The 218,885-nt window shown below is 40.5% G+C and overlaps 2 protein-coding genes across 4 annotated transcripts; both read right to left on the reverse strand.

Annotated features, from left to right (window-relative positions):
* Positions 1 to 4,541: 4,541 nt before the first annotated feature.
* Positions 4,542 to 125,090, reverse strand: ADGRG6 (adhesion G protein-coupled receptor G6). The gene is made up of 25 exons (XM_086632026.1): positions 125,053 to 125,090; positions 120,122 to 120,222; positions 75,784 to 76,125; positions 67,704 to 68,324; positions 62,481 to 62,549; positions 59,242 to 59,325; positions 51,508 to 51,593; positions 49,796 to 49,848; positions 49,662 to 49,715; positions 38,883 to 39,025; positions 37,820 to 37,934; positions 35,701 to 35,762; positions 34,061 to 34,268; positions 33,407 to 33,572; positions 29,910 to 30,050; positions 27,037 to 27,153; positions 25,876 to 25,921; positions 24,490 to 24,596; positions 21,556 to 21,683; positions 19,785 to 20,053; positions 18,103 to 18,217; positions 16,997 to 17,280; positions 12,636 to 12,737; positions 9,746 to 9,898; positions 4,542 to 4,720 (listed from the first exon to the last, which is right to left on the reverse strand). The coding sequence occupies exons 2-25, from the start codon at positions 120,219 to 120,221 to the stop codon at positions 4,542 to 4,544; spliced, it is 3,744 nt and encodes a 1,247-aa protein (XP_086488152.1). The 5' UTR covers position 120,222; positions 125,053 to 125,090.
* Positions 125,091 to 168,607: 43,517 nt separating this feature from the next.
* LOC104378811 (vacuolar protein sorting-associated protein VTA1 homolog) lies at positions 168,608 to 212,808 on the reverse strand. Of its 3 annotated transcripts, none has more exons than XM_086632028.1 (8): positions 212,679 to 212,808; positions 197,720 to 197,814; positions 193,509 to 193,636; positions 192,778 to 192,853; positions 188,897 to 189,008; positions 179,502 to 179,675; positions 176,984 to 177,064; positions 168,608 to 169,078 (listed from the first exon to the last, which is right to left on the reverse strand). In XM_086632028.1, exons 1-8 carry the CDS (start codon positions 212,785 to 212,787, stop codon positions 168,933 to 168,935), a joined length of 921 nt encoding a protein of 306 aa, XP_086488154.1. In that variant the 5' UTR covers positions 212,788 to 212,808; the 3' UTR covers positions 168,608 to 168,932. The 3 variants fall into 3 exon arrangements, with proteins under 3 accessions (XP_086488154.1, XP_086488153.1, XP_086488155.1); XM_086632027.1 differs by having other exon boundaries at positions 179,502 to 179,678; XM_086632029.1 differs by lacking the exon at positions 176,984 to 177,064.
* Between the last annotated feature and the right edge of the window lie 6,077 nt (positions 212,809 to 218,885).

The raw sequence follows: 218,885 nt of genomic DNA on the forward strand, positions 1-218,885 counted from the left end.
CCAATGGCCTGCCTCCATCACTGCTCGGGGTGACATATCCTGGAGAAAGGGGCAAGAAATTGTGTGGAAAGTGTAGGAAGACGCAGAGCAGACCGTGGCAACTACCCTTTCCCTCCCCCTTCTTTCTCTTTCAGTTTCCTTTTCTTTCTTTTTCCCTTTCCCTTTCCCTAGCACTGCAGCAAATGATTGTCCCGAGGATGGCAGTGCCGAGGTGGGGCCAGGAGCTCTGAAAATTAAGCAGACCAAGTAGCCAGAGACCGGCTAAGTGGAGGGAGAGGGGGAAAGCTCCCTTAGCATAGCAGCTACTGGAACTCAGGGCGTGAAATGGCTGCTCCCCAGACTGGTTTGCATGACTGGTTTCCCCGACATTAACTTCTAAGCCCTTTGCCTAATTTGCTGACCCATATATGGTTTTACATCTTTATATATAGCAAATGCATAACAAGTTTTTATAATGGCTCTGTGAATGACACGCTGCTGCCTTGCAACTCAGTAGCTGTCCCCGTGGTTATATAGATGTGTCTGATTATAGATCAGCCTTTAAAAAGTAATAAAACGAAGTGGCATTTTATGTAACTCAATGGGTTACAGCAGGAAGCTGTTCACAGCAGAGGATTAAAATAAAATTGTTCTTGATATTTAAAAAGTGATGAAACGAGGAGAAAAATAAATCCGCCCCCAAACACTGCAAATCACTCCGTTCAAGTTTGGCATCTGCCAAGATCCTACTTGGGAAAAAAAAAAAAAACTGGGCTCCTTCCCTCAAAAAGTCCTCCCACACCGTTCAAGGCACAGAGCTCGAGGGTCGTGCTCGCTGGCACACCCAGCATCCTCATTAATAAATGCCACTTATGACATGGCATTGGTTTTGATTGCTTTCTAAAGACATTACTGCTAAATCTTCATATTCTCTGCGTTTTCTGTGACGGCTTAAATACAGGGGAGCAGACCTGACACGTTTCAGAAGGCTTCTGTGTTCTTTAAAGGTAAACTTTGAAAGGCAGGCCAGTGGTGTGTCACATGTAGTGTTCATGTATTAGTGTGATCAATCGAGTGACTATGTTCTGCTGGAGAGAAACATATGAATAGAAATAACTCTCGAGTTTTAGATTATTCATTTGGATTACTTCTAAAAGATCATCCCAGCCTGTTGTCTGTTGCCTTGATTTTTCTTTCGTTTCTGTGACATGACTGCTACCACAAATAAATGGACTTCTGCGACTTTCAGAGCATTCACTGGATGTGACACTGAGTAGATCACAAAAGGGAAAAGCATATTCTGCAAAATGCGTCCCTCTGACGAGATGGAGGTAGTCTTGCACATTTATTTCCAACATTTTGGTGAGGCATGTACTTTTCTTGCATACTTAATAAACACAAGATTATTTTCCAGAATTCCACTGAGTAATATTTGTCATTAAATGCTAAAAAAGAAAAAAAAAATAAAAAATCAACCATTCACTATGAAAAGACTTTAATTATTTGGAACACTAACATCAGGAATGTTTACTTGAAAATGTTTCTTTCCACTTTAGTCTGTCTTCAAACCTGTTACACTATATTCCACTGACTAGTATTACAAATTACACTGACATGTTTCCCCAAACTTGTAAAAGATAGAACTACAGTAAATTGTTTCACAAAGTGTTTGGAAAAAAAAAACCCCAGATATAAGAAATTACTCTTTTCCTCTTCTTTCTATGATGAAGTAGAAGCTTAGTTTTAAAGTAACAAGAACAGTCATTATAGAGCTAAATATGTTTGACATATTTAACCTCACAAATAAATAAATATATACAAGGGAGGTTACAGCATGTCAACTACAAAGTAGAAGCTTTACATTGTAGAACTGAGAGCATTCGAGAGCATCTAACTGACACAGACAGTTTAAGATTACTACATGGTAGTAAAAAAACGAGGAAAAAAAATCGTAAATCAGCAAAAATGTAGGTAGCTGTACATGAAACTGATGGTTAGGTTACAGCTCAGCTTCAGTCAGGATACTGTGTTTTCTTTTTGTTTATATTTTACTCATCTATTACGTTTTATTGCTTCCTCATTTTTTCAGGAATGTTTGGTTTTCCTTCTCTTCACTTCCCAACACCTCAATCAGGCAGAAATCTCACAGTAAGCTGCTATGTGAACACTATTCTCTACAGTAGTTAAGCAAGTGGGATGATAAAATATAAGTTCAGTAAATACTTGTACATAATCTCTTCCTAAATTATTTCCCTTGTTCAAGATGTCTGACAACACTCATCCCTGTTAATAGTTCCATTTTAAGTGAGTCGGGCTTTCATCCATACCACCATGGAAGTCCTTCCAGGTAGGAGACTGAGGTCTCATTCAGGTCCATGCAGCGACAGCAGTGTTTCTGGACGGAATACCACCAGGACATCCTCCTCATCCTCCTCCCCCCAGGTGTTTGCAGCCAGGGAAAACACGCCGTTTGTGCGGTCACAGCATTAATTGATGTCAGCATGCAAGAGCGCGTGCAAAGAGCAGAGAGTAAGGCACAAATCCACATCCCTCATCACTGAACATCCACCTGCTTGGCAATTGTGAACCATCTCACAGCACAACTTTCCGGTCACCTTTCTGAATATAATTAATTAAATATTTGGTTAAAAATATTTTGTTAAAAAAAAAAACAACAACAAAAAAACAAAAAATCTTTTTCAAAAAAGAAAATTTCCATCAGGAGCCACTCTCCCCTGAAAACATTATTTGAAAATACCTTTGATATTTTTGGCTCATGCTTTCAGAGGCACGTGCAGCTACAGTTTTTACAAAACCTCTCACGGGGCGAGACGTGCTCCAGGAGGAGAGCTGCATTTTTGGCCGCACGCTCATAGGTCACACCTTGGCAGGGCTTAAAACAAGTCAGCATTTTACACTCGTGGCTCTGCTCTGCGCCCGCACGCACGACTCGGTGTCCTGATGCGCACGGAACAGCGATGTGAAATTCCCTAATGTTGCCTGAACACTGCTTAAATTTAAACTCTGTGCCTCCAACAACCTCGATCAAGTCAACCAAGCGGGGGGGAAGGAGGGGGATGCTCATACTGATAACATTATGTGCCTGGAAAGATGTTATTTATTTATCACTGGTGAAAGTATTCCAGGTTATTCTAATGTTGCAATGCCATCTGATGGAGGTGTCTGTACATACAGTGTATCTAGAATCATAGAATTCTATCATAGAATGGCTAGATGACCTTTGAAGGTCCCTTCCAGCCCTAACCATTCTATGATTCTATGATTCTATGATTCTATCTGCAGTACAGAGACTGACAAACGAACCCATGGGCTTACAAAGGATTCATCTTGTATTTAAATACTTAAACTCAAGTTTTAGCACCGTTCCTTGCTCCTAGATTGTCTGTGGTACACATTGTGGTTTCCTCTGTCATATTTACTGTGTGTATTATTGTAAAACTATGTGTGGAGAGAGATCTAGGTACATATTTATATATCTATATATAGTCAAATGCCTTCTATTTCGTTCAGTGAAAAAGAACATTAAACATAGAACTGCCATGGGAGATGCCCCATTTCATGCATACCAATCAACAAACGTTGAACCATGGCTTTGTGTAAACTTTGGATTTACCTTTGCACTTGTTCTGCACAGATGCAAATGATACATACGACTGTCTGTTTCCATCTATATCAATGGGCTTAAAATTTGCAAGGGTTACTGGCAACCTGCATGTCCTTCTCAGCCAGGACATCTATGTAATAAGCGTGTTTCTATGTGCATGGATAAAAAAACCAGCCTGAATTTACAGCACATACTGTTATGGTAAGCAAGATTTGCATGGTTAGGTCTCATTAGTCAAAAAATGGTTCAAAATCATAGAATCATAAAATCATAGAATCATAGAATGGTTAGGGTTGGAAGGGACCTCAAAGATCATCCAGTTCCAACCCCCCTGCCATGGGCAGGGACACCCTCCACTACACCAGGTTGCCCAAAGCCCCATCCAACCTGGCCTTGAACACTTCCAGGGATGGGGCAGCCACAACTTCTCTGGGCAACCTGAGAATAAAATAAACCCTTTAAGACTGGTGTTAGGGTTTTATTCACTTACAAGTAAAGAACAGACAGCACTAGACAGTAGGGGAAAACCATATTCTTCAAAAGAACAAGACCATGAGTAAACTGTTCAATAAGAGCTCGCCTGTACTGCGTGACATGGCTGCTATTTTCTCCAGGAGTCAAGACTTGCTTCTGTTTAGACTATATAATTTAGAGTTAGGCTTGTGGCTCTTCAGTCTTGGAAAAATATGTACACAGGATTAGAATTAGCTGTCCAGGCATCATGTTGGCTGGCACACATTTAAAAAAACAGCTCAATACCATGGTGGAAAACTGTCTTTTTTCCACAACAGTAAAAAGGTAGAGAAACTGGTCCTTGGGTGGAAGCTGTTAACAGGAGAACATTATAAACTGGGAAAAAAATAACTAAACAGGTGGTATTCTCAATTCCAGGCAGACTTTTATCTTCCTTTGATAGAAAAAAAAATCAGAAGCCCAGTTAGAACTTTGTGCTGTGACTAAACGTGTCAGACATGATGATATTTTTATAGAAGTTGTCGGAGTGAGGATTGCAGTATCCCTTGACCTTGTCAATAACCTGGTGGACAGGGATGATTGATGTCTGTTCTCCATCCTCTTGGGCAAATTTTGAAGATGGCTTGTCAAGAAAAACGTTCTCTAGGAAGAGGAAAAACAACAAGAAGTTAGGGCTTCTTAATCAAACTCATCGTTTAAGAGGTGTGTCACTCCCACATAGATATGCCTTCAGTTGCCACTACTGCTGAATGAAATTACCACCCTAAAAGCCAGCAAACAACTTTTTGGCTTGGCATTGCTTCTTCTAAATTCTTTTGAGATGCCTGGTTTTGTGGGTGGACTGCTCAGGTCTCTCTTGAAATTATAGAATCATGGAATGGTTTGGGTTGGAAGGGACCTCAAAGATCATCCAGTTCCAACCCCCCTGCCATGGGCAGGGACACCCTCCACTACACCAGGTTGCCCAAAGCCTCATCCAACCTGGCCTTGAACACTTCCAGGGATGGGGCATCTACGACTTCTCTGGGCAACCTGTGCCACTGCCTCACCACCCTCACAGTGAAAAATTTCTTCCTTAGATCCAATCTAAATCTCCCCTCTTTCAGTTTCAAGCCATTTCCCCTTGTCCTGTCACTACATGCCCTTGGAAAAAGTCCCTCTCCAGCTTTCCCCCTATTCTTCTGCCTAAAGTGTAACTGACTCCTATGACCTTTTAATATATTAATTTACTGTTGATGCTTTGAATCTTATGAACTAAAAACATTTCCATAGCCCATAACACCTGGTAAACAACATCTCCACATAACAAAGTAGTGGAAAATGACAGTAAACGGATTGAATTATTTCAACAGTGGAGGTTTTAAGCTATGCACAGAAATAAAGTACTCTGTGCAGAGTATTGCAGAAGATCACTTGCATCTTAAAGCAGATATAACCAGAGCTGGAACTGGCTTCAACTTTGTTCTTTCCATAATGTAGAGGTTATGGACTGAGCACCTGCGGGGAGGAAAAGATGCACAAAACTGGCATCCCTTCAGAGCTCATGTGCTACAAGTCCAGGGTGGAGCTGAAGAGAAAAAGAAGTAAGGCAATTCCCATCTGGGCTGGGAAAGCCTGCTGCAGCCGCGAACAGCGTTGCTGTTCGGAGAACGGTCAGTAGGTAGAGCTCATGTAGTGAGCAATGAGAAGGAGAGAGCCTGTATCTCGTTTTTTCAAGTACGTTGTCCTAATGAGCTTTCATATCTCTTCCACTGTAGTGAATAAAGCTGGAATTAATTCTCCTAACCCAGGCAAGGCTTGAATCATCGCAAGCTGACGGTAAGATGGAGTATCCTGTGAAGCAATGTTTTCTACGAGTGACATTTTTGATGGCTGTTTACAAGACCTTGGTGAAATCACCTTCAAAAATCCCTCGGTAAATGATCATTTAACAATTTAGCATATTATTTAAACTATGATTTCACATAAAACTTGTTTCTTATAGAAATAAATCGGTAACTAAAAATAAACAGAAAAGTAACCCGCCCCTGCCGAAGTCATGACATCAAGCTGTACAAAAGTATAAAGTGTTGCATGAAGGAGAAATGGATTGCAGAGTGAGAAATCAAGATGTATTTGTGAAAAAAAGAAATAGGCATGTTCAGGCATATCAGAATGATTTTTTCAAAGCATGCAAGGATGTCCATGAATCACAGTGATAACTCCATGTCCAGTAGCAAACTGCTGGGTACCGTGTGCCTTTCGAACATGTGCATTCACTAGCCAATGGCACTATGTTTTGAAGTTTTTCTACATATTGAATTTCTTATTACAAAGATGAATGCTTAATTCTTAGTCGTTAGGGAAAGGTTTTGAAATTCCTTGCAAATATGGACACTTTTTTTTCACAAGGCATCATTACATTGTTAAATACCAGCTGTTTCCTCATGAAACTCGCATGCACAGGCATTAGGTAAGTCCTCTGAAACCAGTGGGGTCCTCTGTTTTTTTTGGCTCAATGGGCTTCACACCCAAGTACGGGGTTAAAGTCTTGTATCACTGAAGTAAATGGGAGCTGTACCACAAAATTCTGTGCAGAAATATTCTTAACTTCTAATTCATGTAAGTGTTATATATGGTGTTTATCTACAACAAGTCTATCTGTGGTACTATCTACAACAAGTTTGTGTCAGTCTCATATACAGCAGTGCCACAAGATGCTGAAGTGATTTCTTTCGTCCATCCAGTAGTGTCCACCCAATATTCGAGTCCCAGTTGATGCCTTCTGCATTCAACCACAGCACAGCTTTCAGGCATGTATAGTTTGTCATTCAAGCATTTTGAGTGTGACTAGATATGAAAAAGAAATGGCTAGAAGACTAATTCTGTAATGGCCACTGACAAAATAGAAATACAGTGTCTTAAAATGCCTGTAATAAGTTTTTAAAGCATTCAAAAATTTTCTAGGACTCAATCAGATTTTTTTTGCTTTTTAATGTATGTTTTGTGTATGGATGTTTCAACTTAATCTCCTTTCCCCAGGCTACTGTACGCAGGGATGAATGTCAAGACATGGTCTGTTTTCTAAAGCGGTGTCTTCGGAATGCTTCATGCCCCATGCAGAGTGCAGGCACCCAGAGCGTGAAGCACATTTATCCCATGAATCAGCATCAATGGCGCAAGATGCAACAGTGAGGAACAAGCAGCGTTTCCGACCAGCAAAGTCCTTTGTGTCAATGAGGTCATCATGCAAGTGGCATCCCTCCACCCTGTTCAAACCATGCATTCAACAAAAGCAATTCTCACTTTACCTGTAATGCTCCACCACTGATGAGGAAAGGGCCTTAGAAGACATTATCTATACCACAAACACACGGATGCTTGTGTCAATCCAGGGAGCACATTATAACCATATTAACAAGAGTTGCCAAGACATGTAGCTGTTACATTACTTGCCTGCAATTTAGCTTAGACATCAAACTGAGAAGTTTAGTTGCATTAAAAATCAGAATCTTAATGTTATTTTCTATTATTTTACCGCGTGAGAAGATACGTCAGCACTTAAAAACCCGACGTTAGCAAAAATTCCTTTGGAGTATCACAATAAAATGTGTATTTTCAGAGGATGTATTTCAGAGATTTTCAGAGCAAAATGTATTAAAATTTTAAAACTATAGAGAAAACTGTGGCATTCCCAATGTCCAATAAAAAAATCGCACTACAACCATGGCTACTCTGCCAACTGCAGTACCTTTTAGGAAATAAGTCATGCATGGGATTAACCTCACCACTTTTGAGAAACGTACGTAAGCATGTTCCGAACTTTTTATTTTAAATTTCTTTTAACTTACTTCTTCTTATCTGGAACTGTTTTATTGTTTTGCTTCAAGATCGCATTGGAAAAACTCCAGCACTAAGTCTCTTTAATTATCAGACTGATAAAAAGCCCTGAGTCCAACAAAACATTTACGCATACTTTTATCATCAAACCACAAGCACAAATAGGAATTCTCTGCCTGCAGAATGGAGAATGCTCTGCAGTGGAAAGGGCACAATGCTCAGGTACACCATGGAATTCCTAAGACACCGCTCATTTTTATTGTATTCAAAGCAAATGTACTTCAGGTACCTTCTCGATAACCAAAAAAAGATTTACTCTCTTAAAATAACTGCTGCACAACCCCTCATGCTAATGGATGCACTAAATACTTGTTAGTGAGAAAACATCAATGTAATTCTTAAAAAGAGAGATTTCTAAAAAAACAGTTGTGTGCCTAACTGAACCAGGTAATGACCATCAATAAAAAAAAAAGTATTTCCTGGAAACTATGCCATATATCAAGAAAGGAGACTGGACCATCATAGATGAGACATTGAGGACTTCTGAAAATAATTTATACTTAAGAAACATTGTAACTTTCCTTCCAGTATAACAATATATTTTGTATCTAAACATTGCTTCTAACAAATATTTTAAAGAAAGTAAGCACATCTTTGGGTTAAATATGTGCATGAATTTTATTCCCACTATGTTTTAGAAAAGGATTCTGTGATAATGTTATATGACTTTACGCAGGACAAAAACATGAGTTCACAAAAACCCAGTAATGAAAAAATCTGAACTGTTTAAGTGATTTTGTGAAGTATTATCTCAGACACAGCAAACTGACTTGCAAATCATTCCAGCTCCTCTCTTTCTTCACTTCTTTGAAGAGTTCTTAAAATGAACACATTTTTATGGCATGAGTGGAACACAGATGATGCCTTTTATTACATACACCACTGACATCTAAATAAATTAGCAGTAGATATGGCATGCTATTTAGAATCATAGAATCACAGAATGGTTTGGGTTGGAAGGGACCTCAAAGATCATCCAGTTCCAACCCCCCTGCCATGGGCAGGGACACCCTCCACTACACCACGTTGCCCAAAGCCTCATCCAACCTGGCCTTGAACACTTCCAGGGATGGGGCAGCCACCACTTTTCTGGGCAACCTGTGCCAGTGCCTCACCACCCTCACAGAGAAAAATTTCTTCCTTATATCTAATCTAAATCTGCCCTCTTTCAGTTTAAATCCATTGTCCCTTGTCCTGTCACTACATGTCCTTGTAAAAAGTCCCTCTCTCCTATTTCTAGTTCCATTTGTAGAAGGGAAAGACAATGCATGCTCTGGGAACACAGTAACCACTTCCAAGCAGCCTCCGCTTGTCCCTTTACCCATAAATATGTTAGAATTAAATGGAAGGAGTTTGACCAAGCGAATCAGCTGTGGACTTGGACTCAGAAGACTTGATTCCTATTTCCAACTGTGCTGCCAGCTTTCATGTTACCTTGGGTGATGAACGTCCCGTCTCTGTGCTTTGGCTACCCTGTGTTTACAGTGGGATAAGAAGACTTACCTTCTTTCATTCAAAATGTGAAAGTGCTACAGAAAAAGCAAGATTTGCTTTCATCAAGCCTACTTTTTTTAGTATGGGAAGATACCAAGATGAGAACTACATAACTGGCTGTATTGGATATTAGGTTAAGACTCTTATTAAACAGTAACATATATTTCAAAAATACTGAAACTATACGAATTGGTGAATTTTTCTCACATTAACTGTTGACTAGAAGTCCCTACTGCACATTTAACACGAAACCACATATTCCTTGATGCACTGTGTTTCAGGGCAAGAACTCACCTGTATGGCTGTTTCGTTTGCAATATGTATTCGTTGTAGATTTTGATTTGGATGTTAAGTAGGTTGAATTTGAGCCGATAGAACTAGAGGATAAGGATTTCCCGAGATTATCAGAACTCTTCTTTATAATATTGGTTGCTGTTTTGCTCCAATCTAAAAATGACAGAAAAGTTTTACAGAAATAATTACCATAGGTACTGAATGCCTATTTTAGTAAATTACAAACATTTCAAGTATCAGTTGCATTTCTCAATGCTACTTGTAACAGCCTGTCCTTTTCGTGTGAGGTAGCCTCTTTGGATGTGAAGAAATACAACAACTATTTCAACTTGATTTACCTTGCTGTTTACCACAGTAGTTAAAATTGGTGGCTCTAACACTCTAACAATCATTTGGCTGGATGGCTGAACTTTAAGTAAGACCCAGTTTTCCAGGACACAGGAGAGCAGTGAAGCTCTGTAGCAGGATAAGGACACCAAAGTCTCACGACCTGAAGAGAGAAATCCAGCAGGATGGCTAGGGAAGAGGTAGGTAGGAGCATTTACAGTGGTCTTATCATTTGAGGGCTTGATCTCTTGAGGTAGATACTACACACTAGCAGATTTGCACTTGTTGTAGGGTTTAGCATATTGGTACACTATTAATAACAATGAATAACAATGGGTTTTCCATAGTTCATGTTTGAGGAGTTTTAAATCAAGAGAAATATTTTAGCTTAAATCATTGCTACAGGGTATAGGTTACTATTTCTCTGATCTAGCTATAGCAGTATTGCAAGGCTTTGGCTTATCATAGAATGGTTTGGGTTGGAAGGGACCTCAAAGATCATCTAGTTCCAACCCCTTTGCCATGGGCAGGGAAATCCTCCACTACACCAGGTTGCCCAAAGCCTCATCCAACCTGGCCTTGAACACTTCCAGGGATGGGGCAGCCACAACTTCTCTGGGCAGCCCATTCCAGTGCCTCGCCACCCTCAGAGCAAAAAATTTCTTCCTTACATCCAATCTAAATCTCCCCTCTTTCAGTTTAAAGCCATTGCCCCTTGTCCTGTCACTACACGCCCTTGTAAAAAGCCCCTCTCCAGCTTTCCTGTGGCCCCTTTAAGTACTGGAAGGCTGCAATAAGATCCCCCCAGAGCCTTCTCTTCTCCAGGCTGAACAGCCCCAACTCTCTCAGCCTGTCTCCATAGCAGAGGTGCTCCAGCCCTCAGATCATCTTCGTGGCCTCCTCTGGCCCCGCTCCAGCAGCTCCATGTCCTTCTTGTGCTGGGGACTCCAGAGCTGAACACAGTATTCCAGGTGGGGTCTCAGGAGAGCAGAGTAGAGGGGCAGAATCCCCTCCCTTGACCTGCTGCCCACGTTTCTTTGGATACAGCCCAAGACACAGTTGGCTTTCTGGGCTGCCAGTGCACATTGCTGGCTCATGTTGAGCTTCGCATCCACCAGCACTCCCAAGTCCTTTTCCTCATGCTTGTTTGTTTCTTTGCTTTACCATAACATGCCCTAAGGTACACTTCAATTAGACAGGTATGCAAGTTCACGTTTGGCTTATATTTCACTCTTCTGCCTGAAGGTTCATGAAGAATAAAACCAGCTGGTGGGGATGGACTGGTTATTGCTAGGTGTAATGACAGCACATTAACTACACCACTGAAGTACTCAAATCCTTCAGGTTTTTATTTGTGTCATACTCACAAGCTGCCCAACAGCAGCATACAAATCTGGAAATAATTTGATCCATCTGTGTTTTCCAGTTCAGGAGTTACAGCATGAACCACATGGAAACTGAACATATGAAAAGATCTGGATGCTTGATCAGAATGAATATACTTTTCCTAATTTGTATTAGGTCTTTGAAACCACTAATCAGGTTTTCTTCCTACCAAGTGAAAGCATAAATGTTTTACAGTGGACAATGAGAATGCATTCCCTGAACAAAACATAGCAAGACCAAGCAAAAGTCTCGATGGCAAAGCAGTTACTTCAAACTTTGAAACAAACCTTGGATGCCAAGAGAGAGAGGACACAAGGGTATCTGGAGCACTGTCATTATCCAGGATAGACTGGCTTACCTTACTAGGCAATGAGCTTATGCCACCTTACATCAACTGTAGATTTCAGCCCTGGTCATTGAGTAAGAACCATATGAGCAAGAATTACATGGTCCAAAACCATTACATCAGACAGCAAAGCAAGATCCACTTCCCTAAATACAGAAGTCTAACGCTATCCGAGATGGCCAAAGGTGCAGGAGAGTATAAATGCAGTGTCCTGGGTGTTGCACTTTAAAGTGCCCAAACCAACTGCTCTCCTTTCTCTCTGACAAGATGAACTTCAATTCTAGAACCTAAGCAGGCTTCTGCTAAAGGAATTTTGTATGTTGTGGAGTCTCTAATGGTGTCTCGGAATTATATGGTGAAGGACAGAACAGTTTGAAAAGGCAAAGACAGAAGCAAAAGAAGTCAATCTGCCTTTTAAGAACTGCTCCTACATCAACCTAACAGTCCACACAATTCAGTCAACGTACTGTAATGGAAGTGAAAAGAAATAAGATTGGCTTTTGAATGACAGCGTTTGAATCTCTGGATCTTTATTCTTTTTTTTTTTTTTCAGGGTCCAAAGGGCCTTCCAAAACCATGCTTATAGCACTACAAAAATTACCAGCTGCCTTCAATGGAAAACCAAAAGAAAAGACTTGAGAATTTTTATGAAGTGATATCTGAAAAGTCCCTTGGCAATTGTTAGCACTGAAGTGACAGCGTATGGTTAATCTATTTTTCCACATCTCTGGCTTACATTGGATTATATCAAAAATAACCCAGCGAGTTCTTCACCTGGACTTTCATGGACTACTGCAGCACCTAAGGAGGGGAGCTGTGAATTGCTTTTACCTGAATTGTCTGCCAGTCGGAACCTGCCACAACAGAGATGTCTCCTCCATTGTTTCTGCACGTTTTCTTTCATTGCACAATGGAACACAAATATAAACAAACCTGTGACAAAAGCAAATAAACAGCAGATGAAGCATGTATTTATAAATAGATAAACAGATCAACTAAAGTCTGCTACCAAAAGACTATGAAGTACAAGCAAAGGAAAATCATAGAATCATAGAATGGTTAGGGCTGGAAGGGACCTTCAAAGGTCATCTAGTCCAACCCCCCTGCAAGGAACAGGGATATCTCCAACTAGATCAGGTTGCTCAGGGCCTCGTCCAACCTGGCCTTGAACGTCTCCAGGGATGGAGCATCCACCACCTCTCTGGGCAACCTGTTCCAGTGTTCTACAACTCTCATGGTAAAAAATTTTTTCCTAATATCCAATCTGAATCTACCTCCCTCTATTTTAAAACCATTACCCCTTGTCCTATCACAACAGGCCCTCCTGAACAGCCTCTCCCCATCTTTCTTGTAGGCCCCCTTGAGGTACTGGAAGACCGCTATAAGGTCACCCCGGAGCCTCCTCTTCTCCAGGCTGAACAGCCATTAATAATCTTAAAGTTTTGTTATTTCCATCTATGCCTCATTTAAGAGGTGTGGAAATTCATTAAAGCTTTTCCATCCTCTAGCTGCTATGTAAGTGTCTGGAATATCAGAAGAGGGAGAATAGGACCCCTTTTATTGACACTGTCAATTTAGATCCAGCTCAGTGTGGATCTTTTAATTATTTTCTTTTGGCTTAGAGGGAAATAATTAAAAGGTTTTGTCTTCGAACCAAATGAATACTTTGCACCCAATAGGTGCAAAGGACTGCAAGAGCCAGATTGCAAAGTAAATACAGACATTATTATATTAGCAAGGAGATATTTTATCTCCTCCTGTTCCATACTGTGGGCTGTATTCTTTTAAACCCAGAAGTCTTGTAATTGGCACTAAAGAATGCCCCGAAAAAGCACACTTGGATTTATGTGCATCACATGTATGTACTTGAAATGCTTATGAAAATGGTAAGAATATGTTCACAAGTACTAATTAGGTGTCCAGCTACTTCTGAAGAAAATCACCTGGCTTGTGCACACAATTGCAATGAATGTGTTTAAGAATGTTTTTGTAGAGTTCGTTTTTCTAATGCAATTGTAGGATCTTTATTTTCAAGACAGAAGATAAGCATCTACCATGTGGTAATGAAGGTCTTAACTGGGCATATGGTACGATTTCGTCATTCTACAGACATACTTTGGAGCTAAATATAGAAGTTGGAAATCTCATATGCTCCTGGCTCTTCCCAGGCAGGCACTGGCTGTGGAATCTTCCGTCGTCCTCCGGCTTGGCCTGTTCTTGTTTTACTCTTATTGTCTGGGAGAGAGCCAACCTGAGGCCGAACACCTGATGGCAAAATGTTACCGCCAAATCCCTCATGATTATATCTTAAACATGAATAATTGCTACATAATGTGGGTAAACGTGGTTAAGTGCCATCCTCTAAAACCGTTCCTTTATGATCAGCATGAATAGTTGCGTATACTGATGCCTACTATGTTTCAGCTGGTAGAAAACAATGCCAGGGTATAGCTTGGAAAAAAATGCTCTAGAGCATGAAATGATCCTCTCTTCTCCAAAAGTGCTGAGGCCCAATTTGGCATGAATGCATGTCATTGAACTGGGCTTGTTTTTGCTCTAAGCCATCAGGTCAGGCTGAGACCACTGAGATCAGCTAACTTTCGGGAAGGGCTGTGTCACAAAACACATTTTTTGCAAAATTTTTCAAGAGCTGATGGGGAAAAAAAAGGAAAAGAAAGGCAAACATAACTTAATGCATCCCATAGGCAAGCTCTGTTGCATTATGGTTACTGTGTTTGTGTTTAGCAAAATGTTTCTGTGCGTGATTTGTCTTAAGCACAGAGTAACTCCAACGCAATCGCTAGCATCTCTTAAGGCTTAGAGACAGGCAGCTGTTTGTGGCCCAAAGTACCTCTTAGGACTTCTGCACAGCTACAAACTTACTCAAATGATGCTTATTTAAATTGTGGTGAATGTTTGGAACGTTCTGAATGGTTAAAAAAGAAAATGCGTACGTCTATAGCAATACAAAACGAATGTACTGCATTAAGTGCCTTGCCTTTGCCCTGTCTGGGCTTGGTCTCCGAAATTTTTTTCTCTGTATTTCATTATTCATTAAGTTTACAATGTGCTTTAGTAATACAGCTTCGGTTTTGTTTCCCAGAGCCAAATCAGACCCTAGGCTTGGCTCTGGCGTGGCCCTAACTTGAAAGTATTTGGCTTGCCCAGGCATATACATAAAATGAGCAGCCAAAAAAGAGATGTTCCCAGATTTTTTCACTCTGAACGTCAAAGAGAGAAAAATCATTTCCTATGTAGATGAAATAGAAGAGTACAGTAACACTAGCAGTTGCTGCAATTTACTTTTTCACTACCAGTGCACAGAAAACTGTTGATGGAGGCTGCTGATACAGCTGAAAATACTTGTGCAGTTTTCAAAAACTTACAGAGAGAGAATAAACATATTTACTGAGGCCTCAATAATTAAGCTTATGCTAATGCTGATGAAAGACTTGCCATACTGAACTGCTTTTTGCTTCTAGGAAATGCTTTCTGATACAAATCCAATTTTTTTTCTTCGCTCCATTCCGTCCCCTTATTGCTACATGTGCACTGCATCAGTTATATGTGATTTTAAACATCCTCTTCCTTGTTCCTTTAGCATTGCCTAGCTCTTCCTGACACAGTGATTATCATTTCCAGGTAGGATTGTTATCTTGCTGTGCTTGATATGACATGCCTGAGCATATAATGTGTCATCATTGCTACCACAATCCAAGAAAAGCTCATCACTCTTCCTCTTTTTGCATTTACTCCTATGGTTTTGCAGTTTCATCTCCTGACTTAACTGCCTTCCAGACGTTCCTTTTCCATTGAACTGTGCTATTACCCCACAGAGACTCAGGCAGTGGTGGTCAACCTTGTGTACACTCTGCTTAATTGATTGCACTGGAAATTCTGGTTACAGAGAACTTGTTCAATTTGATCCTTGGAATGCTTTCCAGAGTTTTAATCTTTTTTTCATGTTCTTCCCATACTTCTCATCTCTCTAGGCCCTTCTGAATTTCTAACACGGACACATTGCAGCAAATACTTCGTTATGCTGCTAGGGGAGTATCAGAATCTGTCCTTTGGAAAAAAAGTCTTTAGTTAGAGCACCACATCCAAACAATTTTTGCCATTTTGCCTAGCATTTTAGGTTGAAACTGAACCAAACCAAAACCCACAACATTATTCTCTTTCCACGAAAGCTCAATAAATCTTTTAGCACAGTAAATACATCTCAACTGTAACAGATAAAATCCACACAATGTAACATTAAGTACTTTTTCCATAAAGGGAAGATATTTTGCTGATCTTGGGAAAATTTATTTTTTATCTAAATATTTGTGTGGCATGACACACGCTCCTCCAATGACCTTCTTGGGTTTGGTTTTTTGTTATGTGGGGTTTTTTTTTCAGGCAAATTTATTTCGTGTATCGATATGTGTGTGGTATAACACATGTCCTTCCAATGACCTTCTTGGGTTTTTCTTTTTGCTATGTTTTCAGTTGTTCTTTATTAGTGGGTAGGGCAAATGGACATGGAGATTCTTATGTCATTTGGTGCATAGGCAGATTTCAGCTCTGAGCTGGAATTCTTTTAAATGTCAGCTATATAATTCTGTAATTTATAACCGCCTGATTACAATTTACAGCATTTTTCAGAAGGACGAACTTTGTTGGAAAAGTAAAATATTCAGAACTTCAATAAAGGAAACAAAAATAAGCTGACTATAACAGTCACTGGATTTTCCTTAAAGAATCAAAGACTTTCTGTGCTATCTCTTCACACTGAAACAGAACTGAATTTTCTTTTATGAGCTTCTCATGCCTTAATAAAATTCCCTACAGGAATAAATTAAGGAAAGAGGCTTCCTATATTTGTTATAATCAGTGAAAGGAAATGCTGAAGGTCATATAGCACCTATCTCAACAGAGATCACTGCAGACTGTTAGCTAGGAATAGCATTATTTATAATATGGTGCACTTTATGGAAAAGACCTTGAAACATTAATTAATTCAACTAAGATATTCAATCATATGTAGCTGGCATCAGTATTCCACAAAAGGGGAAAGTAATGACGGTTTAGTACCAAGGAAAAAACCTAGAGAGCTTGGAGCTGAGCTCCTTAGTCAAATCATTGGACATAGATCCCAGAACAGCAGCAGCTCAAATATTATTTCTTTACAGAACACCAAGTTAGCTCACCTTGCAATGAATTGAAAATCGAGAAGAGGTACAGGAAAGCAAGACTTAAGGGACCCCAGGCAAAAAAGGCAAAGCCCCACGTCATGCCCAGGAGGAAGGTGAGGCTGACCACGCTGCGGAGGTTCCTCAGGATCTCTTCCTTCAGGCTCCGATTAGTTCTTTTCCCATTCCTCCCACAGATCTGCACCATCACCACAATAAACATGGCAACATTCATCAGAAACATGATTCCAAAGTAGCCGGCGCAAGTCACATAAAAGACAACTTCATTCTTGATCCAGCAGCTGTAAAAAAATAAGAAAATAGGATCATTTTTAGGCAATTCAAACTATACTCCAGTTATTTATGTGACTACAAGGAAAATCAGTCTATGTCTGATACCACATACTTTAAAATGAAACCATTGCCCATTTTCTCTTTATAAATAGGATGAAGCCCAGGGGCATCTGAAGTGACTTTGGCCCATAGCATTACCACGTCAGAAACCTGAGGGTTCTACCACATTTTTGGTAAAACTAATTAAAAAGGAAATCTGGCCTCAGATACAAGCTGTGGGAATTGCAGAATGGCCAGAATGCTTAGCACTATACAATAATAAAAATACAGAAGGACATTTTTATTTATTTATCATGATGAAGTTTTGGCAGGCAAGGAACAGAAAACAAGGTAACAGTCATATAAAAATTTTGGCATTTGGAGATTATCGTCTGTCTGGAAGAAGACAGAAAGCTATTGAACTACATTGACAAAAGGGTGGTTTATTTACAAAGGAGACATTTTTATACCACTTCTTTCTTTGCTCTTATCTAGAAGATATGGCTTTCATTAAAGATAAAACAAATCAGGTATTTTTATTTTATTTTCATGACAAAACTTATGAATTATTCCTTTCCCAGAGGAGTATGTGTACCTGGAATTGGTTAACAGAAATTTCCCTCCAATTTTTCTTACAGTCTTCTTCACACTTCAGATTCAAATAATCGAGTTTTGCCCACTTTGCATGTTTAAAGACCTCTGGCTTTTCTAAAGCAATCTGACTGATGCTATTTTTTTTTTTTTTTCAGACTGTAAATGCTAAATTGTAAGAGATTGAAAGAAATACTCACAAGTCATCTCCTCCTTGCCCGTTGGCATCTTTGCCATATAACTGTTTCCCATAAACATGACTTGCATTTGTATTAGCACTTGCTAAAACGATTGCAATCACCAGGGCTGGCAAACCTGTAACACAAGAAAACTTGCAGCTTGCTTTCAAACCTCCTAAACCTTCCAAATCACCGTGCAAAGCTGAATTATTCATGTCTCCATCCCTATCGCTTTAGTACAGAGTATCCCCAGGTAGTTCTATGTCAGAGAACTGCACAGAGAAGTCGAAGGAAACAATTTTTCAAACAGTAAAAACGTATAAAACTTCCAAAACACTTAATGGGCATTAACAAATAAACCTCATAATGTTCTGTAAGGTAGAAAATGCTATTTTAGTATGATACGGAAACTAAAGTAAAATAACCTCCTTTAATTACCCAAAGCTGGATTTGCAATTGCATGCAGGCTCTCATAATATAGTGAGAAGATGCTTAACAAACTATTAAAAAAAAAAAAAAGAGATCTAATAGAGGAATTGTATTGGGATTTTTTTAAGGGATTTTTTTTCCCAAGATGCTAATATCACTTGATTAGGCTGGAGAACTAGTGAACATAGACGTGAACTTGTAATTTCTCCACAGTTTCTCTCAACTGCAAATGTCTTCTCTTTTTCTGTAGCACTATATATCCTTTACTTAAACGCCTCCCCCTACAATGAGGGAAACTATATATTTTTTAATAATCAGGTACAGTGACTATTTTGGGAAAACAGACAACTATGCAGAAGAGAACTCTGTGCAGAGAGGTACAGCTCACACAAAAGAAACGTACATTTCCTGACATGCCTTATTTACGTGTCTTCTCCTTGCTATGACAAAACAGATTCAAAGGGGAAGAGGTTAATTTGCTTTTCCGACCACTCAGTCCTTGTCCTCTGCTGAGGATGCCAAAGAGGATGCTAGTTGCCAATGGAAAGACATCAATTATCAGCTGGACTGAGGTCAGTGCTCTAACCATGAGGTTAATGGGTTTGTATTGTGTTGTATTATTTCAAACACAATATGTGCATTCAGGCAGAAGGCACGGATTCCTGATATAGAAAAAAAATGAAGAATAAAAGTCTTGCTGCCTGAGCCTGGCAGTTATTTTTCAATATTACATTTTCCATTTCAGTCCTGCTTTGTAAGCTGCTTAGGAGAGGCAGGATCTCTCTGTGGTTTAAACACTGTGCTGAAGCTCAGGGAATTTTCGTTGCTCCTGATTCCACCACAGGCTTTGTACTTGTTGGCAAGAAACTTTAAGCTGGATTGAAAGCTTTCTGAGAGTTAATGCAAAGACCCTCATAGGCTTTGTAGTAACTGCAAGAGTTTCTGAATGCGTTGTGTGCCACAGTTCTCCACCTCTGATATGACACTAGCATCTCCCCTTTCCCATTTTGGCCTCTCTGGAAAGCAGGACCAGTTTATCTGGTCCCTCTGCTCCTCCTTGGGCTGCGAGGTGCTCTGGGTGGGGAATGCCAGTTACAGAATTGGACATGGGAACTCGGCGACAGAGAGGGCTGGCTGCAGGCTGGCACTGCCGCGGGGCGGGGGCAAGGAAACACCAGCTGATTTTGACTCTTCTCTGCGTTTGTGATGGACAGCTTTTCTGTAGCACCATTTCAAAACACGTGCTATGCAAGTACTGCATCTACTGAACTCACCCCAGCCGATGATGCAGAACTTCAGTATGTATCGCCGTATATAGGTGTTGAACACTTTCACTAGGGCAATGTACATGTGAACGGCTTCTAGTCCCATCCATGTGAAGGTGGCCAGAAGAAAAAAGTGCAGAAGTGCAGCTACGGCTGTGCAGAGGCCGTCTATGTCAAACGATGCAATCCAACCATCAAGCAAGAAGATTAAGTTCAGAAAAAGCAGGGCTGTGCTCAAATTCATCAGGATTTTGGATGGATAATCTCTTCGCAACTTCCTAACGAGAGAGATACAGGTGCACATGATTAATTGGTTTCAATCACCCAAGCTGCTTACAGCAGCTGGGTTTACCAGCTTACAAAGTAGGTAAAAGCACAGGGATCTCCTCTGAGCCATGAACTTTTGTGGCAATAAGGCATAGTAAGGTGTACTTCTGTGTGACATCACTAAAGGCTTCTGTTGTATGTTCTGTTGGATGCCCCATCCCTGGAGGTGTTCAAGGCCAGGTTGGATGAGGTTTTGGGCAACCTGGTGTAGTGGAGGGTGTCCATGCCCATGGCAGGGGTTTGGAACTGGATGATCTTTGAGGTCCCTTCCAACTCAAACCATTCTATGATTCTATGTGGTGGGGGAAAGCCAGCGCTTCTTTGGGCCCTTAATGAGCTAATTAATTGGTCACAAAATTTTAGTAACTGATTTATGATTAAAAACTTTTGAAATTAAATATAATACAATGTGGTTTGTACTTCAAATGAAAATTGAAGAAAATCAAAAAAAAAAATTTCAAAACACAGCTGGCTAGCAGCTCATCTCCGATCATTTTATAAGTTAATTTTTGCTTAATTTTTGGAACATATTGTCCAGTGCTTACTGCTGTTTTCTGTGTTGTTTATTTTTTTTGGGAAGCGTTGTTGTTTTGTTTAAGAGGATCTTAGGAAGGCTGAAGATCAAGTCAGTTTTCTTTTTTAACTGATGCATGTTGAAATGTATGAACCGAGGGGCAAGCAACAATTTCTGTCATCTCAAACCAGAACATTACACCATAGGTAATGCAACAGGAATCCAATCATTACAGATATTTAGAACTTGAAAACCCCCTTTTCCCTGCCCGCTCCCCACAGCAAACTATCCTTCTTTAGCAGCTACTCTGTCCTGTGCTGTTACAGGCAGAATGGTTCCTTTGTGTTGCTATGACTTCATTTTCTCTTTTCACTATTCACAGAACTGTATCACTTCAAAACTTTTGCATTCCCTTGAGTAATTGTTGCATTTCAGCAGGACTGCTGTTGAAATTGTTGTAACACTTCACGATTTATCTTCATTTTATTTCTCTTCCCACTTCTTTCTGAAGGGGTCTAGAATATAATTTTCTAGTTGGAATTTCTCTTTTTGTACTTAGGACTTGTTATGCTCGCACAGGCAAGTTTTCCTTTGTTTTTACAAACAGCCTGATTGCAGGTTTTAAAATAATACGTATCTGTTCAGAATCTACAGGATACTGTAAACCCAAAAGAGAAAATTTTGAGACATATTAGCCTTGTTGCGCCACCTGAGCAGCACAACACATTGAAAACAGGAGGAAAGAGTCTGAACTTATGTCCCCTTGAAAAAAAATACCCACTTACAACATTGTGACCACGATTTTGCAGTGTTTTTTTTTTTAAAAATGTAGATTTCCCTTCCTAGACAAACAAACCACACCAAGCATAGAACTAATTTAATTTATTGATCACATACAGGTACTTCCTTTGTGATGTTCTTCACGGAACTAATACTTACTCAAATGCAATATATGTCAGAAGAGTTGCAGCTGAAAATATAGCAGATATCCCACAGCCTATGTAAGTGATAAAGGTGAGGGCCTTGGTATTCTGTGGGTCTATTTGCGTACTGGTTCTCTGAAGGTCCTGTGTGTAAAAGGAGGAAGAGGCATCAGTTAGAGCAAACACCTTTCCCACGAGCATAATGCTCTTTCTTGGTCATCAGTCAAGTAAAACTCAAAAGGACTTTGGCAACACCACTATAACCCTGACACCAGGGTTCATGTTTACTGAGTGTGCTTGGTTTATAGTCGTTACACCTCTCACTTCCTTCCCATAGCTCTTGAAAACATTGTGCTTCGAGTATTGCAACTGCTGGGATCAGCAGATAGACAGAGGCTGATACTGATCCTTTTAATTCAGTACCAGGAATTCAAAAGGCCTTCTCTGGAAAAATCTCCCTTTAACAAACTTTTTAGTTCTGTTGCTTATAGACAACTCTCTTGAAGAAGATGTAATTTAAAAGTATTCATACTGAAACGTGCACCATTCTGGGCAGTTTCTGACATCACTTCTTGTTATTAAAAGTTCCTAAGAGTCCACGTAGCTAATCATCTACAGGTGAAACCAAGGGCAAGATAATGCTTTTTGGTTTTATGGTCTGTTTTGACATGCAAACTACAGTTATAAATAGAATCGGTCAGAAAAATAGTGACAAAGACAACATTTCAAAAAAACCCTGGAAATGAAGCAGGAACATTCTGAGGACTTTTTTTCCAGTTTTCTGTCCAACTGTAATTGCCACATAGTACCGTCTGAGAATAAATGCCAGTGTCATTTCCTTTTTTAAGGACAAGAAAAAATAGGACTGTTTGGATCTATATCACTGTGGAGTAAATGTGTGCAAATACCAACATCTAATGGTGTGTCTATTCTACAGCCAATGTAACTTGTCCCTAGCAAAACTATCCAGCAAAAAGAAACCAACAAAATGCTGCAGAAATTGCCATTCTTCACAGGAAAAGGAAGGAGCTGTATGAAGTTTTTTATACCCTGTCCCAACCTTATATGACAACTTATATCTATGAGGAGAGTGTTATTTGAGAAGAATTTAGCTATTAAATTGAAGTCAGAAAAGATTATCCAAATGGAAAAGCAATTAAAAGGGTAAAAACTGTGTAAAAATCTACTGGACCACAGCCTGAATTCAAATAACTTCTGCCTTATTTCCTACTGCTACAAAAGCGTTTGGGGAAGAGAAGGGACTCATTGAATATATCCTAAAGAAAGCCCTTTTTTTTCTCCCTTCGAGGATGAAAAGTGAAACAAGACCACAATTTAGCTTGGAAAAAGACAAAAAGCTTGTGGCTTTTTCATATCTACATCGGAGCACGACGTGAAGGGAGTAGCTCTGTTAAGAAGGCTCTGGAAGGCAAAAGCTGGAAAAGTCAGTGCAAGCAGCTGCCTTGTGAGGTTAATCCCTATGTGCCATTGCAACGAGTTAAATCAAAACCCAAATACTTCCACAGCATTGCTGTGATCAGCAGCAACCATCTTTTCTTCAGATATATCTTAGAGGCTGAAGAATGTTAATATTAGATGGGAAAAAAATGTGCCAGCCCACTACTGCGTGTAAAAAAACCATCAAATGTTAAGATAGAAGTTCCATATTTTTCATGTTGGGATTTTTTACTCTTGAAAACACTTTGCACGTGAAAATTGCTGGAGGGACCTGGATGCTAGAGGAATCATGCTACTGAAGCTGAAGTGCTCTATATGGTTTCCTTTTTCTTCTTCCTGCCTGATAGTCTATGCTTGACCTATCCCAGTCTGGAGACTTCGCTTCAGGCTCTGAGTACGAGCTACACATTTCGTACCAGCCCTCGGAGGGCAGATTTTTTCCAAGAGAAGACCTGTGCTGCAAAGCATCCCCAAAGCTGATTCAAGCCATTTGTGAGAAAACAGCAAATATGGGTTTACACAGTTCTCGAAAGAAGATAGTGCTTTATACTTTTCAACGTTAGACAAACATAAATTTTGTCAGATTTGCAACATAAGTTTGCAAGGGGCAGTTTAGCCTCTTGAATCTCAGGATGAAAGGGAATCATTCTTCTCCCTTGACTTTTTGTCCTCATTAGCAGTTTTACTGACTGTAGGATGTTTTTCTTTCCTTGACTGTTTTCCGTGACAATATGAGTCTCTCTCATTTTTTTTTTTTTTTTTATTCTGGAAATAGCACTTCAGCTTTTTCTCCTACTTTTTTTTTTCTGCAAACAACTTCCCACTTTCCTAATCTTGAAATTTCAAATAAACCTAGACTTGTTTCCATTTTCTTCCCTCTTGTTATACCCTCCTGTCTCAGTGGCAGGTCATTTTTGTCAGATTATATTTTTAAGGGAAATGATAGGGACCCCCTACACCTTAGGACTCATTAAGATATTTTTTTTTCTGTTTCACTAGTGGCAGTGTCAGTATTTGGGCCTTGGTTTTACAGTCCTCATCTCTCTTTTTCATCCAGCCATGTCCTGCCTTTGTAGTTGGGTGTTGCAATATGCTATTTGTACTTTGGTATTGCTCAGAAGCCTCAACTCCAGGTCTTCTGTGGCATAGTATTTTCAAAATTTAGAATACTCTTATGGACATGTTTTACTTTATATTTTATAATATTTAACCACTTGTAAAGAACATAATAGTAATAGTAATAATAATAAACATCTTTCATTACTAACTCTATTCATTACCTCATTCCTGAATCCTTATCACTAATTGTTTTGTTATGAAAATATAACTTTATGACAATAAGGAGGAAAATGATGTATCATTATTATATATAAAAATCATGTGCAAAAGGAATAACCCCAGCAAAAAAAACCAAGAGTTGTCTTGACTCAAGACAAAAACTGCATTGCAGTTCCTAGGAAAGATAACTTGGATGAAGGGTGAGTTTGCCTACCATTAGGACCCCAAAGTGTGTGAGGTGGTTGCATAAGCAAATGGTCTCATTTTCATTGGACTCTGGGTCCACTTCGCACCCCTCAGGGTTCCAGCCACCATTGCCATCTGTGGAAATGAAACAGGAGACACCGTACTGAACCGTAAACCTGAAAAGGCCATTCCAAAAAAAGAAGTAGAAAGATTTTATTTTTAAAAATTAAATGTTAAAAAGTAAAATTTGTATTTCCAATGACTTCTCCTTTCATTATTCCCTGCTAAAATATGAACTAATTTTGTGAAACAGTTCATATTCTCTGAAATCTTAAAGACATTTTTGCACAACTCCAGGCAAAATCCAGCAAATTATCTGACTGGCTCTGTAACTTTACCTCAAATTTAAGACAGAATCTCTCAAAAGACTGTGAAAATGTTCCAAAACCACCTAAAACTCCCCCACTCAAGCAGCCACTGAGAACAGTAGAATAGTTTCCTCCCTGTGTGTTTCTCCTTTGATGTGCTTCTTGAGCTTAGCTTCCTAGCTAGGGTCTTTTTTTTTTTTCTCTTTTTTTATCCTTCTGCATTCTCCTCAGTTCTTCTGTCTGAATTTCCTGATTCCAAATACAACTTTAGATGGTAAATTTTATTTCTTGCAAGACCCTCTGTACTAAACTCCTCCACCTGAAATCCTACTGCTAAGGGGAGTGACTTTGCTCTCTCTCTCTCTCATTGTAAGGAAGAGCAACACCTCAGGAGTGATCTCTAAAACAGAAGGATCTGGAAAATCAGCCCAGAGCATGGCTTTGTCTGTGCAATGGATGAAGAGCTCGAGTTCACAGGGGTTAGGCAGTAGCAATGAAGAATGAGCTAAAATGCTGCCTTGTTAATATGTGTCTCCGTATGGGATCTCATCACGCCGACTGTCACCCATTTACAAGGTGGATGACGTTTGTGTAAGGCAGTTCCTAACTTCCACAGAAGAAAAAACAGCTTGAGATTTGTAACAGGCACAATGTCACAATTAAATAACCCAACATTTTAAAAATGACCAGTTAGAAGTATGGCTAAGAATCATTCACGTGTCTGAGGAGCATTACTATTTAATTTGCACGTGCAGACAGATCAGATAGATCAGTGAAAAACTGCCATCAGATACGGAAAAGTAGAGAATATTAATTTAAAAATTTAAAATGTTAAAAAAAATAAATAAAAAAAAAACCTTTAAGAAAGAATATTTAAAATCTGCTCTTACAAGCAGCTGTACTAACAGAAGAAATGATGCAATCTAAAGACTTCATCTTATTCTGCTGGGATTGATTAAGAAGCAAAAAAGGCCAAGACTGTGACCAATTAAAAAACTTAGACACTTTTATTCCCATATAAAAGAAATTAGTATTTTTAAACTTACCATTTTTGTTCATATCCCAGAAGACACAGGTAGGTTTAGGATCTTCCTGAGAACACATGCAAAAGTAGACTTTATATACCTCTTCAGACATAAAATTCAACATATACATTTACAACAAATGTTTTACTGCATATCTTTTCATTTCGTCAGAAGAAGAATAAATATCATTTGGATTGTTGAAATTTTGTCTTGAGTCAAATTAGAACTTACTCTGCTAGAAAGACAGATGTGCCCAGGTTATGAACCCTGGAGCACGGTTCCTCTGTGCTGTTCCTTTTCCACATCCTCGGAATACTGAAGTTTTGTTGTCTCACTGAAGTTACCAGTGAGTACAATGACTTTACAGAGTCTCAATACTTTTTATGTTCACTTCCTCAGGAATTCTCAGTAACTGACCTTGAAAATGTGCAAAAGCCTGCTGAAGTCAAGTGAAGGTTGTTTTACCTGACCTTAAAATAAATATTATAATGAAATGCAAGGTAAAGTTAATCGAACCTTGAAAATTCCAAACCAGGTTCTCATTACCTAAACAATTTACTTAATTATTGCATTTTAACACCTTCTTTCTTAACTTCTCCAGGGCTCTTATCTCTTTTGGAGCAGCTGCTGACAACATGGCTTAGAACAGGGTCAAGCTCACATGGTTTTTAACTGAAACAGTATGTGCCAAAAGGTTGCAGTTGGTCTATATTTCCCTAAATTGATTGTAGTCATCTTTTAACAACGTGGTTCTGTCCGTTCTTCCTTTGGCAAAACCCACATAACAACAAAATAACTTTGGGAACTATTAACAAAGATATTCATGTTTGATCAAAGAATTCAAGCCATTTTAAAACTCCAGCGTAATAAATCGTGTCCCTGCTCACTGGTGATGAACATAATCATAAACAGAGGTTTTGCCTCCAGTTTTTGACACAGAAATTGCCTCTGAGTAGCAGAATCAACAGTTTTTCAGACAAATGTTAGATCATGAATGGAATAGGCATGTGTGAGGATGGGAGAGGTTATTTGCTTTTACTTTTTGCTCACTTTTGTTCTAGAGTTTTTATTTCCATTTGAGTTTATGTTCATACTCAAAATCCATCCAATCAGGCTATCTGCTCAGCCTTTACTATATATAATCTGCATTCCTGTTTCCCCGAATAATCAGTCTTGTCTTACCTGAATTTTGGTATGTTTAATTGTAACCGTCACATAGTCCTGAAGATCCTGAATGGTTATGTTTCCAATACTGCATGCCACCACAAAACTAGTCAAATTGGCAGGATTTTCCGCATCCTTTGAAAGATTCAGAAGAATATAATGAATTCTTACATAGCACACAACATAAAGCCAGCACACACAGTTTCATTTTTGCAGCATGCCAGAATAAATAAATTGTCAGCATTTCTACACTTTCGATCACGCAATATAAGAACATTATGTTTATAAAATCAAATTATGGGTTTGCCTCATGGAAGCTTCCCTATTTTCCTTATAAACATATATAGGCACAATTACAGAGAGAGGTTAGAAGGCATAAATTCCTCTTTTAATCATTGTGCCTGAGGCCAACAAAATCATAACTCAAACAATGTAGCAGATAACAATCCATGATACGATTAGCTCACTTCCCTAAGCAAGAATGAACTAGCTTTCTTATCTTACTGTCAACGCTATCCTTTTTAGGAGATGTAAATTTTTTGGAGAACAACCTGTTTTCTGTGTATAGTAGCCAAATTATCCTCCATCTTACAATGAATGACTAAGAAGCAGTAAACAAATTCAAAGAACAGTTACATACTGGAGGAGATAATATTTTCAACAAGGTCTTATTTGATGGGAATTTAACTAAAAGAGTGACGTTATCACTGAGCAATGCCATTTCTAACCTGCAGTGAAAAAGTACCAGGTTGAGAACTTTCGAAAAGAGAAGTCTTCCTTGGAAACTGATGATTCATTAAAATGCAAGTGCTTTGGAAATACTATTTTCTTTAGATGATCTTCCATTAAAACTTGCAGAGTTGCATGCCTGGCTGGCCTCATGGGAAGCTGGAAAACTTGGTCACTGCCAGCAGCAAATGTTAGGTCAAATGAAATCTATCGCCACTCACTTTCCCTCCGAGTCACACCTCAATGGTGTCCATTCTTTTCCATCGACTGGCTTTGAAGGCAACTTATATACAACAGTTCAGGCATAAGTATGTATATTGAACACATCTGCCTTTTGTGAAATGAATCCCTTACATCATTTTTTCATATCGTCTTCTAAATAATGTAACCATCAGATTTTATTGAAGGATAAGATAAAACTTACTAGCATTCTCTCAGTTGAAAAAACCCCCAAAACCTCCAGTGCTGAAAAGTATGATGTTTCACTGTTATGTTGAATGATTATAAAGAATACAGCTGATAGCATTAGTTTTTTTTTTTTTTTAATTGCAAATGGAATAAATATATTTATGAAATACTTTTATACTAATGGATAAAGCTATTGGGTTTGAGATGGCATGTGGATCAATTTATTTTTAGGCTTTATTTTTAGCCTTTACTTATTTATTTTTTAAGACTATTTTTAGACTTACTAAAATGTGAGTTTTACACATTTTTAATTAATTCTGTTGAACATCTCACCCATGAATAGTTTGAAAAAGATACAAAAAAAATGGAAGGTATTTTAGCTGCAAATTTAAGCGCAAATTTTTCTGGTTTTGGCTTTTCAGTGACTTAGTAAGTATCCCTTAGAAACATATTCTAGCACCATTAAAGGACACATTCTGACTTTATATGATTTTAAGCCATTATGACAAGCCTACATCTGTATTCTTCTGGTTTCTTTATGAAATATATCCATCCTGTTTTTCTCAAAAGTAGGATTAAAATGAACCCTATTTTAAATAGTTAAAGATACTTTGGAGTGTATTTCAGAAGGCAACTGAGGGTCATGGGTATTTTCTTGCCTAGATTATCTGAAGAATCTGGATACACTGCCAATAAAAACGATAATATAGGGACAATACAATACTACAGAGTTCTGCGGATGCACAAGAGCCAAAGGTCACTTTAAATACTAATGGGAAAACAAACTCAAGTCTTCTGAGGCTCAGCCTACGGTTCACTATGAAACAATGTTTCCTTCTTCATTAACTCATTATTTTTTTCAAAATAGGTATGGTTTTGGTTGTTTTTTTTTTTCCCAGCGGCAAACTCTTCCTAATTTTTTTGGCATCTACCATACAGCAACTATTTAAAATTATCATGTGATGGGACCCAAAGAGGAAGAAATTAAAACTACCTGAGTCACTTTAGTTTTCAGGTACAAGTATTGTTATCCTTATTCCATATTAAAACACATTGTGCTTATGAGAATACTAATATGAAAAGAAGAATAGTACGTATAGAAACAAATATTCTCCGGCTGATGACCATCAGCCCAGAGTTTCCAACTGAATATAAGTAGTCAGCTAGATATGAGTGCCAACCAACTCTTCTAAGGAAAAGAGAGAGTACTTGGCAGTGTTACAGGCCAAATTCCCTCCTGATAGAAAAGAACCTGGCTCCACTGAACATCAAGGAGATCCCTGGAAGTGTTCAAGGCCAGGTTGGATGAGGCTTTGAGCAACCTGGTGTAGTGGAGGGTGTCCCTGCCCATGGCAAGGGGGTTGGAACTAGATGACCTTTGAGATTCCTTCCAACCCAAACCATTCTATGATTCTATGATTGTATGCATTCGTGCATTTTAACAGAAGTTATGCCCTTTAAGAGGCCTTTCTACTTTACTCTGATTATAAGCAGCTGGGATCCAGTTTTCCATAGATCATCTTGAGAAAAAGTTTATCTCATGTGACAGGAATTTGCAGTCAAATCACTGACTTGAATTCGACTTGGGCACTCCAGCTATTTTGTCACTCTGAACGTAACACTGACTCTAGTGCTATCACCTTCTCGTTCCTATAACTCACGAGATGCCGTTAAATGATTACACTACAGGAAACTTTTAGCAGCTGCTTTTGACTTGCCCTAACTGAAATGACTTCAAACACATTAAAGTTTACCTGAAAAAGACCATTTTTATTGAAGAAAGTAAACTGAGCCCTGGATATAACTTCAAACTCATCTTGGCTTAAATTCTTCAGTAAACTTGGTGGCAGAACAACAGAAGCGTAGGCGTTTGTCTGATCTTTGTCAAAATCTATCTGTTAAATAAAAACAACAGAGGAACATGTTCAAACAAAAAACCAAACCATCCATGGTCCACAACTGGATTCACATCCTTACACAAAGATACCTAAACAGAGAACTAGAACCAGTCAACACTAATATGACCTGTACCTATGTAAAAGTTGATGCAATCAATCAATTAATCAATAAATAAAAGGCTGAGGAGGTTTTCCCACCCTTCCAACATGAGATCAGCCTTCTGCTACAGAAAGGTATTAGATAAAGCAAACAAATAAACAAACTCCTCCACTGCTATAACGATGATTTGGAAAGAATGAGATTGCAATAACGGCAGTCACAATAATTTTTACTAACCTTCAAGATACTTTTTCTCATACCAAACAATGTTTGGAACTGAAAAATACACTCTGAATCCTTCTTTCTTGAGTTGTATTATTTGGCTTGATCTATACATGTGAATTAATTCTCTTATGAGCTTTTCTAGTTTCCCCGTTACAGAAGGGAGATTTTAAAATAATGATTAGTGCCACCTCTCTACATTTATCGTGCTATGAAGCACAAAGAAAGACACTTTCTGCCATCAATAGAAGCTTCACCTATACTGGCAACGTGTCAGACAGCTGAAAGCCCTCTATGGCACAGGGATGTAACAAGGGAGCAGGAAATAAATGAGGATGCAAACCTGCATTTCATTAGCTACCATTGCAGGCAGCAACACTATGACTGCACGTTCTCGCACCATGGCATGCTCAAGGTGTGCCACCCTGCCCATCAAAGGAAGGGGAGAAATCCATCTCTCAGTGACTCTATAGTAAAAGTGTTCAAGAATTTTACTGAGATAAGGAAACTCACACTCCTGACTCCTCCAGAGGCAACTTGGTCATGGATTTATGCCTCTCATGATCAATCATGTGATTCTAAAAGCACCATTATTTAACAGAAAGTTAAAAGCCATAGGCTACTGATATAGATTTATTTAACTTCTAAATTTTCCCTGATTTACTGTGAATAACAGATTTATTTAACTTCTAAATTTTCACTGATTTACTGTGAATAACAGGTGCCCCTGGAAATAAGAAGTGGTTCCCAGATATCTCCCGACGGGGCTAAATGCAGTTGAATAAAAGGTTTTCAAAGGATAATTCTGCCACATTAAACAGAAAGCATGTGCGTGGTAAAGATGTCCCATTAGGTATTGTCTGCAAACAGAGTGGAAGAGGCTTCTATAAAGAAGTACGGATATATTACAGGAACAATTTAATAATATGAATCACCAAAGCCCAGCAGTCAAAGGTTTGGCAAGAAAGAGAAAGACACAGGGGACTGAAATAGAATCTTTCCATATTGCCATGGATACATTTGCTTGATATCTACTTTAAGAAAAAAATCTGGAAACATTCTGACATGCAGCTTGAAGAGTTTAATGCTCTCTGATGAGCCTGGGATAGATCATTGCATCACTGGTGAAAAACCTGGACTTTCACAAGGGAATCTCCCTCCAGCAGGGATAGCAAGTATCTGTCCTGATAGGCATGGAAAATATAAACAGAGACCACAGCTGTTGCAGACTTTTCTGGTAGGAAGGATGTTAAGAATTTTCAATCAGCTGTTGGAAATGTAAAAGTCTGAGAACAAACCCATGTTCCAGTAGGAACATTATAAATAGTTTGACAGAGTTTGGATTTTATGATTATTTAGACAGTGCTGTAATAAATGATTCCTGGGCAAGAAAATTCCTGGATGTCCTCAAGCCACAGATGGTAATTCTTATTATACATGCGAACATCCCAAACCTGACTTCAGAATTTTTCCTTTCCTCTTTCCATAAATACAGGATGAAATCTGGAGGAGAAACGTTCCTTTGGTAACAATCAAAGAACAATCAGCTATTGAGCTTCATTAATAAGAGAGCAAAAAAAATTAGATTCACGATCATCAAAAATTTCGAATAAAATTGATTCAAAGAATTTTTAGCCAAAATGCCTATCAATATAAATATGTGAAAACTCAATTACATTAAATCCATTTGAATCTATTTAACCTAGCATTTGAGTTTTGATCCAAAGTCTATAAACACAGCATGTAAAAAGCCTGCAGCTTATTATATTACTACTACTTTATTTTAGTACTGCCTTCGCTACTCTTTTTGATTTTTACAGTACATAGCATTTTATAAAATGATCAGATATTTATTAAGATTGTTGTCTTGCCAATTTGCAGCGGGAATTATTTGGTCCCATAAGATGCTTATACTCTAATGATTAGTCTTTAACCATTTTCTTAATGCCATGTTTTGCTTGGATTCAGATTTGGTTCCTCTGGCCCAAACAATAGTAATTTTTTTAATTTTTCCATTTAATCTTTTCTATGTGTTTCTCCAAGAAAGGCTCACTGTACTTCAACAATTAGACTCCTAACTAAGGAAACTGAGATTACATTACCTCTGTCATAGACTTATTATATAACTGTGAAAAAAATATATTGCACTACATTTTTAAAAGCATTTAGGTGCCATAAGATGCAGATAGGCACATAGTTAAATTTAAAAAGTCTAGATATCTCATTGCTACTGATTTCAGCAGAACCTTTGGACTATCCCAATAGGTGCTCATGTGCATCTCAAATGCTACTGCACAGCTTTTAGATGTCTGAGCTTTTTTTATTCTTTTTTTATTCTTTTTCTTTTTGTGAAAAAAAAGAACAAATTTTTTTTGACATGATGACAAATATCTTAACTATAGCAGCCTGTCTAGATACTGTAGTACTGGAGACCATTCTGCATTTTGAGTGATCTGTGTTTCTTTTATTTTCATGTCTAGGCTGGTCGAGCTCCATGGGAATGTCTTGAACAGCCTCGGACATCTCAAATGGCACAAGCCTATCAAGCTACATGTGGACAACTGGATCAGCCTTAGGTCTCTGTTCACAGTAGGTGTTTAAAGTATACTAGAAGATTGAAGACCTGCTGTACCTGCAGAAATCTACATGTAGATAGCTACATTTAGGTGTCTTTATTCTAAAGCTGAAATGTATCAATCAAATTGTTAGTTACTGTACAATGGGTAATACAGCAGACTGTTAAAGATTATTTTCCCTTTTCATTAGTTTAAAAAAAAAAAAACTAAAAATGATAAAGTCTCTTCTGGATCTGTATGCAAATTACCTTTCATCCGTGTGGAACATGTAAGTTTATCTGGGTTTTCTAACACTCAAGGAAATACTACATAAATCTGTTTGGGTGATTGCAGGAAAAAGGAAATAGAAAGTAGGGGGAGAATTGGGAGTTGTAAGTGGTTTTATAGGAACCACAGCAAACACACTTGGAACAACAGGCACATTTCATGTTCAAATACGACTGCTTGTTCCATACCTGGAAATCCGATGCATTATTCTGTGGACTGACACTGAAAGAACCACCTTTGAATGAAGTTGAGTTTATAGAAGACACTCCAAGTGCGAGATTTCGTGTTGAAATACTCATGGAGGGCCCAGTGAACTGGATCTTTAAAGCCAAGGCATCAATAGTTTTTAGAGCTCTAAAGACAGAAATAAAATTATTCTAAAAATTGAATACAGGAAAAATAACCACAAACCATACTCTGTATACACTCCATGTTTAAGATGATCCTTTTATTATTGACTGTGTTTGTATCACCCATCTGTGTGTTCACAAGAAGACTGTCAGGCCATAATTTTATGTATCTCTGTTGAAAACAAATGCTTTTGATTGACAGAAACTATCTGACTACGTATCACTGGTCCTGAAATAATTTTTCAGCAATACTTAAACCTATGCTGTGTCACGTATCAGGAGACTTCTTTTCCAAATACTTTACCTTTGTCATGCACATTAATTTTAGTACAAGAAGAAATATTTGTATATCTAATTTGGAAAATTATTTTTGCTGGAAATCAGAAAAGTTCGATTTTTGTACTGCAATTGTTTGTCTACATATGGAAGGGTGAATCCTTCCCACCTTGCACGTTGCTCTCAAAAGCTTGTCTCAAATGCAGAAGTACTTACTCTGAAGATGATGCTGCCAACACACTGTCTGAACTGTTCAGAATATTGGAAAAAATTGTCACCACGGTAGAACCCAGAGATTGGTCAATTTCTTCATCGTTCACAATTTTTTTGAGCTTCTGAACAACATCATTTACTTTGTCTGAGGTTAGCTGCTGCCCTTCACCAGTGAGATTTAGAAGCTGATTGGCTATATCAGCTGCATTTTCTGTAAGCATACATGAAAAATGAAGTAAAAAGAGAAAATAAGGCATATCAGTCCTGAAGTAATTCAGAAATACAAATTTTTATCTTCATTGTTGAAAGCTAAAGCACGTCCTGTGGTACTTACTATCATTTTATCAAATTTGTAATTTTATGAAAAAGTATATAGAACCTGCTGATTATTATACACCGTTCTCATTGGCTGTGCCTTTCTTTTCCTTAATTTGATTTGCATTTGTAAATCCAAACAATTATTGAAAAGGCTGATTGAAAGAAAAAAAAGGAAGCAAGAAATCGAAAGCATATTTTCTCTCTTTTTTTCTCCTTATGCTATCCTTTTTTTTTTTCACTGGGAAAAACAGTTTCACTCTTGAAGTGAAACAAATGCTTCTCAAGTCACTATAACTGACAGAATATTCATTTTTTTAGGCTTTGGGGAGAAAGTCTGACCCCAGTGTAAATGTTTCAGTTCCTTCAGAGGATCGTACTCTCGCTCAGAGGGCTGGCAAGCACAACACACCAGCAAATTTCACGAGAAGAATCTTCCTGGTAAGGAGAGTTTGATAGTGTGTCTGATGGCAAAAAATTACTGTAAATCACATGTTAAACTGTAAATTTGATGCCACCTGCACAGAAAACTAGTGTAAACACTAACATTTTACAATAACGAAATATTTGAGATTTATTTGAATTTGCAAATGAGATTTGGAAAGAAGATCAGCCTTCTTTAATCAGTGTCTTTTTAAAGTTGTGGTTTATAATACAGCTTTTGCTACATTTACTATAGAATGTTCATTTTACATGAAACGACGTTTTCATATAGCCTGGCTGGAAGTACTCCATCAACTAAGTGAGGTAACCAGGCTCCTGAGGACCCCTCTATCAGTGGAGAGAGAAAAAGAGACTTCTCCAAGAAAGAAGTTCAGAACAGGAGCTTACTGGAGGTGCTCTGAGTTGCTTATAGGAGTATCACTCTCCTCACTAGTTCTGGCACTAAAAAAGGGGGCCATAAAATTGTTGTCTATTCATTTTATTACCCCTTTAAGGCCAGGATGACATCAAGGGGTATTTTGCAAACTGAGAATAAATCTGAAAATGTCTGATCGTAAGCCCAGTGAAGAGTGGGAGTCTTTCCACTGGCACCTACAGGCACTGGAAACATTTAAAAATTTGCCTCTATCCTTGCTTAAATTACCTGAAGAGTTTGATTTATTTCATTAATTGGTACCCAGAGCTTTTCATGGGTGGGCTTAATTCTACTTGGTGCACTTCGCAGAGTTCAGATGTTTACTTTGCACTGATTTTTCAGAAAGATTCTAAGCAACTTAGCATAAAGGAGGAAAATATTCTCCCTTAATGTAACTTCCTTATAGTAAGCAATAACCAAAGTCTACAAAGCTATGCCTTTAGCCAAAGACCAGCAGCAATATACCCACCTGTGCAATTTCTAAGATCAGGCTGGCCCCAGTATGATGTATAATTCTGCAGACCCAAATAGCTAAAGAGGAAAAATGACAAAATTCACATGAAATACAAAAGTAAAACTATGTAAGTGTTTCAGAGTTCTTTTATAGGTGTCACAGTGGTCCACGCTTCTCAATTCACAATTTTCCTAGCAACATGGCCCCTAGTAAAATGAAATATGTATGCTTGACAGTGGAAATATGCAATCAATACAGGGACAACGCTGAGACAAACCCTAGTTCTTTTGAACAAATTCCCAGTTGATTCCTATACTGATTTGATAAACTACATCAGTGGAAATTCTGGCCTCGTGTATCAGGAAAGATCCAAATGTTGACACAAACTATTATGCCCCTATTGTGGCCTAATCAGATGCTGTTTCTATAATTTCCCTTTGATACAAATGGCTTTGATCAAGTCAATAGCAAGTTGCAATACCTCTCAGAAGAACATGCCCAGGAGCTATGTGAAGATACAAACTTGTGCCACCAAAACTAGGGCAGGTCACCATCAGATCCAGGTTCGAGATGAGGGGCAGATATTTAAAAGATATTTTATATTAAAAGAATAAAGATTTTTTTTCAAAATGTTTTTTTTAAAAAAAGTCTTACCATAGCAAAATACTCAGATATGGCTCCAAAATCAAACATCTTTTTTCCTCATTTTTCTTTAAAGACAATCATGTTATCACAGCATGGCAAAGGCAGGATGGACAATGGGAAAAATGACCCTTTCACTCAGCACATGATAGAATAAAGTTACTCCTCAGTTGATCATCTTCATTATAACAGCCCACTAGCAGGTAACCTTCTACTGTGGGATGCACCGGACTAGAAGAGACCATTAGAAGAGCTTCCTCTTCTCTCAAAACACATCCCACCTGTGCTCCATATCAGCAAAAGCTGGTGGAGGCAGAGGTGAGGAAACCATAGCACAGTGCAGAACACAGCAATATTTTTACGAGAAGTGCTGTACACAGACAATCAATGGTATTGTGTAGACCACAAATGAACAATAAAGATAAGCAATACCAGGGCAGCAAAGGCCAGAAGCCTTAATTTTTAATGATTCTGAGGCTCTGACATAAAAACAATTTGAATTCTGCACTACTCACTCTACAACAAAAGTCGGTCAATCAGAACCCAAGAGTTCTTGTGCAAGGTTAAGAGGCTGAGGAAGTGAGTTAGTTAAATATAATGCTGGTTTCTTTCCTGTTTGGCACAGAACCTCGAAGCTGATTCATATCCATGTTGCCATATTGTTTTCAAAAAGTAAAAGATCTGGTCTTCTCAGAACATGTTCCAGATGCAATGTGGGTGGATAAGACTACTATATTGCATTTGATAGTGATCATCCTAAATACTAAAGAAATTAATTAATATTGCAACATCATAGCCATGTTCCAGGCAGTCAAAGGAGATCAAAGCCATATTGTTTTGGTAATATATCACAGGAAGTAACAATATTCCCATTTTACAAATGACAAATAGAGATACAGTATCTAAATCTTTGTAGATGTTCACAAAGAAAGTCCACATTAGGGAAAACTTATTCTGAACCTTAAGAACACAAGTTCAAATCTTTAGGCATGACATTATTCTCACCTTCAATATGATTAACTACTGGCAAAATGCTTGTTTCACAGGATTTCTTTTACTTTCCCTTAATGAGATGAGAGGTTCTGTATTAAACCAAACACATATCTTCACAGAATTTTGCTGAGAATTTTTTATACAAGTCAGATAGTAGTAGCAGAGTGGTAGCAAATGTGAAACTTTGGTTTCAGTAACGTAGACATCATGACTTGAAGAAAGTCACTTCATTCTGTAAGAAAGTGCTATTTTTATAGTGACTTTCAACATGTATTAATTATGGGCCTCAATATTCCCTACAGAAGTGGCAGATGAGCTTTTTTTTCTTACCAATCAAGTACATACTCTTACTGTGCACACATAATCTCTCACAGTATAGAAATCATCTTTCTGAAATACAATACCAGCCAATGGCAACCGTTTTGGAGGGTGCAATTAAACTATATAACCAGAAAGTTGCATTTGAAGCTCTCAGCTTCTCAGGTATTTGAACACCTACCATGTTCTTGATGCAGTCTGAACAGAGCTCCCATGGCATAATGTGATGTTGGTCACAGTTGGTCTGGTATCTGGCCAAAAGTAGTTCGGAGGGTTTTCTTCAGCTAAACATTTTTCTATAAAAGTAAAAATACATCACCATTAACGGTAAATTTCTTTGTCTGCTCATCTTCCATTTCTTGTTCTCAGCTCATCAACCAGTCTACAGCACAAAGCTGTAGAATCATAGAAAGAATCACAGAATGGCACAGGCTGGAAGGGACCTCAGAGATCATCTAATCCAACCTCCCTGTCATGGGCAGGGACGCCTCTCAACTAGATCAGGCTACTCAAGGCTCCGTCCAGCCTGGCCTTGAACACCTCCAGGGAGGGGGCATCCACAACTTCTCTGGGCAATTTATTCCAAAGTCTTACCACCCTCCTACTGAAGAATTTCTTCCTAATGTCTTCAAATGAAATGCAAGGTTGGTATCTATAGAGTAGTGGCAACGGAGGGGTGCACCACAGGGAATGACATACACTGCTGCTGTGCGAGGGAAAGATTGGACAAGCGTGTTGCGTCCACTTGCACTCCACCAGCCCCCACCTCCTCCCTCCACAGGGAAGGGCAGTCTCTGGCTGGAAGAAGTTGAATGGGAAAAGATGAGAGCTAAAAGGAGACTGATTAAGGGCAGCAGCTGTCAGGAGCACAAACAACAGGGTTGAGTTGAGGAGTGGGCATGAGAGGTCTTGGAGGTCCAAAATGTCTCGTTATAGCTCTGGCTGTAAATCATACTTCTTTATCCTCCAACTGCCAGAGGAGCTGCCAGGAACTGTCCCAGCCTCTTTGAATCAGACAGCAAAACACCGACTAAAGGAATCTGGATGACTGTGTTTGTGTTAAAAGAGATCTTGAGCACGGAGCTCTGAGATTAGTGGAACAATGAAGCTTAAAAGGACGATTTAAAATCTGAAACAGTCGTATCATTTGGAAGTGTGTGATTATTTTAACACAGAAGATGGACAAGCATATTTCTGGGCAAGCAAACAAAATCTATGGTGTTACAAAGCTGAAAACTACTTACCCACTGGATCAACATCCACAGTATGAAGCTTATATCCTCCTTCCATGGTCCCATTATTATTTATGAGCTTCTGTCGGATGTCTTCCTCTTCTAAATTGATGTTGTTGGTAGAATTATAAACCAGAAGAGCCAAAACCCCAAAACTGCAAGGAAAATTATCCGAGTGTTTGAGTCAGAACAGCAGAGGCCAAATGTGTGGAAATAAAAATATCTGACAAACTCTGGTTTTCTGAGTACGGAACAGTGTCACCAAGACAATGTTGCTCATTATCTGTAAATGATTATTTTTGAATACATAGGGCCACGACAAGAAAGTACAGGTGAGACATTTCATCCTCTAGTTACCACTAAAGAAGCATCTGGTCAAAAGAGCTAAGAAATATTTTCAGAAGATTTAGATTATTTTAAAAGATATTAAAAGATGAAAGCATAAATTTGTGAGTTGCGAGTTCTAAATGGGCCCTAATTAAATTTAAAAATCTGGTTGTTGATGGCTTAGGAACTGAAGAGCTGATTCATCCCATCTTACAAAACTTGTCAGGATGGGACAAGCCTATCTCTCCACCGACTACAGAGGAAGACTAGGACATTAATGAAAAACAGATGTTACATTTAAATGAACATCTAAATGTCTAAATTTTGATGGAGTGAAAAACACCCTGACACACTTCTGAAAGTTTTAGTCCTAATTAGGAAAGTCTAGTTGCTCAGATGAGTAATTCAAGTTTGAGCATTAATAGCTGTTTTGTACCGTAGCCCACTGCTACTTTCTTGGGCATAAGAAGTAGTTCAAAGTGCCCGAGTCTCTTTCCTGTGAGAGAAATAAAACAGTCCCCACCCTTGTCCAAAAACATAGCTTTTCTGGAAGGGAAATAATGAACAGAAAAGCAGTTCTAGCAGGATGCAGGAAAGAAGCCCAGAGTGGAAGGTTCAAAAATTTCCTCCTGGGACACAGAAAACACATGTTGGAGAAGAGAGTATGTCGGTACCCAAGAGCATTGCTTGGCTTTGGCTAGTAGGAGGTGACGCCACTGAAGCATGGAACATTGGATCTCTATGGGAGTCAAAATGTGGAAAGAAGGAAAAAGCAAGCCTGCTTCGGGCTGTCTTCGTCTTAGCCTTGCCCTTGGATACCGAGCAGCCTGAATAAAGACAGACCTTCGTGGTGTGGGAGCAGTTCCTGGCAGCCTGGGAAGTGGCAGCAGTGCCAGCACACACAGAGTGAGCAGGGCACACACCGAACCCAGCTGCTCCCACCAGCGGCCCCCCGTGCAAGAAGCAGCTGTGAGCCACAGGGGTTTGTGGTCTACTTGAAGAAGAGCAGGAGAAAAAATCTGTATGGCTGCTGTGTGGGAGAGGGCTAGTAGGGTTTTCAGGTACCCCTTCCTTGACAGACCATGATATCATTTCCAAAAATCCTCAAGAAAGTCATCCCCATGATGACAGCTCAGAGTTGTACTTTTCAGCCTGGAGAAGAGAAGGCTCCGGGGTGATCTTATTGCAGCCTTCCAGTACCTAAAGGGGCTACAGGAAAGCTGGAGAGGGACTTTTTACAAGGGCATGTAGTGATAGGACAAGGGGCAATGGATTTAAACTGAAAGAGGGCAGATTTAGGTTAGATATAAGAAAGAAATTTTTCACTCTGAGAGTGGTGAGGCACTGGCACAGGTTGCCCAGAGAAGTTGTAGATGCCCCATCCCTGGAAGTGTTCAAGGCCAGGTTGGATGAGGCTTTGGGCAACCTGGTGTAGTGGAGGGTGTCCCTGTCCATGGCAGGGGGGTTGGAACTAGATGATCCTTAAGGTCTCTTCCAACCCTAACCATTCTATGATTCTATGATTCCAGAGGTGCCTAGTCTGGTACAGTATAAAACTGCAGCTTAGTGTACAGATGTTGCTCTTTAATGGCAGATTTAAACCTCTTTCTGTCAGACATCATTCTGAAAACTGAATAACCCCAACCAATGATTCGGAAGTATTCTCATTAGTGAAATGGCATTAAAAGAGCTGGCATCAGAAAATGATCTCTCAGCCTAGGAAAAAAATGAAAAAAGAAAAGTCCAAACCTCATAGAATCATAGAATCATAGAATGGTTAGGGCTGGAAGGGACCTTCAAAGGTCATCTAGTCCAACCCCCCTGCAAGGAACAGGGATATCTCCAACTAGATCAGGTTGCTCAGGGCCTTGTCCAACCTGGCCTTGAACGTCTCCAGGGATGGAGCATCCACCACCTCTCTGGGCAACCTGTTCCAGTGTTCTACCACTCTCATAGTAAAAAATTTTTTCCTAATATCCAACCTGAACCTACCTCCCTCTATTTTAAAACCACTACCCCTTGTCCTATCATAACTGGCCCTCCTGAACAGCCTCTCCCCATCTTTCTTGTAGGCCCCCTTGAGGTACTGGAAGACCGCTATAAGGTCACCCCGGAGCCTCCTCTTCTCCAGGCTGAACAGCCCCAACTCTTTCAGCCTGTCCTCATAGGAAAGGTGCTCCAGTCCTCTTATCATCTTCGTGGCCCTCCTCTGGACCCTCTCCAACTGGTCCATGTCCTTCTTATGTTGGGGGCTCCAGAACTGGACGCAGTACTCCTAAAGAAATCATGAACGTGAACTCAATGCTCCACACATGTCACTGTTGCAGATGTAAAGAAATGTGTAAATAGAAATACACATTCCCTGGTTGGCGGGATTTTTGTTGTGTTTTCTTTTTTTTTTTTTTGATGAATACCAGTACACTTTTTCTTTTTACTTGCCATATTTGCTGTTTTACTGGTAACATGTTGCTGGAGAAAAAGATAAAAATATGACTACCTGCTGGCTTGGCCTGTTTTTTCCCCAGTGGATGTATTTTAGCAGAGAAATTCCAGATATCCCTGGCCGGGTTGCTCCTCCCTGGCTCCCAGAGATGCTGAGTTCCTCCTAACATTCCTTTTATCTCTGTGGAGTGTTTAACATATGGCAACAGCCTCAGTAGGTGGATGTGCATTAGCAGGCTTTTGCTGTATATCTCGGGTACATTACGAGGCACAACTTTATTATGGCATTTATTTTTAGCAGAAGCATGGAAATTGCCTAAAGGATTGCCAATGATTTCAGCCCTCCAGTACTTCAGCCCCAGAGTCTCCTGGCACTTAACCATCTTTCCTAAAAGATTCTGGCTTCATTCATCTATTCCCTTTACTTCAGAAGAGGAAAACTTAATATACCAATGTCACTCCCTACCTCAGCACTTTGGCTGCAAAACAGAAGTCACAAGTGAGCAGTCACTGCTACTGCTGTGCTGCCTATTGCAGGACTCCCAAATAACCCAAATGATATTTAGTACCCACGACTGTGTGGAGGGATAATGGCAAAAAACCCCAGAAGGGACAATGATAGACGAGGTAGAACTGGTTACAGTTATCTTGAACAATTATAGAGAAAAGTATTGATTATGAAGCACTGATAAAAATAATCTGTTAAACCACTTTGTTATTTGTTTCCTGAGAAACTCTCAGAGCACAGGACATGTATACTGTGTAATAAGAGCCTGTTCCATATTATGATGAAAACAATTTCTATAAACTTTTCAGAATGACTCATGCCAGCTTCCCAAAGTAAATAAATACCTTTTAGCTTGACAGCTGACGCAATATGAAGCTGAGTGCTTCCTTCCACTTTTGTCACATTCAAGTCCCAGAAAGAAAACATTTTAATGGTGAAGGACAAAATTCTTGATTTGGGAAACAGCAGGCATACACGCAAATAAATGGCAACACTGCCATGCTCTGCTGATGCCACCAGATTTAGAATCATAGAATCTTAGAATGGTTTGGGTTGGAAGGGACCTCAAAGATCATCTAGTTCCAACCCCCCTGCCATGGGCAGGGACACCCTCCACTACACCAGGTTGCCCAAAGCCTCATCCAACCTGGCCTTGAACATTTCCAGGGATGGGGCAGCCACAACTTCTCTGGGCAACCTGTGCCAGTGCCTCACCACCCTCAGAGTGAAAAATTTCTTCCTTAGATCCAATCTAAATCTGCCCTCTTTCAGTTTAAATCCATTGCCCCTTGTCCTGTCACTACATGCCCTTGGAAAAAGTCCCTCTCCAGCTTTCCTCTAGGCCCCCTTTAGGTACTGGAAGGACAGTATTTGCTACACCCAACCTTACATCTTTTATTGTGTGCCATATAAAAGCAGACAGGTTCTCACAGCAGTAATCAATTCCAAATTACACGTCACCTACAGTGACCTGTACTGCTAGTGGTACTGCTGCCAATACAAAACCACGGACTGCGGTGTAGGCAAACACAACGGGGATAAGCATTTGTGCCTCTCTGACTGAAATGGTGGCAGAGGGAGCAAGCAGGAAAGCAGGGGAAGACTGGCATCTATCCCACTCTGTCCTGGTCTGTTGAGCTAAGCTGGCTCAGAGAGAGGAGTTTACGAAGCTGCATCCTCATCAGAGGCCCAGGAGGCAGAGGGGGTGCCGGCGCTGCCGCGGCGCGTACCACAAAGCCGGCTTTCTTCTCCGGCAGCGTGACTCAGAGCTATTCCAGGACAGTGTGCCTACACACGGGCTGTGGTCTCACTGCTACGCCGTGCGAGGAGCCTGAAGGAAGGATTAACAAACCATGCCAACCGTGGAGCACAGGCTGTCTCATACCTGAAGATATGTGGTTGATAATTGGCGTGTTTCTCCTCTCGCTTCAGTGGTACTAGACAGGCTGAACTAATATTGAATTACTGTGGTTGTCAAACTGTTTAGCAAATCACTGTTAATTTCTTTCGTAGTTCATGTTACTGGATTTAAAGAATCATCTTTAAAGCACCTAAGCACTCAGGGAATCTAAGTTTCCCCTAAAAGTCACTGGGAATTTCATTCCTAACTACCCTGGCGCATTTAAAAAAAAGAAAATTAAGATGCCAGCATTAAATTCTTACCAATCTTGCTGTTATGTTGGCTTTGGTGTAGCTATAATATATATAAAAAATAAGCAGTGGTGTAGCTATAACTCAAGACTGGCAGCAGAGGCAGGTCCACATAGTCACCTGCAAACAGTACTAACTTCTTCACATTCACTGGACAGATAAGAAAAGAGCTGACTGTTGCGTAAGTCACCCAGTGAGGAGGTAACAGAAACAGCAGACAGAATGTTAGAAAACACACAGAATGAGACAGAAAGAAGTATGAAAGTAGAGGGAAATTAAAAGCATTCTGCAAAAGCATCTGAGTTGTGGATAAACTTTTACTTGAGGTGATTTTGACTGGGACATCAATAAAATGTTTAGAACAGAGAGCAAAAAAGTAGGACTGGGCATAATAGACCATGTTCAAAGTAATGGCGAGGAAGAAGAGGTTCCTTTCTCAGCAGAAGATGATGTTATAGAAAAAAAATAAAAGCTGAGACTTCAGGACACAATGTTGTCCACTTTGACACTGAGAGATGATGCCAGCTCTTTTAATGCCATTTCACTAATGAGAATACTTGCAGCTGCTTTTTGGATTTTGGACTCCTAAGCCTTCCTTTTAAGTTAATGGCCATTGTATCAGAACAGTGCTGTGAGCAGCGTGGTTACGCCTCTGTGCCTGTCCGTGTGTCTCCAGGACTTGCTCCTCCTGGAGATCTGGTGTGGGAACACAAACAGATACAGCTTTTCAATAGAAAGCACTTGTATATATGTGATGATTTGGTATAAAGACTATTTATTATTAGAGAAAGTAGCAGAAAGGCAAAACAGAAAGGGCTGGAATCCCTCACATTTCAACAGCTGGTCTTCACTGAAATAAGTTTTTGGTTACGCTTGAACTATGTTCCAAAACAACAAAGAAAACCCCCATTCCCCAATACATGACTTTCCTAAAAATGACAGCTAACAACGTCAGCCCTACACTAAATCCAGTTAAAGTCAGTGGAAAAACAAAGGGAGCCATTGGAAATGGGACCAAGAGCATGCAGCTTCAGCAGGAGACTAAGAAGGGATCACCCTTCAGTCACTCGGGAGGAATTCCCAAACTCCTCCATCCGTGATGAAGGTTTTCTTTACATGCCATGGACACAAGATGCCAGCAGGTCGCTGTGGAGAAACCTGTGCATTTCTGCTTGGCTCTTTCTGGTCAGTTTTTCAAGCAGAAATATTACACACAATGCACACATTATGTGGCATTTTAAAATGTTGCTCAGCACTGGTCAAGGTTGACCCTTACTGCCTTCAGTAACACTGAAGGTGAAGTCGGGGGGAGCAGGGGTGGGCCAAGCCCAAGTTGTTCCTAGATGATCTTTGAGGTCCCTTCCAACCCTAACCATTCTATGATTCTAAAACCTCGCCAGTAGAAACCAGGAAAATGTTTAAAATAGGAACAGGCATCACAGATGTATTCATTTATAAGCAGAACAGCATTATTATTTCATAACAAATAATTTGAAGCAATCTACAAAGAATGCAAAAGCCTAGTACTTTACTTGGTCAAAATACTTAGAGGACTATAAAAGCAAAATCATGCTGCTCTGATGTTGTTAACTCCTGTCTAAAACTATTACACAATCTAATTAGCTCAAGTTTTATCCAAGTGCATTAAACTTTCCATTAAGCAACACAGCACCCAAGAACACAGCATGCAGGAGCCTGAATCTGCCTCACTGACACTGGTGGCAAAACTCCCACGGACTTCAAAAAAGCAGGACTAGGCATGGGCACCTCCGATTTCCTGCTTTCCTCTCTATTTTCCTTCCTTGGAGAGAGGATTTCTGTAAGTTTAGTGGTCTTCGCACAGATTGCTATCACTGTGGGTTTTAATTTGGATGAGTTGTTTTACAGGACTAACACTAAGTTGTTTCACATAGTAGAAGCAAATGAACACAGGAAATAGGCCAAAATGACAACAATCAAGTAGCAGAAATCGAAGCCAGCATAATCTTCTTTGTATGTTAAGTGGAGAAAAGGTTATAAATAAATTGGGGCCTGAATTCTCAAAATCACTTGCAAAATAACAGAAGCAAGGAGAAGCAGGGGAGCTGAGCTGCTTAATAAAGACCAATTCCCCTACTGAGGCAGCCCTATATAGTCATCTTGCAAGACCTGGGATCAGTAGGACCCTTCCGAGAAAAGCAGCAGCAGCAGTCATAGAAAGTTTTGACAATGCTGCAGAGTCATAAATGGCAAAGAATTAATGAAAGAAACAAACATGTTTATAATTTATCTCCATAAAATGCACAAACTGGCTTCACTTTCAAAGGTTTGTGCAAAATAATGGGGGATGAAGAAACAGCTATGTCCATAGCCCATTCTGAACTCCTGTCTGCCTTCTTTGGAACAGCTGCCCTCTCATTAAGAGATGGAAACAGTATGACCAGAGGAAAAAATGAAACACAAAGTCACGTATAGCTGTGACAAAATCCTGTCTATTAAAGCAGTTAATAATCTACCAAATTATTAGCTTGATATACTGCTGTCATCCAGAGATGTCACAGTATGAAAGGTGCTGATAAGAACATGCACTTCTGGACTTGGCACTCTGTTTGTCTCTCATCACCGTGTACATAAATGCATAATAAGCACAGTGTACTTTGGATTTCTGCAGCTCACAGGACTCAGCGATGAAAGAACAACAATCCACTCACACATATTTTTGTTTTGTTTTGCTCTTCTCCAGAACGCAGTCCAGTTTAAAACATATATTTGGAAAACATCTATTTTTAACGTGCCAAAAAAAGCCAGCTTCCTACCTCCCACTTCCAAATTCAATGTTTCTCTGAATCATTCTCTCTAATGATTCTTCCTCTTTCACTTGCAAGAAGACTAGGTGGGGAGACCAATAACAGAAGTTCCTTGATAAGATAACAGCGTGGTAAATAAGGGCTGAAGCAAAGTAAAATGCATCGAAAACATTGGGAAAGGTTATTCTGTTGTTTATTTTTGTTTGGTTGTGTTTTTTTTTTTTACAGTTTTATAAAATACTAATCCAAAAGGTAAGGAAAAAAATGTGATCTAAATGATAAGAATATGAATTTATGTAAAGAGAGGGAAAAGTTCTCAAAGAGAAATTTAAAGAATTATGATAGTGGCTTAGAAATAATAAGACTATGATCTTGTGGACAATTCAGAAAAGAGAGATAAGGTTTAGTGAGTTAGAGAAAGACTAATATGTTCACTTCTTTAAAAGATAACGTTAAGGCCATGATACTTAAGCGTTAGGTCTTAAATTTTAACCGTGATGTGAAATTCTGTTCAGATGAACGTGAAGGTAAATGGAATAAAAAGTACTTAAAAACTAAGGGAAATAGTGGAATGTCTACAACTGCAACAGACTTACTTTTGACTATCCAAAATGGAGAAATAAGAAAATCTTTGGACAACTATTCACAGAAATAACATAGGAATATTTAATGAATAGAAACTGTGTAAATTACACTGTGAGTAAGTTACATACAAGAATTTAGCCATAAAATTTCAGAGGATTACCTGAGTAGTGAGAAATTAACATTACTTTCATCAGGGATTAAAAATTTCCAATCTGTATCCTGTTAAGTTTTTATACCCCAAAACATTACTCTGGTATCTTGTAGGATTTCCTTACAATTTCAGGACAAATTCAAGAAAATGGAAAACTTCACAAAGTATCTTGAAAGCAGTGATCGGGAAGTAGTAGGGAAAAAAGTTTGCTTTCTGGATCTTCAGAAATCCAGCAGATTTCTTTCTCACAAAATGTAGAAACAGCTATGTGATCCTCAAAGAACTGGAAACCTGATGACTAAATCCAGAAACACTGAAGACTACTGGGAACCTGATCCTTCTTTTGTTTCAGAAGGGAAACAATATACAATGATAGACCTATACACAGAAGACCTAAAGCTGGGAGAACACCAACTTTTCCCAAACGTTTCTCCTGTAAGAGGTAAATGATGCATGAAAATACATGCAAGAATGTGTAAAAAGTGTAATTTTTGTTAGTCACATATCATGTAACTCGATTAAACTGGGTTGCTAGGTTGGGCAGAATCTTGACTTCTTTTTTTTTTCTTTTCTAAGAAAACATGCACAGCATAATAATCTTGATTATTCAGAGAACAGTAACATTTTGTGTGACATGATTAGCATTTCTACTAAATTATTCAGAATGCTGACAAGAAGCCATTTGGCCTTGACACAAAGCGCACTAGAGCCCATGGGAAGACCAGCTTCTCATCAGACCTCACTTGAAAAACTTCCTGACATATTATGAACATGTAATTCCGTTGCCTCTGAAATTACATATGATGAGCAAAGTAAATAGGAATGGGGTTACTTCCCCATAACAGTGATATATTATTATAAGTAATTTAGTGCCATATACACTGTATGTCAGAAAGGAAGGAAAAGGAAAGGGAAAGGGAAAAGGAAAAGGAAAAAGGAAAAGGAAAAAAGGAAAAGGAAAAGGAAAAGGAAAAGAAAAGGAAAAAAGGAAAAAGGAAAAAAGGAAAGGAAAAAAGGAAAAGGAAAAAAGGAAAAGGAAAAGGAAAAGGAAAAGGAAAAGGAAAAAGAAAAAGGAAAAAGGATAAGGAAAAGAAAAAAGGAAAAGAAAAAGGAAAAAGGAAAAGGAAAGGAAAAAAAGGAATTACTAGAATAATTTCTCCCTTTTCACCTCTTTTTTCTATATACTGGGAAGAAGAAACAGAATCCAGAGGACAGGATGGTGAGAAGGTGAGATGAGAAGCAATCAGGTGTGCTGTCTAGAGGAGAACAGATGCTGACAAGCTGGGCTACTAGCCTGGTAAAAGATGCAGGAATAAGGATGGGGAAAGCTTCACATTCCTCAGCAGTCCTGGATTGTTGGTAAGACCTGAGGCATGGTCTCCACTTAAAAGGTTTTGCTGGCTTAACCGTATCATTTAGAAGTGTGAAAAAAAAATCCCACCCACATCACTACACCCCACTGCAAATGTAGGTCAAGCAGCAAAATGGCCCATTCAGAGACTGGGTTTACACTATACCAGTTAAATGGCTTTGCCAGTAAAGGCTGTCTTTCTGCTGTGGGTGTGTGGGAAGGAGATGGTACCTTTTACAAATCTTTTCACGTCTAGGTAAACTCTGTCGAAAACTGGAAGCATCAGTAACTACTTCCTGATGGTAAATTTGGAATACTGGGCTATCTCCGAAATTAAAAAGCCCAGCTGTCGTCATGGCAGTTCTCAAGAGTCAGCAAAGTCCTTTCCTAAGGGGCTTTCACCTACACTGCAAACAGATGCCTCTCATACCCACTTGCTGCTCCTTACAAGACTAATTACGTTTTGGTTCTCCCTCCTTAATTTGGTCCTAAGATTCACTCCCTACCCATATATCCCTGAGAAATCAGTTTGCTGCTTTCAAAGAAATCCCCCGAGGCCCAATTTTCAGGGGGTGTGACCCACTAACTTTCTTTGGCTGCCTTTGAGGCCGTCCCAACTCCAGTGCCTCTGAGCCCAGTAGAAGCCAGGAAATGAGAGCATATGGTAAATAGCTTAACTCACACCAGTTTGGCTTTCAATTCTAGCGTGATCTTTCAGTGTTTTGCACCCAGTAAGATGTCTGTTAACTCTAAAGGCTCGGGTTCAAGAGAATAAATCCAGTGACTCTAGGAGGAGTCTGGGGGCTGTAGGAGGGGTGTAGGAGGGTTTAGAATGGATCTGGGGTCTCTATGATGGGTCTGAGGGCTCTCAGATACAACTGGGAGGGTGTAGAATGTGTCTGGGAGGATCTGGGGGTCTCTAGGAGGGGTCTGGAGTCACGTAGAATAGCAGCTGTTGCCTCTATCAAGAAAACATGTTTAAAAATATTACCTTTTAATACTTCTTTTTTCTCTTACTCCCTCTTTCATGGAGCCAGGGTGGATGCTATAAAAGAAATAAACATTAATTAAGATGAGCTAATTCACAAAAGGAACATAGCGTAAACATCTTCCCCCTTCATTTACCTGATATTGACCACATACACAGTGTAATTCCAGTTCTGGAAAGTACGGTTTAGCTGAAAAACAGGAAGACATTGATCACATGAATGGTGAGGTGTTACTGGGGCTCTTTGTTGCTTAAGACAGAGTTAGAATTTCACCCTTCTCTCCCTTGAGAAATCCCCTTCAGTTTTTCGAAGCAAAAAGAATACTGTCCCATTTCAGCGAGGCGACAGTTGTATTAGATGTAACAGTGGTAGTGAGAGACGTGGGCTTTTTTACTGACAGAAGGAAATCTTTGTAAGGTCATGACACAGAGTACAAGTGAGAGCAACTTTTCCTTTTCTCCCTCTCTTCCCCATCTTAAATTCTCAGAAACACTTTGCTTACAAAAGATTTCCTGACAAAACTACAGGGTCAATTTTCACCTAAAAGTCTACAACCTTATGAAGATCTTTTTTCCAGACCTCTGTACTATTTATTCTGAGTGGGCAGTGGCTGCTCAGTTTTCCTCCTGGGAGACACTTTTGCATGTTCTGCTAGGGCCAAGTGACACCTTTCTGGATTCTTTGGCTCAGGTACCTACGTACTTCGCCTGGCTACTGCTGCTAAGAGAACAACCTTGGCAGGTGTGGATGGCTGCACTTCTGGCTTGTAGATGACTACAGGTGGTTTCTCTTCCTTAGCTTCTGAAAGCTGAAAGCCTCCAGGTTTATTAAAAGAAATGGGTGATGATGGGTGATAGAACAAGAGGAAATGGGTATAAGCTTAGTCAGGGGAGATTCAGGTTGGATGTTAGGAAGTATTTCTTCTCTGAAAGGGTTGTCAGCCACTGGAATAGGCTGCCCAGGGAGGTGGTTGAGTCCCCATCCCTGGATGTGTTTAAGAATAGGGTGGATGATCTACTTAGGGATATGGTTTAATGGGGATTAGGGATGGTTGGACTCGATGATCTCTGAGGTCTTTTCCAACCTAGAAATCTATGAAATCTATGAAATCTATGAAATCTGAAGAATAATTGCTATATACTTATGACATCATATTTCCCTGTAAGTAGTTGGTATAAAGACTACTTATGGATTGTGTGAGTGCCCCTATGTGAACTGTCAAAAAGGACAGAGACTATCTATATTTAGACAGGAGAAACTTTCAGAGGCAGAAACTTCAAGAATTCTCCACCTAGAGGGCCCAGAAAGGAGTTTATGTCTGCTAAAATGGGCTGAAAAACCAGAGGCTACTAGAAACCCCAACAACTGACCTACAGCAGACGACTTCTGAAGTAGAGAACATTAGAGTAAATTGGAAAAGTGTATTGACTCACACAAACAAATACCACCTGGTTTTTATTATTTCTTTCACAATATAACTTCAAAACCACATTAGTATTTGGGGAGAAAAATTTTGCTCTATATAGTGATGTTGGAACTTAGACATCTACCTCTTTCAGAGCACGAGTCTGATTTCTCCGTACTTTCCAAAATCTCAACTAGTATCTACATTTCTTAAGAAGCTAGCTGGTATAGTGGATACATTTCAAAATCGTATCCATAGTGACTAATAGCCCCATCTAGACCTGAATTCATTACTGTGCAAATCGATAACAGAAAGATCTTCAAAGAACACATTAATTTAAGAATTTATTTGGCATTCTCTCTCTTTTTTTCCCTTTTCAGATTGGTAACATCCATGGGACAGATTCATATATGTAATCACACAGGAAAGAAAACTTAACTTACCCATTCCGCAACCACATCGTGTACTTTCGACACTGAATCGGAGTTGGAACTAAAGACAGTTATAGATATCCTGTAGAACAGCCCACCTGTCCATTAAAAACAGCATTATAATGTTACAAACTGAGCAAATTCACCTTTTTAATAACGAGAGTTAAGTTTCATGATGAATGTAGAGATTGGACTGAACCCCAGATACAAGGACACTTCAAGCTCTTGTTGGCATTATGCAAGTTTGGAGTGAGCAAGCCCTGCAGGCTTGGGCCCATTCTCACTAGTCCTGTCGAATCAGACAAGAATTCCCTCCCCCTCCATGTTTTTAGAGACACTTGTGACGTGGAAACTCATAAACAATGCACATATAAATAGTAATTTGCACGTGCCTTTAATGTGGTGTATAAAAACAAGATCATGAAAGTGCCATGAATTTAAAAAATAATCATAGAATCATAGAATCATAGAATGGTTAGGGTTGGAAGGGACCTCAAAGATCATCTATTTCCAACCCCCCTGCCATGGGCAGGGACACCCTCCACTACACCAGGTTGCCCAATGCCTCATCCAACCTGGCCTTGAACACTTCCAGGGATGGGGCAGCCACAACTTCTCTGGGCAACCTGTTCCAGTACCTCACCACCCTCAATGTAAAGAATTTCTTTTTTATATCTAACCTAAATCTGCCCTCTTTCAGTTTAAATCCATTGCCCCTTGTCCTATCACTACACACCCTTCTTGTAATCATGATTATGAAGTCTGTAACATGGATGAATTTTGCTCTCTGTCATATCGTTATAACCCAGAATTCAGGCACTGCAGACTAGACTTAAAACTTTGTGAGAGCAGGTAAAGCTCATCTACTCAGCGATATGGTTTAATGGGGATTAGGGATGGTTGGACTCGATGATCTCTAAGGTCTTTTCCAACCTAGAAATCTATGAATCTATGAATCAAGTGAAAGTAACAAGCTAACTGAGGACAGAATTAGGGAGGAGAAGGGATACCCAGCTCTTTTTTTCACAGCACAGTCTTTGCTCTCCAGCCTGGTGATGGCTAGATAGTAGAAGAACCCACATTGGCTTTCCAAAGCTGGCAGCTGAACAAACAACCTTTCAGTCACAAAATGTGTAACACTTGGCTTGGAGCAATTTTACAGTCAGTAAAATTGTTTTGAAATGGCACTGGGTAAATATAAATTCTCTTTAAGCTCATGAGCTGGTAGGCAGCATGACAAGAGTTCACATCCAATAAATAACATCAAATCATCTCAGAGTTATGCTCTGTGTTAAAAGTCAAATTTTTGTCATTAAGCTACTAAGAATTCTGCACGCGCCGGTTGGATGAAATTTTGCAGGATGTGGGGGAGGTTTGAGAGCTTCTGGATCAATTCACTTGCACGTTTGCACACATGTGGCACTGCCTGGTTCGGGATGGCTACCAAAGTTGTGAGTCTTGATCACAGACGCACGTATTTATAGAAATCTTACGTAAATCTTACAGCGACACTACATAGGACAGAACAGGACATCACAACAATCACACAGAAATCCCTTTTTTTTTTCTTGATTGTAAAGGAACTGTTGAATCTTTTTGAGTCTAAATAAAAGACCTTTCACTCTCGTTATGTACGTGTGGAACAACTGTAATAATTTTACAACTTCACAGATAATCATTTCACAAGAGCTTGAAATGGAAGTATCTTGATCTTTAAGGTCCCTTCCAACCCTAACCATTCTATGATTCTATAATTCTATGATTCTATCTGAAAAACAATTTGAAGTCAGTATTTTCTGATTTAATTGTGCCTATTGGTTACTATCCTATTCATGAGCTGGCTTGATGATCAATTATAGAATTGATCATATGATCACTGGGATTAGTATGAATATTCCTTTATGGTAAAATACTACAGAATCCATTTGTTGCAGGAAGATGGTTTACTAGTTATCTTCTTTGGTAAGCTGTGAATAAATTTTAGATCTGAGTAGAATGAACTTTCTTGCTTTTTGATTTATTTTCTTTTTTCCCTCCCTTAACTCAGCAGACACACAAATTTGGCGTGCAGTTTAATATGAAAATATATTTTAGTTTATTATTACTGTGATAGTTTCAAATAAAAAGAGTGGAAAAAAAAATTCTTTGGAAGTAGAAAATTTGACTTTGGGCAAGTTGAAAACACTTGCAAGACTTGGACCTCATTTATATGGATATAGCTCTGTAAATACATATATTCAATTGTGTATGTATAATATATCTTTTATATGTGCTATACAGAAACACATATACAGAACGTGTGCCTTATATGTATTCTCACACATTCATATAACCATATACATAATTATAACCTCATTTATATAATTATGTATATGGACAAAGTCACTTTAATATGGGAATATGTGAAGCATTTTTAAAATCAAACACAGTAACTACAAACTAGTCAACAGCTTCAAGACCTCCACCAGATGGTGACCCAAAGCATGTTTTAACGAAGTGAAGAAAGAACAAAGAACTAATCTACATTTTTAAACACTCTCAGGAGACTGCAGTGGCAGATAGTGAAAACTAAAAATGATTTCTCACTCTCCAAGTTAAACAGTGGAAATCCCACCTCAAAATGCTGAATGAAAAAAAAATATTTTTATGGGCAGAATACTGATGAAAAGTAGTCAAAGTTAGTTTGAAAAAAGACAAAAAAAGAACCTAGAAAAACAATTCTCACCACACCCACCACCAACTACAAAAATATAATGATCAATGAAAAATCAGCATTGTTTTTTTTTAAATTCTATTAGTCAAATTTTGCAAAAGTTTATTTTGGAAAATCTTTGCTTTTTGAAAGTTAAATCCTCAAAAATATAGGAATACTGTAAGTGAAAAAAAATTCATACAATCTCAAACAATAAAATTGAATAAAAATATAGATAATACATAACAATGTATATTATTCTCAGAGTCTCATGAGAGCTGTCTTAGAAAAGTACACAAAAATCAGACATCACACGTTAATGATTAACCATTAAGATGTTACAAATTCCCTTCTACTACAATTAAATTACTATTCTAAAATCTTTTCATATGCTAAATGGATTTATATCTACAGGATGAAAGTCAGCTACTTCTATGTTCCGTCTACCAACTGAATATCTAATAGATAAGATGATCTGTTTTGGTTTTTTTTCTACATCTAACTTAACAGCTTGACATACTGTAGTTGTCCTCGTGTCGACAAAGGCAGCCCTGCTCAGCGAAGGAATAACACAAACATGATAAAAAGACTGCAGGAGAGCTAGGAGGTTGATTCAGTGGTGGATAAGGGGTGGTATTTTGGCTTGCCCCAGGTGATAAATTGGCCAAGGAATGAACGTGTGCTGAAACTGATGACTGATGGTACACGGCAGAAGAAACTGGCATTTGGGACTGCGTGAAAGACGGATGGACTGCGGTTCCAGGTGTCATCAGAGCGCCGTTCCAAATGGTCTCTTTGTGCTCAATAATAACCCCACTGTATGAAGGTGACAAAGGTATCACATCATTCATTATTGCAGTTCTTGATGATTCAAGAATGGAAGAGAGATTTGCAAACCGTCCATAATCAGCATTTTCAAAATCCAAGGCATGAGTACTAACAATATCCAGAGAAGACATTCCTTCTCTGTGCTTGCTAAAGGATCCATATGCCTCCCCTTCTGAATCCCATTTGGAAAGCCTCAAAACATTTGTTGGTGTCAGAACAGCAGAATTCCTTATGTCTTCAGTATTACCAATGATTTCTTCTTCTATTGACCATAGAGAGTATCTCAGATTGTCCCTTTGATTTTCAATGGAGTTTTGTCCCGAAAGAGTTAGATGACTTCTCGGTGTTACTGTTGTTGGCAAGTTTAACTCTGCTATGTCCCACTGAGGGATCAGGCTTGGAGAAATTCTATCAAGATGGTTCTGAAAACTTTGTGAGAGTGGAGGCGTCAAGTAGCTGTTAGGAGGCACACTGACTCTGAATTTTGAGTCTGAATGAAGAAGGTGCCTTAATTCCAAAGACATCATTGGAAGGACGTCAGAACTCACCAAATTGATGTTTTTTAAAGAAATACCTGCATCTATTTGAACTTTACTTCTTGCTTTATCAATAGCATTTGATAGAGCATCATTCACTGAAAGACTTTGAGACTGTGGTGGTCCATGTGTTCTTGTACTGTTTATCAAACTCTTAAATGGTGTATTGATCAAGAAAGAAGCTTGGCTATGCCTTGAACATGAAGTCTGGGTTCCAGAATGTGTTGGAAGGACAGAAACAAGCTGCTGCCTATTGTTCAGGAAAATCATATTGGTTTGATCACTTACTCTGTCAGTTCCAGTTTGCATGTGCCAAGTATCAGACATCATTAATTTTTCTGTGGAGTTTTCAAGTACCTTATCAAAGGGACTTATCTGTGCCTGTACAGAGGGTTGACTCAAAGGTGCTTCCAGGGAAGGGAAAGGAAAATCAAAATAAGATTCACTGTTGGAAGACATGGTTAGGTTTGCAAAGTTCATTGTTGACTGCAACTCTGATATTGTTGTGCCACTACTTTTTGAAATTCTCTTTGAAAGGCCTGGAATAAATGAACTAAAGATTTGTGTTTCCAAGGTGGACATACGACTAGAGAAGGTCACTTCTCCAGCCCTGTGACCTATTAATCTAACGGCAGATGTTTGTTCAGAGATACTGTCAGACTTAGCGGGTGAACTGATGGATGGCAATCTCTCCGTTGGGGAAGAGAGAAGTTTGTTAAGTGAGAGCCACCAATTTTCTGATGGCTCCCCAGAAAACACTTGAGATGCTTCTTTCGAATGGTAGGAACCGGTCCAGAAACTTGCTGTTAAAGAAGGGGAAATACCTACATATTTTGTTGAAAGATCCAAGAAACCTGAGTCCCAGCTGTTGCTGACCCTATTCACGTTCTCTGGCTCTAATATGGAAAAAGTTGATTCTTCATTTTGATTACTATCATGAAATGCATCTAAATTGTTCTCCAGGACTCCATTTCTGAGAGTCTCACTTGGCTTTTGAAAATGTGCTGAATGTTTTAAATAACGAGACTGGTAATTGCTAGTAGACGTAAATATGCTGCTACTTTCTACGTGTATATCAGTCAACAACTGTTGATAAACAGGCAGGGTCATTACAACCTGCTCAAACACTGAGCTCGTCCAGCCTGTTTCTAACAGAAGTGCTGAAAATGTTGGCAGTTCTCTACTGCGTCCCGGGTCTGAATTTGTCAGTTGAATGTCAGGCATAAATTTTGTGTACGGTTTTTCCATGTTTTGAAAAAAAGCTGTCGGGTTGGCACACGGAGTCTCCGCAGAGGTTAAATTTGCAACGTCTCCTGAATGATGTTCCTTAATGCACGTAGATTTTCTAAACTGAAATTCACTGCCTGCTGCTAGCACAGAAGAAGGTTTCCTATCGGCATTGCCTCCTATCACTTCCAGGTAAAAATTTTCAGGTGTGAAATTTAGCAAAACTAGCCTACTTTTTTGGAACGAGGATTTCTCTTCTGTAGGTGATACAGACAAGCTAGAAAGAGAATGTCTGTTTTCTTGGATGTCAGAGGTGATATGAGGATGAAATACAGTCTCACTCCACCAACTCTCAGGCTCCAAGAGGTCGCTTGTACGCATGAAGTTGGTTGCACTGTTGTTGGAGGTCGAAATCCATGTGGTTTCTTCCTTGTGTCCATAAGCAGTGATGCTGCTGCTGAGGGGAGAGCGGAACGCTGACGCGGAGACGGAATGACCAAGCCCACCTGCCAAAGCCAGTGCCAGCTCCGCACTAGGACTTGTGTTTTGAAGAAGAGGAACTGCTGCACTCACAGAAGGCTCTGTAACAGCATCTGCTGCATCAGAAGTGCCACGAAATAAACTTCTAGAATCATCTGAAATATTTTCATTTGGTAACTGATTCGTCACAGTATTCTCTAGGTTGATTTTTTCTGTAAAAGCAGCCAAGGTATCGGTGCCGATCTCCTCAGAAGCAGCTGATGTGGACATAGCTGGAAGAAACAAGCTGTACATGTTTGTTCTCTCTGGGTTCTCATCTGCTGAGTTTTTACTGAAACGGACAGGCCTTTGCTTCACTGGCCAAATAATTGGAGTTGAGATAATTCCTATGTTTTTGACCCCTTCTATCTTAGACTCTTGCTGCCTCCGTGGTCGTGAATGGGAGGATTCAGGTGAATGTCTCTTCATTCTGAAGATAACCGTAGCAGGAAGCCTGAATTCCTGCAGGTCTGAGTGCAGTAAGCCACATAGTTAATGGATTAAAGAAAATACATGCAACTTAACTCTCTGTTCTTGGCTGTCTGCACTGGGTCTAAAAATCAACTTACCAACAGTGGAAAACGATGTCAGCTAGCTGAGTGCAAGTTTAATTTGCTTCTACTGTAAATGAATTAGGCTTATTTTTCTTAGTCTTTCTGCTTTCTCTTGGGAGTTTCAAAGCCAAAGAAAGGACTTAATTGTCCAGTTTTTATTCACACTAACATTAATAAGGCATTCAGTTCCTTCTGTAGTTACAAAAATCAAGTTAACTGCTCATGGTGAACATAGAGAGAGTGGCTCCACAAACAGATGAAAGTACAATTTAGAAGAAATTTGCAATATTTTCTTCTTACTTCTACAGCTTAGTAAATCCAAGCAGGCTGAATTCAGATAAATTCTTTCACATTGTCTACTGTACTGTCTGATTGCCAATGCACAAGAAACGATCTGCCAAAAGAAAAATTACTTCAAGAATTTTAAATCCCACAGAAACAACTGATGCATTTGGGGAAAAAAAACCCAACCAACCAACCAAAACAAACCAACAAAACCCCACCAAACCACACACAAAAAAACCCCAAATTCTAATTTACTTTGATGGAGCACACTGAAAAACAAATCTTTACAAAAAATATCTTTAAGCCTCATATGAAAATTGCAGAAATCTCTCTGTGGTGTTAATAATATTTAACAACTGTCTTTAACAAACTAATAAATATTTCAGCAGCACCTCACAAATGATGCTCAGTCTCCAGGAGACAGTGATATCATAGAATTTGAGAAAACCTCAAAAGAAACCCCTGCTTTTTTCCTGTGCTAATAATAGGCTCATTTACTGCCTTATTTTTTCCCTTAATCTTTCTAAATGAAAAATAAACGATATCTGATACTGTCAACATTTTCCCTAGTAAAGTCTGATCCAGCTCTTCTTGAAGTCAGTGGAAAGATTCCTGTTGACTCAGTGGAAGTGGCTTTGCTCCATCGGAACGATTCCACTTGGCTCCTGCGCCCGACTAGTGAGGAACAGACCATCCCAGCATACTACCACCTACCACCCTGGCTGCACAGGCTGGGGCTACACAACACCTCATGATCTGCAGCCTTAGAGCATTTCAAAAGCTCGATTCTTTTCAGACCCTTTTTAAAAACACCGCTCTCTCCCCTTGCTCTTTGCACGGGTAAATCCGACGGGTGACACAAGGAGAGTCCCTTTTGTACAAGAACCACGTAAACATGGTATGAATAAACACTGAGTTTGGTTCTGTTCTCATTTACACCACTCTTACACGGTCCAGTGAAGTCCCTCCTGATGTATTTCAGGGTAAATGAGATCAGAACCGAGCACGACCCTTGACATTATGATAGTATGAAAAACACACCTTAAAACACAGTAAATTTGCTCTAGACACAGTACAAGGAAAAATGTAACACAGGATTTCTTACCATTGTTTGGCTTATCGTTTCTATTAGTATCGGGCATGTTAGTGGTGACAGTGGGTGGTGTAGGAGTAGTAGCATTTACAGTAGCTGGTAATAAAGATGAGAAAGAGGTGAACTTGAATGAAAAATGAATGTTAATGAGGTAAGACAAAATGGGAACAACGCATGACAATGCAAAATGAAACCATCTACAAACAATGCCATAAATGTTAAGTAAACACATTACTTTTTCTGCACAAAGTGATGAATGGATATGAACTGAGGTCCCAATCCTGCAATCTTCCCTTTCACTGACTTTAGTGGGAGTGTTGCCAGTGGAAGGGTTGCAAGATCAGTCCCGTACTGCTTTCATAAACTCAAAATCCTCTTATGAGAGCTTCAGATCCAAACAGCTGTGCAAAGACCAGAAAATAGATCTTGTAAGTTCTAAGATGCATGCACTTAGAATATTGCTTGTGAAAAGAATAACTGTCTCTACTCAGGGACGGAAGGTGACAAGCAAATGTAGAAACTAAATACCCACGTAAGGATCCAATTAACTCCACTGAACTCCATACAATGAAAAGAATTGAAATCAGGCTTGGAATAATTGGAGTGGAATATACATATTGAAAGCTACATGTTGGATTTCAGCTGTACCGTTCCCCCGACACTAACCAGACTCATCCCATACAACTGTTTCCCATACAACTGTTTCCCAGCAGAACTAGCTAGAACACTTTTCAAATTCAGAGTGAGAAGCCAAAACTGCACATCTCCCTCACAGCAGACTGGGAGGGTATATATGCTAGAGAAATTCAAAGATCCTGACGTTAAATTTTTGAGGAATAGTTTGGAAAATATTTTACTTTTATCTAATCACTCCCAGGGAATGCAAATCCACTCACTGACAGATTTCTTTTTTTTTTTTCTCCTGAAAACTCTTTTTAAAATCTGAAGGTCGGTGCAGTATGATCTCACATACGTGTTACACAGCTTTTGCAGGTTTTGCTCAAGGACCAACCTGGAAAGGCTAAGCAATCGTATTTTAGGCAAGAAATTGCACTTTTTATTTTTTTTGTGAAGTTATTTTAGCCAAGTTTTTAAGTCCGAAGTTCATAAGTTGAGGTCTCAGCTTAAGGAGAAAGGTTCATGTTCAGGTTTCAATGAAAAAAGAAACTTAGGGAAAGAGAAGGAAGAGTTGGAGACTGCGGCAAATATGTTCTAACTGGGAAAGTGAGTATATCAAGTGACACTCTATAACACAAAAAAACCTCTTCTTCCGTGTAACTTCAGGGCTATATTGTCTGAGAAAGAAGTTTTCGGGCTTCTTACTGACTGTATCTTCCAGCCAACGCTGTTAAAGGAGGCATCTTCCAATGAATGAAAATATTTGTAAGCGTAACGGAGAAAACAGGTCTTTCATCAGGCTGTAGCTGACATAATCTGGCATCTGCAAACTTTGTTACTGGTGCTATTGCACAACACACAACAAACAAACAAAAAAAGAATCCAAACTGGCCTCTCAGTTTAAAATAAGTGCAGTTCTGACAGAAACGGACAGACATCTTTTTAGGATTTTCATCATTACCACAGTAATGATGATGATGATGATGGTGAACAGTGGTGAATGTGCTCTGCCACTTCCAAAATGATAAACACAGAACACCAGTGACACTTTACCAAACACTTGGTAAAGAAAGAAAGGAGGAATTTTTTTCAGAGGAAAGAAAGAGCATTACCCTCATGGAAATACTCATAGTGGTTATTGAATATGTGATGGTCTCAGAAGTTGTGAGAGGCAAGTTTGAAAGGTAGCGTCTTTTATTAGGGGCAATATCTTCCACTAGACAAGTTAATTAAGCTGGAAAAAAAGGATGAGGCTTTTAGAAACGCAGCCTTATTTCGCTGAAAGCATGTCCATTCCTGCAGCCATATTAGCTGACCTGATGAAAGACGTTCTCCTTTCGCACCGTGCCATTTTGCTAGAGCAAAACTCTCAGAGCTCTTCCAAAAGAATACACAAAGATTTTTACATGGTGGCTGGATTACCCTATACATATAAAAAGCTTAATACTGCATAATTGTTGCTGTCACATTTACCTAAGGTATTTGAGAAGTAGTATTTAGATCATATTGTGCTTTGTGAATATGACGTCTGAAAATGACCATTTCAAATCCAATTACGGGCATAACTGGCATTTCACTTTCCCCGTGGAGACCAGTACAATATGCTCCGAGAACCTGAACCAAATTTACCTCAGGAAAGCCTGGGAGAAGTACGCTGAAGACTGGGATAGATCTCTTATAGGCTTTGCAAGCAGAGAGCATTTTCCTTTTCATTCTTAAGTTTAATCTGATTTACTTGCAAACGTCAGTTTTGAAAGAGTTCTGAGATTTCCTCCACCTTTTTCTACTTTATTCTCTCCTGTCTCCATCCTCCACCGTTCAGCCTGAAAAGGGTTACAGAGCTAGACACTATTTTTGGTGCAGCTGCTGCTGTGATTAAAGTTTATCATAGGATGCCACCTCATCAGCAGGTCTGTGTTCATGAAGGTGCTGTGGAAATGGGCTGATGTCGTTCCCTGTTGAGCATTTTTAAGCCTCCAAGCAGAGCGAAAGGAATTACTGCCCTTGAAAGTCCAAAGATTCACATGACAGGGAAATCTTTAGGGTTCACCTATTCCTTGAATTCGACCGAGCTGACCTTTCAAGAGACCTTATGAATTCTTATAGGTGGTGATTTTTACAATATTAAACCATCACTAAGTGCTGTAACAAGTGTTTCAGTAACTAATCGCTGCTGGATTTTGCAGTTTGATGTCAAATTTTTACCTGCTCATCTCAAAAGTATCTAGCCTCAAAATAGGCTATTGGAAAAAAATGAATAATAGTTAGTTCCTTTGTTTACAATTGCTCATTTTTTATTTACAGATATACCCACTTCTTATCCTGGTTAATAATTTACTGTCAAAATGCGCAGGAGGAAAAGAAGAGGAGAAAGAAATGAAAGCAATTGAATAATTTTGATATAATGGAGACTATTTGGAAAATGTATTACCAAGGGAGAGACCACGTTTTTTCCACATATTGTATGTACAGGACACCCACACGCTTGATGAGACTAAGGAATTCCTTTCCTTGCTATTTTTTATTACAGCTCACCCTTTTAGAAACAATAATAAAAAAAGAAATGGAATAAAAAAATCCAGGACAATAAAGATTTAACAAAGACGAAGCTGAAAATGATCTGGGATTCTTACCTTGGCAAAGGCTTCCCAGGTTTGCACAACTGGTTGGTTCAATTGCAGAAGAGGGAATTAGGTATGAGCCTTTAGGAATAAAAAAAAAAAAAGGAGAGCAATTAGAAAGGTTTGGCTACTGGGCATAAAACTACTATGTGTCAAAATATATTATATCTTGCAGTGACACAGTCCTCTTCCTAACTTCTCTCAGTGGCAAAACTGATGCTAGCATTTGCCTGGAAGACTTACATGTTTTCATTTTCTGTTGTGGCCGAGAGATCCACGAAAAATCTGCTGACTTGCAAGTTACAGCCACTGACTGATCCTCCCCTGGTTTTCTTAGCTTTCACTAAATAACGTCCCGTTAAATGAATGCAGCTTGCGTGTGCCCTGGGAAATGGCTTTAAGCAGGGGGGTCACTGTGCCCAAAGGATTTATGCCATCTTCCTGAGCAACCACACGTGCCTTGGAGATGCAAACCCGCTCCGTTGCTGGAGCACAGGTTACCCACCACACGCTTCTGAGTAATCCGCCTGTGACACACACACCAACCAGATAAAAGGTGATTAAACCTGTTCCTCTGCCCAGGGCGTGGGGGTGATTAATATTCTGGTATGCATGATTTACAGGCAGATAATGTTATAAGTCTGTATCTCAACTGAATTATTCATAACAACATGCACACGCTTTGATGATCTGAGACAAAAACAGGGCAAATCATAGAATCATAGAATTATAGAATGGTTTGGGTTGGAAGGGACCTCAAAGATCATCTAGTTCCAACCCCCTGCCATGGGCAGGGACACCCTCCACTACACCAGGTTGCCCAAAGCCTCATCCAACCTGGCCTTGAACACTGCCAGGGATGGGGCATCCACAACTTCTCTGGCAAATAAAGGTTACAGAAAAAGAACTGGGGAAACGTTGTTAAATACATAATCTGAACCTACTGGGAGCATCGCCCTTTCGGCTTTTGCTTTACCACTTCAGAATCATATTGACTCAATGAGGTTCTCTCATCAAACCTTGTATCCTTCCATAAAATTAAAGAGCCACCACCCATCAGCTCGTAAAGATAGCTAGGAAAGTATTTCCTGTGATGCAAGAACAGATGAAGCATGGGGCCTCAACACAGAAATCATGTCAAGCCACAAATACCATTACATGTATTGCTGACAAAACACAGGGGTGGAATTCAAAATATGTGATCCTCAGCAAATAGAAAAGCTTTTTTTTTTTTTTTTAATAAATGGATTAAGAGATACAGGCAAATTTACTTCCTTGGTACACTTCCTATAAACTCCAGGAAGGACATTCTAAGTGAATATACTACCTCCTGCATGAGATTTTTTTTTTTTTCCCCAAAAAATATTTGCTAATATTAAACTGTCAATATCAAAACCTGCTGTAAGTTCCTCCTTCTGGTTTCGTATCAGTGAAAGATCACTTGGAAGATGTCTTGGAAAATCTGTGGCCCTTAATATTTTCTTCAGTGAGTATTTAAAAAAAGATCATGATTTTAGAATCATAGAATCATAGAATGGTTGGGGTTGGAAGGGACCTCAAAGATCATCTAGTTCCAACCCCCCTGCCATGGGCAGGGACACCCTCCACTACACCACGTTGCCCAAAGCCTCATCCAACCTGGCCTTGACCACTTCCAGGGATGGGGCATCTACAACTTCTGTGGGCAAAGTGGCATGGACAGTAATGTGAACAGCAGATATGGACCTGTATTACTGACACTCTGTGTGATATATCTCACTCACTTCAAGTGACTAAAAGTCAGACATCTGTATCTGCTCATCACACTAGACTTTCTTCATCGTCAGTGGAGAGGAACGGGCACTCCTACAGAAAAAAAACTTCTGACTTCACTGAGACATCTTGTCCAGGATGAGATGCACTGACCTATTCATAAACATTGCTGAGCGTAATTAGCTCAGGCTGAAACATCATTCAGCTGCCTTAGGCAGACAGATCCCACCCCGAGTTAAATCTGACAGTGAAAGTAAGAATTCCTCTGGCCTTTGGGGATGAAGGGCCCAAATGAAGAGTACATGAAGCAAATGCAACTGCAGGCATGGACAGACATGCAGCCACCTTACCCTCAAACTGAGTAAGTATAGCCAATGCAAGCTCTAAAAATCAGTACCAGAATTTCATAGATTTCATAGATTTCTAGGTTGGAAAAGACCTTAGAGATGATCCAGTCCAACCATCCCTCATCTCCCATTAAACCATATCCTTAAGTAGTTCATCCACCCTTTTCTTAAACACATCCAGGGATGGGGACTCAACCACCTCCCTGGGCCATTTAAATTTGATTAAATGCATTTAAATTTGATTAAATGCTCCTCAGTTTTCCTTCACCGAGCTCTGAACCGATGTGGTTACACCACGACCGTTACCCAGACTACTTGTTTCAAAATTAGCCCAGATACCCAGGCTGTGTACATATACCTTTAAATGTAAGCCGTGCAAAGGTAGGGCAATAAAAACAGAATTCCATCAAGTCTTCCAGAAACACCCCACTATGATTGCACAGCTGTGAAAACATCAGTCTAAGGAATAAACCAGGAGAAGGTAAAACTATGAAAAGATGATCTGGAACAATTTGCCCGTGTTTTTCTGCTCCGTAAATCTACTTGTAAAAGCTTTGTCTGAAAAACGATGAAAATAATACCCCTTGCAAAATGTAAGCACAGATATGTTGAGATCACTGCTAAATGCTTGTTTTTTTGTTTTTTTTTTTTAATGCCACTTCCTGTGGAAGCATTATTGGAGCTGTGTGACAACCTCTTTTCTGCATAAATCCTTCCACTGCTGCTAGATGCAGCCTAATCAGTTTGGGTCATCTCCTCGCTGCCAGCGGTTTAATCGTGGTTGATAGCCTGACTCATCAACTCTCTGTTGAAGGCTGGTTTTACAATGAAAGCTTTTATTCAAGAAGATGAAGGGAAGAAAATTCTAACAATTCCATTTCTGGGACTAGTAACCATTTTTTAAATGGTCAACGCACTCAGTGTTTTCTTTTAGGAAATACTCTGGTTCAGGAAAGCCTGTATGATAGGGGGTGATTTAACATCTTCAAAAGAAAAAGACTGACCAATGAGTTCGTTTTCTCATAGGCTTAGTCAGAGGAAGTAACAAGACATATATAGATACATTTGAAGTGGCTTGTAGACACCTGCGTTCAACATACGTTTTCTAAAATAATGTCCTGCTGCAAGGAAACCGCTGAACAACGACATCCCAAAGAACAGAGCTGTGAAATGAAAATGAATATTCCGTTTCTATGACCACAGCTATGATATTACACTGGTGCCAAAGGACTGCACAGCCTTCAACAGAAAGAAGAATAAGACCTCTACTCCAATCAAAATTAAATTAAGCTGTTTGTCCAGAACGCCTTCATCAGTCACAGTCAATGTTTAGATCAGCCTTTGCTTTGGTCTGGTAGAGGGATGAAGGCACCTAGATACTCTTGTTTTTAGAGGTATTGCTTAAATTTTTTTTTTTAGCAGAGGCATGCTGAGAGCCATCACAGTGAGTCTAGCTTTCAATGAGTGCCTCACGTTCTGGTTTGAGTAAATTAAAGCAAACAAGATGGTTTTTTAAGCCACCTTAATCCCTCATGAGCTATTAGATACAGAAACTAGCAGACCTTAATGATGTCAGCTTCTGTTTTAAGCTAAGGATTCCCAGAACATTGATAGATTCTCTGTCAGGAGATGCTTATAGTGACACTATTCCAACTATGTTTAAGTAGTAAGGTGTCAGAGAAGCAAGAAGGCAAAACTAGAGAGGACAACATTAGATATGAAGACATCTCACATGGTTCAGAAAGAACCAATATTTGTAACTGTTTGACTTTTTTTTTTTTTTTAACAAATATGTATTTGCTACAATAGGAGGGCTCAAACTCTGTGGACATGAAGGTTGATAGCTGTTGATTTTCACAAGCATCGTACTGTTTTTTTCAAGGGCGTGTAGTGATAGGACAAGGAATAATGGCTTTAAACTGAAAGAGGGCAGATTTAGATTAGATATAAAGAATAAATTATTCAATCCGAGGGCGGTGAGGCACTGGAACAGGTTGCCCAGAGAAGCTGTGGGTACCCCATCCCTGGAAGTGTTCAAGGCCAGGTTGGATGAGGCTTTGGGCAACCTGGTGTAGTGGAGGGTGTCCCTGCCCATGGCAGGGGGGTTGGAACTGGATGATCTTTGAGGTCCCTGCCAACTCAAACCATTCTGTGATTCGCTATGATTCTACATGTGTTTATGGGTTACTGCTGGCCATGATTCAGATTTTCCCCTATGCATTTTATAATTATCCAAATATCTCTAAAGTTGCTATTAACTTTTTTTTTTTTAATAATAATACTTGTCCAAAGTGACTAAGACTTTTCAGTTGTGATTTTTTTTTCATCTGGAAAAAAATGTTCCAGTAGAAAATTATCAACCAGCTGTAATAACATATATATATATATATATATAAATATAAAATTTACACCTGCTCACTTATGAGAATCAAGTGTCTGAGAATAGGTTGGACAATGTATAGAAATTTATCTTCTGGAGTAATCTACAGGAAGAAAGATCTTCAGCAATTACTGATTAAAATAAGAACTGATCATGTGTCTCAGGAAGATAAAACCCAACGATTTTGATCTAAAACTCTTCCTTCCTGTCTGCCTCCTCCAGTTTAATCTTTTCTCATACTTTTCTGTCTCATATGCATTGCTGTTTTGTCACTGCTTTTGCTGGCTCTGCACATGCAGCGCAAGGCTAGCAAATGCTCCTCGTGGCTAATCAAAGGGCCAAAGGGCAGGTACAAAAACATGTACTAAATGATTAGTTAACCCACATTTTCTTCTCCAGAGACCACTGTAATTTTACTTGAGGCTAGCAAGTACTTCCCTATTATCCCCATATCATAAGAGTAGAAGGCCAATAAAACAATTGTTTAGGAAAAACTGATGTGCAGATCATTTCAAGCACCAACTCAATATACTTAGGGGACTTGCTCTTTTCCTTCAGGGAATCACCTCTATACCCTGTCAAAACCTCTGTGGATGGTAAGAGCTGAGCTGAAGTCTAAGGAAGGTAAGATCTAGCTGTTTTTCTTTCAGGGGAATTCTCTTTTTCTTCCGTGCTGATATATGATACGTTCAGCACAATGTAGAAGTGTGGGGGGAAAATAAGCAAAAAAAAAAAGATTTGGCAAGGCGTACTCACCACAACTCAAATTGTTTTCTGCTTTCAGTGCTGAAGTTGGAATACTCCAGAATTCATTTTCCCAGTCTACAATGTTTCCTTTCACATCGCAGCTGAGGTTGGCCAGCGTTTGCGCATTCATGGTGAAATTCCAGAGGCGGAAGTTGTAAATGTCCCCATTTAGAGAGCTCACTTCATTGCTGTTAGAGCCCAGCACCAGCCTCCCATTCCCAGGGATAACTTTGTTAAAGATATCCCGGCAGTACACTATATGATAGATGCTTTTGGCATATATACCTATACTGCCCGAGAAGGTATCCCCTACGATGCAGAGCTGTTGAAAGGTTCCAGTGAAAAACTCTGCGTTTCGAGGCAATGCTTTCTCAAGGATGCACTGCGTGCCCAAGATGGACAGAAAATGGCCTTTTGTTGTCTTCCCGAAGCTGAAGAATTCTGTCGACAACGCATCGGTGTAGGAGAAAACCTTCCAGTCGTCGTTGTCATCGCTGCTGCCCTTGGTTGCTTCAAAGCACAGGGTGAACTGGCTAAGCTCTGGCATGGAGACACCCTCTGCCACGGACACAGCATCGACGTCGGGAACCTGGGGAATGATGACTTTCTGATTCCTCAGAGATACGGCGACTAGAACCGAGAGCAGACAAATAAATTACCCAAAAAAAAAATAAATTCATCGTACAGAAGCAAGGGCAGACTGGCAGCAGGGGTTAAAGTAACATTCATGACAGCAAATAGTCATCAAGTGGTTTTTATCACTGTAATTCACCAACAACATGCACAAAGGGGAATTTGGCTGGGGAGTGTACTCAGCTGAAAATATGCAAAATTCCTTTTCAACAGCATGGACAATGCTGCACTGCACACAGTGAACAACCCTTAAAATTGCATTAAGAGCAATGTTAGGACATACTACCTACTAACTTCCAACTTTGCCTCAGCTCACTTGATAAAAATTACTACTCATTCATCTAGTAAGGATGCATTAGACAATGGAATAAACCAGTTATTTGAAAAACACAGTGTGACTTGCTTTTAAGATACGTTATTTTAATTACTTGTCTGCATGACTGCATGACACCAGTGAAGTACAGGCCTTGCTTCTTTTAAATATTAGAATCATAGAATCGTTAGGGCTGGAAGGGACCTTCAAAGGCCATCTAGTCCAACCCCCCTGCAAGGAACAGGGATATCTCCAACTAGATCAGGTTGCTCAGGGCCTCGTCCAACCGGGCCTTGAACGTCTCCAGGGATGGAGCATCCACCACCTCTCTGGGCAACCTGTTCCAGTGTTCTACAACTCTCATGGTAAAAAATTTTTTCCTAATATCCAACCTGAATCTACCTCCCTCTATTTTAAAACCATTACCCCTTGTCCTATCACAACTGGCCCTCCTGAACAGCCTGTCCCCATCTTTCCTGTAGGCCCCCTTGAGGTACTGGAAGACCGCTATAAGGTCACCCCGGAGCCTCCTCTTCTCCAGGCTGAACAGCCCCAACTCTTTCAGCCTGTCCTCATAGGAAAGGTGCTCCAGCCCTCTTATCATCTTCATGGCCCTCCTCTGGACCCTCTCCAACTGGTCCATGTTGCAAAAGCCCCCAGTACATTCCTTGCCCAGCTGAAGCCTTTTGTTCCTGAATTCAGCTAACAGGTTTCTGCAAAACATTAGGCATCTTCTCGTTTTGTCCCCAACACTCTTCTGGTTGAATACTGCAATCGTGTGTTTGTGAATATTTATACCCAAGCTGTGCATTATTTGCTAGCATTTGGGTCAGCAGTTTTAGATTTTGTACAAGTATCTAGAAATGGCTCGTTCTCTTGCAAACACGCACTGCAGTAAGGGTATTTAGGCATGGGCAGAATTACTCTGTCTGTAATTGTTATTAAGTATTCTCATTTGCATTGGCAAAATGGCAGTCACCAAATGTGAAAAACAGTATGACACCACATACGTTTTTCTCCATCAGTAAATTAATGACTATTCTGTTCATTCAGACTATTCTGTTCATTGCAGCCTTCCAGTACTTAAAGGGGGCCTACAGAAAAGCTGGAGAGGGACTTTTTACAAGGGCGTGTAGTGACAGGACAAGGGGCAATGGATTTGAACTGAAAGAGGGCAGATTTAGATTGGATAGAAGGAAGAAATTCTTCACCCTGATGGTGGGGAGGCACTGGCACAGGTTGCCCAGAGAAGTTGTGGCTGCCCCATCCCTGGAAGTGTTCAAGGCCAGGTTGGATGAGGCTTTGGGCAACCTGGAGTAGTGGAGGGTGTCCCTGCCCATGGCAGGGGGGTTGGAACTGGATGATCTTTGAGGTCCCTTCCAACCCAAACCATTCTATGATTCTATGATTCTACTTCAGAGAACGTTATTCTTCAAAGTAAAGTATCAATATGCTCAGTTTTATTGGCACACTCATGGCAGCAAGATGCTAGTAATCTTCACCACAGAAAGAAGTTCCAAGTTACCAGTCATGCAAAGGCATCGAAGTCAACAAGATCAGATTGCAGAAGCTCTCGGTTTTACTTCTTGCTCCGCTGTTCTGTGGCAGACCACATCTCCAGCAAATGCCTGCTACCTCTTTTACTGATTTTCACAGGGTATATGCAGAAAGTGAAACTGGTTTTTGCTAGACCTGAAGAATAACTGCCACAGTAGTTAATTCCTAGTCTCCCGCTGGGATTTTTAAATGATGCCGCAACACATATGTTAATTACTGCACCTGTTCCCTTCTCAGAATGAAATAAAAACCTTTCAATATGAGAGGATGAGACATGTGAAGGAAGGGTGCCATAGTCAGGAAAAAAGACAGGTATTTGGGGTACAAGGATTCTGTGTAGTGGTATTGTGGTATTGCAATTTCTCTTTGCCAGCTGCTTGCAAAGACTCTGAGCACCAAACTACCATGTTTGGATATACACAAGGAGATAATTTGACCAATATATTATATATTAAAATAACATAAAGCATTGCACATTATCTGCCAACCCAGCAACTGGAGAATGGGAGGGAAGAGAGAAAAATACTAGCCTTTTATAGTTACTGGATTTACTTCATAGATTTTTTTTTTCTTCCCAAGGGCAAAAGTATGTTGTAACAATTTTATAGATAGAAAATGTGTTCAACTCTCCATTGAAAACAGGGGCATTTTTTCATGAGTTAATTATACTGTAAGCTTCTTTACGTAACGTGGAAAGTGTTCCAGAAGAAGTATAAGGATTCCAGACTTGAAAAAGAAGCAAGGTCATTCATATGAGCATTGTCCAGCCTGTGTGAGGGTGGTTAGGAAAGTTATGGACCACTTGGTCACATTTAAACAGTGCAAGAAGAGAAGTAAACTGGGAAGATGTTGCTCTGGTGCTGAACAAGCCTACTTAACTTTGCTGTCCTCATCTGACAGATTTAACCACTGGCACCTTCCTTGTACAGTGAAAGGACAAAACTGACAGGTATTTTGTCCACGTGGAGAAAACAGAATTCTGCCATCAAAATGAAGTGCAGCTCTATTTCCTGACCACTGCTGCACAACTGGTCATCATACTGATGAATTTCAGATGTTAGTAATGGAGAAACTGGTTGCTCTCTGAGGAAGAATATACATATATTCTTGGAATAGCCATCCAAGTGTTTAGACTACTTCCAGAACGTTGTTAAATAGTTTCTGTTAGGAAGATAACTAGATTGCAACGAGCAGGGGTTTTTTTTTGGACATATTGCTATTTACTCATGAAGAACGCACAGAAGTCTTGGCAGCCCAGATGCAGCAGGAGTGGCCAGCTCACTGTTCTGAGATCCACATCTGCTTTTACAGGAGCGCTGGGATGACATGAAGCCTGTCTCTGCTTTTCAGAGCCCCTAGCTTACTTGCAGCTCGCTGTCTCACATCTCACACACCCTTTTAGAAGCAGGCAAGTCAGGAGTCCCTAGACTGCATTTTACAATCCCTCGCAGCGAAAACTGGTTTCCTGCCAGTTGACAGTTTGGTGCTTGAATGGTGGCTTCTGCTGTCTTGGCTTCACTGCTTCCATCTGCCCTCTCACTGATGCTGGAAGCAATGCATCAGCTTTAATGAATAATAATAAAATAATATAATAATGAATAATAATAAAATACCTGTTTGAGAGTTTTATAGAATCACAGAATGGTTCGGGTTGGAAGGGACCTCAAAGATCATCCAGTTTCAACCCCCCTGCCATGGGCAGGGACACCCTCCGCTACACCAGGTTGCCCAAAGCCTCATCCAACCTGGCCTTGAACACTTCCAACTTTTGTTTCTACCCCATTGAATTGTGCTTTTAATCTGGGCTGCTGCAATACTACTCAACTGCATGATAATTTTACATGACATTGTCTCAAGCATTTCTGGACCAACAGAGGTCTGTTAGCTATCCTTCTTCTTCTTTTGGTGACTGAGTGACTCTTACTCATCGGTGGAGCTATTACTTATGTGGTTAACTATTACTAGAACATTATTTAACATGCCAGCCCTTCAGCTGGTGTAAATTGACATAATTACCCTCAGACTAGCAAAGCTACATTTATTTTTTTTTTAACTGCAGCTGAGGATATGGTCCATCCATCTGCTGTTGGTGTGTTGCAGGAGGTGACAACAAGGAAAGTCAACATTCACGTGGGCGGCCAACTTGTTATGGATAACAGGACGCTCTCTGTGAAACTCAGTTTGAAACCACTCTTACATGAAACCAAGCAGTCACACAAAAGCTGTTCTATTCTCAGCTAATTCCCTCCCAAAACTCACTTACTCTCTTATATTTGTCTTTCCCCACATACATTTTGTCTTGTGTGCACATCGTATATCAGGATGTACCATTAATGTCTTTTTAAATGCCATTTCTAGATAGCAAATTGCTGTGTGTCTTTGAACGGCCCTTTACTTTGCAACTTTGCACTACTTTGTGAAAAACAATTTTATTATTTACATATGATCATTTCTGGGAGATTAAATAAAATATGAATATAACGCAGTTCCCCTCACTCTGGGACAAATGAATGATTTTGCCCAGGTATCAAGCTTGTAGAAGTTACAATGGTGTTGGCTTGACAGAGGAGTTTTGAAACTCCACTGGAGACCTGAAGTGAGGGCGGGGGGAGGGGTGCAATCTCTCCGATGGCTTTGGGAACTCTTGGCAAGGACTGGAGAGTGTAGCACGGACATCTGCCATGCAGATGTGTTGCAATTTCAGCATGCATGTGCACTGATGTCCTGTTGTCTACATGCTTTTATAACTGGAAAGGAAACCATTATCATCCCTTTACCAAGCCTCTTTTCTACATCCATTGCCAGGTTAAACATTGCCATGATCTTTGTCTATAACTATCTTCTGAACCCAATGTAGAATCATAGAATCATAGAATGGTTAGGGCTGGAAGGGACCTTCAAAGGTCATCTAGTCCAACTCCCCTGCAAGGAACAGGGATATCTCCAACTAGATCAGGTTGCTCAGGGCCTCGTCCAACCTGGCCTTGAACGTCTCCAGGGATGGAGCATCCACCACCTCTCTGGGCAACCTGTTCCAGTGTTCTACTGGAACAGTGTTCTAATGTAATAAGAGAAGAGAGTAATAAGTAATAATAAGTAATAATAAGTAATAAGTAATAATAAGTAATAATTCTAATGTAATAAGAGAATGTAATATTAATGTAATTACATTCTACAGTGTTCTAATGTAATTGCACAACTGTGGGCAACAAGCAGAATAGTTATCATTTGCCTCAGATGCATGCAGCCAGCTCTCCTGGCATCCACAGTCAAAACCAAGATGTCAGTGAGAGTTACAGATTTGGAGTAAGGAAAGGAGGAATTTGGAGTAATGAAAAGATTTGGAGTAATTCTGCAGCCTTAGTCTAGATGTTTAACAGCAGGCCTTAACATAGAGTTTCTGAACTAATATGTATGTGAAACATTAAAATATAAGTCACTAGTGAAGGTCACTGATACCTTTACTCACACTGGGGAGCAGTTGTCTTATCAAAAAGAAAGTATATCTTCCAAGACTAGTTAACGTTAATGGTGCTATCCATGAACGTAAGGTACTACTCAATTTGACATGGAGGTAATATTTTTGCTTTCATAAAAATACATTATCTATAGGTGTATATATATAGACAAAAGGCCACTTTGCCTGTGGGCCTTTCCTCAACTTCTTATTGAACACGCTTGAGGGCAACGCTGCATCTTTCAATTTCAATTGTAAGTCGTCTTATCCCTTAAAGTCATACTTAAACATTAAAATGTTAAAGAGGAATAAATAAATAAATAATTTTGCATAATCTGATTGCATATAATTTTATACGATCCATTTCATTTTACAGCTTCTTACAATACAGCAAGAGCTGCTATTTTCAAATAAAGAAACCTTTCAGAAAATTTGCTTCCACTTTTGGAAGAGAACAGGTGCTCTTAGAATTGTTACTACATTCATTTCATCAGCATGAAAGGTCCTCAGTAGAAAGAAGTCAGCTCCTCTGAGATGATGTTACCTTTTTTCTTTTCAGATTCCAAATTTTGCTGGTATGATTGAGGCTAATTTTATGATTCCTAGGGGTCACTGTCTTAATTATTTTAAAATATAAGATACGTGTAATACATATTAAAAAAATAATAAATTGTGAGGAAGATGTGCTTGTGACTGAAGAGATAACTGCAAACCTCCCTGCTCTGTGTTTCTACAGCAGCCAGCCAACCAACAGACCATGTGTGCTACAAGAATATAAATGCTCAATGCAATACTAGTATTTGCAATACTATTATTTACAATAATATAAATGTTCAATGCAATGATATAAATGCTCAATCAGTAGTATTCAGTCTAAGGCGTGTGACTTCAACAAAAAGAAAGCTTGCTGAGAGTATGCAACTGCAGACTATAGCCCTGAAGTGGAATGAATGGTGAGCAGCATATGGGACCTGTAAGCGATCAGCGTTACCTCGCTGTCCTTTACTGTCATGTGACAGCAAGTTCTAATTAATGCTTTAAATGACCAAGCAAACATCAATCACGTGTTATTTGTGCCCTTATCTTCCAGGGGAAAAAGCATGATTCTTGCGGTTGTTAGGCTTTTCACAGAATCCCAGAATGTCAGGGATTGGGAGGGACCTCAAAGGATCATCTAGTCCAATCCCCCTGCTGGAGCAGGACCACCTAGATCAGATCACACAAGAACGTGTCCAGGTGGGTTTGGAACATCTCCAGAGAAGGAGACTCCACAACCTCTCTGGGCAGCCTGTTCCAGTGTTCTGTTCCCCTTACTGGGAAGAAGTTCTTCCTCATATTTAAGTGGAACCTCCTATGTTCCAGCTTATATCCATTTCCCCTTGTCCTATCATTGGATGCCACTGAGAAGAGCCTGGCTCCATCCTCATGGCAGTCACCCTTTCCATATTCATAAACATTAATGAGGTCCTCCCTCAGTCTCCTCTTCTCCAAGCTAAAGAGACCCAGCTCCCTCAGCCTTTGCTCATAAGGGAGATGCTCCACTCCCATCATCATCTTTGTGGCCCTGCGCTGGACTCTCTCCAGCAGTTCCTTGTCCTTCTTGCACTGAGGGGCCCAGAACTGGACACAATATTCCAGATGTGGCCTCACCAGGGCCTCACCTTTTCAAAATCTGCCTTCTGCACAAACTCCTCCCCACTGTTGGGTGTTCCACTGGGCCAGAGGTCTGGGCTGGCCTCAGTTCTGGCTCAGCTAAGTTCCCTCTCATGCTCTCCTTTAGGTTTCTATGTCCCTCTGCAAGCACGCTGACCTGAAGGACAGGTGTCCTGCTTCCAAACCAAAGCATAAGTCTGCAGGGAGAGGCACTGTCAGGCCTCAAATCTTGTCATGTGAAGTTTTTCTAACGTGTTTGATGTCATGTCCTGGAATAAAATAATTTATTTTAATCTGAAGAAAAATAAATTAGTTACAAAAACGTACAAGAGAACTCTGTAGTTTTACCCTGCAGCGTCCCCATCCTTTCCCTTCTCCTGGAGGACTTGATTCCTTCAGGAAGTGTCAATTTAATCCTCACAGGACACTTCCTTCTAACATCTGTAAGAGGGACGGAATGCTTTGGGTTTACTTACTTCGTACGTAGCTGGCATTAAAACCTTTCTTTTGGATACTGAAGTCGCTTTTAAATGACACGATCATTTCATTTCCGGTGGAGTTATAGGATAATCCTTTGGCAGTGATGCCACAAAGGTTCATTGGGCTTTCTCCATTGTCTAAAATCAGCGAGTCATAAATGCAGCCCGGAGCTTCTTCAATGTCAAAATCAATAAACGTTAGCTGTATGATGAATCCATGAGGTGCTCGGATGATCCACTTGCACGCTTGGCTGTTGGGATAATCACTGGGGAAGCATGGAGAAGTGAAAACTCCAGAGGGGTCAGTTAGCACGATCCTACAGTCATAGCATCCGTGAGCTGGCAACAAAAACAGAGAAAGGCTGGAGGTCAGGAAGATAGATAGCAGGAAAGGAATCATCAACATAATAACCAAACGTATTTCTATACAGAAAAACACAAACAGAGATGGGAGGAAGAAAGGCAGAAAAAAGCCTGGTTGCTAGTTGGCAAAATGCTAGAGGAACGGTAGAGCAAAAGAATGTTTTATATAAGAAATCCTATACAAGAGAAATAGAACTTATACTGCTAAATATTAATTTGTGCCCACAATATTTATATCTGCTACATATACTGACCTGACCGAGGCGAAGCGAAAGCAATGTTTTTGAATTCAGAAAGGCAAACAAATTCTTAAACTGCAACTTCTGAGAAGATGACTGGTATCATTAACATTTTTTTTGGCTGCTGGTCTGATGCTGACCGGTGGCTATGGCAGCAGCTCTGTGCCATGCCATCGTTTCCAGTGGAATGTCTCTGGAAGGCAGCAGCACAAGAGATGGGCTGAAGAGCAGCAGAAGCAGCAGCTCTGCAGAGCTCTTGAAGGTTAGTCATCAGCATTTCTGACCAACATCACCCAGAAGGGTAGCAATGACCTACTGGCTTTTCAATCAACAGCAAATTACTGCAATCTTCCCATGCTGATTCAGCTCCATTGGCATGTTTGTGGCAGTCAGGCTCCAAGAAATTCTTACCCTGTTCCTCCTACTCCTTTGCTCACCTGCTGTGCTTATCCACGAGAATTTCAGGCCCTGTTAGCCCCCAGGGCTGCGTTTCTTGTTTGGTTTACATTTGCTCATTTATCATCTATTTACTTCGTGTATTATACGATATAATCACTGTGAACTGCTTGCTGCTAAAATCTGTACCAGTTTGCCAAAGCAGCCCTGAACAAACCAGGTGGGAACTGTATTGCCAACGGATAACCAAAGAAACCAACCAGCACATTTATGCTAAATTACTCCTGTGTCAAGTACCACAAGCATGAAAAAACTAGGATAACGCGAACATGAGTTAGTTAAAGCAACTGAAAAAGTTGCCAAGCATAAAGTACATATGGAGCAGCTATAAAATAGGAATAAACACAAGACTCTTCTCCAAAGAGCCCTTGATGTTTCTTCCCACTGCTTGGGTCCTGGTATTGTTCTGTCTCATTCAAATGGTGTTTGCCCTAAACAAATGGACACTGACTCTGTGAAGTGGCACAGCAAAAAAAAAAAAAAAAAGAAGCCGTTTACACCTGCAGGGAGAATTGCAAGGTGTATTTTACAAAGTTTTCATAATTTTTATTTGCAAAACAGAAATTCATATGGCTCCAAAGAGGTAAAGAGACCGCTGATTAACTGGGCTCTCAGAGTCAAATACAGCTGGCTACATTAGAAAAGATCAGTGGGATGCTTATTTGTTGAAATAAGAAAAAAAGATTGTCTGAAAGATTTGCAGGTGGCTTTGGGACGAAGTGGCGCTCGTGACGTTGGAGAACTTGATCTGCATATTAGGAGCCTGTCCACTCCTAATTTATCTGGAAATCTTTACAGTCAGAGGACTGTGCTCACCTGCCCTGAAATCCTGCTGTTCCATTTATTAACCAGAGAGGGAATATTTACTTATTAGTATGGTGCCCATCAATCCTGCAGTTGCACAAACAGATGACAGCTTCAACCAGTGGATTTCACAGAACCACTCCAGACTGAGAGCAGGAGGAACAGGAAAAGCACCCTCTAAGCCACAAGCCACTGCGGTCTAGTCCAGGGCAAGCGAGCAGCTGTAAGACGGCTCTGGCTGGAGCCACCTCCAAATGGATTCACACTCATAGAATCATAGAATGGTTTGGGTTGGAAGGGACCTCAAAGATCATCCAGTTCCAACCCCCCTGCCATGGGCAGGGACACCCTCCACTACACCAGGTTGCCCAAAGCCTCATCCGACCTGGCCTTGAACATTTCCAGGGATGGGGCAGCCACAACTTCTCTGGGCAACCTGTGCCAGTGCCTCACCACCCTCAATGTAAAGAATTTCTTCCTTATATCCAATCTAAATCTGCCCTCTTTCAGTTTAAATCCATTGCCCCTTGTCCTGTCACTACACATCCTTGTAAAAAGTCCCTCTCCAGCTTTCCTGTAGCCCCTTTAGGTACTGGAAAGCTGCTATAAGATCACTCCTGCCTTCATTATTGCTGGGATGAAGGCTACAGGAGCTGAGGATTTGGCAACATGCCCACACTCCCCTACTCGTTCCTGTCAGAGAAATAAATGGCACAGAGCTGTATGGGCAGTTGGGAGCTTTCCCTGTGCACCCAGATGGACCTGCAGCCAGGGACTAAGCTGGTAAGTGATGTAAATACATATAGAAACATGGGTGTTAATGTACACTCTTTCAGCCTTGGACCCCTAAAGTAAACCTTAAGAGCATTATAAAACATTGCTGAACCAGAAAAAAAAAATACACTTTAACTGACAGGTGGTGTATCTCTCAAATTGGTAGAATACTACAGTCAACCTGAGACTGGAAAAGTGAAATTTCTCCATCAGAAAGAACACCTGTCTTTATTAATTCTGTCGATCACCATCAGCCAAAACAGGACTCAGCTCTTCTATTCATCTCTCTCTTGAGTATTTATCACTGCTTCTTAGCTGTGTAAAAAGAACCATCAGTACACGTAACAAAAATACTTTTACCCCCACTTTCACTGCAAATACTAAAACATGTTATTTATCTTAGGGTTTGGGTTTTTTTTTTGCTAATTTAATCTTTTCACTAACATCTTCTCATTTTATTTCATCCATATTGTTTTGTTGGTTTTATAGAATTAATGCAAAAAAACAGCCCCTAAATTTAGGTAGGAAAATAAGTGCTCGAAACTTTACATGCACAGAAGAAACAGATTTGGTGAGCAAAATAGTTTACTTTTTTGAAGTGGGTTGGCTCCATTTTGGCATAGGAGCTATTCTGTCCATGACTGCAATTTGAAGGAGAAATATCCTGTTTTCATGCAAATGTCCACAGTAGCAAGTAAAAAGAAAAGAAAACAAACAACAAAACTATATATAAACAGAATGGTTTTGAATGGAACTTTTTGCACAGCTTCTCATGAGACAGTTATTTTTCTATAAACACCACCTATTTTACCCATTAAAGAGAAAAATTGCTGTGGCAACCTTAGGCTGTCAGCCAAAGCTGACAGATATTTTGCAATCCCACTGGCCCAGAGCAGTTCTGAACTGTGGATACCGAATATTTGTTGCAATACACACCACAAACATTTCTGCAAGACATCTGAGATATTTTACTGATTTTAATGGGAACAAATTTAGGTATGATATTCTCGGTCAGGAACCCAACATAGGCAGAATCTGCCTGTCAAGTGGTTTTTTTTTTTTTTTTATCATCCTTGAGCACAGGAAATTCACTCTTTAAATATATTTTATCCAATAAAAGCTTTCATCCTTTCTGCCCCTCTTTTTTTCCCCAAATGAACAGTCCCCACGTATAATGCAACCAAGCACTTAATTTCAACATTTCCTAGATTGAAAGTTTCACTGGGCAATTCATTTGTCTCCATCATGAGAATACTCTGGAGTATGGTTTTCATTTCATAATCACTTCTTTTTTTTCTGCAGGACTCACGCTTCTTATAATAAAAGAGTAATTAAGTATTTAGTATGACACTTCAACACTACACTAAAAAGGAAAATTAATAAATTCCTCTGGAATATGTTAGAGCTGTCACCAAAGTTATCTAAGCAATTTGCAAATGTTAATTGACTTCAGAAGGGGAATTGGCTGTAGGGGAAATAGCTTTTTCCCTCCCTTCATGCCCATTTTTACAAAGATAAAGTTAGGCATGGAGATAATGGGCAAAAATGGCAAAAGTTTCCATGGATTTTTGGGTTCCTAATCTAAGAAATTAAGAGTACTGATTTTCCTTAACTACTTAGCATTTGTACAAGTTTTGTATGTCCAAAGCACCCTATCAATAACTTTAAACTGCAGCTGAGAGAGCAGTCTGCCAATCTGGCCCACTGTAGAAAATTCAAAAAAGAGTACTTAGTGGCCAATGGAAAATTTTGGTCAAAGCAATTTGGCCATCTTTAATAGGAACTTATCAGTAAAGGCAGGGATAGAATCCCATTCTCATGGTTGCCAATTTTCCTAAGCATGAGACCATTTCCTCTCTTCTGTGAGCCTCTTGCCTATTCCACATATATAATTTTTAATAAAGTACCCTATACTAGTCTTTCCTACCCCATGCTGGATCATCTGAAGACTATCCTAAAAATAAGGGGCTAAGGGAAACAGTATGTGACTCATTAAAGATTGCACCCCACAGACAGACGTGTGCACACACAAACCTCATCTCCTACAGAACAAAACTGATCGCCCAGCTTGTCCCATATACTGATTTTGTCTCTTTAGAGCCCCAGGACAGAATTCCATCGTTTGAACTCATGAAGACACCTGTAGGCACTGAGATACACAATTTGAAAGTGACTTGCATAAGCCATTTGTGGGCAGCTGAAGCCATAGTCAGATCCAGAGCTACAATGTTGAACTGCAGATTTGGGAAGGAAACGTTCTGTATATAACTTCGTCCCATACGTTCATACTTCTCTTTTTTTTTTTTATTTCTTCTTACATGACTAACACATTCCGGCACTTGCCTCCAAAATCTGTGCTAAGATTCATATTTTCCTCTAGCTCCTCACTCTTCTCTACTTCTCTCCATTGTCATCATTTCCCCCCAAAACCTCATCTTTTGCCCTGTTTATACTCTGCACTTCTTTCTCAAGCATAACTTTTGACTTCTACCTCTCCACCTGCTTTCATTTCTGCACTTACCCAACCTTGGAGAAATTCTGGACAACAAATTTTGTTTGGCTGAGAATTTTTTTTAAAAGAGCAAAAGCAACCCAGCTTAGGACCCTGACTATTTCAGCCCTAAAGACTTAAAGTTTATGAAAGTCAGGATCAAAAGAGAACAGGGTCTCTAGGGAAAAAAGTCTGCGTATGCAATTCGTGCATGATCCAGTTTGTTTTCACACTAAGTTACACCTTGCATTGGTTTTTTCTTTTTCCAGCTGCAGCATGCAGCTGGCCTTCTGTACAGCATTTTCCACCTGACAGAAGTGTAAATGACTACATATGCGTAGGCAGCGGCACAGGATACCAATGATAGCTGCTGTGGGTTGAATTAACACCACTGGCATTTTTTTTTTTTTTAAATCCATTAAAAGGCTCCCTCATCAAAGTAAGACAGAATGCTGCTGGATTCCATTTGGCATGAAAAGTAACTCTACTTCTCCCTGTAGAGGACACAACTTTCATATGAAAATATCCTGACATAAATCTATGTAGCTCTGGGATTGAATTTTCAGAAAACGAAACAAAACAGTTTATGTTAACTCTAGTCTTACTCAATTGAACAATGAAACCTCCCCTGCATGACAGAATTAGGTCAATCCTAAACCACAGAAAATTTTAGCTACGGTACCTAGCACTTCAGACATAAAAAAGAAGCATAGAATTAATCATAATTTCCTATTACGTAGACATCTGAGAACCTTTACGCACTTTACATACATTTGAAAAGGTAGCACTTAAAAGGATGATCATTTGGAACTAAGTAACAGAGAAACACACAGGGAGGTGACATGATGTAGGCACTTGCAAGCATGTGGCAAATCCCAAAATAGAAGCGAAACCCTATAATCCTTTACTGTGACAGCATGAAAAAAAACCCACCTATTTTGATGAACATTAGGCAGGAAAGAGTCTTGCTTTATATTAAGCAATTGATTGTTGGGGTTCTTCTATTTCAAGGATGTCATAACAGAGATATGGCCAAACATTAGGTTAAATGTATTTATGACTCCAAATAGATGGGTGAATGAGGTCAGCAATGGGCACACCTGCAGACAAGCAAGAGGAAGGGCCAAACCACCAAGATGTGGGTGGGCTGGAACGGCTACAGAACAAACAAACCCATGTTATTCCAACGAGACACAAACACTAAATCCAGAACAGCTATCACATGGCAAAGGCATCAACAGCGGCTTATCTTCACTTTAGAAAATCATTTTGGACTTAAAGGGGACCTGTAGATATACAGAAATACCTATATGCAAAATGTGAATATATTAATTGCAAAGAAGTGTCATGTCATTTGCTCTGGACATAAAGTAATTCCCTGTTTACTCACTTATAAGTTAGTTACAAGATAAGACCTATATAAATTTTTATGCAAAACATTAAGGATAGCACTCTTCTGGAGCCTCTGCACACCAAACCATGTCATCAACCCACAATTTGATCGAGTTCTGTCTGAGAAAGTGCAAATCAGGGGGTGTGGCCCATTTATTTATTTCCCAAATTGTGGAAGCTGTTTGATCTCCCAAATAGATCCTTATTTTGCTACAGTGTGCTGGCCTTGATAAAAATTACTATACATTGTCGGAGTGCAGATCCTTGAAGAGACTGCACGAAGAAAATCCTGTGTAAATAAAGACTGGAGCTCTAAAGTTAGGCCTCAAGTGCAGAATGCCCTTGAAGTTAAGGATAAGAAAACTATGCAGTATGATAAGGGAGTAGTGTTTGCTTAGAGCAGAGCTTCGCTAGGCGGGTGCCTGTTTGAAATAAGCTGTTAAATATGACAAGCATATGTATCATCCAATAATGGTGTAGAAAAGGTGTGGTCTCAGGATTATTGGCAAATACTGTCTATATAAGCAATAAGAACTGCGCAATAAACGAGACTTCCTGCAGCTAACTCATATTGAGTCGTCTCAGTACTTCTCCAAATCCCTTCTCCGCAATACACAATACATAATTTAACGTTAGCATGCATTGTAAACCTCAAATTAAACAGACAATCCTAATCCTAACTACTTACACATCTTAGTTTAAAAAAAAAGGAAAAAAAGACAAAAACAACAAAAAAGGATTATCTCTGCGATAAACAGAAGAGAAATAAGATCCTCATCCTGATGTGTATAAATGTTTGTCCCTGCACAAATGATGTTACAGGGCTGAGGCCAACTGGTTGGAAACATGATTGTAATTGTGTATAAATGCAAATGTCCTCTGATTTGTAATGATAATATGGAACCACTTCTACTTCAGCATCTCTACAGTGTGCACAGCCCTAAAAATCTTGAGCAAATTCTAAAATCTCACAGATAGGTTTTGGATGTAAGCATGAACTTAAAATTCAGCAACCATCTAAAGTCCTTTCCTGCACAATGATGCCTTTGAGTCCTGCACTCGAAGCTTTATAGTCCCGTCCTCAGCCTTGCAGCCCCCTCAAGGCAGAATGGGAGGGCATGGAGCTGCTGGAACAAGTCCAGAGGAGGCCACGAAGATGATCCAAGGGCTGGAGCACCTCTGCTATGAAGACCAGCTGAGAGAGTTGGGGCTGTTCAGCCTGGAGAAGAGAAGGCTCCAGGGTGATCTTATTGCAGCTTTCCAGTACTTAAAGGGGGCTACAGGAAAGCTGGAGAGGGACTTTTTACAAGGGTGTGTAGTGATGGGACAAGGGGCAATGGCTTTAAACTGAAAGAGGGGAGATTTAGATTGGATATAAGGAAGAAATTCTTCACTCTGAGGGTGGTGAGGCACTGGAACAGGTTGCCCAGAGAAGTTGTGGCTGCCCCATTCCTGGAAGTGTTTAAGGTCAGGCTGGATGAGGCTTTGGGCAACCTGGTGTGGTGGAGGGTGTCCCTGCTCATGGCAGGGGGGTTGGAACTAGATGATCTTTGAGTTCCCTTCCAACCCAAACCATTCTATGATTCTATGTCCCCATCACTGCTGCCCTATGAAAACACTGCAGCAACCTGAGCCGTGAAGAAGGCTGTGCTATCCTCTCCAGTTCTCATCGTTTTCTTTTCCTCTTAAGGAAAGGAGTAATAATTGGACCAACGGACGTGAACATCCATTCAGGGAGAGAGATCCCCTCTCAGACACACAGTTTGCCTATGAAAAGCTGGCAACTGTGTGGTTAAACAATTAACATGAACCATTTTACATCTGGCCTAATGTCCACACAGCAATCTATACTCTTCCTTTCTTTCCTTGCCAACCCACTGGGCATATTCTAGATTCCCAAGTTACTGACTGAATTTGGGGGGGAACGAGAGGTTGATTTTTTATGTCCAAAACTGTCACCGAAATAGTCCCTTCCAATCTTTGAATTTCCTTCCCAAATGACTTTCTGCCTAAAGACCACGAAAGGCAAGGTTTAATTCTAATTCAGTCATGAACTTTCTAAAAATGTCACCATGTCAAAGTCTCTTATTCTCTGCCCTCCCCACTTAAAAATAGAAGCACTATTCCTCTGGGTAGGGTTCAAACCCGTCCCACCACCCTTGGCTCGTAGGATGCTATATTCCAGCTCTGCAAAGACATCAGTAGCAGGCTTTGACATTGGACAACTTGTGTGTGCAGAAAGATACTTCAGCTCAGCTCAAGAAGGTTTTAAATTTCTCCAAATACTGAACAGTTAAACTGCTGGTCACTAAAATACCTGGCAGCGTAGTGTAGATCATCAAAAAATGAAATCCAGTACAATTCAAATAATTCTCTAAAACATTCCTTAAATACTTATTTGGAACCATCTGTAATATAACCAGCATAATTCAAAAAATAAAAATCTTACAAGCTTTATACATATATATAAGCTTTATATATATAATGTGAGTGAAACTTCACATTACCCTACTTAAAGCTGCAACACGTAATCAAATGCATTTTGCACAGTATTAGTATAATAAAGATGCAATCAGGAAGACTCTTTCATCTCTGTGTCATCCTTAGTTTGCAAACGTGACTTTGTCTGTTGATTTGTAAGAAAACACTATTTTAAGCACTATTAAAAACTCATCCAGACTCTCATTCTGCATCATTCCCATTGCATCATCTGCACAGTACTCCTTGTACCCAGCAAGAATTTAAAGCCTCCATATTCCTGACTGGAAATAGCACATAACCCTGGCAGAGCCTTTTATAATTCAATGAAAGACAAGATTGTGCTCTTACAAAATAATTCAACAATTGGGTTTTGGCCACTGAAGCCAGGAGACAAAGAGAGTACTATGCCCTGGCCAGTCGTATCAGCTTGCCTCGCATCTTCTTTTGCTGATGCAGTATGTCCTGCAGCATGTGCTTTAAATGGCTGAGCCAGCTGGTGCACCTAAGAATAATGAAATGGTAGAAAAAACATCTCCTCACGGGCAAATATGTAGACATACATCAAAGTGTAACAGTTGTCTGTGAAGTCAATTATTACTCCTGCTTCCTGTTGCTCTAACCCTTATTGCTTACCAGATTATTAACAAATCAAATTTTTCGTCACGTGGAATTAGAACTGGTTATTTTCTCTCTTTTGTGAGATAAGAACAACGCACTTAATTAATGAAATTATATGTGGCAAATTGAAAACTGATAAAAGACAGTATACTCTCTTATGTTACGTCAGCCTGTGGAACTCTGACCTGAAAAGTATTAAAGCAGGGAAGATAACATTCAGAAAGCCAACAGACATTTTTCCAAGTATCTAATAAGACCTCTGAATCCTTCCAGATACATCATAATTGCTAAGAAGAGACACAACCATGAGGAATTGTAAACCTCATGGCTTATGCTTGAAACTAATCTCAACCAACCGATCAAGAACAGCATTAACAGCTCCACCTTGATGGTGGGGATGATCCCGGGCTCCAGGACACGACCGATGGCACGGCCACAGCACGAGGCTGACCCTGGCACCGCTCGGTGCCATGTCTTCTCCAAACCCTTCCTGGGCACGGCTCGGCAGCCAGCACAGGTCAAGGACCATGCCCAACATGCAACCTGACTACTGCTACCCTAGTTTTTATAGCCATGTGCATTTGGGACACAGCATGAGCTGTTGTCTGAGGCAGAGAACAGCCCTGGGCATGTCTCATTTACTGGAACGGAGGTGGCCAGTGCATGTGTGGGGAAGGGAAAGAAGTCATGCGAGGTGGAGCACGAGGCCCTGTCTTGTGTATCTCACGCAGTAGCCAATATAGCAGTTCTTGCTAGCTTTGGTGGTTCCAACACTACATGTAAATCTGGGAGAAACAGGTGGTAGCATATCCTGTTTCTAACACGATAATCAAAATTATCTTTCAGGATACACTTGAGGTCAGTAACAGCAATAACATAACAAAAAAATCAGGAAGAGCAAAGCTTAATTTTCAAATCTGAGGTTAAGATTAGAAAAACAGAAGTGAGAAGAGTGAATTACTGACTCAGGAAGCATTTACCGTGAATGCAGGCAGTAACCAGCTACTACCAAACCCAGCAGCAGCCTTCTCACCAAAACCGAGACAGCAGAAGCTGATCTGCACTTCCTCATGACACAACCATGTAACATGGCCCTACACCAAGAGAGATATTTATCTTCTGATAAAATATATAAACCTCAGCACGATTCTTAATCCTTTCCATAAGGGACATAAACGGAACTCTACACTGATTTAGAGTGCACCATTCACACCCAGGCCGTTAAGACTTTGGACAGGACACTTCAGAGAACTGACCTCTTGACTTTTCAAGACCAGCATCCTAACCAGCCCCCAAATGGAGTCATCAAAGTACTGAAGTTATTGGCATTTGTTATATGCCAGATCTCCAAAACATTATGGAAAGATCAGAGCTGATGCTCTTCACTGTCTCAGAGTGGGATGCTAGCATGATACAGAGACCATTAGAAATCCAGTATGTTTCTAGACATCCCATACTGCCCTCAGGCCCCATTTTACACTGGAATTCAGCAGGTATTTATTTCTGCTGGGTTACCATTGCCACTAAAAGCTCTCACCCCTCTTGATCACTCCAGCACAAATATCCTACCTCCTGACAGCAACCGACTTTATCACAGCAGTGACTCCAGCAGGTTTTGATTGATCTGGGAAATTGAGGGAACCAGCTACAATAGAAGAAAATATAGTCAGAGCCAGGGTGGGGGCCCTGCACTGCCTGTTTCCCCTTAATTGTTTGGTTTTGTGCCAATGAAAATGGAAGTGGAAACAAACACACTGACTGGGTAAATCTGCCCTGACCCATACGAGTGGAGTTCACACTGTAGACAAAGTTATGGATTTCCCCCAGAGGGAGGGGGCAATGTGAAAATCCTGTGTTACACCCATTGTAACTTAAGAATATTTTCATTGGCATTCCAGTGACAATCTTACAAAAATAACAGAATTGACTCGCTGGTTTTGGCCTGAGTTGGAATTTTTTTCCACAAAGTAGCAGAAGTTTGGGACAAAGAGTGGTATTGACAGTTCAGTTTAGATACATGGGTTAAAACAGTTTAACCAGTAAGTATTCGGGCTAGTACCATAAGCACAAAAGCTGACACACTTATGTGAAGTAAAGATTCTGCTAGAAAAGGGATAGGGTGGAAACAGGTGAGTTTTTTGTGAGGCTGCTGTGTGTAACAATGGTTTCAAACTGAGACCTACACACCATGCTCCATCACAAATCACACTGAGATTTACAAGTGGAACGCTCATCAAGAATGTCGTATTTTTATCCACTCCAGCAGGAATTTCTGGCTGCTGGCTCCTAGCTGTTCAGCTGCTGCGTTGTTACAAAGAGGATCACATCCTCAGCTGGAGTAATTTCATGATCGTAGTTAGCTTCAACACAACTATATCAGGCTGTACAAGCTGAGGAGCTGTGTGGCTAAAGAATTTCTTAGGTATAAAATCATAGAATGGTTTGAGTTGGAAGGGACCTCAAAGATCATCTAGTTCCAACCCCCCTGCCACGGGCAGGGACACCCTCTACTACACCAGGTTGCCCAAAGCCTCATCCAACCTGGCCTTGAACACTGCCAGGGATGGGGCAGCCACAGCTTCTCTAGGCAACTTGTGCCAGTGCCTCACCACCCTCAGAGTGAAAAATTTCTTTCTTATATCCAATCTAAATCTCCCCTCTTTCAGTTTAAAGCCATTGCCCCTTGTCCTATCACTACACGCCCTTGGAAAAAGTCCCTCTCCAGCTTTCCTGTAGCCCCTTTAGGTACTGGAAGGCTGCAATAAGATCACCCTAGAGCCTTCTCTTCTCCAGGCTGAACAGCCCCAACTCTCTCAGCCTGTCTCCAGAGCAGAGGTGCTCCAGCCCTCAGATCATCTTCATGGCCTCCTCTGGACCCTCTCCAGCAGCTCCATGTCCTTCTTGTGTTGGGGACTCCAGAGCTGAACACAGTATTCCAGGTGGGGTCTCACGAGAGCAGAGCAGAGGGGCAGAATCCCCTCCCTCGCCCTGCTGCCCACGCTGCTCTGGATACAGCCCAGGACACGGTTGGCTTTCTGGGCTGCCAGCACATGGTACCGGCTCGTGTTGAGCTTCTCACCCACCAGCACTCCCAAGTCCTTTTCCTCAGGGCTGCTCTCAATCCATTCTCCACCCAGCCTGTGCTTGTGCTTGGGATTGCCCCGACCCACTTGCAGGACCTTGCACTTGGCCTTGTTGAACTTCATGAGGTTCTCACAGGCCCATCTCTCCAGCCTGTCAAGGTATCATTTGTGCAAGCATCATGCTTGCCTGGAAGGCTGTTCAAAAAAAATGAATGGGAAAACAGCTAACAGTCTTTTAGTGAGATGTGGTTTGTAGGAATTTGAGATCCCATCAAACTGCACAGACACTGGTTGAAATAATGTTGTATCTGGGCACAGGTCACATTCTTCGGAAAACTCAGTCATATAGATGCATCAGAAAAACACATTTCCTCTACATATACATTGGACACAGACTGAAGAAATAGTTAGGATGAAATTTCTGGGTAATGGAATATTTTGTGCAGTGAAAGTAGAAAATAATCCCTCTTCACTGGGTGATTCATCCAACGAATCCAACAAACACCTAAGATCTCAAGCAGTTTCCATTTGACCCATGATGCATTCGATGTCTTTTTATTGCTTATAAGAAGACAGTTCAATTGCAGAGTTTTCTTCACCAAGTTGCAACGCTGGAATGCCTTTTCTGGCTGCTATTATCAGCATTCAGTGTAAGCATCATTCCTAACTCTTATGAAGGCATCTAGAAAACAAGGCAGGGGTGTTATTGTACTGCTATTCAGTGTTATTCTTCAAGTTTCGTGTGCTTACAGGCCAAATTTTGGGTCCCTAAGTTTTTTTAGAATTTTTAGCTATCCCAGAAAATTTGATATTAATGACATGGATCTCTTGCATTAGAAGTTGAAACTATAGTTTGCTGGTGTTTAACAAGATACAGAGATTATGCACGATTACTTTTCACTGGAATTCACTATTATAAAAAAATACCAAGGCATTCTAGATGTACTGAGAAACACTGACTCAAAAGCTATTTAATACAGAGCCTTTGAATTGGTTTTAGTGTTTTATAACCTGTCCTTTCTACTAGTTTTCAAAGTATCTATTTCAATATGATTTGGGCTACTTATATTTCAGTACTTTAGTATTTTCTAGGTCCTTTCAGCAAGCTATTAAAAACCAGATGTTCTCAGTAATATACCTGTCTCGTCTGATCTGCAAGAAGGAGCAATCTAAGTCAAAATATTCATCATTTTTTAACATCATAAAATAATAAAAAGTTTTTCTATTACACACAGAAATAGTCTGTTCTACCCCATCATAGAAAATTAGTCATGCTTTAACCTTCAAAAGCCAATAATGTATCCGGTGTTAACACTTATTATTCAATCTGTTCTGCCCAGAGCAAACTGAAAAAATGATCTGAATAATGATATCGAGTATTTTCTTGTACACTATTAATGGAGGGGTCAGGAGACTGGAAAGGGTTTAGAGCCTCTTACACTAAGTGAAGCTCTCACGTCTCATACTTCATTGAGGGACGTTCTGGAAAGAGTGAAGATGATAACACAAGTAAAATTGAGATCAGAAATTACTTCTCAATAGTTTGCATTTCTAAGAACAGAACAATGCTGTGTACAATACAGCAAACTAATACATATTGGGGGGGAAGTGCACACATTTTTGACGTTTGGTGTGACTTTGACATCTGTAGTGCTGTTTTTTGCTCTGTATTCTCAAACGAGCCATTCATTATAATCTGAATAATTTATAATCTGAATAATTTCAGTGTTACGGCATCTAGAACTGTTTTCTTATCATGGTGTTTCTATCGAAGGTAATGATGGAAGGGAGTGGCACACCTAGCTCAAAACAGTAATTCCTTCACTGCTGTGTTACTAATTTCTACCTCTGGTTTGTTGGCATATTTCTCCTTTACATAACAGCAGAAAAGAAAACATTATGAATGCAGACAGCAAAGTCTTGTAACAGTCAAGTGTCTCCCTACTGCTTCCGTTAAGCTTACAATGACTGATCTTTGTGTGACTACACCTGAACCTTTTATTTTTGCCAGTCTGCACTACATGATTTATTTTCCTAACCTCCATCTAGTTCTCCAACAGCCCTAGCCACTGAACTCCCACTGCAATCAATCAAGAAGTCTCCCTACACATTCCATTTCTTCAACTCTATCAGCTTTTTCTACCAGTTCCCTAGAGAAGAATATTCCATGGATGAATGGACTTCCAAGTTAGGAATTTGATTCTGATCAGACTACATGTATTTAACTCCTTGAGGATGCACAGCGTGTGCCCCACTTCTCTTTTTGCATCTTTCAAAGAAGAATCACTGCAAGTAAGAAAACAAATTCACAACGATCAGTCAGAAATAAATAACTGATCTAAATGTGTCTTTCTTGTCAACTATGATCGCTTAACACACAAAAACCAGAAAATACTCTCTCTTTAGCAAGGGAACTATGATAGGTCTGACTAAGTTTGGCGTGCAAATCTCTCTGTTAGGTTTCAAAATGCTTTACGTGTTGTTTTTATTATTTGTCTACTCTGCATCTTAATGAACAGGTTTCCAGATATCAGTGTGATGTTTTTAACGTGTCTGCTACAAAGCTAAACTGGTCTCTGTGTTCAGAACATGTGTCACATTTAATTATGCAATACTGGACTGCTTCAGCTCTCAGATACCACAAGAATTCAATTCTTCACTGAAAGAGGAATTCTGAAAATAGACTTACAACTCCTTGTTTCCTCAACTCAAAAATCAGCAAGTTATTCAATTTATTGGAACGACAAAAATGCCTTTTTAGTCTTAGCAGAACTTGCTTGGTGTGAAGGAACTTACTCTATTTTATGCGATGGTTCTGCAGTCATCAGCATTATTTGGAAACATCTAAAACACTTGCCACTTAAGGGAAACTGCCGAGTTTTACAATCGACTTGCTCTGTAATTTCTGAAACTAGACCAACCCAATCAACCAAAGGAAACCTCTTTCATGAATCTGTTATTTACATATAAAGCAGACAGGAAAAGGGTATTTTGTTAGCTCTGGAGACACAGTTTAAGGAGGTTTTCAAAGATTAGGAAGCATAATGACAGGTGCATAGTGTTCCTTGAAATGAGACGGGAAGTGAGTACAAGGCAGAACTTGATGGCATCATCCTTCTATAAAACTAAACAGACAAACTGTTCTCTCTTAATAATGACTATACACTAACATTTACTACCAAGTATTGTACCTTTACTTGACCTTTAACACATTGTACTGCATTAATTGCCTTAACTATTTAATTAATGACAGCCAAGCCCCAGGTTGTTCCCATATTCCTCCTGTCTGAGATTATTTTTTAAGATATTTTCCTGAAATATTAAACTCTGGAGTTGTTTTGTATCCAACAAAGCTCTGAAGCTCAAGCAAGTCAACACGTGTCATCATCTCAAAACTTAACATCCTCATCTTTTCATTTTTCAGCTAATGTTTCTAGCAAAACCCATCCCCAGTGAACACCAATGACAGCGGTGCTCTCCCTTTTTAACACTGTTTCCAGCACTGTGTCCAACACCATTTGAACATTTCAGCTGTTCTCAAGGAAAGCTTATTTCAAAGCATAGTCAAAAAGATACATTCTTGTTTAGAGTTGGAGTCTACTTACGAATTTTCTCTGTCTTTGCACCTGAAATAGGTACTAATACGAAAGGAGCTGTTTAAGACCTGCCATCAGTATTGAGTGTCTAGACAGAATATCTGGACCCTTCTGAGAATCAAACCCCAGTCTGACTGCAGGTTTACTATTGTTGAAATTTTCAAAGACTGAATCCTTCAACCCAGTAAGTCCTGGGCTTTCCAGTGATAGAGCCTCACTGACATCTGAAACAAAATGGGATGAATAAAAAGAGCAAATACAGAAGAGACACTAATCAAACTCCAATATTGAACATCTGACTCTTTGATTGCCAAGAGTGCTTACAATTCCCACTGCTTTCACATTACTTACCTTTGATTACAGTTTTTTGTCACAATTACTCTGATTCCATAAATACTCAAAATCTTAATGTTCACGACACTAGAACTTTGGAGCTAGCATTTGAACAAGCCATGGTGCAAGCCCAGAGATGTCAACATACTAGAATGGAGAGTAAAGCCTACTTCTCAAGAAGAGGGAGGGGTATTTTGCCTCCTGAACGTAGATTAACTTTGCAGTAACAGTCAACAGCAAGAGTTAGAAGCACACAGTTAAAAGACGGTATATTTTCACCCATGACTACAGCTTTGTGGTTATGCAGAATTAACTGTCAAGTCTGGAGGGAGAAGACAAGAGAAGTATCTCAGTGCCGTGACACAGAATGATTAACAGAAAAGCAATTTGCCATGTGTGCCAAATACATAAAAAAGCAACAAAATGTAAAGTGTATGCCAATTGCTATAGAATCATAGAATCATAGAATGTTTAGGGCTGGAAGGGACCTTCAAAGGTCATCTAGTCACATGCCATCTATGGCACATGCCATTATGCCACGAGTACGACCCTTTACTGGGCACTAAGCAGAGCAGCAAAATATTTAAACTTACCTAATACAATAAAGCAGCGTACTTGAGATTCTCTCTTTTTTTTTTTTTTTTGCCTAACTTCTTCGCCTATGCTCTGTAAAGTATTAAATCTGCAAACTGTAAACTTGGTTCATAACTGAACCCATCAATGCCTTTTATCTCAGCTCTTTTAGGACTTATCTCAATGATCATTTCCCTGCATTGAAAATTCACTTTAGGGTCTAAGGAAGCATACCAGTAAAGTGCTCAAAAGCAGCCTGAGGAGACTGGTGTGAATAGTGTCTCTCTCCCGCACCCGCATCCTATCATCCCATCAAGTACAAAGTTAGGGTGAACTTTATTCATTGTAGTCCACGCAGGTGTTCCAGATATTTTATTGGAAGCTCAGATAAACACTTAAAAACAGGAATTCAGAGCAATAAATTTCAAGTTTTGAAGAAGGAGATGTGTTTAAACATATTAAACAGCAAACCATCTCTAGTTGTCCAGAGAAGTTGTAGATGCCCCATCCCTGGAAGTGTTCAAGGCCAGGTTGGATGAGGCTTTGGGCAACTTGGTGTAGTGGAGGGTGTCCTTGCCCATGGCAGGGGGGTTGGAACTAGATGATCTTTGATGTCCCTTCCAACCCAAACCATTTTGTGATTCTAGTTTTAGGCTTCATCCAGAACTCTTAAAGAAACACTCTCACTGTTTGCAGTGGGATTTGGATCAAACCCTGTAGACTCAAACATGGAAAAATATAATTGACCATAAGAGAACCTCAGAGTGTGATCTCACTGCTGGTCATAGACAGTTTCTGAAATGTGAATTTCAGAATGAAACAAATGACCTACTTTACTGTCCTCACACACAAAGTTCAACAGAAAGAAAAAAGTTGCTTAAGGTGAACACCTAAAGCGTGGCAATGTTTTATATGGAAAGTATACTACCTATTGATGATTATAATATCTAATCAGAAAATAGCAGGCAACAGAGTGGATACTTACTTCTTACTTCATAAATCTACAGTGTTAGTGTTGAATCATTATTCAGGGTGGTGCCTACCAGGCATACAGAATGAAGATAAAATCGGCACAAAAAAGTAGTAAAAATAATCTGACAAATCGTTCCAACAATGTCACCCTAGGTCCCTCTAACAGCTATCTGAACACAGAAAGTAATAAAAACTGTACTATAATGAACCAGATCACAGAACATTTCCGGACGGAAAGGAAAACATAAACGCAAGGCCTAATCTGGGCAATATATTACCTTCATAGAGGCGGTGTCAGAAAAGGCAAGAAGTGGCCTAAAACCATAGAACTGAGTGTTGCTTGGAGAGCCCTAGCGGTAACAGAGTCACAAAAGGAAAGCTACAGACACGGAAAATAAGGTAAGGTACACCATAACACCACTTCGCCGGCTAAATGATCATATTGTTGTACTTGCACAAGGATGGAACAGAAAAAGGCAGACAAAGTTGGGTGAAAAAACAGTGAGAGTTATATCAGACCCTCCTTTTCTCCTAATAGTGTCTCCTCCTGATTATGATATGGTGTATCTTGAGAGCAAGGATATTTGAAAACGTTCATCAGACCACCCTATGGGTAGGAATTAAGAAGAGGCATATTAATGCTGCAATGTATAGAATCATAGAATGGTTTGGGTTGGAAGGGACCTCAAAGATCATCTAGTTCCAACCCCCCTGCCATGGGCAGGGACACCCTCCACTACACCAGGTTGCCCAAAGCCTCATCCAACCTGGCCTTCAACACTTCCAGGAATGGGGCAGCCACAGCTCCTCTGGGCAACCTGTGCCAGTGCCTCACCACCCTCAGAGTGAAAAATTTCTTCCTTAGATCCAATCTAAATCTCCCCTCTTTCAGTCTAAAGCCATTGCCCCTTGTCCTGTTACTACACGCTCTTGTAAAAAGTCCCTCTCCAGCTTTCCTGTAGCCCCTTTAAGTACTGGAAGGCTGCAATAAGATCCCCCCAGAGCCTTCTCTTCTCCAGGCTGAACAGCCCCAACTCTCTCAGCCTGTCTCCATAGCAGAGGTGCTCCAGCCCTCGGATCATCTTCGTGGCCATCCTCTGGACCCGCTACAGCAGCTCCATGTCCTGTTTTCTAACCATGTATAGGTTAGAAACTGCTGTACAGACCTGCTAAAACACAGCTCAGCATACTTAACAAGTTGGTAAGTGTTCCTTGCCATGCCACGGTGAGAATTTTTTTAGCAGGCATATTTCACTCACGCAAGCAAGAGAAGAATGAGTCATGCCTGATTTCACAACAGCTCTGCAGAAATTAGCCCAACATCACGGCTGTTGGAGAACTAAGCTGGACAGGCGGTCAGAGCACTGGAGAACAAGGAGAAAGAGTCCAAAACCATCATTAAGAAGCACAGAGTAAAGAGAATACAGTCTGTGTAAACAGGAAATAAAGGAAGTCTTGCATTTCACCCCGACCACAGCGTCTAACTGCCATGGATAAGAAAAATTAAACAATTCCTTTCACATTACCTACAGGCATAACCAAGTAGTCATTGTATTCTGCATGCTGTCACGTTGATCTAAATCCACCTTGCTACAGTCCTGTGACAGCATTATTTCTTCAAAGCCTAGAACTACGGTAGAATCTCATAGCAGGAATGGCAGAATTTTTAGGCAGATCATCTGAGTCTTACTTCAATTTACGATGGATCCACTTGGTTAAGACTAGGTCTTCAGTCAAAAGTTCAGTCAATAAAACTCAGTGACTATGCTTTCCCTCTACCAGATTTTTCTATCAAGGATTCTCAGCTAGTACCTCAACTAAGATACAGTCAATATAAAGAGCTCCTTAGGGAAAGTATTCCTTCTTATTCTAATCACTCCAGTTGACCCTAGTGCCAAAATCTGCAAAACAGCTGCTGCCCAAGAGCTGAAGAATTCTTGTGCCTACTTTCTTAAGAGATGGGCTATTCCAGATCTCCAAGTTCTTATTAAATTAAATCTATTAAACCTATTTTAGTAGCTGCATGGCTAGCACTAGCACCAATCATTGCAAGTTTTTCAGTGAAAGTTACTGAGCAGTGTGTGCAAACCAACAAGGAAGTCTTCAGTAGGGTTCAGGATAGCTTCACTATAGCTCTCCTTCAGTGTGCACAGAGAAGTCAAGGAATCGTTTAATACTTGCAGGTATTAAATCTAATATGAACCTAATACCTGGTCAGCTGATACAGACAAGTTGATCTGGTACAGCAAAGAAGTGACTGGAAGATTAAAAACATGAGAGCTGCTAATTGGACCTCCTGAAAATAAGTAGCATTGGAATAAGTATGCAGGAAATCTTATTTTAAAAAAAAAATTGTAAAATTAAGAAATCTCCTTCAAAAAATATTTATTAAGTAAGACACTCCAGGCAAATAAAAAAAAAATAATTCATTTTTATGGCCATTAAAACTTTTAGGAAATCTTTTTAAAATATTGGACTCAATTCAAAACAATGACTCAAAATGATGCTTTGAATTTTCAAAGCAACATTTTTTCTCCATCATCGAAACATTTCAGCTAGAATATTTATCCTGTCACTTTTCCTTAAAATTTATATACTTTTCAGTTTCAACAAAAACAATACATTTGGAGAAAAGAAAAAAAACAGTCTGATTTAATGACAATTCCATTCCTCATCCAAACAGCTTTCCAGGAATTCTGATAGTTTCTTTCTTCTTTGCAGTTTTCTTCAGTGTCACTGTGCAGTAAATTCTGCAGTAAGACAGAGTGCTGGACATCCATCTGTATTTCATCGGTTATGAAAATGGTAAAGCAATGCTTGACGGTCTGCCTAGGACCCAGTTGGGTGAAATGCCTTCCTTCTTGATGAGGAAGACCTACAATGCTGAACAGACCCATTCAGGTGCTCACTTGTATCTATGCAATGCCACAGAAACATAAGGTTGATGTAATCCTGATCTAAACGGCCACAAAACTCCGACCACATCTTCCAGTATTGAATCACAAGCTGCACTATGTGCTAGTAATGGTGGCAGGCTAACAGTTTTTTGGCTCATCTGGTAAATATGCTACAGCCTGAACTCTAAACTTAATTACAATGAAGTGCCAGCAGCAACTTGAAGCAGTTTTTAGTTATGGAAATGGCAGAGGGCTGTTTGGAAGTAATCAGGCAACTCCTAGATTTATCACCAGGCATGACTTGCAAACATTTGCTATAAGCATCTTTCATTTATGACTAGACAGAAAATTGCACCTTTTGTTTTCAAACTTCTTGGCTGTTCACGAGTGCTACCTCTGAGGCTCACTCTACCGACAAAACAAACGCAAAATGATAACCAAGACAAAAATATGAATACCATAGCCTAAACCAGCTGATCATACCAACTTTCCAAATGGGACAAATCAACAAAAATAAACCCCACCTTGCTTAAATTCAAATCTTCTCAGTAGAGTAGGAATGATCCTATTTTGCCTGTCTGTAGAGAACGGGGTGTGATGAAGCAGCTCCAGCAAAGTATAAAGGGCAGAGTAAGTTAAGTGATACAGGTGTGATGAAGAGTTGTCATGAGACGTCTGGAAAGCCAACCTTGCAGCACCTACTGCTTTTATCAGTATGAGGTGCCACTGCTGCTGCTTGCAGGGGTGATCCCACCTCCTCCAGCATGAGCCACATGTTCACATCCCTTCCTTAATGGCAGCGAGGGCACCTTGGGCCATACATAGCAGGACTACGGCTGCTCTGTTGCCTATAGCAGACTTCAGGCAGAACAGAAGCTGGTCCTCCTCCCAGGACTGTGTCTCCAAGACTAACCAAAGGCCCAGTTTCATTTCAAAAGCCAAAGCAGGAGCTACAGTGGGGAATCACTTCGTTCTGCTTGTAATCTTAGCACGGATGCAATGCAAAACGTATTATTTCAATGGCAAATGACGGTGACAATTAGAAAACAATAATTCCAATGGAGAAATTTCTTAACTTCAAGATGTCGAAGTGATGGTAAACATTGTAGATGACCAAGATACTGTGGAAAACGGGTATATTAGAAATGTATTAGAATAATCAGAAATACATGATTTTCCTCCTTTTTGGCACTTAAAGTGGTAAAATATCACTTCAGAATAGAAATGTGGAAAAAAAAACTCTAGACAAGATATTAGGCAAGTATAAAAAGACATACTTCTACTGACTTCTTACCAATGAGACTACCCTTGCACATCAGTAAGATCGTTAGTTTTAAAAGAATTCTAAGAAGTACTAGCTATGAATCATGCCCACTATCCTATATAAAACTATTATTTTGTAAAGTGGAATGTATGAAAAGCTACTGTTCCAGTTGCAATGATGATACCCAAAAGAATTTAAAAGCCTAATAGTTTAAATACATTAAATAATTTGGGTATTCTCGTTCACACTGTTTTGTCTTATACTTAAATCTGCTTTAAACCAATTTTGTTATTCCCTGCAAATGCAAACCTTGCTATTTCATTTACAAGTTACAAGCCTTCCTGTTCTGAGAAAACAATTACTTTCCAGGAAGTAATAGTATCAGAAGTTTCTTGGCATTTGTGTTTACTAAAAAAACAAAACTAGAACAACAGTGTTATCTTCCACTCAGAACTGACTTCTGCATGCTCTTTCAAACAGAAAGGTATAAAAAAAAACTCAGATCTCTGAACTAGCTTATTATTTCAGTAAGAAATAATCTATTCTATTTATGTGACCATATCTGGGTCGATATGAGGATATGCAGAAGTGCTCCATCCTTTTAGGGAGAGGTAGGACTGTTAGTCCCACGACTGCCAGGCTTGTGCTGTGCAGAGTAACAGGTGTGTCTCTACATTTGTGAGATAGAATGTATGGTTTATATGGTGATTTGCAGACTATCTCAGTTCCTTCTGCATTTAGAATCATAGAATCATAGAATGGTTTGGGTTGGAAGGGACCTTAAAGATCATCTAGTTCCAACCCCCCTGCCATGGCCAGAGAGATCCTCCACTACACCAAGTTGCCCAAAGCCTCATCTAACCTGTTTATTATTAAACCTGTTTATTATTAAATTTCAGTTTATTCCTTTCAGAAAAAGCAGAAATTCATGGGGTTTTTTTTCCAATGATGGTTCTTTTCTCTCCTCTACAGTCTGAGGGATCATTATATGAAAAACAGACATTTGATTCCTCCCTCAAAATGGTCAAACTGTGGTCTAGCTATTCACTGCAACTGAAAAGGTTCTTCTGCTAATGTCCATAGCTATGAGCTACAAGAGTGACTCTAGGACAGAATTATAATGAGTAACTGCAACTCGAGTGAGCTGCTCAAGCCTTTCATTACGTTTTAATAAAGTACTAGAAGTACCACTCAGTCCTTTCCACTGCTTGTCAACATGATCAAACACATCCCATTATTTTTGAGCCTACTGCTGCAAGATGCAGTCTTAGTCTAGAGCACTGGAACAGCTGTGTAATTACAAGTCACACATCCTGAAGATTTGCTAATAGTGTTAACACCTGTGAAGGTTGCCTGTAACTGGCAGTCAGGTAGAACAGGTTTGCTCCAATTTTATTTTTCTCACTGAGCAGACCAGTGCCTTGGCTACCACAAGGGATCTCTGGTATAAGAAATGCTAGAATTAGTGGACACCTGGATAAATAAAATCTATTTAGGAGAGTCAACATGACTTCTGTAAAGTGATGTTTTGTCTTACAAACCTCTTGGATTTCTCTGCATGGTTCAGTCGTGCTATGTGGGTAAACGTGACCCAGTTGACATAGTTCACTTGGATATCCAGAAAGTTTCTGGCAAAGACTTTCACCAAAGGCTTTAAAGGAAACTAAGCAGCCATTACATAATAAGGAAGGTTCTGGCACAGACAAATGACTGGTTAAGAGGTAGGGTGTAGGAGCAAATGTGAAGTTGTAAAAAGGCAAGAAAGTCACCAGCAGAGTTCCACAGAGGTCTTTGCTGGGATCCATGTTGCTTAACATATCCAGAGTAGCTGGAAAAGTAGCAGTAGAGTACAGACAAAGTTTGCTGATGATAGAAAGCTCCTCCAAATAGTAGATACCTTGAAGGCAAACTGTAAAGAACTGAAAAATGAGTCTTTTATGAGACAGAGTGACTAGGCGATAAAATGGCAAATATAATTCAACATAGATAAATGTGGCAGTGCCCTGAGTGCACTAAAAGCCCTTAATTGGCTTTCAGTTCTTGCTGGACTTATGTTGTCGGTGTATCTGTCTCTGGCTGCTCCTGATGTGACTCCCTGGGTGGACTCTGGACCTGGTGCATTGCCTCACCCTGTCTGCTAACCCAGTTCAGATGTGGTGGGACTGTGCCCACTCATTGAGGGCTCTGTCTGCTCTGGGGTTGTCCCAGATCCTGCCCCATCATAGGCCACCCAGCTCCTGCTGCTCCCAGCTAGCTGGCAGCCCAGGGCATGTGTGGGTGTCCCAGCCTGGGCTTAAATGAAGCCCTCAAGCCACAGGCAGAGGATGCCTGGATGGGGGTCCTGGGTGGGGATGGTCAGGGTAAGCGAGGGAGTAGTAGTCTTTAAGTTGGGAAAGAGAAGATGTGATGGAGATCTAACAAAGGTCTATGAAAGGTCTGTGGGTGACAGGGAAAAGGGAGAGAGGCAGTATCTGCTCGCTGTCTTCACTTGGTGGCCCCTTGTCAGAGAAGTCAAGTTCAAAGTAAGGAGAACAAGGTGGTTCTTCATGCAGAGGGAAGTGGACACGTGGCACTCCCCGCCTGAGGACAACTGTGGATGTGTGAGTTCAGAGGGACAGTGGGCAACTAGTTGGCAGAAATCCACTGTAGACTACTAAACAGGGAAGCCACACCAGCCTCAGTGAGATTTTCATTCCCAAAATGGAAACAGTCGAAGACTGGGAGAGTTTTGAGGGGAAGCATCATGTATGTAGGCCTTCTTTTAACTCTTCTGTTCCAGCTGCTCATCTATGAACACTACGCTGCTTGGACCCCCAGCTTAAACCAGTAACAGACCTACTTCTGTTCCAAGGGCAGATGGGCATCCAGACCTTGTCCGTGGTTACAGGAGAATTAAATTATTTGATGACTTGTAATCTTAAAACTGCCACAGTTATTAAACATTTCTGAATTTCTGGAACGCCCATTTGTCCTACCACATGTCTGGAGGGTAAGAAAAACAATCTTAGCTCTAAAGGAAATCCTTTTTCAAGTCTTAAGGATTACAATCCCTGTTCTTTTTGAGGATGTTGGCACCAAAGGCACTAAGGAAGCAGGGGGATGCTTGGCACTACATGCCAGTTCCAGTCTTTCATCTAGCAGAAGATCTTCACATCAAAGATATCCTATCCTTGACTAAATATATTTATTTATTTACTTATTTTATTTGTTGCTGAAGAAGTAGGCATCTTTCCACAAAGCTCTGGGCACCCTGCCATTACTTCAGTTACACAGAAAGATTTTATGCATTTCAGAGAACCCCACTTCCTAGCAAAATGCTGCCTTCATCCAAACCTCAGTCCACACAGGACCTACTCATTCAGACTCCAACATTCACCAAGTGCTCCTCCATAAAATAACACTGCAGAAGTAGAAGCCTTAACATCTCTTTATTTTCTTGTCTCTCTTTTGCTAACATTGAATCCTCTGTTCCAAATGCAAAGTTTTGTTTTCTTTTTCGAACACGGGGACACAAATCAATCATCAATAAACTGAAAAATTACAGTGCCTTAAAAAAAAACAACTACTAAAACCCAAAACCCCCACGCACAGTATCACCCTGGAAAGAATACTGGAGAAGATGAAAGGATATATTTCAAATGTTTAACCAGAAATCCCTTTGAAGTTATGGATGGAATAAAAAATTGAAGGAAAAAAAAATAATCTTACAATGATAGTAGCATGTAGAAAGTACTACAACAGAACACCTCTCTGTTCCTTTTTTCTTTTTCACTATGAAATACTGTGTTCTGGTGTTACATAGGTCGTACAGAACCAGGTTGCTATTGTTCTAACTTCTGGGTCATTCAAAGACCTCAATAAATAATTATATTAGAAGGAAAGTTTTTCGACTCCTAAGCGAATTGCTTCACAGCGAAGTGGCTTGATTACTCCAATCACTGTCAATCTTGGCTTCCTTAAATTGTCTCAAAAATACGGTGAAGAACATCCTGATTAAATGAGAATGAATGAATGACACAAGAAAAGTAAATAACACTTTGTTAACTAGACTTTCTGCTCTGCGTACAGGTTAAATTAAAATTCTAAGTAAGCCTCTCTAACAGGAATTATATCTTTACCTGCATAAACACACACAGCAACATTATAAACCCCTCCCAGAAACATGCAGACACCATTAGGATTGCACAATCAAGGACTATTGAAGTTAGGAAATGCCGGAGTTAACCTTCCTTTGGCCTTTGTGCATAGATAATTGAAAAAAAAAAAAAAAAAGCTTCAATTACATAATCGCACACTACTGTTTTTGCAGGACCTCATTCGGTGCACAGGAAGGACAAATCCCATTGAAATAAGCAACTTTTCAGTATCCTGCTTTACCTCCGTTCTTCGACGTGCGACCCTCAGCCTTACAGCAGTTCCAGTCCTCTCCTGGGGCAGAATCACCAATTTTCCTCACCTGCTCTTCTGCGGTGTTCATACGTGTTAGGTTATGTTCAAATGTTACATGTGAGTATGACATTCGAACCTTTCTCCACCAGTTAGTAATTAAAGACTTACCATGCGACTGTGAGGGAAGAAGTAGTCTTAAATTCATTTTCTAGAAGGGTAGTTGGGGAATAGCAAGATTGGAAGAATCTTCTGGCATTAAGTGTCTAACTTCAGACACAACAAGATCTAACTTTTTCATGATTTGCAGCGTTGTATAGGGGTTAATACAGTCAAACACGGGTCCTATTCACTTCGACTGCAATTATAGATGCAAATGAGCTTTAAATTGGGCACAGAAAATGAGACACATTAAAGACAGCCATGAAATCCATTTGCTCAGCCACTCCTAGCAGCCAAGAGTCAGAGACAGCCTTCAGTTTTCGAGCACAGCCTTCGGCCACCCTAACCAGGAGATCTTCTTGCTATCCAACGCCTCGCTTCGTGTACATGTTCCACCTCTGGCCACACATTAAGCAAAAGCCTTAAAAACCACGTTTGCTTTCAGCCTCATAGCATGTCTGCTCTGAACGAAGCTGGAGGCCAATGACAAAAAGCAAGTAATTAAAACCTGCATCATTACAGTGGATGTGAAAATGGAAAATTCCATAGGCAACTTGAATTTTTCAATTCTGTTTTTTCCAAATTATTGAATTGCCAGCTTTTCAGCCTTAGTATTTTCTTTAGAATATTTTCTTCCTAAATCATAGAATCATAGAATGGTTTGGGTTGGAAGGGACCTCAAAGATCATCCAGTTCCAACCCCCCTGCCATGGGCCAGGGACACCCTCCACTACACCAGCTTGCCCAAAGCCTCATCCAACCTGGCCTTGAACCCTTCCAGGGATGGGGCATCTACAACTTCTCTGGGCAACCTGTTCCAGTGCCTCACCACTCTCTGAGTGAAAAATTTCTTCCTTAGATCCAATCTAAATCTCCCCTGTTTCAGTTTAAATATTATTATATATTATTATTCAGTGTTTACCCTCTTTCTTCTGTTATTCAAAGTAAGTCAAACTTTGAAAACTGCCATTGTGTGACAATCAAAGGAAACTTACTCACTGGTTTATGCCCTTATTTCCACCACACAGGTCTTGGACATTTCAACTGAGGTAGCAAGTGCTGATTCTAGACTATCATTCTCTATTTCAGTTTACTAGCTGAATCCCAATCTTTTCCTCACCTCCACATAAGACAGGAAATTATTAGAATGTAAAAATCATAAATGTCTTACTCTCTGTCAGAATTGGTAGGAATGAAGGGTTGTATTACTTTAAAGTAGTAACACACAAGTAAGAGATATTTAATAGGACGTGACATTTCAAAAATAAATGTACCGTGTCATAATCAGAAAAGACAAATTACTTTTCAAGGGAAATGGCAATATCCATACGTAATTGGGAGCCTGGATATTCACTCAAACCTCTCATATTGCTTCTGATAAAAAGGAGCTTACAATGAAAAACATTATTCATTCAAGCCTCATATAGATATATTTTTCCATGACCAAAGCAGCCCATACTCCAGAAGATAATTTATTTAAAGTGTTGACAAAGGCTCTGTGATATTGGGCGAAACATAAATCTGCCAGCGCCCACAAACAGTACAGGAGATCCATCTGCACAATCCAAATATACACAGTAAGGCGTTTCCATATGGATGTTTGTCCTTAAACTGTTCCAAAAATGTAGCTCAATGTTGTCCTGTATTAACGTTTAAGTCGTATCATACACATGTAATGTTTTACAAACATTTTTATCAGCCATTTTAATAATATATAATTTACATTAATTGTATTTTTAAAGTAGTGCCAAAGAACAAGTCACATAATTTTATTTATGGCAGTACATCAGCACAGGGTAAGGGCTGATCCTACATCCAAACAACGTTATCTCCAGTGAGCTGCGGTGATGATAACTGCTATTAGGTTACTCATCAAAGATCACCGGAAGAAAATAGTAAAATATCATGATTATTACCATTTAACTTTTATATTATAACTTTAAGGGGACAACTCTCATGAAGTTGAATTCTAACTTTAAAAATGTAGCAGGTGAACTGTTAATCTTCCTGAAAACTCTGTATGTGTAATAGACACCATAACCTCAGAAAGGTCCATCTGGGAACATATTCACTAGATCAGTGTTTAGACTGGGCATATTGGTCTCCAGTGTTTTTCGTAATTGTTGACAAATTGGTTAAGTATAGCCCAACGATGGTATCTAATGGTGAGATCTCCTTGCATTTCTTCAGGTAACTGGTTCTTGAACATATAGACTACCTTGGCCACACAAAGTCAACTTGCATAGCAGTTGATTATCACGATATTTGGCACCATTGATATTTGTAGAAATACTTCTAAGTTTACACTCTAACATCCTAAGTTTTATGAGGAATGATGTAAAAGGACTAATGAGGACCGTTTATGAGAACTACTGTGAGGGCCAATATAAAAAAAAAAAAAAAGAAACAAACACGAAGACAATTAAATTATGACAAACTGCAAAGAACAAATTACAAGTACCACAGAAGAGCTTCTTGCCAAGGAAAAAAAAAAGAAAAATTTCCTGTAATTTTCAGCAACTGCTACGAAGTAATTTATATTTGTGACTCACAACATTCATGTTTCGATGACCAGATTCTAGTTTAAGACCTTTTTTTGGTTTTAAAATATGCAAGATTATTTTCCATTCTGCTGTCATTGCATCATTCCTTACAATGAATTCTGCAAAGGAAAGCTAATAGGATCTAATGTGAAATACCATGAATTGCTAATAGATGAGATTGTACTGTTTATTTTATATTTTTTTTGTAGTTTGGCTTGATCCCTGCTAAGAGAAGATGTTTCTTCAGATTTTCACATATTTCAAGTGAATAAACACAGTAGCTGATTAAGATAAGAAGCATTGCAGACCTCACCCTAAAGATTAAAACTCTGGCCAGGCTGAGCTGTCTTCTCACTAGAAACACACACACTGCAGTAAAATATGAGGAAACCTCAAAAAATCTTTCATGCCACTATAAGCAAAAGCAATCCATTTAAAGAGGAAAAAGAAAGCTTTCCTCTGTGTGTTAGGATTAAAAACCAGAGAGATTATAGATGGATGGGTAGGTAGGAACAAGAGTGGATGTCTGGATGCTTATGATATATTAACTGGCTCTGCCAGCTACTGAACCACCCCCAACAGGATGCAGTAAACCTAGCTGAAAAGGGGGTGATACAGCAAAAACACTGTCTTTTCCTTGGCTCAGCTTTTGAGAGAGCTGAGAATGCCCGTTTCCCACTGAATCTTAGGGGATCTGAGGTGCTCTGAACTCCTGCAAACGCTACCGTGTCTGCATAAAGCATGAACAGTTCTGGAAGAAAAAACTCCAGTATCAGTCCTTCCAGAAGAGTTGGTGCATTTGAGTTTTTTGCTGGAGCACAAGTCAGTTCTTAAGCACCAACTTGGGATTCACATGACACGGGGATTACACAGACAAAAAGCAGAATACAAAACCCTCTTCCATTTCAAGTGTTACTGGGTGAGATCACTCATCTGCAGACAAAACCCACAAATTACAACATATAATCGCTGCCAAGTGCACACAGCAATTCTTCTTTCATTCTTTAAGCCTTTTTCCTTGCTGAGCACTGAAGAGAAATGCTGCAGCACTATGCAGGTTAAATCTTTCAGAGGTGTGGGGCAGAACTTGGGCTTCCTCTGATATAACAACATTGTTTGGCTGCATCAAGAGCAGCGTGGCCAGCAGGTCGAGAGAAGTGATTCTCCCCCTCTACTCTGCCCTTGTGAGACCTCACTTGGAGTATTGCGTCTTGTTCTGGAGTCCCCAACATAAGAAGGACATGGACCAGTTGGAGAGGGTCCAGAGGAGGGCCACGAAGATGATAAGAGGGCTGGAGCACCTTTCCTATGAGGACAGGCTGAAAGAGTTGGGGCTGTTCAGCCTGGAGAAGAGGAGGCTCCGGGGTGACCTTATAGCGGTCTTCCAGTACCTCAAGGGGGCCTACAAGAAAGATGGGGAGAGGCTGTTCAGGAGGGCCAGTTGTGATAGGACAAGGGGTAATGGTTTTAAAATAGAGGGAGGTAGATTCAGATTGGATATTAGGAAAAAATTTTTTACCATGAGAGTTGTAGAACACTGGAACAGGTTGCCCAGAGAGGTGGTGGATGCTCCATCCCTGGAGACGTTCAAGGCCAGGTTGGATGAGGCCCTGAGCAACCTGATCTTGTTGGAGATATCCCTGTTCCTTGCAGGGGGGTTGGACTAGATGACCTTTGAAGGCCCCTTCCAGCCCTAACCATTCTATGATTCTATGATTCTAAGACACTGACTTCCAAATAGTTTCTACTTGGACACTTGGGGATGGATTTTCCGAAGTGCTCAACAGTGATGTATCTCAGCTCTTATTCAAGGGGGCAGTAAAACTTGCACTGGCATTGGAGGGACCGAATAAAAATCAATGTTATGCAATCCAGTTGAAACGGAGGAACGACTGGACTATACCAAACATTTACCCAAGAGTTTCCTTATATCTTATTCCAAAAGCTGTGCAAAACTATTTCAAAGTTAAAGCAGATATGTCTCAATTTCAGCATTCCTCGGCATACTTGAAAAAAAAAAATTATTTAAGAAAAATAGAAAGAATATTATGCAGAATGGAAAATAATCTTGCATATTTTAACATTCCCGCACGACATTCTTCTCTCTAAACTAGAGAGGCATGGGTTTGATGGATGGACCACTCGGTGGATAAGGAATTGGCTCAATGGCCGCACTCAGAGAGTAGTGGTCAACGGCTCAATGTCCAAGTGGAGACCGGTCACGAGTGGCGTCCCTCAGGGGTCCGTGTTGGGCCCGGCCCTCTTTAACATCTTTGTCGGTGACGTGGACAGTGGCATGGAGTGCACCCTCAGCAAGTTCGCCGATGACACCAAGCTGTGTGGTGCCGTCGACACGCTGGAAGGGAGGGATGCCATCCAGAGGGACCTCGACAGGCTGGAGAGGTGGGCCCGTACCAACCTCATGAAGTTCAACCAGGACAAATGCAAGGTCCTACATCTGGGTCGTGGCAATCCCAGGCACAAATACAGACTGGGCGGAGAATGGATTGAGAGCAGCCCTGAGAAGAAGGACTTGGGAGTACTGGTGGACGAGAAGCTCAATATGAGCCGGCAATGTGCTCTTGCGGCCCAGAAGGCCAACCGCGTCCTGGGCTGCATCAAGAGGAGCGTGGCCAGCAGGTCGAGGGAGGTGATTCTCCCCCTCTACTCTGCCCTCGTGAGACCTCACTTGGAGTACTGTGTCCAGTTCTGGAGTCCCCAACATAAGAAGGACATGGACCAGTTGGAGAGGGTCCAGAGGAGGGCCACGAAGATGATAAGAGGGCTGGAGCACCTTTCCTATGAGGACAGGCTGAAAGAGTTGGGGCTGTTCAGCCTGGAGAAGAGGAGGCTCCGGGGTGACCTTATAGCGGTCTTCCAGTACCTCAAGGGGGCCTACAGGAAAGATGGGGAGAGGCTGTTCAGGAGGGCCAGTTGTGATAGGACAAGGGGTAATGGTTTTAAAATAGAGGGAGGTAGATTCAGATTGGATATTAGGAAAAAATTTTTTACCATGAGAGTTGTAGAACACTGGAACAGGTTGCCCAGAGAGGTGGTGGATGCTCCATCCCTGGAGACGTTCAAGGCCAGGGTGGACGAGGCCCTGAGCAACCTGATCTAGTTGGAGATATCCCTGTTCCTTGCAGGGGGGTTGGACCTTTGAAGGTCCCTTCCAGCCCTAACCATTCTATGATTCTATGATTCTAAATCAAAAAAACGTCTTAAACTAGAATCTGGTCATCGAAACATGAATGTTGTGAGTCACAAATATAAATTACTTCATAGCAGTTGTTGAAAATTACAGGAAATTTTTCTTTTTTTTTCCTTGGCAAGAAGCTCTTCTGTGGTACTTGTAATTTGTTCTTTACAGTTTGTCATAATTTAATTGTCTTCGTGTTTGTTTCTTTTTTTTTTTTTTATATTGGCCCTCACAGTAGTTCTCATAAACAGTCCTCATTAGTCCTTTTACATCATTCCTCATAAAACTTAGGATGTTAGAGTGTAAACTTAGAAGTATTTCTACAAATATCAATGGTACCAAATATCATGATAATCAACAGCTATGCAAGTCGACTTTGTGTGGCCAAGGTAGTCTATATGTTCAAGAACCAGTTACCTGAAGAAATTAAGAAAATTTTTAGAAACAGGAAAATATGGTGAAATTTTAAAATTAATGTAGAATCATAGAATGGTTAGAGTTGGAAGGGACCTCAAAGATCATCTAGTTCCAACCTCCCTGCCATGGGCAGGGACATCGTCCACTACACCAGGTTGCCCAAAGCCTCATCCAACCTGGCCTTGAACACTGCCAGGGATGGGGCAGCCACAGCTTCTCTGGGCAACCTGTTCCAGTGTCTAAATAACATAATTTTCTCCTTCAAATTAAGAATATTTACTACATCAGAAAACTGATTAATATGATAAAGCAAGATAAATGTTTTGAAAACAATAGATTTAAAAACTGGACCCTTCTCAGCTACGTTTCTGGCATCTGATACATTCCATTTCTACGATGTGCTATTCAGAAAACATTTATACAGCCAAGCACAAGAAAATAGGCAATATTTTTCCTAAGATATTGAGTTCAGCTATTGATCATACACTTAAATTGCCAGTCACTCAATTCTGATATGCTACGAACAATGTAAAACAACTTTAGATACTTTTGTTGAGAGTAGCAGTCAAAGGAGTCAGTAACTACAGGAGCTGCCTAGAGGAGAACACTTGTATCACGTACATCAACACTGCTGACAACAGGAAGAAAACCACCCAAAACTAAAGATGACTGACTAAGCCAGACGTATTATTTGCAGGTAACTTCTGAGTTACTACTTTTTGGCAAGAGTTTTAGAAACCACTCATTTGGTATTACTCACATATGAAAAATACACACAGATTTGATTAGAGGGAGAGAGTGTATCTAGAGAGAGATGTTTGCCTTTTTAATCCTCAGCACTATCTTCTGATTGCCATGTGCCACCAGAGACACAATTCTGTTATTACACCAATGCTACTTCTACCATTTTGACTTTCATTGAGACCCTTCTGAGGACGTGAAAGGATTAAATGCAATTCATTCAGAACGCAGAGAAATAATCACTTAACAGAAGAGTAAGTCCTCACACACAGAGACAGAGAGAAGGGAAGCCCCAACTGGTGGTATTGGTGCTACACAATGTCTCTGCCAGTTGCAGTGGCAAGATTTTAGCTGAAGCATACCCAACTCAAAATAAGATCAAAATATCGAACATCGTGGAAACAAGAGACTGCCAAAATACGACAGGTCAAAGAGAAAAAGCCTACATTTTGTAAACTAGTTACATAATTGACTGTAACCAGAGTAGCTGGTGCACAGAGCACATTTGATGCACCAGGCTTACACATGGAAGGGAGAGGGCTCATTGTTTTTATAGTTATACTGCCTTTAAATAGTTTTATCAGTCAAACAATATTTTGTTTGTTTGTTTGTTTTTAAAAAAAAACACATAACTTCATAACTTCTAACTCATTGTACGAACGATGCCTTTGTTCAACACCAGCTCTTTTATTTTTGTAGGTACGTTACAGATATGATTCCTTGAAATATAACAATTCTCTACACCAAAGTTAAAGTCTAAGACAGGTTGAACACAATTTGGGTGATTTGTTATTCAAAATATTGGATAAGTGGACACTCACACCCAGCATGAAATCTCTCAGTTATTTTAGATTTCAGTGCAAAAGACAGAATATTAGTATTCCTTTGTGTATGTTTAATGACTAAGCAGGCAAGTCGATTCCTCCAGCATTCCCTGTATACTTCCAGTTTCTGTAAAGTGCAGTATGGTATATGACTAACCTACTTTGTAATTGGAAAATATTTATAGACACAGAATTAGGAGAAAAAACAATAAAAAAAAAAAAAAATTAAACCTGCTTATAAGATTTTCCTGTAAATTCAAGACAATAAGGAAAATAAAAAAAAAACACCACACTTCCCCTCGCTCCTCACACCACAAAACCAAAATCAAATCACTGAGGACTGGGACTCGTACAAATGCCTCTGTGATAGCTTCAACCATGAGGTCTTTTTCTCCACCTAAAAAGCAAGTTCTGATAAAAAAAAAATGACTTCAGCTTCATAGTATGGATTTGTCACTGCACAGCTCCTAATAAGAAGAGCTGTGAGAAGCCAGAGCATGCATCTGAACAAAACAAACTCTGTTCAAGATAGGGAGCTGTAGTTTTCTGTCTGACACCCATTAAGAAGCATATTCATGAGGGAAAAAGCTGGAATTGGAAAAACTCTGATTGCATTATGTCCTTTCAAAAATTAGGTTAGCTGTGTGACCATCTTTTCATGGATCTACCCTGTGTTCTGCAAAAGCTAACTCTTGCACATATTCATCCCTGAAAAAAAGGAATTGTTTTACAATGTACTGGAAGGCAGTTGGACTACTTTGGGAATATCTAGAAAAAAAAAGTGGTTTCAAGAATGGGAACTAGCTTTCTGTCACTCTTTAAAAAAGCAAAATATTTTCCAACACACACTTTTTCAGTATCCAAGAGCTTTCAAAAAAACCAATGTTCTCTGAAAATATGCCACGGTGACACTTTTATAGAATATTAAGTATCTTGGACCTTAATTGATGTAGCTGTACTTTTGGAGTACTAAACAATCTGACTTACCACTGCGCTGGCCTCTCTTGTCAAAAGTGACTATTTGCTACACTGGAATTTAGACAAACCAGTAAATAACAGAAAAGATGTTCAGAAGTTACTGAAGGGAAAATTCACAGAATGGGAATTGGTGAGCACGTTTAGGGGCTGAATTCTTGAGAACAATTAGCAAAATTGTTTCCAACTAACAAATGGAAAACAGTCAACATGTTGCTCAAGCTGCTGTTGTCCCAGACAATAGGGTAAAAACGACATGAAAAATGAGAAAAACGGATGCAACTTCATAGTGGTACCAAAAAAATTATGACTGGAGTTGTGTTTAGACTGGAAATTGGCTTGATTCTTCAAGAGAATGCCAATAAAATGAATCAGTGTGAATGATACCTGGCGGCCAGACTACATAAGCAGAACTCTAACTATGAATTATGCACTTAATTTTCCGGTTTTGCAGCAAGAGTTAGAGCTCAGTCTGTCATTTACAGGAACTGAGTAGACCAGTGAGCACTGAATCCAGACAAAACAAGAGGTCTTTCTGGAAGCTCTGCCTTCCCCTGATATGAGTGCCTATATTATCATATTTAGGGCAGGAAAAATAGTTTTGGTTCAAAGTATCACAGTAAGGGATGTGCTTCTCTGATATAACCTACTACACTAATATTTTAGTTACCTCTGTAAAAAATGTTTACAGTCTACAGCTGAAATACCTAATTTTCCTTTCATGGGAGAGAGATTTTTCTCTTCCACGATGAGAGGAAGAAATTCTGAAAGAGTACAGGTGAATTATTTAATGAGGATGCAACATTTCTCATATTACTAACTAACAAGAGAAAAAAAAGTGACATTCGCAAAGATCTCAGTCATTTAATGAGACAGAAACACATTTTGTTCTAAAACATTCATTTACTTTATTCAGAGAAACTGACAAATACCACAAAGAATTAATTTCTTTACCTAATCTCTATCAGAGGCAGCTGTTTGTAAAGAACAGTCCAGCTGGCCACAAGTCATTTTGGGGCTACTGTTGGATATACCACTGAGCTAGATAATTTTATTGTCTGTTCTCACAGACAATATCGACAAACTGACAAATTGCCATTTGGCTACGTTTTAAATTTTTAACAGTGGTCAGAAAAAGCGAGGCAAAAATAAATTATAAAGGGATTCTAAAATCTACAGTTCATAAAGATAAGACATTCAGTGAAAAGTATATTCTTCAGAGAAAGGTACATTAGCTTATCTTCTAATAAAGGACTGCAAAGACTCTGTAAGACGAGGTCCTAGTCAGCTTTGAATTTCTGTGATGTTTCATGGTATTCCATTTGGGTTTGGCTACAGGTGCATATCAGAGGAAGGGAAAAAAAAAGAATTGCTGTGCTTTTAAGGAAAGCTGGAGAGGGACTTTTTACAAGGGCATGTAGTGATAGGACAAGGGGCAATGGATTTAAACTGAAAGAGGGGAGATTTAGGTTAGAGATAAGGAAGAAATTCTTTACATTGAGGGTGGTGAGGTACTGGAACAGGTTGCCCAGAGAAGTTGTGGCTGCCCCATCCCTGGAAGTGTTCAAGGCCAGGTTGGATGAGGCTTTGGGCAACCTGGTGTGGTGGAGGGTGTCCCTGCCCATGGCAGGGGGCTTGGAACTAGATGATCTTTGAGGTCCCTTCCAACCCAAACCATTCTGTGATTCTGTGATTCTAATATTGTTATGATTAATGCAACGAGGTCTAAACATTTTAGGGAAAAGAATTATCAGCACCATCAAAACATCATAGCTAAAAAAGTAAACAGAGGTAATGAGAGGCAGCTTCCTGTGAAATTCATTCCAGCAGTGATTTACCTTTACATTAACGAACTGTCAACAAAGGGAAATACAAGGGAGCCAACTAATAACTTTTTCTCTGCAAGATTTATACGAACAGACATTCTAAACAAATGCCTCAAGCCAGCAGGAATTTAGATACGAAGCAGAACATAAAGGATTGCTTTTGATTTGTTTTGCTTAAGCTACATTAAAACATAAACAAAGCCTGACAGAGAAAGTGGAAAGAATAAAACCACTTTGGAGCTATTCATTAAATACCCAGGTTCCTTCTGACTAATCTCTCAATCACACATGATGTATGTACGCCTGTGGAAGGAAAAATGCCAGACCGGATACTTTTTTTTTGAACTTTTTAGGTTTCCTGAGATTTTCTGTAACTTTCAGAAACGTCGATTTCCAGCCCTGAGTCAGGGCAGCCCTCTCAAGTCACACTCACCCCGCTCAGCCCCTGGGCACCCCGGGGGTGCCATAGGAGAAGCTCAACAAAACACCAGTAATAACGTTATAAGATCATCCCGCCGTACGGGAGGGTTGTGCCGGCTGCCCGGGATAACGCTTCGGCACCGCGGTTCGTGCGGCGCGCTCGCTAAAGGGAGAGGAAGACAAGGGAACGTGCTGACAACCATTTCATCATTCCCTCGGAGATAGGATCTTTGGCCCTGGCTTGGAGCTGGCAGTTTTAGATCCGTGGTGAAAAAAACACACTTCCCGACTCGGGCTGTTGAAGATAAAACCCCATCCATTTCCACAGACGGCAACGTGACCGACTCTCGCTGCTAGCGCGGGACGCGTTGGCACTGCTTCCCACCATGCTCCCTTCCCATCTCTTATTAGGCCTCTGAGGCCGCAGAGGCACTCCAAAACCCCTCCATAAATGAAGGAGGACCTCCTTTAATCCCTCCTTTACCTACCCAGGCCCAAGTAAGGAGCGTGCAGCCTTCCAGTACCTAAAGGGGGTCTGGAAAGCTGGAGAGGGGCTTTTTACAAGGGCAAGCAGTGACAGAACAAGGGGCAATGGATTTAAACTGAAGGAGGGCAGATTTAGATTGGATATAAGGAAGAAATTCTTCACCCAGAGGGTGGTGAGGCACTGGAACAGGTTGGTCAGAGAAGTTGTGTCTGCCCCATCCCTGGAAGTGTTCAAGGGCAGGTTGGATGAGGCTTTGGGCAACCTGGTGTAGTGGTGGGTGTCCCTGCCCATGGCAGGGGGGTTGGAACTAGATGATCTTTGAGGTCCCTTCCAACCCAAACCATTCTATGATTCTATGATCCTAGATCGGAGACTGTTATCAATCATGTGGGTGAAGGACCTGCTTTCGGGTTTATTCTTTTTTTTCCTCACCTCTCTTTTTCTTGACAAATTAAAAACAGCACAAATTTTTGCTTTGAATCATCACTGAAAAAAATGAAATTAAGATTATAAGGGGGTGATTGGTGACAGCCAACATGGCTGCACTAAGGGCAAATCCTGCCTGACTAATTTGGTGGCCTTCTATGATGAGGTTACAGCATTGATGGATAGGGGAAGAGCAACTGACATCGTCTACCTGGACTTATCCAAAGCATTTGAAACTGTCCCACACCACATCCTTGTCTGTAAACTGGAAAGACGTGGTTTTGATGGATGGACCACTTGGTGGATAAGGGATTGGCTGGATGGTTGCACTCAAAGAGTTGTGGTCAACGGTTCAATGTCCAAGTGGAGGCCAGTGACAAGTGGTGTTCCTCAGGGGTCAGTACTGGGACCAGTGCTATTTAACATCTTTGTTGGAGACATGGACAGTGGGATCGAGTGCACCCTCAGCAAGTTTGCAGATGACACCAAGTTGTGTGGTGTTGTGGACACGCTGGAGGGAAGGGATGCCATCCAGAGGGACCTTGACAGGCTGGAGAGGTGGGCCTGTGAGAACCTCATGAAGTTCAACAAGGCCAAGTGCAAGGTTCTGCACATAGGTCAGGGCAATCCCAAGCATAAGTACAGGCTGGGCGGAGAATGGATTGAGAGCAGCCCTGAGGAAAAGGACTTGGGAGTGCTGGTGGATGAGAAGCTCACCATGAGCCGGCACCGTGCGCTGGCAGCCCAGAAAGCCAACCGTGTCCTGGGCTGCATCCAAAGCAGCGTGGTCAGCAGGGCGAGGGAGGTGATCCTCCCCCTCTACTCTGCTCTCGTGAGACCCCACCTGGAATACTGTGTTCAGCTCTGGAGTCCCCAGCACAAGAAGGACACGGAGCTGCTGGAGCGAGTCTAGAGGAGGCCACAAAGATGATCCAAGGGCTGGAGCACCTCTGCTATGAAGACAGGCTGAGAGAGTTGGGGCTGTTCAGCCTGGAGAAGAGAAGGCTCCGGGGTGATCTTATTGCAGCCTTCCAGTGCTTAAAGGGGCTACAGGAAAGCTGGAGAGGGGCTTTTTACAAGGGCGTGTAGTGACAGGACAAGGGGCAATGGCTTTAAACTGAAAGAGGGCAGATTTAGATTGGATATAAGGAAGAACTTCTTCACTCTGAGGGTGGTGAGGCAGTGGAACAGGTTGCCCAGAGAAGTTGTAGATGTCCCATCCCTGGAAGTGTTCAAGGCCAGGTTGGATGAGGCTTTGGGCAACCTGGTGTAGTGGAGGGTGTCCCTGCCCATGGCAGGGGGGTTGGAACTGGATGATCTTTGAGTTCCCTTCCAACCCAAACCATTTTATGATTCTATGACTTCAGGGACTGTAATAAAATTGAAATTTACTCTTCAGTGAGCTCCCCGGGGATCGATTAAAGCCCTTTAAGGACATGTAAACGTGACTTCAGACACCAACACACTTTACTGATGGATGAACAAAAGGACAAATGCTCACTCTGGCACTAGCTACAGTCATAGGAATTCTGTGATAACAGCAGTATGGGCCATAACGCAGAAATAGTGCCACAAGAACTGTAGATGTACTTGTGGTTTTATTAAAATATTTATTTTCCACATCCTGAATAAAACTAAATACCATTGCATGGTAATCAAAATTTAAAATGGCTATTGACTCTTACATAATTATGTATCTATTGATGACAGAAGAAGGTAAAAACTCTTAGGAGGGTGTTGCGATCTCCTTAAAATACCTAAGTGTTACAAACCCTGCAAGTCTAGTACTGACAAGACACTTGAAAACTGGATGGGAAATTAATTATGCAAACTGGAATCCGCTTTTAAGGTCACTTAAAAAACTCCAGTTCTGCTCCTGGGTTGCCATAGAGAGCACAGGCAAAACCAAGAGATAGTACAACATCAAAACACTAAATATTTTGCTATGAGAGCAGAAAAGCCAAAAAGCAAGGAGAGACTAAACTGAACATTTTTTGTGAGGTTACACACACACGAAACAACCAATTTTTACTTTCCATCCTGAACTGCTGCTTCCTCATGTCGGATTAAAAATGAGGCCATTGCAACAGGACAAACACCAACACAATTTCGTAGGCATAGCAAAAGCACCGTCATATCTGAGAAGTGCAGTTTCCAGTGGATCTCCTCATTTCCCAGATTTTGAGCCAAAATAGATTCTACAAGGTAAAGATTAAGGAAGCACTATAGAAATCAGGGAAGTCTTGAAATGACCTAATGTATTTCTCAGCCCCAAGAAAGATTTAAACCGTTTCTGGCAGATACTACGATACCTTCACAAGGACAGAGATTCCCCAGCCTTCCTAGACGATCCACTCCACTGCTATCTCTACCTTTTGATGAGATGTCCTCACCGCCCTTATCTTGCTGTAATTTAAGCCTGTTCTTTTTGCCCTTTCAGCTGTCCAGAAAGACCAGTCTATCCCTTCCCAGTGCAGTGCTTTCTTCAAATATTCTCAGTTCTTATGCATTCCCTCTTCTGCCTACTCTAGACCAAAAAAAAAAATCTTAGTTCTTTCTGTCTACCCTCATTAGTTATGTTTTCTAGAACTCTGTTCAGGTTTTTGGGTTTTTTTTTGTTCTCGTTGGGCTCTCTGAAACCAACAAATTGTACACACAAACGAAAAGTTATGAATGTCTGAATCTCAGATAAAAGTGAATTTAAGTAATTCTGTGTAAAACACCACCACTCTAACATCTCAGCTTCTATACAGTCCTCTCATGGGAAGACAGGCAAATGGTTTAGGAGGGAGGCAGACACAGACTCATCATCACAGGCAGGGAAACCAAGGCAGAGCTAAATGACTCACTCAAGGTCGTCAGGGACGTCTGCCCCAGACAGGAATGGAAACCTGTCAAATTGCTTTGACTGAGCTGCTCTTTCGACTTCCCTTCATGTCACAACGCATGACCTGAAGCCAGTATGCCAAAACAGCTACAGCTGCTGAGATTTTAACTAAAGCACATGCTAAACTTTCATAATTTACTTTTTATTTTCATAATTTCTTTCTGTCTTTCTGTTTTAAGTGTCAGGGTCCACCATTGATTCCTCTCACGTATCAGGCCTATATTTTGGGGTTACACTCCACTGCTGCACCTGCTTGTCAGTACCTTCCTGATCAATTTGTGGCTAAACATTATCTTCACAGACCATCCTGCTCCTATTTTAAGTTTTCTGCTGTGCAATCCTTCTCCTAAGCTTTGTTTCTGAAAGCAGGCCAAGTCCTGTGGTTCTTCTCAAGTCAAACAATAAAATTATTACTCTTGCATGTTTTCCATGTCACAGCATAACTGATATTTTTATCCTTAGGAATAGCCCCTTAAATAACCCATAAAACCTGTAACCGATGATCTTAATCCCTCGCTTGTATGTAACCTCCTTTAGGCAAAGCTTAATAAGCCCCAATAGCTTTTAAGCTTACAGCTCACTAGCAAAGCTGGATGAATGTCAGGTTTTACGATATTTCTACTGTAACTTCAGAAAAGATTAAGCTGCCAGAGAGATTATGGATACCATATGAACCCACAGCCAAAGTGACCAATACCTTTTAAGTATACGAAATAAAAACTGCAGGAGCAGCAGTGTTTCCCACCTTGCTCTATTAAAAAGAACATGTGAGAAGACTCCATCTTGCAGGATAACCTGTGCTTTTACATCAACATTCAAAGAAGCACGAACCTTGAGGGTCTGTCTACAGGCAAGTACTGCCAAATGACAGGTTGCTGTAAAGGTAAATGTCTCATTTTCACTGAAGTATTAAGAGCAGACTAGCTATGGTCCCTTTCACTGTCGAAGAGTGTAAAAGACTGTCATTTGTCTATTGAACCTGAGTGTTTCTCGTGTACCTTATTTATATACTCATCATTCAGGCAGGTAGGGAAACGTCTTTTCCATTTATTGAAAGTTTTGAAGATTTCAATTCTTTTCCAGTCGAAGCAAGAAAGAAAAAGCTCCCAGGGGCACGCACTTGAGACGTAAAAGACTCAGGTTCAGGTCTCTGCTCCAATTTCCATCAGAGACCTGGTTCTGAGTCTCCTACATGCCAAACCAGTGGCTGAGAAAGGAGCATTGATAGCGACTATAAGTGGAGATGGAATTAGCTACTTTTACCAAACCAACGGCACCAACCATTTTATTGCTGAAGTAGTTAGCCAGGGGCACATACGATTTTGTAGAAGCGTGTCTTGGAGTTTGGCAGAGGGCTTTTGACCCATCTACTTGTTCAGTACCAGCACAGGTAGCAATGGTGTGCTGCAATTAGCTGAGTGCACAGATGGGCTTGTAGTTGGCTTTCTCTGTCCTCACAGCACACTGGCTAGGGCCTTCTGGCTCATGGGACTTACTCTTGCCGGGTCACCTGCACTTGCAATAACTAAACTTTTATCGAAATTAATTAGCAAAGACTAATGGTCTTTGGGTCTTAATGTTTGTCACCAGAAAACAGCCCACAGCAGCTGCGAATTAGAGCAGTTTTTGCTGATTTACTGTATGCTGAAGATGGCAGCTGCATGGTCCACCATCACATATGGCCCAGGGACTCAAAGGCAACGAGCCAATGGAGCCATGGGTGAGAGTCAGGTCCTAAGTACATTTCTGGCTATACAGTTTAATGGAAATGGAAAACACCTATTAAAGTGAATTTGGAAACTGCTACTGCACAACTACTGCATTGTTTTTTCCCTGAATAAAAAGTGCAGGTTTAAAAAAAAAACAAACAAAAACCAAACAAAACCCTGAGAAAAAACAATATCAAAGAAGCTCGAAACTCTTTCTATATATAAATCATCCTTTTTCCAATGGCAAGTCTGTAACAACAAAACTACCCATCTGATATGGAATTAGCTGAGCACTACAAGCTGCTCCAAAATTTTCATATGCTCCAGAATAAACTCCAGAGGTTTTTTTCCAGTAAAGCAGCTGGAGCTCCTAAAATATTTTGCACTCTAGTGGTTAGGAAAAGACATTTAGTAAATGAAATCTCTCATTCATATGTTTAAAGAAAACAGTCAGAATGTGCTACATTACTCTGTATTCAGGTATCACTACAGACCAAGATGATGTTAAGTTTAAACTGATTGTCCTTTACAGTATATGATTATCTTATGTATATACAGCTTGCTGAGGAATGTTTCTATTATTTGAATCATAAAAGCATTTAAAAATAAGAAGCACACCAGTTATTTTACAGTACTGTGGAAAATAGAAGAACCACGTGATTACTTGTAGTATTCCAACAACCAGGAGAAATTCAAAAGACAGGTAGGTGTTAACAAGGTAAAAGCAAAGGAAGGGCAAAACGAAAGAACAAAGTCCAAGAAAAAAAAAAACACAAAACAATAACAGCAAAATGATAAGAAAACGACAAAAAGAAAATTCAGCAGTAGCAGAAAACATGACCCAAGCTATCAAATCACAGCTAATAATTATAACAGCTCACTTTCATCAAAATGCTATATTGTACATAATTCAGTCATCCATAAGCATAATGCTTAGTCATCAGAACTTTGGCTCTTCGACCATTTATTTAAGTGAGACGAAAAACTGCTGACTTACCTGCTTGCTGCATGCATATAATATAGGTGGTAAACAAGCAGAGACAGCGCTGCAGCTTCCATTTCCAGTGATAGCACCACATTTCACTTACATGAGACATCCTGTGGGGAAAAAGCGAGCGAGAACTCAGGGAGCTTTACTACAGGTCAAGAAAATAAGAAAATAACGTTAGTCGAACTAGTAGCTAGCAGTAGATAAAGTAACTCTTGAAAATTATGGATGGCTCTAGTGTTGCTTAAACAGAGACAGAAGTCTGTATGCTTGCTAAAAAGGGCCAGAAATGATGTTGTCTGGCTCTTAGCAGACAACAAAGCAGAAGACTGCCCAGTGCTGGGCTTCTAAGCAGAGAGGTGTGGGTGGTATTTCAGTAAAAAAAAACAAAACAAACAAGCAGCCCATATGGTTACAGTCTGAAAGAGTTAAGGTGTAGGGGTTTTTTTGGAGATTGTGAAGTTCTCCTTTACCCATTTACATAATTTACATATACAAATACATATATGATGTTTAAATATATATATACACATAAAAAATACACACATATTTGTTATTAGCTATATAAAGATGTTAGGTGAGAATTTGCCTCTACCCTTAACCAGCCTTTCCGTATTTTGCAGTGCTAATATTTTGATAGCTACCACATTTTCTGCTGACAATTTTAATGAAAATTCTGAAATTTTCCTTGCCAAAATCTAGGGGCTCATCTGTGCTGCCAGTGAAGTCAGGGACATCTTTATTATTTAATAAAACAAATGAAATAATATAAAAACCTTTATCAGTTATAGCTTGAAGTTAAAGTTTCTTTTGCCTTGAAGCATACGGGACATTCAATGGCTAAACCAAAATGTTTCCTCCATAGTGAGCAGAAGAGGAAGCAAGATAGACTCTTAACAGATTTGGTCAGACTTTTAATCATGTATCCAAAACGAATGGTGCTCCATTACATTCCTGCCTCATTTTGTTCAACAAGTTAGCAACAAGCAAATGCAAGCAACAAGTTATGAAACACAACATGTATTATTTTGACCAACTCCTTCCCCTATGATAACTGGCTTTTGTTCCTTAAGATATTCACCTACTTACACTGGGAGAAAAATCTCTAACAGAATCCTCAAAATATTTCACAAACCTATTCCCAGCAACAGCATGTGAAGAAGAACCACAAACGAATAGTCATGAAGAAACACCCAAGAACACAAACGTCTTCCAGGTTTGTGCATGTTAAATACAGGAAAAAGAAAGGTATTCGGAATGGCCACCAGTATGATTTATCTGGATGGAAATGCAAAAAGAGCTAAATGAAAGAAAGTACAGAGTTCATACTCAGTGGCAAGAAAAACTGATTTTCTTAAACTTGGGAAAACAGTCTTCTGCTCCACAGACATTGCTGTGAACCCACCAGTGAAACTTGGAGGCAAATGTACATCCTTTCCCAGCGTCAGCTTCTGTTTCTTCCCAAAGTGGAGTGCTGTAATGTAGACAAGCCGAACTTCATGCAGCCAGATAAACCATTGTAAAGGAACAACTAACGTTTCAATTTTAAAAGTAGTTGCTCACCAAACCGCTCCTGTGGGCTCGACGCCAGTGGGCTCAGGTAAACTGCACTTCAACAGACTGCTGCAATCAGTTCGGCTTCCCTTCAGTGTAGTGTTACACAGCACAAGTATCTGATCACAAAAGCAGCCCAGTTCTTTATGGATAGTTGTATCAAACTGGGAATTTGAAGCTGATTGATTTTTCTGAGATACTGTAAAGTCAAACTTAACAAGTGTTGAAGGCAAGCACAGAAAACACTGGGCTCCGAAATACAAGAATCCCTTTGATGGAGCCAGACACACAAAACCAGATTATCAAACAATAGAATTATTGTCCTTCAACTTAATGACCCAAAAATCCCTCTTAAAATCCCAGACAACAGAAAGAATGCTGAGGTTTGGGAACAGTTACTGTTCAACGTATATAATTTATAAATCCAACATGCCCTTAATATTAATTTAGAAAATTGTCTTTGAACAGAAGTCCTTTTAAGACATGAAAATCATTCTACGCACATGCAAACACCTACATTATGCATACATACTCAGAGTGATGAAATGGAAATGTTGAGGGTAACAGCATGACATACCAGAGATACAGAAGAATATTGCTGTTTCTACAGAAGAAAAAGTTTGCAGCTACTGATGAGCTACACACCAGCCTGCTGCATAATCTACCAATGCAAAGCTGTGGAAGTGGTTGTGTTACTGGTTTTGTCTGCTGGTTTGTTTCGAGCAAGCACAGCTAAAGTTATCAGACTAGGAAACAGTTGCAAACAATTATTTATTAACTCGGAAGAGATCTGTGTTGGTTTTCATCTTATTGATACATTTTCCGCGTGTTACAGCAATCACCACGTTTGACACTTCTGTGAACTCAGCTGAAGTTTCTGCTCATTGAGCAGCTGGAGAATCCAAGAGACAACTTCCAAGATACTCAAGGAAAAATGACGTGACAAGTTTCCACTGCCTTGGTCTGGAGTGAATCTACCCAGTCACGTTGCCTTTAGTGCCTTTCTTAAAGAATCTGAGATGCTGCCTTAGCCTGAGAGCGCCTTTTAATTTGGCCAATTTCTGTTTGTTGATGCTTACTTGCACTGCGGTAACGCTTACAAGCCCGTACTCCACAGCGTTGGTTTACAGCCTGTTTCCTCATCCTCACTCTTGTAAGGAGCACAAATCAAGATTTCAAGAACGTGGATAATCAGCAACACAGCAGAGCATAAATAAGTGCAAACAACGAGGCAGAAAGGAGTAATGATAAAGACTTTTCTGAGAAAAAGGCTAAATAATTATACAATTGCTATTAAAAAAACCCAATTCTCCACTAAAATAAATATGTAAAAAAAAAAGCAAACCTGTCTCCTCCACTTACATTCTTTCCTGCTGAAGGACAAAAGAATTTTCTTTACATCACATCACCTCAGCTGACAAGAAAGAAAAGTTTATCAAACTCAAACAAGAACGGCCACAGAAGCAGCACGCTACTAAAACACTCCACTAATGCAGGCACCATGAGTCAGATCTGCTTCTTTTGGAGGACTTTTGAAGATTTATGTTACAAAGCATGACCTCGAGCTGAGTGCTATAAATGAGTGAGGAAAAAAAGTTATTTAAGTGTTCTTGAGATCTTGCATAGACAAAAAGCCAAAATTGTCATGTGTGTAACACCCCTGTTCACACGAGAAGTTGTCAGGGATGGAAGTCAGCTAATACATTGCCAACAAAAAGGTTTCTTCCATAACAAGATCCATCCCTGATATTTTTGTAATGTGACATCCCAATTGGCAGACAATTATGAAAAGGAGTCACAGCAACTGATAAATACTTCCCAGACATTAAAAAAAAAAAAACTTAGTTGCAGATATTATTCACCTGTTAATACGCACTGTGGTTATATTTATTTTAAGGTTCATTTTCTTGACTATTAGTGTTAATCAACATCTAGAACTGAATCCAAACAGTATATGAATAATTCAACAGAAAAATTCGCAAGCAGTTCTGGGCTAGTTTATAGCTTATCAAGGAATGATATGGTCCCCTGCTACAACAGCACTGACTTGATGGCCCAAGAAACCCCTTCGGTCTTGTGTTCCTATTCTAAACAGTATAAAAAGTATAAAAGGATGTTTTCTATCATTTTATATTCACCAATAGCACAGAGAATGGATATCAGCACAGGAAGGTACTAAAACACACCAAGAGTTTGAGTAAGCAAAGCTGTTCGTAACAAAGATCTCAGAAAACACAGATTATTTCAGTCTTTAACCCTGAGTACATTAAAATTGCTGAACACTGATCAGAGTGGGTTTTCTTCTCTATTTTTGTTTCAGTTTAAATGAAAAAGCACTGTTCTGTCCCCAGCTGGTAACACGCTAGCAGCTCTGAACAAATCATTGTAGATGGTCAAGCACAGAACCAAACCAACGTTTTACCCAACATATTTGGGGACTATTAGGACACCCATGGTAGGAGTACATCCATTAAAAGTTAGATATAGTCTCACAACAGCTATCCCTCTTAATACTCTTCAAAAAAAAAAAGCAGAAAACTTAGAAAGTGACCTTCTATGGAGTCTGACAGAAGAACTACTAATTTTTCTAGGGACTTGCATTATTCCATGGCAGGCACTGTGTGACATGACCAGCTATGCACTCTAGCTACCAATTCAATACAGTCCAGTCCAATCCACAGCTACTTTCATTTCCTATAACATAGGGAGACAATGAGCTTATTCACAATTCATTCCAGAAGAGCAAAATAGACATGTAATTTATCTAAACCATAAATGGATGGTGACTTGACGTAGTTCAAGATGAAATTAGTGGGAGTCTTACTACATCTAACTACTAAACCTTTTACTCTACATGCCAGCAGCCAGCTAACACAACATCACCACCTTTCAGGGTGTATACAGCTCTGTAAGAAAATATACACAAAATGTGAATAATCCCAGAGCATTTAATTTGTATACTGTATGGTCTCAAAACATGCAATACATCTTTGAGTACATTATCTTCCTTGTTCAAAGCTCCGGCAGAGTTCCCCGGAGTAGGATGTGAACTCTGCCTCAGGCAGACCGACACGACTTTCTTTGGTCTTTGACATGTCTAAAGCTATTAAGGAAAAAATGTTGCTGACACGTTAAAATTAAAAGAAAGATAACATCAATTTCACAATTTTTTTTTCCTCTTGTAGGTTGTAAACAAAAAGATTTTAATGACTCTTAAGTGGAACTACAACAAGTGAAAGGTAATTGCACCTCACAGTTGAGTTCCTGCAGGTTAACAGAGGAGCCGATTTTAACCTCGAAACCCTTGCTTTAAACTGTAGTACACGAATGTCTTGAAAGATTAATTGCACAATGCCACTTAAAACTTGCATTTTGTTAAGCATTACTTGCTCCTAATTACTCTTACAGTCAGCCTTGGAAACACCCTGACACTCATCAAAAGAGACCAAAAAAGTAAGACACCGCCTTTTAATTTAAACAGTGCCAGCTGTACCAGATCCGCCTTGCTCCCTTGGCTTTCCTTTCAAAACGAACTTTTCCCATTTGCAGGCGAACCTCCCGGCTGTTAGCAACTCCGTAGCGCTGCAAACAGTAGGTCTTTAAGAACCTCTCATTCCTGTTTTAACTCCACGGCGCGCTGGTAGAAATCCCTGCCCTTTTCCCCTGGCACTGGTTCCCCTCGGTCCAGCCACAGGTCCCCTCTCTCGCAAACCCCAGTACGCTGCCTTACCTCCGGTGGGAGCCTGTCAGCGACGGATAAACATATCGGGGAAGGCGCCCAGAGGCCACGACAGTGGCCAGCCCGGGGCCAGGCGGCGTACGGACTGGAGGGAGGGAGGAAGAGCCACCGACCCGACCCGCCCCTCGCCCCCCGACGGCGGCGGCGGAGCCCCGCGCTGCCTCCCCTCCGCAGGGAGGAGCGGTGCTCCTGGGAAGGTTTTAGGGAGCCAGCCCGGCCCTTCCTCTGCCTTTTTCCCTACTTGCGCCCGTGCCGCACCTGGCGGACGGGGCTCCTCGACGTGAGCGGCCGCGGCCCCGAACCGAGAGGCCGGGCCGGGCGGGTGCCGGGGGCACCGGCGTTGGCAGCGGGAGGCGGGCGAGGGCCGAGGGTTTCGCTCCGTGCCTCCGAGCGCGGGGAAGCTCAGCAGAGCGGTCCTGAGCACGGGACTACAGTGCCCTGAGAAAGGCAGCGGCCGCCCGGGACCCGGCAGGGCAGCCGGGCGCCCGGACGGGGCAGAGCCCTGCCTACCCTGCCCTGCCCGCTGAGCTCCCGGCGTGAAACTCCCTCGTTTCCCCATTCCTTCAGCCCTACCTATCTGCGCAGCTCCGACCTGGCGTTACTCATCACCTTCTCCGGGGAAGGAGGGTGGGGGAAGCCCTGCAGATCTCTCCGGGGTTTCTCGCCCCACGAAGGAGCCCGCGGGGGGTTATCCGCGCTGCCCGAGCGCCGCGGGCGGCAAACCGCAGCCCTCGCCCCGGAGTCCGGAGAAAAAACTTACATGGTGACATTACGGGGCGGCTCTCAGCGACCATCCTCCCTCGCTGCCTCTCGCTCTGCCTCTGGCGGGCTCCTCGCCGAGGTCATCGCTGCTCGCCCACCTCTCTCTCTTCCACGCCCGCCCCCGCGCACGCCGCCCGCGGCGGCCCGGCACCGCGGCGATCCGCTCCTCCTCCGCCGCCGCCGCGATTCCCCACCCCGCGCCGGGACCTGCCTCTCTCGGCACAAGTCGGGGAAACTTGGGTGCCGAGGGAAGCCGCCTCCGCGGAGGGCTGGGGCCGCCCCGCCGATCCCTGCCGCGCCGGGGGCAGGACGCGCCCCGCCGAGCCGCCGCTGTCGGGGCACCGCGCGCCCTCCTCCGGGGACCCGCTCCGCAGGGCCGGCGAGCCGCGCTGGGAAGAGGGGTGGCTACCGGGACCCCGCCACCGGCGACCTCCGGTGGGGGCGCTTCCGGGGCGGCACCGCACGCCGCCTTTTAGGCAGTCCTAGCCCACTGGGTTTGGGGCTAGCCCAGGGGTGCCAAAGCCACCCTCAAACAACGCAGGTCGCCTCTGAGGCGATCTCATCCCAGGGACTCTGCCCTCGGTGGTCACGACCTCCTGGGCACTCAGCACCTCGCAGCATCCCAGCAGCAGCAGGTTCCGTGGGGGCGAACGCTCCCCGCGCCACCCACCACGCTGTCCACAGCAGAGGTGAGCACGCACGGACCTGCCTGCACGCCTCCGGGGTGCAAACCACCCCTCTGTGTGCCAGGGCTGCTGACACAGACCCCAAGGCGCTTAAATTGTGCCATTTTTCTCCGATGCATGCAACGCACCACGCTTGGGATAGGAGGTAGGTGGAGGTGAGGCGTCTCTGACCCATTTTCTGAAGCACAGAAGGCTGCACGCTGCTTCTGCCTACAGCGCTGGCCCACACGTCGCTCCTGGGTAGCACTTTTGCACCATTTGCTAGTGATCCTGAGTTGTTTTGTTCGATGAAAATCCGTGGGACACGGTACTGCACTACAGCTAGGTACGAAGACATTGAAATGATCGAAAGGGAAACACAGCAAAAACACAAGGTCACAAAAGAAGTCCAAAATTTTCACAATACTCCTTGGATCTGAGCTGGCAGGATCTGGAAGGATGGAGAAAGAGAAGGCTTGGCATAGTGAATCATGCAATGAAGTTATCAGCATGCCATGGCAGTTAAAAGCAAACAGAGTTCCTATTTAAAAAAAAATAAATAAAGGAAACATCATTAAATTTTTCATGAACTTTATGCTGAACATTGATATTCTCTCATTCTGGTCAATTTTTACTGTCTTTAAAACCAATGAGCTGCAGGCTTGGTTTCATTGGAGCTTCCCAGCACTGAGCACGGAACCGCTGGGTCCGGGTCAGCCAACCCTGCACGGCAGCCGTGACGGGAAGGCAGCGCAGCCGGCTTTGTGCACGGTCGGCCTCTTCCCCGCGGAAAGAGCTCTGTATCCTGAGCAGGCGTTGCACTGCTGTCCACCCTGCGCCTGGGTCTGGTGTCACACGGGCCTTCCCTGCAAGTTCTCACTGCCTGGGTTTGTCGTACACACACAGGTTGCATTTATTAGATTAGATCTAAGGAAGAAATTTTTCACTCTGAGGGTGGTGAGGCACTGGCACAGGTTGCCCAGAGAAGTTGTAGATGCCCCATCCCTGGAAGTGTTCAAGGCCAGGTTGGATGAAGCTTTGGGCAACCTGGTGTAGTGGAGGGTGTCCCTGCCCATGGCAGGGGGGTTGGAACTGGATGATCTTTGAGGTCCCTTCCAACCCCTAACCATTCCATGATTCTATGATTCTACCTCACAGGTACAGCAAAGTTTGTGCATCTAGAACGCATTGGACTCGCGGTGCGTGTGCAGAAAAATGGAAGATTAAGCTCCATATCTCCTGGGTGTATTGGATTCACTGTGTGTGTGATGTTCACAGTAAGTCAAGAGCACCTGGAAGATACCAAGCTGCTGTTTGTGCAGAGATTAGTGAAAGGTGTGGAGTGCCTATCTGCTGGCTATGTTGGAAACTTCCATCTTCCTTCTCTACTTGGAAGGCATCAGAGGTGACTGCAATTCCAGAACTTGGGAGTCAAGCACAACCAAAAAAGCTAAAAAGAAATTGTGGAATTTTTCTCCTGTCATGCTTTTGTTGAGCTGTTTCTTGCTTAATTAATCTGTTCTGGATTTGCTGTCATATTCTCAGTCACCAATCCGCTTTCCCGTTCACAGCAGGAGCACTGCTGCTTCTGGATCCCCAAACTAAACGCTGCCTGGTGAGAAATGCCTGTGCTGTCCAGTGGGGCTAAGGCACAGCACGGATTTTCTGGATGATGAAGTAGCATGTTGCTGGAGACTGTCGCAGAGCTGCAGAGCAGCCAAGAGCAGCCTAACTTCTCACGAGAAAATGCCCATCGTTGTCTGGCAGCAGCTTGCTGTGCCACATCTGCCTTTAATCAATAGTGAAACAACTTGGTACAGGGTGGGTAGCTGGAGAGGGGCTGCTATTCTGATTAAGACATTTTTAGGACCAATTATTTGGCCTAACATGGTTGTTGAAACAAATTTTTTGTAAGGACAATGATCCCTTTAACGGACAAATATTTCTTACTAACTTCCATACTGTGGTTAACCATCACGACGTGTTAATGTGTGTCAACATGGGATGATACTGAAAGGTTCAAGCCACTGGGAAATCACCACTTACATGTAATAATAATAAAAAAGAGGAATATTTGCATCCAAAACCAAGATGGACATGAATGATGTTAACGTCTCTTTTGTAATTTTGGAAGAATTAATCTACTACTACTACTGTCCCAGCCGTGGGAGCCTGCTAGCTGGTACGTGTCGTGCTGCTGCTCATCATGAGTGAGAGTTCATGTGTGTAGGTGGCTGATTTTAAGGTCTCCATCTCAGAGGGAGAGACTGCAGGCCACCTTAGGACACTCATCTCACATTCACATTGCAGAGACATCTCGTGAGCGATTCCAACAGAAAGGTGAGCGGATCTTTTTATTCTTTTCTTACTGGGTCTGCAGTGGCAGTGCTGCGTCGTGCTTATTTTTATTAAACTGCAAGCAATGGTGCCTGAATATTCATAGGTACAAGGGTAGCATATTCTATGACCATTCCAGAGTGTGGCATGAATATTCCGAGATGATTAGTGAAATATTTTGTATGAATTTTATAGGCCTCGATTTTTATGGCTTCGTTCATATATTTTTTAAACTTACAGTTAGGATGGTATCCTTATGTTTTGTGCAACACTGCATGTACCTCTGAAAATATTTTATAAGAATGTTAAAGAATGTTCAATGGAATAATAATATGAAATATCGTATTTTATGGTTGGATAATTCCTTTTAACGTTTGAGAAACACGATTTTTCTCAGAACTTTTGTTTTGAAACTTTCCTTCTTCTTATATCAATTACATTTCGGAAAACCTGTGTTTATTTTCCAAAGACAGGCAAATATTGAAGCTTTATGGCCCGTGTAAAAAGCGCAAAAGAGAAAACACTCAGCGCACAACGATAAAAAGGAAGCTTAAAATAAATAGTGCAATTCTACAAACTTAAGAAGAAAATTCAAGATCATACGCATTCTCAAAAACTCTAAGGGCAAAAAAATATTTGGCTTTGCACTCCACAACCACTCCTCCTTTCTGCCTGGTCATTTTCCTATCTTGGAGAAAACACGATAGATACCCTCAGCTGAGTCTGAAAGTTCAAAGGTGAGCTCCCAGAAGCCCAGGATCAAAGTCTGGGCATTGACCTAAAAGGTGGAGTAGCAGGGTTGATGTGAACTGCTGCTCCCAATACTTGTAGTTCAAGAATTACTTCAGACTGTTGAGATACAGCAGACAAGGACTCCGTTTCGCTGTGCTTTTACGTAAAGTAATCCTTACAGTCCTGCAGCTCTTCCTTTTCAAGAATTCCCTATCTCTCAGAACACTGCTTGATCAGCTCCCAGATTTCCCAGCTGCGGTCAGCCTTGTTCGCCGCTAGCTGGGTCACAGCAGAAGCCATCCTTCACAGTCCAGAGGACAAGCTGCCTGAACTTCCTGGCTTTTCTACTGAGTCTGCCAGAAGGTCTCTAAACAGCTCCTCTTTCCTTATTTTCCCTTATTGGAGCGATTAAGAGCCTTACTCTTCTGTTTCAGGTGGAGATGAGGTGAGAACGGGATCAGGCGGGGCTTTTTCTTTCTTCAGTTCTTTTTTCCAGAGAGATGTTTTCCCTTCAGATTCGAGATGCCATCCAGACAGGGCTGCTTCCCATTGCTAAGAGACCAAAGAGGTGGCAAGTCAGTTTTTGCCATGATCCTTAATGCAGTGGTTTGCCCCACGTGCAGGGCAGGGATGGCTGAACGCTGGGTGAGTGAATGTTTCTTAGAGGCTGCTGATCCAGTAGACAGGGGGAAACGACACACAATTTCTATGCCTGATCAAGTACCAAGCAAGCATGGGCTTCCAGGGACTTGGGAGTTGGAAGGACCAAAGGGCCTACAGAAAAGCTGGAGAGGGACTTTTTACAAGGGCGTGTAGTGATAGGACAAGGGGCAATGGATTTAAACTGAAAGAGGGGAGATTTAGATTGGGTATAAAGAAGAAATTCTTCACTCCGAGGGTGGTGAGGCATTGGCACAGGTTGCCCAGAGAAGCTGTGGCTGCCCCATCCCTGGAAGTGTTCAAGGCCAGGTTGGATGAGGCTTTGGGCAACCTGGTGTAGTAGAGGGTGTCCCTGCCCATGGCAGGGGGTTGGAACTGGATGATCTTTAAGGTCCCTTCCAACCCGAACCATTCTATGATTCTATGACTAACGTTAGGAATTGGTGATACTGCCTATAAATGATTGCGCTGGCATATATGTTCTAGAATTTTTTTTTTTTGTCTCCTGAAAATAAGCATAAACCCACAGGTTTGCCTCACTGGTACTTGCTCTGTGTGCTTTCACGTGCATAAAACTGAGGTTCTGAACTGTTTCCTGTCGGGGAGGCTACCAACGGCTGAAACGCTGTGCTTCGCGCCAGGCGAAAGGTCTTTGATGAAGTGCTGAGAGCATGCCATGCACAGTGCCTGCACACATCGCACTCCATAAATTCTGTCAAGTCTGTGACCTCAAGCAAAGCAAGAGAGGGATTGGGCAGCAAACTAATTTGGATAGTTTTCACAGAACATTTCAGGGTTTTATCACCTTTTTTTTTTTTGAGCCCATTTCAACTCCTTACCCTTGATCAAGCACTCTGGAGGTCCTAAAACTTGGCCTGCTGGAGTGTGTTGCCACTGGTGTTCTTGCACACATTTCTGACCTGTGGGGTTGGGAGGATGCCAGGGGTCCTTGCTTGCCCACTTGTAAAGGCTTCCAGAACTTTCATGTCTCTCCAGAGGAAGTGCAACCTCAGAATTTTTTCCCAGCTTCAGATGAATGAACTTGAGAGCAGGGCTTGCATTACATGCTGGTGCACTCTATTGCTGTAAAGAACCTGTAGGATGACGTTGATAGCAGCAACGAAAAATTATCGGCAGCCCGATCTGAGCTGGTGTCAGGTATTTGAACAGGAAGATAAACCTGATAAGCAAGAACTTGTAGAATCAGAGGATATGCAGGGAGAGCTAGTCATCCTTGGTGTGATACGAAGCACGGGGGAAGAAGCACGGCCAATAGATGATCATGGGTAGTGAAAATAAAGGCTTCATCGAAGACATAATTCACTTCTGCAAAGTGTTCTTTGAGCTTATTAAATACCAACCAACAGGGTACAATGCATTAAGCTCCCCGATTCTTTTGTCCAAAAATGTGTCTCTGGCTGTAGGTCATTTTAATGTGAAGTTCAATGCTGGCTAAACTCCCCCACCTTCTCAACAGACTAAATCTAAAATTAGAGCCATTTAAAGAAGACAACACTGATAGCTAGAGTCTCCTCCAGAGTATTAATGCTGGGAGGAAACACATAGATATTTTTTGTACAAAACTGAGATAAGCTTTTCCCATCACGATCCGTGTACTACTCTCTCATGAATGAACAAATACTCAGCTGGAATGAGAATAAATACTCATCCCTGAAAGATTATAAAATGTTCACCAAATTTGAATTCTGCTCTGCATATGCCCCTCAGAGCAAAAGGTTTTGGCTGAGGAGGCTTTCTGGTACCAGTTAACTGTTTAATCTCTAATTCTGAATTCTTGATTTTTTTTCAGTAACGGATTAACCAGTTTGGAGGAGTTAAAATAACAGTCGTCCATCACCTATTTTTAGAACCTAACTTTTCCTATAGTACAACTTCTGGGCAGGATTTCTCACTTCCGGTTTCTGCCCAGATGTTAAAGATTTGGAAGAACTGGAAGAAAAGCTGACCTTCTGGTATTTCCATCAGGTTCCACTAGTGGAACAACTGGAAAGCTCATGAGGAAAGCCCTTCTCTATCTAAGTGTTCAGACTCGTTTTGCAGACTCAAGAGCTTAGGAAACTTTGGATAAGTTTTGAGTAAGCATTAAAATATTTGGATGCTTATCAGAACTGAAACCAAAGTGAACATTATGAAGTTCATTCATCATTCTATGTAAAAACCACACAAGTGCTAACAAAATCACAGGATTGCATAGAAATGGAAATAATTGCACATGAATCATAATCAATTAGCTTTTTCCCATGTCATTAAAAAAATACACTTCTCACGCAGAATGGAAATTAGATGCTAAACATAAGTGCAACATTAAATTAAAAAAAAAAAAATTTCAAAGAGCAATGGTGTAATTGTAGCATGAAAGCAGTAAATGTACAGATGTATAAATCCTTTCTGACTTTTAACAGAATGAAATAAAAAAAAAAGAGAGTGTGCCATGTTTGAGATTAACTAGGTATCGGCTGCTTTTCTAAAATTTTTCACTGCATTCAGGCAGCTTTTCTTAGAATTGTAATAGAAGACCTAGTTCACCATCTGAACATGCTTGATTCATTGTGAAAGCTGAGCTAAAAGCATATGTTTGCAATTTATTTTATTTCATTTTAAACACTGCTCTGACTCTCATCATAGCAGCAAGACTGCGCCTGCTTGCACCGTAACATGAACGTGCAGCCCTGTGCATTTCCCATTTAGTGAGGGATAATTCAGACTATGTAGGATGTGCTTATAGCTTGTCATAGCCCAAGTCGCCCTTAATTTTTTAAAAAAATTTTTAGATGCTTTGTGAAAGTTTACGATTTTCTTCAGTTTTTTAGAATAAGAGATAGTAAAAAATCCTAAAACATAGCCTCAGGAGTTGCATTCACTTAATCTTTTAGTGTTACTTAAATGGACATGTGTTGGATGCTTTTTTCCTTAATTTAAGAGAGAATGCAAAGAAAAACAGTTCAGGTTGTACTTATTCATGATGAATAAATATGACTTGGGAAATTTTGTGGGGAAGGGGAAAGAAACAAGGAGTGTCTACTTTCCTAACTTGAAATCAGAGCTTGACAAGTCACAGAAAACTGTGCAAGGAGAAAATAATAGATTTCTCATTTAACTCTGTATGGAACTTTGGTGTTTAATTTTTACTATTTTAGAATTTTTCTATTCTCCTTTCCCCCTTCTTTGCTTCCTGCCCTGCTTTCCCTCCCTTCCCCATCCCTTCTCCTCTCACCTCTCTCCCTTACAAACATTTGATGCTAAAATTGTTTTAATTAGAGATTCTGAATTCAGTGTTACTCAACTCTATTTAAGACCTACTTAAATGAAAAGTTATGACATACCTTTTAAAGCATTAAAAGTCTATATTTGCATGTATTTTGAAAAATTGTGAGATTAATGTATGTTTGCAGAAAAAAAAAAACCCAAACCACGAACTCCAAGCTTGTATTACCTAGATATATTCAGTCATTTCCCTGAATTGTATTAAGATTTTCAAAACATCATAAAAAGAACAAACTGTATTACAGAACAAAGTCAGTCAAAACCTCTGCCTTTAAAAAAAAAAAAAAAAAAGAAGAGAGAAGAAAACCCTACCTCTAACTTTTTCATAATTTTTAAGCACTATTTTCCGTTTCTGTTTGGGAAATACGGACCAGTCTTACCCTCAGTAGAGGTGTCTCCTGTGCTCTTTTGCTGGGACCTGGAGATGTTTTGCTTCCCTGAGCATTACATCATGTATGGATATAGAAATTAATCCCATGGACTGTACCCCTGACTGCCAGGGGGAGTTGAGTGCAGATACATAAACCTTTGGTCATCCTCCCCATCCCACAGCCCTCTCCCCACGGCTCCCCACAGTCACGGGACTGTTTCCCAGTTAAACGCCTGCAGGAAGACCCCGTAGCTCCCAGCAAATTCTAGCTGATGAGAAGAAATGCCCCGTTACTTACAGAAGCCAGGAGCGAGGTTTGCTCATGGATCAGGACACAGGAAGGGAGGACAGATCCCACGGCACAGGAATTGTAGCTGCTCCTCTGTTCCTGTGGCTTGCTTCATCTTTCAGCCTTAAGGTCTAGCTAATCATGGCAGCTGCTACTACTTACATGCTCCACGTGTTGCATTATAGCATATATTAGGGTTACTGTGCTTCTAAGGTAAAAGAAATAAGAAAAATCTGCTCTTATTATTAATAATATTAATTCCTGACTACTTATATACACTCAATTTCTGAAATCTATTACAATAAGCAGTGACAGAGAGAAACCATTGCAAATGTTTGCTGCCTTCCCATACAAGCATAAATATTCAAGTTTCCCAAAGTTTAAAGATTTTTGAATATCATTCCCATTTAACTTTCTTATTTTGCTATTTTAAATTATTTTCATTAGAAACAGGCAATCATGAGAATGCAGAGGGTTAAAGAACAAATTCCAAATAAATCCCTTGCAAGAAAACATCTGAACTGAGTTTAATGATCCTTTTTGATAATCCGCAAAGATTAGTTAAAAAAAAATACAATAATTCTTTTGAAGTTCACCATTTTCATTATCATATTGAAACGTCTTCCTGCAGCTAACCTTTGTCTAATCTATCCTGAACATACTTATTTATTTTTTCAAATAGAAAAGGAAATCCAGACAGTCGAATGTTAGTGCTGCTTATTAACTTCACAACATTAATATTGTCAGTAGAGGTATTTAGTGGACCAGTCAGAGTTAATAGAGTTAATGACTCAGCAGCTCAAATATGTCCCTAAAGCAATGAGCTAATATACAGGTTCTTTTATGTCCTGAGTTACTGGAGTCCGGTTCTCAATGACTTGGTTTTACCATCATCACGTCATAACTCTAAACATCTGCCCTGGGATCTTTCAAGTCTCAGCAGAGAACCGAATGGAACTGCAGCAAGGGCCGACCCCTCTCTTACGGCAGGTATATGCTACTCGATTTATAGAATCATAGAATCACAGAATGGTTTGGGTTGGAAGGGACCTCAAAGATCATCTAGTTCCAACCCCCCTGCCATGGGCAGGGACACCCTCCACTACACCAGGTTGCCCAAAGCCTCATCCAACCTGGCCTTGAACACTTCCAGGGATGGGGCAGCCACAACTTCTCTGGGCAACCTTATATCCAATCTAAATCTGCCCTCTTTCAGTTTAAATCCATTGCCCCTTGTCCTATCACTACAAGCCCTTGTAAAAAGTTCCTCTCCAGCTTTCCTGTAGCCCCTTTAGGTACTGGAAGGCTGCAATAAGATCACCCCGGAGCCTTCTCTTCTCCAGGCTGAACAGCCCCAACTCTCTCAGCCTGTCTCCATAGCAGAGGTGCTCCAGCCCTTGGATCATCTTCGTGGTCTCCTCTGGATTCGCTCCAGCAGCTCCATGTCCTACTTGTCCTTCTTGATTATGGACAAGACATGTTGAATGACTTGGGAAAGCAGCAAACCCCTCAAACTCCTCAAACTCCTCCTCTGAAAAGATAGTCTACAGCACTCCCACTTTCATGTAACCACCTTAGGGCATTTAAAGTAGTATGCTAGAAACATTCACGTATTAGTAGAGTTATTTTATTTATCATCAAATGGTCCTACTATAAAAGGCTGCATTTAGTTGTTCAGAGTGGGTGTTCCTATGGGTCCTTCTTCTCTTCTTGTGAAGCATGCTTCCTCCTCGTCTCCTCTCTGCCCTTATTGCCTCATGTGTTTTCGGAGGATGATGAAAAATGAAACAGCACCATGTCCACAGATGACAACAATGGCTCCCTCGTCATCTTTCTGTCCCCAGGCATGCAGCACTCCCCCTCCATCTTCTCCTTGCTCAATAATAGGCAACTAGATCCACCCTGCACTGGAATTTTAGATATTATCTTAGCAAATAAGGCATATGTAAACAAAGGGGTGCAAAATCCTAACTACTCTTGAGGAAGAAGGGTGAATGAATGAGGTGGCCAGAAGACAGACATACGTGGGGTGATTGAGAAGATACATGAAATCTCAGGAGGTGGGGTGTTCAGAAGGAAGATGATGGGAGAATGGTAGAAGTGTTGAAGATGGATCGGTGGAAGAAGGCTGGATGGGTAAAGCAAAGAGGCGCTGAAGAGGTAGAGACAGGACCACATAATGGAGAGAAGAGAAATGGAAATACTTCTACAGAGTGAAGAAATGGTGAAAGAAGTCATGGTAATGAGAAAAGGAAAGACTGGAAGAAGGCAGAAGGAGTTACAGAAGGAAAAAAACACATTAAATTAGAAAACTTGCAAAATATGAAATAAGCGTTAAGTTTATTGAAATTAAAATTATTCCATTAAAAAGAAATGGGTGTGGAAAAGATGATGCAAAAAGTTGGACCTGGAGTCATACACTGCAAACAAAAAAGTATTTTTGTAAACATTTGAAGATTTTAACTGGAAACACACTTTTCAGAGCACTGTTTTTAGATATCACACATATTATGTGAGAAAGCGTGTGTAGAGATAATGCCCACTATACTAAATATTATAAGGATGAACAATCCAAATCATTAAAAGCCACGAATTTACAATTGTTACATTCTTCCTCCATTTCCCCATCCCTTTTTTAATAAACTTGAATGCAGACATCTATTAAGCTAATGAGGAAAATGGAGCTGGATTTTTTCTAGTCTGCTTGGAATGGCTCCCAACGCTGCTTGGTTCTATTGTCAGTAAGATTTAAACCTGATTTTTTGTCGGGTTTCCATAAATAACCAGCTCAGAATCGGGAAGGTCCAAACACCCCAAATTCCTACTGAAGTCAGTAAGAACGGTGTCTATTAAGCTGCTCTCCAAATTTTGTGCCTTTATTTTGTATCAGAAGAACTCGCTCTACCATGAAAAACAATCTCCAGACAAAAACTAAGATTTTTTTTTCCCGAGTTATAACGACTGAATTAGCTTGTATTATTAACAAAAGCATTTCAAAAGACGAGAAGAATCATTATGATGTCTCCAGTGATGGTTATTGATGACAGTCTTTAGAAGCTGTACAGTTGTTCTTAATTTCTTTACTCTCAGTAGGGAAGAAAAAAGTAATTTCTCTGTTGTTTTTCTGGCAGCTGTTACTACTTAAGCTTCTTAAAGCACAACTAGAAGAGTATAATAGTAACTTAAGACATCATCAACTTAGCTGTAGCGTTGGATCTCAGGACAGGTTACTGATTTCAACCCCTACTTGTACTGTAATCAGCAGTGGAAATAATGTGAAACTGCTCTGCCTACACACGCAGAGCTGATTCCCCCTGAGGTCAAGGGAAAGGTTCCCACTGACTTCAACAGGCTTTGGATTAAGCTGTGAGTAAGGAGCTGCACAGGGTAAATACTGGTGACAGAACCTGGGGCTCTGCCAGATAAACACAGAAAGAGAAACAGGGAATTTCGGAATGCTTCGTTCCTGGAAGAGATGAGACTTTCTATCTTTTGTTTTTTAGCTCTAATTATTCCCCATCCAAAAAACGTCACTAGGAAAGAAATAGGAGAAAAGACTGGGTTTTTCTTTTCCTCTCAAATCTTCAACAGAATGTGAGTACATTCATGAGAAACTAATCTGTTTTAAATAGTCTTTACTCTACTAATAGTGACAACAACCAAAATATAGGAAGGCATGATCTAGGAAAAAAGTCAGTGGTGTTAGAACCCTTGGAGAATTCTTCTAAATAAGGTTTTGGGTTAAATATCAGAATGTACACTGGAGAATTCCATTCACATTCAGTATCTATTTCGTGCTTGTTTGGAAATAGTCTGATGATTAATACTAGAACCCTGGTATTATTGTATAGATATAACTTATAACATTACTTCTGCCTATCAAGAGCCAAGGGATATTCCTTTTACTGAATGCTCTTTTTGTTGAGATTGTAGTATGAAATCCTCCTAAAAGCTGATTTTGTGGAGGGACATGGCAAGAATTCCAATTTATATTGAGTAATGTTTCTTTTAATTTTCCGTTGGTTTTCATGTTTGTAAATTAGTGACGTGTTAACGCCTTCTGAATTATACTAGATTTAAAAATTTTTACCAAGGGGGGATAACACCTTGAAAATAAATAATTTTTATACTAGAACAGAATTAAATACATTGATTTATTTTCATGACATAGACTGGACAGGTATTAAAATCGTCATATGAGGCACTGTAAGTGCTTAAGCATTGTGTTCTTTAAATCACTAATGAATTAATCACTGGTTTTGTCTTCAAGCACTTTCTGCTCAAGTAGACATGTGGAAAAAAGCAGCAAATGTGAGCGCTGTATTACATTTATCGTGGCACACTGGTGCTTTTAAGACATAACAAATAGATAATTTTTACCAGAAAACCGGGTTTGAACAAAGACTGGTGTAGGGAAGCAATAAAGCATAAAGACTGAACTTCCAGCACAGAGGAAAGCATTTGTCCTGTTCTGAGCCAGAAAGCACATTCATCTTTCCCAGTGTCAGCAGTGCAAATATGTCCAATTTACACATTATTGTCTAAACTTCTGAAAAAATGTGACCCTCGAGGCTTTCTTCTTCAGAAAACACAAAGTTAAGCTTCCCACTAACATTTTTTTTGGTGGGAATCACGTAAAAGCAGTTGGGAAGCACGATTAAAAAATCCCTCGACTCTAACCCCTTCACCACACCCTCAAGCCCAAACTTTGCAGGAATATAATACAGTGATACACTAGGATTGCCTTACCATGGCGTGCCTAAAAAAGTGATCTTGACAATTAGATTCTTAAAGCATGGGGCCAAATTCAGTGCGATTTTACCCAATGGTGCAAAAGTTGTTGCAGGCAAGTTGGATGCAATATTTTATATTCTACTTCTCTTAGCTGATGAAATAGGTATATGAATGAGCCTTGATGAGATTGCAAGTCTTCTGATTTGGGTCTCTTTTAGCACGGAATATGTTTTTACTTTAAACGCACAATAGATCAAAATGCCTGAGGTTTTGGGTTTATTTTCCCTTGAGGTAATAGTTCCTTGGCAACTCACCGTGCCTTTTCTACTTGCTTTGCCTAAGAAACAGCAGGACAGTGTGAGTAGTTAGTACAAAAGACTTTCTCCTCAGAGAAAATGCCCCATTTCATGGTCAAGATATAGTCATATATATCCTATATACACAAACACACACATATGTATGTGCGTTGACTAATAATTAATTAATTTATCGTCTGCATGAAGACTAAAATAAACTCAGAACTCATAGATGCACGCCGAAAAAGAAGTGCCATATTCAGAAAATGACATGGAAAAACAATCAGCTTGCTAATGTGTGTATTCCTCAAGTAAAATATTACCTTAATAAAGGAGCTAAGAACCCTCTTGTGTCTATATAGATGTAAATATATTCCAGTTTATTATTTTAGCTCTAGCTGGTGCTTGAATTACTCATTTAAATTACTGATGTAATAAAAACAAGTCTTGCACAGCCCACTGAGTAAAATCACCAAGACAACAGTTAAGATCCTGAATCCAAATGAGAGTAACACTGTCTAACCAAAAATCGATGTTCCCTCACCTAATGCTTTATCCCTGTATTTCTGCTCGTATTTCAAGCTGCTAAAAACATGTCAAATGCAGACTTTTAGTCATTCCTCTCACAGCCACGATGCATTAAAATTTCAAAGTAGCCTTCTGCTCAATGGATGCTGAACTGGCTCCCCACGGTGTTGACACCCTAACAACAGAAAGCAGCCGCCTAGGACAATTTTGGTACCTACAGTATGGTCTTCTCTCCAACCCACATACTGCCCACATCTTCACAAAAGCCTCTTCCTCTCCTGACCCTCCCTGTGCTGTGGAGACCCCAGCCCTGCAGCCTCCATCACATCCCAACTTTGACACTGTTCCCCGTGGTTCTCAGGGCAATGCAAGAGGATACCAGTCTTGACTTCTCTTCCCAATCTGCTTCCCTCCCTGTTATGTTCATAAAGCCAATAATTTTCCCATGCTGTCTTTTTTTTTTTTTCAAACCACAGCCTTTCACCTACAGCCCTTTTCCTTCACATTCCCTCTGCCCCAGCCTGCCTCACGGCATCCTCCGACTCTGGAATTAGAGCTGTTAAATAAGAGGCAAGCTGGCAGGAGCCAGGTGAAAGAAGGGTAAGTGGCAGAATTTAACGAATCTGAGGGCTGTTCTTGGAGAAGGCTAAATTAGCCTCTGTGGAAGCAGGAAAGATATCTGTGGTAGTTTGATGGGGGGGGGTGTTCTGGTGGCAGGAGAGGGGATTTGCTCCCTGTGCCACCAGATCTGAGTCCCATCCCCCCTGGGGGGTTGAGCCAAATTGGCGCCTCTGCGAATTGCCCTATTTAAGTTGGGACAAAGGGGCGGTCTTCGGGTGGTCTTTTGCCCAGGAGCGAGGAGAGGGCAGGAGGGCGCTGCTCTGGCTCCCGGCCGGGCGCCATGTGCTCAAGATGGCGCCGGGGGAGCCGCATGGGGGACTCGGGAAGCGCCCCGCTCCCGGGGTGCCCGCCGGGCCGAGCTCCCCCAGATGGGGTTAAGATCTAAGAGAAAACAACCACAGCGACCAGGTCAGTCAGGATGGAGCAGGAGGAGGTGTGCTGGAGCTGAGGTTTCCCTTGCAATCGGTGTGAAGATGGCGGGCGGCCCCCTGCAGCCAGGGTGTACTCGGCGGAGCAGAGACCCACTCGCGGCCCGTGGAGAAACCCACGTCGGGAAGGAGATGCCTGAGCCCAGGAGAGGCCGTGGAGCAGGGGATGCACGACGAGGTACTGTTAATAATGGGCATGGGATGCACGATGGGGTCGCGGAGGCATCTGGCGTCCGTGGGACGGCCCACGCCGACGCGAGTGGCAGCAGCTCCCTAAGAGGCCGAGACTGGTAAAGCCCGAACTGGTGCGATCCATGGGGAAGGATTGCATCCTGCGGGCAGGACTTACGCTGGAAAAGTTTGGAGATTTTTTTTCGCCGTGAGTAGGGGATCCACTGAATCAAGGGAAAAACGGTGTAAGGACTCCTCCTCCTTTGAGAAAGGAGCGGCAGTAACAACATGGAGGAACTGACCTGCACTCCCCCATTCCCTGTCCCCCTGCGCCCCCGGGGGGCAGGTAGAGCCAGGAACGAAAGGAAATAGGGGATGGGGAGCTGTTGTTTTAAGATCTGGCCTTGTTTTCTCTTTCTCCTCTCAAGTAACCAGTTTTGTTCCCTTTTGTCTCTTGTTAAGTAACTGTTAATAAATTGTTTTGTTTTAAGAAAAAAAAAAGCCTGAGTCATGTTTTGCCCGGGACCATGGTTGGTGGGTGCTCCCTTTCTCGGTTCTTGTCTCATCCCTCAGTCCAAAAACCATGACAATATCTGAGCCATTACAGAAACATTCATGTATGTAAAACTTTGAGAATAGCTCTGTGGCTGTTCTCAACAGAAACGTAGAAGAAAAACAAATAATCGAACACCAAGAGAAAACTTTTGTGCCGTTACATCATGAATTTTCTCACAATGCTGATGGATATTTGGTCTGTGAAAGTAGCATGGATTTTATAACTAATTTCATAACTGATAACTGAAAACATAGTGTGAGATTCATTGAGCAGTTAAAAATGAAGCTGTCTAGAAGATAAACGTATAGTCTAACATAGATATCTATGCTACCTTGTTCTTTAGGGGAGAAGAGCTATTTCATGTCTTTCGGACACCTGTAATCAGATGGGAGAACTTGTGTGCTGAAGGACGCACTGACCACAAGAGTGAGGACCATCAGCTTACTGTGGATGCCTAATGAACTTGACCAATGTCAAATGAGATGAATCCCATCCTTCCACTGCAAATTCATCATGTCCTCCTTTCCCTTTTATCTCAACAACTCTTTAGAATCACCCACTCACCTATCATCTATTTCCTATATCTTAAAGACCTATTAGCTATGATATTTCGTATTATTTTTCTACAGAGGAGATACAGTGTGTTCGAAATCAGCATGGCTAACGTTTTGGGTATAACTGGCAGGGTTTGGGGGCAGGTGGCAGCAGGGTAGACCTGTGTAGGAAAAGACCATGGGCTGTTCTGTCATGGCAACAGCTGGGTCTGAAACCCACATAGGCAACCCATCACACTGGCTCTGAAACCTGTGTGGGTAACCTATGGCACATCACTGTGGGGGAGCACCCAGCACCTCTGCTCGGACATTTAAGAACAAGCAACAGCTGCTAAGGGGCAGGAGGAACAGAGGAGGAAACTAGAAGAGGACATTTCCTGGGATGTGGCTGGAGACATGCTCTTGGAAGGAGGTGCTCCACGATGAAAGATTTATGGCTTTGAAGGACTTTGACTATGGACAACCCATGCCAGGGCAGAGACACCCCAGAGGGACTATGACCTATGAGTGACCCACTCTGAGGCAGAGGGCAATGAGTAAGAAGTGAAGGACAGTCAAGGAAAAAGAGTAAGCAAGGAGTGTCAGAAAGTGACCATTATCCACCACCTCCAGTCACGTGCATTGCCCTGTTGTAAAGGTACTGGGAGTACCAAAGTCTCAAGTGTAACAGGTGATAAAAACGAGGGGAGTTGAGACCAGGAAGAGTGGAGGAGAGAGATTTGGCTGAAGTTGAGCCTAGCAAAGGGGTAGAAAAGGTGTTTCCCTTGATGGTTGCTTTATTGTTCATGTTTTCTTTTTCTGAGTCAATGATCAGAAGTTTATGTTAACTAGCAATAAATAAATTTGACACTGTTTTACCTGCAGCAGTTGTGGAGATCCCTCCTGGTATTAAGTGTTCAAGGCCAGGTTGGATGAGGCTTTGGGCAACCTGGTGTAGTGGAGGGTTTCCCTGCCCATGGCAGGGGAGTTGGAATTAGATGATCTTTGAGGTTCCTTCCAACCCTAACCATTTTATGATTTTATGATTCTATGATTCTATTTATAAGCCATTGCAAATAATTTCTTCTCTCTTACCCTGACTCTGCCTCTGTTATTACTGTGTCATGGCAGGGTGTAGCTAATTCTCACATGCAAGAACGCTCCTCCTTATTTCAGAATATGTCTAAGCGTTTTTCAAACAGCTTCAGGTTCAATTGTGACCTGAACTAACACTATTAAATGGAAATTCCAGGAGGGGCTAACTCACTGCTCATTTTGTTAACAGCATGAATGTCATTGATAAACATGTTGAGTTTTGCATACTGAGACAACACAGGCAAAATCTTCCTCCCTGCAAACTGACGCTTGTTTTCATGAAAAGCCAGTTATATTTCTATATATGAACATATATATGCATATACATACATGTATAAACGAATTCCTATTATGCAACAGGCAATATCATGTTTATTGGCTGTTTCTCAAAATAGTGAGAAGCATTTTTAACTGGTATGGCACCAGTATAAGATGGTGAGATGTGAAGCGAATAATTAAATTCAGTACCAAAGAATATGATACATAACTCTTGACGTAGCCTGTTACAAGCTTTAAGATAGGAAACTGCAATTTCCTGGTGCAAACACTTATTTCAGGCTTAATCTAATCAGAATGATGGTAAACCAGTGATTCACAAGTTTCATGCGTACACCCTTATTACGATATACAAGGACTTTTTACAAGGGTGTGTAGTGACAGGACAAGGGGCAATGGCTTTAAACTGAAAGAGGGGAGATTTAGATTGGATAGAAGGAAGAAATTTTTCACTCTGAGGGTGGTGAGACAGTGGAACAGGTCACCCAGAGAAGTTGTGGCTGCCCCATCCCTGGAAGTGTTCCAGGCCAGGTTGGATGAGGCTTTGGGCAACCTGGTGTAGTGGAGGGTGTCCCTGCCCATGGCAGGGGGGTTGGAACTGGATGATCTTTGAGGTCCCTTCCAACTCAAACCATTCTATGATACTATGATATACACACAATCATACTTAAGAAAAACTTAGAGGTTACATGTTTACAAGGGGATACTGATGTAAACTCTAACAGAGTTTGTTCTTAGAGTCACAGAGTTCCTTTTACTCCAGAATAAATTATTCTAAAATGATTTCCTATTTTGCGTGTCTTCTTAGTTGATAGTCAAAAGATTGCCAGTATTTCTTCAGAAGCCGAGGGCAGTTTATGCTGTGTGCACAGAAATAAAATGACTAGAGTTTCCTCAAATGGCCATCAAATGAGTGAAGGAAAACGTTTTTCTAATGGTTGCCATGACCATTTATAATATTTGTTAGTTTGTCATCCACTTCTACTCTTTCCTTTACAGAATTACTAAAAAAGAGAATAGACCACAACTTAATTCAATCACAGCAAGCAAAGGATGGAAACAGACCCCACACAATTGCTGTATTTCCTTTCTCTCTTAAGAACGATACTGGCATGTAAACAAAGAAAATTTGAAGAGGAGAAGGAATCTGGCTTTCATTTTTGGAAAGTATAACAATAAGCCAACAATATGTTTATGGAGACAATCAATAACATCTCCATCTCCGTGATGGCTTTGGCAGTCAGCCTTCGGTCTCGATTTCCCGTTACGCAGTGTCAGAACTCAAGGTACAAATGCTCTCGCCACCTTGTCCAATCTCCCTTCCCCTCTGCCCTCCCAAAGCTTATCGTTTATGGTGAGGGAAGTCTCAGCCTTCAGGAAGGTCATTCCCTAAAAGAAGTAATGTGTAGTCCAGGCAGGGCTATTCTGACTCCTTTCCTCACACCGCTCCTAGGAATCTGAATGGTTTCCTGAGTTGTCCTCTCATGATCATACTTGCTTGTTATAGCCTTAGCACAGCACCAGCTCATTAGAGTCTCTCAGTCTCTCTCTCTACCAAGCTCCTAACATGTTGGTTGTCAGTTTTTAACTGCATGTGGCAATCCTGCCACGTAAGGTTCAAGATTTTGGCTATGTTGGGATCTCAAGACAGCCCAACCTTTCGTGGTGGATCTGTCTGCACTTTTTCCTGGAAGTGAGTGTACTGAACACCCCAACAAGACCTTCTACCTATACCGGCACACTCAGAACACAAACTAGAACCAGATGACTCAAAAGAGAAGTCTTTAGATCTGCTAGACAAATCAGACAAAAATCAAAGCATTTGAAGAGAAATTTTCCTTGTTGCCTGCTCTTGTCTTTGAATGGCAAGACCTTTACTTCAGGCCTGATTTCTAGTCCAGCAATTTCCAACAGCTTTCTGCACAGCTTTGAGCACTGAGCTGTTCCCCTTGGCTATCTATGACAGTGACTTTCTTTTTATTATTTTCCCAGTCCCTGCTTTCCTCATAGTGCTCCCAGTATCCCATTTGTGCTCTCTTTCACTCTTGAGTTGTGAACTTCTCCCTTGCTAAGCTTGCTTGCTTCGAGCAATGGTGGAACCTTGACTTTCTTCTGCAGGGTCTTCTGGACTAAGACAAGACAGCCTTGACGAGACAAGAAGGTAAGTTGCTTCCTTTTCTGCCTTCCAGCCAGAGTTACCCCAAGAAAACACACAGCACTAACCACTCTTTGGAAATCAGAACACTTTTCTTATACACACACATCTCTACGAACCAACATTTCAGAACAATGTTTTGTTTTTTTCTTTTTCAAGATCTGAAAGCATGAATGGGACACTGTTCTTACTCTCTCCAGGTCTTTCCAGAGGTAATGGGATGACGGCCACGTGTATATAATCTTCCACCACATAGTTAAAGATTTTAGAGCTTATTTATTACCCTTCCTCCTAGGCTAAACGTTTGGTATTGTCTTTCTCTTGAGATTCATTTTTTTTTTTTCAGCTGTCACTGCAGGCTAGTTTACTTGCAGAAGAGCTTCTAAAACTTTTGGACTTCCTTCCAAAGTCCTTTTGTATTTTGTCAGAATGACAAATAAATTAGCACATGGTAACAGAAAATTTACTCGTCTTTGTCTTGTTGCTGTAGGAAATTATGCTCCTATTTTCTCTGTTGGGAGATAAGATTCTGCCTTCTATCTGGATGCTCTCTGCGTGTCTTTGTCAGCAGGACCCAAAGTTTGTAACACAACCTTGGTATAAGCTATGGAATACACGAGTGCTCTACCAATGAGCGTTTCTCACTCGTCTTTTACCAGCCACATCAGCAAGAAACCTCCCTCCAGCTTTAACTGAAAAAATGTTAATGATACAGCTGAGAAATATCTCTGGTTTCCATTATGCAAAGTAGAAGCATATGAATAGTCAGGATTCCAGCTGAAGGATGGTGGCACCAAAATGCAAACTCGTTAGAGACCACATATCCACATTTGTCCACTGAGTGGACATTCATCTAATGAAATGAGTGGAATTTTGCAAGGACAAGATATGGAGGCTTCTCTTTGTGGCCTTTTTGAGGACTATGACCTTGTAACACAAATAGTTCTCTCCGCAGGAAACGTAACTACCATTGAAGTTGAAAGATGCTGGGAGAATATTCTAGAATAAACGTGAGTTTTTTCTTGATAGCTACTGAATGCTGAAGTTGACAGAGCAAGTCAGGGTGAGAATCACCACCAGCAGCACTCGGCATTTATATCTGAAGTAGAAGACTTGTCAATTAAGCAGAGATTTCAGCTCGTGACTGGGGTAGCAAACAGTTATTTGTCTGGCTGCATTACAGTCCACAGCTAGAAAAGGCCACCTTTCCAAAAACTTATTTACCCCTCTGTTCATAAAATAAATAAATTAAACAAATTCTTTGCCAACACATGAGCGTTCAAAATTAGAACTTAAGTTTTTTATTCTCCCCTAAAATGGTCCTAGGTGAGGGGCCATTTTTCCTTAATGGATATTACAGAGTCATATTTGGAACAGGTTGCCCAGAGAAGTTGTGGCTGCCCCATCCCTGGAAGTGTTCAAGGCCAGGTTGGATGAGGCTTTGGGCAACCTGGTGTAGTGGAGGGTGTCCCTGCCTATGGCAGGGGGGTTGGAACTGAATGATCTTTGAGGTCCCTTCCAACTCTAACCATTCTGTGATTCTATATGAAACAATTTATGAAGTGCCTTTCATCACTCAAGGAGTAAGTTCTTAGAGATGACAGTATTTCACTTTTCAATAGATTCTATGCCAAATAGAACTTTTGTCCTGTAAGCAGCTATCATTCTCCTGCCACATTTGAAGGCTTCCTTGACTTTTTTGATCCTAATTGCTCCAAGTCAATGCTTCTGACATCTCTGTTGCTTTCCCTATTGGACATGAGAATCTCAAAGGTAAGGCTTTCCAATCCAAAATATTTTTATAAATGGCTCAGCAGTTTGTGGAGCACATTTTAAGATATGGGGAAGGAGCATGATAATCAGCATGTGCAGAAATAACCATGGTTTTGATGGTAGGTGGAAAAGGGCAGGGAGAGCACACGCAGTGCTCCTTTTCATTAATTCATCTTGACTTGTGCTGTCCCTCCTGCTGGAACTCTTTTTAAGAACTGGAATTCCCTTTGGAAGAGCTTGCAGGTGGCTGTAGTGCACACTAGTTGCCTATAATAATTTAGACCTTTTTTGTTTACTGAAACTTCTTACCAATTTGCAAGCGATTTGCAGGTTTTTTTTCCACTATTGAGAATGCCTGGTGCTGTCTATTTTATATGAGCATGTACTGCCTGTCTTTCATTAGAAAAATATTTTATAGAGGACAGCACAATGCTTTAATTATTTTATTAATTCCATTGCATTCTACTGGACAGATAGGATCTCTGTGCACGTCTTGTTTTTCATTTACTTCTTTGCTTTGTTGTAAAAGACATTTACTTTGGCTAGATGCAACTGTCAGTTCATACCTGTTCGTTAATTTGGCAGTTTTGAATTCAAAATGCTACACAGTATTATTAAGATTCGATTAAAAAAAAAAAAGATATTAAATATGAGGATAATTCCAGAGGTAAAGAAGACTCCTTATAAAAAATAAAAATAGATGTAGGCCTTCTTTGCACAGAGATTGTTGCACTTCATCAACTGAGACAACTGGTGGAATCATACCATAGCACCGACCTGTTAATACTGGAATAATTTACATCCATCTGGAGGGAAGGCTAAGCTATGCTAGTAAAAAAGTAGGTTGATGCTCCCAAAGGCATTGTATTGATGTGACTCCCTCCATAATTCTACCAAAATAGAAATAATAGAGATCCATCCCTATGGTGTCACTGAAAGCTATTAGCAAATACTATCTAAATTACCCAAATCAGCTACATAATTACTGGGTTTGATGCAGCAACTTTTCAATAAAAACCAGAGGCAGGACAACAGAGACACTGTTCCTCCCACTATTAAAGTCTGAGAAACTGTATATAAAATGAGGATGCTGAAAAATTGTCATTAACAAGGCTATAACTGTTGCAGCCCTCAGCACCAAGATTTATTTCAACGGATACAAACAGGCAGTTCCACGATAGGATGAGACTTAGGGAGAAGCATAGAGTCAGTTTGAAGGAAGGACTTATTTTTCAGGCCTAATCTACTGTTTTCAGTTATTGTTTACCATTATTTCATGTCAGAGCATCGCTTTCAATGAAAGCACTTGTGTTGACTGCTTTTTACAGTTCCCTCAAAACCTAACATGTTATTTATCTTCTCTAGAACTAATAATTATAATACTATTATACTAATTATAGAGAGCCCAGTTAACCTCAATTCTGGTTAAAAGGACAGCAAATAAAGGCTAACAGTGCAAAGCTGGGCAACTAATCAGGCTCCATTGGAAAGTGAAGGATGCCTTTAAACAGCCTTAACAGAAGGTGAGCTAAATACAGCTGAGAATTACAACACCTAGCAGAGGTAGGCAGTTACTTTTTTTTTTTTTTTTTTTTGTGGTAAATCCTCTATTTTCCTCACTTCTTCACCTAATGCTCAAATTATAATTACAATTTATCTTTTCTCGTTTTTTTTTTTTTAAATGTCTGTTGTACTAGAATCAACTACCTTCAATATGTAACAGGTATTCCAGTACCTCCTGCAGCTATAGCAAAGTTTTCCGAATCAAGCATAACTGCTGATGGGGAAAATATTACCTGGGACTGAAGATTAGAAACGTAGTTTTGGAAAGTGCACCTCCCTAGGATAAAGTTACCTTTGGTGGATAATCTTTTCCACCTCCATGTACAGATGCAAACTAGAAGTCAGTGAATATGTCATGGGAATATGCTGTATGAATTTTGCTACAGGGGCTCACCTTGCCTTCAGTGAATTTAAGTGGAATTTTGGCTGCATTGTGTTTGAAAATGGCATTTAGCTGTAGTGTATCTACACGATAAGGAAATTACATTTATTATAATTATTTCTTTAGTGCAAATTCTGCGTTGGTATCAAAGCATGAAAGGTCATAAAGACTCTTTTTCTTCCAAGATACAGTTCTTTTAAAAGTAAGTTATCTGAAGTGTAGGCAATTCACGTGAAAACTTTAAAAGTATCTAAATATAAAAAGGAAATACATTTTCCATTTGGAAAATTAGCAATTGGACTTGATGATTGTTGCAGGTCCCTTCCAACTGAAATAGTCTATTTCTGTTAAAGGGATACATTACAGAAGTACAGCTGATGCCAAATACTTCTCTACCTCCGATTTGTTAGTAGGGTTTTTGCATGTACCTTTGATAAAGAGAAAACATTTGGGCAAATGAAATTGGATTTGGTATGGCTTCAAAGGTGCTTCAGTGCGTCTCAGTTTCAAAATGGAGCAATCCTTGTACAGCATTGAAAAAGGTCTTCGAAAGCATTTTGATCTGAGACAAAAAGTAGAGCATGATCAATGGCTAAAGCTTCTGTACTAGTAGAAAATGCAGATTCAACGCATCAGAAATAATATTTCTCAAGTAAGCTCTTCCCCAGTAAAGGGCATCACCAAAATGCTTAATCTGAGAGACAAGGGAGTAATTGAGGACACTGTTACTTCACCATTCGGAGGAACCTGTTTAACAGCCTGATTTAATGATTTACGAGGGTAAATCATTAAATCATCATAATGATTTACACCTTCAGTACGAGGATGGTGAGACTTTGGAATAAATTGCCCAGAGAGGTTGTGGGTGCCCCCTCCCTGGAGGTGTTCAAGGCCAGGTTGGACGGAGCCTTGAGTAGCCTGATCTAGTTGAGAGGCGTCCCTGCCCATGACAGGGAGGTTGGATTAGATGATCTCTGAGGTCCCTTCCAACCTGTGCCATTCTATGATTCTATGATTTAGAGCATTATCTGACTACTTAAACAGTAACGAAGAGAGAGCAATACTTTAATAAGCCACTTGTTGCAACCATCCACGGTGGCAGCGAAGTGCCCCGACACGGGCTTCAGCCGCTGTGCGAGCGCTCCAGACCTCAGGCCAGCAGGGATAACCAGCAGCTCTGAAATCCAAGCTGCCCAAATTTTGTTCTTACCAGTATTTAAAAGAACTTTGATACGGTTACTTCTGCAGCAGGAACGCTCCTCACTTGAAGCTTAAGAGCCGTAAAAAATATGCCCTTGCTTCGCACATGGAAACAAAGAGCGACGTTTTGGCTTTATCAGTTGGCCTAAATATTTGGGATTTCAACGGCGTAGGGAGTGGGAAAAGGATATTTACACTCCCCAACTTTAAGCACTTAACGTGCTTCCTTCCCGCTCCTTGTTTCCAGCGTCTGCCAGGTTTACGTTCGCCGCAGCTATAGCACTTCTGTCTCCTCTGGGAACAAAACACCAGGAACGGCATATCGCCTCTAGCTTCCTGATAAGCAGCAGGAAACAGGATTTAAATTCACATGACAGGTACTCAGCTAATCATTTTTCATAAAAGATAGTGCTGTTATATTACATATTAAACGGAAAATGTGTTTGTGTGTACAAACAGAGCCATTCATCTACTTCAAGTCATCTACAGAGAAATATTTCAAGGGTGAGGTTCTCATTTACTTCATTGATTTTTTTTTTCCCCCACTCACACTTATGTAAGATTATGACGACAAAAACTGATGAGAGACGCCGGAGAATACCACCTGGTTTTCAACAATACAAAGAATTTACCTGCAGAAAGCTATCAGTGTCATCAAAACTATCACTAGGAATACTAATACCAAGCCAGAAGGCTGCCCTTGGAATAGACAACGTTGGATTAGTGACTATGACGTCATGTGGGTTTATAAACATAACACTTTCACCAAATTTCCTACACTTAGAGCTATAGTTCCCATAGACCACACGTACCTGAAGCTTCCTTGCCTTGTTCCAAGAACCATAGGAGTATATGGAAGTTCCTGCCTGGAACAACTCTCCATCCAGACAAATATGTCATTTAAACTGAACTGGCATCCGCCTGGTGTTTTGAAAACAGAGAAGTTTTAAATAGCACGTGTCAATGAAATGCAAAAGGTTTTGCATCTCTATAGGCATTACAGAATGGCATACGATGATTCTAAAGTTTTATTCTATACTGTATCCTAATATCATAAATGGAATTATTAACCCTACCCACTTGGATATAAGAAGAGGTGGAAATAGGAACAGTAACAAAAATGAAACTGTAATTCTCGATTGGGGAAAATGTGCAGTAAATTTCATGCAGCCCCACCTGCGTTCCTTCAGCAGAAGAATTCACACTATGTCCTTATTGTTTATCCTTTTGTTGTACATGAGGTAAGTTTAATACAGCCCTACCTTATGACACATCACTTTGTATTTCACTATAGCTAATTCCCCCCCAGTGAAGTCTTTAGTCATGAAAGACAGAAACTGGAGGGCAATTAAAGCTCCCATTTATTTGCTGTGTTTGAAAATAACTGTTACACTACCTGTGGTCACTCTCAGATTATGTTTCGTGTATCTGTCCCAAATTGGTGTGTTAAAAAGATGTCATTTTGCTACTCACATTCTAGAGAGTTAAAAAGATATATTCAGAAATCCCTTACTTCACCTAGACAATATGATCGTTGCTATTACACTGATTTACTTGTTTAAATACCATTTGCCTGGTTTTTATTGTGGTAATTTCCACAGTATATGGTAGTGCAGAGCCTTCATTTATAACACCTTGTTCAGTTGTTCTCAGTCTAGGAGTTGTGGTCACCAGGCCAAAAACACAGCTAAAACTCAAACACCAGCATAACTGGAGTATGAAATTGGAAGTATAAGCACTAAAGAAAAGGTTGGTTTAGACTTTCTAGAACCACCATACAAGTTTAATTCCAGGCATGATTTATTTTCTCTTTCTAGCATTTGGATTAACTTGAGTGGTGCTTGGAACTGGCTGTGCATCTCCTGCGCAGTCCTTTAGCGATGCTGAGTGTTTAGATCTTCTTCTGTTGGAACCCATGACAGGTTATGGAAAGCAGAATTTACCCAGATATCACCCTCTCAAATTACTTGGACAGAATACATTGTTTCCCAGTTTGCTTCGTTCTTCACTGGCATCATTTATATCTAAATTAGTGCAATTTATATCTAAATTAGACACTTCGAAGGTCCTGCGTTTATACAAAATATGTATTAGAATGCAACTGCTTCTTCCAGTTTGGCAGAACTACAGGAAAAAAAGCAGAAAACCACTGGAAGAGAGGATTAAAACAGAGAAGGCAGATGAGATCGTTCACTGGAGTAACCTATCACAGCGTCGGATACCAGCTCCAGCCAGACCAGTAGAATGGGCAGAGCCACTGCTCCACTGAAGCCAGAAGTCTGGTTAGACATAGAGGGAACAATCTGAGCAGCGTGTGACAACCTCTGCCCCAACCACTGCCTCTCTTGTGCCTGCACCAGCATCCCTGCAGCAAGCATGCCAGGAGGGATCCTAAGGAAACATGGCTCTGAAGAACAGAACTTGTGCTGAAAACACTGTTTGCAATAGCACATTCTCATTGCGTGTTTCAGGATTGTTGTTTAAAAATTCACTAATAGCTTTAACTTTTACTGCCAGCTATCTTTGCAGAAAAGCAGAGAGATGGGTTGGGGAAGTCAGAACCCTTCCAGCACGTACTTTCCTTAGGGATGATCAAGGAAAGGCCACAGTGGTGATCCCTCTTTTCTGGAGGCAGATTAATCTTTTGTACACCAACGGCAAGTTCCTTTGGGAAGACAGTAAAATATATTAGAACTTCATCACTAGTAAAAAGCAAACACGCTTAATAGAAGAAGGGCCACTAGTTGAATGAGACTTAGAAGAATTTACCAGTAAAATAAAATAAAAATTATAACGCTAGACATTATCATCAAAATTCATCACTGAATCAAAGTACAGGCTAGGTGGTTGTTTGTTTGTTTTTGTGTTGGTTTTTTTTTTTTTTCTCCTTTGGTGCCAGTCCCATGTTAGGGTTGGTTCACAAAGTAAGTAATGAAAGTTAAATATAAAAATGCACAGCTCTCCCTTTAGACGTTCAGATCCATTAGGGAGGTAGGAATGTCAAAGCTCTGCCTGATCCTCTTCTCTGCACGGCTCCTAGTTTTGCCAAGGAAGCAGTACACAATAACTGTTGACTCCAAATAGGCAGGAGTAGGAAGTCTAATTAGCCTGCAAAGAGATGGTTATTCCTTTGTAGTGTAATTGACACTGGATATATTTCAACACATTAATACACTCCCATTTTTAAAAGAAAGGTGCTTTGTAAAACTCTGGCATGCTTACATCCTGTTTCTTTTGTTCTGTATCATGCTGTGGTCAGAAGTACTGCTCTTGGATACCCATCAGAGCAGCTTCCAAGACAAAATTAAGACATACTTAAATCTAATTTTGTTTTCAGAGCAGCACTCCTGTTTGAAAGAAATTAGAACTAAAGGGAAAAAAATGCAGCACACCTATTGAATAGATAAACCCCCCATATAGAAAACTGGCAGCTGTTATTCAGGGTAAGGACAGCTAGCGATGCGAAGCCGAGTGGTGCTGCTCACTCTCATGAGTGGGTTCATCTGGGTTTGTACCCTAAGGTTTCGTTATCCAAGAATCTTCCAAAAGACAAAGCAAAAAAATCAAAATGGAGCTTGCACTGCAAAATACTGACTCACGCCTTTCTACCCCCTCAACTAGGCTTGGTTCACTGGATTGTAATTTTGGCAAATCCAGTCAAGTTTCACATCCAAAACTGTAATTAGAGAAAATAAACAGAGATGTATCCTGTTAAGAAATACTACGCTCAAAATTATAATGGAAGGAACAACTGAAAAAACAGTATTTGCCAATGTGGAATAAGGCTGTATTAAAAAACCCAGAACGTATCAAGTGATGTCATTTTCTCCTTCTGGTTTAGAAATTGCTTGCCTTATACAAGATACTCAAGAAAAATACATTTGAGATTATCTGAAAGGAGAAAGAAGTTATCTTTAGCTAGTCTGCTGACTTTTAGAAGAGTTGGATAGATACAGAAATAAGTGAATCCTTCCACCCAGAGCTAGGCTGCTTTGAACAAGATTGTGGATCTAGAATAAAAAGTGAGAAGTTGTGGAAACCTGCATCTCAGAAGACAACACAAGGAAATTCCATAGCACGTCAACAACGTCATGGCACAGGCAGAAAACTGCCCTCTCCAGGAGTGCCCAGGTTGGGGTATGCCAACTGATAACGACAACTTATCAGTTGTTGTAACAGGGATATATACAGTTATAACAGTTATAACATGTTGGAGATATCCCTGTTCCTTGCAGGGGGGTTGGACTAGATGACCTTTGAAGGTCCCTTCCAGCCCTAACCATTCTATGATTCTATGATTCTAACTTCCATTCCCAAGCAAATCTTGGAAGTTGCAAATAAAGGTAGGAAGCAAAATATCTGACCAAATGTGAGACAGAAAAACCTTTGTAACATCCACATGGTCCTTTTTACACCATGTGCTCCACAGGTACCAGAGCCTAGCTGGCATTGCAAAGCAAATGGACAAAAAAATGACAGCCACTGATTACATTTAGTCCGTATAAACTTCCAACCTGGGTTAAAAAACTTCAGGAGCACAGTTTAGTAGCTAAAATCTTAACCACAAACTAAGCCCTAAAACTTTAAACTGATGCTTAAGAGTATTTTTCTGTTTTAATCATCTTTGCTTCCACTTAGAATCATAGAATCATAGAATAGTTAGGGCTGGAAGGGACCTTCAAAGGTCATCTAGTCCAACCTCCCTGCAAGGAACAGGGATATCTCCAACTAGATCAGGTTGCTCAGGGCCTCGTCCAACCTGGCCTTGAACGTCTCCAGGGATGGAGCATCCACCACCTCTCTGGGCAACCTGTTCCAGTGTTCTACAACTCTCATGGTAAAAATTTTTTCCTAATATCCAATCTGAATCTACCTCCCTCTATTTTAAAACCATTACCCCTTGTCCTATCACAACTGGCCCTCCTGAACAGCCTCTCCCCATCTTTCCTGTAGGCCCCCTTGAGGTACTGGAAGACCGCTATAAGGTCACCCCGGAGCCTCCTCTTCTACAGGCTGAACAGCCCCAACTCTTTCAGCCTGTCCTCATAGGAAAGGTGCTCCAGCCCTCTTATCATCTTCGTGGCCCTCCTCTGGACCCTCTCCAACTGGTCCATGTCCTTCTTATGTTGGGGGCTCCAGAACTGGACGCAGTACTCCAGGTGAGGTCTCACGAGGGCAGAGTAGAGGGGGAGAATCACCTCCCTCGACCTGCTGGCCACGCTCCTCTTGATGCAGCCCAGGACGCAGTTGGCCTTCTGGGCCGCAAGAGCACATTGGCGGCTCATATTGACGTTAGGGCAATCTGGATGTAAGTTCTCCAACATCCTCAAATTATTCCTCGCCTCCACCATCCCTGGAAGTTTTCCCCACTTGTCCTTCACATGCTCTGCAATCACACGTCACCAAATAATTTGCCCCTTCTCCAAGAACCCGCCGTTCCTGTGGCAATTACATGGATTCATGGAAATCACGCTTGCAGCAGCGGTGAAATGGCATATATACACACGAGCATGCTCCATCTCAGGAGAACAAAGCAAGCCATTCACCAGCAGCTCATGTACTTTTTACAAAACAATGTTAATTAAAAAAAAAAAAACTTCTGACAAGTCTGAAGTACTTGCCATTACTGTTGCCACATCGCAGGGGTGGGATTGGGTTTCTTCTAAATTGTTTATGGGATTTGTACATGACTCACGGCAAATCACAGAATCATAGAATGGTTTGGGTTGGAAGGGACCTCAAAGATCATCCAGTTCCAAGTCCCCTGCCATGGGCAGGGACACCCTCCACTACACCAGGTTGCCCAAAGCCTCATCCAACCTGGCCTGGAACACTACCAGGGATGGGGTACCCATCCAGGAACCAACATGTTGCATGCATGAAACAGTAATTGAAAGTAGTCAGAGAGAGTTAAATAGAATAAAAAGAATTTTTCTTGCACATAAATATTCATATTGCATAACCTTCTCTGCAGATAATTCCAAACACGTAATGAATTTTCTGACTGTGTCCCCAGGAAAGTGCTAATTTCATCATTTTAGTGAAAGATCTCTCTGGCTCTGGATTCCTCTTCCCATAAACAGAAAACTTGACATCTAGACACATAAATTAGGCATGATAGAATCAGACATTACAAAGCTGGAGACCAATGCTCATACGCTGAATTTTATTAGCTTTCTTCTCATGTAGTATCTGATCAGGTCATTTTCTTCTTTCTCTGCCTGTTTTGATGACACTAATCAAAATTTGTGGTGCTAGGGAAGGGAACCACTGAAGAAGTCTTTATTTGCATTCATCAGCTGAACACTTGCAACAGATTCCAGGATTTAGTGTGGTCATGAATCATGCTGCCTTGTTTGTGAATGCCATGTTCCATGTTACAAACCTCCATGTGGTTGGAGGCGTAGCATTTAAAGAAATATTAGATAAAACCAGATGTGCTATGCTATCTTTTAGAGCCATCCTTCCCCAGTGCAGAGTATATTTATTTAAATGTCTATAAGGCAAAACACAAATTTGCAAAACTCTTCCAAAACTTTTTACTTTGCCTCTGTTTGGTCTAACGTACAATTTTAAGTACAATAGTTGTGAGCTGAGCACTTTACCTTAGTAAAAACGCTGAATAAAACACATCTGTGCAAATCTCTCACTTTCTGGACAACCAAATGGATCTATGGTGTGATCTACTGAGAAAAATACTTCAAGGATGAATGAACTCTGCTGGGGAAGTTTCCTCTCCCACTTCGAGCCTCTCTCTACGTTTTACTATTTTGAGACTTCAAATACATAAAACCTCTGGTTTCAATTATATCTTGCCAGAGACAAGTATTAATTACATTAAAACCTATAATTTCTTTTACACTTACAAGAATGAAGCACATATTCATCTTATTATGATGCCCACATAGAATAAAAATAGAAGCTTACAGTATCGAAAGCAGAAATTGGAATACATGTTCCCCAAAACCCCCACTGCAAAGGACGTAGGCAGTTCTGTTTTGAACATTTGTTTTATTTTAGAATCTAGTTTCATTTTTCTTTCCCATCCACTTCTGTGTGGAAATTTTTGTGTCAGATGTGCTTTCCAAATAAAGTCCTTTTACTGGGCACTGCCCAGAGCATAGTTGGAAAGATGGATAAATATGAATCTCCACCCTAATTTTTCTATTATTTTGTATTGTGCATATGCATTAACTTTATCATTCAAATTGTGTCTTCATCAACAATATCTGCTATGGTCATTTTAGTGATGAAAATGTGTCTTAAAAACTTGTATGAAAGAGTTTAGTTACCTGTAACTAATTCCCTCTAAGATGTATTACCCCTTACTATACCCCTTCCAGTACTTGAAGGGGGCCTACAGGAAAGCTGGAGAGGGGCTTTTTACAAGGGTGTGTAGTGACAGGACAAGGAGCAATGGCTTTAAACTGAAAGAGGGAAGATTTTGATTAGATCTAAGGAAGAAATTTTTCACTCTGAGGTTAATGAGGCACTGGCACAGGTCGCCCAGAGAAGTTGTAGATGCCCCATCCCTGGAAGTGTTCAAGGCCAGGTTGGATGAGGCTTTGGGCAACCTGGTGTAGTGGAGGGTGTCCCTGCCCATGGCAGGGGGGTTGGAACTGGATGATCTTTGAGGTCCCTTCCAACCCTAACCATTCTATGACTCTGTGATTCTATGTGTTACCTACAGATGCAGCAGCGTTAGCGAGTGAATTGCTGTTTTCAACCATCTCCATCCACTCCTTTACAATGGCACGTTTCCAGCAGCATCTGCCCCATTGCCATCCATGGTTCTATCTCCTCTCATGTCACCTCATCACAGTCTACTGGGAGGACCTCCGCACCAAAACTGCCAATTGCTTGTAGACAGACAAGACAGCCTGAATGAACTTCTACGACCAGAAAAAGATGAAGCCAATGCAGCATTCACCCAGCCTCGGTTCTGTGAACGGGCTTAAGGATGAGGACAGACAACAGCTTCAAGTGAAACTCTGATACCCATCTTCAGAAAAAACTTATGGCAAATCGTCAAAGTAACCTACTCCTCAAAGGTTGTAAAACATCAGGTTTGTACCCCAGAAACGGACTCTTTCCTGCTTTCCTGATCAAACAGCTAGTAGAAAAAGCACTTTTTGACAGGACACAGTATAGCTCTTAGTCAAAACGCAGGTAAATTAAAAAAAAATACAAAGACGGCATGAAGTCGCAGCTAGAACCACAAGTTGTACCTCACCTTCTATATTCGATGCTTGAGATACTTGGTCCATTGACTGACTTCTGGGAAAGCGAAGAAGACCATCCTCTGGGACTACAAACAGGACTCCAATCTGGAACGATTCTGATTAGGTCTGATTTCACTGTGAAATCTCAACTACTGAAGAAGACATCTGTGATATTCTTCACTCAAACTCAAAAATGTATTCATGTTTTTAAGATTTAAAATTTAAAGATTTAATTTAAGTGTTCAAGGCCAGGTTGGATGAGGCTTTGGGCAACCTGGTGTAGTGGAGGGTTTCCCTGCCCATGGCAGGGGGGTTGGAACTGGATGATCTTTAAGGTCCCTTCCAACCCAAACCATTCTATGATTCTAATTAATTTTAAGATTTAAGATTTAAAATGACATACTCATTTTTGATGACAAGAAATAATTTAAACTCCCCTTCTCCTAGGGGCATATTCTGAGCCTAGGCCCTATTCTTAGGTACGTCTGAACCATAAAACATGTGCAATCGGTTCAGTAATATTTATAATCATTATTTTGTAAAGAGTACAAACAAAACCTCAGCATTTCCCAACAGAAAACAAATGGAACAAAGTCCAAACTTCTGTCTCGAAATCTATCAGTACAAAGATGATGAGACCAGAACCCACACACTGGAGAAGCAGCAGCACACCACACTTGTGCCCGTTAAAGCCACTGCCATTGTTCTACCTGTATTTTACTGAACAACAAGCAAAGCTTTCTACCCGAACACAGCGGGCACTTACGTACACGAGTACTCTCACTGCCTCAACAGGACCTTTCACACGGGTGAAGTTAGTAAGTGTAGGATAAGGGCCAGATGTATGTAAAGCTTCCAGTATCAGAAGACTGCTGAGCTGAAGTGCAGCAGTCATGAGCACCCGCGTGCTTCTTTTACAAACACTGATTTAATATCTAACACCGAATAAAATATTTTTCCCAAGACTGTACTGATACACTTGATGACCTTCGGCACAAAAGAAATATTTGCTGTTTTTTCCAGTAGCTCAAAGGGCTTTCAGTATGGGCTGGTTCCTGCAAAGCTGCATTCACACCCAGAGATACGCCCTCTGTTCCAAGCAGTGCCATATCCTGACAATGTGCTGTACATCCAAATCTTTTATAAGCTTTTCATATTGCAAGTTGAAAAGGTGTCTGCATCCCAGAAAGCCAACCGTATCCTGGGCTGTATCAAAAGGACCGTGGGCAGCAGGGTGAGGGAGGTGATTCTGCCCCTCTGCTCTGCTCTCATGAGACCCCACCTGGAATACTGTGTTCAGCTCTGGAGTCCCCAGCACAAGAAGGACATGGAGCTGCTGGAGCGGGTCCAGAGGAGGCCACGAAGATGATGCGAGGGCTGGAGCACCTCTGCTCTGGAGACAGGCTGAGAGAGTTGGGGCTGTTCAGCCTGGAGAAGAGAAGGCTCCGGGGTGATCTTATTGCAGCCTTCCAGTACCTAAAGGGGCTACAGGAAAGCTGGAGAGGGACTTTTTACAAGGGCATGTAGTGATAGGACAAGGGGCAATGGATTTAAACTGAAAGAGGGCAGATTTAGGTTAGATATAAGAAATGTTTCCCTCTGAGGGTGGTGAGGCACTGGAACAGGTTGCCCAGAGAAGTTGTGGATGCCCCATCCCTGGAAGTGTTCAAGGCCAGGCTGGATGAGGCTTTGGGCAACCTGGTGTAGTGAGTGGAGGGTGTCCCTGCCCATGGCAGGAGGGTTGGAACTGGATGATCTTTAAGGTCCCTTCCAACCCAAACCATTCTATGATTCTATGATTCAGAGGCACGCAGGCTGTAGATAGTCTTCCACAGTCACAAGCAAACATACACTAGGTATTGAATCTAAAAATTCATAGAATTCTGTTTCTTCTGCCTCACGTTCACTATGAGTCACAAAATGCTTACAATGCACCATAACGTTAGACCTAATAAAGACAAAATAACGTGACACTCAACGACACTGAGAGAAATCAGGTCATCACAGTGTCTCAGATCCTGCAATGTCTTTTTTTACAGCACCATTTCCAGGTATTTTGGGAGATAGACCATTACTCAAAGTTGAGTAGAAGCCAGAAAAACCTTCCCAAAAGCTCACTGACAGGCAAACTGAAATTTTAACTCTAGAGCCACTTCACCTTGCAATCCAATCCATAAATTTTGTCAAGATTTCTTAAAATAAATTAATGTTTTGTCCCTACTGCCTTAAGAAAGCCACTCCACAAGTAGACTTAATCTTTTTTCAATAGATAAGGTTTTCATCATCTCATCATCATTCCTTTGCATCTTTTACTACTAACTAACTTTCATCAACAACAATCAGAATCAAATCCAGGATTGTGACAGCGTAGCCACTCTCTGTACTGACACAATCTCATCCAGTGCATCCGAAATTTGCATTAGCCTGCTGAACTAGGTGAGGCTGATCAAAATTACTTCAGCTTCCAACATCCTATTTTTTATTCAAAAATATTCTCTTGTTAGAACCCAAGTGAGTGACTTTGTATTTTGTGCTTTCAGTTTCACTCCATTCTACTCCTTCAAAGTCACAGAAGTTTTCCCAGTTCTCTGCAGTACTTGCAATACCTCCCAACTTTATCTCATCCATAAATTACATGTGACTTAGATGGTGACCTCAACCTAAGCCACTGATATATGAAACAGGACGTGTCCCTAGGCTGATCTTGCTCCATTTCCATCCTGAAAATAATATAGAGTTTACTGCAACTCTTTTCCCACCAGCTTTAAACCATCTGTTGATTCTCATGTTAATCTATTTCCACCTAAGTATTTTTAGAGCCTTATGTCAAACATTAATTCATTTTAAGTAAATTAAATTCATTGCATTCATTTCCTAAAAACTTAAGTGTCCCAAACCACCTGGGGCAAGGGGCAGAACGAAAGGGATAGGAGAAGACATACTATATATTGTCATACCACGTTTGAACTTCAGGTCTTTTGTTCACAATCTGAAGTCAGCTTTTGCTTAATCTCATGGTTAAACCAACAGGCCTGAAGCTGATCACAACTTTTTTCTTTTAATACAATTACTTTATTTGCTGTTCTGCTGTAAAATAAACTGTTAACTTACAGATCCATTAAAAAGTTCTTATTGGATTTATACTTATTTCAGTATTGTAGAATGGAGGTTATGTTGGTCCTCTGATAAATCCAACATTTTAAGATTTGCATTAGATCTTACTACTCTATATAAATTGCTGCCCATGATTTACAACTACACCATCTCCATATCTCAAATTTCCTCATTCCTGCCTGTTGTTCCCTAAATTGTACTATCAGTTTTTTTTTCCATTTCTTCTGTTCTCATTATACATCTTCTCATTACGTATCAACGCCTCCTCTGCCTCTCCTAAAAACTCTGTTTATTTTGGGAACTTGTCAGAAATCAACCCTTGTCTTGTCATTACTAGTCAGCATTACAAATATCCTGACTATATTAAAAAGTCTTGAATCTAAAGAAGCCCATTTTATAGATGGGTTGATTGAGGCAAGGAAAAGTTGACAATTACATCAGCTGCTTAGCTGGAGGTCTCCAGACTCCTAGAGATCAGTTTGTTGGGCTCTGATTGGGACATGACTCAGAGCAGAGTTAATTTCCTCATATACTTCTTTAAATATTGTAGTCAATTACTGCTGCCAAAGAGCCTCTGAAGCTCAGGAGGGAAGGACGATCGCCACATTTTTCTCCATAGCACATTGCAGGTAAAATCCAGACATGTTAATCTTCCCAAATGACCCAAGAATGTCTAAGCATGTGGGCTATCACTCATACTTAGCGTTGTATTCAACCACAACAACCTCCCCTCTAGCTATGGGAACACCACAGAAGAAATAGAGAGTGAAAAAGAGGAGGCAAATCAAAACAGGAAGGAAAGCACAAAATCAGGAGATAGCATTTTACGGACAAACGTGGACCTCTGCAGGTACCATGCAGTTGTTTATGCAGTCTCCTAAGTTCTTCAAAAGAGCCTCACAAAACCAGTTTTAATTATTTAATAAATATGACATTTAATGACTGCAAAGGTTCCAAGGATGAGAAGATCTGCTCCTCTCCATTTGCAGAACGCTGTCAACTTCTATTTTTTCCTTTTTAGAGCTTTTAGTCTCTGCTATCATTTCCTCAACTAGGTCAACCTTCTCCTGTGCTACAACTCACGTCTTTCCCAGTTTGCAGAAAAAAATGTGGGTTTTTTTGGTCATTCTAGTGCCCTTTCCCACCTCTCTCATTTTCCTGTCATCTTTTGCCTTAAGCTCAAGCTCCTTTCTCATCTCTTTCAAGATTCTAAAGAAATCAGCCAACAACTTCAACATCATTCTGCTCACTGCCCTGCTCCCATCCCATGTGGGATTAAGTATTTCATTTTCTTCTGCAATCATTTCTGCGCACCTGCCCACTGTGTGCAGAGTGTGATTTCTTCTTCTCTCCTGGCACATGTTTCCACTCTCTTTCAAGTTTGTTTTCAACGCTCTTATTTACAAAGTTCTTAGTCTGAGATCATTTAGGGCATTACACTCGGAGCGATCTCTATGATCGGACTGTTCCAATACTCTCGTAAGCCAAAAAGAGCTCTCCTGCCAACAAAACGTTCTTTCCTTGCTGATAGTGAAATACCTAATACAAATTCACGTTTTCTCTAGTTCTCTCGTTACTACAGCTGTGCACTGAAAGGTGGTGACGCAACAGGAAAAAAGTATTGCTCCTTTTCTCAACAAACTTGGTTAAAATCCCAACATTTAAAAATCATAGAATCATAGAATGGTTAGAGTTGGAAGGGACCTCAAAGATCATCTAGTTCCAAGCCCCCCTGCCATGGGCAGGGACACCCTCCACTACACCAGGTTGCCCAAAGCCTCATCCAACCTGGCCTTGAACACTTCCAGGGATGGGGCAGCCACAACTTCTCTGGGCAACCTGTTCCAGTGCCTCACCACCCTCACAGTGAAAAATTTCTTCCTTATATCTAATCTAAATCTGCCCTCTTTCAGTTTAAATCCATTGCCCCTTGTCCTGTCACTACACGCCCTTGTACTTTATAAGCAAGGGCACCTTCCAATCTCATTCAGAACTTTAGCACAAAAACTTTACAACTATCTTGGATCTTTCGTTAATCTAACTTCCCCTAGATTTGTGTTCTCATTCTTTTTGTACCAAGCTCCTGTTTTACTATGGACATGAAAAGGAAGAAAATCAAAGATCATTCATTTGGAATATTGCACAATTAAAAGCTAACTTTTGGTACTATATTAGTGCATTTTTTTATCATGAAGAACAGCATTTGTCGATAGTATCTATATATTTGCACCTGACATTTTCCCAATACTTGTAAATAAGGTACTAATCACGTTTTTTTGGAAGGCATTCTTACAGGCCACCATTGAATTTACATGCATTATATTATAAATGCACAGACATGTGTCTGCACACCCCCCCAACCCTCTCCAATCTTACTTCAGACAGGACGTTTCTCTGCTGTTAATTTTGCACAAGTAAGTATTATATGGCCTCAAATACTACAATTACAGTCATGCTCTGGAACATGATCATACTTAAGCCTGTGCTCCTGAAATTTCACTTACAAAGGACGTCATTAAAAATTCCACCTGAAATAACTGCAATAATTTGAAAAGAACACCTCCAGTATTAGCACCTCCAGTTAGTGCGCATTTGAAAAAATCTCAAATTGAAAATCAAATCGAAAAAATTTGAAATTTATGTTTCATAAACAATGACCTGCTCCGCAAGACACTTGTCAAAGACTTTTGTAGGAATCCTGAAGTACAATATGGAACTTTCTCTGCAGAGTGGTGAAAGAAAGAACAAAGAACTATAAAAACATGAAGTAATACCAAAAGCCTCTTAAGTAACAAACATTGAACAGATTGACCAAAATTCCAGCTTATGTAAGGAGCAAAATTGAACATGGAATATCTAACAGAAAACACTTCTTCTTTCTTAAGCAAGACTGAGAAGATTGGGAACTCACAATCCAAAGCAGAAAGGCCAACAAGCATGTAGGTGGCAACCATACTGAAGAAGAGAGCTGTTGTCTGTAGCATGCCACAAAACGGGCACTCTCCTTTATTTCCTACGTGCTGGGAATTGGTTTAAGAGGAGCTATGGGTTGATGCTTCATCAGCCAGAGTAAAATGAACCAGTCAACACTTAAAGCTCACACAGTATTTAACAATGGGGCCATAAATTCCAGTGCCTACCACAAATTCCAATTGGGAACAATTACAGGCTATCTACCTACATTCTCCTGACATTCTGGGGGGTTGGAACTAGATGATCTTCGAGGTCCCTTCCAAACCAAACCACTCTGTGATTCTATGATTCCATGATTTTCAAATACGTACATTTTTTGGTTTGTATTTTTTGCCACATTTAAAGCTGTCCCAGAGGCTACGCTTAATGGAACAGAAACGTTTCGCTCTAATTTACTTCAGGCATCAGTTTGGTTGACAAATACTCAAGAGTCTGTTGCATTCAATGTTAGCAGCTTGAAGATGTGGCTTCAAACATGGTTTGACAGGCTGTTACAAAACTTATAAAATTAAAAAAAAATTATCAGAGCAAAATAATTTTATGCAAAATAAAACTCAATATGCTAATTCAGGTACTGTGGTCTGAAGGTTGGTATTAGGATATCACAGAATCACAGAATGTTGGGGATTGGAAGGAACCCCAACGGATCATCTAGTCCAATCGCCCTGCTGGAGCAGGACCACCTGGATCAGATCACACAAGAACGCGTCCAGGCGGGTTTGGAACATCTCCAGAGAAGGAGACTCCACAACCTCTCTGGGCAGCCTGTTCCAGTGTTCTGTTCCCCTTACTGGGAAGAAGTTCTTCCTCATGTTTAAGCAGAACCTCCTGTGTTCCAGCTTATATCCATTTCCTCTTGTCCTATCATTGGATGCCACTGAGAAGAGCCTGGCTCCATCCTCATGACACTCACCCTTTCCATATTTATAAACATGAATGAGGTCCCCTCTAAGCCTCCTCTAAGCTCAAGAGACCCAGCTCCCTCAGCCTTTCCTCACAAGGCAGATGCTCCACTCCCTTCATCATCTTTGTGGCCCTGCGCTGGACTCTCTCCAGCAGTTCCTTGTCCTTCTTGAACTGAGGGGCCCAGAACTGGACACAAGATTCCAGATGCGGCCTCACCAGGGCAGAGTAGAGGGGGAGGAGAACCTCTTCGACCTACTCACCACACCCCTTCTAATACACCCCAGGATTCCACCGGCCTTCTTGGCCACAAGGGCACGTTGCTGGCTCATGGCCATCCTGCTGTCCACCAGGACCCCCAGGTCCCTTTCCCCTGTGCTGTTCCCCAGCAGTTCAGTCCCCAACTTGTACTGGTACGTGGGGTTGTTCTTACCCAGGTGCAAGACTCTACACTTGCCCTTGTTGTATTTCAGTAAATTTCTCCCCGCCCAACTCTCCAGCCTGTCCAGGTCTCTCTGAATGGCAGCACAGCCTTCAGGTGATATGTTTAATTATACAGAATTCATGAGAATTTTACATGATAAATGTTCTAAACACTAATTGATTTTCAGAAAGAATGTCCTGAGAGCTTCTCTAAGAAATTCTTAAAATTTTCTATCAGCATTTTCATCTCCATTCCCCTCAGAGACACTTATTTTAATTTCTTTTCAGGCAGAAGGTTACACATTTGAAAATGATCACTCAAAAAAATTGTGTGTGGCTTTTCACTGCCTATTGCATTTTCACTGATGGTTCCCTGGTTTCCTACAGGAACCTGGAGGTTCAACATAATCACAGCCAACAGCCAATCTTTTATACGTTTTAAGAAATACTTATACTTTCATTTGCACCCTTCTTAGTTATGTACTTCCACTTCATATCTTCAATCACCAAAAAGATTAATATCAAGTTTAATTGAAAAGTCTCAAATTAATACAGTATTACATCATAGCTTGCTTATTTTTCCATGTAATACAAAAGGCCCATAGTTCTTTTAATTATTTTATAAATAGAAACAGGAAAACTGACTTTCCTCCTTCAAGTGCTGGGGACTGAAGCTAGTATTAGTAAATAGTAGTATGATTCCCAAGTGAAAGCAACTTCTGTTTTTTTGTAGCAATTCAATGTGTATGTCTACATGGATCAATGTTCTGCATCCTTCTTTCAACTGAAAAGCAGCTTTTCCAATTACAGTGCAACACCACAAAAATATATGGAATAATTTACAATAATTCAGTTTGATACTGAAGTGAGGGATCGATCTTGTACGACGCACTGTACAAAACACAGGCTTATTGCCCACGTCTGTACAGCATTACTGACAAAAAAGTTTCAATTGATTTATTCTAAATTTCCCCAAACAATTAAAATCTAATCCAAATCCCTGTCCAGATTAGCATGCTATCCCGTATCAGAAAGCAACACGAACAATACCAGACATTTTATCTATAAATCTCAGTCTATTAAAATGCTGATGCATACATTTACAAGTTTCATACTATCCTCTTCAAATCTGCTGTCAGAGACTCTACACTCTTAAAAGGGTAAGACCAGCTAAACTTTAATGCATGCTTATGCTTGATTTTCTTTTCCTCATCTTTTTGCTTCAAATATCAGACTTATTTAAGTCACTGCAAAATAGTGTAGCTATAAAGAATACGTGCATTCGATCCAGCAGCTTGGAAAACCAGACATTTCAGATAATATGTCATCAAAATTATTACATAAATCAGACATGCTTTATGGTGAACTCAATTATTATGTCACATGTAGTTACAAGACTACTTATTCTTTCTTTTAAACAGCATGGATGGGTTTTTAACAATCAAGAGCTCTGTAATTGCAAGGGCAGACCTCATAAAGACTCAAAATTTAGTTTCCAAGGTATTTTAATTAAATCCCAAGTCCAAAAAGTCTCCACAACAAAGCAGACAGGAAGAATATTAGCTGGAAATATGAAGCTCTATGACACTAATATCAGAGATGAACCTATACTGCCTTAATGGCTAAAGAAGAGGCCTTTTATTTCGGCCTCTTAAAAAGATGGAACAGTTACCAAGTAAAATTTCCCTAAAAGTTCACATTGTGTCGAATCTCTGCCTCCAGTTTCAGGATCATCTCTGATAAACATTAGTACTTCCTCTTTATTACCCATACATATACAAAATTGTAAGTGTTCACACAAAAGGAGCAAGAACCAATAATCAAGAATACATGTAGCATTCCATACAGTTGTGGGGGACTGGGACGGTCAAAATGACTCTCTCTGAAGTATCAAGAGATGTTTTTTCCAGCATGTTTTAAAATAAAATACAAATGTCCTCAGTTCTCCCTCACCTTTGACTTGTGTCTCAGATAATAGCCAAATAATTTATGTATAGAAAAAAGTCCTCCCCGTTGTGGATGTCAGCCTTCTCACATGCTCTCATTTCAGGAGGAAAGTGCTAATTTTAGTTACCATTTGAAAGCTATTATACTTATTAAATAATCATTCCAAAGAACCAAATCAGAGTAAGAATTTTAACAGAAAATCTTATGCTCAAATTTTTTACAGATTCAGCATTTTCCCATTCTAATAATCTAAATATTGCAAGATGAATTCTAATCCTTGAGCAGCGTTCTCAGGACTTCCTTCAGCGTTTTGCTCGCATCGAGCCACTGCGTTCCCGTGTGTCTGGCTCCACTGTTTGTAAAATGAAAACAGAGATTCCTACTGCACCATTAACTGCTAATCTGACACTGAAACGGTGATTTTATTGTCATGGGTGATGGGATGGAGAATTGTATAACTCCACTCCCCTAACAGGTACAGTAATAAGCTGTTAGTTCTTTAGGCAAAGGACACGAATCTGTTGGATAAAGGCTTCATTCTCTGCCCGTAATCAGCAGCTTGAGGGCCTTCTGCAGATTCTGCACAGCAGTGCTCACATCTTCATACTGCAAAGCACTGCCAGCATATTTGCAATATTTCTGAGCTCTGGCAAAGTCCTCTGGTGTCAAACGGACTTCCCCTGCAAAAACATAAGTATTACAAAGTTACTATAAAATAAATCTGACCGAGGCTTCCTTTCACATGATTGCTGTGTTTTACTTATATTTGTGGTAATATTATGAAAACCAGGCAAACACTTGTGGCACCATTACAAAGATCAAGCCACAGCGTTGCTTCTGTTCATTCTTCCTGCCATTCACATAATAATGCTTAACTTCTTTGCTGCTCACATTTGAAAAACATAAGAGGGCCTTTCTAAACAATGGTATTTGTACGAGCCAGTGCCTTTCAAAAGTAAGTCAATACCTTTGAGAAAGATCTGCTCTTCACCTAAGGCAGCAAAGGAGAGATTTTAACAATAAGCTAGCTGTAGCCATATCACAACCTGCAAGAAATGATTGTATTTACAGTATAATTTGCTCTCTTCTTCAGGAACACCACATAGTTAGAAACTGTTCCATCTCAACTGGAATAACTTTTCAAAATGTAGAAGCATTTCTCACCGGCGTGTTTTTGCACATTTTACATTTCTGGTTTTTTTTTTTCCAAGTAATGTTTATGTTTCCAATTTTATGTATGTTGACTGAAAACAAGATTGATCCCATTAAATGTGCCCATTTTCATAATACTGGAGAACACCAGCAAAACATATTCTCATAGTACAAAAAAAAAAATTAACTGTTATTTATTAATCAGAATATTTTCTTGACATAAGTTAAAACATTGGGAATTCTGTAATGCTCACACATATGCATTCAGTCTTCTAGAAAGCATAGTAGAGACTTAAGTCCTAACTGGCAGAAGATTTAATACGTGAATAGCATCACTGATACTATAAAATAAAATACTTTATTTGATAAAATAAAGCAAAGTTATGTCACTGTCCCTTCTTTCACTCACAAATTCACTGGGAGTTTTAAGGCTAATCCCATGGCGCTTCAGTAACCTACAGATAAATTATAAACCTGTACTCATGTTCTTCCAGAACAAATTAACTTGTAAAAGACTGATTTTTACGGACACAAATACAAATTACATGCAATGCTAAAGAATTCTGAATTTATTTGATAGGTTTTCCGATAGTGTCTTATAAGCAATGAATAGATTAAGAAAAAATGCTTTTTAAAATGCACCACAGATTTTATACAAAATTGGTTAAACAAAGACCTAGCTCTCTAAGCACAGTTTTCTAATTTTAAGCAATGACATGAATACACTTAGACACGTTTTTTATGGTACAATTTCAGTTAGCTGGATCCCTTTCTTTCAAAATAAAACTGCTGTTAGCAATACTGTGAGAACGTTTACTAAAGAATCTCAGTTCTTATCAGAAAATGTCTATTATATTTGCTTTTCCTTTCCCCAATCTTATTATTTAAGACCAGCTTTGGAACAAATAAAACGGAAAACCTGGGAATATTAAAAACGAGACTGGTCTGCTGGTTTTCAAAACAACCCTACCCCAATAAAAAGCAGAAGGGTAAGTGCTCCTAAGATTAATTTCATCAATTTTTAAAATATACTCTAGAATTCTGTTTATTTTCCGTTCACCAAATAACTGTTGAAGATTGAAGCACAGGACAACTTGGTGGGCTTGTTATTGTTGCAATGTGTATTATTCTACTGCTGAGTAAGCAAAGCCACATTAAATCTCTTAAAATACATACAACATGTGTGTAAACACGCATGAGGGAGTGCACAAACACAGGCACTCACTCAGGTTATTTTGTAAGCTAAAGCCACAGACTAAAAGCAGCTGGAGTCAATCTGTGACCACGTTACTGAACATCTTTAAGAAATTAAAAAGACCAAGTTCCCCTCAAAGTGGCTTTATGCTCCGACGCCAAAAGAAACTACAAAATCATTCTTTAAAAACTGGCCAAGGCATCAGTCCAGTATTCAACTAATTTATTGGAAGGAAGCCTAAATTCACCAGTCTAATCTTATTTTTACAGTATGAGCTCTATTAATGTTTTGCTGGCATAAAGCCTTATTTATTATGAAATCTACTTCAGATGCTATTATGACATAACTTGAGGGAAAGAAGTTAACGATTTTAAATTTACAAACCTAAGTTTACAGAGTAAGGGCGTTGATCTTTTGATGTGCTCAGTGGCCTCAGCTCCTATTGAAGCCATCACCTCACAAAGGACAAGCAGAATAGGAATAAAACAGCTCTGTGTTCTTAAATTTCCAAATAATGTGAAACTTAACTATAATGTATAACCACAAGAGTTAGTAACTAACTTCAATTTACATATTCCAAGGGTTAAGAAGCTTTGCAGAAAAGGACTTGGGAGTCTGGGTGGACACCTGTTTGCCCATGAGCCAAGGATCTGTCTCACACGACATCCTCGTCTCTAAACTGGAAAGACATGGATTTGATGGATGGATCACTTGCTGGATAAGGAATTGGCTGGATGGTCGCACACAGAGAGTTGTGGTCAACAGTTCAATGTCCAAGTGGAGGCCAGTGACGAGTGGTGTTCCTCAGGGGTCAGTACTGGGACCAGTGCTATTTAACATCTTTGTTGGTGACATGGACAGTGGGATCGAGTGCACCCTCAGCAAGTTTGCAGATGACGCCAAGTTGTGTGGTGTTGTGGACACGCTGGAGGGAAGGGATGCCATCCAGAGGGACCTTGACAGGCTGGAGAGGTGGGCCTGTGAGAACCTCATCAAGTTCAACAAGGCCAAGTGCAAGGTTCTGCACGTAGGTCAGGGCAATCCCAAGCACAAGTACAGGCTGGGCGGAGAATGGATTGAGAGCAGCCCTGAGGAAAAGGACTTGGGAGTGCTGGTGGGTGAGAAGCTCAACATGAGCCGGCACCGTGCGCTGGCAGCCCAGAAAGCCAACCGTGTCCTGGGCTGTATCAAAAGAAGCGTGGCCAGCAGTTCGAGTGAGGTGATTCTGCCCCTCTGCTCTGCTCTCGTGAGACCCCACCTGGAATACTGTGTTCAGCTCTGGAGTCCCCAGCACAAGAAGGACATGGAGCTGCTGGAGCGAGTCCAGAGGAGGCCACAAAGATGATCCGAGGGCTGGAGCACCTCTGCTCTGGAGACAGGCTGAGAGAGTTGGGGCTGTTCAGCCTGGAGAAGAGAAGGCTCTGGGGGGATCTTATTGCAGCCTTCCAGTACTTAAAGGGGGCTACAGGAAAGCTGGAGAGGGGCTTTTTACAAGGGCGTGTAGTGATAGGACAAGGGGCAATGGATTTAAACTGAGAGGGGAGATTTAGATTGGATCTAAGGAAGAAATTCTTCCCTCTGAGGGTGGTGAGGCACTGGAACAGGTTGCCCAGAGAAGCTGTGGCTGCCCCATGCCTGGAAGTGTTCAAGGCCAGGTTGGATGAGGCTTTGGGCAACCTGGTGTAGTGGAGGGTGTCCCTGCCCATGGCAGGGGGGTTGAAACTAGGTGATATTTGAGGTTGCTTCTAGCCTTAACCATTCTATGATTCTATATATGCACCTGAAGGGAGGGTGCATAGAGGACAGAGGCTTTTTTCAGTGGTGCCCAGTGACAGGACCAGAGGTGATGGGCACAAATTGAAACACAGGAGGATCCTGTCTGAACATCAGGAAACACTTTCACTGTGAGGGTGACCGAGTACAGGTACAGGTTGCCCAGAGAGGTTGTGGAGTCTCCATCCCTGGAGAGATTCAAACGCTGTCTTCTGAATTAACAGTGACATTTTTCTCAAACTTCTTCCTTCACTGCTGCAAATTAAACCATTAGGAGCGTACAGGGGTAGGGGGACACACAAAGGACATGGTCCTGAGCAACCATTTAACAGAACCCTTGCTTGAGCTTGAGACGACTTCAGAGGTCCCTTCCAACCTCAACCATCCTGTGATTCCTAGCTCTAAAAGCCCAACAACACTGAGATGGGAAGAGTATACTATATTTATCCTACACTAAATTTATCAGCACAGTAGTTATATTTATTACTGAAATGTGACAGACATATGGAATCTATAACTAATGTCAACAAGCATGGTCCTTCTAGTTTAACAGGAACACAAAGTGAAAACAGAAAGGTGATTTAACTAGAGTTAAAATAGTTTTAGAATTAAAATAATGTGTATTTTACATGATATATCTGCTTCTCCCTGGTATCCTTTTCTATCCATCACGCATTTTTCCTTTTTATGAAGTTGCTGAAATACAAGGCAGCTGATTTAAGAACATTTTAATAATGCAACTCGGTGTATAACAACAGCGATGGCAAAAGTAACTGAAATGATTTTTCAAACAAGATGCTATTTTTTCCCACTGAAGCACTTAAGATATTAGAAATATAAATCCTCAAAGATTTCTTCTTAACATCATGAAAACATGTAAAATGTCAAATTATTATTTCTATTTTGTGCGTAGAAAATCAAACATTATTATATGCACAACTAAAATGGACAAATGGTTACTCTATATTAGGCCACCTGTGGAAGGGAGCATATGGTAATGTAAGAAGATTTTATAAAAACTCTGTGTAGCACAACCATGAATGTGTTTAGTGTTAGCAAAATCCAGGAGTAATAAATTTTTTCCGCAAACGACACCAGGAAAGTGCACACACACATTATACAAAGTTGCTGTGTAGCTCAAGATGCTGTTGTCAGAGACATTAATCAATGTCTAATTGCATAAGCTTCGACACTTTCAAAAGTCAATGTTAAGCTCTGAAACCTCTTCTCAAAGGACAGGACGATTACTGAAGGATTCATGCTGATTAAAATCTAAGGAATACTGTTACTTTAACCTAATTTTCTTTTGATAAACTATTCCACTTTTCTCCACCAAAAGCTTCTCTCCCATCATAGCATCAGTCAAATTCCTTCTCCCATGTTGTGGGAAGGAAAGAAAATATATAATATATTTTTAAAATATACATTTGATCTTACTAGCAGAAAGAGTCTTGCAGGAATATGCGGAATATCCTGTTTGGCTATGACTATACTAGTACATTCATCAGTGCCAGGGAATGCGTCTCAGCACTCAAACTTGACTGTCTACACTGTCAAACTGCTGGAACAGACTCCAGCATGGTTTTGGCCCATGCAAACTAGCACTTTCCCAAACAATTCCTGGGCACGGCTTGTGGTTAGAGCAGGCTAGAGACCATTCCACATTGGCAGCCTTCACAAACTACCCTGTTTAGAAGGTTTAAAAGTTTAATAGTATGGATGTGAGTGGTTTCTGTGCCAGCTGTTCTCAGTGGCAAATATTTACAGGCATGTTTAATTTATTAGTATAAACACAGACATCGTGCCTAAACCGTGGAGCAAGTGTTCTTTGCACTGTGCTAGGCTCTATGGATCTACTGGAGGGCAACACTGATCCCTCCTTCCTGTCCAAAGGAAACTTCAGTTCCATAGGAATAGTGCATACCAAAGGCTAACCTCAGCACACAGCCAGGATCGAGGCCAAATATATCTGCTGCGAGTCAGGAGCTGGCAAGGGCTCCCGAGTGCCACAGTTTAGTACATCCGTTGGGAGATACAGGCATTTCCAAATCTACCTACAGGTCAGGGAACGAGGCTACTGTGGAACAGAGTGCTACTAATTAAAAGGACTCCTTATCACAGGTAAGTAGCCAGAGGGAACAATGCACTGGTCCTATCCAGATAGTGGATAAATGAACTTCTAATACTTAACGGAGAAATAACGTTGAAATCAAAACAATGACATTTTTGACAACCAGAATTGAACATTCAAACCAAGAAACAATGACTAAAATTTTCAGAGTAGTTATCCACAAACCTATTAGAATGACCATCTAGAACATCACGATAAGCTGGTTAAATATGAAAGCTTTGCTGTCAAACAACATAAAATTAGCTTCCCAATTAGCAGTTACGATGGGAAAGTTTCAGCTGTTTTGGTTGAGGAGCTACCAAAAACCCCATAACAGCCCCCAAAACTCAAAAACTATCACCAAGATAAACGGTTCAGCTACATGTCTGAGGTATTATTTTCAATAAAATGAGTTAACTGTCACAAGACATTACAGTAATACGCTAGACAAACAATAGGATGTGCCTTTTCTTCTTCAAGAGAATACTATCAGTTAACGTGTCACTATCAAAGGCAAATGCTGTTATTTTTATCTTTTAAAGACATCTTCTAGAAAAATGGCTTCCTAATAAATCTTAGTATCATCTTAATATCTTTACAAGGAGGACATGGAGCTGCTGGAGCAGGTCCAGAGGAGGCCACGAAGATGATCCAAGGGCTGGAGCACCTCTGCTATGGAGACAGGCTGAGAGAGTTGGGTTGTTCAGCCTGGAGAAGAGAAGGCTCCAGGGTGATCTTATTGCAGCCTTCCAGTACCTAAAGGGGGCTACAGGAAAGCTGGAGAGGGACTTTTTCCAAGGGCATGTAGTGATAGGACAAGGGGCAATGGATTTAAACTAAAAGAGGGCAGATTTAGATTGGATATAAGGAAGAAAATTTTCACTGTGAGGGTGATGAGGCACTGGAACAGGTTGCCCAGAGAAGTTGTGGGTGCCCCATCCCTGGAAGTGTTCAAGGCCAGGTTGGATGAGGCTTTGGGCAACCTGGTGTAGTGGAGGGTGTCCCTGCCCATGGCAGGGGGGTTGGAACTGGATGATCTTTGAGGTCCCTTCCAACCCAAACCATTCTGTGATTCTATCCTTGAACATTTTTATGCCAGCAGACTAAAATCAAGCAAAACACTGAACTCCTGATATAGGATTCTATTGAATCAAAATTGCTTTTTCAGTAAAGCTTCGATTTTAACATCGACACCCTCTTCAACAACATAATAAACTAAAATATCTAACAAAATATTACAATATACAAGAATACACCTACCTAAACTCGGCAGTAATAACAGGCAATACTTGACTGTGTCTAGTACTGGAACCCAAAACACCAATTATGCATACTATTAGCTTTCCCTGGTGAGGATAAACTGTAGGGTTTACAGTTTATTTAAACTGGGAATGGGAACAGATTTCATACCAGGACTTCTAGACCTCCTCCTCATTCAACATCCACATTATACTGCCAACAAAAATCTGAGTACTACATACAGATGTAAGTCAGCTTTTTATTATCTCTATTCCACGGACAGAAGAATTCCTAGGAAACAGTTGATAATTTGTCCAAATGCACATCAGTGTTCAAATTAGAATCTAGGATGATTCCGGCTTTATTGTCAGTCACTACTCTTTCACAGGCCATGGTTTTCCTAAGGTTAGCACTTATGTGTGCACTTCAAAGCACGATATATGCAAGCAGACAGAAAATAAAGGTAATATAGGTTATCAGTGATTTGAACATCAAAGGCAGATGGCATTCTAAAAGTTAAAAGCCTTGATTAAATGGTACATCAATATGGCATAATTAGCAGTACCTTATAAATTATTTAATTTAATACAGGTACCACTCATAATCAACAAGCACACATCCCAGTTGTGCTGCCACAGAAAAAAACACTGGAATGTCACGATTATTTAATGAAGGAAATAACTAACTTATACACTGACCCTGTGGAAGAAATTTAAAGTGAAAGGAATATGTATTAATTACCAAAGACATAATTTAGCAAGGCAAACAGGATACAGGTTTTGCTAAATGTATCAGAACCTCATCTGATAAAATAATAATAAAAAATAAAAATAATAATCTGATAAAATAAATAATAAAAAGTCTACCACAATGATAGCTCATTGGTTCGAGAAAGTCAGGCAGACCTAACACTCATCGTACACTGTGGCAAAGCTTTCAGAAACTATGAAACTCAGCAAAACAATGTTTAGCTGATGTTCATTTTCTTAAAAGTTTCTGAATTAGCAGCGTTGAGAGAATGATGACATCATTTCTCACACTTCCCCCTTCAGTGGAGGGGAGACACACAGGACACAGCATGTCCACGGACAGACAAGACAAGTGCCACCATCTTACCTGCAGACTGAGCACTGTAAAGGGAAGGGTCGACTAGAGGAATATTCTGAGGAGCAGGCTGAAGGGTGTTACTTGTCACTCCTGTAAATCAATGGAAAAAATTGGATTTGGGTTATTTTCATTTATAGACCTAGAAGTAAGCAAATAAAATAAGGAAACAGAACAGGTAAACCTAACGACTAAACGATTTTTAAATTACGCAGCTGGCAGCTTCTCAATTCTGAAAGCTTGTAACAAATGATTTCCGAATATTCACTTCAGACTATGAATGTTTCATAAAATAATACAGAAGAATTTACAGGCCTAGTAAAAGTTTAAATTAAACTGAAATCAAATTAAGGCACAGAATTTTATCAGTACAGTCTTTCACAGAAACCTAACTTCATGCATTAAAAAAAAATAAAAAAATACTAGTCCAAAAGACACTGGTTACCTTAGAGGGTTGAGGAAAACCTGCTAAAGAAGAGGAGGAGTAAACTTTTAAATGTGAAGTTTAAATTCTGCCTTTTAAAATAAGGAGGTGATTGGTGACAGCCAACATGGCTTCACTACGGGCAAATCCTGCCTGACTAATTTGGTGGCCTTCTATGATGGGTTTACAGTGTTGGTGGATAAGAGAAGAGCAAATGACATCTTCTATCTGGACTTGTCCAAAGCATTTGACACTGTCCTGCACAAGATCCTTGTCTCTAAATCGGAGAGAAATGGATATGATGGATGGACCACTCAGTGGATAAGGAATTGGCTGGATGGTTGCACTCAAAGAGTTGTGGTCAATGGTTCAATGTCCACGTGGAGGCCAGTGACGAGTGGTGTTCCTCAGGGGTCGGTACTGGGGCCAGTGCTATTTAACATCTTTGTTGGAGACATGGACAGTGGGATCGAGTGCACCCTCAGCAAGTTTGCAGATGACACCAAGCTGTGTGGTGTTGTGGACACGCTGGAGGGAAGGGATGCCATCCAGAGGGACCTTGACAGGCTGGAGAGGTGGGCCTGTGAGAACCTCATGAAGTTCAACAAGGCCAAGAGCAAGGTCCTGCACGTGGGTCGGGGCAATCCCAAGCACAAGTACAGGCTGGGCGGAGAATGGATTGAGAGCAGCCCTGAGGAAAAGGACTTGGGGGTGCTGGTGGATGAGCCCATAGCAGGGGGGTTGGAACTAGATGATCTTTAAGGTCTCTTTCAATACAAATGCTTTTATGACTCTATGATATCAGAAGGAGTCTCCATTATTTTATTTTTAAAGCCCCACACCTGCCATCTCACACTTGCAAACTATCTCCTTCCTAATTCCTTTGCAAACAACTGGTGAGAACAAAAAAGCTAGCCAGATTTAAAATGAAATAGTGATGCCAGAAGAAGAAACAGCACTTTACGCTGTGAAGCATTCTTGTATCTACATTCCCATTTTAGACACTCTCATTCGCATTGATCCAAACATATATTTTTGCAGTATGTTCAGAACACATATGAAATTATTTCTACAGTATCTGCTGTCTAGGAAGATGGTATAATCGCTTTTCTAAATGGAATTTCTAAAGGGGTTAAAATTATGTAATGCAAAGTATTCATATAGTCCAGTATATATGCCATAATTTTCAAATCTGGTAAAAACAAAGAAGTAAACATTTACCTAGGCTGAATGTAAAAAAACCCCACTCTCCCTCTCCGAGACCCAAAAAATCCCACCTATCTGAAGGATTTCCCTTTGATAAAGCTTAAAAAAAGCGCATCTTGAACTTTTCAGAGTGAAGCATTTTTAAAATGAGAAAGTGAAAGAAACTGAGGGGCTGTGTGACAAAAATATCTTATATGTTCTGTAATATAAAAATATATCTAAACAATCAAATTATCATCAGGATTGAAATCAAGAGCTTTTAATGTTTTTCTCGTATTAAATATAATTATCAAAAGGTGACATGAGGTGAAAAAGTTGTATTCACAAATCATTTAATATAACTTTTTTAAAAAAAATAAAACATACAGCTACTGGGAAGAACTTTGGATTTTTAAGAACTAAGTTTTGGTCCAAAAATTACACGGAATAAGGAGGAAGTTGCAGGAGCCAATATGTTTAGCAGTAAGGACAAAATTTCCATTAATAATATTGTGTGTGGTCAATCACACTAAAGTGCTTGCATGGGAAAAGAAGCATAAACCAACTAGAAGAAAGGTGTGAAAAGTACATTATCATTATGAAATGAAGTCATTCACCTATCAAGTGAGAGATTCAAAGGGTGCTTTACCATCTAGATGTTGGAATGCATGATCCTAGGGAAGCAAAAACCATTCTGTCTGCAGGAACACTCACTCTTTGAGTCCACGTACAGCTTCTGGCAAAGTGCTCCAAAATAGGTATTATATTTTTTAAAAACCATAACTATTTTTACGGTGTTAATTTATGCAGCTGCTTCTGCTATAGAATATCTGTATTACTTTACTTTATATGTAATGGAAAGAGGACGAGAATGTGCCTCTCGATGAAGGCATGAATTTTTGGGGTGTGACTGGGACATACCTGTGTTATGGGGTACTTCAGCTGGAGTGTTGGCTGGTGCATGGGCACCTGGTGGTATATGTATGCCAGTATAATTACTAGTTGGTACGTTGTTAGCTTCATATGTAGATGATGATGTTGGTTGAGTTGCTCCACTACTGAGAGAAGATGGCCCCGCTCCTTCCCTTTCAACATCTGCTAAGACACAATATAGGAATTACTGCACAAGTACTTGAAAACTTAGGCTTTCTTTTAAAACCTCCTTTCACATTTTTGTTAGTAGAGAAATTGCCACAACAGTGTGACATAAAACATTCATCAATATAAACCACCTACTGTTGATTTGACAAAGTGAAAAAGCAATGTATCATAGGATAAATATCTAGAAACTCACATACTTTCAAAGATCTCTTCTGTTTAAATTTAAGGATCACTTCATTACTGGTCTGAAAGTAAGCGATTTGTCTCATTACTACAGTCTCTCATACTTCCATGTACTGCATCCATAGTAGAATCACAGAATGGTTTGGGTTGGAAGGGATGTCTCAAAGATCATCTAGTTCCAACCCCCCTGCCATGGGCAGGGACACCCTCCACTACACCAGGTTGCCCAAAGCCTCATCCAACCTGGCCTTGAACACTTCCAGGGATGGGGCAGCCACAGCTTCTCTGGGCAACCTGTGCCAGCGCTGTTCCAACAAGAGACTAAAAACATGCAGTAATCAGTATTTTAATACAGACACGAATCAGAAAATGGAAAACTATTTGCCTTACAAATCCTTCATAAAAAGAAAGACAGTGCCAATCCTTCCACGCCATATCGATTAAATAGCAAATAAATAATAAAAAAGGGGAACTTTGGGAAAGTGATACCAAACAAGAAAACAAAATGCAGCTTAGGTGAGTCATAACTGTATCTTGAACAGTGGGAGTACATAATGTGCTGTAAGAATATCGGAGTTCAATACATTCCATTCCATGTATAAAGAACATATATATTATTTTTCAATCTAGTCATGTTCTTAAGGTTCTGGTCTAAGTTTATCCAATGTTGCTTTGAAGGCTGAGAAAGTAATGATCCAATTTTATTATCCTAATAAGCCAGTTAATTTAGAACATAGTTGATTTCTTTGCCTTAATTTGAATTCAGTTTAATTTAAAAAAAGCTTATTTTCTTTTACTGTGTTCATGTTCATCTGTATCAATAATGTCAGGTGGAACGAGTAGTTTTGGGACTGGCTTTGTTAACAGTCAGTTCTGGAAAGGGAGGGAAACAAATATGGGAGCACAAAACTTTTATGTGCCTAGAGCTGGCAAGAGATGGTTTTTCTTCATGAAATCTGCACTGATTCTCAACCGTACAAGATTATGTGTTATGTAAACACCTCTACTGCTTAATGATTAAACAGTCTACTATTACAAATATTAGAATTTTTTCCCATGTAAGGTCCTCTTCCTCCTAGAAAAAGTTCAGGTACTACCTTCACTAGAAACAACTAAACATCTTCTAATTCACAATACCATTTACTACAATAAAAGGCTATAAAGCAGAGTAAAATCAACAGTATTGACATTAGCACGTTTTTACTGGCCTTTAATAAATGCACAATTAAAGAATATATTTTTGGTTTATATTGCAAAGTCATAGTAGTTTACTTTCATTCGGAACATCCAAGTACTAATAAACTAATTCACAAATCCCCCGAATCCACAGTCTAATACCAATAATTTCATTTAAAAGTACTAAAAAGCAACAAAAAAACTAGAAGCAAAGTTCTCTCAGGAGTGCCAAGCACTGCCAGCAGAATTTAATATAAAAACTTAGAACATGGTAAAATTTTTGCATGTTACTCTTGTGAAAATTATTTTCACTTGCTGCAACCAGTAATTCAGGCTGTGGTTTTATGAGCCATTTTTGACATATGCAAACAAAACCTGGCAGATTTCTGGAAGACAAAGGATATTTCACGGTACAAGATTTTTCCTTAGCTATATTTTTTTGCTAGTAACTCCTGCTGTGATATCATGTGGCTAACATGCATGGAAGTAAAATTAAATGTGTTAAAACTGGCAAAAAAAGGTGACATTCCAAAGTAAACACAGGATATAATACCTTTTAAATAATAATGTAACGATAGGGGTAAGTCATTGGTTGAATCCTGTATTTTTCAGTGGTTTTGGTGCTAACTAAAAAATTATTTTGAAGCAGTTTCAAAAAATAAAGTTTAGTTTAACAAAATTCCATAGACTTAGTGCACATAAGATTAATGAAAGAGTTACAGACTGTACTCATCATGCTGTCCAAAGGTAAGGCTGCCCAAATCTACTTGTAACACTATTATCAATTATTAATAGCTTGGCCAAACTGTAGCCATAAAGTTGGATTTTCCATGTTGGGTGTCTGCCTGAAGCTAGTATTTTGGCAAAAATGTAAAATTTACACTTTTGAGAATGAGGGAGTGGAAGAAAACATGCTTTCATTGTACTCAGTATCTCAATTAAGGGAAATTACCTGTAAGTTCTTGCCCAGACTTAAACCGTTAATGCACTTATTCCCTTTTCCTGCCCACTGTAGCTTCCTGCTGCCCTTATCCGGCTCTTCAGGCCCATTCTAATTCCTCTTTCTCTGCACCCAGACTTAGAATCATAGAATGGTTTGGGTTGGAAGGGACCTCAAAGATCATCTAGTTCCAACCCCCCTGCCATGGGCAGGGACACCCTCCACTACACCAGGTTGCCCAAAACCTCATCCAGCCTGGCCTTGAACACTTCCAGGGATGGGGCATCTACAACTTCTCTGGGCAACCTGTTCCAGTGTCTCACCACCCTCAGCCCCAACTCTCTCAGCCTGTCTCCAGAGCAGAGGTGCTCCAGCCCTCGGATCATCTCTGTGGCCTCCTCTGGACCTGCTCCAGCAGCTCCATGTCCTTCTTGTGCTGGGGACTCCAGAGCTGAATGGAACTTCATATCCCGTATCTGCAACCCCTTGTCCCATACTTGTGTCTGTCTTGCACTACGTCCCAGTCTTCTCTCCGACACATTCCTAGTTTTAGCTTCAAACTTCCTCACCGTACAGCTCATGGTCTCTAGTCACTCCTGTGAAAGTGCAATGCTGCAGACAACACTGGCCCACAAAAGATATGAACTCAAATAGTTAAAGTCTGGCAATGCTATAAATAAAAAAAGCAACTAAAAAAGCGTTAGAAGTGCTGACCACCCTTAATGTCAGTGCCTGTAAGAGGCAAATTCACAAAAGGGCGATACTTTTTAATCAGGCACATGTATCAAGAGCTCAAACTCAACTGTTTGATTTGCTCATTATGCAACTGGCAAATGTTAAACTGTATTAAACATAAAAGCAGCTTGGTTTAAATTAACTCTTCTCAAGTATTTAAAGTGTCCAAATTTAATCAAAGCATTGTAACTATTCTTTCTGCAAAGTAAATATTTAAAATATTCTTTATCACAGATTAAAGTATTAGAACCATTTCAAGATACGCACTTGCAGTATTTGTGAAGAGTTTTATCAGCCCTGCCAAACAGAAGGATTTCAGGCTACTGGGAAAGAACATTTAACTCAACAAACTGGTTTTTAAGTTCTGTGGTTAGAACATCCGTAACGTTATTGGAAAACAAATCTTTTCCTGGGAATACGAATGACCACTAGGAAAATTAGAGAAACAATTTCTCATAAAGCAATAATAACCTATGAAATTAAAAGTTCCTCGCCATTTGCTTACGGATGCTGAAATACCAGGATGTGAAACAGTGACACAATCGTTTCACATCCAGGTTCAGCTCCAGCTGAGTTCCTTGTCTTGGAACCTCATCAGCCTTTGTGCTTGGATCCCAACATAATGAATCCATGTGCTCTTTAGATTTTCCTCAGAGCTACTGGATACCCAGACTATCTGGTTGGTTGGTTGGGTTTTTTTAAGTTATTATTTCTTTACTGAAGGCAAGACTTTGTGGAATATGGCTGATACCCCTGGCCCTATAACCAACAATCCAAAGATACTTTCATATAAATAGAGGATTCTCAAGGCTTAACAGCATTCCCTTCTCCAGTGTAAGGAAGCATCAATTATGACTTCACTTCAGCAGCCCAGGGCACTACATTTAAAACTACCAAAATTTTTAAGAAGTCCAGACTCCCTCAATTCTCTGGACTCCCATTTTTAAGGACCCTAAAGAATTAAAAAGATAATCTATTCATTTTAATTCAAAAACATTTTCTTTTCCTCATTCTGCTGCACTGTTCAGCTTGCTTGACATGTTACTAGAAGATGTACAATGTAAGGTTCTATTGGAACACTGCTTTTTTAAAAAAAAAAAAAAAAAGTATGGATATTTCTTTCCACAACATTGAGAAATGGACTCAAAACTCCATCAACTTTTCATACACCATTCTTTTTACTAGTTGGAACTAAAAAGGTCTCCTGAAATCCCGCGATATAAATGTAGAATACATATTATATATTGCAATGAAAGTGGTAACATTGGATGTATTTTACTGTGGATATATCATGACCATTTAGGAACTTTTTCATATTTGAAATCACCTTTTTAATTTTTTTCCATCAGTATCAAATCTTGTTGGATGACCTAGGGCTACTACTAAGTGACCTTTACGTGTACTCTGGGACCTGTATTCCAACTGCACTAATAAATCAAGCACACCATTTTAAGGTTTCCATGGTGGCATCCTGACAAAAGCATCCATAAATCCAACGGCAGAACTGCATAAAGGATGCCTATGTGACTGTAAAAACATCTCCAAGAGTTACAGTATGGTTTTCAAGAATCACAAAGAAAATAACACTTTGGAAAAAAATGGTAATTTGTCAAGCTACAGAGACCCAGTTTCACTCTGTTTAAACAGACTTTTTCCACTTGCAAGGGGAGGAAGAAAATGAGCAAGCAGAAAGGAATGGGGAAGGTCCAGTCATACAGTCAAACAATGCTGCTTTTCTTCTTAGGGTGCACAAAGCCAGAATTGACACTTTTTTTTACTGATTCTTCTAAAAAATAATTTGCATAAAATTTTTGTCTTGGTTGTGCAAAGCATTATGGACACCTACACTATGGAGTTAATTTCCAAAAATAAACATCAAAAAGTATTTTTTAATTTCATTGCTCAGAATATAAACGAATGTGAGAAATTCTCTTACCACACGAAATACGACTCAATAACAACAACAAAAAAAGTCAAATTATAGATATTACAGGCTCCCTATCAATCAGGATGTTAAAATTTTGGCTCACTCCGCATTTGCGTCCCTTCTAAGTCGCATGTAGACATAACTTGGTAATGAAAGCAGTAGTCTTCACCAATTCACACTACTGCTTGTAATGACCTGCAATAAATAGTAAGGATTTGAGTAAAGTCTGAATTCTACTTTCCCTCCTACAACAGTTTCTTTTGCAGCCTTGAGCAAGGCAGTTAGCTTTGCTTCCCTATTAATCAAACAAAGAAAAACCCTATTTGTTGCTGATGACAATTATTGTTTCTGCACAAGCTGCACACACACATTTTTAGCAAAAGCTCTGTAATCTTTGCTTAGAAATTCTATTTTTCCAATTGTTTAGAATTTGTAATTCATTTCACATCACCAGGTGAGCTTTGTAAACATTACCACACTATGAGCCAGACCACTAAAGAGCACTCATTTAAAGCCAGAAATATTTAACTGGGCAATTCATTACATTCACTACAAAAGATTTTTTTTCCCACATGTTGTCTTCTCCATTAAGTTATCAAACTGGTGTAATTTGTCTTACAAAGATGTGGTGATGTTTGCAGCTGGAGTTGCATCATAGGTGTCTCTAACTACAGCTGCATTCAGCAGTTAAGAAAACTGCCTTGAAAAAGAACATATGTTGAAGAAGAAATTCATTTTCTAACACTTCGAATATAGTTGTGCCTGGATTGGAGCATGTTTCCATGGGTAGGACAGCCATTCCAGTGCTTAAGTTTGTAGGGAATCTTTAGGTGAGGAAAATACAGTAGCAAGAATAAACCAGTGGCCTGGAAATCAAATTGTATCATACTCATTATTTGTTCACTAATATTTGAATTTATTTGTGTTGTCATGTTTCTAGAGTATTAAGCAGTATTTTATCCAGGAAACTGCGAAGAAATTATAATTGGCATCCAGGCTTTTAGATATTTTTGTTTACTTCTAACAAAATAAAGGCTAACAATAAACAGGAATAGATGTTTGGTACACTTTCTCGTTAAAAAAAATGGTGATGTTGTATTTTATCATTTTTTAGTTTTCTAATTTTTTTTTTTAAAATGTAACAGTGCCCAGGAGATATAAATGATAAGAGAGTGGAGAGCCACTTCTCAGACTTTTTGAGCCTCAGAAGCACTTTTATCTGGCCCTCTCCCCCTTCCACCCATTGATTCTTTTCCATATCATAGAATCATAGATTCATCTGGTTGGAAGAGACCCTCAAGATCATCGAGTCCAACCATTCACCCTGCACTGTCAGGGTCCCTAAACCATGTTCCTCAACACCAAATCCACATGGTTTTTAAACACCTCCAGGGATGGGGACTCCACCATCTCCCTGGGCAGCCTGTTCCAATACCTCACAACCCTCTCTGTAAAGAAATTCTTCCTGATATGCAACCTAAATTTCCCCTGGTGCAACTTGAGGCCATTCCCTTTCGTCCTGTCATTCATAACATGGGAGAAGAGACCGATCCCCATCTCCCTACAACTTCCTTTCAGGTAATTGTAGAGAGTGATAAGGTTCCCCCTGAGCCTCCTCTTCTCCAGACTAAACAGTCCCAGCTCCCTCAGCCACTGAATGAATATACAACTGAATGATTTTTTCAAGAATTATAAAAAGGCTGAAGGATCCCTTATATATTACCTGGTCCAAATCCTCACTCATAGCAGCGCTAACACAGATCATGCTGCTCTGGAAACAGAATGGTTGAGGTTGGAAGGGACCTCTAGTCCCTTATCTAGTCCAATCTCCCGTTCAAGCAGGGTCAGCTAGAGCCAGTTGCCCAGGACTGTGTCCAGTTGGGTTTTGAATATTTCCAAGGATGAAGATTCCATAACCTTTCTTGGATTCTTTTCAATACCTGACCACACTCCTGATGGAAATTATTTTCCTAATAATTAATTCACATTTTCCTTGTTGCAACCTGTGCCCATTGCCTGTTGTCCAATCACTATGCATGTCCAAGAAGAGCCTGTTTTAGAACTTCTCTGCTCTCTCCCATGAGGTATAGCTTATGATAGCAGTAAGAACTCTTCTTAGACCCACTTAACTTCACCTCGTATGCCGTGTTCTCCAGTTCACATTTGGAAGACAATAGAAAACTCTCATACTTCAAGAAATACACTACTTTCTAACAAAGGTGGGCTTGGAAGAAGTAAGACTGCCTATCTTCTACTTCCTCATGCTTTGCTCACTGTCTGATACAAAGGTGGTAAGCTAGACAGTTTTTATTCATGCTACTTTTCCGGTTTTTATCTTTTGCTGCACATTTGTCTTCTGCTAAAGAACCAGCTAGTGGCTGCCAAGCGGAATAGGGTGCTATACCATAATGGAAGGACCACCAGTTTAATTTTTCTATAAACAGTAGGTCGTGCCCACCCTCCTCTTCACAGATGAACGGGAAAGAAGCTTCAAAATATGAGATCGCATAATGAAAAGAGTGAGAACCAGAAAATAAACCAATTTTCTCATGTTCTGACATGTTTAAAATAAATCCAATGTGCAGAAAATTACAAGCCTATTCATGACATATTTGAAATTACAGGTTCAGACTTCAAAATCCACTGAAGACCCAGGTGCAGACCCCCCACATGAATGAATGGAAACAAACAAATGAATGTGTGTGTGTGTGAGCACATTTAAACACACATAATGACATAGGGGAATAGAGCTGTCTTTCTCAGGATAGGTGTCATGGTTTAACCCCAATCAGCAACTAAGCACCACACAGCCACTCGCTCACCTCACCCCTGGTGGGATGAGGGTGAGAATTGGAAGAAAACTCATGGGTTGAAATAAAGACAGTTTAATAAGTGCAAGTTTTAAGAGCAAAAGCCACATGCACAAGCAAAGCAGGATAAGGAATTTGTTCACTGCTTCCCATGAGCAGGCAGGTGTTCAGACACCTCCAGGAAAGCAGAGCTCCATCACTCATAACAGTTCCTTGGGAAGACAAACGCCATCACTTCAAACGTCCCCCTGTTCCTCCTTCTTCCCCCAGCTTTATATGCTGAGCATGGTGTGGAATATCCCTTTGGTCAGCTGGGGTCAGCTGTCTCAGCTGTGTCCCCTCCCAACTCCCCATGAACCCCCAGCCTACTCACTGGTGGGGTGGAGTGAGAAGCAGAAAAGGCCTTGACTGTGCGTAAGCACCGCTCAGCCATAATGAAACCATCCCTGTGTTATCAACATCATTTTCAGCACAAATCCAAAACACAGTCCCATAGTAGCTGCTACGAAGAAAATTAACTCTATCCCAGCCAAAACTAGAACAATAGGTTAGGATGTGATCGATATGCTCTTGCAAAACCGGGTCTGCTTGGTATGTGTGCTGTTACTTCTCGGAGAGGCTGGCTTGCATCTGCTCACAGTTGCATTATCTGTCTTAAAAAAAGCTCTAAATGAGAAAGGTTTGGATGCCCCTAACATTTCTTACCGAAGAGCTAAGACTTCAATTAGCAGCAGAATTTAGAGAGGTCTGAATGCATTAAATAGAAGACAGTAAAAGTTAAACAGTTCGGGAGGCTTCAAATAACCTGTTCTGACAAACATTTGTTTTGGTAAGTGGGTGGCCTTGGAAATCACCAACTTTTTATCTGAAGTTAAGGAAGTAACTTCAAGGAATCCTGCACACGAAAGTCAGGCAGCTAGAAGAACACAGGGAGTAATGAAAACACAAGGAAAAGGGGGATGAGGGAGAAAGTGGCAGGAAATCCAATATAAAAAGAGCAGGCCAACACACCACATCATTATACAGGGAGGGAGGGGTTGTCTCACAATCAGGTGTTTGCTTTGAAGTCAACCACAATCAATCCAATTTCTATTCCTATTTAATTCCTGAGAGAGGATAAACTGGCAAAGGGATCACAACTTTACAGAACAGACTTAAAAGGAAGACTGTGGGTAGCACTAAAGAAGGTGACAACGCCTTCCTAGAGAGTAGCTGTATTCAAAATAATAACCTCCACTACAGAGGAAAGAATATTTTATTTAATAAGTCAATCAAATGGCAAGGTCCAATGAAAATAACAGCAGGAGAAGCTGCCCATTGTGAACGGAACATTAAACGGGGAAGCAGTGCTTCCTGTGGGGTGCTCCCTGAAGAACTGTGCATACCACCACTCCAGGCTTGGCCGAGCCCTCTGCTCTTTTAAAAAGAAAATGAAAACACATACCAAAGCTCTCTCCTTCCATTCCAATAGGCCCGGGCTGAGGAGTCTCTCCATTCTTCAAGCAGTTATGAATGTATGCTGCCTTCCACCTGGCGTACTTCCTGTGCTGGACGTTCTGGGGAAGGGAAAAGACCAGCCATTTTAATCACTCACTTCCGTGAATTAATGCATTCAAAACAGAAATATAATCTGGTTTTCCACTCTGAGAAGAGATTATAAAACTAAACCACTTTCTCTGTTGTCGTTCGACATCCCTTTAAAGATAAACAACACATGTGAAATTAATCAGCGAGTTAAAAAAATAAAGAACAAGAACTACTCTAACAGGATCTCAGCATGAAGGGAAAACGTGGAGATCTTCAATTAGTGCAGAATGTCAGGAAAAGGAAATAAATTATACCAGGACCATCTAGTGTGAAAGACAGAGCACTGTGCAGCAATTACCGATGTGAAATAATAAAGAAAAGCTGCTATCTCCATAAACTTGGATGATTATTTACTTTAGATATAAATATCTGAAACCTAAAATGCTACTCCCTGCTGGTCAAGAATGTAAAATCACTTCTAGCTACATCATTTTAAATTTAAAAAATGTATCTAAGAGCACAAATACAGAAAGGTTGCTGTAGTTGTAGACTAACATAATGTGTGTGCGATATTCTAGGACATACAATATTTTTATTTAGTGTCTTCACAACACAGCTAAAAATCAGATTAAGTACTTCAGCAATAGCAGTGAGAAGCGAATTTGCTGCTTGTCTTTCTGATTCCATTCCCACAGTAACAGTTTGAGACAGAAAAAATGTGGTAGTAACTTCATTACTTAAACCAACAACATGATTTTTCACTATTTTGAGTTTCTGGGAAAACGGAACTGAAGAAAAGCATTTCACCTGGGTTTTCATAGATCCTTCTTCTCACTAAACACCAGTGATCGAAATAAAGATCAGAATCTCAACTATTCTGATATTTTCCATTTCACTTTTTTAAAAGATACTTTATTGTTCTTAGGTACAACTTTAATTAACGTCAAAACATGAAATGAAGATGGCTACCTTGTATCTCCTGGGAGTGTTACAACAGTGGGTTTTTAATCCAGGAAGAGTTCTGAATTGTTAGAAGAAAACTTAAACCGATTATGCAAAACAACTACTTTGTCAAAAGTTGTAAAAGAAATAACCAGATGTGACAGATATGAGGTAATATATTTCAAGGAACGAGACTGAACATGGAGATGAGAAATGTGGAAGGATGAGTGGAATAATTTGGCCAAGTGAACAATGCAGGTTGATAGCGTGTCTCACATTGACATCCCCATCTGTAAAGCACTGGTGAACTCAAATTTCCACAGTAGTAATAACAGCTAAAGTGGTTTGGAAACTGAGGCAGGTAGAATAATCTCTCTTTAGAAGTCCTGACTGAAATGACATCGAAAGTTTTTGAGAATTAATAAACTGAAATTCCAAATTGTACACAAAGTCTACAGCACTGTCACCTAGAGAGAAAGTGACAGGATAATGGATATCTCCAGCTTACACTCAAGTATGTGAGAAAAAAAATAAATTTGTAGATTGGTAGAGGCCTGCATAGATGAAAAAGGAGCTAAAGGAGCTCCTGGACAAACTCAAACACAAAAAAGAAGCCTAGAGAGGGTGGAAGCAGGGACAGGCAGCCTGGGAGGAACACAGAGAAATCGTCCGGAATACGTGGGCCCTCTCCAGAAGGAAATGGGAGACTTGGTCACCCAGGATAGGGTGAAGGCTGAGGTTCTCAATGACTTCTTTGCCTCAGTCTTCACTGGCTAGAGCTCCAGTGGCACAGCCCAAGTCACAGAAGGCAAAGTCAGGGACTGGGAGAACGAAGAACTGCCCACTGTAGGAGAAGATCAGGTTTGAGACCATCTAAGGAACCTGAAGGTGCACCAAGTCCATGGGATCTGATAAGATGCATCTACAGGTCCTGAGGGAAGTGGCAGATGAAGTTGCTAAACCATAATCCATCACATTTGATAAGTTATGGCAGTCTGGTGAAGTTCCCATCGACTGGAAAAAGGGGTAACATAGCCCTCATTTTTAAAAAGGAAAAAAAAAGGAGGACCCAGAGAACTACAGGGTCGGGGCAACCCAAGCACAAGTACAGGCTGGGTGGAGAATTGATCGAGAGCAGCCCTGAAAAGGACTTTGGGGCGTTGGTTGATGAGAAGCTCAACATGAGCTGGCAACGTGCGTTTGCAGACCAGAAAGGCCAGCAGATCGAGGGAGGTGATTCTGCCCCTCTGCTCTGCTCTCCTGAGACCCCACCTGGAATACTGTGTTCAGCTCTGGGGTCCCCAGCACAAGAAGGACATGGAGCTGTTGGGAGCAGGTCCAGAGGGGCCATGAAGATGATCCGAGGGCTGGAGCACCTCTGCTCTGGAGACAGGCTGAGAGAGTTGGGGCTGTTCAGCCTGGAGAAGAGAAGGCTCCGGGGGGATCTTATTGCAGCCTTCCAGTACCTAAAGGGGCCTACAGGACAGCTGGAGAGGGACTTTTTACAAGGGCGTGTAGTGATAGGACAAGGGGCAATGGATTTAAACTGAAAGAGGGCAGATTTAGATTGGATATAAGGAAGAAATATTTTACAATTAGAGTGGTAAAACACTGGAACAGGTTGCCAGAGAAGCTGTGGATGCCCCATCCCTGGAAGTGTTCAAGGCCAGGTTGGATGAGGCTTTGGGCAACCTGGTGTAGTGGATGGAGGGTGTCCCTGCCCAGGGGAATTGGAACTAGATGATCTTTGACGTTCCTTCCAACCCAAACCATTCTATGATTCTATGACTATTTGTGTGGATTTAGGTGTCCTGAGACATATTCAGCACTTATGTTATCAGCACTTCTTGATTTTGTCTGATTGTTTAGCGTCATTGCTGTTTCTTATTTATTTTTCGAGGTATTTCAACCGTCCTTTAACAATCTTCAAAACTTATCTTCATGAGTGATTAGCAGCTTTCTCTATTTTTTTTTTCATTGCCAGAAGTTATCAACTACACCACTACATTTTCAAAATGAGCTTCTCATTCAGTTAGTTTAGCAAGGAAACCTCATGTTTAATTTTCAGAACGAGGAACACTTTATTAGGAATACCTGCTCCTCTATACCTGAGATTAATTCTTCTGTGGGCCATAAATAACAGAGAGTAGCCGATCATGCACCTAACAGAAAAGTTTGTTTTAAAATAGACCAAGATATTATGCTGGTGTGACTTAATAAAAGTAATCGTGATCTTGTTCAGTCAATTCCAGAATAATATTACCTGCCACGAAGAGCACTGTGTTAGTTACTTTTGTATATAATTTTTGAATTAAAACATTCATGTCCTAATGGCCAGATACTAAGCCATTTTTTTATGAAGCAAATTCATATTCTTCCAAACTAACGTATCACATTTTAGAAGTGTTTGTTGCAAAATCAAAAATATTTATTCTAACTAAAACCATACACAACTCCACCTCGATTACTAGCACTAAAGCTCTTGCCTGCAGGATGAGAAAAGTGAAGGTGGAAACAGCTAGGAACCTTGCACCATTTTTTCCTATAATCATTCCTATTTGTTCAGTGTCATGCTATGTGTCCCACAGTAATAATCAGACTTTGAATTTTTGATACTTAAGTCATTAAGCACCTTCTAACAAATTAGTTATCTAATATTTCACATGTAATTTATTTGAAATACTTAGCACAGTTCCTTATGACTTACTAACACGTGTTTGACTACACAATTAGAACCTATGTGCTTTAAAGTTCATATTCATGAATTAGAAAAACAACATTACAGAATTAAAACAGAAATTTGTACTTGTGCTAGGAACAGCAATCAGATAATACACTGATATCCCTAACACTTACCTCTTCAGAGAGCTCCCCAAATACTGTTAGAACATCTATCAGGAGACTTGCGGTATAAAAGGACTTTATCATGTTTCTGCAAAAAGAAAACATTTCACTAACTTTGTAATGTCAGTCTCTCAGGATCACATTTTAGAAGCTGGTATTCTAGATCCTACTGGCTTATTTCAAGTCAATTATCACTATTTTTTTTCTTTTAATCTGATGTTACAGAAATTACTTGACAATGTTTAAATTTAGCTATATATTGACTAGTCTCCTGACTACTATGCAGAAAGTTTGCAGCGTTTTTTAAAGCTGATCATGTGTTCTGCACTTACATTTCTGGCTTGGAATGTTCAATATAGGACGCAGGAATCCTATATTACGTTAGAAAAAGCCTAGCAAAGTCATCCACATGCTGTAGCAATTGCTGTAAATCAAATCACATAATGTATCGTAACAATTATTTTAATATCACTGGACAGTAGAAACTATAACATGCCCGATGCCAAGCTCAGTATTAGCCTGGGGTTTTGGAAGGCTTGCCAGTAAGTGAGCAATCTCTTAAAGAACACAAGGATGAGGATACAAGTTAGTGTGTGAAGTAGTAATTAATCAAGTTTTCTGAAAGAGAAATGGAAGCATTAAAGCCCAATTCTTGTTTCCAGTCAAATTAAAGAGAGTTTGGACATTCAAATTTCCTGACCAGTATCTTAATTCAGATAACACAACCAAAGATTTTCACCTACTTATGAAATTGCCCAGCTCTGTCTTCATTGTCTGCATACAAAAACATTTTCAAAGCATAATTCTCCACATGAGCAGAACCAACGATTTCCTGAGTAATTGCTTCATTATCACCAAATTGCTTTTTCATCTGAAAAAAGTTGGAAAAAAATACATCAAATACTTTATTCGACCTGAGCAATTCTGCAATCTAATTCAAACACAAGAAGCAGCTGCTGATTTAGACAAAGCCAAGTACAATTTAAAAAGGGAACCACACATACTTTAATTATTTTACGAATCTCTAGCTTCTAAATAAATGCTAGAAGCAGTATGCTACAGAGAAAGCACCTTCTTTTGGATGGAGAAATATTACAAATAAGTAGCTATGAGTATCATTTCAACCACGAAATATTAAAAAAAACAAAACAAAACAAAAATACTGTTAAAAACAAACAGCTACAATATTGTGAAGGAATAGCTACAGATATTTTCCCTTTTACTATCCGAAAGACCGAGCACTCTGAAGCCAGTGTCAGAATTCAACACAGTCCAACTGCTCAAGTAGTGCCTGCTTTAGAAATATACTGTAGGTGAGAGTGATCATGGATCTTCTCTCTTGTAAGGCTCATTACATCCTTCCAAGTGTCTGAGCCCTGCCTTGAGTGGTCTAGTGATAGAATCATAGAATCAGGGACTGGTTTGGGTTGGAAGGGACCTCAAAGATCATCCAGTTCCAACCCCCCTGCCATGGGCAGGGACACCCTCCACTACACCAGGTTGCCCAAAGCCTCATCCAACCTGGCCTTGAACACTTCCAGGAATGGGGCAGCCACAACTTCTCTGGGCAACCTGTGCCAGTGCCTCACCACCCTCAGAGTGAAGAATTTCTTCCTTCTACCCAATCTAAATCTCCCCTTTCAGTTTAAAGCCATTGCCCCTTGTCCTATCACCACATGCCCTTGTAAAAAGCCCCTCTCCAGCTTTTTACAAGGGCATGTAGTGATAGGATCTATGGATAATTATATGGATATGTAGTGATAGTGATCTATGGATTTACTGGAATTTTCAGTGTAAGCAAAGATCCCTTTTCAAAGACACTGGAGTTCAAGAATCCTCAGGTTTCCTAATAAAAACAGGTAACCCTCTAACAGCTACAACAGGTGGATTTACAGCTTCTCAATAGGCTTACTGTTTGCACAGAAGGAAATCTCAGGTTATCCTCGGATAACAAAAACAGGAACACCACATGATACTAACCTGAAGCCTTTATTTTGCCAAAAGATTTAAAAACAATCTCTGAATAGCAGTTATTTTTCATTGTACATGTGAAAATTTAATCATGCAGCCTGCATTTCCATGTTTTCTAGACTGCTGCCAACTTCACAAATACACAGAATGTTGTCAGAAAAGCTACTTGATTTCAGTAGTGAAACCTAAACTTTCCAAATAGAACTTCAAATTTGAAGATTTTTGTCAAACTCATACTCTACATAGTTTTCAAAAAGTATTTGTGTTCTACAAAGTGTAATTGTTTTCCTTGTGAGTGTACCACAATTTGTTAAGTTGCAAGATATATAACTGAAACACTGAAGTTGAAGAAGAAAATTTGTTTATATATAAATTTCACCAGCCTATACATACACCTTTCACTCAGAAAATAACTTATTACTATACTTGATCTGATGTTCAATGGAGATTATTTCAAATGTACAAATGACAGTTACATACACTTCTAAAAAATATTAAAGTTAACGAAGCTGTTTGTGTGAAAAGTATTTTCAAAAGTAATCTGTGACTCAGTACAGCAGTGCTGATGTTTTAAATGATGATTCATAATTTGAACCTCAAAAAAATAAATTCAGCAAATTTGGTTTATGTTCACTGAAAACATTTAAATGAAAGTTACCTACTGGAAAAGCAAAATGACACAATCATATGTAAAAAATATTTGACAGAAACATGCATTTTGGACACAGAATCACTGTATTTAATTCACATATTTGGAATACTATGAAGTTTCTTGCAACGAATACACCTGATAATTCCCAGATATATCTACACTGTTTTATTCTTCACCTCTGAAATAATCAATTGTGGCAACACACATGGAGGTTCTCCTCCCCCTCTACTCTGCCCTGGTGAGGCCGCATCTGGAATATCGTGTCCAGTTCTGGGCCCCTCAGTGCAAGAAGGACAAGGAACTGCTGGAGAGAGTCCAGCGCAGGGCCACAAAGATGAAGAAGGGAGTGGAGCATCTTCCTTCTGAGGAAAGGCTGAGGGAGCTGGGTCTCTTGAGCTTGGAGAAGAGGAGACTGAGGGCAGACCTCGTTAATGTTTATAAATATGGAAAGGGTGACTGTCATGAGGATGGAGCCAGGCTCTTCTCACTGGCATCCAATGATAGGACAAGGGGAAATGGATCTAAGCTGGAACACAGGAGGTTCCGCTTAAACATGAGGAAGAACTTCTTCCCAGTAAGGGGAACAGAACACTGGAACAGGCTGCCCAGAGAGGTTGTGGAGTCTCCTTCTCTGGAGAACTTCAAAACCCGCCTGGACACGTTCTGGTGTGATCTGATCTAGGTGGTCCTGCTCAGGCAGGGGGATTGGACTAGATGATCCTTTGATGATCCCTTCCAATCCCCAACATTCTGGGATTCTGTGAAAGCTGTGAGAAACACCTGGCACAGAGCTGTAGCACCTCTTAGTGCCTCTTGGTTATGGGCAGACTGAAAACGGCTGCTATTGAAGTTCTGCACAGGTCCAACTTGCCAATAAACCCGAGCTCCCTAGCCCCAAAAAAGCTGTATTAGATCTGCTGAGAATTGCTCTCTCCATCCTTCCACCACTTGGTAATGTAGAAGGAACTTCAATACCTGAGCACCAGTTATCATGCAGACCGTCTTATCAGCAACTGAAAGATGAAACCACGGGTTTTTGCCATTTTTCTCATCTTTCCAAATTCAAAACAAAAAGGGAAACTGAACACTGCAGACGGATTAGTTGCTGCAGTACCACAAAAGATTGATTAAATTTTAACAATTCATAGGGAATGAAGAGGAAATTCTTTTGGAGCCTCAATCTCATCTCTCCTGGCATCTCTCTTCCCTTTTGGTCACAAAAATCAGACCCATTAGACATGGTAAAATTTGATGACACACTAAGAAGTCACTGTACACGGGATTTCTCATTGCAAAAAAATCAAGAGATAAAACATAGCAAGAAGCACAAGGTATGAATAATATGAACAAAAGACCAATGGTTCATGTCTTTTTTTTTTTTTTTAACCTGGAGAACGGAAGGGTCTTGCACTAGTTTTACACAAACTCTTCAGGCATCGCTATGGCTAGATTTTGGATGGAATCATTAATCCTGAACACAAAAAAACCCTGCTGCTTCATTTTGCAATGTTACTTTCAGCTCCCAAATGAGCACTTACACCTTAAAATCCACACACTACTTCCTTCAAGACTATTGAAAACTACAGTATATGAACATAAACGGCTCCTGGAACTTAAATTGGTGATTTGTACAATGACTTTACCTTTTTTTGTTTAATTCTGTTCTATTTAAGGTTGTTTGCTTTTTAACACTACCAGGTCCACTCAAAAGAGCATGTCATAGCTCTTACCAACACAGGTAAGGCTGTGCTTACAAAAATTCATAGTAAAAGGTCCTCAACCTCTAACAGAGAAGCCAATCAAAAGTATCTTTATCTTTTAGAGAATGTTTTAAAAAACTCCCTGCGTACAACAATTTGGGTAAAAAAATTTCAAAAGCACCAAGGACAAGGCTAGCCAGTCCTGTAACAGTAAAAATAAGTCTCACAAACTGCAAGGAATCAAAGACAAATCAATAAAAAAAAAATCTTCTAGAGCTCCTGCATTTATTTCATAATGAATTATGATTTCTCTTGAGAATGTGTATTAATAAAGTATTGTAATTCATGTCATCCAGACAAAACCTTATGGCAAACATATGCTGGATGAAATGTCAGTTATGTTTGTGCACACATACATAGAAACAAATACAGATATCCACATGTAGCTTTATCTCCTTTCAATCTTTCTGTCAATTTATTACATAAAACTTAAATTCATACAGTATGCCTGCATACGGAATAGTTGCATCAATGACTGATGACAGAGGAAAGATGGTATTTGCAGAAGCTTAAATAAAAATTAAAGTGACATCATGAATCATTTTAGAAAAGAACAATAAATTCTACTTACAGCCTCCAACTGATCCATAAGTTTGGATAAAAATTTACGGCATTCTGGGGTTTTACTATCAATCTTCATCCCTGTTTGCATAGCATACAAACGACCTTTAAAGGAGACAAAACACACAAAAAAATCAGAAGCGATTATCTAAGGCAAACACCATAAGCAAACACCACAGCACTAGTGAGCAACGACAGCAAAATCTAGATTATGTTCAGTCCTGCAGAGATACTAGGAGATACTTTTCTAAGATTTATGCTTTATTTTTCTCCATGAGTATTTCTGCTGATTTCAGAACAATCTATGATGCAACACAAAGTGCTTTTGTAAATAATCACTATTCTTGTTTGCAACTCACTCAAATACGAACTTCAAGTCAATTTTTATAGAATCATAGAATCATAGAATGGTTAGGGCTGGAAGGGACCTTCAAAGGTCATCTAGTCCAACCCCCCTGCAAGGAACAGGGATATCTCCAACTAGATCAGGTTGCTCAGGGCCTCGTCCAACCTGGCCTTGAACGTCTCCAGGGATGGAGCATCCACCACCTCTCTGGGCAACCTGTTCCAGTGTTCTACAACTCTCATGGTAAAAAATTTTTTCCTAATATCTGACCTGAATCTACCTCCCTCTATTTTAAAACCATTACCCCTTGTCCTATCACAACTGGCCCTCCTGAACAGCCTCTCCCCATCTTTCTTGTAGGCCCCCTTGAGGTACTGGAAGACCGCTATATCCCTGAATATACATGAATAATTTTCATATGACTTACACAGAATCATGGAATGGTTTGGGTTGGAAGGGACCTCAAAGATCATCTAGTTCCAACCCCCCTGCCATGGGCAGGGACACCTTCCACTACACCACGTTGCCCAAAGCCTCATCCAACCTGGCCTTGAACACTTCCAGGGATGGGGCATCTACAACTTCTCTGGGCAATCTGTTCCAGTGCCTCTCCACCCTCTGAGTGAAGAATTTCTTCCTTATATCTAATCTAAATCTGCCCTCTTTCAGTTTAAAGCCATTACCTAGCTATAAAGCGTATGGATATGCCTCAACAATGGAACTTCACGTAGCAGAAACTAGCTAGCTTTAAAACTGTACTTTAATAAATGGAATTAAGCAACTATTATATCCATGCATAAGCATAGGTATCATCACAAGACACAAGACATATATCTGATCTTTAAATCAGGCAAGACAGACTTTATTAAACTTTCCCTACAAGTAAAGTTGCCAGTTGTAATCTTAAAAATAAATGATAAACACCTTCTGATAAAAAAATTATATTTTTACTACCAAAAATATATGAATTTGATATGCATATGGCAGAACTTTATACGTTTTCAGGAAACTGGGGGTAAAGCCAAACAGCTCTTATTTCCTAGGATAAACATGCTCAGAGAAGGGAAAACGGACGGAAACATTCAGTAACCAAATGCAGAACAATCTTCACAAAAAACCACGATTTTACTAATTTTTCTGGATTTTAAAAGTAGTATTTCATGTTTCATGTACAAATGATTATTCAAACCAGGCAAAGTGTACGTTCTTTATGTGGAACTGGAAAGCTGACCAATTTTTTAATGTTAAAGCTGCTGGGCTGCTCAACCATTTAAAGACCAAACCTCCCCTAAAAAATAAAGTACTTGTGCCCTCTGATGCCTCTCTACTTCTACATTAACAACTCATAAAACAAACTAGCACCTTCGTATTCCGTGAAGAACCAAGTAAAAGTCTTCTCAGAGTGAAACTTCAGGAATGAATAAACACTGAACAGCTACAACTGACCACAACAAAGGACAGACTAATTTTCACAAAAATCTCTATGTGGGTTCTATGCTATGTAGATTTCATCAAGTGACAACACTAATACTCAGCTAATTACCAATATGTAGTCTTAAGCCTACCTTATTTATCTTCAAGTTGCTGACATCTTAATATTAAAAAATTATGAAACCAGCACATGTAAACTTTAAATTACATGTCAAAGAAATCCAAACACAGAAAGATACAGAGATCTGTACCTAAGGCACTCTAATTTACTGCCAATTAAAGTACCACCATCACATGATGAGGAGTTAATACAGTCTTCAATTAAACTCATTTTTAAGTACATACTTGATTGTAAGCTTTCCTGAACACATTTCATGGTATGATTTAATAATGTAAAACTCAGGAATTAACATAACGGATGCTAGATCTACGGGCCACGTAGATCAGTTATTTCTTTTTGACAGATGCAAATATCAGACCTTTTCAGAGGAAAGTAAATTAATTTTAGACTGATACGAGTCAGGGTGACAAATTCAGAATACCCCTGGCCATTAATGGATACAGATTTATCTTACTTGCTGAAGTATGTATCTTCATCTCTCTTCCAAAATCCAGTTACATAAATAGAACTGTTTCCATATAAATGGAAATGTTGCAAATGTCTTTAGTCTTGAGGATCAGTTTAATCATTAAAAGATCTGCTTAATTGTTACTCTTCTGTTACCTATATGAGGCTTTTTTTCATGTTCATTGCAAATACATCCATTTAAATAGTGAAAGCAAGATAATTTTTGTCCTCAATAATATCCAAAGGGGTGTATTTCCAGAACTGTGACATCTGTGTGCTTTGTAGGCAGCCCTAAAAAGCCAGCCCTCTGCCCTCTTAGCATTTCAGAGCCTGACAAAAACTCTAAGACTCTTTCAGGCATTCCAATGAACAAATGCAGAAGAATGAGTCTGGAACACACAGAGAACCCAGGTCAAAGAACAATAGTTATAGATAAGAAACATGTTTTTCTTGTCCATATGTAAATTTACACTGTGGGTGACATCAAGAAACATTCCATACCAACACCACTTTCCTGCTAACAAAAGATTCTGAGACCAAGGTGCTCAAGAGGCCTCGGGTCATTCAAGATCAAAGGACTATGAGCCAAAGCACACAGACTGTCAAGAAAACACCAAGGTGCTCTAGCAGCAGAGCACAGAGACATCCTGCAGACAGACTACTAATGTCATCTGTACTAAAATTAAACGTGTTGCACCTGTCACAGCAATTACACAAGGCACTTACCACATCTCGCCATCAAACCCTGCTTTGTATCAACGTCTATAGAAATTGGAAAGGAGATTTCCTTAGGAGATGATCTCATTCACTGGTAAAAGGTCAAAGCACACTGAAGTTACCCTAACAAGAGAGTCTACTGCAATCTTTAAGAACTTTCAAAGTTCAGAAGTTTTGTGTACTTACTTTCTCTGTTACAGCAGTATGTTCAAAAGCAGCACTGCATAACAAAACTTGCCCAGAGACAGCCCTCTGACAAGGCAAGGTGAGGGCAAAAGCTGTTCCTTCTTTCTCAATTAAGTGGTGATCAAGAAAGAGGAGGAGGAGGAGGATGTACTGCAAGGGAGTCTTGACTCCTGACTCTGATGGAGAACTACGCAATCTGCAGGTCAGAAAACACAAATCATACCCTACCCCTACCAGTTGAAATCTCCTGGAACATCAGTTTCAACTGATGAACTGAAGACACAGAAGGAAAGTCTACTGTCCAGTGTTTGAAACTCACCAGTGACAAACAAGAAGTTGTTCAGTACGTTTAGGCACACTTACTGCTTTACTCAGAGCTGCTCTGGTCAAAAGTGGGGCTTGAGGGTTAAATCCTCTCTCAATCATTAAACTTATCAAGCAGACAGCATGTGGAATAGCTGAAACGCTGAAAGAACTAGGGATTTCTCTGACGTAAACAGAATAGGAAGAAGAGGAAATAATTTGGTGTTTGCCTCTACAGACACTACCGAAAGAAAAACGATATGCTTTTAATGTTTTGAAATTTTGCTTTGGAAATTATCTGTATGAAGAGCAATATGTAAGTGAATCTGAAAGCAGTAAGTAATCCCCTGCCTTACCTACAGACATCAGAAGAAAGTCTCTACTAGTTCTACTTTCTACGTTTTTTTGGTATTATTTTTTACATCTTATTCCTAAGGCAAAGAATCTTAATTTATTTCCAAACACAAGTTTTTCTATGTCTGCGTCTTTTGTCATCCTTCTTCTCCAGGCTCTCTCTACTTTCGAAATGTCCCAAGGATTCTGTACAAAGGCTGCATTAAGACCACGTTGGTTTTGATACTACTACCTTTGTCGATTTTTGTCACATATCTTTTACTTTTGTGTGTAGTTTATCGTCCAAATACTACTTATGGTAAGGATACATGATAGTAACTGAAAGACGGGCTTTGATATAGTGAAGGAAATCTATTACATCCTTTCCTTGTCTAACTTGCAGCAAATGGACAAACTCATTTCATTATTGAATTTTCAGTAGCGATGAGCAAAACACAAATTTTCTGTGTTGGCATCACGAGTGACATTTTAAACTGGCAATTAAATGTCAAAGAACTGTCCTTCATGTTGATGTTGACAGATAACCTCAGTAGCAAAGAACTCTTGGCAAGAGGCCCAAAGTTTACTGCCTCCAACACCTCTGCTGAGAAAGTCCAACGTAACCTAAGTTCAGTTTCCGCCCCCCATATCTGAAAGAAAACAGAGGAATTATTTACATCCCTTTAAATACAGCTGTTCTGGTTTCTATAGTATTGAAAAAGCAGTGGAATGTATTATTGCTGTGCTTGACAAGTCCTAAAAATTTTGCTTTAATGCAAGTGGCTCGATTTCTAACAACTAGAAGATAATCTCCTGAATGGTATGGACATCCCAGGAAGAAATCCTCTTAGTATTCTGTATTATGACGGCATTATTACATCTTTTAAAAATACCACACTTGACATGCCATTTTATATCAGAATTATTTCAGAGTTCTTCTCCTCAGGACTTCTCTCTACACACAGAGAACTCCTTGAAGTCTACATCCCTAAAGACCATGGTAATACACTATAGAACTAAACAATTAGCCTTACAGGAGCCATTTGCTTGGTAACTTTTGATTAAAAATTTCCTTGATTAAAAGCCAAGCTGCTGAAAATTCTGATATAAAAAGACAACTAAAACCAATGCTCGTAGCTGCAAAAGTTTTCAAGTTTTTGAAGCCTGAACAAAGTGTCTGAAGAGTGTAGACAATCTTGGAAATGAGCGACCTGTAATTCTCATCTTCCTTCCCTGTTTGTGATGAAGATCTGGAATATCTGGGAACAGATAAATGAATGCAATTACTGCTCTTTTTAAGCCTGTTTTATGCGCTTGGCTTCATAACAGATACAACCTACATTTCCCCCCCCCCCTTTATCCAAATCAAGCAGCAAGAAAGATTTTTGTGTGGCCAGCAGTAGCATACGCATAAAGTAAGGCACAAAGGAGGTTACACAGAGCTAATGTCTAAATATTCATTAATATTATAAGTAGAGCTCAAGTCATTTATCATCTTTTACGCACAGAGACAGAACTGTTTTGCCAATTATTAACTAAAAGAGGGTTTGCTCTCAGTTTGCAGACAGGACATTTATCTTCAGCTTCATAAAGACCTGGCAAGTAATCATTCTCAGAAAAATGTTTTGCCAAGACAGCTACAAAATTTATGCCTTGATTTGCTGCCCTTAATCTTTGTTCAGCAAATACTAAGTGTGGGTGTGCTGGAAGGAATTATACAGTAAGCTTTGCAGAAACTTCTCTGCTTTTATTTATGTCACGTAATACCGCGTTATTTTTCCTTTGCTAATACACAGCACAATTTCAGAGAGAGCATTTTGTCTTTACTACGTGCCAGGCATTCATTCCTAATACCCAGTAAGTTATTCCAGATTTATGTTTGGATAACAACTGAAACTCCCCTCACTCCCATTTTAAACTAAATCCGTGCCAAGTAAAAATACTGGAGAACAAAAGTTCCAGCCACCAAGCATGCACAATAGGTTGATTCTATCTTCTAAATTCTGTCCTACCATCCATCTTTTTTTCCTGGTCTAACAGGATGAAAGGATTACAGTTATTTTTCCCCATGCGTATTTAATTCTCTAGTAGAGAAAATTTTGACATTTAATAGTAACAAATTGACATTAAATAGTAACAAAAAACATTGCCATAAACTTTAGCCATATTTAGACCCTGATTAAGAGATGAAAGCTTCTTCAGGCTGTAATTTATTATTCACTCATGCTCTACACCTTCCTCCTCCCTTTGTCAAACCACGGACAGAAAAATGTTTGTTAACTGCTTGGTACAGGAAGACAACAGTTGGAATACAAATGTGGGAAGCAAGGGACACAAAAACATTAAATTGGATTGTACTCCAACTACTGCAAATGTATTTTCCTAAAGAATGCATCTGCAAAGAAAAATAAAAACGAATTACTCTTGTTTTCATGAACATCAATGTGCCATACTTGATTCATGTAATTTCTGCATGCAGATATGCTATTTCTACATGGCTAAGTCAAAGCTGTCTGAATTCAAAGACTGAAAAATAGATTTAATAACACTGACAACCAAGCTTCAAAGGGCCTTATACCTCCTCTCCATTCTGTGATGCTCAAGGAAACTGGCAAAAGACAAGGCAAGTATTAGGCTGGCAGCATCAATTCAAAATCTGAAATGTTCTAGAGAAAACAAATTACTTGTAAATATTTACTTTCAAGTAAATTTAGTTTATGGAGAAAGGCAAGGAAAAAGAAATTCTGAGACAAAAGTGGGGAGAAGGAAGAAATTTAATTAAGAAACTTAAACCAAAAAAAGGATAGTATCATGATGCCCTCTTGCCCTCAGATTCTCTCACAGTATTCTGAACGCTACGGAGGAAAACGGATTTTGGTAACAGTGTGTTTCAAGGTTATGTTACGTGCTAGACAAACTCTGCCAGGTCAAAACTATCTCAAATAAAACGTCTCTTAAAATGAAAGTCACAGTAAACGATATTAGCATTCACTGTTATTTGAAGAATAGCAGCTTGTAAACAAACAAAAAAATCTGCCATTACAAATTGGTAATTATTATTATTAGTGGTAATTATTAAAGCTCGATGACAAAACAAGTAATTTAAAAATATCGATCACAAATCTAAGGAAATCACTCCGTATTCTACACTGCCATTCTCCATCGTGGTTAAGGACCAATTTTTTGTCTTGTAAAACTTGAGTAAGAGGTCTGTATGTGGAACTCACAGGTTCCTAAGCTTTTGCGTAATATTCGAACTGCCGGTATTTTTCAAAGCTTGTCTCTATTAGTCTGATAAAGGAAATGAAATACTTCTAACAAAACCAGAAAAACTACCTTAATCGCAGGACTTATAGTAACTGAGACCTCCAGAAGGCAAAAGAAGAAGAAGGCAGCTACTCTGGATTAGCGACGGTCACGTCATGTAGCTAAAACAGCTTGTAGTGATTGGAATATAAACCTGAAACACTGCTGTGGAACACCCTCCAGTTTAGTTTAAACTGGAATAAATCCATTCCACGCTTTCCAACTGCTCTGTGAGGTGAACAGAAGCACCTCTAGATGTGCACGACCATGAGATAAGTCTCCGAAGTGCACTCCTGACCTTCACTGCTAACAGCACCCAGGGCTGCACTAGGAGAAGCGTTGCCAGCACACCGGGGGAGGTGACCTTGCCCTTCCTACTCAGCACTGGTGTGACACACCTAGTGTGCTGGGTCCAGCTCTGGGCTCCCAGCATGAGAGGAATTGGAAGGGCCACAAAGATGATGAAGGGCCACAAACGTCTCTCACATCTGGAGAGCAAAAAGCTGGGACTGTTTAATCTTGAAAAGGGAAGGCTCAGAGGGTCTCACCAGTATGCATACATACCTGACGTGGGGAGGGGGCAGTGAGGACAGAGCCAGACCCTTCTCCGTGGTGCCCCGGGCCACAACTAGAGGCAACAGGCAAAAAATAAAATGCAGGAAATCCTATTTAAACATAAGAAAAATCTTCTGCTGTGAGGATATCCACGCACGGGAGTAGGCTGCTTCCAGCAGCTGTGAAATCTCCATCGTTGGGGATATTCAAAACCTGCCTGGAAGCCATCCTGACCAACTTGCACGAGTGATCATGCTCCAACCAGCAGATTAGACCAGGTGACATCCAAAATTCATAGAATCATAGAATGGTTCTGGTTGGAAGGGACCTTAAAGATCATCTAGTTCCAATCCCCCTGCCATGGGCAGGGACACCCTCCACTACACCAGGTTGCCCAAAGCCTCATCCAACCTGGCCTTCAACACTTCCAGGGATGGGACATCTACAACTTCTCTGGGCAACCTGTTCCAGTGCCTCACCACCCTCTGAGGGAAACATTTCTTCCTTATATCTAATCTAAATCTCCTCTCTTTCAGTTTAAATCCATTGCCCCATGTCCTGTCACTACACGCCCTTGTAAAAAGCCCCTCTCCAGCTTTCCTGTAGCCCCTTTAGGTACTGGAAAGCTGCAATAAGATCACCCCAGAGCCTTCTCTTCTCCAGGCTGAACAGCCCCAACTCTCTCAGCCTGTCTCCGTAGCAGAGGTGCTCCAGCCCTCGCATCATCTTCGTGGCCTCCTCTGGACCCACTCCAGCAGCTCCATGTCCTTCTTGTGCTGGGGACTCCAGAGCTGAACGCAGTATTCCAGGTGGGGTCTCAGGAGAGCAGAGCAGAGGGGCAGAATCCCCTCCCTCGCCCTGCTGCCCACGCTGCTCTGGATGCAGCCCAGGACACGGTTGGCTCTCTGGGCTACCAGCGCACGGTGCCGGCTCATGTTGAGCTTCTCACCCACCAGCACTCCCAAGTCCTTTTCCTCAGGGCTGCTCTCAATCCATTCTCCGCCCAGCCTGTGCTTGTGCTTGGGATTATTTTTAAATATTACCTACATAATCAAATCCATGCCAAAACACTACACAATAGTTAACATAATCTCTAATTTTTGCTTCTACCCACAGCTTGCTGTGAGGACTGTGGGTTTTACATATTTATCTCTGTTATCACAATCATTTCTCACTGTTTTTCTGTCTCCACAGACAAATCAGAGTTTTAAGAGCACAGTTTTCCCACTTACAAATCTTTGAAACAAATAAGAGCAATCAAGCAAAGACTGAAGACAGAAAGCACAAGGGGAAAAAAAAAGGAATTGAGAAATATTTTGTTTATACTTACAGCACAATCAAAACAAGCCTCACACTATGAAATGGATATCTACTTCTTAAATATTTGACCATTTTGATTAATTTACCCTGAGTAAAGAACAGATTAAATCCGCTCTTCAGTATGCAATCTCTAATCATAGGCTTTAAATCACGTGTAGTATTAGTAGCACACAAAACAGTTTTCTGCCACCAGCAATATGAGAACATGGAAAATGTACTTTTACAAATGAATTATGTAAAACTAGTAAAAAAAAAAAGAATATTTAAACTGGAAATCTCAGGAATTTGATCTTATCAAATAAGGCATGTTATAAGAACATAACATTATGCATTTCAATTCTACAATGTCCCAGTTAAATGGAGTAAGCGTGTGCAGAACCTCTGCAGTGAAATACAGCAAATACCAGTTATTTTCACTTCATTAATACTCCTGAACTGCATGCATCTTCTAAATTTGTCATTTAAAATGCATCAAGATACAATAAAAGTTGAATAAACTAAAATCTCAGTTAAGAGAGTTGCCTGTTATTAGTCCTCTGCTTTGAGGAAGGATCAGTAAAAAATCAACAGTATTTCAGTTGCAAAACACAGTCAATGTGTAATTTTACAAGTCCTGAGTCAGGTCATGAACTTTCTTTTTTGTCTTTTTTTTTTTTTTTTAATTTAGAAAAATTAATTTAATTAAAAAAACTAAATTTAAATTTAAAAATTAAATTAAAATTTAATTAAAAAAAATAAAAAACAAAGTGTTATAATTGCTATGCAGTGAGAAGTTTGTTTCATGGATGTCTGACTAAACCTGAAAGCAAAAAGCCAGTCACATGTAACAGATGGGTATTTCTACTAAAACCTGAATGAATTTTGACTCAAGAGGTTGTCAGCCAGTTGTGGGAAACAAGTTTGCCTCTTGCTTTTCCTTCCTGCTTGGTCCCACAAAACCAGAAAGGGCAACACAACAGTGAGCTCTTTCAGCAGGATTTCTCTGCTGCTTTTCTATCTCAAGAAGAATTTGAAAATTGGAGGAGATTTTCTTCACCCCTTTTTCAAACAGATCGAGTCCACTGCTCTCACATGAATGCTTTCTGATGTTGAGCAGACTGTAAAGGAAAAACCATCCCAGTCCTGCTTTTCTGAAGTTACTGGAGCGTTTTCCATGTTGTGTTCACTGGATATCCAAACACCGCTGTGTGTTAGGATGTTACATACCACAAAACATAAATGCTTTGCTGGCAACTCCCTGGCATTCTCTCAATACTTTTGAACTAGAACATCAATGCCCAGTAAGCACAGAAGCACAAAATAAACTACCAATCATCTCTGAAAAGAGCTTAACACCACTACTTAAAGGCTGAAACAATGGCTATTAAGGAAAATCTTGCTTTAAACATTGAAACCTAAGTCTTCAGAAGACAAAACTACATCTCAAACCTTGCAATTTGTCAAAAAATAACATCTGAGTCAAACTGCCTACGGCACAGAGATATAATTTCCTTAGTAATTACACAGGCCAGGGATTTTTTTATCAAAGCCTGCCTCCTTGTGTTTGCAGAATAACATCTCAAAGAAGCCAAACAGACTCATGGAAGAGTTTAATGTAAGAAAGTTATTTTATTGACCACCAATCATTTATATTCCTTTTGCCAGGCAACCAGTGTAGCACCGTTACTGGTATTCCCTTACATCTGCTGAATCAGCTGTCCTTCACTAAACCTGAAATTCCTACATGCTTAATGACAATGATTAGCAAAATAATATGGAATGTGAGAAAAAGTATCATATGGAGAGGTAAGCACTTTAAAAGAAGGTGATAGATTCCCACAGTGCTGAAAACTCCCATTAACCATAAAACATCTAATCTCTAAAAGGAGAATTATTTCATGAGATTATGTTCTGTACAACTTAAAAAAAATAAGCTTGGTTTCTTCATTTCTCTCAGTCTATGTTCTAAGCAGAACAAATTTTACAACCACGTAACATACTGTCAGGAAGCAAATCTATTTTTATTGCTTCAGTCAGTTGTGTCTACCTACTAACAGCGGCTAGAGGTAAAAAACAGTTTACAAACACCACATAAAGCTGAATCTTTGAATCTGAACACCTAAAAATGGAGCTAAGTATGAAGGCTTTGTAAGGAAGACACAAGGCTACTAGAAACAAAACCATTTCTTAATTTCTGCAGTGTTTCTAGCAAGTATCACAATAAAAAGCGTTTGTGATGTTGTTATGGTGCACAAGAGGATCGATGATGCTCCTCAACATTTTATTTTTCATGTGGTAAATTACGTGGCAGTTGAAAAATAGAAATCATCCCTGCTGTAGCTCTACATAGTGCGTAAAACAGAGATTAATGTTTCAGCCTGGAGTAGAGAAGGCTCCGGGGTGATCTTATAGCAGCTTTCCAGAACCTAAAGGGGCTACAGGAAAGCTGGAGAGGGACTTTTTACAGGGACATGTAGTGATAGGACAAGGGGCAATGGCTTTAAACTGAAAGAGGGGAGATTTACATTGGATATAAGGAAGAAATTTTTCACTCTGAGGGTGGTGAGGCACTGGAACAGGTTGCCCAGAGAAGCTGTAGATGCCCCACCCCTGGAAGTGTTCAAGGCCAGGCTGGATGAGGCTTTGGGCAACCTGGTGTAGTGGAGGGTGTCCCTGCCCATGGCAGGGGGGTTGGAACTAGATGATCTTTGAGGTCCCTTCCAACACAAACCATTCTGTGATTCCTCAAATTACAGTTTCTTTAAATCGACATATGCCAGCAATATCAAAAAAGCAGGAGTCCTGTCTTTGCCCCAAGCCACTGGCCTTGCTCCTGGAGTTTGCCTGTCTGGCTCTGGCTGAAAAACAGCATATTGTTTTTCATCACGCAATTACATCACTGTTTGCTCCTGAAGCACATCAGGGTTGGCAATGAGAGGCCAGAGAAGGACTACAGTATCTTCTTTAGATGGCAGTGCTGGTAAACACTAGTTTGATGCTTCAAACAAACTACACCTAAAAAGCATGAGAGAAAACAAATTTAAATGGTATATGCAAATAAAATGTGTAAGTGACATTCAAATTCCCAGCTGTGAGAGCACACCTCTGGCACCAGTGGATGCTGATGAAAGACAAAAATAATAACAGAAGCAGTAACCACTTGCTCCTGACTATTTTATTAGTTTCCAAACACGTCTTACCAAAGTTTACTTGTTTCTGATATTCGTTTGTGTAGCGGTTTATTATCAGAAATGCATAAATGAAATTGAACTAAATAAAACGCACATAAATCAAAACCAGAAAACATAAGTCTGTGCTGAAAACTACCGTGCCGTGGAAATATTAATCTTGGGACCAAAGCTTTGGGTTAGGGCTGAGCCACTCCTGGCAACATTCCAAAGCTACAAACACCTTACTCCTTTCTTCGGACTGAGAGTTACATCCATCATAAGAGCAAAATTCAGATGTTCATAGAATCAGAGAATGGTTTGGGTTGGAAGGGACCTCAAAGGTCATCTAGTTCCAACTCCCCTGCCAGGTTGCCCAAAGCCTCATCCAACCTGGCCTTGAACACTGCCAGGGGTGGGGCATCTACAACTTCTCTGGGCAGCCTGTTCCAGTGCCTTACCACCCTCTGAGTGAAAAATTTCCTCCTTATATCCAATCTAAATCTGCCCTCTTTCAGTTTAAAGCCATTGTCCCTTGTCCTACTAGGGCCTACACGCCCTTGTAAAAAGTCCTTCTCCAGCTTTCCTGTAGGCCCCTTTAAGTACTGGAAGGCTGCAATAAGACCACCCCGGAGCATTCTCTTCTCCAGGCTGAAAAAAAATCTGTGTTGCTTTCAAAACATCATCTGAAAAGTATCCTGACAATTTTTCATCTACCCAGACCTACACTTTTAAAGAAAACTAGCTTTTTAGGGAAGCTTTTTTATTCATAGCACGCTAGAAGACTACACAGTATTTTTTTTTGACAGTAGCAATATTAATAATTAATGCTTTACGATTCCACATAATTGTTCCAAACCCACAATATTCAAAATTACTGGTTTATAAACCTTATTTTTACGTCAAAGCCAGAATTAAAATAAGAAAAAATATTCCTGTGAAACAGGAATTCTTCACATTTGTCAATCCAGACAAACTCATCAACCATCGGAGGAAATAAGTGTCATCAGTGGAACACTGCTGACAATTAATTCTTCTCCGTTGTGTATTTAAAAGAACAAAGGATCCAAGCAAGACCCATCTTGAAAAAGAAGTGTCACTGCTTTTTACTTTATGGAATAATGTAATGAGAAAGATATCTATAGAACAGTCTTCACCACACTCAGTAATGAACCAGATGTGCTGAAGTACTCAGCTGAAAAAATAAGATATGCAAATTACAGGAATTTAAGGCTACTAATGCAAATCTTCAGGCTACTTAGGGCAGACAAAGCCAGGGACTTTACAGAAAACACTAATTATTCAGCACAGTTATTTTTTCCTGTATATTAAGACTTACACAAAGTTTCAGAATATTAGAGACGTCAAGAAAAATAGAGATGAGCCACCAAAACCTTTCTGGTTTAAAATAAAAATAGATTTGTATTTTGTTACCTGCACTAAATGCTAGTACTTTTACTGTATGGCCAGACAGGGTGTTACACGTGATGAAAAAAAAAAAAAAGAAATAAAGAAAAACAAAAATACAGTGCAATTTGACCTAGCTGGTGCTTCCTGCCACACAAAGGATGATTTGTAGTGTGTTTTAACAGTAAAAAGGAGCAAGTACTATTGAGAATGTCCAGCTTTCTACTGTGGAGCTATCTCACTTCTCTGGTGGTGCTTTTCCACAGCAGCAAAGTATTCTTGCACAACGCAGGAAATTTAAAAATTATTCTGCTGACAGTTTTTTCAGAGCTTTCTGAAGTCTGAATTTCATGAGTTCATCCTTTTAAACTTTAAGATTGCCTTACAAATTAAAGCATCGGTTCTCCCTCTATTTTTTATTTAACTCTTTTCGAGACAAGCTATTGACAAGTAAACCCCTCAAATGACCTCCTCACATCTCAATAAAGAAGACAAAACCAAACAACATAAACATACATTTCTGGTGAAATAAACAAAATATAGAGCCACCCACCCTCCCCCTTAGAGAACCCAGAAGTGACAAAGTTTCACTGAAAGTAAAATGAAGACTACTGAAAGAACTGAAGACTCTCACACCCAGATTGCTTACTCTGATACAGAATGGAAAGAATCACATAATCACAGAATGGTTTGGGTTGGAAGGGACCTCAAAGATCATCCAGTTCCAACCCCCCTGCCATGGGCAGGGACACCCTCCACTACACCAGGTTGCCCAAAGCCTCATCCAACCTGGCCTTCAACACTTCCAGGGATGGGGCAGCCACAGCTTCTCTGGGCAACCTGTCCCAGTGCCTCACCACCCTCAGAGTGAAAAGAAGGTCTTTTCAGCCGGCGAAAAGCTCCGAAAAGACTCTCGAATGTCGGTTTATCGCGATACTTATCAGGACTAGCTCGACACAGGAGCCTTGGCTTTACACACGTGCCTACAGCACGCATTTAGGCTGCTGGCACAATCACGGCGGCTACAGAAAAGCCTCACTCGGCAAAGGCAGCACACGGGAGACGAGCTGGATCTCGCAGCGGAAGCGGCGGGCGAGGAAGACCGTGCACACCCCGTAACGCCCTTCCCCTCCGCCCTTCCCCTCCGCCCCCGGCTCCCCGTACACCGGGCGGGCGCTCCGCGCCGCCCAACCGGCCCGGCGGACGGACAGACGGACGGATGGAAGGAGGGAGGGAGGGAGGGAGGGAGAAGCGCGCTCCCCGCGCTGCAGCGACTGGTGGCCGGAGGGTGGCGGTCACCGCAGCGGTGGGGCGGGACGCGACAGGCCCGGCCCGGCCCGGCCTCACTCACAGTAGTACGCCACCACCGGCTCGCGCTTGTCCAGCTCCTGCGCGGTTCGCAGATGGTGCTGGATGCTCTTGAACTGCGGCGGCAGCGGGGGAAGCGCCGCGGCCGCCATCGCCCCGGGCAGCGGCGTGAAGCGGCGACAACCGACGATGGGCACCGGCGCCTCCGGCTCGGCGGCCGCTTCCGCTTCCGGCACGGGACGCCGGGGCGCGTGCGCGGTGGGCGGGCTGCCCGCGAACAGCGCCCCCTGCTGAGCGGGAGGGGCGGCGGGGCGAGTGGCGCGTCCCGCGGCAGCGCTGGGCGGACTGGGCGGCCCCGGGGCGCTGCTCCCGGACATCCGCCTCTCCTCGTTGCGCTGGCACGGCTGGTTCATGGCGCTTCACCGGGCCGGGCCGCTTCCCGGCAGCTGTCAGCAAGTCCGCCAGCCCGGGAGAGCGCATCTCGCGGCATCGCCGCTTCCCAAATAACTTTTTCCTGAGGGAACCTCCAGGGATTTCTGGGTTTGCTGAGAGTGGGATAAAAACAGCAAAAGAAATGGGGACTGTTGAAGCAGGATGGTTTCAAACGGATCTCATGAATTTCAGAGAATCCTAGAATCCCAGAATGTCAGGGACTGGAAGGGACCTCAAAGGATCATCTGGTCCAATCCCCCTGCCGGAGCAGGACCACCTGGATCAGATCACACAAGAACGCGTCCAGGCGGGTTTGGAACATCTCCAGAGAAGGAGACTCCACAACCTCTCTGGGCAGCCTGTTCCAGTGTTCTGTTCCCCTTACTGGGAAGAAGTTCTTCCTCGTGTTTAAGCGGAACCTCCTGTGTTCCAGCTTAGATCCATTTCCCCTCGTCCTGTCATTGGATGCCAGTGAGAAGAGCCTGGTTCCATCCTCATGACAGTCATCCTTTACATATTTATAAACATTATAAACATTAATTTCAGTGTCAATTACTTTAGTGTCTGTCATCTTCTCATTCTGCCAGCATAGTTACATGATTTTTTTTTAATTTCTTTTCAATGGCCCTGTTGTCCACCTTCCTCCTGGGCTCAGAATGGCTGCCCGCAAGAGAAGAGAATGTCAATGCTCCAGAGGATAGGGAAAGATGAGTGTTGGAGGGAGGCAGGGGGTAGGAGAGGTGGCTGCATCATCTCATCGCTATCCTGGGAGAATGCTGAAAAGGGAACAGAAGGGAAATGGTGGCTGAACAGAAGAAAGGAACAGAACAAAGAGTGGATGTAGGACTGGGATGTTGTGGTGGTGTACTAGAAGTTGGCTGGCCCAGAGCAACTATACCTTTGATGTAAAGGCAATCGCCTCGCTTAGTGGGTGTATTTAGCTTGTTTCATTGAAGACGATGGAACAATTACAGCTCTTCGTTAAGTGAGAACTGAAGTGGGCATGATGTCTGGCTAGAGACAAAACTGACTGCCAACGCGTGGGCCGGGGATTGCTTTGAGTGCTGTCTGTGAAAATGAGGTGGCTAGAGTGTGGTGGAAGAGTCAAAGAAGCACTTAGAGTGTGACCCTGATGTAAGCAACAAAAATACTTCCTGCTGTGTTCTGGGGGATGGGACTTTGTGTTCACCGTGTAAAGAAAGAGAATTGAATCAAAGAGTCCCTGAGTGTATTATATAATTCCTTTCATAATGGCAAAACCAGCCTTCAGGATCATCCGAAATATTTGCTAAGCATTTGAGCTAAAATCAGTGGAACACTGAGAAACACATGAAGGCATGTTATAAATCTCGGAGGGAGTAAGGGTGGAAAGAAGCTGATAGAAAGCAATGGAAATGAGGAGGAAAGTGGTGGGAGTTTGGAAGACTAGGAGAAAGAAAAATTTAGAGATACTTGGGAATACAATGAGTGCAAAGAAAACAAATGGCTAATACAGGAAAGCAGTGTAGACAACCGTGGGGAAATGGTTTCTTTACATGAACATAATGTCTCCATCAACGTGTTCTAGAAACTAATGATGGAATCAGTCGCAGAAAAGCATTTGCACTAAAAGGCAATAATGCACATTTTGCTTTTAAATGTAAATCTGAAACTGAAGAATTTGACAATTTTGATTTCACTGGAAATGCAGAAAAAAAAATCTCTGTTGTGTCTGATTTGGAAAAAGAACATGTTTTGGTATGTTCCAGATTTAGACCAGTTTTTTTCCAAGGGAAAAGGCATGGTGGTGGGCAATCCAGCTCCTAGAGCCCCCACCCCTCAGGGTTCCTCAGGCCATCCCGTGCCAGTCCTGGCTCTGCAAGGCTCTTGACAGTCACAGGGAAGTCCCCTGACAGGCTGGGGGTTTTGGCACCCCTCTAACCTTTCTGAAGAGTTTTGAAATCTATGGAAGAAGAACAACAAGCAATAGAAGTATTAAGCACCAGAGAAAATACTGACAAGGTTTTGATGAAGTTATTTTATTATTATACAAACATCTGATTAAGTGTGGTTTGAGTACAGTTAGTCACCGTGGTACCTAGCACATGGAAGTAAATTATTCTTTCTAGTAGTAATATATATATTGTATTTTATTTAAAAATAAAAAGATTTTTTTTTTAACCTGAAATTACAAGTTTAAATTGCAAAGAATAATTCCAGATGGATACTAATGTGTACAACAAAAAATGAAGCATGTATCGACCAAAGCATGTGGCATGTTATGGAAACAAGGAGTTAGCACAGTGATTCTTATTCTACTTGTAATGCTTGCAAATATCAAATAACTAGTTTAATATTGCACAAATCTGGTAGTGTTGACTGCACATATAAGCAATAAGATGTTAGATGTGACACACACACCAAAAAATTATATGGACCCAATTCTGCAGTCACGCAGAAGCAAAACTCTCACTGAAATCAAGGCATGACTGGACCCAGGAAAGGCTTTTCTCTGAGATTTTGTTTTGACATTTTTAAGCCTCTTAAGCAAAACTAAGTCATAAAGCCCTTTTACTCCTTCAAAATGTGATTGTACAAAATCGGTAAAAATCCTCTACGTCATAAGCCAAAACCTAACGAGGGTAAGGCGTTCCAGTCAGCACAAAGAACATCATGCTAGTCTTTCACATTGAAAAGGAGACTCACAGGCAGCAGATGACACTGGCTGGACTTCTGCAAAGTAAGCTGGTATCGATGGATATGTTGTCACCAGAGCCTAACCAGGAGTCTCTGCCCCTGGCATCTGAGCTGCAGGTTGCAACAGTGACATTGTTTGGTACTTAGAGATTATCCACCAGTACTGCTTAATTTGCAAGTGATAAGAACATTTAAAAAATTTGGAGTAGTTTTTCCTGGAAGGTCAATAATGTTATTAGCTCCAATTGCTAATTGGAGTTCAGAAAAGCTGTGAATGAAAATATGTTTATAAATACATAGATCTAGATCAGCTATAAGGAAGAAATTTTTCACTCTGAGGGTGGTGAGGCGCTGGAACAGGTTGCCCAGAGAAGTTGTGGCTGCCCCATCCCTGGCAGTGTTCAAGGCCAGGTTGGATGAGGCTTTGGGCAACCTGGTGTAGTGGAGGGTGTCCCTGCCCATGGCAGGGGTTTGGAACTGGATGATCTTTGAGGTCCCTTCCAACCCAAACTGTTACCGAAAATCCGGAATAAGAAACTTATCAACACCAATGGGATGTAGATAAGCAGACACTTCTTTATTGCGGCGCCGGGTGCATGGGGGATATCTCCTCCTAGCGTGTGCACCTTGCACCAAAATTGAACTTCTTATATAGAGCTTACACATGCATAAACAAATTATTTCCCGAAAATCATTAGCATATTCTTCCCCTATTTCCGATTCTGCGCAATAAAATTTAGAATCATCTGGAAATGAGTCTGGGGTGTAATATGGGTAGGTGGTCTATGAGTTGGTGGTCGCGATCTCCCCCTGCCGGAATTACATTTGGCTTAAGTTCACGGTTTCTGGTAATTACCTCATGGTTTCTTGGCAAGTACCCATAACTCGTTAAGGCTGGCCTTCATTCTCATTAACCCAAATCTTGATAGCTACGTGCGTTCTTCTAGTTCTATGTAAGTATCATGAATCAATTGGTAGGTCAACTTGTACTTGTTATCTAATTTCTACATGATTCTAACTTATCCCTTTGGTCATGGTACAGGATTATACAAAGACTTTCATAGCAGCATCTGGTTACTGTATGAGCATACTTTTCATTGAAATATTTCTTATAGCTTTATATTATTAAAATCAATTGCAAACTATATTAATTACAAACTATTGATTAAATTCTAATTACTAAAATTCTAAGTATCAGAACCATTCTATGATTCTTATATGGGGCAATTATATTTAATCTTTGCAGTTTATTTTCTTAATATTGGACTTCTACAATAAAAAAAGAGAATTACCTAAGGAGTTACAGGCCTGAACTGGTTGTAACAGAAAAGATTAACCTCTCTGTAGTCTGGGTCGCAGCTGAAATGCAAGGCCTCATTTCCATAAACAGCAAAGGCAAAAATGCCAAGGAAAAACATACAGACTGAGCCAAAGAAAAGAGTGTGGAATTGGCCAACTACCGTTGGTGCCCTGAGCTGCAAATCACAGGGTTATTCAACATGGAAACAAAAATGAATAGCATTATTGTTGGAGGCCGACTTGCTCTTTTTCATTATCCAAAACATTTATTTTATTCTACTTGTTTTCAAAGGAGTTTGCCTATGAAGGCTGCGGTAGCTTTCTAACAAAATAACGGCTTAGAACACTTTACTGTTGCTACTAATTTTATAGAAACATTAATTTGTCCAGCACTTACCAGTTAATTCTTTTCCCTGCCTTTATCTGTATTCTGCCGTTGCAGAATGCATCAGACAGACGGAGCTGAACGCTTCGACTGAAAGTCCATTCGTTTTGCTGTCGTATTGATTTACGTGATGACAGAATGGGGATCGCCGTGTCGTTATCAAACCTAACGATACTCATTTTTGCAAACTGACTTTCAGCTTCCATGAAGGGAAGTGTTGTGAAGTATTGGAACAGGCTGCCCAGGGAGGTGGTGGAGTCCCCATCCCTGAAGGTGTTTAGAAACCGTGTGGATTTGGTGTTGAGGAACATGGTTTAGGGACCCTGACAGTGCAGGGTGAATGGTGTGGACTCGATGATCTTGAGGGTCTCTTCCAACCAGATGATTCTATGATTCTATGAAGGGGCATTTCCAGCACCCAGGCAGCCCTGTTTCAGTGGGCATCAGCTCCCGCCTGGGAAGCCCTGCTGCTCAGCGGTCCGTGAAGGAAGACACAGAATCATAGAATGGTTTGGGTTGGAAGGGATCTCAAAGATCATAGAATCATAGAATCATAGAATGGTTTGGGTTGGAAGGGACCTCAAAGATCATCTAGTTCCAACTAAAGATCATCTAGTTCCAACTCCCCTGCCATGGAACTAGATGATCTTAGAGGTCCCTTCCAACCCAAACCATTCTATGATTCTATCTACCTGTGATTCTATCATATCTATCACATCCAGCACCCAGGGAATGGGGAAGCGGCACTACTCCCCTTTCCTGCCAGTTGACAGCTCCGGCCCCGGCTCTGCCCCCACATACTCACAGATCCCTCCGAGAAGCTCTGCACGGAGCTGGGGGACACGCATGGGGTTGGCGCCCCGCAGCCAGCCCCTGCTCCCCGCTGCGCTCCAACCTTTGCCCCGGCGGGCTCCAGCTCTCAGGAGAGGAGCGGGTCCGGCTCTCGGGTCCGGTGCCGGACGGTAAACCCCGGTCAGCGCCGCCGGCTGCCACCGCCGAGTGCTCCCCTGCCCTTGCCCCACTGCCCTATGCCAGCCTTTCACCCCCGCTGCGGGGTCCCACAGCACCGACCGTCACCCCAGCCCTGCTCCAGCCACTGGGCTCCCCCGCGATGCCAATCTCCTGCCTCAGTCCCAGTCCTGGTCCCGGTCCCAGTTCTGGCCCCAGTTCGGCCCCTCTCGGGGCTGCCGCTGGCGGGAGGAACCAGGACCCCACGAACCGGGGCACAGCGGCAGCCTCCTGGGCTGCCGGACAGGTCGATATGCACCTTGTAGAGCTTAATAACTTAGTTAAAAAAATAAGTCCACTGTAAAAGAAGGATGCAACCAAACTTGGAAGCTTTTAGGTATAACATTCAGAATTCAAAGAAATAGCAACAACTGAATTAGAACAAATAATATTAACCACTCCAGTATTACTACAAATAATGGCAGTAATTGCATGTAATAATTTGTCAGC

This window comes from Tauraco erythrolophus, chromosome 2 (assembly GCF_009769465.1).
Source record: "Tauraco erythrolophus isolate bTauEry1 chromosome 2, bTauEry1.pri, whole genome shotgun sequence".
Lineage (NCBI taxonomy): Eukaryota > Metazoa > Chordata > Aves > Musophagiformes > Musophagidae > Tauraco > Tauraco erythrolophus.

Bases quoted from the DNA above. Each gene is read 5' to 3' on its own strand.
- ADGRG6 (XM_086632026.1), bottom strand. From the start codon at position 120,221: ATGTCTCATGTAAGTGAAATGTGGTGCTATCACTGGAAATGGAAGCTG. The intron at 37,935-38,882 runs GTAAGTAGTTTT...TTACTTTTATAG, and splicing joins TGTGGATGTTGATCCAGTGG to AAAAATGTTTAGCTGAAGAA. The intron at 21,684-24,489 runs GTAGGCAAACTC...TTTTACACACAG, and splicing joins CACACTTTGGGGTCCTAATG to GACCTTCAGAGAACCAGTAC.
- LOC104378811 (XM_086632027.1), bottom strand. From the start codon at position 212,787: ATGGCGGCCGCGGCGCTTCCCCCGCTGCCGCCGCAGTTCAAGAGCATC. The intron at 193,637-197,719 runs GTAAGTAGAATT...AACTTTTTTCAG, and splicing joins TTATGGATCAGTTGGAGGCT to ATGAAAAAGCAATTTGGTGA. The intron at 169,079-176,983 runs GTAAGATGGTGG...ATGTTTTTGCAG, and splicing joins TTACAGTGCTCAGTCTGCAG to GGGAAGTCCGTTTGACACCA.